At 48.7% G+C, this 264,753-nt stretch overlaps 7 protein-coding genes across 13 annotated transcripts; 1 reads left to right on the plus strand and 6 right to left on the minus strand.

Moving 5' to 3' along the window:
- Positions 1–43,249: 43,249 nt before the first annotated feature.
- Positions 43,250–71,951, minus strand: ARHGAP27 (Rho GTPase activating protein 27; the record flags this gene model as incomplete). 6 transcript variants are annotated; one of them, XM_079725990.1, is made up of 16 exons in its annotated part: positions 43,250–43,427; positions 43,534–43,639; positions 43,796–43,930; positions 44,017–44,094; positions 44,285–44,383; positions 44,457–44,579; positions 44,721–44,838; positions 45,794–45,907; positions 48,481–48,585; positions 49,116–49,206; positions 49,513–49,580; positions 49,971–50,054; positions 50,129–50,209; positions 50,428–50,610; positions 50,859–51,266; positions 71,292–71,951. In XM_079725990.1, the coding sequence occupies 16 exons, from the start codon at positions 71,946–71,948 to the stop codon at positions 43,250–43,252; spliced, it is 2,628 nt and encodes an 875-aa protein (XP_079582116.1). The 6 variants fall into 6 exon arrangements, with proteins under 6 accessions (XP_079582116.1, XP_079582115.1, XP_079582114.1 ...); XM_079725989.1 differs by having other exon boundaries at positions 44,733–44,838; positions 45,809–45,907; positions 71,292–71,948; XM_079725988.1 differs by having other exon boundaries at positions 44,457–44,607; positions 44,731–44,838; positions 45,809–45,907; positions 71,292–71,948.
- Positions 71,952–78,306: 6,355 nt separating this feature from the next.
- PLEKHM1 (pleckstrin homology and RUN domain containing M1) lies at positions 78,307–116,617 on the minus strand (the record flags this gene model as incomplete). The annotated part of the gene is given in 13 exon segments (XM_079726384.1): positions 78,307–78,418; positions 78,731–78,755; positions 78,758–78,840; positions 79,181–79,338; positions 79,868–79,931; positions 84,244–84,505; positions 87,768–87,917; positions 90,209–91,132; positions 94,710–94,971; positions 104,485–104,890; positions 111,027–111,653; positions 113,428–113,675; positions 116,570–116,617. Coding segments are annotated over 13 exon segments (3,369 nt in total).
- Positions 116,618–133,606: 16,989 nt separating this feature from the next.
- On the minus strand, positions 133,607–162,780 carry LOC307067863 (leucine-rich repeat-containing protein 37B-like; the record flags this gene model as incomplete). Its single annotated transcript, XM_079725497.1, has 13 exons — positions 133,607–134,301; positions 134,411–134,553; positions 134,635–134,689; positions 136,072–136,121; positions 140,736–140,840; positions 141,246–141,559; positions 145,088–145,206; positions 153,981–154,055; positions 154,597–154,668; positions 160,650–160,730; positions 161,141–161,337; positions 161,896–162,585; positions 162,697–162,780. 13 exons carry the CDS (start codon positions 162,778–162,780, stop codon positions 134,199–134,201), a joined length of 2,088 nt encoding a protein of 695 aa, XP_079581623.1. The 3' UTR covers positions 133,607–134,198.
- RDM1 (RAD52 motif containing 1) lies at positions 162,721–172,386 on the minus strand (the record flags this gene model as incomplete). Of its 2 annotated transcripts, XM_079725724.1 has the most annotated exons (7): positions 162,721–163,094; positions 164,551–164,636; positions 166,287–166,385; positions 167,356–167,524; positions 167,901–168,023; positions 171,515–171,694; positions 172,291–172,386. In XM_079725724.1, 7 exons carry the CDS (start codon positions 172,384–172,386, stop codon positions 162,993–162,995), a joined length of 855 nt encoding a protein of 284 aa, XP_079581850.1. In that variant the 3' UTR covers positions 162,721–162,992. The 2 variants fall into 2 exon arrangements, with proteins under 2 accessions (XP_079581850.1, XP_079581851.1); XM_079725725.1 differs by lacking the exons at positions 164,551–164,636; positions 166,287–166,385; positions 167,356–167,524.
- A 1,224-nt stretch (positions 172,387–173,610) lies between these two features.
- On the minus strand, positions 173,611–177,132 carry LYZL6 (lysozyme like 6; the record flags this gene model as incomplete). Its single annotated transcript, XM_079725820.1, is given in 5 exon segments — positions 173,611–173,680; positions 174,651–174,729; positions 175,636–175,794; positions 176,994–177,060; positions 177,064–177,132. Coding segments are annotated over 5 exon segments (444 nt in total).
- Positions 177,133–201,613: 24,481 nt separating this feature from the next.
- RPRML (reprimo like) lies at positions 201,614–201,979 on the plus strand (the record flags this gene model as incomplete). The annotated part of the gene is made up of 1 exon (XM_079726142.1): positions 201,614–201,979. The coding sequence occupies one exon, from the start codon at positions 201,614–201,616 to the stop codon at positions 201,977–201,979; it is 366 nt and encodes a 121-aa protein (XP_079582268.1).
- A 27,083-nt stretch (positions 201,980–229,062) lies between these two features.
- On the minus strand, positions 229,063–247,127 carry GOSR2 (golgi SNAP receptor complex member 2). The gene is made up of 6 exons (XM_079724595.1): positions 247,084–247,127; positions 238,692–238,756; positions 236,732–236,840; positions 235,596–235,728; positions 232,701–232,841; positions 229,063–229,565 (listed from the first exon to the last, which is right to left on the minus strand). Exons 1-6 carry the CDS (start codon positions 247,110–247,112, stop codon positions 229,404–229,406), a joined length of 639 nt encoding a protein of 212 aa, XP_079580721.1. The 5' UTR covers positions 247,113–247,127; the 3' UTR covers positions 229,063–229,403.
- Between the last annotated feature and the right edge of the window lie 17,626 nt (positions 247,128–264,753).

Consider the following 264,753-nt stretch of genomic DNA (forward strand, 5'->3'; position numbering starts at 1 on the left):
TCACGGGCCCAGCCGCTCCACGGCATGTGGGATTTTCGCGGACCAGGGCACGAACCCGTGTCCCCTGCATCGGCAGGCGGGCTCTGAACCACTGTGCCACCAGGGAAGCCCGAACGGCCACTATTTTATGTTAGAGCTCCAGAGTCATCTTTAATTTTTTAACTTTTTATTGGACAATACTTTCTTATCTTCAAATATACATAATTGGACAAATAGAAGTATATTGAAAAGCTGGTATTCATGTTAGATTTCAGTAAAGAAGTCTTAGCCCCAGGATGAAGAAGAATTCCCAGCTCATAAATATTGTTTAAGTACAAAAACTGATCGCTGTGTAGTATAAAGCAAACTCTTTTTAAAGACCTTGAAAGAGAGACTGAATTTCCAGCTGGTGGGGTTGGTTTGGATTAAGGTTTTTATTTCTGTGATGTTTCTAATTAAAACCTCCCAGCTCTTCTAGCTGAATTAGGCCACGTTGGTCTCTTGTTATTTTGGTATTTCCTAAGAATCTGAGCTGGGGCTGGATGACAAATGTGCTCCTCAGCCCTTTACGCATGGACTCCGTGGCTTGGTGGCCTGAGGTGCCACTGGTCTTGACCTTCCTTTGCCAGAGGAGGAAGATGGTAGGGGTGGGGAGGACAGGTCACCCAGCTAATCGGTTTTCAAATGGAAGGGGAATTCATTTGCTTGGGGGTGGTCTCTTAATGACCCAGATCTGATCCTGTCACTGTTCTGCCTGAAACCCTGAGGGGCCCCTCTGGCTTGTACCCCGCCCCAGCCCAGCAGGACCATGCCCCCTGCCCGCTGGAACCAGCTGGCCCCTTCTCCACATCTCACTTCCTGTCCCTCCGGCTGACACAGGCGCATCATTACTTCCCGTTCCAGCCTCCCGGTGGCCTTCTTCACAGCCTTCAGCGTCTGGAAATGACCTGTTTATGGGCATGAGTGTTGGCGTGGAGTCTTTAAATTGAGGGCATCTGCTCCGCTGGCCCGTAAGCTCCCCAAGGGTCAGGACTTGTCCGGTGCTGCTCGCCACTCTACACCCAGCGCTAGCTCAGTGCCCAGCCCCCAAGAGGCCCACGGGAAATATTTCTTGACGCCATTATTATGTCTAAGCATATAGTATTAATCCATAGAATAATGACTTTAACAACTATTTACGGGAAGATAAGCTTAGGAGTCACACAGACCTGGGTTCATGTGCCGTCTCAGCCAGCCTCAGGTTTGTCATCTTCCAAGTGTGGGTAATAATCGCACCCGGATTGCCGGGCAACTGTGGGGAAAGTGAGGCAACGCCCATAAAGCACTTAGCAGAACGCCTGTTGGGGCAGAGCATGCACTGAACAAATGCAAGCGGAGCAGGCTGCTGTGATGGGGGCTCCCTCTGGAGACAGGGGCGGGTGAGGGATGAGGGCCCGGGACCCACTGACTTTGTCTACATCAATGGTGAACATCCACCACAGCTGTTCCACTCCGACGTTGGCTTCATCTGATTTAGAATGGCGCTACTGCTCTGGTTCCCAAACTTGGCTATATGTTAGAATCAAAGGGGAGTTAAAAAAAAAATCCTAATGCCTGAGCTCAGCTCCAGAGGATTCTGATGTAATTGATCTGGGGCGTGGCCTGGAGGCCCAGGTGATTCTACCACGCAGCCAAGGGTGAGACCTGCTGCCTTACCCCACGTGTGACTTCGGTGGCCTCCCACCTCTACACTGCCTTCTTCCCACCTGCCTGAAGTTCATTGGACACAGCGCAAAGACTTTCATGGCACAATAAAAAGTAATGGCTTAAAATGCAGAGGACGAATTGAGGAGAGAAAATGGCTGAATTTCTTTCCTACACATGCTCTCAGTCAGCTGTCAGATTCTTTTCTGCTTTCCTAGCAGTAAGGGGATCAGAGCAGAGGGGCTGGGCCCTGGGAGTTGGAAGGGAAAGGAGAGAGAGGGTCTGGTGTCTGGAGACCCACGTCTTAACCTCAGCTTTGCCACCATGTAAATATAGACAAGTCACCCCTTTCCCCCAACCTGGGTCTCAGTAACCCCTCTCTGAGATGATATTCCTTTGAAAGCCATCATCCTAGAGCCAGGGCCAATTCCACAATCCCTAAGAACCAGCTTTCCAGCCATCCTAAACCCTGCTCATCCACACAGATTCCCTGGACTCTAGCTTGCCCTGCTTCCTGAAATTTTTATTTATTTATTATTTTATTTTATTTTTAAAATTTATTTACTTTTGCCTACGTTGGGTCTTCGTTGCTGCACACGGGTTTTCTCTAGTTGCGTCGAGTGGGGGGATCTTCCCGGACCAGGGTTCAAGCCTGTGTCTCCTGCATTGGCAGGCATATTCTTAACCACTGTGCCACCAGGGAAGCCCCTAAAGCAGTTTTAATGAGGCAAAGAATGGGTAGGGTTGAGGCAGGGAAATGCCCTAGAACCAGCCTGAAGGGTGGGCCCAGGAAGGTACCCCTGAGCAACCACTCTTGGCTTTCAGAGTTTTTTCCAAGGTCAGGGCTGAGGGCCTCCTAGTCACAGAGCCCAATCAGGCCGTGATGACTGCACAAATCACAAACATCTAGCGGCAGCCCAATCAGCCCAAGTTTTATGAATATTAGAGCTTGCACATTTGAGGTCAAGCGCTGTTGGACACAGAGAGGAAGGGTATTTGGGAAAGGACAGACTTTTCCCAGAAATTCTCTGGCACCCAGCCCCGCCTCTCTCCAGTTCAGATTTGGGAGCACATCCAAAGCAAGGCACCATCATGCAGACGGCTCAGATACTCTGGGGAAGCTTTCTAGATGAAATCCATTCAATCACTTCAAAATATGAATTGGCTGAGTCTCCTTGTGTCCAGCACTGGGTTAGAGGCTCAAGTAGGAGTTGGGAGGTAAGAAAATGTGGCATTATTCCCGTGAGGGAGTGGAGCCAGTCTGTGCTCCAGGCGCTGTGGATTCAGACTGGGGGTTCAGAGGTGAGAAAGACCCGCCCCCTACTCTGTTGAGGGTTGCAGTCTATGGGGGAGACAAACAACAGAGCTGGTTCAACCATCCCGCTGCTCCAGGGCTTGACCCCGCCTGGACAGACCGTGGCTCTTGGTCTCTACACAGTAATCATTAAGCTCCCTTTACACTATTATACCCTCCTTTATCCCACTGGCTGCCTGATGGGCTATCTGGTTGACCCATCCTCCAAATAATAATTTATCTTGATAATTGAGTTTCTTGGCACTTCCTGAAATTTTGCTCTTGAGGCAAACGCCTAAATATCCAACCCTAACTGAGGCCTGGACAGATGTCTGACACAGCCACACATATACAAGCAGCTTCAGGCCAAAGGAGTGAGTGCTTAGAACAAAGCCCCGTGAAAGTTCAGAGGGACGTTTGAATAATTCTGGGGGCAGTGTTTCCCAGAGTATGCTCTGTGGAACATCGGTCTTCCACAAAGAATAGATTTTGTGGACAAATAAGTCTGGGAAACAGTGCTTACTTTAGCTTCCCCTTTAGATATTCATGAGGGACATGAACACACTGAAGCCTCTGAGACTCCTATATGAAGAAACAATATTTTCTTAGGCCATCCTCTGAGGCTACTTAACTGGGTCAGCTTGGGCAAGTCTACCAATGTTTTTTATTGTTTTTATTTTTTATTTTTTTTGCGGTACGCGGGCCTCTCACTGTTGTGGCCTCTCCCGTTGCGGAGCACAGGCTCCGGACGCGCAGGCTCAGCGGCCATGACTCACGGGCCCAGCTGCTCCGCAGCATGCAGGATCCTCCTGGACTGCGGCACGAACCCTCGTCCCCTGCATCAGCAGGCGGACTCTCAACCACTGCGCCACCCGGGAAGCCCTACCAATGTTTTTTAAAGTGAAATGAGAGAGACATCTCAGAATCTCTTGGGGAGCGCTTGTTAGAAATACAGGGTCACCAGTCTTGCTGCAACGTTTCTGAGTCAAGAGTATATGGAGCCAGGACCCAGGAACCTGCTTTGAACAAGCTCCCAGTTGATCGTGATGCATGCTCAACTTGAGAACCCCAGATAAACCTTCCCAGGCCTTGGATTTTTTCTCAGAATGTTGTAAAGATCAAGAGATAAGCTTGACCAAAACATGAGTGAAAAAGAAACCTAGACACTTCCAACTCATTCTGTGAAGCTAGTATTGCCCTAATAACAAAACCAGGCAAAGATACCACAAGAAGAGAAAACTGCAGACCAATATATATCATGAATATACATAAAAAAAATCCTCAACCAAATACTAGCAAAGCAAATCCAGCAACCTGTCAAAAGGATTACACACCATGACCAAGTGGGATTTACCCCAGAAGTGCAAGGTTGGTTGAACATCCCCAAATCTATTTATAATATATCATATCAACAGAATTAAAGACCCAAACCATATGATCATCTCAAAGCATACAGAAAAAGCATTTGACAAAATCCAACACCTCTTCGTGATAAAAACACTCAAGCTAGGAATAGTAAAGAACTTCCTTAACTTGATAAAAGGCACCTACAAAAAGCCCACAGTAGGTTTTTTAATGGTGAGAGACTGAATGGTTTCCCTCCAAGATTAGGAACAAAACAAGGGTGATCACTCTTGCCTTTTCTGTTCAATACTGTACTCAGCAAAGTGTAGAATGGTGGTTGCCAGGGGCTGAGGGAGGGGAAAATAGGGAGTTGCTGTTCAATGGGCATAAAGTTTCAGTTATGCAAGATGACTAATTTCTAGAGATCTGCTGTGCAACGTGGTGCCTACATACAGTTAACAATACTGTATTGTGCACTTAAAATTTTTGTTAAGAAGGTAGATTTCTTTCATGTTCAGTGTCCTTACCACAAAAAACAAGACAAAACAAAGGGACGAGAGGGAACTTTTTGGAGATTTATTACCTTGACTGTAGTGATGGTTTCATGGATGTATGGAATTCATCAAATGTGTCCAAATTGTATGCATTAAATATCTGCCGTTTTTTGTATATCAATTATACCTCAATAAAGCTGTTTAAAAACCCCCCAGAGAGGTACTTCCCTGGTGGCGCAGTGGTTAAGAATAGCCTGCCAATGCAGGGGACAGGGGTTCGAGCCCTGGTCTGGGAGGATCCCACATGCCGCAGAGCAACTAAACCCTAGAGTCACAACTACTGAGGCTGCGTGCTGCAACTACTGAAGCCCGTGCGCCTAGAGCCCGTGCTCCGCAAGAAGAGAAGCCACCACAATGAGAAGCCTGCACACTGCAATGAAGAGTAGACCCCACTCGCCGCAACTAGAGAAAGCCCGCGTGCAGCAACAAAGACCCAACACAGTCAAAAATAAAATAAATAAATAAAATAGATAAATAAACTATATTTGAAAAAAAAACCCCATAGAATTGGAGGTTCTAGCCAGGGCAATTAAGGAAGAAAATGAAATAAAAGGCATCCATATTGGAAAAGAAGGAGTAAAATATCTATATTCTCAGATACCATGATCTTTTATATAGAAAATCCTAAGGAATCCACTAAAAAACTATTAGAACTAATAAGCAAGTACAGAAAGATTTCAGAATACAAAAATCAGTTGTACTTCTATACACTTGTAATGTGAAAATAAAGAAAATAATTCCATTTACAATAGCATAAAAAAGAATAAAATACTTAGGAATAAATTTAACAAAAGAAGTGAAACTTTATACTCCTGAAAACTACAAAACATTGCTGAAAGATGTTAAAGAAGATCTAGCTTCTTTAATAAATGAAAAGATATCCTGTATTTGTGGATTAGAAGACTTAATACTGTTGAGATGATAAATTTATTTTTTAGATTCAATTCAGTTCTTATTGAAGTCTCCGCTGTCTTATTTCCAGAAATTGATTCTAAAATTCATATGAATATTCAAGGGATTCAGAAGTCAAAGCTATTTAGAAAAAGAACAATGTTGAAGAACTTGCCCTTCCGAATTTCAAAACTTACTACAAAGCTACATAATAAAGACAGTGTGGTACTGGTATAAAGATAGATATAGAGATCAATGGAATAGAATCGAGAGTCCAGAAATAAACCCTCACATTTATGGTCAATTGATTTCTGGCATGGATAAAGCATTTCAACGGGGAAAGAATTTCAATAAGTGGTGCTGGAACAAATGGATATCCACATATAAAAGAATGAAGTTGTATCCCTACCTCACACAATATATAAGAATGAATTAAAAATGGATCAAAGGCCTAAATGTAAGAGCTAAGACTGTAAAACTCTTAGAACATAGTAGGGGGATAAATCTTTGTGACCCCAGCTTAGGCACTGGTTTCTTAAATATGGCACAAAAGCATGAGCAACAAAAGAAAAAAATAGATAAATTGGACTTCATTAAAATTAAAAACTTTTGTGCTTTAAAGGATACCATCAAGAAAGTGAAAGACAACCCATAGAAAGGGAGGAAAAAATAGGCAAAGATCTGAATAGACATTTCCCCCCAGAAGATATACCAATGGTCAGTAAACACATGAAAATCTGCTCAACATCATAGTCCTAAGGGAAATAAATGCAAATCAAAGCCATAATGAGATACTACTTCTCACCCATTAGGATACTAACAACAACAATAGATAATAACAACTATTGGTGAGGATGTGGAGAAATACACTTCTGGTGGGAACACAGATGGTGCAGACACTTTGGAAAACAACTGAAAACTCATCTAACCCTAATGGAGGCCCCGACAGACCTCTGACTGGGGGCAGCACAAGCACAAGCAGCTGTAGGCCAGAGGGGTGAGTTCCTAAACACAGGGTTACCATATGATCCAGCAATTCCACTTCTAGGTATGTACCCAAGAGATTTAAACACATACATTCACACAGAAACTCGAATGAATGTTCATAGAAGTATCATTCATACTAACCCCAAAGTGGAAACAGCCCAATGTCCGTCAACTAATGAATGGATAAATAAAATGTGGCATATCCACACAATGGACTTTTCAGTGGAATATTATTCAGCAATAAAAAGGAATGAAGTACTGATTGAGGCTACAAGATGGATGAACCTTGAAAACATTATGCTAAGGGAAGGGAGCCAGACACAAAATGTCACATATTGTGTGATCCCATTTATATGAAATGTCCAGAATAAGCAAATCTATAGAGACAGAAAATAGATTAGTTGCTGCTTAGGGTTGGGGTGGGGTGGAGGAATGGGGAACAACTGCTAAAGGGTATGGGGTTTCTTTTTGAGGTGATGAAAATGTTCTAAAATTGACTGTGGTGATGGTTGCACAAGTCTGTGAATATACTGAAAACCACTGAGTTGTACACTCTAAATGCGTGAATAGTATGGTATGCGAATTATATCTCAATAAAGCTGTTACAGAAAGAAAAGAAACCTAGAAGTGGAACTTCATTGCACCCTCTGACTGATAAGTTCATCAGCTTAGACACAAAGAGAACGAAACCAAGTATGAGTCATTCATTACCTTCAGCCTCTCGCTTCCTCTTACTTCCTCAGTATGTTTTCCCTTGCCTCGCTCAAACCCCCCCTTGACCACAAACTTGTGGACCTAACAGAAGAACCCTGGTTGCAAACCCTAGGCTGGTGCTCCACGTGGTCCTCTGTTTTGATGCCTCTGCCTAATTTTCCAAGAAGCATTTATTTAGAATCTATGCTCTGCAAAGCACTCTTTTTTTTTAAATTTTTTTTTTTTTTGCAGTACGCGGGCCTCTCACTGTTGTGGCCTCTCCCGTTGCGGAGCACAGGCTCCGGACGCGCAGGCTCAGCGGCCATGGCTCACGGGCCCAGCCGCTCCGCAGCATGTGGGATCTTCCCGGACCGGGGCATGAACCCGTGTCCCATGAATCGGCAGGCGGATTCTCAACCACTGCGCCACCAGGGAAGCCCTGCAAAGCACTTTGAAGAAAAGAAATATAGCCATTGCCTTCCATTTTTCGCAGAATCATAGGAGAGATAAGACCTATCATTTAGGATTCACTTCGTTGATACAAGATAAAAACCTAAAATGCCAATGGCTTAAACAAGACAGAATTTATTTCACTCACACTAAACAGAAGCCTGGAGAGACTTCCCTGGTGGCACAGTGGTTAAGAGTTCGTCTGCCAATGCAGGGGACATGGGTTCGAGCCCTGGTCTGGGAAGATCCCACATGCTGCGGAGAAACTAAGCCTGTGAGCCACGGCTACTGAGGTCGTGTACTGCAACTACTGAAGCCCGCGTGCCTAGAGCCCGTGCTCCACAACAAGAGAAGCCACCGCAATGAGAAGCCCGCGCACTGCAATGAAGAGTAGCCCCCACTCGCCGCAACTAGAGAAAGCCCATGGGCAGCAATGAAGACCCAACACAGCTAAAAAAAAAAAAAGGAAGCCTGGAGAGGGGTAGTCCAGGGTTGGTACCATCTTTCCTCAGCATCACTGGGAACCCAGGCTCTTTTATGTTTTTCCATTTTGTCCTGGCACATGATTTCCCATCCCAAGCTTCACTTCCTGGGCTGAGACGGCTGCTGAAGAGGGTTGAGAATGAATGGGGACTGAGGCAAAAGGAGCAAAGAAATGAATGGCACAGTAGTTGGATGTGCATATGAGGTCAAAAGATGAATTTGAAAAGATGGGAGACAGTAGAGGCAAGTGACATAATCTCATTCATGGGAATTTACAGATGGCAGAGGGGGTACAACAGCTCAGGAGTCCGGTGGTTGAGAAGGTGAGAAGAGACGGCATCTAGAGCCCATGTGGAGCGAATGGTCTTGGAGAGGAGCCGGGACGCTCTTCCACTTGTCACGAGGAGTAGGAGAACATGGTACGATGGGGACGTGGGAAGGTGAGGGTGCTCCCGAGGGATTGCTTCTATTTTCTAATTGAAGCTGTCTCCACCTTGGCCCTCTTTATTTCTTTATTTTTTCCTTTCTTTTTACAAGCATTTACTGAGCACCTACTGCATGCCATAGCACTGTTCTAGGTTACAGCAGTGATTAAACAGACAGCAACACCTCATGGAGCATACATTCTCCTGGGTGGAGTCAACGAATAAAATGAATAAGTAGGCTTTACTGATGTTAGAAGGAGGTAAATGCTACAGGGAAAACTAAAGCAGGAAAAGGAGACAGGATATTTTGGTGGGAAGAAAGGAAGGAAATAAGAAAGGAGGCTGTGGGGAAACATGTTGGGGCGATTGGATCGGAGATGTTGGAGCACTGGTGCAGTGAGAGAGAGAGCTGGAGGGAAGGCGGATGCTACCTGAGGGTGGGACAAAGTCTAGCATGTTCTAGGGCAATGGGTGGCTGAGATGGTGTGAAGGCAAATAGCTTTGGAGGTGAGGAGGTCAAGTAACTGAGAGGCCAGCGTCTTGAAAAGTCATCCCTGTGGACGGCGAGGTCACAAGAATATCGATGGGGTGTGGGAGTGACGTGTGGACCGTGCCTGGAGCGAAAGTTCCCAGTGAATTAGGAGGTTGGTCAGGAGGCAGGTGGACGCACTGGGGAGAGGCACGGAGGTTTAGCCAGTTGGTGCGGACTTCGAAGGAACTAGAGTTTTTAAGGGAGGAAGGAAGAGAGATGACTTTGAAGGAGCTGTGGGGAGTAAGAAAAACACCTGCCCCACCCCCAGCTCTGAGGTACTTGGAATATGAGAGAAAAAATAGCTTCCTCTTGAGCAGGAGGCAGTGTCTCAGGGGAGAACTTGGTTTCCATTAGGGCCAGGAGGTAGGGGAAATTTCCAGAAGAGGTAGAGTGGGAGTTCCAGAGATCCCAGGGGGAGGGTTTGGAAAGGGGAGGAGAGGGATTGGGTAGCTTGGAATGAGTGTCTGAGTGATGATGGATCCACAATGACCTGCAGCGAGTGATGTGGACCAGGGTGTGGGGCCTGATGGGATAGTCTCAATGGTCTCATAGAAGGAGAGAAATTAGTCCAGACTGTGTTGATGAAGATTTGTTTGTTTTGCCCTTTTTTCCAAAACATTTTATTATGAAAAATTTCAAACATACAGAAAAGTTAAAAAAGAATTGCATTTGAGCACTCACATACCTACCACTGAGGTTCTACAATTAAGATTTTGTTCTGCTTAATCACATGTCTATGCATCTCTCTTTCTTTCCCCATCCATCCATCCACTCACCTATACCTCCATTTAAAAAGATCTTTGAGGGAATTCCCTGGAGGTCCAGTGGTTAGGACACGGTGCTTTCACTGCCAAAGGCCTGGGTTCAATCCCTGGTCAGGGAACTAAGATCCTGTAAGCCACACAGTGTGGCAAAACAAAAACAAAAACAAAAACAAAAACAAAAAACTAAACAAAACAAAACAGAAAGAATTTTTGAACCATTTCAAAGAAAATTGCAGACATTAGCATATTTTACCCCTAAACACTTCAAGAGGTATATAATTAACTAAAGTTCAATATTTATCTTGTTCAGGTAAAATTTACATACAAGAAAGGCACAGATCTTAATGATACATAAGGTGAATTTTGACGGGTGCCTGTACCTATATAATTCAAACCTCCATCAAGATATAGTACATTACCATCACCTCAGGAGGTCCCCCATGCTCCTTCCTAGTCAGTCCCTTCCTCCCCCGACCCAGGCAGCCACTATTCCGATATTTTCACCATTGATTCGTTTTGCCTGTTCTAGGACTTCATAGAAATCAAATCATACTACATGTACTCTTCTGTGTCTAATTTTTTTCTCTTGGCATAATGGGCGATTCATTCATGACGTTGCATGTATTGGTAGTTAATTCCTTTTTATTGCTAAGTAATGTCCCATTGTATGATTATACCAGAAGAATTATTCATTCTTCTGTTGATAGTCACTGGAGCTGTTTCTAGTTTTTAGAGATTATGAATAAAGTGGCTATGAACATTCTTGTGTGAGTCTTTTTGAGGACATACACTGTCCTTTCTTTTTTTTTTTTTTTTTTTTTGCGGTATGCGGGCCTCTCACTGCTGTGGCCTCTCCCGTTGCGGAGCACAGGCTCTGGACACGCAGGCTCAGCGACCATGGCTTACGGGCCCAGCCGCTCCGCGACATGTGGGATCCTCCCGGACCGGGGCACGAACCCGTGTCCCCTGCATCGGCAGGCGGACTCTCAACCACTGCCCCTGTCCTTTCTCTTAGGTAAATAGCTAGAAGTGGAATTGCTGGATCATAGGTGGCTTTTGTTTTAAGAAACTACCAGATCTTTATCCAAAGTGGTTGTGCCATTTTACATTCTTACCAACAATGTATGAGAGTTCTGATTGCTCCAAATCCTTGCCAACATTTGATGTTGTCAGTCTTTAATTTTAGTTGTTCTGGTAGGTGTATATTGGTGTCTTGTTGTGGGTTTTATTTTGTATTTTCCTGATGGTTAATGATGTTAAGCAGTTTTTCATGTGCTTCTTAGCCATCTGTATATCTTCCTTTGTGAAGTCTTTATTTAAATCTTTTGTCTATTTAAAACAGTGGGTTCTTCTTATTTATTATTATTGAGTTGTAGGGATTCTTTATATATTCTGCATACAAGTCCTTTGTCAGATATATATATATATATATATATATATATATATATATAATTTATTTATTTATTTATTTTTGGCTGCGTTGGGTCTTCGTTGCTGCGCACAGGCTTTCTCTAGTTGCGGCGAGCTGGGGCTACTCTTTGTTGCGGTGCGCGGGGTTCTCATTGTGGTAGCTTCTCTTGTTGTGGAGCACGGGATCTAGGCACGCAGGCTCAGTAGTTGTGGCACACGGGCTTAGTTGCTCCACAGCATGTGGGATCTTCCTGGACCAGGGCTCGAACCCGTGTCCCTTGCATTGGCAGGCGGATTCTTAACCACTGTGCCACCAGGGAAGTCCCTGTCAGATATATTTTGCAAATATTTTCTCACAACCTAAGGCTTGTCTATACTACACCTAATAGTGTATTTTTAAAATAAATTTATTTATTATTTTATTTATTTATTTTTGGCTGTGTTGGATCTTCGTTGCTGTGTGCGGACTTTCTTTAGTTGTGGCGAGCGGAGGCTACTCTTCATCGCGGTGCGTGGGCTTCTCATTGCGGTGGCTTCTCTTGTTGTGGAGCACAGGCACTAGGTGCACAGGCTTCAGTAGTTGTGGCTCGTGGGCTCTAGAGCGCAGGCTCAGTAGTTGTGGTGCACTTAGTTGCTCCACAGTATGTGGGATCTTCCCGGACGAGGGATCAAAACCCTGGTCCCTGCATTGGCAGGTGGATTCTTAACCACTGCGCCACCAGGGAAGCCCCACCTAATAGTGTATTTTGGTGAGCAGAATTTTTTAATTTTTATGAAGTCTAATTTTTCAATCTTTTTAAAAACAGTTATTTCTTTCTATGATCTATTTTAAGATACTTTGCCTCCAAGTCCCAAAGATATTCTCCTATATTTTCTTCTAGAATTTCAGCTTTTGACTGAGGTCTGTGATTCATCTCAAATCAACTTTTGTGAGGGAGGGAATGAAGTTTATTTTTTTCTATATGAATTTTCAGTTGTTCTAACACCATTCATTAAAAAGACTTCCCTTTTCCTTTTGGATTGCTTTGGTGTCTTTATTTATTTATTTATTAAAAAATAAATTTATTTTATTTTATTATTTATTTATTTTTGGCTGTGTTGGGTCTTCGTTGCTGTGCGCGGGCTTTCTCTAGTTGCTGTGAGTAGGGGCTACTCTTGGTTGCAGTGCGTGGGTTTCTCATTGCAGTGGCTTCTCTTGTTGTGGCTCATGGGCTCTACGTGCACGGGCTTCAGTAGTTGTGGCACGTGAGCTTCAGCAGTTGTAGCTCACGGGCTCTAGAGCACAGGCTCAGTAGTTGTGGCACACGGGCTTAGTTGCTCCGTGGCATGTGGGATCTTCCCAGACCAGGGCTCGAACCCGTGTTACCTACATTGGCAGGCGGATTCTTAACCACTGCGTCACCAAGGAAGTCCCTGCTTTGGTGACTTTATGAAAAAATCAAATGACTGTTTAATTGTGGGTCTATTTCTGGTTTCTCTTCTATTCCATTGTCGTTTATCCTTATGACAGTGCTGCAATATCTCAATTACTGTAGCCTTATAAGTCATGATGACAGGTAGGATACATTCTCCATTTTGTTCTTCTTTTTCAAGGTGCTTTGGATATTCTAGGTCCTAAAAATTTTAGAATCAACATGTCAATTTCTACAAAAGAGTCTGCTGGGATTATGATTGAAGTTGAGCTGCATCTAAGAGTCGTTTTGGAGAGAACTGACATCACAACAATACTGAGTCTTCCAATCCATGAACATATCTCTCTATTTCTTTAGGTCTTCTGGAATTTCTCTCAGCGATACTTTGTAGTCTTCAGTGCAGAGGTCTTACACAAAATTTGTGAACTTTTTTCCTAAGTATTTCATGTTGTTTTAAAAAATGTTATTGCAAATGGAAAATTTTCAAATTTCATTTTCTGTTGTTGGCAGCAGAGCTGAATGCCAGAACAGTGACAGAAAAGACAGCCCATCAGGAGATCCTAGGTTTGGCAAGTGGGAGTGGGGAGGTGCCATTTATTTACAGGCAATTGTAGAAGGTCTAGGAAGGTTAAGAATATTGTGGCCATGTGATGGGAGGGAGAAAGAGGCACAATATAGTGTGGAAGACTGAATTCCTTTCTCTATCCTGTTCCTGAGAAGGGAAGTCCTTCCTTAACACCCTCCTGGGAAGGGAAGGCAGGGCAGTGCCAAGGGGCCTTGGGAAAGTGCTCTCGTGTCCCTCCTCCCCAACCTTCTGGGCCACATCATTCAACTAGCCCTCTGGTGGGGCTGCTGCCACCATGGCCTGGGACGCATGTGGCCCTCTGTGGACAGGTAAGCTGGCGTCAGTGGTAGAGGTGACCTATCCTGCCCACTCTATGAGAAGCTGCCACAGCCTCTGGTCCTTTGCTGGCCCAGCCTGCGGGGAGGAGAGAGAGGCTGAAATACCTGGGATTTAATCTGCTCAAAATAGCCAAACTCCTGGGCTGGCTTTTCCAGGGCCCCCACTGACTGCCACCCTCAATGGATTTTCCAGCCCCATTGCTTCATGTCGCCCCACCCAGTTACAGAGTCAGCTGCCCAGACCTCTCACAAGGGCCAAAACTTCCAACTCACGCTCCGAGGAACGATTTTCGAGGAGAAAACTGGGCAAGTCCAAACTCCACCCATCCTGGGGCTTGTCTGTTTCATGGGGAAGGGCGTGGGAGGGGAGGAAGGGAGGAGAGGAAGGCACGGGAGCTGCCCTGTTGCAAGGCAAAAGGGCTGTTGGTGGGGGGACAGTGGCAGTGTCGAGGAGGGGGACTGTCACCCCTCTGTACTCCCCACAGTGCTCCCAAACCCCCTTCAAAGAAAGGTATACTTACCATGCTTTAAGACAGTGCTAGTTGCTATAACAAGTAACCCCCCCCACATATAGTATGTTTCTTTCTCACTTGTGCACCAGTTTATAGCAACTGTTCCTGGTTTTCATTTCTTCCACGCAGCGATTTGAGACCAGGATTTTTGCATATTTGAGGCTCTACCATCCCCTGGTCTAGTTGTCATCCTTGGCACCCATCTAGTTGGAAGCAAAGAGGCATAACCGCTTCTCAAAAGCCTTGATTCTATTGGCAAGAATCTGTCTTAGGGCCACATTTAGATGCAAGGGAGCCTGGGAAACGTGGTCCCTGGCTCCGCAGCTGTTTTCCAGTGACAAAGTGACACTGGCAGAGCTTGAATTTTGCTGGCCCTGCCACTGAGTCCCACTGCATTTTAACCAGTCTTGTGACCTTGCTTTGGAAACTGTAGAGGGCTGTTTGTATGTGAAGGGTTGTCCCCCACCCCATCCCCAAGCTGGGCTCCTCACAGCTTCCTCTGTCTCTGACGTTGCTTTCCACCTCACTCAGCTACCCCAAGGTCCCCCTCTTTCTAAGACATTTGCCTAAATCTGACCTCCTCCACGAAGCTTTTCAGGGACTTCAATATCCACACTGAAGTCTTCCATTCTCTGGGGACCCCGTTTGCCATAAACATGAGCAGGAGCAACATTTAGGGGCGCTTCTCCCACTTTCTCACCTGCTCCTAAGGTTTGGAATTCCTTCAACTGAAGACCAAGACTTTCTGTCCACAACCAACATTAAGGCTTCAGATATGCGTACCCCTGGGAAAGGGGGCAGAATTCTCACACCCTGTAGGTCCTTATAAGTTCTTCTAGAGGGGAGGGAAGGAGAGCAAGGGGACCCTGGACTGAGCGGAGAAAGGGGCCAGCTGGGGAAAGGGAGGTGTCAGGCCTGATGCAAGCTTTGATGACGTCTCAGCTATATTTTTTATATTTTTCAATCATCATATGTTGAGCATCTTCAAATTTTTCTAAACAAAATGAGACTAATTAGTGTCATTTATTTACTTATTTGTTTGTTTGTTTGTTTAGGCCATGCCACGAGGCTTGTGGGACCTTAATTCCCTGACCAGGGACCGAACCTGGGCCAACGGGAGTGAAAGCGCTGAGTCCTAACCCTAATGCCAGGGAATTCCCCCCAAGTAGTGTCATTTATCAGTGCTTACCATGTGCCAGGCGTAGCGAAGCACTAAGACTTGTCTATTGATCTTCCCAACGATCTAATGAGGCAAGGACTCTTATTTTATCCCCATTTTGTAGACAAGGAAAGCAGAGCTCAGAGAAATGAACTTTCCCAAGGTCACATAGCTAGGGAATAGAAAAGTTGGGTTGAAACCTAAGTAAACAACTTTACAGTCTGTTTATTCCTCTGTGCCTCTGTCTCCTGGGACACTCAGCGAGGCAGAGGCACTTAATGCTCATTGAATAGCCATGTGCTCCTCCACACTTCCCAGCCTTCCTTGCAGTCAGGTTAGGGCCAAGTGACTAACTCTGATCAACAGGCTGTGAATGGAAGTGATGCGTGTCATTTCTGGACCAAGGCAGTAAGTGCTGGTGTCTGACCCTCCTGTTCTCTCTTTTCCTTTAGTGGTGACTATAACGGCCATAGCTTGAAATGGAGGAGCCACTAGGAGGAAGCAGCCTGGATCACTGGTTGTTGTACAAAGACAGCTGTCCTACCTGCAGCTGTTTTGTGTGTACAAGAAATAAGCCTCTGTTGTGTTAAGCCACTGAGATTTGGAGATTAATTTGTTACCGCAGCATGTCATAGCCTCTCCTGACTAATACACCAGACAGGACACCAAATATATCACTGTTTCACCCTGTTGTCTATTGGCAGCATAGTGTCCCTAAGATACTTTGTTTCGTGAACTGTATTGTGCCCAGAGTAAGAATGACTGCCCAAAGACTAGCTTCCAGAAGCAGATGGGAGAATACTGAGGGTCTTCCTGAGCTCCCTGAGCAGCAGGGACCCCCAGGCCTGGCCTCTTGCTCTGGTTCCTCCTCTGCCTGGCATCAGGCTTCTCCCTGTTGCTGGTTTCCAGAGCTGCTCGTCTTTGGCACAGTGCCCCTGTCTCCACCCCCAGCAGATGGCTTCCAGAAGCAAAGGCCCAGACACCACTGGCTGCCCTCCAGATGCTGGCCAAAGTGCCTGGAAGTTTCTCTGAGCCTCACATTGTCTTTCAGATGTATCCCTGGGGACGTAGAGCTCTCGCAATCAGGGCAATCACCATCTTTTGACCCCTGCTCACCGGGAACCACGGGCTGGGTGTGGCGGGCAGGAAGCTCAGGGCAGGGCTGCCTGCTTTTAGTCCATACATGGGGAGAAAGTGGGGGTTTCAGGGCATTGGGCTGGCTCCTGGCTGGAGTGGAGACAGCCGGGACAGTGAGAGTGTTCATTCCTCATCCAGGCAGTTCTCAAACACTCATCTCTGAGCATCTCTGTGGGCCTGGCCCTGTGCTTGGTGCTGTGAGAGCACAAAGGCAAGAGGTCCTTGCCCCTGCCTTCCAGGAGCTTCCATCCCGTAGGCTCAAATAGGACATTAGCTACAGAAAACCAGAGCACAGGGAGTAAATCACTCTGGGGTTTTTCATTTGCAAGTAATATGACCTCTAGAGAGAAAAGATTGTGTGCTTCTCACTTCTGAAAGTAACTCCGTTTCAAATGCTATTTTCTGAAGTGTTATTTTTTGGAATACGTGTGTGGTGTGTGTGTATGCCAGAATTAACATTGACTCTTTAGGTTTTCTGATTGCAAAATTCTAAATACGTTTATCAAAGCTGAAATCTTTTCCTTTCTTCCTCTGTTGGTCCCCTAAGTTAGCTAGTGCCCTAAGTCCATGCTTTGAGTTATCCACACTGAACCCATCTCAAAAAGGGAATATTTTGTCCTCATGTCTGAAGGGATCACAGCTTCAGGCTTGGCTGGATCCAGGTTCTTAGAACATGTTGCATGAAATCTGCATGGCTCTGCTCTTCTCTGTTTTGGCTTCATTCTTGGAAATGCTCACACTCCTAGGACTATATCCTGTGATAATCAGTCTCACCTGAAAGAAGCTGTCCACTCCACACCAGAAAAGCCCTTATTTAACTGACTCTGACTGGGCCACAGGCCCATCCCTGCACCAATCTCTGTATTGGTTGGTGGTGGGGATGAGGGTGGTTAGGGAAGACGAAATGCTCTGGCTCCTCCCTGGATCCTGGGGGTGAAGTCAGCTTCTTCTGGACCACATGATTGAAGTTGGGGGCTACATGATTTCCCAAGGAAGATTAGGGTGTTATGATCTGAAGGAAGACAGATGCTGAGTAGGATAACAATCAATACTGCTGGTAGGATGATGGAATATGCCCTCAGAGAGGTATGAACCAAGGGCTGTGGGAATTCAGAGAGGGAGATGTCATTTGTAGTTAAGGGGATCCAGGAAGGCGTCATGGAGGAGGATGCATCTAGGCTGGGCCTTGAAGGACGACCAGAGCTTGAGTGTTGGATCTGGGGGGAAGGGGAAGAAAAGGCCTTCTGGGCAGAGGGGACAATGTGAGCAAATTCCTGAAGGCAAGCGCAGAGAGGAGCAAGAACTGAAGCTGGATGAGGGAAAGGCTTTGAATGCCAGGCTAAGGCGTGTGGATTGAATTTGGGAGGCATTCATGGATGGTTCAGGAGCCAAGGCTGAGGTCATCAGATCTGAGCTCCTGGGAGCTGAAACCATCAGCCACAGGGGCCCTGACCCTCTCTGCTCCACTCCTGCCCCTTCCACCCTGGGCTGCCCTTGGTGCCCACAGGTCCCTCTTCCTTCAGTTCAGCTCAGACAGGTCTGGAGCTTTCCAGTAGAAGTGCTTACTGAGAGACAGAAGGAAAGTGAAAGCACAAAGTGTGATTACAGAGTTTAGCTTTCTCCTGCCAAAGTACAGAAGGCTTGAGTACCCTGACATCCCCCCTACTCTGGGCTTAACCTCCCCGCTCCCACCCTGTAGGCTGAGCCGGAGGCTGGGTGGAGGATGGGCAGGGTCTGTGGGGACCCTCAGGCTCTCCAGCATCCAGTCAAAGGTGGGATTTGGAGTTGGTCAAACCTGTGTTTGAATGCCTCCTTTGTTCCTAGGGACAAGTCATGTAACCTCCCCGAGCCTCCGTTTCCTTTTCTGCAAAACGGAACAAATAAGCTCCATCTCACAAGGTTGGCGGGAGGATTAAATGGGATCCTGTATGTCACATACAGGCACAGGGTCTGCAATAAATGGTGACAATGATGATGATGAAGATGATGAAGGAGATGAAAGACCCAATCAGGGAGGAAGGAAATGACCAGCAGAGTCCCGTCCCTTGGAGCACTCTGAGCTGAGCCATGCGTGAGGCCATGTTATCAGGCTGGGCAGATGTGGGGGAAGGGAGGCCAGGACAGAGCACAGGGGCCAAGGGCAGCCCCAGCCCCAGACCACGTTCCTGGACTTTGAACTCTCCTTGTCCTGCTGGGCTCAGGGAACCCCAACATGAATATCACCGGGTCATCCTTCCTGGAGATCCCCAAATTAAGGGAAGCGTGGGCCCTGGGTCATGGCAGAGGACCCTGGAGAGTCAGACGGTGCCCATACATTCCAGGTAGTCACCCTCAGAGCCTCGTTTGCCCCACTGGTTAGGGGATACCGGTCAGGCTCTTTGGGGTCCCAGGGCTGCCAGAGGAGCAAGCGTTTCACAGGATTTCTATCAATCTCAGGATGGCTGGAATAGGCCTGAGGGATGGGGTGGGGCTGGTGGGGGAGCAGAAGGGGGATGGAGGCTCAAGCCAGGGGTCACCAGGCTTCACTGCTCCCTTCTCAGTAAAATGATTTCAAGATGTATCCCCCAAATGTATTTGTTTAGTTATTTATGTCAGTGATATATACTATTCCACTAGTATATTATACCCACTGTAAAATATACATAAAATGAAAAATTTAAAGCACTATCAGTAGGAAACAAACAAATTATGGCCCATCCGTACAACGGATTACTAAGAATGTAAGAATGAGGTCTTACAACTCAATAATAAGGTAACTAAATTGAAAAATGAACAAAAGATTTGAATGGACATTTCATTAAAAAAAGAGATATGAATGGCTAATCAGCATATGAAAGTGCTCAATTTCATTTAACATTAGGGAAATGCAAGTTAAAAACCACATGAGGGGGACTTCCCTGGTGGTCCAGTGGTAAAGAATCCGCCTTACAATACGGGGGACATGAGTTAGATCCCTGGTCAGGGAACTGAGATCCCATGTGCCACAGGGCAGCTAAGGCCACGTGTTACAACTACTGAGCTCACACACCTCAACTAGAGCCCACGTACCACAACTACAGAGCCCACGTGCCCTGGAGCCTGTGCACCACAACTAGAGAGAGAGAAGAAGAAACCTGCACGCCACAACTAGAGAGAAGCCCGTGCCACAAGGAAAGATCCCACATGCCTCAATGAAGATCCTGCAGGGCCGCAACTAAGACCCGACACAGCCAAAAAAAAAAAAAAAGTCAATTATTAAACAAAACAAAACAAAAAACCCACGAGGTAACCCTTCACATCTTCTACCATGGCCTTCTTCAAAAAGACAAATAATAGCAAGTGTTGTCAAGGATGTGGAGAAATTGGAACCTTCATCCATCACTGATGGAAATGTAAAATGGTGTGGCACTTTGGAAAAACAGCTTAGCAGTTTCTTAAAAAGTTAAACATAAACTTACCACACAACTCAGCAATCCTCCTAGGTATCAGCCAAAGAGGAATAAAAACATATGCCCACACAAAGACTTGTATGTGTTTGTAAGCAGCATTATTCATAATAAAAAAAACTGGAAACGTCCTAATATCCATCAGCTGGTGAATGGATAAACAAAATGTGAAATATCCATACAATGGCTATTACTCAGGGACAAACTAATTAAACATGCTGCAACATGGATGAACCTCAAGGACATTATGCTCAGTGAAAGAAGCTAGACACAAAAGACTACATATCCTATGATTCAATTTCTATGAAATTTCCAGAGAAAGCAAATCCCTAGAGACAGGAAGCAGATCAGCAGTTGGCTGGACTAGGGGTGAGAATGAGGGTTAAACTGTAAATGACCTGAAGGAACTTTGGGGATGATGGAAATATTCTAAAACTGGATTGTGGTCAAAGTTGCACAACTCTATAAGCTTAGTAAAAATCATCAAACAGTATACTTACAATGGATGAATTTTTATGTAAATTATAAATCAATATAGCTGTTTTTTTTAAAAAAGAGAACGTTCTTTAGTCATCGGTATATACAGGTTTCCAAGATGCATTTTTAAAAATTTTTAATTGAAATATACTTTGTTTACAATGTTGTGTTAATTTCTGCTGTATGGCAAAGTGATTCAGTTATCCATATCTATTCTTTTTTAAAATATTCTTTTCGGGACTTCCCTGGTGGCACAGTGATTAAGAATCCACCTGCCAATGCAGGGGACAGGGGTTCGATCCCTGGTCCGGGAAGATTCCACATGCTGTGGAGCAACTAAGCCCGTGCACCATAACTACTGAGCCTGAGCTCTAGAGCCCACGGGCCACAACTACTGAAGCCCGCGCGCCTAGAGCCCATGCTCCACAACAAGAGAATCCACCACAGTGGGAAGCCCGCGCACCGCAACGAAGAGTAGCCCCCACTCGCCACAACTAGAGAAAGCCCGCACACAGCAACGAAGACCCAACACAGCCAAAAATAAATAAATAAATAAATAAATAAAATATAAAATATTCTTTTCCATTATGGTCTATCACAGAATATTGGATATAGTTCCCTCTGCTACACAGTAGGACCTTGTTGTTATCCATTCTATATATAACAGTTTTCATGCAAGATGTATTTTAAATGGAAAAATCAATGTACAGAGTATGCTGCTGTTTGCATTTCTTAAAAAAGAAAAGGTGTGCTACTATGGAAAACAGTATGGAGTTTTCTCAAAAAACTAAAAATAGAACTACCATATGACCCAGCAATTCCACTCCTGGGTATATATCCAAAAAACCCCAAAACACTAATTTGAAAAGATACATGCACCCAAGTGTTCATAGCAGCATTATTTACAATTGCCCAGATATGGAAGCAACCTACGTGTCCATCAGCAAATAAATGGATAAAGAAGTTGTGGTATGTATACACAATGGAATATTACTCAGCCATAAAAAAGAAATTTTGCCATTTGCAACAATGTGGATGGACTGGGAGGGTATTACACTCAGTGAAATAAGTCAGACAGAGAAAGACAAACACTGTATGATATCACTTATATGTGGAATCTAAAAAATAAAACAAACTAGTGAATATAACAAAACAGAAACAGACTCACAGATATAGAGAACAAACTAGTGGTTACCAGTGAGGAGAGGGAAGCAAGGAAAGGCAAGACAGGGGCAGAGGATTAAGAGATACAAACTATTTTGTATAAAATAAATAAGCTACAAGGATCTATTGTACAACACAGGGAATAGAGCCAGTCTTTTATAATAACTATAAATCGAGTATAACCTTTAAAAATTGCAAGTCACTATGTTGTACACCTGTAACTTATATAATATTGTACATCAACTCAATAAAAATGTGGAAAAAAATAAAAGATGTGCATATACATACTTTCATACATATTTATATTTATTTTTATACATATTATGTTTATACATAGACATGTATATATGGATTATCTTGTATAGGCACAGACTCTCTTTGGAAGGACGCACAAAAACTAAAGACATTAGGGTATTTTTTGTTTGAAGGAATTGGATGGCTGCTGGGCAGGAGTGCGAGAGTGACTTTTGTACCTTTACAAGTTTCTTCCTCTTTTTGTTTTTAATTGTGGCAAAATACACATAACATAAAATTTACCATCTTAACTGTTTTTAAGTGTCTAGTTCTATGGCATTAAGTACATTCACACTATTGTGCAACCATCACCACCATCCATCTCCAGAACTCTTCTTATCTTGCAAAACTGAAGCCCTGTACCCATTAATCAGTAACTCCCCCAGCCCCTGGCAACCACCATTCTACTTGCTGTGTCTGCGAATTTGGCCACCCTAGGTACCTTATATAAGTGGAATCATACAGTCTCTGCCTTTTTGTCCCTGGCTTTTATCCATTCGCATAATGCCCTCAAGGTTCATCCATGCTGTAGCATGTGTCAGAATTTCCTCCCTTTTTAAGGGTGAATAATATTCCACTGTCTGTATATACCACATTTTGTTTATCCATTCATCCTTCCATGGATGCCTTGGTTTCCATCGTTTGGCTATTGTGAATAGCGTTGCTATGAATACGGGTGTACAGATTATCTCGTGGAGATCCTTGTATATTTACATTTCTAAAGCATGTGACTTGTGCAACTTATTTGAAGAAAAAAAGTAAATTAAAATGTAAAAGTATGAAATATAAGTGAATCGAAATGTAAGTTGTACTATTTCTCCCCACATCCCCTTCGAAGGCCCCTGCGCAGCCCTTGGGCCTCCCGGGACGCGTTTGCCTGCCGGAAGGAGTGGGGGGTGGGGCACTGAGCCGGGTCCAAGGGGGCGCGTCCTCCCCGCCCCTTGCAGGGTAGCTGCCAGACTCTGGGGGTCCGGCAGGGGCCCGCAGGGATGGTCTTGCTTAGTCACCGGCAGCCCAGCCGTGCCCTCGCCTGCCCGCCGCCCACCCCCTGCCAGGCGATTGGCCGGGCCACATTCCTGCGAGCTGCCTGCTGCGCCCCGGTGACTCACGGCCCAGGCAGCCAGGGAACGCCCGGCCTCGTCCTGGGGCCCCGCAGCCGTTGGTTTTCCTATTTGGAAACTCCTTAGACGCCTCCGCTCCAACCAAACCCCTCTCCTCCCCGGTCCCCAGCAGGCGGGGGAAGGAGGGCAGGGAAGCCTGGGGACAAGCACCCTCTCTGTGCAGCGACCCACCGACCTTGGAGAGGAACGATCCACACTCCCTTATCCCCAATTCCAGAATCCAAAAATGCCTGAAAACCAAATGGATGGCAAAACCTGCTGAACTGACGTGAAACTAAGTTATAGTCTTTATCAGGCTGAATGTAGATGCTCAGACTTTGGCTACAGAAATGTACATGTCTGATTACAGGATGCTGCCCCAGGTCCCCTGGAGGTGCTATATAATGTACATTTCATGCTGAACCTCCTTTCTAAAATCTGAAAAATTCTGAATTCCAAAACCCATCTGGCCCCCAGGATTTTAGATAAGAGACTGTAGATCTGTGCTTTGCCCATTTTGCTGAACAGGGTCAAGGCTCAGAGTGGTCAGTCAGAGCTGGGCATGGGCTGGTGGGTCTAAGCCTGAGGTGGTGTCTCTCCCAGATGCTGTCCCTGCAAGACTCCACCACCCTCTCTGTCCCACCCCCTCTTCTGTCCCTCCTCTGGAAATCTTTTCTTGTCCATCCAACCAAAACCTACTGTCCAACTTGGCAAAGAACCTTCCCCTGTTGGGTCCCAGTGCCCACCACTTATGGGCACTTGTTGGGAAGCAAGAGAGTAGAGAGACTAAGCAGGCTGACCCGAGGCTCCGACTACTCAGGACCTAGCTTTGGTTTGGTCACTTTTCAGCTATGTGACCTCATGCAGGTTACTCATCCCTTCTGTGCCTCCGTTCCCTCCGTAAAGGAACATAATAATAATACTCCTGCCATAGGGCTGGTGTGAGGACTGGAGAGTGGTCTGGCGAAGGGCTGCCAGATAAAATGCAGGACACCCATATTGCGTGGGACATACTTATGATAAAAAATCATTTGCTGTTTACCTGAAATTCAGATGTAACTGGGTGTCCTGTATTTTTATTTGCTAGATCTGGTAACTTTAGCCTATATGTTAGCTAGTATATTAATAATAAATGTTGAACGACATGGGAGGCTTTTTAAAAAATTTATCGAAGTATAGTTGATTTACAATGTTGTGGTAATTTCTGCTGTATAGCAAAGTGATTCAGTTACACACACACACACACACACACACACACACATATACTATGAAAGGCTTTTTACCATAGTATTTGTATGTGCCTAATCTTCCTTACTAGATTAAAAGCTCTTCAAAAGTATTCATTCATTCAATCATTCACTTTATTTATTGGGCACCTACTATATGCAAGTCACAGTTCCAAGCTTTGGGGATAAAGTATCAAACCAGACTTGGTCCTCATGGAACTTCCAGACTGGCAAGGAAGATGAATATTAAATACCAATTACCCAAAATGATTAGTAACCATTGCGACAAGCCCTGAGGAGTCCTAGCTGCAGGGACTGTCTGTGATGGGGGCCTGGGCTGGTCAGGGATGGGTGCCCAAGCCTCACACTTTTCCATCTCTTCTCTCAGTGTCCTGCCTGGTGGGTGGGTGGCTGGCTGGTGGTGCTAATGGACAGGGCTTAGCGAGGATGCTCTTGATCCCTGGGGAAGGAGGGTCGATGTGTTCATTTGTGCTCCTGCAGGGGACCCATGGATGGACACACCCTAAACCATCCACGCTCTCTCCCCATCCTCCCTGTGAATCGAGCAGGTGGGGAGGTGGCAGGTTTAGCTGAGGACCCAGTGTGAGGTCAAAGTGGACCCGGGCTGAATCCAGGTCCTTATCTTTAGGCACGTCTCCTTCCTGTGTGTTTGTCCAGTCATCAGGCTCTGGCTGGGGGCTAAGAGAACAGGTTTGGGGTGAATAAGGTCTGTGGAGGCTGGAGAATCAGCTTGTGATGTCACCAGAGGAGAGCGTCTTAAAGATCAACTGACCTGACATTTGATGGATGAGGAAACTGAGTGCTCGAGAGGGAAGTGACTTCTGAAGGTCACACAGACCTTTCCTGGTGGAGCTGCCACCAAAACCCAGGCTGACTCCCAGCCAGGCCAGAACCTATCCCCACCCCCCGCCCTGCACTGTGGTGTCGGAGGAAAAGGGCCCTGTGAGTCTACTGCCCTGCCTCCAACTGGGAATCCCCGCGGGGGTCACCTGAGTGCTGTGGCCCCCCTCCTCCCACATCCCCCAGGCAAGTTTCGGTACGTTTCATGTCCCAGACCTTTGCCTGCTGCTCCAACCAGGGGAGCCACTGAAAGCCAACCTCACACAACAGATGAGAAAGCTGACCTTGAAAAAGTTTCACTTCCCAAATTTCATGGTGGTGACCACAGTCTTGGGCAGCGGGGTCTGACATCCCTGATGCTCCCTCACCAGCTCCTTAAAAAAACCCTGAGGAGTTTGGCCCGTGACCGTTCCAGCCTCACTGACTGCAGGAAGCCCCTCTCCCTTTTCTCCCCAGTGCTAGGTACTGATTCAGGCCCCCTGCCCTGGAGAAGGGGCTCCCCGAGCCCCCGGAACCATCCAACCGGCCCAGCAGTCCCTGATCCTCTGGGCTGGGATGTCCGCGGGTAGACAGGACAGAGCTTTCACCTTCTTAGCATCACTCCTCTCTGTCTCCTCTCCAAGCCCACATCTACTGCCTTCGTGAAGCCTCTTCTCTTTCTTTCCTGGCAGCCTGGAGTCATGTGAGGTCCTATGGCCTAATGTGTAGACACTGCCATCAGACATCCCAAATTCACCTTCTGGTGCCACTGCTCCTAGCTGTATGTGGCAGTTCTAAAACACGTCCACAAATTCTTTGGCCATCAAGAAGTGGGGTTTATGTCTCCTCCCCTTGGAGGAGAGCCAAACTTATAGAGTATGGTGACAATAGAGTATGGCAGAAGTGATGTGATGTGACTTCCAAGGCTAGGTCTTAAGGACAATCTAGCTTCCTTCAAGTTCTCCAGGGATACTCACCTTTGGAGACCTGAGCTGCCGTGTAAACAGTGCAAGGCTGCCATGTTGTGAAGAAGCCCGGACCATGTATAGGTGTCTGGCCAACAGTCACAGCCAAGGTCTGTGCTGACCAGTATCAACTGCAGACAGTGAGGGGAGCTGCATTTAGAGAGAGAAGAATGAGCCAGAGGTGTCTGCCAGGGAGGCTGGGAGCTTCTCAATCAGGACCCACTAACAGGTGGAATGTTGACTGGCCCCAAATCTGGGCTTACAGCTCGGAAACTCAATGTCAAGGGTCTCCACAGATGAATGGGCTCAAGGGGAGAGAACCGCTCCCCGGACTCATAGTTAGAGATACTAGCTTTGGGTGCTGTTCCCAGCTCTTAAGCTAGCACCCTCCTCCCTATGGGCTCCAGCCCAGGAAGAGCGTGCTCATGATCAGCAGGTTGGAAGGGACCGTTGGTCTGGGCTGTTAAACCACACCAGCTCTCACATCTCTGTTTCCTTTATTTCTTTGTTTCTTACTTAGCTCTCTCTCTATGAAAGCAGGGGCTCACAGGAGTTTATCTGTGTTCTAATCTGCAGCATCTCCAGCACTTACAGCAGTGCCTGGCATATAGGAGGTGCTCAATAAACATTCACTGAATAAGTAACTGAATGGATGCATGGATGGTGTGTCTGTCACGGGGAGGCCAGACCAGCTGCAGACTAGGTCCTGCTCCCTCCTCTGTGAAATGGGCGCCATGACGGGACTTACCCATCAGGGGTGTTGGTGGGTGACTTGAGAGGATGGACGAGCGCTCATGCCTGGCAGGTCACTAACGTTCAAGGGACAATTGCTGGGACTGTTACCATTTTCAGTTGTCACCGGGACATTGGTTGGGTTCCCTCTGACCAGAAATGCAAATTCAGGTTTCCGGGCGCCCCTCGGCCCAGGCTCCATGAAGACTGCCAACCTGTGAGCATTCTAGTGCTTCTGACACTCCAAGCAGATGAGGCACCTTCTTGGGGCTCCCAGAGCCCCATGTGTACCCAAATCCCAGTGGTGGCACACTGATCACTTGTTGGTCTGTGAAATCCCAGCCTCCCTCCGTACACGGTAAGGATTACTGCTCTGTGACAGCCAAGGTGGTGGCTCACAGGGCCAATTTCTTCTCATTTCCCTCCCAGAGCAGGAGTTCCATGTGGACCTGTCAAGACAAAGGCGGTGGTAGTGTCAAAAGGGTCCCCCTACACACACGGATAAAGTAGCCATGGCTTCTGACAGGCAGCTGCTTTCTCCACAGCAAACACAGCAGGGAGACGAGGGGACCTGGTGGCTAATCTGGCACCCCAGGTTCCCTACCAAACCCCCTCATGGTTGAAGAGCAGTTTCTGTGCCCCTCTGGTGCCCACGGAGATTATCTGCAAAGGAGCAGCGGTGAGGAGATGGGGCCTGTCCTCCCTGTGTCCCTCAGCTACTTTCACCTGGGTCTGCCTAGCCTCGGGGCCCCAGGCCAGGAGGGAACCCCTCTCCCCAGAGTGAGGGAAGGAGGAAGGGGTCTGGGGAAGACCAGTGCTGCTCGCCTGGAAAGACCAGTGGTAAAAGCCACAGTTCTGGCAGTTTGGGGGGTTCAAGGCAGTTCTACAAAAGAATGGATAGTTAGCCTGGGCTACAAGCTAGTTAACTTCTCTCGCCCTCTTTGGGACCTTCCTTCCTCCACAGCGCCCTCTGCCGCCACGACCCATGGCCTCCACCCTCTCCGTCCCCACCTGGCCTGTTTGCTTTTCTACTCCAGCTAGTTGGGAAGTCCACCCAGGGTGACCTCAGCCTGGCCCATCTCCGTGTCCGGGCCTCTCCCTCAACCCCTTTACAGCCCTTCCTGGGGGCCTCGGGGTTCTCAGGGTGTCCCCCCGCAACCTCCTGGCCAGGGTGGAGACTTCCCAGCAGCCCTTGCAAAAGGAGGTATCCCAGGGCCAGGAAGTGTGTGGAGGGGTGTGTCCTCCTCTTTCCCTATAGTTTCCAGACCATTCCCCCTTCAACCCCCTGGCCCCTCTGAACACACACCAACCGCATGCCTCTGCCAGTGTTGGCATCCACCACCTCCCAGCCACCCCCAACACTCTGGGGGACCCGATGCCTGTCACCCAGCCTGGCCTGGTTCCCAGTGACTCCCACATCCACGCAGATGCTCCTCAGCACCCTGACCTCCTGGCCTCCAGCCATCACTCTCCACTCGGCCAGCCGCCCACTTCCAGAGTCACCCCTTGACCTCGTCCTCACTGCTGCCAGTGTGGTGCCCACGTCTCCACCCTGACCACACCTCTCATCCTCCCGGCTCACTTTCTCTCGGGCGGGCACCGTCTAAAACCCCCAACCAGGGACTCTCCCACTTTCGCACTGGCCGTCACCCCTGCCTTTTCCCTTCTGTCTCTACCACCTTGGAGGCCACGGTCTACCATGTTGATGATCCTCTCGCAATGACCCCAACCCCCGTTCCCTCCTCCCTTCATCGTCCAAGTCGGCTGGAGCCTCCCTGTGGCTGAAGCCTACTCTCCACTTTCTCCCCAGAGAAGCAGGAAGCTGCTGAGCCAGTCCCACAGCCAGGCTGCCTGGGTGCAGCCCCTCAGATGGGCGCTGGCCTGGCCTGGAGACGGTTCTATTTTCCTGGTGTGAACACGGACAAAACTGAACCTGTGTGGAGGGTGAAAGGAAGAAAGGATGTGCAGGAAGGGCTTGGAAATTTCTGGCTGGAGCAGTAGGGTGTGCCGTGGGGCCACTTGTCTGAGATGGAACAGATGGGGAGAAACAGGTTTGGAAGAGAAACCAAGGCTTCCTGCAGTGGGTTCTGCCTATTTTACCCCCCACACAGACCATCCATCGTTGCTGGTCTCCCACCTCTGTCGCCTCCAGCTTAGCCCTGTGGTCTTGTTCAAGCATCACTCAGAATACATCAGCTCACTCCCTTAAAACCTTTCCATGGGGCTTCCCTGGTGGCGCAGTGGTTGAGAGTCCGCCTGCCGATGCAGGGGACAGGGGTTTGTGCCCCGGTCTGGGAAGATCCCACATGCTGCGGAGCGGCTGGGCCCGTGAGCCATGGCTGCTGAGCCTGCGCGTCTGGAGCCTGTGCTTCGCAACGGGAGAGGCCACAACAGTGAGCGGCCCGCGTACCGCAAAAAAAAAAAAAAAAAAAAAAAACCTTTCCATGGACTCACATCTCACTGCAGAATTTATCCAACGTCTACACACCTTTTCTAATCTGGCTGCGGGCTTCCTCCTCTGTCTCGTCCCTTCCGCTCTCCACTTCACCCTCATCGAATATTCCAGTTCTCCAGCTACGCAGAGTGCCTTCCTTCTGCTCCTCCAATGCCCCCGGCACTGTCCCACCTCAGCACCTTGGCACATGCTGTGCACTCGGCCTGCCCTGCTCTTCCCACGGCTGATAACTTCTCAGATGTCACCTTCTCTGAGAGCCTTCCGCACGCGCATCCAGCGCAGCCCCGCCCGTCACTCCTGGTCACGCCACCCTGTTTGCCATGTCTTTCACAGAACTTATCATCACCTAACATTACCCTGCTGGTTTCTGTACAGATTTACTCTCCGCCACACACCGATGAGGGGTCTTGCTCGACTTACATTCTTGGCAACTGGCACGTACTAAGCTGTCAATATATATTTGTGGAGTGTATGAATGGATGGATGGATGGAGGGGTCCCTCTCTCCAGCGTTGCTGTGAGGATGAGCTGTGATGCTGGCTGGGCCATCACTCTGGAAACTGGGTCATGCTGCACGTGGTGGGTGCTTTGCTCCTGCACCCTACCTGGCATGAGCTAGGTGCTCAGTAAGTGCTGATGAATGAACTCATGCAACACGAGGCAGGATTTAGGGGGTAGAGGAAGTGGAGATGAAGTGCCAGGGGCAGAGGGAACTCATCAGAGAAAGGAAGTCGGGGAGGCAGGGGCTCTGTCTGGCCCTCTCCGCCCTGCCTGTCTCTCCGGCCTCATCCCTCGCCAGTCTCTGCCCCTTCCCACCCCAGCTGCATCTCATTCCCCTCACACGTCCTGCCTTTCCCACCTCCAGCCCTTTGTTCACAATGTACCCCCCTCCTAGAAAGCCAGCAGAAAGGCCAGCTTTCACTCATCCCGCACGTCCTAGCTGAGCTCTTGCTCGATTCCTTCACCGATACTCCTGGAACACCTGCTCTATGCCTGTCACTGTCCCTGACTTTCAGGCATTGGACAAACAGCTGAGGACAAGGTGTGAGGTCCCTGCCCTCGTGGAGCTTACATTCTAGTGGGACAGAAAGCAAAGTGATCAGCAACCAAAACATTAACCTCCTCCGGGAAGCCTTCCCCTTCCCCAGCCGCCCCTCCCCAAATCTGATGCCTCTTCTCTGGCCCCCTGTACCCCTCCCCCACTGCACCCACCACCCTCTTCTGTGAATTTCTGTCTGTATCTGTCTCCACTTAGGAGATAGGATGGCTGGGATTCCTGTCTTTTCCATCTCTTATTCCCACGGATCTGGTACTTGGTGATAACTGTACCTTTGAGTTGAATTTCAGACGCTGAAAAGGTGAGGCATGTTGTTCTGGGCTGAGGGGCCAGCAGGGTACAGTGTAAGTGGCTGCATGTCTGGGGAGAGCACGGGGTGCCGGGGGTGGGGTGAAGGCGGCATGACCGTTGTCACCAGATCTTGGAGGGCTGCTCAGGTTTCAAATGGGGGTCTTGCCGAGGGAATATGTCCCGATTTACTAAACCGCCAAGGGAGCCCTGGACTCAATCACGTGTGACGTCACATCTGAATGAGTTGCCCCATTCAGTTACTCTCCTCCCGTCCTGCACAGCAACTTGTAAAAGCTGAAAACTAAGTGTCATTGTCTCAATCAGCAAGTGCCTGGCTTAGGGAACCTGTTAGGCTAGCAAGAGGTTAAGTAGAAGTTAGAGTCCTCTCGTGGGTGACCTATCCATATAAGGTGGTAAAGGGAACTGGGATGACTTGGGGACAGCCTAACCTTTGAGGCTGACGTCATGGTGATAATCACTCACCCACAACGCCTCGTGTGGTACCCATTCTCCACAGAGATGGATGAGGCCCCTAACATGGGGCTGGGTGTCTGATGCTCTTACAGGCACGCAAAGGGAACCAGCCCTTGCCCCACCCCACCAGGAAACTGCAGAGAAGTTAGAATCATTTGAAATTACAATCATTCTTTCGTTCGGCAAATATGTATCGAGGGTCTCCTCCTATAAGAGGGTGCCAACCACTAAAGGAATAATAAACCATGTATAGGTACACCTTGGAGATATTACAGATTCAGTTCCACACCACCACAGTAAAAAATGTCTCGATAAAAGGGGTCACACAAAGTTTTTGGTTTCCCAGTTATAAATTTATGTTTATCCTGTACTGTAGCCTACTAAGTGTGCAATAGCACTATGTCTAAAAAAAATGTACACACCTTAATTTAAAAATACTTTATTGAGCTTCCCTGATGGCGCAGTGGTTAAGAATCCGCCTGCCAATGCAAGGGACATGGTTTCGAGCCCTGATCTGGGAAGATCCCACATGCCACAGAGCAGCTAAGCCCATGAGCCACAACTACTGAGCCCGCGTGCCACAACTATTGAAGCCCGCGTGCCTAGAGCCTGTGCTCCACAACAAGAGAAGCCCCCACTCACTGCAACTAAAGAAAGCCTGTGTGCAGCAACGAAGACCCAACGCAGCCAAAAAGAAAATAAGTAAAATAAATAAATAAATAAATAATACTTTATTGTTAAAAAATGCTAACCATCATCTGAGCCTTCAGAGTCCTAATCTATTTGCAATAGTAACATTAAAGAGCACCATAACAATATAATAATGATGAAAACTTTTGAAATATTGTGAGAATTACCAAAATGTGACACAAGACAGGAAGTGAGCAAATTTGTTGGAAAAATGGTGCCTGTAGGATGGCTTCACATAGGGTTGCCACAAACCTTCAATTAAAAAAGAAAAAAGCAATATGTGTAAAGTGCAATAAAATGATATATGCCTGGATATTGTATGTGTTCATGGGTGGGATGGCGCAGAGAGAGTGGAGCTAGCCTCTTGTGGGGCCTGGCATCAGGTAGGAAGAGGTGCTTGAGCAGGGCATTGAAGGATGGGCCAGTGTGATCACCAGGTAGAAGGGCGTTCCAGGGGAACAGCATGCCCAGACACTTGGGGGTGCAAAAACGTGTGAAACAGCAGGGCTTGGACAGGGACCATCAGGCAGCTGGGTGTGGCTCCATTTATCAAGGCCATCCTGTGTGCCCCGCACTGGACCACGTTGTTCCACTGGTCAAGCCCATCACCCTCTAAGGTGATTTATAGATGAAGAAGCTGAGGCCCAGAGAGGCTAGGGAACTTGTCTGAAGTCCCACAGCCAGTGGCAGAGCTCAGGTTCCAACTCAGGTTCATCAGGTTCCCAAATCTGTGCTCCTAACCACCACGCTGAACTGCCCCATGACATGATGCAGGACCAGAGGAGCCAGGTATGACCATTCAGACTTGAGTCCTGAGAGCAGAGCTCCCTGAACGCCGGTCATTTGCCCTCCATCTTCAAGAGACCTGTCATGTCCTCAGACTTTCATTGTCTGAATGCTTGTCTTTATTTTTTTAAATTTTTCTTTATTTTTAAATTTCTTAATTGATTTACAATGTTGCATTAGTTTCAGGTGTACAGCAAAGTGATTCAGTTATACATAAATATTTTTTTTCAGATTCCTTTCCCTTATAGGTTATTACAAAATATTCAATATAGGTCCCTGTGCTATAGGTAGGTCCTTGCTGGTTATCTATTTTATATATAGCAGTGTGTGTATGTTAATCCCAACCTCTTCATTTATCCTTCCCTAAATGTTTGTCCTTAAATGTTTCACTTTTTTTTTTTTTTTTTTTTTCGGTACGTGGGCCTCTCACTGTTGTGGCCTCTCCCGTTGCGGAGCACAGGCTCCGGATGCGCAGGCTCAGCGGCCATGGCTCACGGGCCCAGCCGCTCCGCGGCATGTGGGATCTTCCCGGACCGGGGCACAAACCCGTGTCCCCTGCATCGGCAGGCGGATTCCCAACCACTGCGCCACCAGGGAAGCCCTAAATGTTTCACTTTTTAAAAACTTAAATTTAAGTAATTTTTTCTTGACATACACACATACGAAGAAGTACACAAATCAATTAACTTTCACTCATGTTAAAAAAAGCAATTTTTCACCCAGGTCAATAACAGAATATTGTGAGCCCTCAGCAGCCGGTCTTGTGCCACCTGCCAGACATAGCCCCGCCGGTAGCCACTCCCTGAGTTGTAACAGCATAGATTAGTTTTGTTTGCTTTTGAACGTCATATAAATGGAACCATAAAGGCTGTTCTTTTTATGTGTCTGGCTCAACATTTGTGTAGATTAACTTATCCATTCTCACTTTTATACAATATTTCATTATGTGTATATACCAGAATGTTATTTCTCCATTCTACTGCTGACATGTAGCTTGTTTTCAGTTTCTGGCTGTTATGAGTAAAGCTGTTATGAGCATTCTTGTGCACGACGCTTGGTGAACACATGTACTCATATCTATTGGGATCATACCCAGAAGGTGAAGTCCTGGGTCAGAGGGGAGTATGGAAGTGCCCAACATGAGTGGATATGGCCAGTTTCCCAACGTAGTTGTCATAAATTACATCCTTACTACCAGTGAGTCAGAGCTCCAATTACTCCACAGTCCTGCCAACGTTTGATACTGAAAGTCTTTTTCTTTTTAGTCCTGGTGCAAGTACAGGGATATCAAACTGTGATTTTAATTCATACTTCTCTGATGACTAATGTAGTTGAGCACTTTTCATCTGTTCATTGGTCACTTACATATGGTCTTTTTTCTTGAAGTGTTTAAGCCTTTTGCTCATTTTTCTATTGATTTTTAATTTCTATTCCTTTTTTCTTATTGATAAGTAAGAGTTCTTTATATACACTGGATGTTAGTCCTTTGATGGATATATGATTTACAATCTTTTCCCAAGTAAATTTATTTTATGGGCCATTACTACTATAACCAAAAAACCAATATCACATGTCACAGATAGTAGACAAAATACATAAAATAAAAATAAGACAATGTTATTACATTCTAGCTAAATATCTCATGGCTGGCAGAATGGATAGACTCCTGTTAAGAGATGAGCAAGTGAAAAAGAGGTGGTAAAGACATTCTAGCAGCACGTGGAGACTTTCTCCTTGATGTCTTCAGAAGGTCGGAAAAAATTAGAAAAGATATAATTTTCTCATTCTGCAGCTCCATGTTAATTATCACCCCAGTGCACCCTTTGTCCTCGAGCCTCCTATAATTAGGCCACCCACTGTGTGAGGCCTGCACAACAGGTAGGAGATGTGGATGCAAGGAGGGTTCTAACGAAGGGGTTAAACTAAGGGGTTGACATAATGAAACTGATGTTTTAGGAAAATCGTTCAGATAACAATGTGAATAAAAAAACAAAAATAGAGATGAGGAACCTAAGTTAGGAGAAGCTGAAGAAGTCCAGGTGGTAAGTGTCAAGGGTCTAAACCAGGGGTGAGCCGGGGACTGGGGGTGAGTGTGGAGACTGGAAAGACAAGAGGTAGAATCTGGGTCAACGTAGTGGCTGATTGATGTGTTAAGAGAGAAAAAGAAGATGTCTGGGTGACTGTGGGATTTCTAAGTCGGACTGGGAAGAGGGGGATAGCAAAGACTGGAGAAGCAAATCACGGGAGGGAGGAGGTGGTGAAATCTATCTGGAATGCGTTGAATTTGAACTGTTTGCAGGACCTCACAGGGAGAGTCTCCGTTTTTTTAATTCATTTCACAAATATTCACTGAACACGTATGGGTGCCAGGGGTACAGCAGTGGATCAGACAGATAAGATTTCTGCTCTGATGGAGCTCAACATTCATGGGAAAGATGGACGGTGGGAAAGACAGATAAGGACCGGCAAAGTATGCACGTGGCTCAGGACTTTGCGCCGTGGGGTGGATTGGGGGCCTGTTGGAGTCAACGCAGCAGTTAAAGCTGTCAGCGTGAGTGAGCTTGCCTAGGGAGAGGGACAGAGTGAACTGTGCAGAGGGGAGGGTGGAATGCCAGTGTTTAGAGGCAGCAGGGGAAGGAACACCCTCAAAGTAAACCACGGAGGAGTCATCGGAGGTGGAGGAGGGTGGAAGTGGGTCACAGGAAGAGGGTTTCAAAGATCTTTCAACTGATGCATTCGTTCATTTATTCAATCAAACTTTACTTGGTGTCTTCTGAGTACCAGGCTCTGGGGAATCAGGGATGAATGTGAAGTCTCTGGGGGAAGAAGTTGTGTGAACTACAAATGATTAGGCAAGGCTGCATGAGAAAGATTCTATCATGGAAGCACAGTTGATGTATGTCGTGGGAGCGCAGAGGATGGGAACTCCCGCTTTTTGAACCTACTGTGCGCTAGGCTTCCTGGAGGGGTGGGCACGGAGCTAGAGAAGGGGGGCAAGGGCCTTGACAGAGAAGGACCAGCCTGAGCAGGGGCGAGGAGGTGGAAAGCTGCTTGGTGAGTTCTGGCAGTCAGGATCCACAAGCACAGGAGGGGTGGAGCAAGCCAGAGGACCAGAAGCCTGGGACAGGCTTAAGATCATGCCGAGACAGTGGGCTGAATTCAGAAGGTGGTGGGGCCAGTGCAGATTTCGCCTGCCACCAAGCCCACGGGAGCCAGAGCCCCTGGCAACGCCCCTTCTCTTCCCAGCCCCCAGCGGTTAGGAGGCGCCCGCACGCTGCGCAGCCAGTGTCCACTCTGCATGCTCCACGCAGCCCGGAGCGCCCTGGAGAAGCCCCGGGAGAAGGGGTGGGCACGTGCTGGAAGACATCTTTCAGAGAGGCATGTGAGAGCCGAGTAGAGTATGGGGCGCTCCAGGGCCTTGGGAGCGTTCTCCCAAGAGTGGACGGAGAACTGAGGGCATCTGTCAGGGATGGAGAAGGGTGGATGGGGCGGGAGGTGCCAAGGTCCAGCCCGGTGGCCTGAGCTCCGAGCCACCTCCTGATGGGGAGCCCTGGGCTGACGAAGGGCCGGAGCTCTCTCCCTCCGCATCGTCTCCTAGTCCAGGCCTCACCTTGCCTCCTCCCCCACTACGGGTCATCAGCCTCATCCCCCAGCCTTGGAACTCAGGGCTGCCCTGAAACTTGGGGGCTGAGGGCTGGAGGGGGACAAGACTCTAGGTTCTCTTGGCGCACGCCCACAGCGGCCCAAAGCGCCAGCAAATCCTCCCTTGTGTTCGGGGTTGGGACTCGCCCTTTGGGCAAAAGACCTCTGGCGCCCCCTACTGCCAGCTCAGCTTCAACGACCCCAATCCCTCCTCTCTGCTGCCGACCCTGACCCACGGGGCCGGAACATATCGAGGGCCAGTTTCAGTGGCAGGAAGTGATGAGGAGCCCCGTCAGGACACAGGTCTGGCTTGTGATGTTTACCTGGACTCCAGCAGCTTCCTAATTGGTCTCCCTCCCTCCCTCCTCCACCCACAGCTGGGAGAATCTCTTTAAAACATATCTGTGGAATATTACTCCGTGATAACAAGTAATGAACTATCCGTACTCGCAATGACTTAAATGGCTCTTAAGCACATTATGCTGAGTGCAAAAAGCCAACCTCAAAAGGTTACATGCTTTTTTTTTTTTTTTTTTTTTTTTGCGGTACGCAGGCCTCTCACTGTTGTGGCCTCTCCCGCTGCGGAGCACAGGCTCCGGACGCGCAGGCTCGGCGGCCATGGCTCACGGGCTCAGCTGCTCTGCGGTATGTGGGATCCTCCCGGACCGGGGTACGAACCCGTGTCCCCTGCATCGGCAGGCGGACTCTCAACCACTGCGCCACCAGGGAAGCCCCAAGGTTACATACTTTATGATTCCATTATATAACATTCTTGAAATGACACAATGATAGAGATGGAGAACTGACAAGACTGCCAGGCCTTAAGGAAAGAGAGGGAGGGTGTGGCTATAAAAGGGCAGCAGAAGGGATTTCTTTTAAGGTGATGGAACAGTTCTGTATCTTGATTGTGGTGGTGGTTATATGACTCTATACATGTAATAAAATGTCATAGAATTAAACACAAAGACATACAAAAAAATAAGTGCATGCCCAAAATGGTGAAATTGAGTGAGGTCTGTAGTCTAGTTGTGTCTAATGTCAATCACTTTTCTGGTTTTCATAACACTACAGTTATGTAAGTTGTCACCACTGGGGGAAGCTAGGTGATGGGTACACGGGTCCTCTTGGTACTATTCATGTGACTTCCTGTGAGTCAATAATTCTTTCAAAATAAAAAGCTTATGAAAAGAAAAAAAAGCATACCTGGCCATATCACCTAGCTTTTTTTTTTTTTTTTTTTAAATACATTTATTTATTTATTTATTTATTTTTGACTGTGTTGGGTCTTTGTTGCTGCGCGCGGGTTTTCTCAAGTTGTGGCGAGCAGGGACTACTCTTCGTTGTGGTGTGCGGGCTTCTCATTGCGGTGGCTTCTTTTGTTGCAGAGCATGGGCTCTAGGCACACGGGCTTCAGTAGTTGTGGTGCACGGGGCTTAGTTGCTCCGCGGCATGTGGGATCTTCCCAGATCAGGGCTCGAACCCGTGTCCCCTGCATTGGCAGGTGGATTCTTAACCACTGTGCCACCAGGGAAGCCTCCACCTACCTGTTTATCTTGTGGCACCTGGTGGGCCACATAGGATGAAGTTCATGGAAGGAAAAGTGCCAACTCCTTTAGTATACCAAGCCCTCCTCCGAGGCTGGCAACAGAAAAAGAATATTCCCTCTTGGAGGGCACAGGGGGCTGGACCTCACAGCCCCGATTCTACCTGGGGGGACTCGCTTGTTAATCCCAATGCATCCCCTCCTGTACTGGCCTGAGGGCATGCTCTTCCACCTCTGATGCTCTGGTTGCCAAGTGGACAAAGTACGCTTCCCTTAACACTGCTGGGCCTCAGTTTTGTTTGTTTGTTTGTTTTATTGTATTTCTCTTAAAAAATTTTTTTTAGCAATCATGTAAAGTTTTAAATCAGGAAATAAACTTTTTTAACTTAAAAAATTTTAAGACACATCAAGCTTCCTATCTAGATATAGTCATGTATGAAAATCGTATCTTAGCACTTTTCTATATCACTTTTATAAACGGGATCATTTCAATGGCTGTGTTCCTCTATGAGTTAGAAGGCTAATTAAGCATTGAAAGGCAAGTTTTTCACCAGCTAAATATTTAGTCTTATTTCAGTAAGACATTTCATGTAGACATAAAATTTCACAAAACTACAGCTTGGGAGTGGTATAGCTATCTATTGACAGAAGCTACTTACATGTGTAACACAATACTAAACCTTTATGAAAATGTTTCTGCAGGTACGCTGGTGTCCTCCTGGGTATCACAAATACATCTGTGGGGATCAGTCTTGGATAAAAGTCTGCTCTGGAGCTCCGGGAAACAAAAGCTGAAAGAAATTATGTTTTCAGACAATGCAAAGTAAGCTTTTAAGCTTCCACGATGTTGGGTGAGGCATTATAATGAGCTAGTTGGTCCCCATTTTTTAAAGTGCAGCAAAGGATAACCAGAATGAATTTTCAAGATTTCTTATTCACTTTTCCCTTAAAATGAAACTGGCGAATGGTAGTCAGTGCTTGCCTATTGTTAGCTTTACCCCGCAAAATGTTGATGAATGAATGAATAAATAATTTTTACTCTTAAAAAAAAAAGAAAGAAAAGAAGAGGAAGAGATGAGCTCTCTCTCTCCCCCCATGCCGTGTGAGGTCACAGCAAGAAGGCAGCCATCTGCAAGCCAGGAAGAGAGCCCTCACCACAACCCCACTCTGCTGCCACACTGATCTCAGACTTCCAGTGTCCAGAACTGTGAGAAGTAATTTCTGTTGTTGAAGCTACCCAGTCTATGTTATTTTGTTATAGAAGCCCATGCTGACTAAGACAGTATTTCCCATAAAAACTCACACCTGAATGTTCACAACAGCATTATAACAGCCCCAAAGTGGAAGTAATCCAAACGTCCATCAATTAGTGAATGGATAAAAAAATGTGGCATATCCATACAGTGGAATGCGATTTGGCCGTAAGAGTGAATGATGTACCTCCATGGACTACATGGATGAACCTGGAAGACATGTAGCCCTTAGCCTAGCGGGGAAGTGAAGGCTATGAAAGCACAATTACATTACAGCGAGGCAAGTATAATGAGGGAGAGAGTCACGTGTGAGAGATGTGAGGAGGGGTGTGGGGGCAGGTGTGAGCTGAGGCTGAGAGGAGAAGGAGGAATTAGCCAGGAGAAAGGGAGGAAGACAGGGGACTGTGGGCCCAAAGGCATGCAGGCAAGGAACATTCTGGAGTGTGCTGGGAGCTATAGGCATGGGCTCAGCTGGTGTGCGAGAGGTGGGAGGCATGGCTGGGGAGGGCCTCAGAGGCCGCACACCAGAGTGCCATGTTCAGATGGCTGCTAAGTGGACGATGGAACTGGAAGTGGAGGAGTCCATCCGGATGAGAGGCTGAGCAGGGGTGCGAGAGGCAGATGCAGGAAATCCTTAGGGGGTAGAAGACAGGGACTTGGAGGCTGACTGGATACGGAGGGGAAGGAGCCTTGGGGGCATGGATGTTCTGTGCCCTGAAATAGTGGGAGGGGCTGGCTTCAGTTTTGTTTTAGGCAGGTTGCACTTGGGGTGCCTGGCAGCCACCCGTGCAGGTGAACATTTGCACTTGGAACTCGGAAGCGAGCGGTTCAGACTGGTGACAGAGATCTGAGTGATGCACATGCAGGCTTGATGACAGTCCCCAGAGTGGAACGGATGAGAGCCATCAGGGAGGGTGGAGAGGAGAGAGCAGTGGGCCGGGGCATCACCATTTACAGGCTGGGCAAAGACCCATGTTGCTGTGAGCAAAGGACGGCTTGTCTAGGAGGATGACAGGCAGTTCACGAGTCCACTCACATGAGGGCTGGGCGTGTCCATGGGACTTAGCAAACAGGTGGACACCGGAAGCCTTTTCTAGGGCAGTGTCAGGGCAGATGCCTGGCTGTCGGAGGACCTGAGGTATCTGCTGGGAGGGGGACAGAGGCTTGGGGAGAGGCCGCCCTGTGACAGCCCTTATCAACTATGTCACTTATTTTTGTCTATCCCCCAACCAGATGGCACTCCAAGAGGGCAGATACTCTTTCTATATATATGAGTATATATATACTCTATGTATCTTTGTGTCTCCAGACAAAATCCAATTCACCCCAAACGTATTCACTGTGCACCCGCAGTGCTCACCATGCACTGTGCTCGCAGTTGAGGGTTTATGGCTGAGCTCAACCTTCTGGTGGGGCTCACTGTAGGTGCTCAGACTGTGCATGAAGCTCTGGGCAGGCTCTGCTGCCAACCTGCCGTGTGACCTCAGGTGAGTTACAGCTCGTCTCTCCAGGAGTTTACTCTTTGGCAGTAGGTGATTTCTGAAGCTCCTCCTGGGGATGGTATGTGATGATTCTGGGACTTCCGTGCCTGCAGTTGCCCACATTACTTGCTGCCCACCAAGCTCTTGGCAGGGTCAAAAGCTTGGGGTGGGGTGGGGAGCTGACATTTCCCAAGGCCTTCCTGCCCAAGGATCCTCCTGCCACTGTCCTGCCACAGGTCCCCATTCATCGTGGTCCACAAGGCCCTGTGCACTCTGCCCCCTGTCAGCCTCTCCAGCATCACCTCCCACCCAGGCCTGCTGGCTTTGTGGGCTCCAGTCACGATGGTCTTCTCTCAGATTTTGTTCTCCCCACAAGTCTTCCTGCCTCAGAGCCTTTGCACATGCTGTTCCCTCTGACTAGACACCTTTCCCTTAATTCCTCACCTTGTTGACTCCTCCTCATTCTTTAGTGCTTGGCTCAAATGTGGCTTCAGCAGAGACATCTTGGCCCCCTGGGGGACAGTCACACCCCAGTGACACACCTTCAGAGCACCCTGTGCTTTTCTCAGCTTCCGTACCAACATGGCTAACCAAGTAGTTGGGTGTTTAATATCCGTCCAGTTCCGCCCTTAGACCTGTGACAGGGGTCTCTGCCCTGCCATGGGTCCCACTTTAGCTCTGGACCTTCTCTGTCTGTGCCTCTCCCCCCAGGATGAGGAATCTTTGGCACCCCCTTGGAGCCCAGGCCCATCCCTTTAGACCATGCTCCTGACCCTTGGGACCCCAGGCCCATTCCCTCAGAGGGTGGACCATGTGGGGTGACCAAGGGGCAGCAGATTGCACTGCTGTGTTCACCTGTGTGCACCTCCCCTTGGGCCAGGATGCTCTGAGGGTGGGAAGATATGGTGGGTGTGGCTGAGAGCAGAGCCAGCTCTTCTCATGCCAGCCATCTGGGCATGGAATTTGGAAGAGTCAAAGAAGTTTATGTCAGAACCTGGCCTTTGGGGATCCCCTGGCGGTCCAGTGGTTAGGACTCCTTGCTTTCACTGCCGAGGGTGCAGGTTCGATCCCTGGTTGGGGCACTAAGCTCCCACAAGCCGCATGGCAAGGCAAAACAAAAAAACAAAAAAAAACCCTGGCCTCCCAGGTCATTATGAAAGATATTTGTCAAAGGAGGAGAATAGAACACATTTTATTGAACACTTGTTAGCTTGATTTATAGCTTTACATATGTTGACGTATGGTATGAGGCCTCCACGTGTACTCTTGCCCCAGCCCCTCTGGCATTAGGGGTGGGCTTCGGTCAGCCCTGCCCGCCGAACCATAAGCTCCACCAGGGAGGCAATGTGCGGTACCCCTGCCCCAGAGCATAGTGCCTGGCACAGAGGAGCAGATAATAAATATTGGCTGTGAGAAACAAATGAGATAATCCAAGTAAAATGCTTGGTATGGTGCAAATGTCAATAAATATTAGCTATTATTGTTTGAACACATGAATGGGTAGCTGGGGCAGGGGGCTGAGACCCATATACTGAGGTGGTTTGTGTGCAAGAAGGGAAGGGGGGCTGATGACCGCAGCGTTCACGCTTCCTCTTCTGAGGATGTGCCCTCCTTCCCCCTACCCATCAGGCCTCTCTCCCAGCTCTTCACGGCAAGGTGGGCACCAGGGAGGCCTACCTGACGGCCAAGGCACTGAGAGAGGCTAGGAGTTCCTGCCAGTGCTATTTCCCCTCCCCGAAGAGAAGAACACCTGGGACAGATTCCCTCTTTGCCTGCAGGGACCTCCCCAGGCCCAGACAGAACCCACTCAGCTTAGTTTCCCTGCTTTACCATAAGGCCATGCTGGGGTTGAGGGGTAGCTGAAAGGATTGATTTCACCCTCACAGGAGGCTGTGCTCTGGTGTGAGAGGAGCCTGAGCTGGGGAGTCAGATCACCCACCAGACGCTGAACAAGGCACTTTGCCTTTGTACGCCTCAGTTTCCTCATCTGTAAGACGGGATTACTAGTAGAAATGGTGCATGTCAAGTGGCAGGTGCAGGGTACACAGTTAGGGACCAGGAAGAACCCTTGCGCAGAGCACAAGTGGATCAGGGAGGGCAGAGGCCCAGAACCCCCACAGGAAAGTCAATGAAGAGGGTCTACAGCCAGCCAGTGATTGGGCCTGGCAGGAGCTTCAGCCCAGAGGCCTGGGGAAAGGCAGCTTCAGCTGCCCGTTGGAGGCCCGGCTCAGTCCTGTTTCCGCAGCAGGGAGGTTGTCGATTGCTGCTTCATGATGGGCACAGTGCCATGCACGGGGCCAGGGACCCACAGGGTCTCCCTGAAGGCCTCCACCAGGTGCAGGCCTGACGAAGCCAGGAAGCCCTTCGGCCAAATTCCTCCTCGCAACAGCGGCCTTCCCAGAAAACTCTCCCCCCACCCCTCATTCTCGCACACGCACAGTAGCTGGCGCTGTGATAAAGAACAGAGCCCAATTAACCCGCAAACAGGCCAAATCAGAGGGGAAAAAAAAAAAAAAAAAAAAAATCACATTTTGCGAACTGCCCACCAGGGGTCACCATACCCTCAGAACCGAGAGGTGCAGAACTCGCACCGGCCTGCGGACTGGTGGGAGGCGGAGGGTCTCAGAGATAGAGTCCAGCCGCGTGGCTTCCAGCCGCCCCGCTTCTATGCAGGACCACTGTCGCCGCCCCCACTCCCAGGTCCGCAGCGCCAGCAGCGGGGGGTAGGGGTGCGGGCCCGCGGTCAGTGCGGCGGGAAGACATCTGCGCACTGCTGCAGGATGAGCTCCACCACCTGGTTCTGGAACACCATGGTCATGGGCATGCTGGTTTCCTCTGTCTCGGGCCGCAGCAGCGTGGGCCCGAACACTATGGCCACGCTCTGCACGGACATGCGGTTCTGTTCTCCGTGCTCGATCACCCTGCGGTGGGGGTGGGGTGGAATCAGGGCCCAGAGCTGGGGGGAGGCGTGCGGGGGAGGGTCCTATCAGGCCCGCCTCCCCATTCCCGTGCGGCTCCCCGGCGCACCTGCACAGGTGCTGGAAGAGCAGCCGCAGCGTGTCGTGGTTGGGGGCGGGCAGCGTGCGCACCAGGTTCCGAACACAGCGGCTGCGCTGGGCCTGGTCCTGCAGCTCTGGGCAGGGGAAGGGTCAGAGGCGGAGAGAGGAGAGGGAGGGAAACAGAGAGGCTGACTTCCAGTATTTTGCGGGGGCGGTCCCAGCCAGACGGGTGCCTGAGGCAGCCCAGCCCCACCCCTACCCCATCCGCCCCACCTCCCCCAGGCGCTCACTGATGGCCGCGATGAACTGGGGGAAGTGCGAGAAGGGGAAGAGGGGCTCGGGCAGCTCTCGAAAGAAGAGCTTCAGGGCGCCGGTGATTACGTGGACGTCCTCCCAGCGTCCGTCGTCCAGGTCCAGACGTTCATCTGCGGAAAGGGGGGAGGGGAGAAAGAGGAGGTCAGCATCCCTTTGCGCCCTCGGACCTGGGGCAGGGACAGGGGACGGGCCTCACCGTGGTCCACCTTATAGCGCAGCTTCTGGATGGTGGCCAGGTTTCCACTGATGCGGTATAGACCGTCGATGTCCAGCCCTGGAGCGGAGGGAGGCGCTGACAGCGGGTTCGGTGGGATGGCCCTAAAGCCCCTGCTATGATTCCTGCTCAGGAACTCCCGTTCTTTCCCCCTCGACCCTGCGCTCCCCGGGGGTTCCGTCTGGGGCCCTGGAAGGAGGCCTTCAGGCTCCCGGAATGCCAGGCCCGGCCGGCCGGCGCGCGTACATACCCCGGGCCTCGACGGTGCGGATGCACTGCTGCACGAAGCGCGGCACCTGGCTCTTCTCGCGCTCACACAGCACGGCCAGCGCGCAGCCGAACACCTGGTCTGGGGGAAAGGCTCGTCAGCGTCGCCTCGCCCCTGCGCCACCGGCGCCCAGCTCTCCGGGTCCCTCCTGTACCTCTGATGTAGCCCTTCTCCCGCAGCGACTGCAGCGTGGGCCGCTTCAGCAGGAACTTGCGGAGCTTTTGCCGGACCTTGCTCAGGTCGCTCTCCAGACCTCCGGGCCCCGGGGTGGGCACGGCTGCCCAACGGGAATGGGAATGCGAGGGCTGGGTCAGTCGGTGGCGCCGGGGTTGGCCCAGAAGCCCTAGCCCGGTCGTCACCACCCCGCCTCCCCCACCCTGCTCAAAAGGATGCCCACCACCCCCTCCACCAGCCTCACCCCCAAGCACACCTGCACCAGGCCGTGCCTCATCCTCCCGCCAGCTTCCTAGGCGCTCGCTCGACCCAAAGTCCACGGTGCTGCTCTCACTTTCCTCCTCGGGGGGCAGGTCTGCGGACTAGAATCACACAGCCTCAGACAGGCAGAGCCTTGGGCCAGCCGCGGGTCCTTCTGGGATGGGGTGAGAGACCCGAAGTGCCCTCCCAGCAGGCCTGGACTGGAGACCCCCAGGCAGGGAGTTTGCTGTTTCCTTATCCAGGTCAACCCCCTTCACCTCCACCAGAGAACCCCAGAACGCTCACCCCCCTTGGCTGCATGGAGCCCTCCAGGTGTTGGAGACAGTCACCCTGTTCTCCCCCACCTTTTCTTACCCTGACTACCCCTACCGACCTCCCAGTTCCTGGTCCACCTTCCCCATAATTTTCCTTAGCTCCTCTGTACACACTCCAGTAGGTCAGTATTCCTCAATATGTGGCTCCCAGTTCGAGCTTGCAGTTTGAGCTGGGGCCAGAGCGCTGCCAACGACCTCACCGGCATCGCCTCCCTGGATCTGGATTCCTACCTCTATTAATACAGCCAAGCAGGGCACCCAGTGTGGCCTGGTCCCTTAATAGGGCCTTAAGGATCAAAAAGCCTCAGGTAGTTTCCAGGTGAAGAGCTGTCAGAGCGGGCCTGCCCCATCTCTACTTATGCAATTGATATATTGAACTTAAAAGACAATGCTAGACTCATCAATTCAATCCTTTTAAATTCTGTCTTCTGGTTTCGGCCTGTCTTTCCAGCCTGAGGCTGTTTAGCAGAGTATTTACTTTTCTCTTGCCTCAGTGTGGGATGGGACACTCCTCTAGGATAGGCCCACCTGGAGAGTCCTCCTGTGCGGCCAACCCCAGAGGCTGGATTCACTTCCTTAAGAAAGGCTAATTTCTTCAGCAGCCCATCTGCATCTGCAGAGAGGGCTACTTACCCACCGGTGCCATGGAGCTCCCAGTGCCCGAGTGGAGGGTCCCACCCACAGTGGACACAGCTGCCCTGCATAATGGCTGCCCATCCCCTCCCCACCAGCCTTGGCGGACCCCAGCTCTGCCTACCAGCTCCTGGATGCCCTGGGCGATGGCCTGATGCCAGGTGCTGATGATGGCCTCCGAGTCATGCTGGATCAGGTACTCTGAGCCATCTCTGCTCCGCAGCTGGTGGGACACAAATCACTCAGTCATCTCTGGTTTGCTGGGTCTGTCCCAGGGGGGATACAGAGGTAGAGGTGATGTGTTCCTGTCCCCAGGAGCTCAGAGCCTAATAGACCAAGGGCCTCACCCCAAGCCAAGGTATTTCACCTCATTAAAGTGGTAGGTGACAGCATCTCCGTGTTACAGATGGGCAAACTGAGGCACAGTGCGTGTAAGCAACTTCCTCGTGGACACATAGCTAGTGAATGAAGGAGCAAGGATCTGAGTGCAGAAGATCTGCACATCTGTCAACGGTCTGGTGTGCATTTCCCTGCCCCATCCTGTCTCTGCATGAGCCACAGAACACGGCAGGCCTACCCAGAGCACAGGCCAGCAAAAAAGTCAATGAAAGAAACTCCCGGTGGGAGACCCCAAAGCCACTATTTTATACTATTGAGGAGCAAGCAGATATTAACAGCCTGGGCTATTTTTCAGCTGACTGCTGTTTCCCTAACAAAGTCTACAAAGAACAAGGCAACTTGGATGGATCTCTCCTCAACCTCTGGCTCTGAGACCCAAGCATTCAAGGTTGATGGGAATGGTTGGTTGCCACAGCTTTGGGTCAAATGAGAGTCAGAGCCAGCAAAAACTGTCTCAGACAACACGGTACAAACTTCCAGAATCAGAGAGGGCTGTATTTGGCTGTCTACCTATTTAACTCAGACTTGAATGCTACTTAAAATGCTTTCCAAGACAAAACCAAACAAACCTGCAAGTTCTATCCCATCCCCCTCCCCGCAAAGACTAGAGAAGCTTCAGGGGGCACACCTCGTGTGTGCCCACACATAGCACAACCTCGTGCTAACCTAAAGTGACAGGAGCCCTGTCTGTTATCCCAGAGAATGGCCTAACAATGCCTCTAAAACAATAGCCATTATTTTCGGCAGCTGTCTCAAAACATAATCAGTTCATATTTGAGTTTCATACAGAAGGTACACCTGTCTAGTTACATATCAATATACTGCTCAAGACATTCATTCTGTTGACTGCACAGGCACGCCGAGCTCAAACCAGCCATTCTCAGGGGACTGTTACTGAAGTTTTCTGTGACTCTGGGGTGACTAGAAAGACCGGCCATCCTCAATAATATAGAATTTGGGGCGGTCTCTTGACAAAAATCCAAAGTCACCTACAGGTCACCCCTGAGTGGAGGAAGGATGGCTGCCAGCCAGTGGGAAGCAGGGGCCTCCAGGATTTCCATTCAAGACTGTCAGCCTTCCCATCGGCTTGAGGAGCTCTCAAGAGCACCATCTGCCTTCCAGTCCTTGCCAGAAAAGACAACTCAGAAGCGTCTCCTCTGAAACTTTCATCAAAAGCCCGGTCAGAGAAGTGACATTCAGAGAGCCCTGTTTGAAGGATGTCCCTCCAGATCAGGAAGGAACATACCCAGCAAATATGAGGTCCCTCCTCAATCTGACGTCCATGGCAGACATTGCTAGTCGATTACAGCGCTAAGCCTGGAGAAGGCTCCAGACCTACTGATCAGAGTGGCTCATGAGACAAAACAGGTTTCCAGCTCTGCTCTGTGGATACTCTGGTTCTAGAACCGAATGAAGCTGGGTGAATTATCATTAAATGACACACTCAAGCTCCTTGCAGAATTGCTTTTTCTGAGCTGAGATGGAAGGTCATGCTTTTTGGGCTTTCATCAGATGTTAGCTGAACCAGCCCAAGAGTCCCTTTACTAAACTCGAACGGAGCTGCACACTAGAAACTGATTTCCCTCAAAATCTAGGAAGGTTTCCCCCCGCCCCAATAATAAGAGCCATGTAACTGATTGCTGTTCTCTTTTCACTCTGGCGACCAGGAAACCTGGAGGTGATTTTTTTCAGCAACGACAACTTTAGTACCTGTACATCATCCTAATCCCTCTTCACACTGCCCTCTTCCTCTAACTTGTTTTGTGGGTCCTGGTCTTCAGTGGCTTTTACCAGCTCACCATATGCATTTTTATTGTGAGCTGCCTCAGAACATTTGGGGACTGAGGTGAGGGTAAGAGTAGTTTAAAAACAAGACAACACATGGACAGTGAAGGGAAACACAACAGTGAAGATGGTGAAGACAACACATGGACGGTGGCCTGGGAGGGTCTTGCCTGGGCCCCACCTGGCCTCTCTCTTCCTGCTGCAGAGCCTGAGAAACGTGTCCACTACCCTAGTTTATTCACTGCCAGTTGGAAGCTGGGCTCTTACCAGCTAGAGCAGGTGTCCCAGCGTACCAGAGTAAGTAGCTGGGGACCCAGAGCCTCCTGTCTGTCTCAGGCCAAAGCAGCTGGGATGAGGACTGCGCTTCTAGGCATGACAGTTTCATTTCCCAAGGACCAAGGACTCCAGTGAACTCCACTCCTGGAGAGGGAGCTGCAGAATCTGTGATGCCAGGAAACACTGTGGACGGATCCCCAGGGTGGAGGCAGTTTTGGTTCTGACCCCCGAGAATTCCAGCCCTAACTCCCCAGGTCCACCTTCTTGGGGCTTGCTTAGTGAGGGTCCCTAGCCATCAGTAAGCCCCTTCTCCTCCTCCCCCACCCCACCACTCACCTCCAGCACATTCTTCTTGCTGGATTTGTCTTTGGGGGCCCAGGCGAGAGAGGCCCCCTTCAGCTCCACCGTGTACTCGGGGATGGAGAGCTTGGAAGGCTGCCTCTGTGGGAAAGGGAAGAAGCGTTGGAGGGAGCATGGTTACAGCGCACCCTCGGCTCAGCTTGGGCCCGTCACAGCGTCCTGGCTCCAATCTACCAGGCTCCCTTGGCTTCAGGGACAAAATGGGGTCACAGCTCTGGGGGCAGGGGGCCCAAGGGTTCCTGGACCCCAGAGATCCTGGTACTTCCTAACCATGGAGCCTGCAGGCTGGCTGGTTGTTTGCTACCTGCCCACCTAGGAGAGGAAAGGAGCAAGGAGTGCAGCCCCGTCTCTGCGAGCGGGTGTGTCCAGTCCCCAGCCTCCCTGCCCACCAGGCTGGAGCTGTCCATCCTCAAGGACTGGTCCCCAGGCCCAAGGTGGCTGGAAGTGCTTGTCCTGGAGTGACCTGCTCTCATCACCCACTGCCAAGGCCCAGCTCCCTTGACACTCATATTCCATGGTCTCAGACCTAGCCTTTGGCAAGGCTGATGAGGGGAAGACCCACAGGAGTCAGGAGCAGATGGGGTGGCCCCTGCTGGGCGCCTGGGCCTTACCAGGCCACCTGCAGTCGAGGTCTTCGAGTCCTTGAAGAATGTCAGGATGCCGCCCTCCAGCACTGTCCAGGAGGCACTCCAGTTCTTCTTCCTAGGCGGGGCGGTGGTGGCAGGGCGTGGGTTCGGTCCTGGGCTGAGGCCCCCCTCCCACTCCCAGGAGCAGGGCGCAGAGTTTAAGAACACAGCTTGGGGCACCCAACCGTAAGGGGTGGACTCCCAGCGCTAACACCTGGTAGCCAAGGGACCTGGGGCAAGTCACTTCCTCAGTGCCTCAGGGTCCTCACAGGACCTCATAAAGTCGCTATGAGGGTTAACAAGAGCCTGGCATACGGGAAGTGCTCAGTAAACGTCATCGTTAAGGCCCCCCCGTGGAGTCTGGGGGCAGACGGGTTCTCACCGGAGCCGCTTTCCTTTGTCCACCGTCTTGGTTCGATGGAGCACGCCTGCCTTGTCCAGGGTCTTGATCTTAGAGAAAGAAGGGGAAGGAGGAGGCAGTTAAGGGCGGAAACACGGCGGGGGCGGGGTGGGGGGCGAGAGGCTAGCCCCCGTCTCAGCCAGCCACTCCCCACAGGTTGGGCCTGAGACTCCACTGAACCCTCTTTGCCGGCACCTGGCCGCTGCTTGGTGAGGTGCCTGCTCCCACAGCAGGAGCAGCAGCACGAGAGACTTCCTTCCAGCTCCGAGCCTCGCCCAGCTCTGAGCCTGGCATGACCCAGAACCCAGGTTCATTCAGCCCAGGCCAGTGCTCCGGGTGGAGACGTGCCTCCCAGACCCAATCCCAGCCTCCAGAGCCTCCAGAAACACCTCAGTTTTTCTGTGGGGGTCCTGCCAGGTCCTACATGCTGCCTCCCTTACCTTCTCCTCAGGTGGGCTGGCCTGGGCCGGGGTCTCACTGTCCTGGCTGGATTTGTGGATGCTTCGAGGGGCAGGGACAGGGACCTGGGAAGAAAGACACTGTCATATATAACCCCCCCCCTCCTCTCCCCGGCACTCTCCCTTCTCCACTTGGTTACCTGGGGCAACTCCCACTGAACGGAAGCGTCATCTGGATTGTAGAAGTAAGGCTTCCCGTGCTGGTCCTCCAACCTCATCCACTGTGGGGAGAGGGATGGTCAGGGACCTAGCTCACCTCATGATGGGGGAGCAAAAGGTTCCCTCCAACCAGAGCCCAACATAGCCCCAAAGAGTTTACACGGGCAGGTGTGGGTGATTCGGTTTTGGGCTGACTTGGAGCCCGCGCGGGAACTTCAGTTTCGAGTGTTAAGGGGAGCGACCCCGCGGCCGTCTGGGACCATCTGCCCACTGCCCCTACCTGTTCTTGGGTGAAGTTGTTAGTGTACAGCGTCTGCCCATCCTGGCTCACGTGGCAAGACCAGCCTGGGGGTGTGACCAAGGGAGAGGCGGGGCCGGGCTCACCGCAGGAGCCCACGGGGGGATAGTCTTCCTCTGGGTAACTGGTCAGCAACTCGGGGTAGTCCGTCTCAGGGGTGGGGGGCTGCAGGGAGCAGAAGAGTCAGAGGCTCTCAGAGCCAGCAGTGACCCCAGGGGCTCGGCCCTTTCGGCCCAGGCCACGCCCCCTCACCCTAGTTCCCCCGAGCTGTGGGAGACAGAGGCGGGGTCAAAGTCTCTCAGAGATAGCCCCGCCCACCCATGACGACGACTCCTCTCTCTCTGAGGCTCTCAGAGCCAGCCCCGCCCACCCTGGCCAGGCCCCGCCCTTTCAGACGAGGCCCCGCCCCTCACCCTCTGGTCCCTGGGGCTGCCGGGGCTCAGGCCAGGCTGCATCTCCTGCTCGTCCTCCGGCTGGTCTTCGGACTCGTCCTCCCAGGCCGTCTCGCCCGTCAACGGGTTGTAGAAGAACACCCTGCGGCTCTCCTCATCCCAGTACTGGCCCCACTCGGTCTCGAGGCTCTCGTGGCTGCCCACCGAAGCCGGAGACGTGGCCGGGCTGGCGGCGCCCTCGGCAGTCTCGAAGGGCGACTCCCAGGTGGTCACGCCCGTGTCCGGGTTGTAGTAGTAGGGGCGCCCGGTGCCCGCGTCCGTGTGCGTCTCCCACACCGAGCCGGGGCAGTGGGCTGCGGCGGCGCCAGGCGACGTGGCCCGAGGCTGCCTCTCTACGTTCGCGTACACAGGCTCTGGGAGGTCATCCACCTGCGGCAGGAGGAAGGAGACGTGACCTTCAGGGCAGCCCCGCGGTCACATCGTCCCCACTCAGGCACTCGCCACTTGGGCGACTTTCAGCAAGTCACAGCACCTCTCCGCCTCGGTTCCCCCAGCTGCAAAATGTCTGCCCTGCCCACTCCGGAAATTGTAGTGAAGAGAGAATGAGGAAATGTTCTTGAAAGTGCCTTGTAAAGTATGAAGTGCCCCAGATGCGTGGGACAATTAGATTAATTATTTATTAACAGTAGTAAAATATCGATAACGAAGTTCTCCAGCTGCACACTCACAGGTGTGAATCAGAGTTTGCACAGGAACAGAAATGGCCTGGGCCCAGTTCTTTCTCGTCCCAGGCCCCAGGACACTTGGGGGCGGGGCCCTGCTCCATTCTACAGCCCCCACGAAGAACCCCCAGCCCTCCTTCCTCCTCTGTCAAGAAAGCTCTGAACTGGAACCAGTACTGCCTCCGGTTCCAGATTTGGAGCTGGAACTTCCCCAATACAGGGTTTGCAGGCCTCAGAATCAATTGCAGACAAGAGAAAGAGAAAGAGCCAGATGGGAAGGAGGAAGGAGGGCAAAGAAAGGTGAGCCCCGTGTCCCCCTCCAAAGTAAAGTGAGGTGGGCTGGAGGGTCCAGTCACACAGAATATAAGCCTGGTCATGCTTAACACCCTCACGGCTCCCTGCTACCTGCTGGGCAAACTCTAAGCCCTTACCAGGGCCCCAGAGGCCTTCCGTCACCTGCCTGTCTTCCCCCCTATTTCCTGCCACTCCTGGCCCTTGCCTTGAACTTTAAGCTCCAGTAGCACTGGGTTGCTGGAGGCCCCCAGCCTCTCTGCTGTGTCTGCTGCAGGCCTCGGCTCCTTCACAACCTGCCCCTCCTGGCTGACTCCTATTCCTTCTTTAGGACTCAGCTCAGGTGTCAGGATCCAGATCTCTCCCGAGATTTCTCCTGTGTGCCCACCACTCCCAGCCTAGCACCCACCAGAAAGATAAATAATGACACTATCAAACCCCAGGCAGCAGAATAGCATGAGGAGATTAATACTGTTTTCTAAGAATGCATAATGGTACAAGGGAAAAGCAGATTTCAAAAATGTAAACTTAGCACAATTCCAATTTTGTGTTTTTAGAAGCTCTCCAAAATGCTAATGGAGGTCATCTCTGGGTAGGGTAATTATAGGACTTGGATTTGGTCTTGTTTAGTTTTTTTCTTTTCTGCAGCATCAAAATTTTGTTCAATAAATCTTTTTTTAAAAATCATAGAGGGACTTCCCTGGTGGCGCAGTGGTTAAGCATCCGCCTGCCAACGCAGGGGACACGGGTTCGAGCCCTGGTCCGGGAAGATCCCACATGCCGTGGAGCAACTAAGCCCATGTGCCACAACTATTGAGCCTGTGCTCTAGGGCCTGCATGCCGCAACTGCTGAAGTTTGTGTGCCTAGAGCCCGTGCTCCGCAGCAAGAGAAGTCACCGCCAATGAGAAGCCCGCACACCGCAACGAAGAGTGGCCCCTGCTCGCCGCAGCTAGAGAAAGCCCGCGCGCAGCAACGAAGACCCAACGCAGCCAAAAATAAATGAATTAATTTTTTAAAAAATCATAGAACTTCCTCTGTTGCTGTAACACCTTCACTAAGCTATAAACCAGGGGTCCCCAACCCCCTGGCCACGGACCAGTAGTGGTCCCCCGCCTGTTAGGAACTGGGCCGCACAGCCCACGGTGAGCAGCGGGCGAGCTGCTGCGCCCCACCACTCCCCACAGCTGGCATTACAGCCTGAACCATCCCCCCCCGGCCCCCTCACCCCGGTCTTCCATGAAACTGGCCCCTGGTGCCAAAAAGTTTGGGGACTGCTGCTATAAACTACTCGAGAGGGGAAGCACCTCCCGCTCAAGGCAGCCTCTCACTGGGCCTTGGGCAGGCGCCTACAAAAACATTCACTTGGCCAGCAAAGATCTGCCTGCTCTGTGCCAGGCACTGTTCTAGGCACTGGGAATGCAGCCGTGGACAAATGGACACAAATCTGCCCTGGCGGAGCTGACACTCTAGTGCATATGTGTGTAAATGGTGGTGGGGTGAGGAGGGCACCAGCCAGGGTGATAGGGAAATGCACCGCACCTCAGTGATGACTGCTACTAACAAGAAAACAAAAATAGAAGGGGGTGTTGCCATTTGAGACAGTGTGATGGGCCCCAGGCATGGAGGGGGCAGGAAGACCTGTGTACACCGGTCCACTCCTCTCCCTCGCTCCACAAGCTCCTGTGTGGCTGAAATGGGACCTTCGCATCACTTCTCTCTCTCTGTCCACAACAGCCCTCCTGTGGCATCCTGTATTCCAACCACACTGGCCTGCTGACCCTCCCCCAAACACAAAAGGCATCTTCTTACCCCCATGCCTTCGCTCCAGATGTTCCTGCAGCCTGGAAACCCACCACCCTCCCTCCCCATTCCCTGCTGGTCCAAATCCTGCTCCTCTGCTGGTGCTCAGCTCACAAGCCTCACCTGGGGGAGGCTTTCTCCCTCGGATGAGAAGTCTAACCCGCTGGCACTCTGCTTGTCGCTCTGTTGGGGCCCGATGGCATTCTGCCTTGGTGGTCCGTTCATTGGCCACCCATCTGCCTAACTTCTCTGCCCCCAAAAGGCAAGAGTTTCTTGAGATCAAGACCCAGGATGATGTAACTGACCATAGTCGACCCCCAGGAGATGGCCCAATGCCCTGAGCCACACAGCCGATCCATCAAAAACACTTACTGAGACCTCCCTGGTGGTCCAGTGGTTAAGACTCCGTGTTCCCAATGCAGGGGGCCCTGGTCAGGCCCTGGTCAGGGAACTAGATCCCACATGCCACAACTAAGAGCCCGCATGACGCAACTAAAGATTCCGAATGCTGCTACTAAAAGGTCCCACATGCCGCAGCAAAGATCCCACGTGCCGCAAATAAGACCCGGCGCAGCCAAGTAAATAGATAAATATATTTTTTAAATGCTTTATAACAAAACAAACAAACAAACAAAAACACTTACTGCATGAGTACGCAAGTCAATTCCATGCCAAACTTCAGTAACAAACAAAAACCAAACACACCTGATATTACAGGAGAGACTGGGGTTAGCTTTGAGCAAGAACTTCCTGAAAATGAGAGTTCAGGCACAGGAACCAGGGAAATCCTTGGGAGAACAGGATGCAGGCAGCGGGTGGAGGAAAGTGGATGACCGGACACATCTCCTACCCACCCCAGCTGGACCCACTGAGGCAGCGGCCTTGCTCATCCCGGGGACAGGGGCTGGAAGGGTGCCAAGGAAGGAGACAGGCTCTTGGGAGTGGGGATTTCCACGTGGCCAGGCTGCTGGCCTTGGCTCTGAGTCCACGGGGAGCCCCAGGCTGGTCGGGCTGATCGGGACCTTGTACAAGGAACACCCCCAGCCGGTAGAGAGGAGATTTGGGAGGTAGAAGTTGAGGCCCCCCACGTGACTGTCACCAGGAAGAGAAGACACAGAATTACACTGGGGAGCTCCAGACTGCAAATCAGAGGCCAAATGGGGGCAGGGCAATGCCCCTTGGAGAGAAGCACAGTCTAAGGATTGGAGCTGCCCCAGAGACACAGGCAGCTTTGGAAGGTTGTGAGGGGCCTTCGTCTGAGGTGGGCAAGCAGAGTCGAACCCCTGCTAGGGATGCTGCAGCGCTGTGGAAGGAGCTGGACTGCAGTAGCCCCGAGGCCCTTTCAGACTCTAGAACTCTCTGTAGAGCCCCCGCAGTGCTGAGATAGAGGTACTTTCCTCTCCTGGCAGAGCCTCAGACAGGCTCAGACTGGCTCCTGGAAGCCAGGTGGTGAAGCCAGGCCCTCCAGGCCCTCAGGCCTTCAAGGAGGAGTGCTCCCCGGTTAGAGCAGGGCTGCCACCCCTCCCCCAGCTCCTGGAGGCCCAGACTAGATGCAGACACAGCCCGTCAACTGGGGTCTGACTAGGGCACCAGGGGCTCTTGGGCCCCAGATCCCAGTCGTGTTAGAGACACAGGGGACACTGAGCGGGAAAGAGACAGTGGTCTCCCACCTCAGTCCGGAGAACAGAGCCAAGAGGGGCCTGGCTGTCACCACACCCAGCTGCCCCTGTGCCCCTCTCAAATCCAGTCCCCTCCCCCCGCCCACAGGCAGGTGACGGGCCTTGCCTCTCCCCTCCCCCGCCAGCCCCGAAGCAGGTCACCACCTCTCAGCATCCCTATGCCGCCCCTCTCAGACAGGCGGGGCCTCAGGGGAGGAAAGAGAAAAGGAGGGAGGAGTCCCAACCTCCGGGAGGCTCCCTCAAGGGGGCCGGAGGATGGAGGCCTGCCGGCAGCCCCTGACCCCACAGACCCCTCTGCCATCCCCATCAGAGGCTGAGCTCTCCCCCCAGTGCCAGGGTCCCCTACCTGTCCCCGCAGGCCCCGACCCTGCCTCCTGGTCAGCTTGGCAATGATGTCCACCATCCTGGGCCCCTGAGCTGCTGGGATGGAGCCCTGGGAAGGCTTTGGGGGTGGAGCTAAGGGGCACAAGCCCAGGGCTGGTACAGGGCAACAGGGAAACAAGAAGTTGCCTTGCGATGGCGGGAGGCTGAGCCTCCAGCCCATTTCCTGTCAGGGCTGCGGAAATGCTGCCTGAGAAGGAAGCCGCCCGAGACAGGGTGGGGTGGAGTCAGGTAGGGGTACCTCGGGGCAGGGGTATTTTATGTCCAGGGAAACCACTGAACCCCCCACTCAGTGCTCTGATTACCAGGGAGTTCTGAATCCCAGGCCCAGACACAGACGCGGAGCAGGCTGCACAGAGGGCGGCACTGGGCCCGTGGGTGGGGGAGGGGTGGGCTGCACAGACGGGGGCCAGCAGAGCGGGCAGCTGGGTACTGGGGCCTGGGCTGGTGTAGACAGGACAACGAGTGGCCGTCAACTCCTCCAAGGCCCAGGGAGGATGTGATGGAAAAGAGGAAGCTTGTGTGTGGGGGGATGTCTCAAAGAGGAAGGGGTCTGGGCAGACGTGGTATCGCAGGGAGCTGGTGTCTGGACCCCTCCAGCCACGCGGATGACAGGCGGGGTTCTGGCCACACCACCATCTACCCGCCTGACCGCCTGGGTCCGCCTCCTCCAGCCTTGGTCACCAAGACGCATGCGTGCACCCTCACCTGCGTGCCCACACACACGAGCAGGTACACCCGGGCCCCTCCCCCGCCCTCCATGGACCCAGAGAAGGGGATGGGGACTCAGCCCCCCACCCCACCCTACCCTCAGAGCTTTCTTCTGGCCTCTCCTCTCTTCACCCCCTCACCAGGTGGGTGCCCACAGAGGGCACAGCAGGTCCTGGATGAGAAGCTGTGGCCTCTCCTCCGAGCCTTTGGGGTCCATCTTGTCTTTATTAATCCCCTCAGAGGTGCTTCCTCCTCAGCCCCAAGTGCCCACCACCCGGCAGCCCGCAGGCTCACCCGCAGTGGCTGAACAGGACGCTCTGACCCTCACCCTCCCACCTGTATCCCAGGGCCCTCATCTCCCATTTCAGCAATCCCTCACCCCCCAGCCCTGGCTCTCCTTCCTTCCCGGCCCACATCCCCCAGGCTCTCCTCCCCTGCACCCACTGTGGGCTCAGGACAGGGACACCCAAGTCGAGCCAGGCATGGTGTAGATTTGGGGTGTGGAACACTTGGGGAGACCCCATTCAGAGCAAGTCTGAGGCCTATGCCCTACTCTGCCCTCAGGGCTCTAGTATCACTTCACTACCATCCCCTGTGCCCCAACTCAGAAGCCAGCAGCCCAGGGGCAAGACTAATCCCCCAGAGAGGCCTGGAGTCCCCACTTGTCACACATATGGCACATCACATTGCCCCCACCCTGAGGGCCAGGGAACACACACACACACACACACACACACACACACACACACACACACACACACAGTCACCAAGAGAGAAGGAGCCAAGCCCCAGTGAAGGGAAGAATCTCTGTAAATTCCAGAGCAGCTGAGCCACCAGGGAGGAGCTGGGGTGGGGAGGGAAGACAGGAGGACAGGTGCGGGCACCTAGGCCCTCAGCACTGCCCCGCAGGAGAAACTGGGGAGCAGGGTCTCCCTGTGGCAGGGACCAGGAGTGACAGTGAGGGGATGGCGGGGACCACAGAAAAGGCAGGCAGCACCCCGCCCACTGCTCCTCCCCTCTAAGAGGCCTGGCTCCCACGCCTGGGGTCTCCCTCTGGGCTCTGGCTCCACACTTCAGGGACCGAGCAAAACCCACGCAGCTGTGGCCTGTCCTGGTCACCTAGGCTGGCTCCTGAGGCCTCCTGCCTGGGCTTCCCCTCCCCCGGGGAGAGGAGGTGTTGACCACAGCGGCTCCCCAGCAGGGTCCTCCTCGCTCACCACACCCTGGCGCCTGGAGAGGCACGTGCGGCGGGGAGGGGACACAACAAGCCAGCTGCATATCGCCCATCTCTCCAAAACTCTCATAGAAGTATCGGGCCAGGAGCAGGTGCAACCAGAAAACCCTATCAGCTCTCTGGGACCAGAGGCAAAAGAAATGCCCACAGACCAGTGACTGAGCCTAGGGGCTGGCTAAGGGGGGCCGGGGGAGGGGGGACAGGAACTCCTTGGCTGCCTCTGAGCCTGCTCTGTGCCGCCCGGGCTGGGGTGGAGCGGGGAGCGGGAATGAGTCGTGATCTTTGTCCCCAGGGCCTTAGCCGTGTACAGAACCGCCCCTGTTCTGACGTCTGACCCTCCTCTGAGCACACCTTCTCCAGCACAGAGTCCAGGCCTCACTCCGTATCCACCCCTAACCCTGAGCGAGGGGTGCACCACCGTGCAGCGGGGAGCCATGCCTGGCCCCGCCCCCTGAGAGGCACTTAGTGTGAGATTCCAAACACAATGACCTGGGGTGAGCTTCTTCTCCTGGGTTTGGGGCAGAAGCGCCATTCAATTAAAGGGAAAAAAGAATGGAGCCAGAGTCCAGAGACCTGGCTTCTTGTGTAGACTCTGTCTCAGTGTCTCTCTGGGCAGCCCCTGGAATCTCTGGACCTCAGTTTCTTTATCCATAGAATGGGCTGTCACTCTCTCCCCACCTCAAAGGGTTGGTTGGTACAAAAGAGTCAAGCAGGTACCTGAGTTCCCACACCCACATGGGGACATGGGGAAGAAAGCAGGGTTGCACTTCTGCTTTTCTGGTTTGGGGTTTCAGTTGGGTGCCCTTGGCTCTGGACTCTGCTCCCAGCCTCTTGGTGCCCATCTCCTGGGTGCTTGGTGTCTCATCTCTGCTTCTCACTCCACTGTGCTAGGAAAGCTCAACCAGCTTTATTAGCTTAACAACTTGCAACTGTATCTCCAGGTTACTTGGTGGGGTGAGGCCTGGGGTGGGGCCCCTTCGCCACTTACCACCCCCTGTGCTCCGAGGAAGGCTGGCAGACACCCAGGAGGTCTCCTGCTGCTGGGCCAGGAGGAATCAGAAATGGTCTGTTGAGGACCCCACTGGCCAGCAAGCGCGGTGATTATGAGCCAACCTCAGGAGGTGGGAAAATGTGACCGGGTGGTCATCTTCTGCCACCCCCTCAAGCGAATCTGTCCCTGTGCTCACCTTTCCTTCTCCCTCCCCTGATGGGGGTGCAGGGTCCTCCTGTCCAAGCCGACCTCCCCAACGGGCCCGGGAACCCGACTGACTGTCATTTGCTCAGAAGCTGCCTCACCTCTACTCTCCAGCCCCTTCTCCAGCCTTTGTCCCTTTGGCATTTCAACAAACTCAAGGTCTCTCCATCTTGGAAAGAAAAAAAGTGTGTCCCAGGACTCAGCCCTCCCCTCCTTTTCAGAGCCAACTTCTTGAAGGAGTGCGTTCACCCACCATCTCGCCCAGATACCCAGCCCCCTGCCCGGGTCTCCCACAACCTCCTCAATGACTAATTTGGTCCTGGTCTGTCCTGACTCCTCTCTGGTCCTTAGTCCTTATAATTCTCCCCCTCCTGGACTGCCTCAGGCCGTGGCCTCTTGGTCTGGCTCCTTCCTCTGTCCATCTCCTGGGTGCTTGGTGTCTCATCTCTGCTTCTCACTCTACCGTCCTGGGAAAGCTCAACCAGCTTTATTAGCTTAACAACTTGCAATTGTATCTCCAGGTTGAGAAATCCAACTCCCCCCTCCCCCGCCCCAGGATGGCCTTGGTACACTGAAAAGATGCACAAACCGAGTTCATCTTCATCCTCCTCCCCATCTCAGCATCACCTCTGCTGCTCAAGCAGAAACCTAGAATCATCCTCCATTCCTGCTTCCCTTGTATCATCTGTCTCGGAGCCCTGGCGATCCAGCCTGCGGAAACCTTTCAGACCTCCCAGTCCCCAGGTAACACCAGGGTTAGAGGAGCACGTGAACATCACCACAGGGAAGCCAACATTCAGATCTAAAACAGACATTCTACAGGACAACTGGTCTGGTCTCTTTAACAAGTCCGCGTCAGGGCAAAAGGAAAGGAAGGGAGATGTCAAGGGAGATTTAAGAGACAAATGCACTGAATGCATAGGATTGGATTCTGGTTTGAACCGGCTGTGAGAGACTTGTCCTAGGATAATGGGCGAAATCTGACTATGGCTTGGATCTTAGAGGATATTAAGGCATTAATGTTCATTTTGTTAGATATAATAACGGTATCACGGTGATAGAGAAAAAGATCATTTTTGATCATTTTTAAGAGGTGCATGCTGAAGTTTTCAAGGATGAAATATAACGGACTCTGGAATTTGTAACTTTTATCATTTTATTCTTGGCAAAAAAGATAGAACAAACATGGAAGACAGTAACTGTTGGATCTGGCTGGTAAGTATAATTATATTCACTTCAGTATTCTTTTTTCTTTTTGGTATGTTTGAAAAAGTTCATAATAGAAAGAAAAAAAACCCTCAAACTTTTTTTGTTTTCTATTCTTCATCCTCACTGGTATTCATTATTTCTTATCTGCAAACAGACCGGCCCTTCCAGCATTCCCCTACTCCCAATCTGTCACGGACAAAGGAATTTCTCTCCTTTTAAGATATAGCTCTGGGGCCAGGGCTTCCGAAATATAGCAGCTTAAACATGCCTTGCTTCTCTTCTTCTCCCAGCTGCTACCCTCTACTGCCCAAACCAAGTGGGAGCTGGTGCAGGTGAGTGGGCAGGACCTGGCTGGCACAGGTGAGAGGTCCTGAGACAGAGGCTGGGACCCGGGAGACCCTGGTGTAGACTGCCCCTGCCACGGGACTTCACCTAGGGTGAAGGCAGGGGGAGCCTTGTCCAGACCCCTTGCCCCCAGGAGCTGACGGGGAGCCAAGCAGGTGGGCTAAACACCCTCTGTCCTTAAGGCTGGGCCTGCCGAGGAGGCAGGGAGAATTCACACTGGCAGAGACCACCGCTGCTCTAGGGACCCCCCCACCAAGCTCACCCCCAGCCCTGATGAGCAAAGACTCATAATAAACTCCACTCCTCTGATGGCCCAGGGGCTGGAGAGAGGTGGAACAAACAGAGCCACCAAACTGGCCACTGCTATCAGACCCCAGTACGACTGGGACGCAGGACACGCTAAAGACGCCATCACAAATCATGGCAGGAAGAAGCACTTGTCAGTAAAGGGGGATGGGACGACTGGATGACCATCTGGAAAGAAAAGGTGATTAAAGGTGAGTCGCCATCGCTCTCTGTCCACTCAGACATACCCCCAAAGGACCAAAGATTCAGATGTTAAAAGTGAAGCCATAACAACAATACTCAGAGAGGAAAATATAAGCAAAATTCTCTTTTAAAAAAAACCTTTGTGGGATTTCCCTGGAGGTCCAGTGGTTAAGACTCCGCACTTGCAATGCAGGGAGCGCGGGTTCGATCCCTGTTAGGGAACTAAGATCCCACATGCCGTTTAGTGCAGCCAAAGGGGGGAAAAAAAAAAAGCTTTAGTAACAAAGACTCTAAATCTAAACGCCATAAAATAAGTGAGTTATACATTTGACTACATAAATGTATTTTAAGAAAACTTGTGTGGCCAAAAATTACCATTAGGGAAGTCAAAAGACAAACTTTGACAAGGGATTACAACTCATGTAATAGACAAAGGGTGATTTTCCCTACAGAAAGACCTCCTGGAAATCAACAAGAAAAAGACCAATAATTCAACAGATAAATGGGCAAAGGATAGGAACAGGTCATTCACAGAGAAAGAGAAACAAATAGTCCTCAACTATGTAAAAAGATGCTCATTCTCACTGGAAAGAGAAATGCAAATTCAAGCTACCTTAAGATAATACATTTTACTGTCAGATTGGCAGAAACCAAAATTTTGATGACACTCAGTTGGCAAGGCTGTGGAGAAACAGTCGTGCTCATTTGCATTGGTGGGAGAGCAAATTGGTATAAGCCCCACCCACAGCAATTTGGCAACATCTAACAAATACCTACTGTTTACCCTTCAACCCAGCAACTGTACTTCTGGGATTTATCCTCGATTTACCTGTACAGGTGTAAAAGATTATTTATTATAGTGTTGTTTGTCATAGCAAAAGATAGGACACAATCCAAGTGTCCATCAACAGTGGACTGGTTAAATGAATTATGATACATCCCTACAATGGGAAACCATGTAGCTATAAGGAAGGATACTTTCTGTGTACAATCTCCAAGATACACTGTTAAATCAAAAAGGCAAAAAATAACAAGATGTAGGACCCTGTGTCCTGCATACTATCTTTGTGTAAGAGAGACAGAAAACAATCAAATATATATTGATACCAGTTTGTGTTTGTATAAAGAAACTCTGGAAGAATAGAAAAAGAATTAATAAAAGTGGCGACTTTTGAGCCAATGGAGAGCAGGGCATGGAAGCAACGGTGTGTGTGAGAATTACTGCTAGATACTTTTTAATATTGCTTTGATTTTTTTTAAACCATGTAAGTATACTACCTGGTTTAAAAAAAAACAAAAACAGCCTGGAGGGGTGGGATAGGGAGGGTGGGAGGGAGACGCAAGAGGGAGGGGATATGGGAACATATGTATATGTATAACTGATTCACTTTGTTATAACGCAGAAACTAACACAGCATTGTTAAGCAATTATACTCCAATAAAGATGAAAAAAATATCAAAAACAAAAACATCTTGAGGGGCTTCCCTGGTGGTGCAGTGGTTGGGAGCCCGCCTGCCGGTGCAGGGGACGCGGGTTCGTGCTCCGGTCCGGGAGGATCCCACGTGCCGTGGAGCGGCGGGTCCCGTGAGCCATGGCCGCTGGCCTGCGCGTCCGGAGCCTGTGCTCCGCAACGGGAGAGGCCGCGGCAGTGAGAGGCCCGCGTACCGCAAAAAAAAAAAAAAAAAAAAAAAAAAAAAAACATCTTGAGGCTATTCGAAACATAGAGGGCTGGAAAATATAATTACAACATGAACAAAAAATAAAAACTCAAGGAGATTCAAGTAAGGCACAAAAGAAGGAAAAAAAGGACTATTTTAGAACTCAAAATATATTGTTGTACTACTAATTGAAGGAGAAGATAGTCACTCTTGAGATTCAAATGTGTGGCCTGGGAGATCAAGCAGAAAAATATCTCAAACCTCAGAGCAAAAGCACATAGAGATGGAAGTAAAGAGGGAAAAGATAAGAAACTGGTGGGATCCAGCCAGGAGAGCTAACATGCAAAGGAAAGAAAAAGTAAAAGAAACAATAATCATGTGACAAAAAGATTTCCCTAAGCTGGAAAAAGACCCAGGTCTACAGACTGACAGTGCTCTGAGAGCTCCAGGTGGGTTGCTGAGAAAAAGAATCCTCATCACACACATCCTCTACAACACACTGGATTAGGAACCCCAGGGAAAAGCAGAAGCCACTAATGACGAGCAAAGTGCAGCGGGACAACAGATTAACAGGGAGAGAAAAAGGGAATCAAGAGCAACCTGACTGAAGGGGAAAAGAAAACCACAAGGTAAACCACTAAATGTAAAATAAACCATTAGTGGGATTTCCCTGATGGTCCAGTGGTTAAGACTCCGCGCTCCCAATGCAGGGGGTCCCGGTTTGATCCCTGGTCAGGGAACTAGATCCTGCATGCCGCAACAACTAAAGACACCACGCGGCAACGATGATCCCCGCGTGCCGCAACTAAGACCTGGCGCAGCCAAATAAATAAATAAATAATAAAATAAAATAAAATAAACCATTAGTAATAAAATCAAGGACAGTGTATCAATTGTTAAATGAAATGTGAACAGATTGAATTATCCCATTAAGAGACAGCTTGGGTTTTAAAAAAACAGTGATATGATATGTACAAGAAATATACTTTAAAAAAATGATAATGGTTGAAAATAAAAGGATACTGAGAGACCAGCAAGTGCAAAAAATAAAATAAAATGAAATAAAAAGGAAGCATGGCCATATTAATAACAGAAAGGTGGAATTTCAGGTTTAAGCACTAAGCAGGATAAAAAGGGACATGGCATAATGATATAAAGGAACAATTTGTGATGATAGGACAGTTAAAATCTGTATGCTCCCAATAGCATTATAGTTAAACAGAAAAAGCAAAAACTATTAAAAGTACAAGAAGAGGGCTTCCCTGGTGGTGAAGTGGTTAGGAATCTGCCTGCCAATGCAGGGGACACGGGTTTGAGCCCTGGTCTGGGAAGATCCCACATGCCGCAGAGCAACTAAGCCCCTGCGCCACAACTACTGAGCCTGCGCTCTAGAGGCCGCGAGCCACAACTACTGAGCCCGTGAGCCTAGAGCCCGTGCTCTGCAACAAGAGAAGCCACCGCAATGAGAAACCTGCGCACCGCAGTGAAGAGTAGCCCCCGCTCACCACAACTAGAGAAAGCCCGCGTGCAGCAACGAAGACCCAACACAGCCAAAAATAAATAAATTTAAAAAAAAGTACAAGAATAAATTTACAGAGAGAATTTGAGTGGGAGGTTTAATAAACCTCTATCAGAATCAGAACAAAAGACAAAAAAAGAAGCAAACAAAGGAAATGCATCTGAATAATATAATCAATAAACTTGATTTGATACATATGGACCCTTACATCCCTTAAACAGAAAATATATACAGTTTTTGTAGGTTTATGAAAAACTTTGAAAACTTAAAAAGGAACACTTTCCTGGTAAAATACGAAAAGGCCAAAATTAACTACAGAACCAGTGGAAAACTTGAAAAGACTAATTACCATTGATGAGAAGAAGAAAAAAAAATCTGTCACTGCAAAAGCACCAGGTCCAGAAGGTTTTGCAGGAGGCTGAACTGTAGAAACCGTTAGGATTCACCTCTGACATCCCCTCCCTGGACAGGAGGATTGTAGATTTCCCTCTCGCCTGAGAGATCCCGGGAGGGGGGCTTCTCGGACGTGCCCCCCACAGCACCGTGCAGTGGCATTCGCCACAAGATACTGTAACTGTCATTTACTTGTCAATCTCTCCCCCTGGACAGTAAGCTACCTGAGGGCAGGGACCACCTCTGATTTTTCATTGTCTCCCAGAGCCTGGTAACATCACCTGCCATTTACTGAATCAAGGAACGTGGAAGTGAAAAAGTACAGCATAATTGTCAGCACACTGGGATGCCTGTAAAACTCCCCAACATGTAAGCCTAGGAAAGCAGAATGGATGGAGAGAAACCCAAATCCTAAATCATTAGATTGAAGTTCCCCCTCCCGCCCCTTTATCCAAATATTTGCAATGGGGTTAAACTATTTTTATAGGGAAACAGTAATTTACAAGTTCAGACAAGGCAAGGAGCGCTCCAGTGTATAATGAGGAGTGAAGGTGGCTGTCAGGGTCTGGAGGCAGGTCCCTTCTGGGCTTCCTCTCTCGGGCCCAAGTGGGCCCAGCCTCCAGGACAGACATGAAGCCTAGACATGGAGTCCTGGCCCACTCACCTTCATGCTCCCGGGGGACCTCCAGGCAGGTCAAGGAGAGGATGCAGGGCGGCACCATGGAGCCCAGAGCCTGGGCTGGACAAAGGGTCCTGCAGGCCTCACCTTGCCTAGACAGTAGCTCTGGAAATCCCCTCAACACCACAGTCCTTCCTCAATTTGGAAACAGTCTCCGAATTTTAGCAAGCACCCCTTCCCGGGACGCAGCGCCGGGAGCCCCATTTCCCTCAACACCAGCCAACATCAGCTATCCCCTCGCTGATCCACTTAGATCCAGCTCCAAATCTCCCCAACACTCTGCCGTGGAACCTTGGCCATGTTCTGATCATCAGCTACCTCCGGTCATGATCATGGGCTTTCCCATGCCCGGGACCTGGCACTGACTGGCCATCGGGGCTGGCTTTCAGTACCGACTGCCTGACCCCTCCCACTGTTGGACCAAAAGCTCCAGGAAGGGCAGAGAAAATAGATACAGAGTGAGGCCAGCTGCCGGAGCCCAGGAAGGAAGCGGGGAGGCAGGTGGGCTTGCCACGGGGTCGTCTCAGGAGGCCTGGGGGCTGAAGGGAACCGGGTGAAATGAGGCCCAGGCTGGGGGAGCGGGGGAATCACCCAGTGACAACAGTCTGCAGGGTGGGAGGTTGCTCCTTTCTGCCTTGGGGGCAGTGGGCAGGGGGGCCTCTCAGTGGGCAGGAATGCGGGGTGAGGATGGGAGGGAGCTCCCCAAGAACCTGCTCTTTCCCAAACCAGGTCATAGGCTGGGCAGTGGGGCTCCCGGGTCAGCCTGGGGCTGCAGGTGAGTCACGGGGAGGGTAAGTTCAGGCCACGTGTCAAGAAAGTAGCTGGGCCACCCCAGGGCAGCTGCCCTTGCTGGGTGGGGGTGGGCTGAGTTGTTGGAAGGAGGGCGTATGGACAAGGGGACTCAGTAGGTCCTTCGCTTGGCCTCGGCTCCCCTGTTCTTACCAGCCCCCCGTTTTAGAAGGCCCCCTGGCTGGTCCCAAAGGGGGATCCAGGTGGGTCAGCCCAAGGCCAGTTCCCTTATCTCCATCACAGCTGCCTGGGGCTGGCCCTGGAGTCTGTCCCAGGGAGTGCGTGCCAGGGCTGGGATCCAGAGAGCAGAGTGGGGCACCTGGCAGCAGGGGTCACCGGGTGGGTTCTAGGGTACAGGGAAAGGCCGGGAGGGGAGTCGGGGAGAGCGTGGGAAAACCACTGTGGCACGCCCCTCCTCCCCCCAGGGTCCCAACTCCTTGGGAGGCGAAAGGTCACTCACAGTTCCTGGCAGAGGAGGAGGGAGCAACGAAGGCCCTGGGGTTCCTTCCAGTCCAGAACCCGCTCAGGTGCAGTGCCTCCTGGGCTGTTTGCATAAGCAGCTGCAGAGGCCAGGGCTGTAACGCCTTCCTCCCTGGGGCCAATGCCCCAGCAGCAGGGGCGGGCTCCAGTTCAGGTGGCCAGCCTGGGCCTTCCCACCTCTGAGTCATCTTGGGGCAGCGATGGTGACCACACCCTGAAACCCCAGAGTCCGGACGGCCCCTCGCCCAGGGGTGACCCCGCAGCAGCCACGGGGGAGGAGTCTCAGAGGCCCCTTCCTCACCAGGCTTCCCTGGGCTCTCAGGGTGCCTGCCGGCGGGTGTGCGTGGCTGGCGGGATACAGCCCCCAGCTCACCTCCCGCCCGCCTCAGAAGGGTGTGCTTCTGGCCCCTCCTGGGACATCTCATTCTCAAGGGGGGCGTTTGGAATCCCTGCCTCCTCCGTGCCCCCATGCCCACGGCTGGGCACATACGGAGCACACAGAAAAGTGAACACTTGGGAATTCCCTGGCGATCCAGTGGTTAGGACTCGGCGCTTCCACTGTCAGGGGCCCAGGGTTCAATCCCTGGTCAGGGAACTAAGATCCCGCAAGCCGCGCGGTGCCGCCAAAAAATACCCAGAAGTGAACACTTCTTTGCGTTGGGTTTGTACTGTCCTTGCTGAGAACAGGGTGGCCAAGCCTGAAAGCCACCTGGCTGAGACTGAGCCTGGTAGTCAGGGTGGGGTTTGGGGTCTGGAGGCCTGGAACTGCTCTGGAAGCAGCTACCTCCTGGTCGTGTGACCTTTGGCCAGTCACTAAAGCTCTTTGAACCTCTGTTTGTACTCGGGACAAACGTTGGGGGGTACCCATGCCTGCCTTCCGGGCTGCTGGGAGGATGAGTCTTTGAGAGCCCACAGGACCATTAGCCCCTTTGGCACAGGGACTGTCATGTCTTACCGTGCTTTGTGTCCCAGTGGCCAGCACACGCTAGATGCTCACTGTGTGCTTCCCCAGCCAAGTGAATGGTTAATGACGAGGCTATGAAATGCCCCACGTGGTACAGGCTCCTCTCTTCTGGCGGGGACAGTCCTTGCCTCTGCCAATTGTCCTGCCCTCCTCGCCACCATCTCCGCTTGTCCAATGGTCCATCAAGTGGACACTGTTCCTACCCCGCCAATGACCCCATGTCACCTCCACGCACACATCCTTGCTCCTCCTCAGAGGAAGCAGGTCCCTTCCCCTCTGCTCTGGGTCCCTCCCTCACTCCTTTCTCCTGGGATCTCATCCCTTCAAGACCTCCTCACCATCCTCAGCCCCCCCCTCTTCCTGCACCTTCACTGAGATTCGGGGGAGTCTCCACCCTAGATCTGCACCCGCATCTGACCACACGGGTCTCCCTCCCTGCTAAGCTTCTGAGAGTTGTCTACATGCTCTCTGTGTCCTCACCTTCATTTCTCTGACCCTTTGCTCTCTGCCTTCAGCAATCCCTTGACCAGCTTCTGATAAGGTGGCCGCTGACCTTCTGGTGGCCACTACCGATAAATGTTCGATGGCCTTCATCTAACTGCCCTTTTCTCTGGGCACTTCCCCTCGGCTTCTGGGCCAGCACTCTCCTGCTCTTCCTCCTTGTTCCCTGACTGTTCTTTCCCCTTATGATCCTCTCTCCACCCTCTGTCAGTCACCCAAATGCAGTGGCCCCAAGGCTGTTCAGGTGCTCCTATCCCCAAGTCCACATTCTCTCCACACCCATGGCTCCTCCATCACAGGCTGAAGGTCTCCTCCTGGATGGCAGCCCCAGCTATCCGACTGCTTACTGGACCAGGCAGGGCCAAAGTGGGCACCGCGTCTTTCCTCCACCCCTGCCTCCCCAGTTATCCCGGCTGTGAACAGCACCACTGTCTGCCCCAGTGTGCAGACTGGGAGACTGGAGCTCCTCCTGATTTCCCACCCACCCCCTCGACCCATCAGCCACCAGGTCCTGCCGAGTCTACCTCCCAAATCTCCCATTATCACTGCGTGCCTGGGAGACCATGAAGGTCCTCGTCATTCTCCAAGGCCCAGCCACAGGGGTTTTTCCTCAATCCCCCTCCCTTCTCTGCTGAAAGCCTTCCAACAGCTGCAGGATAAAGTCCAAATTCCTGGCAAGAGCCCATGAGCCCACGCTCAGCAAGACACCATCCACTCCCGACCCCAAGCCCCCATTCCTGAGCCCCAGCTGTAAGGCCCCAAAGGTGCCGCATCTTCCCGCACCTCCACCTCTGCCCACGCGCCCCGAGTGTAGCTCCATCACAGGTGGCCTGTGTCAGGCACTGAAGCAGCTGTCCCCTCCTCCCAATCTCCCATCCCAGACAGTGAACCCCTCAGAGCTGGAGCTGTGCCTCAGTCACCTTTAGATCCAAAGGCTCACCTGGTGCTTGGCAGGTGTTCAGTCCATTCACATGTAGTGAACGGAGGGGAAAGGTAGGACCTGCTTCTCCTGCAGCCTCCAAGGAGAAAACAGGCAGGCTCACCTTTCAGGAAACTGCTTCTCTAAATTCTACCTTGAGCAACTGAGAGCAGGGTGGGATTTCCTTCCCAGGAGGGAGCCACCTGCCCACCCCTGGCGTTTGTCAGGGATGGGGTGTCAAGGGAGGCTCACAGCTGACACTCGAGTAAAGCACAGTCACAGGGAGTGTGGTATTATACCCATTACACAGGGGAGGAAACAGGACCAGAGATGCTAAGTGACTTGTTGAGGTCACACAGTGAATTAGGGCCAGAAGTGGGACTGGGCAGAGCCTCTCTGCCAAAACCCAGGTGTCTGGGAGACACCCCAGTTCCTCCCTGTACAAGCCCTACCGCCATCGTCACCTGTGTCCACATACTCCTAATACACCACTGCAGCTGCCGCAGCTACAGGAAGGAGGGGCAGTGACCCTGGCTCCTGGGGTGATTTCTCTTCTCAGGAGGTACCAGGATGCGGGGAGTGGGGTGGGGGGGTGTCTCCTCTCCCTCTTTCTCCCATCTTGGTCCTGGGCTCATGGGTGGAGCCCCTTGGGCAGACCTGCAGAGCCCCGGCTCATGGTAAGGGGGCTGGCTCTCCCCGTCCCTCTTCAACACATTCGGCAAGGCTCTGGGCCAGGCCCTATGCCAGATGCTGGGTTCAGAGAGCAAGGCCAGTCCCTCACCTCAAGGATGGAGGAGTGCACCTCCAAGGGCCAGACAGACATTCCCACCATCACAAGGAAAGAGAATGTGGAGAGGCCCCGGAGTGCGCCGCCGAGAGCCTGCTCAGGAAACGGAGGGGCGCCGGGGAAGGGGTGCTGGCATCCAGCCATGTATTCCAGAGGAGCTGTCTGGTGGGTTAGCAGAGGCGCTTGGCTGAAGGATTCGCCCCATCCCTGCTCCGCCCCCGCTCCGCCCCCGCAACTCTCCCCGCTCCGGGTCTGGGTCCCTATCTCCTTCCCCACCCACCGCATGCTGTTCTCCGCTCTGGCCACCAGGGGGCGGGTTGGCCCTTGCAGAAACCTTAGCAAAGGTGGCGTGCACCCGGAGGAAAAGATACCCAGTGGGACCTCAGCCAGTCTTGGCTGACCGCCTACTACGTGCCAAGCACTTCCACGCTTCACCTCGTTTAAGGCTCTCAACGCCTCGAATCCTTTGATATTGTTCTGCATGTACACAAGAGGGCATCGTGGCCGGGGGAATGAAGCGGCTTGTCAGGAGCTGGCAGGTGACCCAGCAGAGTCAAATTCGAGTCTCTGCCTCAAAGCCTGAACACTGCACCATAACGATACCGGGCGGAGGGAAGACCCAGGAACTCACAGATGGGGACGGTGCCTCTTTCTTCCCAGATCCAGTCCCTGCACGTGGCAGGCATCAATATTTATTGTCATCATATTGGGTCCAAAAAAGGAAATCAGAGACTCACAAGCTGCAGGGGTCGTCCATCCCCTACCCACTTGATCTAAACACGAACTGAGACCCTGAGAGAGGAAGTGGATTGCCCATAATTACACAGCTGTCAGATGTGGCACATGTCAGAGGGGGCCTGTGCCCTCCACCCCCCCCCACCTCTCCCTGAAAAGTCCCTAAACTTGAAGAAGTCCAGGCCGCCGAAGGATTCTGAGGATGTAAGAGTTTTAAAAAGGTGCTCTTATTTTAAATGATATTTAAATAAAAATTTAAAATTTCCCAAATTTACATATCCAAATTCTGAGGCAAAAAGAACATCCTTGAGATAACTGGACTTCTTTCTGAAACAAAACCATCGAAATTACAAAAAAAAAAAAAAAAGGAACTAAAATGTTAGAACCAGTCAAAAAAGGAAGCAGACCCCTGACTTTCACATCCATTATCTCCTCCGACGCCCAAGCTCATGTGAGAAAGGCGAGGCAGTAGAGCCGGCGGCGGCAGGTCCACAGTCCCCTATTTCATTCCGGATACGTTTCGGAATGGTTCGGATTTTAGAAGGTTAACCGGCGCACACACCTGCCACGGGTGACATAACTCTCCCAGCAAGGCTTGGGCAGCAGCCTGTAATCGGGTTTATTTGCACTTCTGCAGCAAAACTTGAATATTCACACTAAATGGGATAAATTAAGGCCGTCCACGGCCGCACATCGGTTCAAGTCAAAGTTTGCCATCAGCTGAGTTACAAAAACCCTTTGGGCTCCAGGGAGCTTTGACATTTGGGAATTGGAGGTAAGAGATCGTGAGTGAGCCTGTACCCTTCTCGTTTCGTGGTTGAGGAAAGTCAGGCTCAGAGTGAGCGGTCCAAACCCGGCGGACACCGCTGCTCCGTGGAGCCCGACGCAAGACTGAGCGGGTCTCCTAGCGCCGCCGCTCGCGGCGGGCGTAACTCCCGCCCGTCTGCCCGCTCCCGGTTCCCCGTGGCGTACCTGCTCCGGGTGCTGCTCCAGCGGCTGGTCGCGCACGTCCTGGATGGCCTCGTAGACGTTTTCGGAGTTGCTGCGCGCCAGGGGCCGCGGGCACAACCAAGAGCCCGCCACGCTGCAGGCCTTGAAGCTGCCCCCGCTCCCGAGGAGACCGGCAGGGGGCGCGGCGGTGCGGGCCAGGTCGTCCAAAGACTGCGCGGGCCGCACAGGTGCCATGGGCCTCGTGTACAGGCAGGCGGGCAGGCAGGGCGCCAGGCTTCGGCGCTGGGTTGCTGCGCCGCGCCGAAGTAGGCCGCGCATGGAGCCCGCGCGGCCCCGGGGCTCGGCGGGCGCGCCGTCGGGACCGGCGGGCGCCGACGCTCTCACGAAGCGGTAGTCATAAGCGAGCGGTTCGGGGTCTGCGGGACCCGGAAGGCGCGCGGGCGGCTGCGGGGCGGGGGCAGGGTGGCCGAGGGCCGGCAGCTCGCGCACGTACTGCGCCGGAAGGTAGAAGGGGCGGCCGCCGGGCTCGCTGCGCACGTGCCACCAGTGCTCCGTGCTGCGGCGCAGCAGTCGGTAGCGCTCGTTGGGCTGGATGGCAACGCGGCGCCCGTCCTTGCCCGTGTACTCGAAGGGATGCTCCACCAGCACGTACACGTCCCCCTCGACGTCCGCCGCCATGGCGGCCGCGGCGTGTCCCTGTGGGCAACGAGGAGGAGGGGCGCGGAGGTCAGGGCCGCCGAGCCGGGAAGCGCACCGCACTAGGGAGACGGAAAACTTGGGTTCGAGTACCGAAGCTACAATCGTTTGTGTACGTTCAGGCCTCAGTTTTCCTATCTCTAAAACGGGGGACTTGGATCAAATAATCTCTAAGGTTCTCATTCTTACAGTCAGTGATGGAATTAAGACAGCCCTTTCATTCTCTTGGTTGATTGTAAAATTCTATCCCTTGGTGGGGAGATTGTGGGTAATACTGGTCCAGCTTTACAGCCAGGGAAGCTTTGGCTCAAAGAGATGGGGGGTGATTGCCCGCGATAAAGTCGACACCACGTTTGCCTAAAAGTTGACTGGGCCTCAGTTTCCGCGTCTGTGAAGTGGGAAGAATAGCCCATTCCATTACCCCCGTCCCACCCCTCCCCGACGCTTCCAGCCCTCAGGGAATTGCGCCCTTGGCACCCCGCTCCCCAGGCGTGTGCGCCCGAGGCCCGCGGGGACAGGGTTGGGGCGCGGGCTCCAGGAGCGGCCCCCGCTTTGCTCTAGTCTGGGAGTGTCCCTGCCCCGCTTAGTCCAAGGGCCTTGGCGTAAGGGGCCGCGACTGCCGAGGCCGGGGGAACCGGTTCTCTCGGTTGCTCTTTTCTTCCCCAGCGGCTTTGCCACAGACGTGAACCCGGAGCCCGGCCAGCCCAGACCGACCGGCACCGCCCCCTGCTCTCTGGCTCCCATCTCCACCTCCCGAGAGAGGCTCGGCCTTGCGGCCTGCCCCCCTGCCCTGTGATCTCTACATTGCCCCATGAGAATGGCCCCTAGGGAATGCACTTTGTGACAGTAACTACCCGTGCGGTGTACCCCGGGGCCTCCAAAGCTCTCCTGGAGTGATCACCACAACACGCCCCCCTCCACGCCAGCTCAGTCTGGCCCTTGGTATGTTGGGGGAGGGAGTCAGAGCCCAGTTGTAAGCCTGCCTGTGTGGCTGGTCCCTCCAAGCCTTTACATCGACCACACCTACTGACCCACAAAGGTGACCTGGGACCAGCAGCTGGGAGCTTGGCCTCTTGCTGAGTCTGAGGGATCCAAGGCACAAGGTCTGGTCTGATCTAGCGCTCCTTCTCTTTCTCAAGCTTTCCCCGATGGGGAAGGGGTGTAAACTGAGTCACTAAGCACACTGGGCCCTGGAGGCGGGGTCCTTGAGCTGACCGGAGCTAAGCCACCAGACCCTAGTGGGGGGACACCCCTTCTCACCACCTTCCCCTGGACCCCCGCGCTCACTCACGTCGGCAGGGCTGACCTCACGGAGCCCATGGGCTGGCTGGGCGGAGCCGGCGGGTGTATGCAGGTTAGGCCCCTGCCATCTCCTTGGGCGGGGCTTCAAAGAGCTAGGCTGGAAAGACCTCGGGAAGGAGGAGCTGGCAAGGAGAGCAAAGAAGGAGAGGGCTGCCTTCAGTTCGCAAAGCGGCTGTGTCTGGGAGGGGCGAGGAGGAGCCTGAAGAAGTCTGCCTGGGCCGGTGGGGACTTTGGGGGCGGGGCCTGGCGCAGGAGAAGGCCAGAGGGAGGGGCAGGGGCAGGGAGGGCTGCGACCGAAGGGGCGCTGGAGGGTCGCGAGCGGATCCAAGGGAGGGTGGCGTCCCGACTCTGCCCCGCCCCACCCCTACGCGCGAGATTCGTTGTCCGCGGGCCTCTGCGTCCCGCGGGCGCGCTGCTTAGGGACTGCTCGACCCTGGCTTGCAGTCGTGCCGGCGCGTTCCCAATCCGAGCAAGGCCATTTGCATCCTGAACTGTGCGGGTTGCAGGCACTACCGGCTCCGGTCCCATCTACGTCCTCCCCAGGCTCTTTCCGAACGCAACTTGGCCGGGCCTGGAAAAACTTGGAGCGGGGTTCCCACAGCAGGACGCTCCCCGGAGCGCAGGGTCACTGGCTGGGTGGGGAGGGGACCCAACCCTCGGCTCTTTCCCGACCCTGGGGGAGCGAAGAGAGCGGAAGGGATGGGGGGGCGGGGAGGATCCCTGGAGAGCGAGGACGGACCCGTCACCAGGAGGTGCACTGCGTCCACTGCCCGGGAGACAAGACAAGAGCCACAGCGGCGCCAACGCCTGGGTCGAAGCTGGGGGCCTGGGCCTGCGCCCCTCCTGCCCCGGGACGGAGGGCAGCCCTTCGCCTCCCACCTCCTCCCGGCGGAGGGGAAGATCCGTCCCGCGCGGCCCTCCTTCCGAGCCCGCGCAGCTCAGGCTCCAGCGCAGTGCGAAGGGGGCTGGCTCGCGATGCTCCCGGGTGAGGACCCGCTACCTGCGGTCCCCTTCCCCGCCCCAGATCAGCACCCCCGCCCAGTCCGGCCCTACCCTGGCACCTCGGGGTGTCCGATCGCTGGCCTCGCCTCCACTTGTCCTGGCAGCCGCGCAGGGGCTCGGCGTCCGGCGCTCCCTCCTCCACCGCCCTGCTCCCACGCTGCCCTGTTTCCTGTTCAACAATATAGCGAGGGAGGCACCGGCGGAGAGCACCCGGCAGAACTTCCTCCCGGACTGGGGTTGCGGCTCCGAGAGACAATCCCCGGTGTCCTGGCTTCCTGTCCCCTCTGGGACGGGCCAGCGCCCGAGGAGCGGAGGCGCCACCCCTTCCCCTGCACCTCCCGGCATCCTGGGCCACACCTGGCGGTCTCCCGGAGGTGGAGGCAGCAGAACCAGGATGGTGGGATGAGAGGGGAGGAGGCCTTCTCACCAACTGCTGGCCAGATTTCCCTCCACCGCTCTCCACCCCCTTCCCCCACTGCCTTGCCTTGATCCCTGTGGGGGAAGAGGCGCTCCTCCAATCTGTCCGTAGGGTAAGCTCAGAGCAGGCTCCTGGGGCTTGAACTCAAGATGCTCACCTTATCTCTGCATCTCAGTTTTCTTTCCTATAAACTGGGGATAATAACACCTACTTCATAGGATTGCTGTGAAGGTTAAATGAGATGCACTAAGCAAATGTATTGTTATGATCACGTTCTAAGAACACACATTAGTTATTACCACTAATTTTATTATGAGGTGAGCCGTCCTCCTCTTTGGGGTTGAATTGAGGTCTCCAATCCCCGCCCCCCCATCCTCCTTTAGGCAGGAGGGGGAAGGGAGACACAAGTGTTCTCAGAAACACCTTGCTATGGATGGATGATTGAGTCCAAAGGCAGCACACAGGTCACGTGCTCCTGGCCCTCCTCTGGGTCCGCCTCCTCTAGCCCTCTCACCAGGTCCCTCAGGTTTCCTCGGAGCCCACCACTACGTGCCCTTGACGGAAGCTGGGGCTCATGCAATGGGCAGAGAGTGAGTGGTCCCTCGAAGGCTGAGAGGCATCTTCAAGGACAGGAAACTGCAGACCTGAATCTTTCAGTCCCATTTTCCTGCAACCTGATTTCCCTGGGAATTAGTCTGTTTCCTTCTTCTGTCTTTACAGTGGGCAGTGGCGGGCTTCCCCCTGCAGGCGCCCCCCACCCCCACCCCTGGGACTTCTTCTGGAACTTCAGAGGAAAGTTGGCAGCCAAGTAAAGGCCACATTGAGCCCTAAAACCATGAGCCCTGAATCGGGCTCTGCTCACAAACCTTTCCTTCCTGAGCCCCTTCTCTTGCCTTGAATAACCCTGTGGGAAATGGTTTCACATGTTCCAGTGTCAGAAGTCTGTGCTTTGACATTTAAGGAACAGGAAAGAAGCCATCACGGTGGGATTTCAGGCATTAGCTTCATTAGTTATATGAGCGTATGTAAGTAAAGCTCCCCCAAAGGCCCTGAAATCCTATCCCATGGTGGGGGAAGGGGGCTGACTCCGGGCAGAGGCAAGGGTCGGGGGTAGACTGAAGAACTACTTCCCCTCTTCTCCATGCCCACTCCTGGCACACAAGCCCCCTGCTTTGCAAATGTTTACCAATAACCACCCTCCTCCTGCCCTCCGTTGCCTACGGTTTGACTGACAAAGAGAGCAGGGGCGGCTATCAGATGGTAACCGAGGGCCTGTGGTCTCCCCCAGTCAGCAGCAGCATTAAGATTCAGAAACCAGGGACTTCCCTGGCGGTCCAGTGGTTAAAACTCTGCGCTTCCACTGCAGGGGACCTGGGTTCGATCCCTGGTCTGGGGAACTAAGATCCTGCATGCCAGGTGGCACGGCCTAAATAAATAAATAAAATAACCGAATTACTTATTTAAAAAAAAAAAAGATTCAGAAACCAGACCACAGGTTAGAAAGATCAGGTCTTTACTGCAAAATCATTCAAAAATCACACGCAGCAGTTCCTTCGGTACATTGCAAAGCACTTCTCAGGGCCAGGGCCCCTCACTAGAAACAGTTTATTGCATAAAATGAAATTTTAAAAATAGTGTGGGCACTACTGAGGTTCACATCAGCTTCCCATTGGAGGTGGGGGTGTTAAAAGTCAACTCATCTGAAAGCATCAGCAGCTTTTTGGTAGGGGGGAGGGTCAGCTCTAATGCTACTTACTGATCTCAGGGAGGGCGGGGAGTGGGGCGTGCCAGGCCCCGCCAGACCAGAGTGAGCTCCTCCAGGGCCTCACTCCTGCTGCCTCCTAGGGACCTTCTGGAATACAGAATATACTCACAGGCCCGAGGAAACAGGGCTGGGCTCAGGCGGTGCTGCCCACCCCAGGCCCACTCAGGGATCTGGACCAATTAAGGCTCTGATCAGGCTGTGTTTGTGGTGGAGCATTAATGCTGGCTATGGGGGGTGGGGATGGGGGTAAGGATCCACTTTCTTTGGTGCGCTGGGCACAAGTGTGCACCATCTTCCGTGATGGGGACAGAGAAGCTGTGTGACAGCCCCCTCCCCCATCCGCCTACCACCTCCTCGATTCTATTGCACAATTTATCCAGCTCCACAGGGCCGGGCAGGTGACTCAGCAGCCAAATCAGCCCAAGGGAGAGGTGGGAGTAGGTTCGTATCTTGACAGTGAAGGCGGATCTCCACCTGAGGCCCCCAATCCAAGCAGAGTGCAGATAGGATGGCCAGAAGACCCCAGGGCTGAGTGGGGCCTGCTGGATCCAGGAGAGGTGGCGGGGAGGCAACAGAGAAATCATGCCCAGATTTCACCCCCCAACCCCAAGGGTCTAAATATCACTTTGGAAACAATTCCAGGCTCCACCCCAAGACCCCTTCAAAAGGCAATTGTGCTCCAGTGAAATTTTCCAGTCTCTCGGCAGCGCCCCTCCTGGGCCAGTCCAGCAAAGCTTTGTGAACTCTCATGGCTTTGTAAACTGAGGCTGAGCATCCTTCCACGAGGGTGGCTCCTCCTGCGTGTCCCTGCACATCGCAGCAGCAGCAGGGCTGACACTCTTCGTGGAAGGACGAGGGTCACTGTTCCACGGTGGGGACCCAGCCTCCCTCTGTCCTGGTGGGGGTCAGTCAGGCGGGGATGCATTCCTGCGTCGGCAGCAGTCCCCCGCCCGTCTGGCTGCTTGTCCGTGGTAGGAGTGAGGAGGGCAGGGGGCTGGGCTAGATGACGACCCTTCCCTGGACCAAGGAAGGCTCAAAGTGCTGACAGTGCTGGTTCTGAGTCATTCCCCTCCTCCTGCGGGACCAAGATCCCGGGCTATAGGAGAGCCAGGGGCTCTGACACGGAGGAAGTGACGGCCTTTTCAGGTGAGGAGGGGGCGGGAGCAGAGAGGAGAGGAAGAGGAAACACATGGTCCTCAGGACTGAGCCTGCCTGGCCCCCCGGGGGTTTGGCACGTTGTACAGGAGCTGTCGGCAGCGAGCGCTCGGTAAGGGGGAAGGAAAGGCACCCGCCAGCTGGCAGGCTCTGTCCTAGGGGGCCTGTCCACCAGCCGCCACCCGCCTACAGGCCTGGCCTGAGCGGTTCCTGCACATTTGCTCAGGGTGAGAGTGCCTGGATTTCTTGGGTGACTTGTGGAGGGTCAAGAATAAAAAAATATTTTCTGTTGAAATATGAAGGGAAAAAACCCACCTTAAAAAAACTAGGCCTTTTCATCAGGAATGTGGAATTGAAAATGCTTCCCAAGTCTTATTTCCACAGTGTTTGAACAGCCCTAACGGAGATGGTGCGTCAGTGAGGGGATCCGGGCCAATTAGTGCAAAGCCCCTCTCCGCCCGCATCCTCGGACAGGGGCATCTGCTGGTGTCCCGGCCTCCTGGAGCAGATGGGTGGGGGGCAGGAGGTGTCATCAAGAGCTCCCAAGGCTCCCTCTCATAGGCTCATGCTGTGGTCACATCCGAGAGTCTTCCTGACAAGGGAGACATCTGTGACACCTTGAAAGTGTGACCCAGGCTGATGGCCAACCCAGCTGGGATGGCTGAGCCCCGGGTCCCGGGAGGGGACAGGACATGGGGTTAGGCGAGGGTGCTCTGTTGCTGGTACTTGCGCCGGCGGGCACAGCGGGGGCAGCCCTGCTTCATCACGGCCTGACAGCTCTGGTGGAAGACTGTCTTGCATTCGCCACACCTGGGAGAAAGCAGCAAGCACTGCTGGGACCGACGGGCCTCCCGGGGCTCGAGGCTGGCCAGTGTCCCCGACGGGGGCCTGCCACCCACGGCACATGGCACTGCCTCTCCGTCCTGGGACAAAAGGTTCTCGCCACAGTGCTTACCCCTAAGCCCTGCAGTGCACGCTGATACTCTGTATTCTATTTCCCTTTTTATAAATACTGCTGAGACTCACAAAACGATTTCTTGCCTATGTTTCAAACACTCTGCAGTTTAAAAAACTCAGCCCCAGGTCTGTTCAGAGGTCAAATCCGGGTCCGGGGACACATACAGAAAGTGAATGAACGCTCCCACCATTCAGTTTTCCACTCCCACATGGGTTGGAATGGAGGTTTGGTGGATGAATTTTTCCATTTAGAGGCTTCTGATAATGAGCAATAACTGGGGACAGGAACAATTGTTACAGGGGCAGAGGCAGTGGCAGGTACCACCCGCCAGGTGCCCGCTTTATGCCCGGCCTGTGCCCACACTCCAGGCCAGAAACTCATCCAGTTCCTCCTCCACCTGCCCATAGAGGACAAAACTGAGGTCCTCCCACCGCAGCTCAAAGAGGCAGCGGCCGCCTCTTCTCCAGAAACGTGGATGGCTCGGTGGAGGCAGGGAGTCCTGTGAGGGCTCGTCTTGTCCCCCTCCCTGGGCACCAGGCCTGCCGCCCGGGGACTCCAGGGGGCCCGGGTGGGAATGGGGGTGGGGCGGGGTGGCTGGCTGAGGGTCCACATACCTGACTGTGGTGTCAAACTCAAAGGGGAAGATGATGTCATGGTGGTGGCAGATCTGGCAGATGAAGCCACGCTGGGTGCACAGGTCGCAGTGGTAGACATGCTGGGAGGCAAACTCGATCAGGGACTTGAGGAATCCTTCATACACCCCGTCCGCGATCTGTGGAGGGCAAGCGCGGGCCACTGGGCCTTTTAAGCAGCTGTGCCGAGCCTGAGGCCGTCCGCAAGACGTGGTCTGCTGCTGCTCCTGGCACCCTGCCTGAAGAACTCCTACCCCAAGAGGAGTTTCCTTCCGCTTGGGCAAGAAAACCTCCCGGAATCAGGCCGAGCACGTGCAGCCCTTGCGCACGGAGGAACCCACTGTACCTTCCCTTGAGGAAAGGAACGTCCCAAACCCTCACCCCTCCCTCTGCCCTCCCTGCCGGGGAGGAGTCCAGACGCAGGGAAAGGGCTGAGCCCTGTGATCCTGTGCTTTGCTTCGGAGCCTGCTTGTCCCAGGGGCGCTGGGGGCTCAGCCACTGCCCAGGAAGCGTGGACGGCGGGACACCCGCTCCGAGCTACCAAAGAGCTGAAGATGGCTGTCTTGCCTCAGTAAACTGCAGGCACTCCCCTCCCACCCCATCATCTCCCTTTCTGATTTCTCCAGGAATAAGGTCCCTCTAGAGAGGTCTGGGAGGTGGCATTCTCACCTGCTGGAGGTCCGCGACACTGTACTTGTGAGGAGACTCCAAGAGATAATTCCTGTGGTTGAGCCTTCAAAGAAAACACAAGAGATTCCTTAGAAGGAACCTGGGCCAACCTGGGTTTGGTTTCATTCCCTCAGTGCTGCTGACCAGGCATAAACAGCTCCTGCCTGGGCTTGGGACCTGGGCTTCCAGGTGACAAGCTGTTGGGACCTTGGGCAAGTTACTTAACCTCTCTGAACCTCAGGTTTCCTCACCTGAGAAAAAGAGCTGTTCTGAGGATGAAATAATTTATTTAAAGCATCTGGCACAGTGCCTCGTACATAGTAAACAAGGAATAATTATTAACCACAGTTGGTAACACTGCATTGTATAATTGAAATTTGCTAAGAGTAGAACTCAAATGTTTTCTCTGTCTCTGTCTCTGTCTCAGACACACACACACACACACACACACACACCATGTATACATATAAAAATATATAAAATATGTGAGGATGATGCATATGCTAATTAACCAGATGAGAAGAATCCTTTCACAATGTAATCATATGTCAAATCATCACAACATACACTTTAAATGTCTTACAATTTTGTCAGTTATACTCAATAAAGCCGCAAAAATTTTAATTTGAAGATATAAAAAAATAAACATCTATTTAAAAAATAATAATGATGAGGATGACGAGGAAAGCTAACGCTTGGTACCAGGAACGGGACTAAGAGCTTTATATATATTAACTCACTTAATCTTCACAAGACTCCTGTGAGGCTGACACTATTATAACCTCCATTTTGCAAGAGGAAATGGAGGCCCAGAGAGGTTAAATAACTTGCCTGTGGTCACACAGCTAGTAAGTGGCGGAGCCGGAGTCTGAACGAACGCAGGAGTCTGGCTCCAGAGCCTGCATCCTTTCCACCCAGTGAATGCCTGTAGGTGTTAACTGTTGTCATTATTGCCACCATTACATACCAGGGACAGGGCTGGGGACAGAAATGCACAGGACGTGGCCTCTGCCTTCCTGTAGCCCCTGGTCTAGTGCAGAGACAGACATTCAAGCATCTGGTTTCGGTGCTACGGGAGAGGAGGTGAGACACGTCCTGAGTGCAGCAGATCCCATTTCAGAGGTGGGGGAGGGCGGGGGGTGGGGAGGCAGAGGACAAGGGCTCAGCCGCCAACCCAGCTCTAGTTTCCACCTCACCAATGGCACAGATCCCAAGGGTCACATCCTGAGAGATGCAGAGGAAACACCTGCAGAAATTCCCCTGGTACAAAAACTTGTCTGGCCTTGCTGTGTGTCTGTGTTGGAACTGGGGTTGGGGGGAGAATTCTCCCAGTCTGAGGAAGCGTGGGAACCTGCCCCAGGATGCTCTGGACATCTGGGGGCGGGAAGGTGCCAGGCCCCGCGGCATCTGGAGTGGGTGCTTGGCTTTGCCCACCCCGTGGCCTCAGTTGTGGTCCAGGGGGGACCCCACCCGGGGCCGAGACGGCAAGTTCCACCAGGCAGGCAGGCCAGGCTGTGCTGCACGGGATGAGGATGCGGCCACTGTCCGCTCAGCTCAACATGCTGGTCTCCCCAGTAAAACTTCCAGCTTTCTGGGAACAGGACGCTGTCGTTTATCACCAGGAAGATGCAGGGGGTGCGGGGTGCACAGGCTGTTCCTGCGCCGGCAGGAAGGGTGGGGCTGATTTGGATGGAGAGTCCTCTGCCTGCAGTCGTGGAAGCCCAGGGGGCCAGCCAGGCCCAGGGTCTTCCCTACGAGCCACCTACCCTGGGTCTGTCACACCCTCAAGTGAGGCCGTACAACTGTTGGGGGAGATGACGTCAGGGAGGAGTCCCCTTCGCCAGGGCAGCCCCCTGAGAGAAAGGGGATCCCACACCCAAAACCTGCCTGTTTCTCCTCAGCCCTTCCCGTCCTCTCACCCTGCACTCTGGCCGACTCAGTCCAGGTCTCCTCACCTCCTGGGCCAATTCCTACACCAGCACCCACGCCCCACTGCTGCTAAACTGGTCTTTCCTAAACCCCTGACTGAACGTGACCGTGCCTTGCTCAAAACCCCTCAACAGCTCCCCACTGCCAGCAGAACAAAATCCAGACGCCTTTGCTGTGGCACAGGGGACCTTCGAGGCCTGGCCCCTGACCCACCACCTGGCTGCCCTGAGCCCCGCGAAGGCCCTGGCGAGCCATGCTCCTGCCTCGCCTCCATGCCATGGGTTCCCTCCCTTCCGCTTTCTTCTCGGCTTCTTTTGCTGAACCCCAGTTCACTACACACATGATGCCGTTTGTGTTGTGGCAACTCCGTTCTCCTGCGTGAGGACCGAGTGGGGTCTGGAGCATCTAACAGAACTGATGGTGGCCAGACTAGAGAAGGGGGATCCCAACTTTCTGTTCGACTCTCTTTCCTACTATTTGAATACTATCTTTGTAAAGAAGAGAAAGAAAAGCACTTTCTCTTTTGAAAAGAACAAAAGAAACGAACTTCACAAACCCTCAGCTGATGCCACCTCCTCCGGGAGCTCCCCTGGCCCTTCCTTCCTTCTTCACGGCACACGCCGCCCTGACCCAGGGCCATCTGTCCACCTCTCCCTGTCCCACCCCAGACACTGAGCCCCTCATGTGGCCCTCACCACAACTCTGGTAGGCCACGTCAACACAGGGATCACTGGCCCATTTTACAGACAAGAAAGCTGAAGCTCAGAGAAGTGAAGCAGCTTCCCTGAGTCACACAGTGGATGTGGGGCCAGGCGGAGGCTGCGCCTGAACTCTTCCCCCCGCCCCACGCTGCTTCTGAAGTGGGACTTCCACAGGCCTGGCCCTGCTTTCTCAAAGGCTGGGAGCACCGTGTGCAGTGCTGCTGCCCAAGGATGGGAACAGCAGGGCCAGAGAGAAAGAGGCAGGACTGTCCCCAGTGCCCAGGCAGGGCAGCCCGGACAGGCCAGTAAGGCTGCTGACCAAACAATCTCAGCCCGGCAGGGATGGGTGAATGAGGCCGGCACCCAGGACCCACCTTACAGGCACCTGGTCTTCTCAGGTCTGCAGAGAACCCTGGACTGGGGAGGGTGACAGGGTCCCACTTGACCTGAGCTTTTACCACCGTGGACAGGGGGGCAGGAGGGCAGACTCTGGAGCCCTGGGTCCTGGAATCTCAGGAAGGATGGGAGTGAGTAGGGACCCAGGCACTCAGCTGACGATGGAGACAGAAATAGCCTCCCCAGAAGCAGCCCTCTAGGTCCCTCATGGTGGCCCCCAAAGGGCTTTCTGTTCTTCTGGGCCCTGCGGAGGAGACCAGGGCTCAGCCGGCTGCTCTGGGAGCCTGGGAGGGGCCAGCCTCTGCTCTCTGCCTAGGAGAGGGCTCCCCGCAGCAGTCTCTCCCTGCACCGCCCTGAAGGGGACCAGGACTGAGCAGGGAGCCTGTCAGACAGGCGGTCTCTGGGCCAGCGCTGTCGGGAGGGGTGGCTGCAGGGGGAAAGGGGAGGGGCTTGTGAGCCGCTCCAAGACCTCAGAACCCAGCAGCGAAGCCCGACTGGGCAGCCAGCAGCAGCTCATCCGCCTGAGCTCTGCCCTCCTAGGGCCCCACAGAAGGTGTCACCCCTCAGCCCCGACTGAGCACTGAAGGCCCTCCTCAGGCCCTGGGTACCAAGAAGCTTCTTGAAGGGCAACCTAAGGGTCCCATGCAACCCTGTCCTCTTGCGAGGATTTGGGGACAGATGCTGCCACAGCAGCAAAGCCAAGCCACCATGGGGTGAACGGCTGGGGGGAACCAGAGGAGCCAGGGCGACACAGCCCTTGTCACCTCTCCAGCCTCCTCTCACCACATCCCTACCTCCCTCCTCACCCCCCGAATGGGGGGCCTTCATTCACAGCCTGAGCACACCACTCCTTCTACCTGGAACAGTCTTTCCTGCGTCTCCTCGCTTTCCCGCTCGTTTGGCAGGTCTCACCTTGGATGTCAGTTCTTCCAGGGAGCCTTCCCCACTCCGCCCTCCTCCAGGCTGGGTTAGATCCCCCGCCCCTCTAGTAGGACCTCCAGGGCGTCCGACTCTCTCCTCCAGCCCTCACTCTTGGTGGCAGCTGCTGCCTTACTCACCTGCCATGCCTTCCAGAGGGCAGGTCCACCTTGCTCAGCACTGGGGCCCATGCCCCAAGCCCAGTGATGGACCCTGAGCACGTTCTCAGTAAATATTTGTCAAACGAATGAATGAACAAATACACGCACATATAAAAGCCACTCCTAAACGCAAAGGGAAGGAGTTCTCCAACCAGCCCTGGCATTTCTCCCAAGAAGCTGCTTTTGCACTGACCGTGTGTGTGTGTGTGTGTGTGTGTGTGTGTGTGTGTGTGCGCGCGTGTGCGTGTCCATGCATGCCCAGGGTGCTCACCTCTTGCTCAACTCCTTCAGGGCTCCGCTTCGGCACAGGCCCAGGTAATCCCCCAGGAGCTTCAGCTGCTCCCGGTTCTTACCGATGAGGTGCATCCGCTCCACGTGCTCGTACAGAGACGCGTTCACCAGCTGCAGGTTGATGAGGGGCTGGGCCCGGATCTGTGTCAGGAACTTCAGGGCCTGCCTGCAGACCTGGGGACACCACCAGGCAGCGAGGGTGAGACAGGCGGGCCATGTGGTGAGCACCCAAGGGCCAGGCACTGTGTTACCCACTCACTCGCTCACGCCTCCCACCACCTGCCGAGGGAAGTGGTACCATCTTCATTTTACGGATGAGGAAACTGAGGCTCAGAGAGAGGAAGTGACTTGGCCAAGGTCCACAGCTCGTACAAGTCATGATGTGAACCCAGTTTATCTGACTTCCAAACCCACTCTTCCCCCTTGACACCAGCTGCCGCCCCTCCTGACAGTGCTGGGACGGAGGAGGGGCTGCTCCGGTCAACACGCCTCTCCTCCTGGGCCTCACAGATCCTTCCCACTATTTCCTGTCGTCCCTGCCCCCACCTTCCTGCCGAAAGGAAACAGGCACTACCCCAGGCCAACTCAGGAACCAGGTGACGGGTGTGAGTCAGGCTCCAACCACAGGAAGCTGCGGATCAGACACAGCTTAACTAGAGGTTTCCTGAGCTCCCTCCACCCCTGCCAGCAGCACCAACCAGGGCCCCCGAAGTCTCCATGTGGATTTGAGTGATCAATCTGGGCCTCTCCCACGCGATAGGACTTTGAAGGTTCTACCCTCAGCCCTGACCCTGTTGCCAAAGCCAACTACTGAGCACCTACTATTTGCCAGACGCTGGGCTAAGGACCTCGACCACATCCTCACAACAACCCAAAAGGGAAGGTGTCATCATCCCCATTTTACACATGAGGAAACTGAGACTCAGAGAAGCTAAAGTGGCTTACCCAAGCCACCAGAAGACAGCAGAGCCCGGGTCTAAACCGAGGTGTTGTCTCTGCACACTTGGCTGCCTCACGTGCTAAAGAGAAGCCCCTCTCCCCTGCAGTCTCCTCCTTGCCGTGATGAGGATGGAGGAGCTGAGATGTTCTCCACCGTCAACCACCCTGCAGTGCTTAGGAGTCGGGCTCTGGCGCCTGGTTCACCCCTTCCCAGCTGTATGACCTTATGAAACTTACTTAACCTCTCTGTGACTCAGTTTCCTCATCTGTAAAATGGGGAAAATAAAAGCACCTACCTCATGGGATAATTTTGAGCTTAGATGAAAAGAAAATCCATGTAAGCATATCCACAGTAAAGGGGAGCTGCCATCAGACTCTGTGAGTGCCTGTGTGGTCCCAGTGTCTGTCCCCTGGCTCAGGGGGATAATAGGGCCCTCAGGAGACTGTTAGGCTGGGGGCTGCTCCACCAGCTTCCCCAGCATCTCTCGCCTCCCCCAGCAGCTGACAACTCCATCTTTTCCCATTTCCCAGAGCCCTGAGGAACCAGCCCCCAGCCAATAGGCAGCCCACTGGCAAAAGCCTGGTGGGTCCGTGACTCGGGTCAAATTGCTGTTCCCCGGCCCTTCCCACGACTCAGCCCCAGGCTTCTGGCGAGGCTCAGATGAAACGCCACGCAGGAATGCGCGCTGAAAACTGCCAAGTGCTGCCGACAGGCATGGGCTTCGAGCTCCCCAGGGACTGTTCCTCCCCCGTGGGTGTGGAGGAGACAGACAAAGAGAGAAGCCCCAGGCCTGGGCTGACATCCTGCCAAGTAGTGCCAGCCGGACCTCGCACAGGTGGGTCAGCCAGAGTGGTAACAGTGGACAAAGGGCCCCTAACCCGCCGATCAGCCACTTCCTAGTGTGAATTTTCGCGTCCTTCCTAGGCCTGGGATCTTTGAGACAGCTGGATATTTCCTGACCTCAGGCATGCCAAGGGAAGTGTTCTAATTCTCCAGTTGGAAAAAGGAAGTGGCACCAAAATTACAGCAGTGAAAAGAAGATGGCTCAACAGAGGTATCTGGGTGCTGTAAACAGTGAGGGTGTTTTATGGCCAGAGGGTTCTTCGCATCTGTGGTGACCTTGAGGTTTCATTTTCTCCATGTAGTTAGTTAAATACTTAACATTGAGGGCAGGGGTGGGGATGAGGTAACCAATAAAAAAGCCAAAGTGAAGCTAATGTCTTTGGGAGGTTCTCACCCCCAGAGGGGTGGAGGTCAGGGTGGTGCGGGCTCTGAGAACCATGTCTTCCCTGGACTCTGATGGGGACACGTGAAGACACCTCCACATAATGAGACAGCATGGCTGGCAGGCCTGGGTCTTGAGAGAAGCAACCAACCTCTTCCCGGTGTTTCTGCGTCTTGTCTTAGCAGAAATCTGTGCCTTTGGAAGAAAGCCAAGTTTGCGCCCCTTGAGGCAGACCCTCAAGCAAATTAGGGGCAGGTGAGGCCTCAGGGCGCTAATGTAAGGCACCATCTAAGTGGCTGGTGGGTACTGTCTCTTTTAGTCCTCACACAGCCTGGGGACAGACGCTGTTATTAATCCCCCTTTACAGACGAGGAAACTGAAGTTACATAGTTTGCTCATGGTAACACAGCTATGTAAGTAAGTGGGTAATCTCAGCTGAAGAAGAGGAAAATCTGAAGGATCATAGAATACATCTCATGCAGAAGCATTTGGTGAACATAAAAAAGTACCCAAGATGTAATACGAACTAAACAAAGCATGTTAGAAAGCAGTATGAGTCCAGTATAATCCCAAACTTTACAAAAAGTAGACGCAGGAGCTTGTCATCTTGGGGGTGGGGAAGAAAGGCTAAACAACTGAATAAAGACGATTTTGAATGGTGAAAAAAAAAAAGATGCATGTGTAAAAAAAAAAATGCACGGAAAAATGCTCCCAGGGAAAGTGCAGCCAGCTGGCTAGCCCATCCATCCATCCACCCCCCCCCATCCAACTACCCACCCATCCATCCATCCATACTCATCCACCTACCCACCCATCCATCCATCCACCCACCCACCCACCCATCCATCCATCCATACTCACCCACCCATCCATCCATACTCACCCACCCACCCACCCATCCATCCACCCACTCATCCTTCCATCCACTCATCTGCATCTATCCACCGATCTACCCATCCATCCATGCACGCATCTACCCACCTAACCCATCCACCCAACCATCTATACCTAATCTATCCTATCTATCATTTCCATCTATGTGTCTAGTTGTTGGCGCTTTAAACAGTTTTATCTGTATCCATGGGGAGCTGAAGCAAACCATCCTCAGATTCCCACCTGAGGACCAAGGTAGGCACTGACAGAGCTCTGTCCAGGGGCTGGAGACCAGCACCCAGTTACTTTCTTGGTCAACTCCCCCACATCACGGGGCCTGAACTAGTGACCCGGGCTTCCCTACAGCCAAACTCCCCCAGACATATGAACAGCAGCCACAAAGAGGAACGACCCCTCCTCTGTCACTCGGCAGCCCTGTGCGGCCACGGCAGGCTGGGCTCCAGACTTACCGGGCGCTTGGTGAGGTCCCAGTTGTGGATGATCCTGGCCGGGATCACTGAGGCATCGTCTTGATGGCAGATGTCACAGTAATAGAGGCCAGAGAAGGCACAGAGCTTGGGCCGTACAAACGAGAAGCCGATCTGCCGGGAGCAGCCTGGGGAGAAGAACAGGGAGAGGGTGAGCAGCGGTGGGGATGGAGTCAGCTCCTGAACGACACGGAAGCGGCCAAGGTAGAAAGGGCCCGCTGTCGAAGCAAAGTATCCATAGAAAGATTAAAAAGGAGAGTACGAAGATGAAAACTACCACCACTCATATTCCCACCAGTCAGAATCAACCCTATTAATTAATCTTTACGACAAAACACTGCTAAGAGTTATCAGTGGCATTTCACAGCTGAAGAAGCTGATGCACAGAGAGGTCAGGAAACCTGCCCAGTCACACAGCGATTGAGTGGCACAGCTGGAGTCAGATTTGGGCGGGGCTGGTGTAGAACCCTCCTTCTCTTATTCCCAGCTGCCTCTCTTCACTGCTTGCACAAGAACGCCAGCCTCCTCTAGGTCCACCCTTCCACGGGGGCCCAGAAATGGAAGCCACGGGTCTCGGCAAGCAGGGCAGGAGCTGGGGACATGGGGCTGGCCACAGGGAGTGTGTGGGGAAGCCAGCCAGAGGCAGGGCTGTCTGGACATGGCCTGGTGCCAGCTGGAAGCCACAGCTGCCTGATACCTCGGGACAGTGGTTCAGGGCCAGCTTCAGTCCCTCTGCTGGAGGGCCCTCCACAGTGGGGCGGGGGAAGGTGGGGGGACCGGGAGTGGGGTGTGCCCAGGGCACAACAAAGGCCTGGCTCGAATCCTGAGCACAGGCCCTGCCTCCTACAGGGCCAGGCAAAGAGTCCCTTCTGCCTCCCGGGGACTAGAAGGACTGGTTCTTCTGCATGCTAGCTGTCTCATCCTGACCTTCACCCAAGTTTTGCAAGGTTCCAATTCCCTACTACTTGCTATTCTGTGGGGTTATTACAAAGTTTAAGTGGAGTTTTGAAAGTGCCCTGTAAACTATGAAATACAAGCCAGACGTCAGAGGTTGGTGTCTGCCCGGCCACCGAGCTGTGCTCGCAGGCAGAAAGGAGGCCTGAGCTCCCCAGTTTCAGTTTGGCCGGCAGGCTGGCAGGTGGCAGGCGTGGGGAGAGCCACCCACCAGCATCCACATCCCCAGCGAGGGAGCCCTCCTCCCAGCCCCGGAGGCCTGGCCTCCTCCCTGAGACTGGCACCCGCGTGCTGAAGGGCAAAGTGTGAGTGTTAGGGTCTGGCAGGTGGGGGGCGAGAGGTGAGCAGCAGCTTGAAGATATTTTCTGCAGGAAGCTCTGCTCTGCTTAGCTACTCCATCCTCCAGGGGCACCAGCTGCAGACCACTCCCTTCTAGATGCCTGAAGCAGGCTTTCCCCTCCAGTCCCACAGGCTCCTCCCCCACGATAGGCCAGCTCCTAGACCACGTGCAGCCGCAAGCCTCCCTGTGGCACACTCTGCAGCAAGGCCACCTCCTCACACTTCACCCAGGGTGGACCCAGGGTGATGGGCGTGGGCGTCTGGGTTGGGGAGAAGAGCTAGAAATGGAACGTGAGCAGCAGCAGATCACGAAGCCCTGAAAGCAAGGGAGTGGAGAGGCCCTGCGAGGGCCTGGAAAAGAGCACAGGTTCCGGGACCATCACGTCCTCTGCGGGCTCCACCATCACTCGCTGTGTGAATGTGGGGCAGGCACTTAGCAGCCCTGTGACTCAGTTTCCTCAGTTATAAATAGAGACAAATCCCTACAGGGCTGTTGTGAGGATTAAACAAGACAATCCAAATAAAGCATCTGGCCCAGTGCCCAGCACAGGATCTGATGATGCTAATGACAGAGCAGATGTACTGACGTAGAAGAATATGCATAATATGTTCCTAAGTAGAAAAAAGCCAAGTTGCAGAACAAGAGTTATAGCTGCCCCGTCTAAAACAGTGGCCACGAGCCACAGGTGCCCATTTACATTTAAATATATTTACATTAAAGCAAATTGAAAATTCAGTTCCTTCCACACTAGGAAGCCACATTTTAAGTGCCCAGTAGGCACATGTGGCTTGTAGCGACCGTACTGGACGGCACAGATCTAGAACATTTTCATCATCACAGAAAGTTCTGCTGGACAGCTCTGAGTAGTACGAGCCCATTTTTGTAACTTTTTAAAAAAACTGTGTCCACTTGCAAAAGCACGCAAACATTTTTTGGAAGGGTACCACGCCCCTGCTCCAGAAGAATACAATGTGATCAGGGAACGGCCTCATTTGCTGCCACTTCCCCGGGGCAGGATGGGGGCACTCGTGGGGAGCAGGAAGGGGTGCAGGGCCTAGAGTGGGAACCCCACCGCGGGCAGAGCAAGGCTAGCAGGCCGGGGGCGGCGGGACGGCGACTCGGCACCTGCACAGAAGCAGCCCTGGGAGTCGAGGCCTTTCTCCGTGGGGATGGCCACCAGGTACTGCAGCAGGAAGCCGTTCTCCCGCGTGGCGAACTTCAGCACCTCCTGACAGTTTTCATCCAGGCTCCCACCGAGGGTCACTGCCTCCTCAGCCGTCTCCAGGTAGGACGCCAGGACCTTGCGCACCAGGTCCCTCCATAGGGCGGCCTCCTCAGCGTTCCCGGCCTGCAGCTTCAGGACGGCCTTGGCCGTGATGATTTTGAAGAAGGAGGGGCCCCCAAGGCTCGTGTCCGGCAGGATATCTCGGATGGTCTCGACTCCATGGCTGTCACTTAACATCTTCTCATTGTTTCTCACGCGGAAGCACTTCAGAGACTCCAAGGACAGGGAGAAGACACAGGGCACCCAGGTGCGGTCTGTGTACAGGTACAGAAGGGATTCTTTAATAGCGTCAGGCTCGGGAACCTGGGAAGAAGACCAGGCAAACTGCGGGCCCTGGGGGGTTTCGGGCTCCGAGAGCAGGTCCGAGTGGGAGGGGCGGCCACCTTGGGGGGCCTCTGGAGGGTCCTCGGGCCGGTCTGGGTACTGGATGGTCACCCACTCCTCCTCCTGCTGGGGCCGCCGGCACTTCTGCAGCGCCTCGCGCACACGGTCCAGCCAGTCCTCGGCTTCATCGCGGGACGAGGAGCGCAGGGTCAGCTTCTTGCCCGAGAAGACCAGCTCGAAGCGGCCGTCGCTGTGGGCCGGCCCCACGGACTCACAGCGCAGCAGAGAGCAGTTCTCCACGCAGGTGCGCTCCCCACCGCTCAGGTAGAGGCGCAGCTCCAGCGGGGAGAGCTCGCAGAAGAGTTCCTTCCAGATGCCCATGGCGCCCCGCCGCTCCACCGTGCCCAGCTTCAGTAGCCCCCGGAATGGGTTAGACAGCCCTGGAGGCAGAAAGAGGCACTTTAGACGACGGGCCTGACCCTTCACCACCCAGGAGAACATGTGGGGCCTGAGTCCTGTCCTGGGTGCAGATGGCGCGACCACCGGGAGAACACAGGCCCGCCATGGGCCGGATGGGAACATTGTTTGAGAGCCTCCATTCCATCCTCACCCCAGCTGTTGACCTTGCTCTTGAATTTCGCCGAGAGACTAAACGCACTCAAACACTCACCTCCACGTGCCCCTCACTACCGCTCCCCCTTCCAGCATCTGCACCCACACTCTGACCGCCCCCGCCCTGTCGCCAGGGATGAGCTGACTATGCTTCTGTCTGAGGCCAACCCTCCCATTTGTGCATCTGTGCAGGGGTCCCCCCCCGCACCTGCTCAAGGACAAGGACGTCCCTCCAGCAATCCTCCCTCCCTCTCCTGCGCTGCTGTTTCCTCCCTTCTCTACTGGATCATTCCCACCAGCCCGGAAACACACTGTTATTTCTCCCAGCTTTAAAGATAACCTCTTGACTCCACTCGCATCTCTAATTACCACCCTGTGTCTCTGGCCCCTTTACAGAAACCTCCCTGGGGAGGTGTGGGAACTGTCTCGGGTCCCCCTGCTCCCCTTCCTTCTGGAATCTGCTCCAGGCAGCCTCCTGTTCCCTCGTTCCACGGAACCTGCCCTCCCTCCTTGTCGCCAAGTCCAAAGGCCAATCCTCGGTCCCCATCCGGCCTGGCCCATCAGCATCACTGGACACAGCTGAGCCCCCCCCCCGGCCCTTCTCAGCCGTCACTGGCCCCCCTCCCCTCTCCCAGGCTCCCCCTCCTCTCACCGGCCTCTCGAGGCTGGAGGCCCCGGGCTCAGCCCTGGATTCTCTTCTCTACTGACACCGGCTTCCTAGCTGATCTCCCCCGGTCTCGGGGTTTTATGCCAACAACTCCCCAGTTTTTATCTCCAGCCTAGACCTTATTGCCCTTGAACTTTAGATTCTGATCTTCAACTGCTCTGTGTATGTCTAATAGGCTTCTCAAAGGTGACATGTCCAGGGCTTCCCTGGTGGCGCAGTGGTTGAGAGTCCGCCTGCCGATGCAGGGGACATGGGATCGTGTCCCGGTCTGGGAGGATCCCACGTGCCGCGCAGCGGCTGGGCCCGTGAGCCATGGCCACTGAGCCTGCGCGTCCGGAGCCTGTGCTCCGCAACGGGAGAGGCCACAACAGTGAGAGGCCCACATACCGAAAAAAAAAAAAAAAAAAAAAAAAAAAAAAAAAAAAAAGTTGACATGTCCAAAAACGAATTCCTGATTCTCCCACTCCAAACCCGCTCCTCTCCTGAAGTTCCTCATCTCATAAAATGACAAACTTCATCCTTCCAGCTACTTCGGCCAAAAACCTTGGAGTTATCCTTGATTTTCTTTCTTTCACGCCCCACATCTAATCTATCAGCCAATCCTCTTGGCATATCCAGAATCTTCCTCCACTTCACACCGCCTGCACCACTACCTCAGGGGTTCAATCCACCGTCATCCCTGGCCTGGCTTACGGCCGTGGCCTCCTAACTGGTCTATGTCCCCTTGTAGCCCTTCAACAAATGAGCCAGTATGATTCCCCCTTTCAAAAGACAGGTCAGATCACGTCTCTCCGCCCCAAACCCTGCAAGGCTGCTGTCTCCCTCAGAGCAAAAGCCAACGTCCTTTCTGTGGCCCATGAGACCCTCCGTCACTCTGACCTCATCTCTAACCACCCCCCTCCCCATCTCCTCTGTTCCAGCTACTCTGGTCCCCGCCCTTTTCCTGGACACGCCAAGTACGTTCCCATCACAGGGCCTTTGCACATGGTCTCCCCGCTCGAAACACAAAGATCGTCTCGTGCCTTCCTCCTTCCCTTCCCGATTTACTATTCTCCACAGAAATTATTATTACCTGCCCACACTGTACGTTTACTTGTTTATTTGCTTATTTCCTGCCTCTCACACTAGAATATAAGTCTCATGAAGATAAGGACTTTGTTTCCTGCTGTGTCCCCAGCACCTAGAACAGTGCCTGGCATATCACAGATGCTCAGTACGTATCTGTTGAGTGAGTAAGTGAGTGCGTGTCTATGTACCACACACAGCCCAATGCTCCCTGCTCCCTGGGGGTCAACTATCCCCTGAACCAGGGGGTCCAAAGGACACACACGTCTGTCTCCCAGCCCGGACTAGCCTTAGAGATTTCAAACCATTGTGTAGGGTCTTCCCACCACCCTTCAGGGTACCTGATGATGTAGGCATAAAACACACCTTCTCTGGTACGGTTGCAACCATCACATGGGCTGAAAGAAAAACCTAAAAGGAGGCAGCATGGAGACCAGGGCTCTGCCCAGACTCCCCGAGCCAGGGCCCCAGGAACCTGGCCAGAATTCTCCGCTGGGTCATTTCAAACAGAAAATGAGGAGAGAAAGAAACTGACTCTAGAGCACACGCGTTTGTTTGTTTGTTTCTGAGGGTTACAGAAAAATTAGGTTATGGTTATTTAATGCTTTCTGGAATTTCACAGGGTGTGGAGATCAAGGTGGCCTCACTGTAAACTGCACATAGAGGACACTGAACAAACAGCAGATCTAATAAACCCCATCAGAGCTGTTAAATAAACTAAGAGAAAGGCGTTGGGAAGGAGCAGTTGAAACACCTGGGCCTTTAAGAGGCGGGGGTTTGCTCTGGGCTACAGACAGAATCACGATGTCTATATACTCATGAGATTATCTTACGTATCTTATGTATAATCATAAGATTTATAGGAGAGTTTCAGGGAAGATATTTTCCATTTCAATATATGAAACAGTATTCGTGTATTCTGTAGGCAGTTTTGAGCATTACTTTATTAACGTTTTATGGGAGGGACTTCCTTGGTGGTCCAGTGGGTAAGACTCTGCACTCCCAATACAGGGGGCCCAGGTTTGATCCCTGGTCGGGGAACTAGATCCTGCACACACGCCGCAACTAGGAGTCTGCATGCCATAACTAAGTGTCCCCATGCTGCAACTAAGAGTCCACGTGCCGCAACTAAGACCTGGCCCAGCATGCATGCATGCATGCATGCATGCATGCATAAACAAACAAACAAACAAACAAACAAACAGGGCTTCCCTGGTGGTGCAGTGGTTAAGAATCTGCCTGCTAATGCAGGGGACACGGGTTCAAGCCCTGGTCCGAGAAGATCTCACATGCTGCGGAGCAACTAAGCCCATGTGCCACAACTACTGAGCCTGCGTTCTAGAGCCTGCCAGCCACAACTACTGAAGCCCATGCGCCTAGAGCTCATGCTCCGCAACAAGAGAAGCCATCGCAGTGAGAAGCCCGCACGCAGCAACGAAGACCCAATGCAGCCATAAATGAATGAATGAATGAATGAATGAAAATAAATAAATAAAAGATTTTATGAGACAATATAGTACTCTTCCTGAAATGCTTTCCTGAATTACTCAGCAACGGTGCTCCTTATTACATCTTGGGATGAGGTTTTTCTTGGGAGAAGACACCGCCCAGTTGGTAACAGAAAAGGGGACTTTTGAACTGCTTTCTGAAAGGAAGCCTGCAGAGTCGCCTACCCATCTGCCTGCGATGCACCACCCTGAAGTTCTTATGCTCCGGCGTTGGGGCGGCCTTGCTTCTCCTGCTTCCTGGGGAAGGCACACAAGCTTTGTCTAAGGCCTCCATGGAACAGCTTCTTCTTGGTCCTTGCGTGAGGAGACCAGGCCTTGGCTCTGGAGTCCCTCTGGGAGAAGCCACGGAAGCATGGGAAGGACTCTCTGTGGGCTGTTCCCGGGGAGGCCGGTAGAAGTCATCTTCTGAGATCCAGCTCGTGCTTTTCTATTGGGAAAGAAGTAAAGACAGGTTGTTTTTAAAAACATCTTTATTGCAAGATGGAAGAGATATGGGAACATGTGTAAAATCAACGCATTGAAAGCATGTAATTCAACAGTTTTCATGTGTTCACAGAGTTGTGCAACCATCACTACAATCTAAGTTTAGAACATTTTCACTGCTCCATAAGGAAACCTCGTACTCATCAGCAGTCACTCCCTGTTTCCGCTCAATGCCTCCAGTTCTAGGCAACCGATAACCTACTTTCTGTTTCCAGAGATTTGGCCATTTCGGACATGCATAAACGAAATTTTATAACATGCGGTCTTTTGAAACTGGCTCCTTTTCCTTAGCATGATGTTTTCAGGGTTGATCTATGTATGTTGTGGCGTGTATCAGTACTTCATTCCTTTTTATTACCGAATAGTATTCCAACGTATGGATGTACCACATTTTGCACATCCACTCATCATCAGCTGATGGACATTTGGGTTGTTTCCACTTTTTGGCAATTATGAATAATGCTGCAGGGAACCTTGACATACAAGTTTTTCTGTGGACACTCGTCTTCTATTCCCTTGGTACATACCTAGGAGTGGAACTGATGGGTCATATGATAACTATGTCGAAGTTTTGAAGAATTTCCAAACTGTTTTCCTAAGTGGCTGCACCACTTTACATTCCCACCAGCAACGTATGAGGGTTCCAATTTCTCCACCACCTCTCCATCATTTGCTATTATCTGTATTTTTGATTATAGCCATCCCGTATGGCTGTAATAAGAAATGCAATCTTATGGTTTTGATTTGCGTTTCTCTAACATCTAATGACACTGAGCATCTTTCCATGTGCTTATTGGTCATCTGTATATTTTCTTTGGAGAAAAGTCTATTCAAATCCTTTGCCCATTTTTAAATTGGTTTATTTGTTCTTTTGTTCTTGTGTTATGGGTTGAACTGTGCTCCACTCCCCAAAAAAGGTATGTTGCAACCCTAACCCTCAGTACCTCAGCATGTGACATTAGGTGACAGAATGTGGAAACAGCGTTGCTGCAAATGCAGTTAGTTAAGATGAGGTCATCCTGGGGTAGGGTGGGCCCTTCATCCAGCGTGACTGATGTCCTTGTAAGAGGAGAAAAGACACACAGAGAGAGAACACCAAGTGAAGACAGAGATACAGAGGGAGGCCACCATGTGATGACGGAGGGAGGGCCTGGAGTGATGCGTCTACAAGCCAGAGAATGCCCAGGATTGCTGGAGACACTACACGATAAGAGAAAGGCGTGGAACAGATTGTTCTTCAGAATCTCCAGAAGGAACCAATCCTGCCTGCCTTTGGATTTGGACTTCTAGCCTTCAGAATATCAGATACACTAGTTCCCCTTTATCTGTGGTTTCACTTTCTGCGGTTTCAGTTACCCACAGTCAACTGTGGTCCAAAAATATTAAGTGGAAAATTCCAGAAATAAACAATTCGCAAGTCTCACACTGCGCGCACCCTGAGTAGTGTGGTGAAATCTCGCACCATCCTTCTCCATCCCGCCTGGGCCGTGAATCATCCCTTTGTCCAGTGCATCTCACCCATTAGTCACTTAGTTAGTAGCCCTCTTGGTTATCAGATCTCCTGTCATGGTATCACAGTGCTTGTGTTCACGGAACCCTTATTTTACTTAATAATGACCCCAAAGCACAAGACTAGTGATGCTTGCAATTCGGATCTGCCAGACAAGCCGTAAAGTGCTTCCTTTAAGTGAAAAGGTGAAAGTTCTCAACTTCATAAGGAAAGAAAGAAATTATATTCTGAGGTTGCTAAGATCTACGGTAAGAATGAATCTTCTATCTGTGAGACTGTGAAGAAGGAAAAGGAAATGTGTGCCAGCTTTGCTGTCGCACCTCTAACTGCAAAAGTTATGGCCACAGCGTGTGATATGTGCTTAAAGGCATTAAATTTGTACAATAAGATATCTTTTTTCGGGGGAGGCAGGCCACATTCACATAACTCTTATTACAGTATACTGTTATACTTGTTCTATTTTATTATTAGTTATTGTTGTTAATCTTTTACTGTGCCTAATTTATAAATTAAACTTTATCATTGGTATGTATGCATAGGAAAAAATACACTATATATATAGGGCGAGGTACTATCCATGGTTTCAGGCATCCACTGGGGGTCTTGGAACGTATCCACTCAGATAAAGGGGAGCTACTGTAATACATTTCTGTAGTTTCAAGCCATCCATTTTATGGTCTTTTGTTATAGAAGCCCTAGGAAACAAATACAAGTTACAATGTTTTTTTTTATATTCTGGATACTAGGCCCTTGTCAGATACATGATTTGCAAATAATTTCTCCAATTCTGTGAGCTGCCTTTTTACTTTCTTGATGTTGTCCTTTAAGGCACAAAATTTTTTAATTTTTTTTTTTTGCCGCCACTGCTGTGGCCTCTCCCATTGCGGAGCACAGGCTCCAGACGCGCAGGCCCAGCGGCCATGGCTCACGGGCCCAGCCGCTCCGCGGCATGTGGGATCCTCCCGGACCAGGGCACGAACCCGTGTCCCCTGCATCGGCAGGCGGACTCTCAACCACTGCGCCACCAGGGGAGCCCAAAATTTTTTAATTTTGATGAAGTCCAATTTATCTATTTTTCCTTTTGTCTCTGTGCTTTTGGTATTGCACTTAAGAAACCATTGCCTAAGCCAAGGTTACAAAGATTTACTCCTATGTTTTCTGCAAAGAGGTTTACAGTTTTAGCTCTTACATTTAGGTCTGCAATCAATTTTGAGTTAATTGGTTTTTTAAAAATAATTAATTAATTATTTTTTGCTGAGTTGGGTCTTCGTTGCTGTGCACGGGCATTCTCTAGTTGCGGCAAGCGGGGGCTACTCTTTGTTGTGGTGCGCGGGCTTCTTCTCTTGCTGCAGAGCACGGGCTCTAGGCACGTGGGTTTCAGTAGTTGTGGCACGCAGGCTCAGTAGTTGTGGCTCACGGACTCTAGGGCGCAGGCTCAGTAGTTGTGGCGCACAGGCTTAGTTGCTCCGCGGCATGTGGAATCTTCCTGGACCAGGGCTCAAATCCATGTCCCCCGCGCTGGCAGGCGGATTCTTAACCATTGCGCCACCGGGTAAGTCCTGAGTTAATTTTTGTGTAGGGTGTGAGGAAGGGATCCACCTTTATTCTTTTGCATGTGGATATCCAGTTGTCCCAGCACCATTTGTTGAAGGGATGTAGGGTTTTTCAGCACTGCTTGTAGGGTTTGAGATGAGGGAGGCGTGGGTGAGCAGGACCCAGAGACCTCACTAGCTCCCTCTGCCTCTGCTGCCCACTTCTGAACAGGCTGCTGTGGCTCCAGGCAGCCAGGCCCTGGCCCTTCCCTTCTGTTGCTGTCTCTCCGAGTCTGAAGTTGCTCACTGGCTGAGGAAAGTGGGTGGGTCTGGGGTCAGGGGGCTTGTAGGAATGGACTCTGCCTCCTTTTCTTCACTATTTCAAGTGCTCCCTGCCTTTCCGTGCCTAAGTGTGGAAGAGCAGAGGTGAGGAAGCTGGCTGGGCGCCTAAGTGGCTGTCTACACAGAGGAAATGAGTCACCTGAGAGGTGGGACAGCCCAGCTGTTTTGTTAAGTGCCACCGACCTCATCCTGATGTTGCTATTTCCAACCCCTAAATTAAGACTGCCCTCCCTGCTCCCGCAGACAGGGAATGGGGGATCAGGGCTGGAGCTACACAGAACGCCCGGAAGGACTGGTTTGGACCGTTTAATCCATTCAGATGCTGCCAAAGTCCTTAAGCCAAGAGTGGCGAGTTCTGAGTCAGGAGCTTGGAGGTGAGCTGGGGGCGGGGGGGCTCACAGAGCTGGGCCTCCAGAGCTTCCTCCCCAAACCCTCAGATTGGCAGGTGCTTCCTTCTGCCAGTGACAGGACAACGTGTCAATCAGGGTGACTGCTAGGGACCATTTACAACTCAGGATTCGGAACAAAGCCTGTCTAAGTCATCATGACCCAGGGGAACTCCCCAGGGAAAATGGGCTGGAGGAGCAATCACATGGCTGTCCAGGCAGCCTCCTGGAGCCTGGCACACACACCTGGGAAACCCTGCAACGCTGCAGCCCCGGATAATGGCCCTAATGGGAGAGACCACTCTCCCTTAAGGCTCAGCTCAGGGGTCATCCATCGCCCTCTCCTGGAAGCTGTCCTTACTCACCCTCAGCCTACACCCCCTCCTACCCACCCCCAGCTGGGTTAGGGACCCCTTCTGGGCTCCCACGGCATCCTGTGTTTACCCCCATCCTGGCACCTACAAAGCTGTTTGGAATGGTCATCCATCTTTGTGCCTGGCACAGAGTTATAAAAGATGAGGGAATACACCTTGACTATCCAAATATCTTTAACATAAAATAACAAGGATGGGGTGAGGAAACAAGGAAGGAGACAGATGTGGATTTTGAGATGGTGTATGCTCACTGGTGAGGGCCTCTCTCTCCCTGGAGGAGAGGGAGACTGCTAGGAAATGTTCACACACCTGGTCCAGTGGCCACAGGCCGGCCACCAGGAAGTGATACTCTAGGGAAAACCTTTTGTTCTCTTAAGCAATAGAGAAAAACAGCAGGAATACTGGGTCCTTGGAGCTTCTGCACATGGGCCTGGACTGAGCTCTGCGGCTGTGCCCCCCTCCAGGACCCCCAGTTATTACACAGAGCGGGGGAGAGGGCGGCACACCACTGTTTCCCCTCCCCCCCCAACCTTCCTGCCTCCTGCTCACTCAGGGTCCCATATCTGGCCCGTTCCCTGCCCCTTTAACAGTGGGGGGAAATCACCAATGACAAAGGATCTAAGCCAGAGCAGCACCTGCCGCCAGGACCCAAGACAGAAGAATGCCACTTGGAGTTACTACAGGGACCAGGACACTGTGTACAACAGCTAAATCCCAGAGAGGGGTCTGGCAGAGGAGTGAGATGTCAGGTCTCTGGACCCCTTTCAAAAAATCCCTTTTGTTCAGTCTGTCCTCATTATGTCAGGCCAAGGGACTGCCTGTACCCCCTCCTGGGGGAGGAGACCACATGCCAGAGGCCAGTGGTCCATGAGGGCAGTGATTAGGGCCAAGTCTTAGAATTCAGACTGTCCTCTGGGAGTTAAACTGAGAAACCAACTCACGACCTTCCGGATGCCACAAAGGCAGAGTCACCCTAGTTTCCCCACTCCTGTCCTTCCCAGCACTTATCACAAGTGTAATTATGATGCAGATAGTTATTTGTCTAACATAGTGTCTGTCCCCAAGGAGCAGAACCTTTGTCCTGTTCCATCGCTGTACCAAGTGTAGTGCTTGGTCCATAGCTGGGGCTTTTAATTACGTTAATTAAAAACAAATTTTTAAAGAAAGACTGAATGGCTCTCGGGATTATAAAACTTGATAGTGACTCCCTCCCCCCCATAAAGTGTCAGATAAATAGCAGTGACTAAATGACAGAAGCATAGAAAGATGAGAATCGCAGGGGCAGCACTGTGACTATCTCCTGAGAAGGGAATGGACGGACGCACAGCTCCCCTCTAGAGACAGACTCCGGGAGGGGCGAGCATCCAAGGTTCTCACGCTGAACTCGGCACACCGTGCTTCGATTCCACGGTCCCCAAGCAACGCTGCAGCAACCAGACTCCCCTGATGCCGGCCAGGAGGTGGAGGGTGACCTGGTCAGACCAACCTGCCCGCCCCAAGCACCTGGTGGAGCACTTCTCAGTGTAAACTTACAAGCTGGCATCTCGGGAGTCTCTGGACAATTTGAGAACTATTCACTGATATCTATGCTTTCCCAGGTACAGTGCTCAGAGCTGACAATATAGAAGTGAACGTGGGACTTCCCTGGTGGCGCAGTGGTTAGGACTCCACGCTCCCAATGTAGGGGCCCCGGGTTTGATCCCTGGTTGGGGAACTAGATCCTGCATGCATGCCACACATGCTGCAACTAAAAACCCCACATGACACAATGAAGACCCCGCGTGCCACAATTAAGACCCGGTGCAGCCAAAGTAAATAAATAAATAAATAAAATTTAAAAATTAAGAACTTCTGTTCAACAAAAGATACCATTAAGAGATTTAAAAGGCCAGCCATAGACTGTAAGAAGATATTCGCTATATACATATATTTTTCTCCAGTAAAAGACACATCCACAGTATATAAAGAGCCCCTACACATCAATAAGGAAAACACATACAACTCAATTTAAGAATGAGACAATTGTAGTGAGGTGGATGGACCTAGAGTCTGTCATACAGAGTGAAGTAAGTCAGAAAGAGAAAAACAAATACTGTATGCTAACACATATATATGGAATCTTAAAAAAAAAAGTGGTTCTGAAGAACCTAGGGGCAGGACAGGAATAAAGACGCAGACGTAGAGAATGGACTTGAGGACACGGGGAGGGGGAAGGGTAAGCTGGGACGAAGTGAGAGAGTGGCATGGACTTATAAATACTACCAAATGTAAAATAGATAGCTAGTGGGAAGCAGCCACATAGCACAGAGAGATCAGATCGGTGTTTTGTGACCACCTAGAGGGGTGGGATAGGGAAGGAGGGAGGGAGATGCAAGAGGGAGGAGATATGGGGATGTATGTACATGTATAGCTGATTCACTTTGTTATAAAGCAGAAACTAACACACCACTGTAAAGCAATCATACTCCAATAAAGATGTTAAAAAAAAAAGAATGAGACAATGACTTTAAAGGATACTTCCACAAAGCAAATGAAAAGGTATCAATATCATTAGTCATCAGCGAAATGCAAATTAAAACCACGGTGAGATACCACTACACACCTACTAGAGTGGCCAAAATGTAAAAGATTGATAATACCATTGACTATGATAAATAGCAATGAAAATGCTCATATATCGCTACTGTGAGTATAAGTTAGCACAAGCACTTTAGAAAACCGTTTGGCAGTATCTATTAGAGCTAAACATATGTCTACCCAGTGACCTGGCAATTCCATTCTTAGATGTACACCCAGAAATGAGTACACAGGTTCACTGAAAGGCAAGTACAAGAATGCTCACAGGGTTTCCCTGGTGGTGCAGTGGTTGAGAGCCCGCCTGCCGATGCAGGGGAACACGGGTTCGTGCCCCGGTCTGGGAAGATCCCACATGCCGCGGAGCGGCTGGGCCCGTGAGCTATGGCTGCTGAGCCTGCGCGTCCGGAGCCTGTGCTCCGCAACGGGAGAGGCCACAACAGTGAGAGGCCCGCGTACCACAAAAAAATAAAAATAAAAAAAGTCTGTGACAACTGTAATCTGTTAAAAAAAAAAGAAAAGAATGGGCAAATGTTTTGAATGGACATTTCTCCAAAGAAAACACACAAATGGCAATAAGCATTTAGATGAAAAGATGCTCAATATCATTAGTCATCAGGGAAATGCAAATCAAAACCATAATGAGACACCACTTGTCACCCACTAGGATGGCTATAATAAAAGCAAAAACAAAAAAAACAGACAGTAAGAACTGTTGGTGGGGATGCAGAGGAATGCACTGCTGGTTGAAACATAAAACAAGGCAGCGGCTCTTGGCAGTTCCTCAGAAGGTTAAATATAGTTACCATATGAGCCCAAAATTCTACTTCAAGGTATGCATCCAAAAAAGTTAAAAACATATGCCCAAGCAAAAAATTATACATGAATGTTCACAGTAGCGTTATTCATCATAGCCAAAAAGTAGGAAAAACGCCAATGTTCATTAACTTATTAATGGATAAATAAAATGGGATACATCCATCTAATGAAATCTACAATGGGATACTGCTCAGCAAGGAGAAGGAATGAAGTACTGACGCAGGCCACAACGTGGATGAAACATTTTGCTAACTGAAAGAAGCCATCACAAATGTCACCTATTATATGATTCCATTTATGTAAAATGTCCAGAACAGGCAAATCTATAGATGAAGGAGATTAATGGTTACCAGGGGTTGAGCGGGGTGAGGTAGGAGGGGAAAGGGACAGGAGTGATTGCTAATGGGTAGGGGGTTTCTTTTATGGGAGATGGAAATGTTTTAAAATTAGACTGTGGTGATGGTTGTACAAATCTGTGAATATACTAAAACAAATTGAATTATACACTTTAATTAGGTAAATTGCATGGTATGTGAATTATATCACAATAAAGGTGTTAAAAAAAGAGAGTGGAGGGCTTCCCTGGTGGTGCAGTGGTTGGGAGTCCGCCTGCCAATGCAGGGGACATGGGTTCGTGCCCCGGTCCGGGAGGATCCCACATGCCGCAGAGCGGCTGGGCCCGTGAGCCATGGCCGCTGAGCCTGCGCGTCCGGAGCCTGTGCTCCACAACGGGAGGGGCCACAGCAGTGAGAGGCCCGCGTACCGCAAAAAAAAAAAAAAAAAAAAAAGAGAGTGGATAAGCCTCTTCTATAGTCTATTTCATGGCGCTGGCCCATCCTGAATTATAGGATCTGGAAGCCACAGGCCAAAGGAGAGATGTGTGTGGATGGAACTGAAAGAGCAAGACTATATCCCCAACACAAGCCCTAGACAGCAGCTAGGATGAGCTCTGGGTTTTATGTGTCTGTGTCCACGTGCACTCCAATTCCTACTTCTGCTTTTCATGACCCAAGAACAAATGTGAAATGGCACTAGAGCTTGGGTTCACAGCTTGACTACTGCTTCCCGGGGCCCACAGTTCCAGCCTCTACCCTTGGGGCCCTCTCCAGGACAGTCCCAGGGCTGGCTTCCTCCAGTCATCAACACACTGGATTGGCTTATTCTAGAACAGCGCTGTCCCACAGAAATACAATGTAAGCCACATAAGTCACCTTAAATGTTCTAGTGGCCACATTTAAAAAAAACAGGTGAAATTTAATAATATATTTTATTTAAAGTACATATTTTAAATGTTTTCATTTTAACATGATCAATAACCAAATTATGAATGACACATTTTACATTCTTGTTTTCCTACTAAGTCTTCAAAATCCAGTGTTTATTTTACTCAGCTTATCTCAATTTGGACGAGCCATGTTTTAAGTGCTCCAGAGCCACATGTGGCTAGTGGCTGCCCAAGTGGACAGTGCAGCTCGAAATCTGGTTCGTGTTGCAAAATGAGTATTTTCAAAGCCTGGTGCTTTATGAAAATGTTAATTTAATAATAACAAGTACTGAGGAGGAAACCAAAGCTCAGTGAGGTGAAGTGCCTCGCCTAAGGGCATAAGGGCATAAGGGCATAACCCCTGAGTGGCAGGGGTTAAGAGAAGAGAGTCTGCAGTTGGGTGAGAATTAGCTTCTCCACAGGGCCCATGTGCAGATGACAGGAGACACCCATGGGAAGAGATGGGCGCACAGCCTGGCTCACATCCACCACTCACACCCCAAATCACCACAATGCTGTTAATACCAAACCATGCAGGGCGAGAGGCTCAGGGGGAAAAGGCAGAGACCACTCGGGGTCACTAGCTGAAGAAACCCTGCACCGCCTCTGAGACATGAACCAAGACCCCCCAAAAACACCCAGCTTGTACCACTCACCGGACTGGTGGGTGAGGGAACCACAAGGCTCAGCCGAGGTCCATCCTCCTCCGGAGGCTTCCGCTGGCCACTTCCTTGGCCGACTGCTCTGGTCGCCTCCCTCACAGGACTAGGAGGCTGCTGGCCTGCAGTGCTCCCCGAAGGGACAGCTTGGGCACTGCCTGGCTGTGGCCAGCCCAGGGCGCCAGGTGCCTGGGGAAGCGGCTCCTGCTTGCGGTCCCCATCTCGAGTCCCAGGGGATGCTTGGGCGGGGCGGGGCTCTGCAGGTACCTCAAAGTGCAGGGGTGTGCTGGTGTCCAGGCCGCGGAGGGCCAGCAGGGCCTGCAGCGTGGGAACCTCCGCTTCTTGGCTCAGTCTGTTGGTTGGCACAGAGTTTACCTGGGCTTTGCTGAATTCCGACAACACCCTGGAAGTTTTTAAACAAAGAAACCTGTGTGATGGGGTTGTCAGCTGGAATGCCCAAGGCTAAGTGGAAAACTGCTGTTTTGTGATTGAACAAAAAACAAAAGAAAACAATCCCCAACCCCTTAATCATCGCTGTGCTCCCAGCTCACACACACAGACACTCCCACCAAAGTTGCTCCCCAGCTCACAAAGCAGAGGAAAGGACTAGAGGCAAATGGGAACTGACAGCCTTTCACCCTCTGAACAGGCTAACTGTGGGCCTGAAGAGTCGGCTCAGCCAAACAGCTGTGTGGCCGGTCCCTGCCCCAAGGCGACCTCAGCAGTGCCTCGGTGAACAGCATGTCTCAGAGCTGGGCTCCAAGACTCCGCTCCCTGGGACACGGGCTTGGGTGAAGTGAGGACGCGCTTTGTTCCTGGAACAGTAACTGGGCAGCAGGGTCGGGGTGAGGGGCTGGGTGTGGATCCAGAGAAGCCTCAAATCCCCAGAAGCTGCTGCTGGAGCACGGTGCATACAAGCTGTGCAGTGTGTGTGCCCGTGTACACGGGGATGTGTTCCTGATGGGACTGGCACTTTCTGCCCCTCAGTGGTGAGTCTGGGGCCGGGGGAGCCAATGTCACTGCCTTTGTGTACACACACACACACACACACACACACACACACACAGTTCTGGGACTTCTGGAATGTGCACTGGCTAGTGGCTGCTCCTCCCTCCCTCGCCTGAGGCTTCCGAGAACCCAAGTTCTGTTTCTGAAGTAAACCTATTAGCTGTCTCCACCTCTGCTTATGAATCCAGTGAGGACATCAAGGGCAAATGCAGGTTCTGGTGGCAAGAAAGCTGTCCGGAGCCCAAGAGATCTCACAATAGCACGTATCTGCCCTAATGGCTTAGACTGGGTGCAGAAGACACATCAAACTCCCCTTAATGCGGTTATGGAAAAGAGGATTTTAGAACTCTAGTTTTCATCTGATTGTCTTCTAGGTGAGCTCTGCTCTTATTTACACCATCATAACCCCAAACAACATTTTAAGACATTTTAGACAAGAAGAGGTGACCAACCCATGCATTTCTGGGCAACTGATTTTCAACAGAGGTGCTGAGACATTTCAATGGGGAAAGAATAGTCTTTCAACAAATGGTGCTGGGATAAGTGAATAGTTCCATGAAAAAGAATAAAGTTCACAATGTGAACATTATGTTCATGGACTTAATTTCCTTATCTGGAAAATGGATGTGGCATCAGCACCCATCTTTTATGACTGTGACAAAGATTAAGTGACATAATACAGGTAAAGTGCTTAGCACAGTGTCTGGCACAAAGTGATCAATAAATGTTAACCTCATTATCACTGATAAGACTGCTTAGCCTCCGTGTACACAAACATAAACATGTAAGGAAAGGAACAGATTTACTGAAAATACTCACTAGCATTACCAAAACAGTTATCAATTAGAAGTGAATGCTAACTTATAAGAAAGATTTTAATGACAAGCGTAGACTGGGTGTTAGAATAAGTGAGTGACTTAATGCTTAGAGAAATGTCACCAAACAGCAAGAAGCTTGTGTGATTAATTTGAGCTTCTGTCAAATCAAAACCAAGGTCAAGGGGAATTCCTTGGCAGTCCAGTGGTCAGGACTCTGCACTTCCATTGAAGGGGGCACGGGTTCAATCCCTGGTCAGGGAACTAAGATCCTTCAAGCTGCAGGCACGGCCAAAAAAACCCAAAATAACAAAAAACCCAGGTCAAGGTAAAATGCAGCTCACAGAGCTTCACCAGAATTGGTGAAGGACCCAGTGAGAATAAGAGAGACACGTACATCAAGTGGAAAAAAGGGCTAGAGATGAGATTTTGAAGGAAAGGCAAAAGAAAGAACAGTTTTAAAAATTTTGAGGAAAATGAAACATAGCAATGAAACTGGGGGAGAAAGAAAAAAGGAAAAGAAATGAAACTGAAACCACTACAGTCCTTCCACTTTGGTCTGGTTCAGGGCCGTGTTTCCCAAAACCTTTCTATTCGAAAATTGTTTTTTTTTTTTTGGCTGTGCCGCCCAGCATGTGGGATCTTTAGTTCCCCGACCAGGGACTGAACCCAGGCCCCTCCTGCATTGGAAGTGCAGAGTCTTTAACCACTGGACTGCCACGGAAGTCCTCTATTCGAAAATTTTTAAACTTTGTGCTTTCATTTAGAGAACAATCTGGAAAAAAAGTATATGTATTATAAATACTTATGTATGAAGTAAATTAAAAGCATGGCCTGGAGAATCTGAATGGCCACCTTATAAAGTACCCCTGACAAGTGATCCTGAGCCTGCGGTTTTCCTGAACATGCGGACTATTGTGTTGGTGATACACAGTACTATTTGGCAGTCAAGGGCCACTAATAAAAGCAAAGAGGGCTTCCCTGGTGGCGCAGTGGTTGAGAGTCTGCCTGCTGACGCAGGGGACGTGGGTTCGTGCCCCGGTCCGGGAAGATCCCATATGCCGCGGAGCGGCTGAGCCAGTGAGCCATGGCCACTGAGCCTGCACGTCCGGAGCCTGTGCTCCACAACGGGAGAGGCCACAACGGTGAGAGGCCCGCGTACCGCAAAAAAAAAAAAAAAAAAAAAAAGCAAAGAGGTGGGCTGCACATGCTAAGAATCATTTCCCCCAAGGGAAGGCCTCATTACAATGACCTCTGACAAATATTACCAACCAAGGTTTTGCAGCAGTGTATGTGAGGACAAGCAGTAGGAGAACGGATGCGACAGGTACACAGTAGTAAAATGACACCACCCAGTGAGCATGCATGCTGCGTCAGGCACTGCTCTAAGCATCTGACAGATCTAAATTCATTTCATCTCCCCAGCATTCCTTTGAAGCATTCTTATCCCCATTTTACAGATGAGGACATCAAGGTCAGAAAGGTTGACTAACTTGCCCAAGATGGCAAAGCTGGTTGATGGAGGGCTCAGGCAGTCCGGCTCCTGAGACCACACTTTTTACCACTAGACTGTACCTATGTGTGATATAATTATAATTATAATTCAGACCCAATGAATACAAAAGAAGCTGTGTGGGACAGTCGATCCTCTCTTCACAAGGCAAACTGTAATTTGGCTTCTGCAAAACATTAATAAGTTTCACTTGGAATGTTATGGGTTTTGCGCTTCATGTTTAATTTGTAGATTTTTTCTTTTTTTTTTTGGCCGCACAGAGAGGCTTGTGGGATCTTAGTTCCCCGACCAGGGATTGAACCTGGGCTCGGGCAGTGAAAGCGCAGAGTCCTAACCACTGGAGCACCAGGGAATTCCCAGTTTGTAGATGTTTTGACTTTATAGTTGTAAGAGTTTTAAGCACAACGTGTTTATGCCTAATTTTAAGTTATATACATTTAAGTAACACAACAATTTAAGCAAACTCTTACGTGTTGGTGAGAATCTTTACCCTTAAAACATATACTCTAAGAAATGCTGGTCTCTGTGAATGCTCCAAGACAAACTTCCAGCCCAGCTCTAAGAATGATGGTGCTGGCTGTGTGCTTGTGTGTGTGTGTGCGTGTGTGTGTGCGCACGCACACATGTGTGTGTGTGTGCGTGTGTGTGTGGTGTCTGCCGCTTCCTCACATCACTGTCCAGTGTTGGTCTGTACATCCTGACCCTCTTCCCTTGAGTTCCCCTGGAATACCCAGGACAACATTTCCCATGCAGGGTGGATGGTCACTGATTCAGTGACCTTAAGCTGGAATTTTCCAATCACAAGACTCATGAAAGATAAAGGCAAGGCACATGACAAAGAGAAGGCTGGCTGGTCTGCAGGAGGAGGGAGAGACAACCAAGGGCTAAGACAGGTGACTGAGCCTCAGTCACGCCACGGGCCCAGCCATCTCTGGGGCGGGGGCTGCTCCTTCCCAGCACGTTATATCTAATCCTTCCGTTTGACATGTGAAAATTCTATCTGATGTGCTCGATGTTCGGAGGCCATTTCTGGGACCTACCAGACATTCTTATGTGTGCATCTCACTCATGGGTATCTCACTTGATTCTCAAACAGCCCTATGAGGGAATTTCCATTTTGAAGATGAAGAAACAATAAAATAGGTAACTAATAAGGACCTATTGTATAACACAGGGAACTCTACTCAATATTCTGTAATGACCTATATGGGAAAAGAATCTAAAAATGAGTGGATATAAGTATATGTATAACTGAATCACTTTGCTGTACAGCAGAAACTGAAACAACATTGTAAATCAACTCTAGTCCAATAAAAATTAAAAAAAAGAAAAAGAAAAAGATGAAGAAACAGAACCTCAAAAAGAGTTAGCCATGTACGAGACATTACTGGGCTTGTAGGTGGTGGAATGGGGCTTGAAACTAGATCTGCTCCAGGGCCAGTCCATGACACCCAATCCTGGTGTGATTCCCACACCGGGTGGGAGCCCTGTAAAGACCTGAACCAAGGTGGGGGGAAGGGTGGGGAACAGCAGGAGTGGAAAGGTCCTAAACACAGCTGATGCAACACAGGTCCTACTACAGGAAATGCTCCAGAGACGGCTACCATTTTTTACCTATGAGACGAGCAAATTTCCAAAACTCTGATGATACCTTCTGTTGACAAGGCTGAGAGGACACAAGCACAACCCTGATGGAGTGCAAATAGGCAATATCTGTGAAAATTACAAATTAATTTATTCCTTGGCTCAGCAATTTTGCTTCTGGGAATTTACTGAACAGAGATAGCTTGCGTAGGCCTAAAGGACCACATACACAGGTTATTTATAGAAACACTGAACTCCAAAGTCCATTAAACTCAGGGCTGATTCAATGAACTAGGGTACATTCATACAATGGAAAAATCTGTAATAGGAAAAAAAAAAAAAAGAAGCTCTGATATGAAAAGATCTCCCAAACAAGGTATAGAGTAATGTATTTACAATTTATACTAGCTTTCGTGGAAAGAAGGGAATAAGAAATAAGAAAGATAATAACCTATAAGGGAAAAGAATCTGCAAAACAATATATTTATATATATATAACAATATGTTATATATTTATTTATTTATATATATTATATATATAACATATTTATATATATGTATAAATAACTGGATTACTGTGCTGTACACCTGAAATTAACACATTGTAAATCAACTATACTTCAATTTAAAAAAAAAGAAAGAAGAAAGAAAATTTTAAAATTTGTACATTCATATTTGTTATAGATGCATTTAGAAACTGGAAAAATATGCAAGAAATTAATAATTATGGTTACATAAATAGAGTGGGAAAGACTTTTCACTGTATATATTTTAGATTTTTTTAAACTATAAAAATATATCATCGGGCTTCCCTGGTGGCGCAGTGGTTGAGAGTCCGCCTGCCGATGCAGGGGACGCGGGTTCGTGCCCCGGTCAGGGAGGATCCCACATGCCGCGGAGCGGCTGGGCCCGTGAGCCATGGCCGCTGAGCCTGCGCGTCCGGAGGATGTGCTCCGCAACAGGAGAGGCCACAACAGTGAGACGCCCGCGGACCGCAAGAAAAAAAATATATATATATATATAATCTATTCAAAAATTAATGTTAAAAAGCCTGAAGGAAGGAAGGCTCTGGCCAGGCTCCCTTCTCTAGTCAAGTTCATCACTTCACGTCCTCCTCCTCCACACACTTGCTCGTCCCCATTTGCCTGCCACCCCCGTCCTGGCATCACTCAGGTTTTGTGTCCCCCAGAAGGTCTTCTGTGAGGTCCCAGAAGATCACCCTTATGCACTGTGCTTCACTGCACTTTTTTTGGGAAGTGGTACATAGAGCTCTGAGCTATAAGTTTCCTTCTCTCTAGATGAAGACGACAATAATATTTCACACTACATCTCAGAGAGATTAAATAACTTGTCACAGGTCACCAGGCCAGAGCTGGCGCTGGAACCACCTCTGAGCCCCATCTAGATGCGTTCTCCCCACTGGCCCCGGTCTGCCTGAAGGTACAGCCCCCAGCAATTCCAGTCCCCGGGGGAGAGTCCCTGCCCCCTTCGTCTGTCTTTGCGCCCTAACAGAGTTCCGTGCTCAGTGACAGGCAATCACATGCCCCAGGCAGGGAGGGAGGGCAAGAGGAAGAGACGGGAGGAAGGAGGAGAGGAAGGGGTGGGGGAGGGGTACTCACTCTTGCAGAGACGGGTCCGAATCGTCAGCATTTGCCGTCCCCAGGTCTGAGTCGCAGGACATGGGCTCCTCGGAACGGTCTGGACTCTTGGAGCCATTCTCTTGGAGCAGGCAGCTGTCAGAGTTGAGGCTGCAAGAGAGCTGGGACGAACTGGCCGTGTCCAGACTGAGGGAGGAGGCCGTGAGCCCCCTGTTCCGTCGGATCTTATGGCCCGAGTGCTGGACCTCGATGTCCTCCGAGCCTGAGGAATGGGAGATGGAATCCAGGGACTCCTTCCGCTGTAGTTCCGCTCCAGAGGTAGTAAAGGGGTCGAGCTCCGAGAGCGGGCAGAGACCGGAGAGGGCCAGCGGGGTGAGCGTCCACTCGTTTAGGATGGCAGACTTGTAGGAGAGCTCGAAGGACAGGGACGTCAGGCCCTGCAGGAAGCTCAGGAGGAACTCGCCCTCCTCGGCGTCACGCAGCAGGGCCGTGGGCTGGTAGTACTCGCACAGGCGGGCCTGCTCCTGCAGCAGCAGCTTCAGGTAGCACTCCATGAGGCCGTCATTGAGCGCCAGCCGCAGCCAGGCCCGGCAGCGGCCCACGTCCGTGCTCACGAAGATCAGGTGCTCCAGTTCCGAGATGATGTGTCTGGGAAGGCGGAGGACACACGTGTTTCAAGAAACAACTCCAAATCACGGACATGTCATTTTATCCACTGGTTAGCAACAGCCAGTAACAACGACCGCAAATATACAGGCATGAAAAGTTCCTGGATAACAGCGTTCAAAGGGGAATTTAGAAAGGTTCAGCTCTAAACCCCCAACTTTTTTACATTTAGTGTCATGAAGGATTGTTGCCATTTTCATGACAACTACGCGTCCGGCCCCTGACATCATCTGCTCATCCAGGACATGTCTGCTAAGCCCCTAAATTTTAGGTTGAGGTCCTTGGAGCTGTGAAGACAGAGGGTAAAGTCATGGTCCCTACCCTCGGTCCGGGAAACCGCCTTTCAAGGGCATATTGAGGTGAGCCCTGTTGTTAGCAGAGCTGGGGTGAGGGCTGGGTGATCACCTCTGGGTTGGAGTAAGAAAAACGCCACAGAAGAGGGTAGTATCTGAGCTGGGCCTTGAGGGACTACAAGAGGCAAAGATGGATGGAGAACCTTTGAGGCACAAGGGGCTGACGGAGAAAAAAGCATAAAGGGTAGGAAAGCAACAGACTGTAACAGGAGTGGGGAGCGCTCCAGTTACAGCACAGGGACGAAGAGTGGGTGATTGGGTTGCAAAGCCAGGTAATGCAGGGCCTTGAGTATCAAACGGGGGAGGCAAAGCGGGGCGACGCTCCCCACACCTGGCTGTGCATCCGAATCACCTGGGGAACTACGTTAGGATACAGGTGCCAGGGCCCCAGCCAAGTGAAGCAGACCCCAGGCTGGCGTTTGGGAGCCTGTGGGCTACAGGTTTTTGCTCAGGAAAGTGACGTGCTCGCAGCTATGCAGACTTCAGGGTGGGGTGCTCCTACCCAACCCGACCTCACGTGTACCAAACTCAGCTCCTGAATGCCTCGGTCTGATGTAAATGTCCCTCCTCTGACTACTGCCATCCCCTGCGCATGTCTCCTCCACGGGAGTGCAGACCGCACTCTGCAGAACCCAGTGATGGAGCTCCGGTCAGCTTAAGCTCAGTAAATGTTGGCTGACTGACCAAAGGAAAGACAGAATGAGATAAGGGGGGCAATTAGAAAGGCACTGCCACCCAGGAGTCAGGTAAGAGCCTGAGATAGGGCAGCGGCAGTAGCACGGGAAGGAAGATTAGAGACTGACAAAGGCACCTTCGGGCAGGAGGTGGCATTTAATAGCCCCGAGAGGCACAGTGTCAGCTGCCGGCTCCAAAGCCCAGGAGGTTCAGGGCAGGGCCAGCAAGACAAGTGTCTCAGAGCACACATTCAGAGGCTCTAGCTGGATGCCACTCTTCTTAAAAAAAAAAGAAACAAACCCTACCTTTTGTACTTGTACCTTGTTACAAGTATGATACGTAGCACAGATGTGCAAACATCCTAAGGCAGGGTCAGCAAACTTCTGGCAAGGGCCAGACAGGAAAGATTTCAGGCTCTGCAGCCCGCACAACCTCTGTTGCAACTACCGAACTTGCCAGCGGGTGGTACAAAGAAGGCTCCTGCTCTTGCTCAGGGCGCCCAGCCCAGGGGCTCGACGCTGCCCCAGGCCATGGTCTGAGGGGCTCACTGAGCCCTGGTCTAACATCCCCCCCCAACCCCGCTTGGTCCACCATCTCCTCTCCGGGACACAGGGCTCTCTGTGTCTCTCCTGCACAGCTGGAGGGAAGAGCCCAGCGTCCCAGACTCCGAAGCTCCCCCGACATGAACCGCCTCCACCCCCCGCCCCGCTGCCCCCAGCAGCTCTCACTTGTGGGTGACAGCTTTCAGGAGGGGCCAGAAGACGGGCTGAGGCAGAGGATTCTGGTGGGCACTCTTCTTTCTTTTCCCTCCGGCCTCGGCTCGGATGTGCTTGGTGTGCAGGCCGTGGATGAAGACGGCTTCCAGGGCGCTGCACATGCTGTTGGCATCTCCGTCTTCGCTTGTGACCACTGTGTCCAAGGACACGTACTGCTTCTGCAGTGCCTTCACGGAGCCCACTAGCTTCTTCTTGATGACCTGGGTGGCGCCAGACATAACACAGGCCTTTAGAGGCTCCTGTGGCGACCCCTGCAATGTGACTCTTCCTGTGGCCAAACACATGGGTCCACACGCATGCACAAATCTACCTATCTGTGTAGCAAAATGAGTACAGGCTAACGGTAGAAAATAAAAGAGAAAGCAGAGAGAAGAAAAGGAAAATCGCCCCAAGATGTGTTCTTAGTTTTTGCAAAGATACGTGTGTTTTTAAAATTTCTTTGTTTCCTATTTTTTATTTACTTATTTATTGGCCGCACGGAGAGGCTTGCGGGATCTTAGTTCCCCGACCAGGGACTGAACCCGGCCCACGGCGGTGACAGCGCTGGGTCCTCACCACTGGACTGTCAGGGAAATCCCTGTTTGTTTTTTAAACCAAACTTCAGTGAGCTGATAGCCATATAAACCTTGTGTTTAAATACTGGCTCCATCAGAGTTACAGCTATGGGAGCTTGGGTAATCCATCTAGGGCAGGGGTGAAGCTTTCCACCTTAATCACATGACCAACATTCCACTGAGAGTCAACAAGTTAAGAGGCAAAAAGTGCTGCTTTAGTACAATAAAAATACCCAGAAACAGGAGCACGGTTTACATGAAGAAAGATCCTAGACCTGGCAGTCAGAGCCTGGGTTTAGTCTCAGCTCTGTCAGTCACCAGTTGGGTCACCTCAGATATTTCACTTAACCTCTCTGAGCCTTAACTTTCCCATCTGTTAAATGGAAATAATACTTGGTGATTTACAGCTGGGGGTATTACTCTTTGAAGGTAGGACTAGTTTTTTATTCATCCTTGTGCCCTCAACAATGGGCCTGGTTCCTGGCACATGTACTCAGTAAATGTTTGCTAAATGAATAAATTATAAAATATACATAAACTCCTTTGAAAATACAGAGTTAAGATCGTTCTATCATAATATAAGTACATATGTCAAAATTACCTAAGGGTTTGGAAAAGGACTGGAAGGGACTGCAGAAAAACTGGTTTGAATTATTAGGTGATAGGATTATGGACAAATATTTCACTGTTTCATTTTTATTTTAGCCAACACAATTAATGTTAATGTTCTTTGAAAAGTTAAAATGTTCCTTTTTTATCTGTCTTTTTTTTTTTCTTTTTTTTTTGCGGTACGTGGGACTCTCACTGCTGTGGCCTCTCCCGTTGCAGAGCACAGGCTCCGGACGCGCAGGCTCAGTGGCCATGGCTCACGGGCCCAGCCGCTCTGCAGCACGTGGGATCTTCCCAGACCGGGGCACGAACCCGTGTCCCCTGCATCGGCAGGCGGACTCTCAACCACTGCGCCACCAGGGAAGCCCCCCTAAATGTTCCTTTTTTAGAACAGCTTTAATGAGACATAATTTACATATCATAAAATTCACTCATTAAAATACACAGCTCAGTGGTTTTTAGTACATTCACAGAATTGTGCAACCATTTCCGCTATCTAATTTTAGAACATTTTCATGACCCCCAAAAGAAACCCTGCACCTATTAGCAGTCACTCACTATTACCCTCTCTCCCAACCCTTGGCAACCACTGATCTACTTTCTGTCTCTATGGATTTGCCTATTCTGGACATTTCTTATAAATGGAATCATATGATATGCAGCTTTTTGCGTCTGACTTCACTTAGCGCGTTTTCAAGTTTGTCTGTGTTGTAGCATATACCAGTCCTTCATTCCTTTTTATTGCCAAATAATATTCCATTGCATGGATATATCACATTTTATTTATCTATTCATCGATTAATAGATATTTGGGTTGTTTCCACTTTTTGGCTACAACGCTGCTATGAACATTCATGTTCATAGCTTTTTGTGTAAATATATGTTTTTCAACTCTCTTGGGTGTATACCTAGGAGTGGAATGGCTGAGTCACATGCAACTCTATGTTTCACTTTTTGAGGAACTATCAAACTGTTTTCCACAATGGCTGTATCATTTTACACTCCCACCAGGAAGGTATGAGAGTTTCAACTTCTCCACAACCCCACCAATACTTATTATTGTCTGCCACTTCGATTACAGTCATCCTAGTGGATATGAAGAAGTATCTCATTATGTTGTTTTTTTTTTTTTCTGGCCACACTGCACGGCATGTGGGATCTTAGTTCCCCAACCAGGGACTGAACCCATACCTCCCTGCACGGGGAGGAAGCATGGAGTCTTAACCACTGGACCACTGGGTAAGTCCCTCATTATGATTTTTTTTTCTTACTATTTTATTTTACTTTTTAAAAAAATTTGTATTGGAGTATAATTGATGTACAATGTTGTGTTAGTTTCAGGTGTACAGCAAAGTGAATCAGTTATACATAGACATATATACAGCTTTTTTTTTTTTTGATTCTTTTCCTATATAGACCATTACAGAGTACTGAGTAGCGCTCCCTGTGCTATACAGCAGGTTCTTATTGGTTATCTATTTTATATATAGTCGTGTGTATACGTCAGTCCCAATCTCCCAATTTATCCCTCCCACACCTTGTCCCCGGTAACCATGAGTTTGTTTTCTACCGTGGTGACTCTACTTCTGTTTTCCTCATTATGGTTTTGATTTGCCTTTGTCTAATGTCTAATGATGTTGAGCATCTTTTTATGTACTTATTGGTCATTTGTATATCTTCTTTGGAAAAATCCTTGGTCCTCAGGTAACCTACATGCAATCTCCATTGTTTTTTGTAAATCTCCATTTTATCACCAATAAGATGATCTAGAAAGGGCAGGATCTCCTCGGAGCCTGCTTCTGCTATAACTTTTTCTCAACTCCAGGCCTCTCTCTCTGAACAGTGCAAATGCATTTCAAAGTGAGAAAAAACAATGAAATGGCTGTCCCAGGCGCCCCTCCCCCCACCCTTGATTCTCCCTTGTTGCCTACCGGGATGGCAGCCCGGGGGTCCAGTCCATTCTCCACCGCTGAGAGCATTTCCACTCAAGGAGCAGCTCCCCAGAAGAATCACATGACACCTGCAGGGACAGACACGGCCAGATGAACAATCACTGTGCCCAGACAATCGCCTCCCCATGCCCCACCCCCATCTTACTCAACCTGCAACTGCAAGGATTTTCAATACAAAAGTGAAAACTGAGAGTGGATTTTAAGGATGGAAACAAGGAAGGAAAAAAGATCTCGTGGGGTGTGCCATGGGCAGGTCTATCCCAAAGGTTGGGTAGAAAGGGCTTTTGACTCCACTCCAAATGCTGGCACAAAAAAGCAGGGAATAAAAGGCTAATTTAGGGACCTCCCTGGTGGCGCAGTGGTTAAGAATCCGCCTGCCAATGCAGGGGACACGGATTTGAGCCCTGGTCTGGGAAGATGCCACATGCCGCGGAGCAACTAAGCCCGTGCGCCACAACTACTGAGCCTGCGCTCTAGAGCCCGCGAGCCACAACTACTGAGCCTGCATGCCACAACTACTGAAGCCCGCGCGCCTAGAACCTGTGCTCTGCAACAAGAGAAGCCACAGCAATGAGAAGCCCGCACACTGCAACGAAGAGTAGCCCCTGCCCGCTGCAAATAGAGAAAGCCTGTGTGCGGCAATGAAGACCAAACACAGACAAAAATAAATAAATAAATTTATTTTTTTTAAAAAAAGGCTAATTTAGATACAGAGCTGAGGCTGCAAGGGGGAATGCTGCAGCTGAAGGTGCCAAGAACCCACAGGGGCTGGGAAGCAGGGGCTCACAATTCACATTCAGGGCCTGGGCTCTGCAACTGTCCCGACTCCCGTCCCATCCCAGGGTTGGCCAGCTCAGCGGGGAAAAGTACAACTGAAACGCCTTCAAAAGGAAGGGCTCTCTTGCCACACAGCTGCTTCTCCTTTGGGCTGCAAAGGTCTAGCTTGAGCAGCACAGGGACATGTCTAAAGGGGAACAACACGGGTTCTGATCTCAATTTGCCACTAAACAGCTAGGCACACTGGGGCATGTATCAGACCTCTTAAGTGGAGACTATGAGTATGGAAAACGCTGAGCACAGGGCCTGAGATTTACCGAGGATAAATGGTATCTCTAACCCCAGTGGATGCGGCCGCCCAAATCTACAGGCAAAGAATGCCACTACCTAATTAAGCGTGTGCCAGCAGCTGAAGTCAGTACACAGCGAAGTCTCTCGGGGCAGCTGGCTCTCTCCTGGGGTGGCTGAGGCTAAGGGTGGGGTGGGGGTGAGGACTGCGGCCTGAGCCTGAGGGGGCTGCTGCCTGGCCTGCCCCACCCCGGGAACTTGCACAGAGCAGGACTGGACAGGCACACTCACATCTAAACAAATCTCTAGTGGCCACACAGCTAAGCATGAGGGGACACCACCAACAACAAAAAATAATAAAGAGAGAGAAAATCAGGTTACTGCTCTGTCTGCTCTCAAGTACCCATGGCCCAAAGAAGTTAGTAAAACCAAGACCTGTTAAATGGGTTTTGTGCCCTTTACATGTATTACCCCATTCGTTCCTGATAACCATCCTAGGAGTGTCTTATCATCTCAGTCTGATAGATAAGAAGTAGAAGCTGACCCAGGTCAAGGAAATTCCCAAGATCCCAGGGCTGGTTAAGTGGCCAACTCCACAAGCAGCCGCAAGGACAACAGCAACCCGAGCTCAAGAGAAATCCCCAGACTCCAGGAGTGCGACCACCTCCCTTCTGGAAGAGGTGGGTGTGGGCTAGGGCTAAGGGGGCGACGGGCAAGGGGGCAGGCCTGGGAGGAGGGCTCTTCAGCCGGGGGGCCCAGGTGAGAGGCCACAGCGGAACACTGAGGTCAGTCTGGCAGGAAAGGTTTACAGGAGGACGTGAGCGTGACGCTTGGAGATGAGACAGGCAGAGTGGCCCTAAATGGTAGGAGCTGCTCTGGTTCAATCCCTGGCTTCTGGAGTGGGCAGTGGGTGAGCAGGACCCAGAGCCAACCTCTCCAAGTAAGGACACGCAGAGGGAGGGAGGTGTGTGGCGGGCGGCCCCCGCAGAGCCAACTCTGGTCAGGGTGTGAGAGACCCCAGAACACGGGCCCCCGGCCTCAGGCCTTGTCTGACTTACCTCACCCTCACCTCATCCCCCTCCCACCTACCAGGGATTCTTCAGGGCCCTCCTCCACACTCCAGCTACCAGCGCCCCAGACAAGGGGACATGTGCTGCAGACAGTCCCTCTGGACAATGTTCCTTCCAGGCCACCCTGGGGCAGCCCAGGAGGCCAAATCCAGGTTCTCTGGCTCTAAGACCCTGGGTTCCAATCCCCTTCAGCAGTTCCAGCAGCCAAAGGCCTCCCCTCCGGCCTGCCCTTCTAGACAGAGCCTCAAGCTGCAAAACTGCCTTTCCCTCAGCCACAGGCCAGGCCCGGAAGGGCTTAGGCCTCAACAACCTGAATAACAGCCTGGATCCATTAAGGCCTCATTAACTAATTAACCAAAAATAATATTCACGGGAAGGAGGGAGGCCTGTTAGTAAGTGGGTGCTCCAGCCCAGTGAGGGTCTGCTAAAAACCCACAGCAAACTGATGCTGAGAGGTCAGAGCAGGCGGAGACACGTAATCGCCCCCTAAAACCAAGAGTCAGAAAAGCCACAAAATGACTGACAACGGTTTAGAGGAGTCCAGAAGGAGAATGGCCACTTGACAATTCACAAAATAGGACTGAGGCTTTGGGGTTCGGGCCACAATTCAGGGCACAACTTTCTCTGCAAGAAGCCAAAGCACCCCACCTATGTGGGTCTGCTCCATCATGCGTCAGGGGGCAGGAGACACGAGAACTTGCTGACGGAACCATAAGGGGGCTTTGGGTCTCCTGACTGCTGGGTCAGCACTCCATCATTCTCCAGACCCCCAGTGCACCTTCCTATGGGACTGGTTTCACTTCCTGTCCTCAGAACAGTCTTCATTGACACCAAAAACCAAAGCAAAGAGAGGCGTGGCTGCAAGGAGACCTAGGCTAAAAAGAGTTAAGGAGAGAACGTGGGCAACATTACCAAAGGGCTCTTCAAACATTACTGGTGGAGTTTAGCAGAAAAGGTGACTTCTGTCTGCCTTCTAGGCAACTCCTAACCACGAGAAGTCTACTTCTCCCCCTAAGTATTGATCCATCCTGACATGGCTCTCCTAGCTTCTCTAATCTCATTTAATTCTTAAAACAATCCTGGGGACTTCCCTGGTGGCGCAGTGGTTAAGAATCCACCTGTCAATGCAGGGGACACGGGTTCGAGCCCTGGTCTGGGAATATCCCACATGCCACGGAGCAACTAAGCCCGTGTGCCACAACTACTGAGCCTGCACTCTAGAGCCCGAGAGCCACAACTACTGAGCCTGCGTGCCACAACTACTGAAGCCCATACACCTAGAGCCCATGGTCTGCAACAAGAGAAGCCACCACAACGAGAAGCCCATGCACCACAACAAAGAGTAGCCCCTGCTCTCTGCAACTAAAGAAAGCCCGCGCACAGCAATGAAGACCCAACGCAGCCAAAAATAAATAAATTTTAATTTAAGAAAACAAAAAACAATCCTGTGCGAGAAGGATGATTATCCCCGTTTTACAGAGGAGAAGACTAAGGCTCAGAAGAAAAGAGCCCCAGGTAAGGGACAAAACTGTCTGGTTTCCTCATTCTAAGTCTTGTGTCAGACTTCACCAGATCAAACTGTCTCAGGTCTCTGGTTCCAAGAGTTTCAGGCAAACTGATTACTTATAGACTAAGTAATAATTAACTTAGTACTCAGAAAGCTCCATTTTTATCAAATAAGGCTAAAATCAACAAGAAACAATCTTACCCATCAGGTCTGTAGTCCCAACCAGCTGAGGCTAGGTCCTTCCCATGGTACACAGGTTTCACAGCTGTCCTTTCTTAAATGTTCCAACACACAGGAAAGAATTGTTCTGGTTGCTTTTCTTTATTATACTGCCTGGGCTTCTATAAACGTCCAATTTCACTTCTTCCAGAGACCAAGGAAGAAAAAAAGAAAAGAATGGCTTATATGAGACTTACATTAAAAGAAGAAATGGATGGCTTGGCTTCCCCGCTTCTGAAACACTCCATCCATAGGTAAACAGCAACCTCTTCTCCTTAGAGACTTCTCAGCCATTCCCAACAGCCTCCTCTCTACAGCCTGAATCCAATCCTGTACCGGGCTGTTAGAACAAACAGCCTGACGTTTAAGCCATCCAGCTGCTGTACCAGTTGATGAGTCATGGTTTTCAGTTGGAAAAGAATGACAAAGTTATCAGTTGGAAAAGAATGACAAAGTTACCTTCTCATTCAGAAAGGCAGCTGATCTTTCAGACATGCTGAGTAAACTGCACCTCCTCCCACCTGAAAAAAGCTGGATTTCTGGAAAAGTGTCCTGGAGGGCGGGGGATGGAGAGAGTGTGCTGGGGGAACTGCATCTTTGAAGCAATTGGATACCAGGTGGAGGGCAAGAAACGTCTGTGATTCCCAAACCAAAGGCTAGTGAGTGAGCCCAGAAATGTGAATCAGTGAACATGGGGTATCTTTCTTTCCCCCCTCCTTCCTTCCATTCAAAAACACCCATCTCGGGCTTCCCTGGCGGCGCAGTGGTTGACAGTCCGCCTGCCGACGCAGGGGACACAGGTTCGTGCCCGGGTCCGGGAGCATCCCACATGCCGCGGAGCGGCTGGGCCTGTGAGCCATGGCCGCTGAGCCTGCGTGTCCGGAGCCTGTGCTCCGCAACGGGAGAGGCCACAGCAGTGAGAGGCCCGCGTACCGCAAAAAAAAAAAATTAAAAACAAAAATAACACCCATCTCCCCCATATTTTTGTCCCATCCTTAGGATTCCAGCAAGGACCAAACTTTGAATGACTAAAAACAGGAACTTTGCTCAACTCATTCACCATTACATTTCTAGTGCCTAGAACAACACAGAGCACGCAGTGGTGCTCAAAAACTACCCGCTGAATGAACAGAAGAATAAAACAAAAATAAGGCTCAGGGGCAGGTTATTTCCATTTCACAGACCGAAGAAAGCTGAGGTATACAATTCTCAGCCACGATGGAACTCCTTTCATTAAATCACCCTGCCAGCAGGCTGAGACCACTCTGATATATTGCACCTTGGGGGGGGGATACTGAAGGGAGAGCTTCAACTTTCAAAGGAACAAGACTATAAAAGGCAAGCAAAGACAACGGGTCCTGTTTGGGGCCCTTTAAAATTGCTGCCAGGGCTTCCCCGGTGGCGCAGTGGTTGAGAGTCCGCCTGCCGACGTAGGGGACACGGGTTCGTGCCCCGGTCCGGGAGGATCCCACATGCTGCGGAGTGGCTGGGCCCGTGAGCCATGGCCGCTGAGCCTGCGCATCCGGAGCCTGTGCTCCGCAACGGGAGAGGCCACAACAGTGAGAGACCCGCGTACCGCAAAAAAAAAAAAAAAAAAAAAAAATTGCTGCCAAACGGTCAACCCTCTGAAGCCAGGTCACTAGAATTTGGAGAGAATGTGTGCCCTAAAAGCCCAGGAGATGATAAATGCTGAGCTTGGGGCCCGGGTGCCCCAGGAATGTCCCTCTGCCTCAGCTACTCAGATATCTCAACTCCCCATGTTCATGGGTAACCAAATGGCCAAAACTCAAAGATTCAGCACTTGCAAAAAGAGGAAGTGGTTCAACAGCCTCTGTACTCGCCTTAGCCTCCTGGGAACCCTCTCACCTACACTCTTCACAACATGTAACATCATCTCTGGCGTCCACTGTGTTCCCTGTGTTAAGCGTTGGGACAGGTCTGCTGTCAGCTCCAGCCGGGAGGGACACTGGGTGAGGAGGGTACTTTACAAGTGCCAGGACAACACACATGGACGTGGTTCTGTGACCAGTCACACAGTGGTACTCCCTGAGTTTCTCCTGGGCCAGAAAACCAGCCAAAAGGAAGTGATGGCTTCCACTGGCCCAGGCTATGAGTGAGCTAGGTGAGTGGCCATTCCTCACCTTCCAGGTATGTGGGCGATACCCAACATTCCAGCAGTAGCACAAGTCATTTAATATGAATGCTAGATCCATAATCCCTGGGAGCAGGTACAGGGGACAAGACACCCGGGAAAAAAAATCCCTGACCCTGATCCGAGGGCGGATCTCTACTTCTCCACACTTTTTTTACCACCTGAGGCCCTGCATGCACCCATCAAGCTGCTCAGTCTCTAACTGCTGGGCTCCTAGCAAGCACCTAAATTTGGCTGTTGAGGGGCAGCCGGTGGGGTTGGCAGGGGACTCTGCACTAAATTCTCAGATTGAATGGGGACGGGGTCAAGGGAAAAATGGGTGTAGGGTTGAGGTGGGGACAGCAGAGGTGAAAGGGCAGGAGATCTCATCTTTAACAAGATTGGCTGAGGGTGGTAGTAACTGGGGCACCAAGAGTTGGGGGCGGTTTAGCAAAGACTTAGGGATGGGGGTGTCCTCTGATGGTTGGAGATGGAAAGGAAGTATATGGTGGGCTAGGAAGTTAGGGGTCGAGTCTGTGAGGACAAGATACATGTAAGACTTGGGATAGGGCTGAGATCAGAGTTATCAAAAAGAAAAGGGTGCGCTCAACAGGGCATCTACTTTAGTGGTGGGTCTTAAATGAGAGTGGGACAGAGGTGGGGTGTTCAGGAGGGGCAGACCTTGGGGAGCTGACCAGCGGGGTGTGGGAGATTCGGATAAGAAAGCTGATCCCGAAAAGGGCAAACCAGAATGGTGGGTCTCGAGGAGGCCTGTGTGCAGCACTAGCACGGCCAAAGGGGTTGAGAAGTGAAGACGAGCTGTGTTAGAGGGAGGCGGAGGGATGTGGCCAAGGTCGGGGTTGGAAGTGGGCTACAGGGAGGTCAAGGGTGAGCCTGCATTTACGCAAGACTGGCGGTGGGAGGGTGGGGGTAAGGGCTGGGGTCAGGTCACGAGTGGCAAATAGAGGGGAGAGGCCAGCAGCGGCAGTGCGGGCCGAAGGCTAGTTGGAGTGGGGCGCGGGACTTGGGCTGGGAAGGGTAAGGACTCTGAAGCAGGACAGTCTCAAGGTAACCAGGGGTTTGGGATCACGGAGAGGGCTGCTGTTCCCTGTTCGCCTGTTCCCGTCCCGGCCTCGCCGCCCCTCTGCTGCCCGCCTCGCCCCCGACCCCTAACTCACCAAACGGAGTGGGGAGGGGGGCGGGGGCACTCCCGGCCGCTGCCTCCCCTAAGCCTCCGACCGGACGCTGCGGCCTTCGGACCACTGACAACAGGAAGCGGTTCCCGCGGCGCCTGACGCCATCCATCACGTCGACTGGGCGTCCGGCCCCGCCCTGGCCCGAGGAGCCAATCGCGGGGCGCGGAGGAACCGCGGGGCGGGGCCAGCGCTCTCGGACGCCCCAGGGTTCCCAGAGCCGGAGCAGAGACAAGATATGGGAGACTCGCGATCCACGCATTTCTGTTGGGCGCAGAGAGGCAACGCCACAGACTCCGGGCGGAGTGTGTTCTCACTGCCTGCCTCTCGCAGGGTCTTCGTCAGACGAGATCCTGGCTTCTGGGTTCCTGACCTTATTTGGCCGCAGCACTATCTGCGTAGAATTGGGGCCGACACATGGCCTCCTTCAGCGAAGGTTGCCCACTTGTAAAATGGGACCAACGCCTACCCCGTTTTTGCCTCCCCCAGGGCATCAGCGTAGCCCGGTGGGCAGAGCCGAGGCCTAACTTAGAGCTTCCCTCCTGCTCTCAGGAAAAACGTAGATTTTTTTTTTTTTTTTTTTTTTTTTTTTGCGGTACGCAGGCCTCTCACTGTTGTGGCCTCTCCCGTTGCAGAGCACAGGCTCTGGACGCGCAGGCTCCGCGACCATGGCTCGCGGGCTCAGCGGCCATGGCTCACGGGCCCAGCCGCTTCGCGGCATGTGGGATCCTCCCGGACCGGGGCACGAACCCGCTTCCCCTGCATCAGCAGGCAGACTCTCAACCACTGCGCCACCAGGGAAGCCCAGTCTGCCTTATTTTTAAAACCTGCTCTCGTAATCCAGTAAGGCAATCCCTTACCCAGCCTAGAGAAGTCATCACTTTTAATAAAAAGCTCTAAAATCTTTTACGTGCATCATAACCAACACATCTCTCAAGAATGCTGCGTTCCCCACCCCTCCACTTTTACCGGCCTGGGCCTGAGTAGTTTGACATTGAATAGTCCGTTTTAGGGACTGGAAGCTACGACTTACCATGAGTCACTGCCCTAAAATACGCTTTCCACCCTCATACCCTGTGCCTGGAATTCAGTGGTGACGGTGGCATTCTTTAGGGTTAATCATGGCTCCCCTTAAGTGGTTCTCCTTTAGGGTGAAAAGTCTGCAGGGCAAGGCAACAATGAATGGAGAGCATCTGGGGCCAGTTTTGCTTCTGCCCCGGTGACAGGGACAAATACATGATGAGAGGGGCCAAGGGGCTTTGTGGAGCCATGCGGGCTCTGATGATGAATCTCACTGTTCTTAAAGTTGTTTTTAAGTCCACGTGGATCCCTAACTAGGATTGTGCTTTTTCTTAAAATTATTTTTTATTTTTTATTTTTATTTTTGGTCACACCACACAGATCGTGGGATCTTAGTTCTCCGACCAGGGATCGAACCTGGGCCCTAGGTAGTGAAAGCGCCTAGTCCTAACAACTGGACTGCCAGGGAACTCCCTAGGATTGTGCTTTTAAACAGCCTTCCTCTTAGGATATTTCAGGCAATGAGTCTCTTTCCAGTGTCAAATGGAGTCTAGAGAAAGACAGTCACTAACCTGTTTTGATGTTTACCCTGTACAAACCTTTTCTTCTGTGAGGTCCCTATGTGAGGCTGATGTGGGTAAAAAACTCAGCTCCAACTGGCATAGTCCCTTTGCAGCTTATGGGGCCAATACATAGCATCTTGTGCTGACCTCTAGGAGGTCGGTCTATATTTCACAAGGAATCATATGGGGAGAATGAAGAAATGGTCTAAAATTCACTGAAGAATATTCCTGAGTCATCACTGGGGGCAGGGCCTGCTACTAGACATTGGGGAGGAAGGAGATATGATTCTTGCCTTGTCAGCCTTCCTCACCTAATAGAGAACAGTGTTCAGGTCTGCACACCGATGGACACTGTCTTTCACAACGTTCCATTTAGAGGTGACACCTGAAAGAGTGGAAGGTGTGCATTCTTCCTTCCACACTTACTTCTGTTACAGAACCAGGAATATCCTTACCAACAGGTCCTATGGCTGCTGTTTATTGACGCAGAATAAAATCACAATCATCTGCACACATCCCAAACCAAGACTCAGCCACATCCTGGGACAGATAGAATTATTAGTCCCGATTCCTCATCCCTCCCTGCATCCATACACTTCGCCATGTCTCACTGTGGGCAGAGTGTACTGTCCAGTCCCCTGGCTTGGGTCTTGGCTATGTGACTTGCTTTGGCCCATGGAATGGGCAGAAATGAGAGTGTGCCAGTTCCGTGCCCAGCTGGAGGAAGCCTGATGATGCCTGCCCCCGTATGCTTCTCTTGGGTAGCTGCTGCCTCTTCGGCCTGGGCCCCAGAATGAACACACATGGAAAAGAGCTACCTTGGCTGATCCACAGACCAGCAATGAGGAGCACAGCAGACCCAGCCAGCAGAGCATTAAACCATAGCTGTACCAGCCAAACGGCAGACTGATGGGAATCGTTATTCCGACCCACTGAATTTCTGGATGGATTTATTACATAGCATTATTGTGGCAATAACTAACCAATACATGTACCCACTCTTTTATTAGGTTATAAGTTCAGCTGCTGCAGTAGAGACCCTAAACAACAGTGGGTTAAATAAGAAAGACATTTATTGATCTCTCGTGTAAGAATCTGGTTAAGTAGTCCAGGGTTAGTTTGGTGGCTCGGCTCCACCATTCTCCGTGTGACCCTCTTCCATCCGAAGCCTTCACATTATTCACAGATCGAAGTCTTACCGAAATATTCCACAGTGTGGCGCCAAACCCTCTTTCCAACATCACCGTCCAGCACCTAAGGCCTCACCTTGAACCATGATTCCGCTTCTCTTTCAGGCCTCGGGACCTGTCCTCTTCTTGAATGGGCGTGCTCCCCACCATGTCCCCAAACTGGTGCTCCACTGCCATCCTCCAGGTGTCAACAGCATCTCACTCTCACCAGGACCTCAGGGGCCAGAACTGGCCGGGCCTGGTGCTCCCCAGGAGTGAGAGGCCCTGCCCTCCATGGGGGGTGGGGGGAGCCGTCCAGTGTCCAAGATAAGAGTCCAGTCTGCCTCCCAGTCATCCTCGCACCTGGCCTCTCCCACCCTCAAATCCAGGCTCACCTCCGACCCCGAAGAAGCCAGAGAACCTCGGCAGCCCCTACTTCCCTGCCCGCCTTCCTTCCACACCTCAGCAGTTCAGTGAGCGTAACAAGGCTTGTTAAAGTGGGTCCCTCTGCTTCTGAGGTTGACTCAGGACGGGTGGGCACGTGGGTTTGGAGGGTGACAGACTGTCTGCTGGACCAAACTCTAGCCGGGCTCCTCTGAGCCTTCCTCTAGATCCAACCTTGGCCTATAAAGACTTCAACAAACACTAACATAGTTTCTAACAGCTCAGACCACATCTCTAGGATGACCCTAGCCCTCCTTAAAGTGGCTGCCTGAAAAAAGCTCAAGGCTGCCTAAAGGATTTGCTGTTTGTTCTAGCCAACACCTAAAGATAGGGCCCTTGTCTCCCAGCTTCTGGGACAGGGTAGGGGCCTAACTTTGAGAAGCGTCAGTGAGCCAGCACAGCTGGGTTTCACATGACCACCCCCCCTCCCCTTCTCACTTCTCTGACTAGACAGACCCTCCCCCCTCCTCATCCCCTCATCCTCCCTTTAAAACCCCTGTACCAGTCGCAGTTGAGTTCCGTTCATGATGGTCTCTTTCCCTCTACCACTGCAATTGTACATTATTGATTGAACTCTGATTTTACCACTTTAAGTAGCATGTTTATTTTTGATAAGGGGGGGGCGTGTGTGTGTCCAGGACTACACTTTTATTTTTCTCTACTTATTTAGGAGCAGCCTTTTATTTTTTAATTTTAATTTATTATTTATTTATTTTCTTTACTTTTTGGCCGCGTCAGGTCTTAGTTGCAGCATGTGGGATCGTTTTGTTGCAGCGCGTGGGATCGTTTTGTTGCAGTGCGCAGGATCTTTGTTGTGGGGCTCGGGCTTCTCTCTAGTTGTGGCGAGCGGGTTCTCTCTCTCTAGTTGTGGCACAGGTTCCAGAACGCGTGGGCTCTGTAGTTTGTGACACACGGGCTCTCTCGTTGAGGCGTGAGAACTCAGTAGTTGTGACGCGTGGGCTTAGTTGCCCTGTGGCCTGTGGGATCCTAGTTCCCCGACCAGGGATTGAACCCACATCCCCTGCATTGGAAGGCAGATTCTTTATTTATTTATATTTATATATATATTTTTTAAATTTATTTTTGGCTGCGCTGGGCCTTCATTGCTGCGCGCGGGCTTTCTCTAGTTGCAGCGAGCAGGAGCTACTCTTTGTTGTGGTGCGCGGCCTTCTCATTGCAGTGGCTTCTCTTGTTGCAGAGCACGGGCTCTAGGCAAGCGGGCTTCGGTAGTTGTGGCACGCGGGCTCAGTAGTTGTGGCACACAGCCTTAGTTGCTCCACGGCATGTGGGATCTTCCTGGACCAGGGCTTGAACCCATGTCCCCTGCATTGGCAGGTGGATTCTTAACTACTGCGCCACCAGGGAAGTCTGGAAGGCAGATTCTTTACCACTGGACCATCAGGGAAGTCCCAAGATCAGCCTTTTAAAGAAGCATCCCAGAGATGTTTGAGTGTCGAGGTCCACAGACCATATTTTGAGAAATGATATTTCCCTATGGACACCTTTCCTCTGGCAGCCCTTTTGAATGGCAGCTATGTTCTCTCCAAGGCTGCACTGCCTGCAGTCTACCCAGCTTTCATTCCAATGAGAACATTCCAGAGACCAACTAAGGATCAACTCCAGGTGTTTCTCCAGTCACCTCTGGGGCTGACTGCATGTCACCAGCAACCAGTACCTCACCTGCTGCCCAACTACAGTGACACCTTCCAGATTTGTGACTCAGCTAGCTCTCCACCATGTTATTCTATGTAGACACCACCCTCCTTTTACAAAGCCTTGGACACCCATAAGCCTATAAAAAAAAAAAAAGGAGTGGGGCTCCAGGACTTCTCCAAGTACAGGTGGTGCCTCCTCACCATACTTGTATACGGACGCATGTTGGAAAGTGTTGGTTGGCTCTTGACACCCATTTCTACCCCCTTCTCTGCAGGTGCTAGAAGCCTGGGAACCATATTTCACAGATCCCCTCGACAGCAGGGTTCTGCCAATAAAATTACTTGTGTGAAATCTGGAAGGTGGAAAGCAGATGGAAATCATTCTTTCCTCCTCTGCAGCAGACTCCACATTCCCCATCTAGCCACCACCCTTGGGGCTTTGGGGCTGCAATGACCTCATCAGTGGTTTCCCAAAGTTTCCTGACTTCTGAGTGGGAGCAGCAGTTTTGAGTCTATGGAAAGCAGCTGTGGTGGAGTAACCTGAAGGCTAGTGCTACAATGCCCCAATCCCCAGCTTTCATCACCATTAGCCCCCTCAATGATAAGTGCCAACTGTTTGGATATAATCTTTCTTTCTTTCTGGCTTTTTTTTTTTTTTTTTTTTTTGCTTGAAATATCTAGAGTGCTTTCTATTTTCTTGTCTATGGTAGTTTTAAAATATGTCTGCAAATTCTTTGACTCTTCTTTCCTCAAAAGGTGGAGTCTCAATCCCCTCCTCTTGAATGTGAGCTGGAACGAGTGACTGACCTCTAACCATGCTACGTGGCCAAAGCGGTGCTATGTGCCTTCTGAGGCCAGGCCATAAGAGGAATGACCTCTGTCTCTCTCCTGGACAGCTCCCTCTGGAGGAAGCCAGCCATCATGTGGTGAGGACATTCAATCAAGTAGCAGGTGGACAGACAGGCCCATGCAGGGAGGAAATGAGGCCTCCCCCTAACAACCAGCACCACCCTGGCAGCCAGGTAAGGGAGTGAACCATCTTGAAAGTGGACCCTGCAGCCTCAGTCCAGCCGTCAGATGACTGCAGCCCTGGCCGATATCTTGAGGACCTCATGAGAGACCCAGAGACACAACTGCCCAAGATATTCCTAAAGGCTTGACACAGAAATTGTGAGGAATAAATGTTTATTGTTGTTTTGAGCCACTATTTTGGTGTGATCTGTTACATACCACCAGATAATCAATACACTGATTCAGGGCTTGAACCAGACAGACTTGGATGCCCTCGTAACCGTCGGGGACTTCGGTCCTAGGCTCCAGGTCTTTTCCTCTATCACAATACTTGCCATGCCAACAACCCACAGATTTTCCTGGGCATGAAATTCCTCAACCCCCTACTGTGCAAATATACAGGAGGGTTTTATTGTTCGGGGGGGAACTTATAAGCAGAACAGAGTGCACTCAATCTCCCAAGCTTTCAGAGAAGGGGATTAGACCAGACTTAGCTGGATTGTGTGTCCCGTGACCAGAGTTCCCGTAGAGGAGGAGCCAGCCTGGAGTGTGTCACAGTTACAGGGATGGTGAGGCAGGGAACGTCTATACTACTAACAGTGGCAACTGCTTGGTGACAGAAATGGTCGCAGTAGGAGGGGGAGCCTATTTTTTCCATTGAGCTCGCTGGTACCTGCTGAGCTAGCTTTTTGCTGAGCTACTGAAAGGGGAAAGGAATGAGTGTCCAGGACTATCCGAATTATTTCTCATCACCTTCTGGATTCCCAACACCTCACTGATCTCCATTCCCAGGTTACATTTGGACTTTATCATCATCTGGAATTTGTCATAAAAAATCTTAAAAGTACAATCTTTCATTCTCTGAACATAAGCTCCTGTCCTTTCAGTTCTCACTCATGTGTATCCACCATACACGCTCTTCAGTTGCATCATAACCTCTGGTCTGGTGCCCCATTTTCTCCCAGGTCCTACTTGGTCTAAACACCAAAGTTGACCTCTCGGCCTCTCTACTTTTAGGCCACCATCAAAGTACTCTTTATAAAACTCAAGCTTTGGGCTTCCCTGGTGGCGCAGTGGTTGCGCTTCCCTGGTGGCACAGTGGTTGAGAGTCCGCCTGCCGATGCAGGGGACACAGGTTCGTGTCCCGGTCCGGGAAGATCCCACATGGCACAGAGCGGTTGGGCCCGTGAGCCATGGCCGCTGGGCCTGCGTGTCCGGAGCCTGTGCTCCGCAACGGGAGAGGCCACAACAGTGAGAGGCCCGCGTACCGCAAAACAAACAAAAAACCTCAAGCTTGGTCATGTCTCTGTTTAAAACATTGTAGTTTGTGCTCTGTATGGTCAAGGCCATGTGCCTTGACCAGGCCCTTTGGGATTGGTTCCCTGCTCGCTCGCACAGCCTCACCTACTGCCCTTTTCTCTTTGTGCTTCATGCTTGGGAACACCAGACTGCACACGCTTCAAGCCCACCCAAGGTTTCATGCCTCTTGCCTCTGTACTGTCCTCCGTCTAGAATGCCTTTCCTTCATCTCGTCCTCCCAAGAAACTTCTGTTTGGCTTTCTTCTTCTTCCCCTCCTCTAAGCCATCCCTCACATTTACTCCTTTCCAGCCAACCAAGAGCTGAACCACTTCTTGGTACACTGCCATTGTCATGTCAACACACTGTCTTCTATGTATAATATGTCTTCAGGTGTCTGTGCCTCCTCTCAGTCTTAGGGCCCCGCAAGAGCAGGGACTTTGTCCTAACCAACTCTTTCCCCAGCACCAGGCACAGTGTCTGGCATATAATCCAGGCCCAGATCAAGTTCTACCTTTTTCATGGACCCTCCCTTGTTTCCTAACCTTCCCTCCTCTGAATCCTACAATTTTCTTCTCTGTATCATTTTTGCCCTTATCACATATTGTCTCATTTCATTATCTTTTAAAAAGTGGCTCATTTCTCTGACAGATTTCATCGGAATCAGAATTTTCATTATTTAGTAGCTGTTGGCCTTGTATCTCCCTCTCCCCTTCTATCTCTCAGGTCTCAGTAAGGAGTTGGGCTCTGAGCTAGTTTGTCCATCATAAGATGGTGACAGAGGCAGCCCCAGGCGGCCATGTTTTGTACCATCTGACCCTGGGCACCCCTCCTGCTTCTGGGTCACAGCCAGGAATGAGTCCCTGATCCAAGGAGAGACAGCTCACTCACAGGCTGGCCAGATGAAGTCTCTGGCTCTGGCAAAAACACTGCCCAATCCAGGTCAAGCTGGGCAAAGCAGAATCTTACTCTTGGGAATTTTAATTTAGAAATATGCTAGGGTAGCATTTGAGACTAATAAAAACTTGTACAAATCTGAGGTAGTATGATACAAAAAATATTATCTAAGTCTCATTTATGTACCAACTTTGAAATAATGGAAATATCCCAAAATAGGAACCTGGAGCTACCTGGAATCCTGGTCCACACTTTGGGAAGCCCAGCAGCACAAGGATTTCTACCCCTGGTTTCTCGTCAGCTCCCTGTCTTTGTGACCACCTCTCCTATTGAAATCAGAGCCCCACTCATTACAGAGTCTGAGCGGGCATGGGGTCCTTCCGTGCTTGTGACCTAATAGTGTCACCAAAGTGCCTAGTACTGTACCTGGTCCATAGCAGGTGCTCAATAAACAGCAGCTGCCTCCTTCTCCTCATTATTATCATTGTTATCAACCCTTTGGTGGCAAATACAGCTTATACTTCTCTGCATCCCTGTTGGAGTCTAACAGTTCTGGGCTCCAACCTTAAGTCACACTTTTGGACATGGGGCCTTGGGCCCTTGAGCAGGTTACCTACATTCTTTAAACCCTGTTTCCTATCTGTCAAACGAGGATAACAAGATATGCTTCCACGGACTGCTGGGCTAAATAAGACCATAAGATGCCTAACCCAGGGCTTGGCACCAAGCAAGCAAGTGGTAAATGTTAGCCGCTGCTGCTTCCTATTGTTAGTAGTACTAGTCATGCACCTTAAACATAGTAAATACTTGTTGGCTCACTGAAGTCACCGCCCAGAGAAAAACACTTGTTTTTCATTCTCAGTAAGAAACTTTGGGAGGTGATTTTGGGCAGGCACTGAGACAACAGATGTCTCTCATGCAGCATCAGCAAACATAAATCAGAAGAGTTGACCGACAGTTCACTTTGCTTGGAACTCCAGCCAACCGGCAGAACCTGCTGGGCTATCTCCCAGGCCCACTGATCCTCTGGGGGACCGTGTGCTCTCACCCCATGGCTTGCACCGTTCTTCACCTCATATTACTAAACCACCAGCACTATCTGTGGTCATTCTGGTAGATTATCAAATCTTGTTCATCCAGAATTTCTTTTACTCATTCGTGTATTTAACTCTCACTGACTTAATAAATGTGATGAATGACTTTCTTTGCAGGAGAGGAAGAGCCTTTGCACCTTCCGCAGGTGGCACTGTCATTATATAATCAATTGGAATCATGCAGCCCTGGGCCTGTGCTGGGTGAGGCAGGAGGTGGCTAGGTTTGGTGCCAGGCTGAGCTGGAGGGAGGTGAGCAGCACACAGCTGACCCGCAGTGGGGTCAGGAGAGGCCAGGGCCTGAGGAGGGCCGTCTTGGGCAATGGCTGCTCTCACACATTCTTCTTTACCCTGTCTTTCTGGCACCTGCCTGCTAGTTATCCAAGGGTTGGGATTTTTTTTTGAAAGAAAAAAAACAACCCAATGGGAAATTTCCACCAGCTTGAAATGGTGGACACCCCCCTACCAAGACAGGGTACACATTTGTACATGAGTTTGAGAACTTGGGAGAAAAGTCAGGCCTTGGCTCCACAGTGGAGGGAGGCCCAGTGATCCAAATATTCTCGCAACCCCAATGACCGTACGAGAGGGGCCAGAAGTAGATGATCCTCTATGGGCAGGAGGTCGAGCAGGTTGTAAATAACTGGTACTTGATGAACCAGGAGAGAGAGCACCAGAGTAAATTGTTATTTGATTTAATGATCTATGCCCCTTGAGGATGGTATGTTTTCCAGTTCCCAGGGACGGATGATCCTGGGGAAAGAAGGGAGGCAAGCCCCTCTTCACCCTTCTACTCATCCTCCTTTGCCCACATTTCCTCTTGTGGAAGTACTGGCTACCATGAGGGATTCTAGTTTCAGCTCTGCTTCTTCTTGCAGGCCCTTGTTATTGGTATATAAATATTCAACTATTTACATTTTAATTCCTTATCACATGGTTAGACTTGGTTATGAATTTATACTTTTTTTTTTTTTTTTTTTTTTTTTTGCGGTACGCGGGCCTCTCACTGCTGTGGCCTCTCCCATTGCGGAGCACAGGCTGCGGACCCGTAGGCTCCGCGGCCATGGCTCACGGGCCCAGCTGCTCCGCGGCATGTGGGATCCTCCTGGACCGGGGCACGAACCCGCGTCCCCTGCATCGGCAGGCGGACTCTCAACCACTGCGTCACCAGGGAAGCCCTACATTTTAATATGAGAAAAATAAGTATTTTACAAGCAATGCTGAGAAGGCAATATTAGAAAATAACATTTGCAGGTGGCTTGAGGCAGAACAGGGCTCACTCTGTGGCAGTCTCGTGTGCTGTCTCACTTTCCTCACCCGCCTCTTCATCAATCCAATATGCAGCCAGAAGCTTCTCTGCTGGGGCTTTGATGACTTCCCTGGGGTAAGAAGAATAATGCCAAGGCTTTTACTTTTGAAAGGAACAATTATAGTTTTCATTACTTCCTCACTTTAGATGAGAATTTTAAATTGTCCCCTATCATTTACCCTGCATCCTTATAGAATATCTCATCCTCATCAGAAGACTCCCTGTCGTGCAGCTTTTGTGCCATGTTTTCCTTGTGTGTGGCTTTGAGAGGGCTATACACATCCCTAAGCCAAAGTGGCTGCCTTCTCCAGAAAAAGCCCTCCTAGAACACAGAAAGGGAAATATTAATTCTGCATCTCCCCTGCTTTCTCTGGCCACAGTACTTTACCCTCCTCAAATTTACCTGACTCTCACTTTCCTCTGAGCTTCTCTTACGCAGCAGAAATCGAAAGAAGCCCCTTGGAGGAAAACACACACAGTTAGTGTTACATGTCATTTTTCATCTCTCTCACAATGTGTTATCTCTGGTCTTATTAGAACTAAATGGGTAGCTCAGTCCATAATCACAATGAGCAAAATCACCACAGACCCGGGATCTTGAAAATCATTCCATGCATGCTGGCCTTCCAGAAGTTCTCTGTGTCTGTCCAAAATGGCCCCCCAGTGTATCTGGGGAGACCTTTGCATGTGGCTTAGCATGGAGTATAGGCAGGATTCTCAGACCCGTTCACCTTTCTTGGCCCTTGGCCAAGTGCCCTCGTGCAGTGAAAACACTGCACAACGGCGCTGGGCAGAAACACGTTACTCTCTAGATGCGCTTCACACCTGTCCACTTCGGACTTAGTTGCACATGCAGCATTTGCTGGGGGTGTGGGTGTGGGTGTGGGGAGAAGGTGCTTTTATTTTCCTGGCTGCTCTATCCTATAAGTTGAATCACACCAAGTAAGCACCTGAACCCAACGAGCAAAGTTATCTATAGCTCTCTGGCTTTCACACTGCAGGCTGTCACTGAGGTGTCAGTGAATTGTGAAATCAGTTTAAAGGCCATGACCAGCAGGGAAACACAAAATACACTTTTTGAATACAAATAGAATAGAAAAAGATCAGAGTGCACAATAAGTTTGTTTCAGAAACTACTTATGTCCATATAGTATGTGTCTACTGAATTGTGACCTAAAACGTAGCTCACAGCCCAAGCACAGTGTGATCAGTAGAGTAGTCCTCGGTGGAAAGGGGCCCTCTTCTTTTTGATAATCACTAGCAGTACGACCACGGGGCAAGATATTTTCCCTTTCTCTTTCTCCAGTTCCTTATTATAATAGGAAGAGGCAAACTACTGTCTAAAGTTTCTCCCGGTTAAAATTCTATGAGGTTTGGATAAAGGGAAGAGAGAGTAGAGGCCTGAAAAACAGGAGGATGAGAAGGGAAGTTTTCTTGCCACTTTCCAGAAGGGACTCGTATGTTCTACCTTTCGTCAGCTTTGAGTGAGGCCAGCCCCTACATCCCCAACCACATGGCCCTCCCTACCCCAGAGCCTCCTAGAAGGCCTCCGGCCTGGCCTGATGCCTAGGAACCAGGCATCAGGCCAGCAGGAACAGGTACAACCAAAACCTCTCCCTGTCCACCCTCTTTCCTTAAAGGACTAGTGAAAGCAGATGAATGTGTGCCAGTCCTGTTCTAACTCAGCTTGGGCTGGGGAGCTAATTGTGCTGATAAATAAATTAGGGTAAACCATTAGGGTAATTTAACATTCTTCCTGCCTTTGGTGAGGAAATTGAAATAGATGAGTTCTAAGTTGTCCTCTAGTTGTAAAATTCTGCTTTCAAAAACCAATATTTACCTTCTGCTTCTTTTTCTATCTTCCTCTTTTGCAATTCTATGAGAATAAATCTGTTTTGAAAGAAAACATGATCATGATTATCCATGACAACTATTTCCAAATCTTTATTCACTCCTTTTTACTTTAAATCTTATCTACCCAGTGAGATGATTACTTTTTTAAAGAAAGGAATTCTACCCTGTTTAATAATCCTTTGACTCTTCCACAGTACCTAACTTAGAGTCTTGCATGCAGCTGGCGATATATTTTATTGACTGTTTTAGATAACGTTCAACAGATAATTCTTTTTTTTTTTTTTTTTTTTTTTTTTTTGCGGTACGCGGGCCTCTCACTGTTGTGGCCACTCCCGTTGCAGAGCACAGGCTCCGGACGCGCAGGCTCAGCGGCCATGGCTCACGGGCCCAGCCGCTCCGCGGCATGTGGGATCTTCCCAGACCGGGGCACGAACCCGTATCCCCTGCATCGGCAGGCGGACTCTCAACCACTGCGCCACCAGGGAAGCCCGATAATTCTTAATAAAAACTCTTAGAAGTAGGAAAAGAAAATAAAAGTATCTAGCAGAAACCTAAGCATTGTTTTAAAATCAAGAACAAAGGTAGGATGCCCAATCATTACTGCTACTATTGATCATTGTGGAGGAGGTCTGAATCAGTACGATAAGAAAATCGAAGTATTGTAAAGGAAGAGACAAACATATTTGCATATGAAATGAGGGACCTAAAAAGACCAAAAGAATCACCCGAAATTTTATTGGAAGTAACATGAGTAAGATGGCTCCATACAAAATCAAGAGATCAACATTATAAGCCTCAATAGCTTTCCCATATAACACAAATAACTAACTAAAAAACAGAAGAAACATCCCATTTATTATATCAATAAAAATGCATAAAGTACCTAGGAATAAACTTCACCCAAAATTTGTAAGACCTATGTGATGAAAATATTAAAACTTTTCTGAAGGACATTAGATACCATTAGATACCATGAGATACCAACCTCCTAGAATGTTGTAAAGAGGTCAATTCTCCTCAAATTAACCTACAAATTCAATGCAATCCATTTATATCCAAAATAATTTTTAAATAAAACCTGGCCAGCTGACATTTGGTAGAGAATATATGTAAGTATAGTTATGAAATGTATGAAAAAGAAGGTCAAAGAGTAGGATCTTGCCCTACCAGATATAAAATATGTTATAGAACAAGTGGAATTAAGCAGTGTGATATTGGTACTGGTACAGGACAAGATAACTGGATCACAGAATAGAGTCCAGATGAAGATAGTATATTAGACCAGGGAAGAAAGAATAAACCATTCAGTGAAAGATTTGAAAACAATTAGATCTTCACGTAGGGGGAAAAAGTTAGATCCCCTACCTCAACCACACTAGAAAACAAATACAACAAATTCTAGACAGATTATAAAAGTACTTGAAGAAAATATTGGAGATGATTTTTACATCATGAGGTGACAAAGGCCTGGCTAACAAAACCCACCCCACATTGAGTCATGAGGAGAGGACGGGAAGATATGGTGGCAAACTGTCAACATACCTCCTACGCTTCACAGCACTTGCCCCCTTTTCCCCTGGACTGTTGTCTTCTTCTTGATGACTTATAAAACTCTTGGGAGTTCCCTGGTGGCCCAGTGGTTAGGGCTTGGCGCTTTCACTGCTGTGGCCCGAGGTTCAGTCCCTGGTCAGGGAACTAAGATCCCGCAAGCTGCACAGCATGGCCAAACCCCGCCACCCCCAAACAATCAAACACACAAAAAACTCTTTGTAGTAAAGAAATACTAGCTTTCATTGAATTTCAGTGTTTCGAATCTTTCCAGTGTTTTTGTCCCTAGGGAGTCAAAAGAGTGGAGTAGGGAGCACAGGCTTTGCAGTCGGGTGAAACTGGCTTCTACTTTTGGTTTGGCCACTGGGGCCTTACATTGATCTCCTTCATCTATGAAGGAGGGATAGTAATATCATCCTCACAGGACTGTGGGCATTAAATCAGACAATATATGGAAAACTCTTCCTCCTACGCTTGGCATGACTCAGTGCTAAGCTGGTGTCACAGACGAGATGGTGGAATATACCAAAGGCTCTGCTTGTGGCATCAGGTTCTGAAGGCTCTTTCCCACCATAAGATTATAAAAATATTGCTTTTATTTTCTTTATGTGGTCTTTTTTCACCTTTATGGAAATATGTTTATTTAAGATGAAAAATGGGGATCTGCTATTATTAAACCCCAAATAGTTAGGCAGCTACTCTATCACCATTTATTCATTTTCTTCCACTGATTGGAATATTAAAACATGACATTTCAAAAGTCTTAAGAACACATGGGTCTATTGCTGAACTCTATGCTACTTCAAATAAATATTCAGTTACATTATTCCTCACTGTGGAATTGATATAACGCCTCATCTCTCTTCCGTTGAACACCATTATTGTCTACCATAAGAAGAACGCTGCATGGCCCCTGTCCTCAAAAAGCTTATCATATAAGTGGGAAGAAGAAATAACGGTTAGGACTCCTCGCTTTCACTACCAAGGGTACAGGTTCAATCACTACTTGGGGAACTAAGATCCCGCAGGCCAAAACAAAACAAAACAAATGCAAGGTTAAACTAAGTAGAAGTTAAAAACAATAAAAAGGTGAATTTCCAGAAATTCTAAAAAAGCAAAAGGCCATATGCCACCTGGAGATGTAGAGGGTACAGTCTGGGCAATAGCCAATGACTGGCAAGCTGACCCCATGCTAGTCCCCAGCCTCCTAGGCTCAGAAATCATACTCTTCCTCACCAAGAGAGAACTCACGTCTTCCTGTTGTGGCAGTCTCACTTTATCAATATCACAGGATTGATCAAAAATCAGAATGCCAAATTATTACTTGACAATGAGAAATACATCTGTTCTACACACAGGGCATCCGTGTCTACACAATCAGAGAATTACCTTCTGTGGAGACAGGCCTCCGTGGCACACTAAAGCACAATCACACAATCGAAGGCTACTTGGTGAAAACAGAATTAGAAAAGGAATCAGCTGAATCCAGAATTTAATGGGAAGGCCTGAGGTAGCTGGATCCATCCACATCCTCAACAGGCACAGCCTGGCTAGTGGGCCTGACTCTTCATTTATGCTGCCTAAGGTGCCATCTCTACTCTCGGGCAATGTGAGGATGGGCACTGCCCATGTTGGTCTCTCCTCACCTTTTCTACGCTTTCACTACTGACCAACCCTCCTGCAGATAGACACATTTCTCTTTAGAAGTTAGTACATCATCTCAGGTTTTATTCAAGTGTGATAGGTCAGGAAGCCATTGGTCCTTACACATCTCTGCTCAGCTCCATGATGTGCTAACCTTGGTGTTTCTCTCTTGGGGGGCTGCCTTTTAAAAAACTGCTTACCACTTTTGTGAGTTCTGAGGGGACGGGACTGCTTTGCTATGGCCCCTAAGAAATGGTGACAAACCTCACAGGACTAGGATCAGGAGGGCTGGAGTATTCAGGGAAGGCTTTATGAAGAAAGATATCTGAACTTGAGTTGGCTTTTCAGAGATTCATAGGGCTTCCACAGGCAAAGCAAAATAAAGGAATTTTAGATGGGCAAAGGCACAGACAAAAGTAGGAATGGGTATGGTGTAACTAATGTATAGTGAGGAGTTGCTTTGGCTGGAATGGAGGGCTGCCATTACAAGAGAAAAGGTAAATAAAGTAGTGTGGAGTGGTAGGGTAGAATCAAGACTGTCAGCTTATTAAAATCACTCTTTTAATGTTAGCAGCTGCCTGTTGGGAAAAGTAATAAACCATTATGTAACTGAACAAAAGGTAAACAGGCTAGCTCCAGGAAAAGGCTACTCTAAATATGACATACTTTAGGGTAGCCTGCTGCAGGATTTTACTTGCAGTGTTTTAATGGAAAACTATCTGCACAATTCCTAATACACCGGAGAAGAAAGCTGCTAAGTAAACCTAAGGAATTGACGAGATCACACTTTTATCTTTTAGGCATGTCCTTTTAGCCCTCCCAGGGTGACTGATAGCTCCATGAGTATGGAGATCCTATATCTCTCATCACTTCAGCCAACAAGGAAAGAAATCAACAGTAGAATGAGAGTGACTGGTGAGTACATCAAATCAGCATAGTTTTTTGAGTTGAAGAAATTTTACTATCATGTCAACTCTGGCCTTCTTATAAACTTAACTTGTCAAAATAGTCCAATGGCTTGTTATCATGGATCCAATTCCATAGAGATCTCCTGGGAGTGGAGTTCCTTTAAAAATCCTGTGGGGACTTCCCTGGTGGCGCAGTGGTTAAGAATCCGCCTGCCAGTGCAGGGGATGCGGGTTCGATCCCTGGTCTGGGAAGGTCCCACATGCTGCAGAGCAACTAAGTCCCAGCGCCACAACTCCTGAGCCCGCGCGCCTCAAGCCCGTACTCCACAACAAGAGAAGCCACCGCAGTGAGAAGCCCGTGCACCGCAATGAAGACCCACTGCAGCCAAAAAAAAAAAAAAAAAAAATCCTGGGAATATACTTTTCAGTAAAAGAACAAAGCGTATCTCAGTCCTCATGACTAAAGAGAAGAATCAAGTAGTAGTAGGTGGAAAGGTGGCTTTGATTCTCAGTTTCTGGGTACTGAATCTGAATTAATTATTGTCCTTACCTCAATGAGACAGAGAATTGTAACCAAAATCGTCACTATTACAGTTACAGATATTGCCAAGATGAGTCTGTTGTTATAGCCATATCCTGGAACTTCTTTTATGAGCTAAAAAAATAAATAACCATTTTTTAACAACAAGTACATGGAAGGGATGAAAGCTAACTATTCTTAAACCTATTCTAAACAACAGCTAACTATTCTTAAACTACTATAAAACCCAATCCTTTCAGGAGAGTAGCTTCTATAAGAACAAGCCAAACTTAATGTTATTAATCTTATCATTAGCATTTTCTTCTACAATTTATCTTGTGTTATGTCCTTTTCTCGTCTACCCTAGGAACAGTGGCACATTCTCTAAATGAGCAAAGTGGGAGATCACTGTCTTAGGCAGTTTCATGGCTGAAGATGAGATACAGACTAGGAGCCCGTGGTATTCCCGCTTGGGCACGTTAATGGCATGTCCTAAACTGAGTAGAAGTCCAGGTCCCATGTGTCAGGGGTTATCCTCACCTCACTTGACTGCTGCTCTTTCTGCTCACTCTGAGCTTCTGTGCTCTCACTGATATAGTTATCAGCTTTCCACTGGTCCATATCCCATTCCGCTTTGGACACCTTTACTTCTTGCTGCTTGCTGAGAAGCTTCATCAGGATGCCTGTTCTAGAGAGGAGGTTGGCACAGGCCCGCTGCATGTGGGGCTCCGAGCAGTCCATTTTCAAAGTCTGGATAACGTGATAAATGAGCCTTCGCACGTCATTGTTGGGGATGAGGGACCGTAGCTGCTGGTTTAGCTGAGCTTCAACTTGATCACCCGGGGATGTGAGCCCTGGGAAAGTGAAGCCTGTGGGCTTAGAGGATAATTCAGTGCCCGTGTTGTGGTGCTCCCATTGTGTTTCGTTGGTGTGTTGAACAGTTGGCATACTGTGGTCTGCAGCAACAGTAGAATGTGCAGTGGAGACGTTCCTATGGGTAGTGTTTCCAGGGCCGGTTCCTCCTGGCAGAGTAGAGTTTCCTGTAGAAATAATTTCTTCAGAAACATTTTGTGCGGTATTGTTTTCTGAAGTAGTGTTTTCTGTAGAAGGGTCTGAAAGAGAAAATAATTCTGGAAAAGGATTTTCCTGAGAAGTCACTTCTCTTGAAGGTGAAACAGCCTCTCGTGGAGGGGAATTTATGAGATCCCTCATGACAGAGAATGGAGGGCTTGCAAGCATCATTCTATTGAGTGAACTTTTCTTTCTGAACTTTCGAATCCTTTTGACTTTGGGTTTTCTGTGGACCCGATGAGACTGAGTTTTATGGAAGATATATTTTTTCCCAGAATGTGAGATTAGTTCAGGAGCCTTAATATTTCTAACTCTAGGCTTTGCATCTTCTAAAACACGAATAGTGTTGGATAAGTCTTTTGATTTGCTTTTAAGCTCAGATGGGGATTTTGGAGGGATGGAGGCAGAAGGCCTGCCCTTGAAGTACTGTTTCAGGGAAGAGAAGCCTGCGGCCTTGTGTTCCTTTACGAATGAAGACTCTGCATTGGAGGACTTTCCCACCAGCTTCCTGGGCCTCTGCACCATGAGAAGCTGTTTCAGCTTTCTTGGGGATGGCCTCCTGAGCCTTCTTTCTTCGACAGTGTTCGCCACAGATGGCTGGGCATTCTGTTTCCTCCTGACGCTCTCATCTCCCACTGCTTTGAGGTGCATTTTCTGTATGCCCCTTGGGCCCTTGAGGACCTTGTTCACTCTCAACAGCTTTTCCTCTGTACTTTCAATCTTACCTAGGCTGTCTTTCTGTGGTTGGGCAGTTTCCAATTTCCTTTGAAAGATGTAGCGTTTAAACATGGCACTTAAAAGGTTGGAACACGCATGCATGGCAGGTTTTTCTTCCTTTTTAACCCCATCAATTTCTTCTTGAGTTTCTGCATCTAACAAATTTTCCAGAAAATGGAGTTTCCTCAATTTATTTTTATTAGTAGAATGGTTGCGTACAGGTTTAACAGAAGGGCTCCTTGTACTGTTTTTCAAAAGGCCCAGCAGCATATCTCCATCTTGTATATTTGAAAAAAGAAGTTGAATAAATGGTAATAATGTTGATTCCACATCTCCTAGATTTCCCTCTGAGATATATGGCAGTATGTAATTTAGTGCACTGATAATATCACTTTTATTATTAAAGTCCAGCTGCTCATTCATGAAGCCTGACAAGCTGACAGCACTTTTATCTGAGGACGTCCTCTCTGACTCAGTAGTCAGCTCGGTGCTGTTGTTCTTCTTCCGGGCTTGTAACACCTTCATCAACGATCCTTCTGCATTCCCTATAGATGTTTCTTTATCTGTCAAAAAAGAAGGGACTGTTTTTGATCATTGAAGACTGATGGGACAGCTTTTTGTCAGTCCACAGCCAAATAAATTAGGAATCAGTCAACGTTTGAGTGACACTTAGGAGAAAACAAAACCCACACTTAAGCCTATGAGTGGCAGCAACAAGATGTGAAAAAGATCTCTCTTCAAAAAGTGGCTATCTACTCAGAAAATTCTGTAGCGTGAAATATAGTAACTATATTCAGGATTACTCCACCGGTTCCCAGGGGCCAGTACTCAAGAAAAGCCAAGGCTGGAAGACAAATATTCCCCTACCCAGCTGGACTCTCTGCAGATCTACTGTGACTCCTCACATTCATATACCCCATCCTGTCCTGCCTCAGAGGCACAGGAGTGTGAGGCTTCCTCTCTCCACCTCTTCAGTGTGCTTGTGTGCTTGCTGCTATCACAGATCTCCACGACAACAACCGCCGCTAACAGGTCGTCATCTGGACATGTCCTTCTCCACCCACCCACCGAGTCCTTTGCTCAGTCCCTGCTTCCATATATCCCAGCCCCCATAACACAAGGCTCTATACAGAAAAAAAAAACACTATGGCGGCCCTGGCTCTTTGCAAAAATTTGGGCAGGGATCTGGGGTATAAGTTAAGAGATTTGCCAGATTGTATGCCAATGTGGAATGTTCAGCAAATCAATGGAAGAATACCTGAGGTCCTAAAATACAGAAGGGAAAAAGCAACTTCTGTCAGATGGCTACTTTGCTTTCATTTCATTTTACTTCTAATATTTCCAGCTCTACTTGGGGAACCATCCAAAGCTTCTGACTGTGTGAAGGTAATGTGTACCATTGTGTAGCTGGGCTTGTCTTCCAAAAGGATTAAAAGTATTTTTGGTGAGGGTCAAAGGAGGAGGTAAGAGTCGTGAGAAAGGAGGAGCATAGGCTTGCAGAGAGCCCCAAACTGGGGACAGGAGATCAGGGCACTAGGGTCATAGCACTTAACACCTCTGACCTTGTTTTTCCTCACCTGTAAAAGGAGATTAAAAATGCCTTTTCTGCCCATGTCTGGGGGAGAAGGGAGTAATATACTTAGTAAAAAAATTGATTGGGGGAGTTCCCTGGTGGTCTAGTGGTTACGACCCGGCACTTTCCCTGCTGTGGCCCGGGTTCAATCCCTGGCTGGGGAACTAAGATCCCACAAGCTGTGTGCCACGGACAGAAAAAAAAAATTGTGTTGAAAAATCAGCAATATTGTCTTTATATAGGTAGCAAAGTGTTATTATATATGATGTGCTCTAGATCACTGAAAGAAACCTGTATTCAAGCTACCTGGGCATGAAAGCACAGTTTGGAAGGCATCAAGTTAGTGCCAATAAACCTAATATATAGAAAAATAGTTGAAAGCCCCTGAGTGTTTTGTGGATAGAAAACCTTGAGATTCAGAGCAAGTGCAGAGCTGGACAGTCTAAGAATAAACTAGCTCTCCCATCCATTAGAAGGGCTAGGTAGCAGCTTCTGGTTATGGAACCAGAAACTCTCAGGCTCCAAATAGGACATAAAATAGCATCTCTTGTACTCTTTATAAAATTGCAGAAACAAACAAAACAAACAAAAATATATTTACACCTGTCCTATAAGACAAAGGGTACTTGAGACCTAAGGTATATAAAATCAGTTTACAAACTGTGATGCACTATGTGAATAAGTTCTCATTTGCAGAGGGCACAGCATAGGATACGTGGCCATTAATGCTAATTCCCTTCCCCCTTCCATTCCTTTCTCTTGTTCCTTTATGTATGCGGATCAGTTACATTATTAAGCTAACAATGTAACTGAGCTATTATTAGCTTAATAATGTAACCAAGAATCTGATTTTTAGCAAGGGGGTAGTTCTTAGAAACTTAGGGAGCTGGAACTCTGAATGAATGAATTAAAATAATGCAATTACATCATTAATTTTAAAATTTATCATCATTGATTAAAAATAAAAATTAAAAAATTAAATTAAAAATTAAAAATTTATTATCCTGCAATGGAGACTCACCACAGCATGTGACGTCTGTCAGGCATTCACTGTCACAACACAGCTTGACTGTCTTACAGACAACCTCAATAGTATTTTTAAATTGGCAGAGGCAGCAGGCCATACAGCTAGGTAAGATCCTATAAATGGAAACACAGGCAATTAAATTCGTGGTAAAAGATTTACTCGAGTAGGTAGAAGAGGTAGGCCAAGGCCACCACAGACCAGTGCAAAAAGGAGTTCTTGGGGCATATGGACTGGAGAACTGGATAGGGGCCGGTTGGCCAATTGCTGCCCTTGACTGTTGTAAATAAATATAGAGGAGGAGAGAGGTGCCCAACAGAAGGATTAGGATGGCAGTAGGTATGGTATGCCTAGAAAAAGGGAATGGGGATTAGAATTGGGTGACATTGATCTGTAGTTTAATTCAGAAGTATCTCCTTCCAACCCGAAAGCCTCACTTTGGGTTGAGAGTACACAGGAAGAAGGCAGACTTCTAAGAAGAGTCTGAATAAGACTGCACCTTCTGGAGTCCCTTTCTCAGTTCCTATTTGTGAGTAGTAATATATTAGAAATTATTCTAGTAATACAAAAGCATCGTGTGGTTAAACAATAACAGAGATCGCATTGGCGAAATCTGGACAAAAGGAACATTCCAAAGAATAACATTATCATTACAGCAAGGTATAACATAGTTAATTTTTTAAAAAGCACATGAGTTCAAAATGATACTCAAAATGAAAAGTGGGGGAGCTCTTCTTTATAGAATAATGTCAGCTAATAAATGCAAAAGGAACAATAGAATTAGGAAAGTGTCATTTTGCAACTATCAATGTAATAATCGATTCAGACAAGGATTATCATTGATGCACAGTTGGGTAAAGAGTTGTTTGAAAGTAGGATCTTCACTGATCCCAAAGTATCACCCCACATGTTATTTATCAATTACCAAGGGGAAAAATAACTTTACAATGGAGAGATATGGAAGATACCACGTTAATCAAGTGATCAAACTTAGTACTGGGCCACCTGAAGTGATGAAGTATGAAGAATACATCACCTCTATAGTATTCTTCGCCAAAATGTTTACTTTGAATCTAATGAGGAAACAGACAAATCCAGATTGTGGGGCAATTTACAAGACAACTGGCTTAGACTCTTCAAAAATGCCAATGTCGGGCTTCCCTGGTGGTGCAGTGGTTGAGAGTCCGCCTGCCGATGCAGGGGACACGGGTTCGTGCCCCGGTGCGGGAAGATCCCACATGCCGTGGAGCAGCTGGGCCCATGAGCCATGGCCGCTAAGCCTGCGCATCTGGAGCCTGTGCTCCGCAACGGGAGAGGCCACAACAGTGAGAGGCCCGCGTACCGCAAAAAAAAAAAAAAAAAAAAGCCAATGTCATAAAAGACCAAAAAAAAAAAAAGGGGAAATATTCTAGATTAAAGGAAAGAAAGACATGACATGCAATGCCTAATCTTTAATTGGACCCTGTATCAAAACAAAACAGACTTAAAGAATGCTTTGGCTTCTGGCCAAGATGAAGTAAAAAGGACCATTTTAACCTCCCACCTAAAACAATGAAAAAATCAGACAGAACATATGAAACAACAGTTTTCAAGAAACTGGACCTCAGGCAATAAAGTTCAGTGATCCCCAGGAGATGGGAAATAAATGAAGTGATCCCTATAATTGCCCTAACTTACTTCTCTGAGAGAGTTTCCAGGTCATGGTACAGGGAAGAAAGTCCAGGCAGAGACTGGTGGACTCCCTGACTGAGGAAATGGAGCTGAGAGTCTGGGAAAACCAAGGTAACTAGAGTTCACAAAGCAGAGTATCAGAGAGAAAAGAAGTGTACAGACAAAGAACTCTGGAGATATGCAGAGGGATCTCCTGAGAATTCAACAAAGTATTGGTCAGTACATTTGTGTGAGGAATTACTTGATGCCAGGAAAAGAGCCACATGAAAGGATTAATAAGAATAACTGGATATCACACAGGGTTGTAGGAATGGTACCTGTTCCTACAAGTCAGACTGGAAAACCTCATGATACTCTGAAAGGACTTGTCTCAGTAGTTGCAAATAATGAGCTCCGGACTAAAGGCTACTTGGACTCCTACCCAATGAATCTTAAAAGCTAGACCCAAAAGAAGAAAATTGGCACAAAAAATAATCAAGTTGCTCAAAACCAGCAATAAAGAGAAAAATTGTAAAGCAGCCAGAGGAAAAAACTATACACTACATACAGTGGAACGAAGATAACAACGACAGCAGAAGTCTTGTTGGAAACAATGTAAAGGAGAACTCAGTGGAATAACATCTTTAAAGTAGTGAATTGAATTCTATCAAGCTAGAATTCTAAACCCAGATCTGTCAAAACAAAAGCAAAATAAAGACTATCTCAGACATACAAAAGCTGAAAGAATTCATTACTAGTTGACTTTCACTATAAAAATGTTAAAAGAAGTTTTTGTTTGTTTGTTTTTTGTTTTTGCGATACGTGGGCCTCTCACTGCTGTGGCCTTTCCCGTTGCGGAGCACAGGCTCCGGACACACAGGCCCAGCGGCCACGGCTCACGGGCCCAGCCGCTCCGTGGCATGTGGGATCTTCCCGGACCGGGGCACGAACCCGTGTCCCCTGCATCGGCAGGCGGACTCTCAACCACTGCGCCACCAGGGAAGCCCAAAAGAAGTATTTTTAAGGAGAAGGAAAATAACACCAGATTGGAATATGGATCTACTCGAAAGATTAAGAATACTGGAATTGGGACTTCCCTGGTGGATCAGTGGTTAAGAGTCTGCCTGCCAATGCAGGGGACACGGGTTCGATCCCTGTCCGGGAAGATCCCACATGCCACGGAGCAACTAAGCCCGTATGCCACAACTACTGAGCCTACACTCTAGAGCCTGTGTGCCACAACTACTGAAGCCACGAAACGAGAGCCTGTGCTCTGCAACAAGAGAAGCCATCCAATGAGAAGCCGGTGCACCGTAATGAAGAGTAGCCCCTGCTTGCCGCAACTAGAGAAAGCCCAGGCGAAGCAACAAAGACCCAATGCAGAAAAAAAATAAATTAAAAAAAATTTTTAAAGGACTTTAGTCATTCAATATATGTCTCTGGGGCTTCCCTGGTGGCGCAGTGGTTGAGAGTCCGCCTGCCAATGCAGGGGACACGGGTTCGTGCCCTGGTCTGGGAAGATCCCACATGCCGCGGAGCGGCTGGGCCTGTGAGCCATGGCCGCTGGGCCTGTGCATCCGGAGCCTGTGCTCCGCAACGGGAGAGGCCACAACAGTGAGAGGCCCACATACCGCAAAAAAAAAAAAAAAAAAAAAAAAAAAAAAAAATATATATATATATATATATATATATATGTCTCTGACCACAATGGAATTAAATTAGAAATGAACAAATCTGAAAAATCTCCAAATATTTGGAAACTAAACAACACACTTCTGAGTAACATTGTGGTCAAAGAAGAAATCAAAAGGGAAATCAGAAACTATTTTGAACTCACTGAAACTGAAAACATAATATGTCAACATGTGGGATATTGCTAACACTGTACTCAGCTTCCTCAACTTCCACATTAAACTGGAAAAACGAGAGCAAATTAATCACAGAGTAAGAGAAGAAAGAACACAATAAAGATCAAAGGAGAAATAAATAAAATGGAAAACAGAAAAACACTATAGATATTAAAAGGATAATAAGAGAATATTATAAAATACATTATAGCAACAAATTCAAGATGAAATGGACAAATTCCTTGAACGATATGCACTACTAAAGTTTATTCAAGAATAAAGATATTAAAGAAATTGGATGTGCAGTTAAAAACCTTCCAACAAAGAAAGCTTCAAGTCCAGGTGGCTTAACTGATAAATTCTACCGAACATTTAAGGAATAAAACAATGCCAATTCTACACAAACTCTACCAGAAAGTTGAAGAGAAGGGAATGCTTCCCAACTTATTTATAAGGCCAACTTTCACCGTATCAAGATTAGACAATGACATTTCAAGAAAACTATAGACCAATATCTCTCATGAAAACAGAGGCAAAAATTCTTAACAAAATTTTAGCATATCAAATCCAATAATATATAAAAAGATGATACATCATGACCAAGTGGGGTCTATCTCAAGAATGAAAGTTTGGTTTAATATTTGAAAATCAATTTACCCAACTTAGTACACTAAAAAAGAAAAAGCAGGACATCTCTGGTGGGACAGTGGTTAAGAATCCACCTGCCAGTGCAGGGGACATGGGTTTGAGCCCTGGTCCGGGAAGATCCCACATGCCACGGAGCAACTAAGCCCGTGCACCACAACTACTGAGCCTGCACTCTAGAGCCCGTGAGGCACAACTACTGGGCCCGTGTGCCACAACTACTGAAGCCCATGCACCTACAGCCCGTGCTCTGCAACAAGAGAAGCCACCGAAATGAGAAGCCTGCATACTGCAACGAAGAGTAGTCCCTGCTCGCCACAACTAGAGAAAGACTGCGTGCAGCAATGAAGACCCAACGCAGCCAAAAATAAACAAACAAATAAAGAAAAGAAGAGAAAAATCACATAATCATTGCAATAGATGCAGGAAAAGAATGAAAGAATCTAACATCCATTCCTGATTAAAGAAAAAAACAGCCCTCAGTAGACTAGGAATGGAAGGAGACACTTCCTCAACTTGATAAATGACTTCTACAAAAAACCTAATATCATATTTAATGGTGAAGGACAAAGTACTTTCTCTCCAGGATCAGGACAAAGGCAAGGATGTCTGCTCTCATTACTTCTATTTGACATTGCACTGAAGGTTCTAGCCAGTGCAATAGGGCAACAAAAAGAAAAGAGATATTCAGAATGGAAAGGAAGAAGTAAAACTATCTTTATTTGCAGATAACATGATTATGTAGAAAACCTGATAGAATCTACAAAAATGCTACTGGAACTAATAAATGAGTTTATCAGCTTTGCACAGTACAAGATCAACATACAAAAAGATTAATTTATCTCAACAAACAATCAGAGATCAAAGTTTTAAAATACTACTTATAATAGAATCAAACATATAAAATACTTAGAATAAATCTGAGAAAAGATGTAAAAGACTTGCACACTGAAAACTGTAAAATATTGCTGGGGGAAATTAAGGAAGACCTAAATAAATGGAGAGATATAATGTATTCATGGTTCAGAAGATTCAATATTGTTAAGACATCAATTCTCCCCAAATTGAGTTATAGATCAAAATCCCAGTAGGCGGGCTTCCCTGGTGGCGCAGTGGTTGACAGCCCGCCTGCCGATGCAGGGGACACGGGTTCGTGCCCCGGTCCGGGAAGATCCCACATGCCGCGGAGCAGCTGGGCCCGTGAGCCATGGCCGCTGAGCCTGCGCGTCCGGAGCCTGTGCGCCGCAGTGGGAGAGGCCACAGCAGTGAGAGGCCCGGGTACCGCAAAACAAACAACAACAACAAAAAATCCCAGTAGGCTTTTCTATAGAAATTGACAAGCTAATTCTAAAATTCATATGGAAATAAAATGTAGAATAACTAAAACAACTTTGAAAAAGAACAAATTTGAAGAACTAACAGTAACCAATTTCGAGGCTTGTGAAGCTACACTTTCAAGACATTGTGATAGTAGTGTAAAGATAGACAAAAAGATCAAAGGAACAGAATAGAAAGTTCACAAGTAGGGAGATGTGGACAACTGACTTTCAGGTTCAAAGGCATTTAAGTGGAGAAACGATAGTCTTTTCAACAAATGATGCTGGAACAATTGAATATCCAGGTGCAAAAAAAAAAAAAATGAACTTCCATCCAAACCATATACAGAAATGAACGCAAATTGGTTCAAAGATCTAAATGTAAAACATAAAACTATAAAACTTCTAGAACAAAAGAGGTGAAAAATTTTATGACCTTGAGTTAGGCAAGATTTCTTAGATACAACACCAAAAGCATAATCCATAAAAAGAAAAAATAGATAAATTAGACACCATCAAAATTAAGAATTTCTGCACTGCAAAAGACACTCCTGAGAGAATGAAAAGATGAGTCACAGAATGGGAGAAAATACATAGCAACTTACATATTGGATAAAGGACTAATTTCCAGAATAAATAAAGAACTCTCAAAACTTCAGAAAAATATAGATAAAAGATTCAAAGATATACAGATGGAAAATAAGCATATGAAAAGATGTTTGACATGATTAATCATTAGGGATGCTACAGTGAGATACAACTACACACCTATTAAACTATCTAAAATTAAAAATACTGAGCATAGCAAGTGTTGGCCACAACGTGAAGAAGATGCAACTCTCGTACACTGCTGGTAGAGATGTAAAATGATCAAACCACTGTGGAAAATAGGTATTTTTAAAAAACTTAAACATACACTTACCAATGATGCAGCCATTCTACTTGCAGTTATTTACCCAAAAGAAATGGAAGTATACATCCATACAAAGACTTGTACACAAATATTCATAGCAACTTTACCTGTAATAGACAAAGACTGAAACAACTCAAATGTCCATCAATGGTGAATAGATAAATGGTGGTACATCCATATAATGGAATACTATTCAGCAATAAACAGAAATGAATTACTGATATATACAACAATATGGATGAAGATTAAAATAATCATGCTGAGTTAGAAGCCAGTTAGAAAAAAGTATACACTGTATGATTCCATTTACATAAAATTCTAGAAAATGCAAACAGAAAGCAGATCAATGGTTGCATGGTGATTGGGAAGGGCAAGGAACAATGGGAAGGAAGAATTACAAAGAGACATTAAGAAACTTTCTGAGGTGATGGACATTTTGGTTTTGGTGATGTCTTCATGGTGTGTATGTATGTGTGTGTGTGAACACAGATTACTGTATGTCAATTATACCTCAAAAAGCTGTTAAAAGAAATGATATTATATGAGAGAGACAATTGGGGAAATTTGAATAGCAACTCTTTATTAGGTAATATTATTGTGTAGGAATTTAATTTCTTCAATAGTGTGTGTTAACAGTATTGCAGTTACATAGGGAAATAATTTTTAATATCCAGAGAGGAGGGCATCTAGCTGACAAGAGAGGGATCGCAATTGTGGCAGATGCTGTGGGAGGCTGAGGAAGATGAGGCTAGAGCAGTGACCAATGTGTGACAGCGTAGTGAAGACAGTCATTTGTCAGCTGACCTGACAAAGATGCTTGGAACAGACTGCTAAATGCAGGGCCCTTTCCGCATACTAATCTCATGCAATCCCCTCAACTAGCCTTGGCATAACAGAAAGTTTCTATTAGCTTGCCATATTGGAGGGGGGATGGCACAATTTAAGGTGTAGTAAGTTGTGTAATAAACTGTCACAATAGGTCCTACAGAAATAGATTTTTAAACTGCAAAAAAATGAAACTTGACCCTTCCCTCACAACATATATGAAAATTAACTCAAAATTAATCATAGACCTAAATGTAACTATACAACTTCTGGAAGAAAACATAGGAGAAAATCTTTGTGATTTTGGGTTAGACAATGGGGTCTCAGACAAAGATTTCTTAGATAAGACACAAAAAAGCACAAACCATCTAAGAAAAATTGCTAAGGGGCTTCCCTGGTGGTTAAGACTCCAAGTTCCCAATGCAGGGGGCCTGGGTTCGATCCCTGGTCAGGGAACTAGATCCCACATGCATGCTGCAACTAAGAGTTCGCATGCCACAACTAAGAAGCCCATGAGCCGCAACTAAGGAGCCCATCTGCCGCAACTAAGACCCAGCACAACCAAATAAATAAATTAAATAAATATGAAAAAAAAGAAAAATTGCTAAATTAGAGTTCATCAAAAATTTAAAACTTCTAGTCTTCAGAGACACTTTAATACAATGAAAATAAGTCACAATCTGGGAGAAGATATTTACTAAACACATATCTGAGAGAAAGGACTTTTTCCATTGCTTTTTATATAAAGCACTCTTAAAACTCAATATAAATATCCAATTAAGAAATGGATTTGAACAGACACTTCATTTAAAAAGATATTTGCACATGAATAGACACTCAACATCATCAGCTATTACAGAAATGCAAAATGTGGCAAAAACCACGAGATGCAACTACACACCTACTAGAAAGGCTAAAATTTTTTTAAAAACAAATATAAGGATCAGGTGACGATGTGGAGCAACTGCAACTCTCATAGACTGCTAGTGGGAAAGCAAAATGGTACAGGCACTTTAGAAAACAGTTTAGCAGTTTCTTAAAAAGTTAAATATGCACTTAGCATATGATGAAGCAATCCCACCCTTAGGTATTTTACCCCAAAGAAATGAAAACATATGCTCGCACAAAACATATGTTCACACACACATGTGAGTGTTTTCAGAGGCTTTGTTCATAAATCCAAAAAACGGGAAACAACTCAAATGTTCATCAAATGATGAATGCGTAAACAAACTGTGTATCCACACAACTAGAATACTACCCAGCAATAAATAGGAATGAACTACTGACAGGTGCAACAAAACAGATGAATCTCCAAAGAGACTGGCTAAGTGAAAGAAGCCAAAAACAAAAGGCTACATACCACATGATTCCATTTATAAGATATTCTGGAAAAGGCAACATTATACGGAAAAAAATCAGATTGGTGGTTGCCAGGGGCTGGTAGTGGGAGGAGGATGGATTGACTACAGAGGAACAGGAGGGGTCTTTTGGGAGTGCAGAAGTTTTCTTTACCTCAAATGTGGTGGCGGCTACAGAACTATACGTTTGTCAAAACACATCACACTGTATATTTAAAAATAGTGAATTCTGTTAAATGAAAATTATACATAAATAAACCTGACTTAAGAAAATAATACAACAAATCTAAAAAAACAATTGAGTGAAAACAAATGTAAGAAAAATCAACTTACAGTTTTTCCAATACAAGGGTCATCATGAGGATGCTTTCAATTGTTGTAAGTGACACTTGTGTTGTTCCCATGTCTCTGAAGGAGAAGCCCAAACATGCATGATATAAAACCCAAAGACAAAAATTCTAAACTTAAAAAGATACTTAACATGTGATTACTTCAATTCTGGCTTCTTACTTGTCATAGATGATAATTCCAAAGAGCTCTTATTGAAATTTAAATTTGCATCATCAAATTAATGACCTTGGTGCTGAGCAGTACAATCATTTTTTATTATCCTAACTTCTCATTTTAATTGCATCTACCTCTTTTGATCACTCTTTTTAAAAAAAATAATGTACCCCCTATTCCTTTTTGCTTTCTGGGATAAATAATATTCCTACATGCATCTACATGTTCCATAACTATATGTGTTCTTCAACACTGTTCTCATCCTCTGCTGGCTCTCTTACCCATATATATTCTTTCTTAATCCTTTTCTTTGCCAATAACTCTTATTTTCAATAACCCAGTTAAAATCTAAATTATGACTTTTTAGCCAAAGTACTCAATCTTTGATGAAAGTAAAAAAGAGCAGAAATTATCTCATGAGCCATGAAACTGTTGCAATACTCACAAATATTTTAATGCTGGCAATTTAAAAAGATACGAATCTTCAACCGTTGTCAAAGGATTACGATTGAGAATTCTGAAAAATGGAATGGAATTAAAATTATCTGCATTTTCAATTACTTCCATGAAAGCTTATATTCATTTTTTTTTGGTATGGAACTTGAAGGTTAAAAAAAAATCATTTTCTGTCTTTACCTATAAATCACCCTTAGAATCTGTAAAACTCTTTCATTGGGAACTACCCAGGTCTCTAGATGATAAAGTGGAGAAGAGAAACAAACAAACAAAAAAAAAAAACAGAAAAAAAGTGGCTAGCAAAGAAAAAATATGCCAAAGGACTTTTCAGGTTAAAAACCCTAGAAGTGCCTAGGCTGGTAGGAAGCCCTTGCTCTGTAAAAAAGTACTATTTCTAGTGTCCTCCATAATTCAAGGTGTTTTTCTTTCATCTCTACAAATTTTTTAAAATTTCATGATTTAAACTACCCAGTTAAAGACAAAAATAGGGCTAATTCCTTTGTTCTGGAGCCAAAGAAGAAGAGATAAATCCAAGAGGAACTGGTGAAAGCCATACTCCCATCACACACTCCCATGTGTATTCTTGTATCATAACCTTTGTTACTGTAATCACCTGTTTACTTGTCAGTCTCCTAGATTGTCAGCAACTTGAGAGCAGGGACCACACTTTATTGTCATTATTATTCCTGTGCCTGACACAGTGCTTAATATTTACTAGGTATTTAATAAATGTTTGCTGAATAAATAAATAACATTTTGTTTATATATCAATAAAATAAACAAATTAATTTTGGGGAACAAAATTTTATTCCAAAATGCTGGAATAGATTTTCTTCTTAGTTCTTTCTTTCTTTTTTTTTTTCTTAGTTCTTTAAAAAAAATAAGGGGGAAAAAAACCCCAAAAGAAACAGGAAGAAAGAAAAGAATATCTGACTTTAGGTTAACTCTACTCAAGAATTATTAGCATATTTTTGCAGAATATTGAAAGATAATTATCAAAACTAATATCTTTTGGGTTGCCAGGCATCTGTGATCAGCATTTAACATTTAATCCTCACAGTAACTTTATGTGATAGATGTATTACCCTATTGTACAAATGAGGAAACTGAGGCACAGAGAAGTTACATAACTTGTCCTAAGTCATTAAGCTAGTAAGAAGCAGAGCTGGAATTTGAACTCAGTTCTGACACTAAAGCCTGTGTTTAACCTGAATGAAAAAAAAAGGGGGGGGTTTAAAACATCTGTTACTTTAACCTTAATTTTGAGAGCACTAAATATAGAAACACCTTTTCAAAATTCATCTACCCATCTGGGAAAGCCTCTATGAGAATTATATTTTCTCTTTTTATTTATTTATTTATTTATTTCTCTTTTTATTTATTTTTTCCTTGATCATCTCCCATGATAAATATTTAATTAGCCTATGGTCATTGAGACTTTAGAGATTTTTAAAAAATATTGCAGGAAAATCAGTAAAAATGATGGAGGAAGGACATCTGAAAATTCATCCCTCCATAGAAGCAACAATAACAATAACAACAACAACAAAACTGGCAAAAATGGTCAGAATCAACTTTTTCTGAACTCTGGAAATTTAACCAACAGGCTTGCAGCAAATTGGGGAGTAATTTATTCAAGGAAAACAACTTAATTTCTGTAAGAACAATGAGATCTGTGTTGCTTTAACTTGTCCTTGACCTTGGCTCTCCATGCCAGTGGTAGTCTTGAAAAACAGCCCACATGCCTGGTACCAGAAGGAGCAGCATGGACTGGGAGGTCCTTCAAAGCCTCATGCCCAAAAAACTGTCATTGTTTTACATGTCTGGTGGTCCCCTGGAAGACCTCACTTGAAAGGCTTGCCTTTGACCTGACTGAGAGCTGTCTAGTGAGCAAAGTCTCTCTGCAGGTGGCATTTCTGGGAAATATTTTCAAGCAAATATTTTAACATGGTGGTTGCATGAGGCAATGGATAACAGTTTGGGGCAAAAAACAGCCCAACCGAAAAGCTTAAAAAGAAAAGCCGAGGAATGAGATGTCCACAGAGACTTTGAAATGTTCCAATGTATTCCTGGGAAACTGGAAGACCACAAGACATATTCCTGGGAATCTAGGAAAATAACTGTTAGCATAATAAGTGAGTTCAGCAAGGTTGTCGGATATAAGATCAATATTATTTCTACACACGAGCAATGAGTAATCCAAAAATGAAATTAAGAAAACAATTCCATGTGTAACAGCATCAAAACAAATAAAATACTTAGGGAAAAATTTAACCAAGTAAGTGCAAGATTCACACTGAAAAGTACAAAACTGTTGAAAGAAATTGAAGAAGATCTAAATAAATATAAAGACATGCTGGATTCATGGACGGGAAGATAATCTTATTAAAATTTCACTACTTCCCAAATCGACCTATGGTTCCATTGCAATTCCTATCAAAATCCCAGCTGACTTCTTTCCAGAAATTGCCAAGCTAATTCTAAAATTCATATGGCAATTCAAGGAAACAGAATAACCAAAACAATGTTGGTAAAGAACAAAGTGGGAGGACTCGCACATCCTGGTTTCAAAACTCAGTTCAAAGCTACTGCAATCACAGTGTGGTACTGGAATAAGAACAGACATGTAAATCAATGGAACAGAATTGACAGTATAGAAATAAACCCTCATATTTATGGTCTTTTGATTTTCAACAAGGGTGCCAAAACAATTCAATGTGGAAAGAACGGTCTTTTCAAATGATGCTGGGACAACTGTACATCCACACACAAAATAATGAAGCTGGACTCCTACACTTCACACCATATATGAAAATTCACTCCAAATGGATCAAATATCCAAATGTAAGAGCTAAGGCTATAAAACTCTTAGAAGAATACACAGGAGTAAATCTTTATGACCTTGCATTAGACAACAGTTTCTTAGATATGATACCAGAAGCACAAACAACGAAAGGAAAAACAGATGAATGGGATTTTATAAAATTAAAAAGTTTGTGCTTCAAAGGACACTATCAAGAAAGTGAAAAAAACATATAGAATGGGAGAAAATACTACAGGTGGGAAGAATAAGATGCAGTTGGGAGAAGAAAAGAATTGTAGTTGCTAGGTGTGACAATCTCAAAATTTTGAACTATTACGAATAAAACAGCCACGCTGAATCACCCCAAAGGGCAGACCCAAGTTATTTTTGTTTTTAGCACTTATGCCTTTCTAAATCTGAGAACCTGCCAGGACTCTAGTACATAGCAAAAATTGATGACAGCACCCTGAAGTGTGTAAGCTTCTGTGTGTACATAGCTATGTAAAGGAAACCAATGCTAGTTGACTGGGGGAGCATTAGGGCGGCTCTGTGACCGCAGCTCAATTTGCCTTCATAGTGTGGCCACACCTCCCTCATTGATATTCTCAACAATGGGGTAAATAATTCAATAGGGATAAGGCTTTGACTTTCCTCTTGTTCTCTCTTAGTGCTTATGTTCTTGGTACAATATTGATGTACCACAGACAAGCCAGCATGTGAATGTGCTCTGTCTGGGTAAGTTATATAGCCTTTCTACATTGTAGAGTCCTTCAGTTTCTAAAATCATGGAGCTTGTATTGTTAGAACCAGTGAAGTGACTAAAAGAATTTTTTAAAATAAGCCATCAGTCTGGACCTGCATAGGTGAATGAAGGAGAAACACTTTAAAGTCAGAAAAAAAAGTATACTTAACATTTAGGATTATCAACCACCGTTGGTTTTCCATAATATATTTCATTCCTGATTTTATCTGAAAGAGATATGATTACTACCACCATTCAAAAAGTGGGACTTTATTAATTAATAAGCTCTTGGCTCATCTTTGAGGTAGATTTCGGCTTTAAAATAGACTACCACACTGCTAACAACTTCACCTGATGTTTGCCAATAACATAGAGGCTTCATTCAAGAAACCTACTGACATAATTACCTGAAACCCGGTGATGAATCAAGGTTTTGTGGGGCCTGAACCTCATCTACTTTGGGAAATCCTATCTAATAAAAACATGCAATGTTATGAATACAAAAATCGCTAGGACCCCTCTCAAGACCTTGGAAGGGACCTATGCAAGTGAGGAGCCCTGAAGCCTAAGCTTCATTGAATTCATGATAAATCCACCGCAGCTGGGGCCGTTTTCCAAACTTATTTAATGCAGGCAACTTATAAACACCCCAGTAATATGTCATTATAGGTAGTAAAATGACTTAACTCGAGGGTGGCATCTTCCCTTGGTGGCTTGCCTTTAGAAAGAGATGCGATAAAGTTTATATCTCACCATGCCAAATGTTTCCTGAAGCAAATTAGCTTTGTCTATTAGAAAGACTTAGCCCAAAACAAAGACTTACTATACTGTGACAATCTTTTGAAAGTAACTGTGAATGAGTTTTAGGAGTACGGTACTAATTTATTTCCAACACCAGATAGTTCTGATTCTTTCACTACCTTTTTCTGTCATTTAAGAGGAACACAAATTCCAAAGGAACAAGTTGGTGCCTCTTCCATTCCAAATCTTTTCTAACCTACCACCCATTTTCTACTTCATCACCCCCCTCCCTCACCTTGTTATCCTGCTGCACAGATGCTAGAATGGCTCTCATATATGTTTTCCCATCAACATCCATCTTTCTCCTTCCAGTATGAAAGCTTATGGGGACAAAGTCCTTGCCCTATGCGTCTTTGTATCCCCAGCACTTAGTACAATGCTGACACACAGGGGGCATGGCACTCAGTGAATGTTTTTTGAATGAATTCATTAATTTTAAAACTGTGATTTATTTATTTATGTATGTATTTATTTCCACAATGTATTTTCCTGTGTTGCCTACATAACTATAGTGAAACTCTGATTCTTATAAGGAACTCTTGGTGTTATAGGAGGTTTAGGAAAGGTGGTGAGTTTAAGACGTTGTACTGACGCTACTGAAACCTCCTGGTGAAGGGACCTCACGAGCCTGCTCTCCGGTGTGCTGGCAAAAGAAAAACTGACCCTTGGTGCTCTCTCCCTAAGGTAGGCGTCAGCAAACTAACAAGGGAAAGGAAGGAGGCCGCTAAAGACAGGCATCTGCAGGAATTGCTAATCCAGCTCCAGACACAGCCTCACCACCTTCATTAACCCAAAATGTGTGAACTGTGTGAAACTGGATTTCTGAACCACAAGACAGGTAAGAGAGTCTTTTCCAAAGCCAGGTGTAGAAGAGCTCTTTACCTTGAGTCTAAAATCGCCTTCGGGCCACTGAACGTACCCACTATCATTTCCTTGTGTCATGAGAAATCAGAGAAGTTTTGAGCTGAAGGGGTGTAAAACCCACACTTCTTATTGAAGAGCAGTCAGCAAAGAAAATATATTGAATTAGGCCACAGCAATGTATTTTCTTTATATTTTTCACACTACAGCTGAACACAACGCCTTTTTCCATGCCTCAAAGGTTCCTATTGGCCACAGATAATTCACTTCAGAAATATATGCTTTTTTGAAAAATAATGTTCTGGGTGGCTGGGGAGAGCCCTGTGGTGGGTGTTCAGGAATTCTTTCTGCTTTACCATTTAAAAGAGCTAATAATGGCTGGGGAAGCACCCACACCTTTTGCTCCCTGAAGCATACCCTGCTAAACTTAGTTCTCTGCAGCTCTGTGTTGCATACATTTTAAGCAGTTAGGAACTTTGCACATGAGCAGGAATCAAAGTGAAATTCAAAAGTGGAACTTCCTGGACCATTCGCATATTGGAGAGGCATCAGTGGGATTCCATGACAATGCTAATCTGAGTGTTTTTGTTTGGTGCCTTTTATTGCCCGTGCCAAAGATCAGTACTATGGAAAGCAGAGCCTTTCATATATATGAGTTAAACAAGTCTCTTGGCCTCTTTGTACCTTAGTTTCCTCATTTGAAAAAAAAAGAAATGGCTCTCAAGACATACTTTCCAGAATTCATACTGGGCTTACTTACACCCAGCTAACCAATAACTGCATGATTGTTTTTACACATGGTTTTTTACATGTATTCATCTTCCATTTCACTTACAACTTGTGTAAAAACTGCATTCCATGCCAGGCCTGAAACGTTCCAAAGCTCAGTTCTGTGAGTAAATTGCAACCAAGATTTCTACAAAAAAAGACACAAGCAAAAGAATTAGAAAAATAGATATTCTTTCAGAACATTTATCCTTTGGCAATAATTCTAATTTATATATGATGAAACATAACATCACTACTCCCCCCATACACTAAAGAAATCTCACTGTGGGAGATATTATGATTTATACTTTCATGATTATATATGTGGTGCATTAGATACAAAATACTAAATGCTCATTAAATACTTGTGTTAAGTGATCTTTATTTCTCTAGATAGGCAGCACTATTGACATTTTAGGCTGGATAATTCTTTGCTGTGGGAGGCTCTCCTGTACACTGTTGGATGTTTAGTAGCACCTCTGGCCTCTGTCCACTAGATGCCAGTAGCATATACAGTTCTGACAAGCAAAAATGTCTCCAGACACTACCAAATGTCACCTGCGTGCAAAATCACCCTGGTTGAGAACCACTGCTCTTGATACTGGGTGATGTTGGATGCTCAGCATGATCCTGATCTGTGCTGGAACTGTCACCTCGGGATACAATGGAGACTGAGCTACAACTTCCTTAATGAGCTCTGGAGGCTGAGATGGGGTCTCCTGCTGGACTGGAGAAGGTTCAACCTCTTTAGTGACCTGTGGATTTATGGGAAGTGCCAGAGCCAGAGGTTTAACAGTGACATTGTACAAGTGTGACTGCTGAGCTTCATTTACCCCATGATGTGCTACTGGTCAAACTACAACCTCCTTAAGTGTCTCTAAAGGCCAGGCGAGGGCCTCCTGAGGACTTGAAGTTTCCAGTTCCTCTGAAGGCTGAGATGGAGCCTCCTGCTGAAGTGGAGGTGGTTCTACCACTTCAGTGGGCTCTGGATGCTGAGCCTGGGCCTCTGCCTGGGGTGAAAAAGATTCAACCTTCTCAGGGATCTGTGGATGCTGAGCAGGGACCTCCTGCTGGGGTAAAGATTCAGCCTCCTCAGTGAGCTCTGGATGACGAGTTTGGGCCTCCTGCTGGGATGGAGAAATTTCAGCTTCCTCGGGGGGCTCTGGAGGTTCATCTGGGCTCCCCAAAAAATCCCTAGGCAGGCTCTCCTCAGGAGAAAAGGCATCAATACTGGGATCTAAATAATCACCCTGCAACTATTGTTCTAGACCCTGAGTGTTTTTTTCAAATTGGCCTGTAGTTCCAACAACAACTTTGGCAAGCCGCTGATGCTGAACTAGATCTTTCTTCAGGTTTGGGGGTGAAACAATAAACTTCATTGGTTTTGAGCTCTTACTACCTAGAGGTGGAACAATTATTTCAAATGATTGGTGACCTTCAGCCTGATCTAGACCTATGTGTTTAGTCTTACTTTTGTGTCGAGAAGGCAGAACCAAAGGCTGATTCTGATCCCAGTCTAGCACTGGAACCGCCTCTGAGATCTTTTGCTGCTGGGTTTGCTTGTTATTCAGATCCTGATGTGGAACAGCAAACTGATCTGGCCCTATAGGCAGCTCTCCAACGGAATCCGTGTCCGGGTATGGAGCCTCAGTCTCAGTCACTTCCTGATGAGGCGGGGCCAACATCTGGACTGGAGACGAGGACGTCAAGTGATTAAAGCCCCCGGCTTCTGCCAGGGGTGTAAGGGCATGGGGCAATTTGGGAGGGGGGTCTGAGGCGTATGAAAACCAAGCCTCAGTCAGCCGCGGGGGGTTGGGGGTCACCTGGACGGGGCCCAGGGCCCACTCCGGAGGCTGAACTGCCTGGACTAGAAGCCACAGTCGTTGCCACGTGAGGAGGAGCCGTGGGGCGCAGCAGCGACACAGAGGCACAGCCAGGACATAACATGCGGCGGCTCCCACGCGCAGCGACCCAGGCCAGTGAGGAGCCGGGGCCACATCCTCCTTCAGAGCCGAACCGAACCATTATGCCGCGCCGCGACGGCTCACCGTTAGCAACCGCGCGCCCCTCCCCCGCCTAACGTCCCACCCGTTATTAATGACATCTTTAGTTACGCCACCTTTATTAGGCTCGTGCGGAGATCCAATGCGGGCCACCAGAGTGGGCCTTTTTCCCAGAGTCCCCAGGGCGCAAGCCATCCTTCCCCCTTGCAAAGGCGACAATTACCTCCTGCCGGGCCCTCTTCCCAACCCCGCCCTGCCCTCCCTGGCCCCAAACAATGAGGCGGGATTTGGGCTGCAGACCCGAGTGGCCCCAAACTCCAGCAGCCCAGGGGTGGAGGGGGGTTGGGAAGGATGCAGAGCTTCCCGAGGAAACCACAGGACGTGGCATTCTGGGAAATTCAAAAGTGCTAGTCCAGTTCTGGCAATCTGAACTCTTCCTCCTCGAAGCTGAAGTCTGAGAGACATTCTTCCTCCCTTTGGCCACACGGCTGACAAGAAAAGTAGCTGACCTGCAAAATGAGCACCAGTCAGGGTGGCGGGAGGGGAACACACCTTACAATTATTCTAAAATGTTGCCATTTCCTCCAAACTCTCAGTATTCACGTCTCATTATTCATTCACCACTCTGTTACTAGGGGTTACCACGGAATCAGTGATGACTCCAGAACTTCTGTAGGAGGGGTTTGGGGCAAGTGAGCAATTCATTCTGGGAAAGAGAGTCTAAAACCAAGTGAATGGCCCTTTACATTAGCATGGAAAAACTTCCCCCATCCCACCTTGTCTCAATAGAGCCATTAATCTAGAAAAAACGACAGTGTCACTTTTCAGAGGTCTACCCTGTGTGCAGACATGGAGAAGACACTTAGAATGTTAAAGTCAGCATGTTAAGTAATTTTCTTGAAATACTGTAACTAGCACCCAGTTTACTTTTTTCACAGTCCTTTTCATAATCTGTTTAATTTTAGTCCTTTTTAATTGTCTGGTACACCTTTAACACCTAAACTCCAAGAGAGAAGGAGCTTCATCTTATTTCCAGGGCCTAGCACATAATGGTTTCTAAATGGAACTGATTCCAAGATTGGCCTCATTTAGGAATGGATCTGTTGTTATAATCAGGTTTCCGAAATCTTTAGTATCAATACGGAATCCTTTCCTCTCACATTTCACAGGAAGCTAGACTTCTTAAAGCCCAAACATGGATATGTTTGAAGTTTCCTTGACTGATTTAAATTGAATTAAAATAATTATTTTGTACAGGAAAAACTTCCAAAATTTTTACATTTTTCAGAACATAACCACCTTTTCTTTCTCTACTTTCTTCCCTTCAAAACAAACTTTGCAACATTGGGGTGAGTTAAATAATCAGAAATCTAGCCCCAAAATAAGCTCTCAATGACATGAAACACATTTTTTGCTCCTTTTTAATAAAAATCCTATATGCAGTACATTAATGTTTTCTTTTAGAAATTACGTTGACAACTTAATCCCTAATTCGAGGCATCCATATAATTGGTTTACAGAAAGGTTCTTCGGCAAAATATTTAACACAAGATATATATGAGACGCTGAGATCTGGGTAATATACCTTACTTGAAAGGCATGAATAGTTTTAAAACACTGTAGCATAATCACACTTAAGGCCATAGTTACTTTGTTCCCAAATCCCTGCAATTCTATTTGAGGGGAGTTCTAAAAGTCCTGTGTCTTCTCCTGTGTCCACAACTGCAGACGTACACTCATGGCCCTCAATCCTGCTCTCCAAACTTCAAATAAGGGGCCAGAGACAAGGCTCGGGACTGGGGAAAGTCCTAGAAATTCCCTGCCTCAAAAGCAGTTTCAGAGTTTCACATTTTCCTAAGGAAGACAGAGCTGAGTAGACATGCCAAAGTCTTCCAAATCCTGCTGGTTGTTTTGAATTATGGCTACACTGGCTGTGTACCCCCTTGAGTTTTTATCTCCACATACTTGAATTAAATCCTGTAGTTCCTCTTCGATTCTAGCATCTGTGACCTCTTCACAGGGTCTATATGCCACAGCTATTTTACCACTTTCTGAAATAAAGTTAACAAGGATCAATTCAGAAGTTTTCTTGTTCTAAAACTTCCTGTATACAATGGTAGCACCCAATAATTAGACATTCTTTTGATTTCTAAAAGCAGAAAATAAGAGCATTTTCCTAGGAGTTCCCTCATCTGACAGTTTTTATCATAATTATTTGTGAAAAAAATATATAAGAAGTATCAACTTTGGTTCAAAAGCCTTTATGATCTTAGAAATAAGAACTAAGGAATAATGACATAGCAATTAAAAGCCGTGGAAACAAAAATGTTCAATCACAATACAATGAAATAGGAAGGTGTTAGGTGGGGGTCAAAATGAGTTCAAACCTGGATAGATACCACTGGACTATAATAGATACTTCGTATTAGAAGCAAGGCAAGTGCCTACTCCTTGGGACCAAAATTCTACCAGATAGGATGAACAAAGCTTTGGAGACAGAGACAGAGAGGGAGAGCATTTGAACACTCTACTGGCAGAAACTGGCCCATGTACCTCTTGGACAATACAGCTTTCCTCAAGGCAAGCTAGAGCCACCAGGCTTTTTGGTCTAAGGAGTTTGGAGTACATATAAGGAATACCTTGGCATATTAGGGACAAACAACCCAGACATTTAGTTTGGTTCTTAAAGGTTGTTACCCAGAGTTGACAGCTGATGGAGATTCTGCCTGATGACCAGGGAAGTCAAACTTCACTGGAAGGACTGCCCAGATGGGAAGGCCAAGACCAATCCAGGGTCAACGCTTACAAGCAAATAAAGTCTCTGACAACTTAGCTAGGATTTCTCAGTCTCTAAGCCTGCAGGGCTGTGAAGCAAGGGAGCAATTCTGTTCCGGGAATCTACTAATCATAAAGTTTCCTTTGGGCACAGCCTGTGACATTCTCACCGCTGTATAACTCGATAGGGAACACAATCAACGCTATTCAATAGCATGACCACTTTCAAGGCTCACAAAAACGTAGCTGATTATTATATAAGAATCATATTCACCCAATATATCAGAAATGAAAACTGAAATTAAACTGATTTCAAAAACATAATCTAATAAACTCTTCAACAAGAAAACAACGATAATAATAATAGTCAATATATTTTGTCTGCTTATGCCTGCTTTCAGGCATAGTTTTAAGTTTTTTACATTCATCATCTCATTTACTCTTACAGTATCCACCATTAGGTGGTAAGCTGAATTACTAATCCTATTTGCAGATAAAGAAATTGCAGCTTAGCGATATTAAATACCTTCAAATGTCTCTGGCTAGAAAAACCTAAAATTGCAACAACAACAACAAAAAAATCTAAGAGACAAAGTTAGGACTCAAACACAGGTGTCCAAGGCTTATAATCACTACACTATTCTGTATGATAAGCAAGCAATTGAGGAAGAACTGGATCAAACACTTTCTGTATGAACTGAGGCAAGTCATTCTACATCTAAACACTGGGGACAATAATATTTGCTGTCGTTTTTCTCATAAATGCCACAAAGAACAAGTTTAAGACTGCTGCTGTGAAAGCATCTGGTGAATGAAAAAATATGTAATGTTTTAGATAACCATTATTTTCATCCAATTAACTTTTCAAATAAGTTTATTTGCTCACTGAAACTGAAGTACTTCAAGGACAATCAAAAAGGTCTTACCTAAAACCACAATCAGCAGTTTCTGGAATGCATCTGTCATAGCCTTCTGAATAGCAAGCTTCTGGGTTACCTTCCTTTTCATAAGGAATGATAATGACCCTAAATCCAACCAAAACAGATGAATTTAAAATGCCTGTCTGAATAACTGATTTCTAGGTTATGTGTTTAAAACTAAAAATGCATCTGTGATTCTTAGATCATTATCTTAGTGATTAAGGGCAGGCACAACACTAGGGTACGGGTGAATGTCTCTGTTGTAGGTATACCCTGGCATGGCACATTTTTACTGCTCAGATCTATTCTGGAAGTTCCTAAAATACTCGATGGGAAATGCAAACCAAGAACATGGCACAAATCTCATATTACTCACAGATTTCAAGTGGACAAGCTGAGGCTACACTGCTACAGACCCTGCTCTCCTGTGTGTAAAGGGCTGGATTCATACAGTGAGATAGATTTGGTGGTAGTGCAGATGACCTGGCCTCTCCTGAACCGTCACCCACTCAGGTGAATGGTGGAACCTCCTCCACTCTGTTCGCTAACAGCCCTGCCTCTGACTTAAAACCCTAAGCCCAAGTGCCATGGATTCTAGGAAAAAACTCAGTACCAGTTGGAATCCCCTTCCTAGGGATCTACATTTACTTTTTCCGCTCAGGCCCTTCTATAGGAGGCAAAGGACTGAACATTTACACAAGAGTTTATTTCAATCTTTAGACAATGATTTTGTTGGGATAACTGAAGGCCAGAAGACATCTGTATTTGAAGGACTATTTTAGCACAAAACAAATTATTAACCAAAAAAAAAAAAAAAAAAAAAAACCAACTAACTAATTTTCCCTCCTCCTAAGCTTCTTGGCAGGCAGTCAGTTCTAAAATTCTAAAGTTTAAGGTGCTGTCAGGTATTGCCTAAGATAAAAACCTATATTGTCAGGCAGAAAAATTCTGCCCAGGGCTTTAGTGGCTTAGAAAAGGTGATGATGTATCTGAAAAGTTGAGTTTCAGAAAGAAAGGAAAAAAGAGAAATCCCACTCCCTTACCTCCCCACACACACACATACTGGAAAACAGACCTTCCTCCAACTTATCCAAAGGTTCCTCAGCCATGCCAACTCCGGGACTCCTGCACTCGTGGGAGGGCAACACCACCTCTAAAGCACAGAAGAACTTCAGGCTTTGCTTCTGAAGTGGTGTCACAATATCTTCATTTTCCCTTTCTTCAAGGTTAGAAAGATCCTGAAGCTGTTAGGATTTTGAATTAAAGGCTAGACTTCAAAAATATCCTGTTGTTAGAAATAAAAACTAAACTCCAGCAATCCCAGGTAATAGTTTAGGTATGCAATATCTTCAAAATCAAGTGAGACTTGCAAATGAATGACTAGATATGGACAACTATTTTTTATTATATACCATACAAACACTGGAGAAAATTATGGACACCGCCATCCAAGTCATTGAGATTATCACTAATTCTAGGTGGCAGGCCAATGCTCAGATACTTCCATGTGGAAGCCTCTCACATCTCCTCCCCATAGCCTTGTTCTATTCTCCTCTCTAAAGTCTAGGAGTTCAACGTTGAAAGGAGTCTGGATAGTCAAAGAAAATCTACAGAGTTTACCTTGATGATCCTTTTTGACCACCCATTGAAACCAAAGTAGTAATTTGCCAATTCCTGGCATCTGGAGCTGTTTAGGGCCAGCGTATTATGTTGAACCGCCTTATGTCTGGTGCCGAGACGAACCTAAAGACATAAAAGACCTAAAAATATCACAACCCTACATAGAGACTTATTTTGGATATACCTGAGATTTATCAATACCAATTTCATAGAGTGGTTGTGAAGATTAAGGAGGACATTTTAAGCAATGAGTTCACAGTCAGCCCTAAATAAATGTTATTTATTATTTTTAAGTCAGTACTTTTCTGCATCATTTCCAGGACCCCTGATTAATCGGAAGGTTCCCTGACCTCTGGTGGTGAAAGTGATGAAAGCAACCAAGGAAGCGCAGCAGAAGCCTATTATGGGGCTGGGGGTAAGCAAAAGAAGTGAACTGTTTTACTCATCTCATCCTGTAGCCCCTGCTGGAGAATATGACCTGAAGAGGAGATAAGATGGACCTGCCACTGAATCAGGACCTTAATCTGTAGCACCCCCTCCCCAAGTTACTAACCCCTGTTAGAAGAGGGACTACGTATACCTCTATAAATGTAAATAAAGCAACCAAAAGAATTAGAGGTTTGGGCTTCCCTGGTGGCGCAGTGGTTGAGAATCTGCCTGCTAATGCAGGGGACACGGGTTCGAGCCCTGGTCTGGGAGGATCCCACATGCCGCGGAGCAACTAGGTCCGTGAGCCACAACTACTGAGCCTGCGCATCTGGAGCCTGTGCTCCGCAACAAGAGAGGCCGCGATAGTGAGAGGCCCGTGCACCGCGATGAAGAGTGGCCCCCGCTTGCCACAACTAGAGGAAGCCCTCGCACAGAAACGAAGTCCCAACACAGCAAAAATAAAAATAAATTAATAAACTCCTACCCCCAACATCTTCTTAAAAAAAAAAAAGAATTCAAGGTTTATCTGCATTAACAAGCTTCTTTGAGAGTGCAAATATTTCCAGTCTTAACTCTCTAAATAACTTACATATTACTGTGGATTTTTTACATCACTAGCTCTTTCTTAAATGTCTATTTCCACTTTGAACAGGGTGTAGTATATAAATATAGTCATAAAAATTCAAATAATACAAATAAAGTCAAAGCATTGTTAATTCTTTATTGATTTGTTTGTGCATCTTCCTCTGTCACTAGTTTATGAGCTCCTTAAGTGCTTGAAGGAACCATATATTATTATTTCCTTGTTACCAGAAACCAGCATAGATCTTGGCATATAATAGAGGAGAGATGGTCTGTTGACTGAGTGAATGAAGGAGTACATAAGAAAATGAAATTACTTTCTCCAACTGAAGCTGCCTGCTGGGAAGGAGAAATGAAGACTAATTTTTAAATGTTGAGTGTCGCATGGGAGGCTAGGCCCTGTACGGTGAGTCATAATGGAGCTGTCCTGGACAATAAGGAAGCTTCAGAAGGGCTCTGAGCCCCTGGGTAGTAGAGACAGGTGACATCTGGGATAACCTTGCCACATTTCTTGCTGGCAAACATTTCCCTTCGTGCTACTGAGAAAAACTCAGATACATTTGGCCTTGCCTTCATTTTATTTTAAGATGTTATTCTCTTTTCTGTATTTATTAAAAATACAGGGGAAAAAAGATAAGAAGTATGTATACCTGCCAATGAATAAAAGAACACATAATTGGAAATTCCCTGCTGATGCAGTGATTAAGACTCCGTGCTCCCAATGCAGGGGGCCTGGGTTCGATCCCTGGTCAGGGAACTAGGTCTCACATGCATGCTGCAACTAAGAGTTCGCATGCCACAGTTAAGGAGCCTGCGAGCCACAACTAAAGGAGCCTGCCTGCTGCAACTGGGGAGCCCACATGCCGCAACTGGGGAGCCCTTGAGCCACAACTAAGGAGCCCGCCTGCTGCAACTAAGTCCCGGTGCAACCAAATAAATAAATAATTAAAAATTTAAAAGAACGCATAATTAAAGTAGGTAACAATTTCGGGGGTGTGGGTAGTAAACTAAGGCTCTGCATGAAATAAAGAAATCTAATACGAATGCCCTTTCCTCTCAACTCTATAGTGACTTGTAGAACATTTTCTTCATTACTCTATCAGTGACGGGCTTTATGCCGTGAAAATCTCAGAACCTAAACTTATGGAATGGTCTTATTGTCCAATATAAGAAAAGAACTCATTACTCACAACTGATACCAAGTAACTGTTTCATAATCTTTCCAGGACCATCTGTAATATCTGAGTGGTTATGTGAAATGGTCACAGGGTCCGCAAATTAAAGAATGTCTGACACAAAATCATTTCAACCCCAGGGAGTACAGCCAGGATTGAAGAGGGTGTTAAACAGGGTACAGAAGTGGGAGGTAGTGTACCTGGAGTCACATCTGAGGAGAGTTCTCAGATTCAATAAAGGTGAAATCAGTGAGTAAAGAAATATGGGTGAGAAGAGGCAGCAAGGTCAGTAGGAAGTAGCCAGAGCAAGAAGCCAATCAGAGAAGACACACAATTATAAAGTGAAAGGTCTGGGAACTCTAAGCCTCACTCACTTATTCAGAGGAATTGAAAAGGTCCTTGAAAAAGGAATGGTGGCTCAATGGAGGCACATAATGAAATGTTAATTCTGGGGAAGTAAAATTGGATGGCATGTTAATATGGAATAAGGTTTCTACAATGCATTAAAGAATATTTTAACCATTTTCTGGAATCTGAAGGGAGTTCTGAATAGGCAGTTTGAGAGTGATGATGATGATGAAGCCTCCTTTATGTTACATCTGACAAAAGTTTGGCAAGCTCGGGACTTCCCTGGTGGCACAGTGGTTAAGAGTCCGCCTGCCAATGCAGGGGACACGGGTTCGATCCCTGGTCCTGGAAGATCCCACATGCTGCAGAGCAACTAAGCCTGTGTGCCACAACTACTGAGCCTGTGCTCTAGAGCCCGTGAGCCACAACTACTGAAGCCCGCGTGCCTAGAACCCGTGCTCTGCAACAAGAAAAGCCATCGCGATGAGAAGCCCACGCACCGCAACGAAGAGCAACCCCCGCTTGCCGCAACTAGAGAAATCCGGCACGCAGCAAGAAGACCCAACGCAGCCAAAAATTAATTAAGTAAGTAGTTAATTAATTTTAAAAAATCTGTCAACCTCACACATTTAAAATCCACATAAAAGTAAATATAAGGAAGACTCTTGTGAAGGTTTCTTAAATTAAGGGGCAGCATAAAATGACATGGGGTTTAACATCAGTTAAGTTTGGGTTTGGCCTCTAGTTTCCACATTTACTGTCATGAACCTTAAGTAAGTCACTTAACCATCCTGAGTTCGAGTTTCTTCATCTAAAAAAAAGAAAGAAAGAACTGGGGAACTGAGGGATCAGTGGAGCAGTGCATCTGAGAGCATTCTGTACACCACAGTGCTGTACAAACGCTGGCCTTTTTTTTTTTCCCTGGGATCTTAGTTCCCCGACCACGGATTGAACCCGGGCCCTCAGCAGTGAAAGTGCAGAGTCCTAACCACTGGACCGCCAGGGAATTCCCGATGGCCTATTAGTTTTAAATTCAGCACTTCATCCCAGTAGAGCAAGGAATTCCACATTTGGACCCACCTTCACTGGAGATGTCTGAAAAAGCTGCTTCTGGTCGCATGCCTTCTGGGCCCTGTGGGCATCCCTTGCTGAATAAAACTTGATGATGGCATAGAACCCAGGACCGGCCACTGCTGCGTTTGGGAAGACTCGGACCGAATACAGAAGGCCAAACTGGGAGAAGACTGTGAACAGAGAATGCTGTAGGGTGGTCCCATGCTAAGTAAGTGCAGGAAATTTCACGCCCAGGAAACCAAACCGCCCATTCCCTTATATTCCCCCAGCCCTTCGCCACAGGCAACTGTGGTGAGCCTGCAACTCCAAACACTTCTCATTTCATGAACAAGGTTCCCTCTGAAATCCTAAGCTTCGAAAAGCATTAGGAGGCAATGCCGTCTGTTGGGAACTATTTCTCAATAATCTGTGGGGGCGGGCTTCCCAGGTGGCACAGTGGTTGGGAGTCCGCCTGCCGTTGCAGGGGACGCGGGTTCGTGCCCTGCTCCGGGAAGATCCCACATGCCGCGGAGCGGCTGGGCCCGTGGGCCGTGGCCGCTGGGCCTGCGCGTCCGGAGCCTGTGCTCCGCAGCGGGAGAGGCCACAGCGGTGAGAGGCCCGCGTACCGCAAAAAAAAAAAAAATCTGTGGGGCGAGCTGACTGCTCAGGTCGGCTCTAGAACTAAGATTCCTCTCAGCGGATACCACAGGCAGATGAGGTGCTGAAGCAGTGCCCCGGGGCGCCCAGTTACTGGGGAGCGGGGCGGCTTCCTCCACCCCTCCCTCCGCTCCGGCTCGGCTTACCTGCAAGGCCTCGGCCGTGGGTCCAGAGCTCAGCTCCCACACCAGCAAGGTTTTGTCACCCGCGATGGGAACCGCAAAAGGTACCAACTCCACCATCCTACCGTCACCGCGCGTGCGCGGCTCGGGACTCAAGCGGACTGCGCCTGCGCACGCGCGCCCGCGCTTTTTTAAAAAGGGAGCCTGAGGGGCGGAGCCAGCTCGGTGGGAGTGGAACGGGGGCGGTGCTTGGACCTCTCCCTCGCCCCTCCCACTCCGGGCTTGTCTGCCTCTAGCTCCCTTTCTGCAACCCCCGCGCCCAGAAGTTTTGGAGTTTAGAGTTTCTATTCAAGTGTATTTTTAGCGTAGAGTCCAAAGTGTGAGTTTCCAGGATCGAATGGTGCGGACATCTTTATAGCAGCTGGCTTCATCTTCAAACTCCCAGAGAAGACTAGAGTACTAAGTAGTTAGCGCTAACTATCCACTGAACTTTAAAATTTTAGATTTCCCGACTCTGTGTGAGAAATGACCACCAAAGATGCAATCCTTCGACTTGAGTGTTTTCATGAGTCTTAAATATGCAAATCAAGGTATAACTCGTTAAAGCCATCAACAGTCTAGTATGAAATTCTTAAAAAGCTGGTTTATAGCCCATTTTCCTAGAGTACCCCCAAATCACCGAGCACATTTCTCCATCCCCACCACGACTTTCTCCACCTCAATATATCAGACCCTTAGCCTCACCCATTACCTACTTCTGAGCTCTTTTACTTCAAAAATTGTTGACTTTGGAGGAATTACTTGGATCTTAATATTGTTTCAAACCAATAACTATAGATTTATTATCCATATCAATATCCATTGCATTCATTGTATGTATCCATTTATTCATTGTATCCATTATCTGTGTATGGAGAAGATCCATAATCTTCTCCAGATAGATTATGAACACCGCATGAACAATATTTACAGATTTATCATCCTTTTTCTAGTACTTAGCACACTCATACTCTATTAGGTACTCAAATATACTTGGGATTAATCATGACTAAATTAACACATTCTTTGCACAAGGAATGCTTTAATAATTCCAAAAATATAGAAACTTCTTCATCATGGTCTTCTTGGTTTGCAAATGACAGTCAGGAACCAGGGACCTGGGCCTGGATAGGAACAAGGAGGAAGCCCTAGAAAACCATTTATTCTGGGGCTCTGGTCAGTTTTATTTGTAAATGGGAAAGGAAGAAAATAACATGAGGTGGAGGCAAGAGGAAGAAGAAATGAAGAATTCCCAAGTGAGGAGAGGAGTTCTGGAATGACTCCACCACAGGCCTGCTCCCTTTCTCATGCCAGGTGACATCCTGTCATCCAGTAGGAGAGTGGCCGGCCTGCACAGTGCAACCTCCATTTTACCCTGTGGAGAGAAAGAAGATTGGTTCTTTTTTTTTTTTAAGAATCAATTTTATTTATTTTTGGCTGCGTTGGGTCTTTGTTGCTGTGTGCGGGCTTTCTCTAGTTGTGGCTAGCGGGGACTACTCTTTGTTGCGGTGCACGGGCTTCTTATTGCGGTGGCTTCTCTTGTTGTGGAGCACGGGCTCCAGGCGCGTGGGCTCAGTAGTTGTGGCACATGGGCTTTGTTGCTCCACGGCATGTGGGATCTTCCCAGACCAGGGTTCGAACCCGTGTCCCCTGCATTAGCAGGTGGATTCTTAACCACTGAGCCACCAGGGAAGCCCAGCAACACTTTTTATAGAAAATGTTGCTGCCAATTATGGAGAGAGGGCCTGTGGCAGCCATGTTTATGTTGCTTAATTTCTTCCATGCCTGTAGCTGAATGAATGGAGCTGGGACACAGGGTCCAAGCTGAACCCATCAGATCCTCCCTGCCAGGCACTTGGACTGGGACTGAGCCTAGCTAGTCTCTATGGTTGCTTAGGACATTAGCCCATAGATTCAGGGCAGACATAGTCTGTCTGGTGGACTGTAGAGCAGAGAAAGCTGGTTTGCCGAGGGAGTAGTGAAGCCAATGCACAAAGAGAAGCAGAAACCTGCAAAGGAAAGTTTCCAGCCCTGCTTCCACCCTCTTCCTGAGGCCCAGCTGCACCCCTCGTGTGGGCTCAGCAAGACACCTTGTCCTCTCAGAATAAATCTCCCCCAGCTAGCTCAAGTTGTTCTGTTCCTGCAACCAAAAGAGCTTTGTTTATTACGGTGTCAGAGGAAGAGCCAGATCCCAGGTCTTCTAAGTCGGAGTTCCAAGCCCTGCCACATCCCACGTTTTTCTAGGCTGTAGAAAAGGTCAGGTCCTGGCCTACTGTCCCTTTCTCTGTCACTACATCTTTCTTAAGGTTCTGCCCACTAACTTCGTCCCACCATGTCCTCCTCACCAGTTATTCATCCCCTCTGTTCCGGACACAATCTTTTTCGCACAGTTGATGATTGAAAGAAGATTGGGGCTCAGCAGTTCTGAAAGGGAGAAAGAGAATACCCGTCAGAGCACAGGGGACAGTCCCGAAGACTGGCTCTCCCTGCAAGGCATGTGCCACCCAGTGGCTGAGAACTTCCGGACGAGGCAAGCCTTCCCCCTCAGAGGCCCATTTGGACATCCGTACAATGGCCGCTGGAGGTTGGGGATGGTTGGGGGGTGGGGGCAGGAGGGGCAGGGAGGCTGAGATTTGAGCCTGTTTACTGCCATACTTCCTAATGGATGGTAGTTCACCCCAAGTGTGGAGGATTCTAGGGAAAGGAAATGCCAAAAGAGGCAGCACAGAGATGAAGGTAAAGTCCTGCCTAAGGAGGGAGGCTCTTCAAGTGAAGAGCCCAGGGCCATTAATCAGAGTACAAAGGAGGAGATGGGGGACCGAATCATGGACCTGTGGGGCCTCCTGGATTAGCCCTGAGGCGGGAGTTTGCACTTGGCCTTCGGTCAGACCATTAGCCAAAGGCAGCTCTACTTGTGGTGAGAGCTGAGCCTTCAGGGCCACCAGTTGGGCATTCAGCACTGGTTCTATGAGCCTCAGTTTGCTCACCAATAAAGTGGGGATCATACTAGTTTCTACTGCATGGCAAGTTGGATGAAATGAGCTATGTACATAAAGTACTGAGTATAGAATACGCTCTCAATGTATGTTGGCTGCTGCACTGCTCTACGGCTACTGTCTGTGCAGAGCTTTTCTGGATCCTGCTAGTACACTGCAGAACCTCCTATGGGCATTTAGGGACACGAGTCAACCCTCTGCTCACTAAAGAGATTCCCTGATTCCTTGAACCAATCCTCTGGGGTTGTTTCCAGGCTGTGTGTGGGAAGGGAAGTCCCGTGAGTAGAGCCTGGTCAACTCTCTCACCTCTCCCACCCTGGGGCCCTGGCCAGACCTTGACAGTCCACTTGGCAAATGTTTTCCGTGTGACTCTTGTAATCATTGCACCAGTAGTGGCTGTTGATCTGGAAGATGCCATAGTCAAAGCTGCCATCTGTATTTTCATTTACCTTTGTTATGTTGAAGTGGCTTTCCACGAAAGCCAGGCACAGCCCTTAGAACAGGGAGAAGAGGGTTTTTAGAGGGGGGCCAAGCTGAGGGACAAGGAAGACAGAGGAGAAAGGGAGACGAGGAATCAGAAGAAAGGAACAGGCTTCCCTGGTGGCGCAGTGGTTAAGACAACTAAGCCCATGCGCCACAACTACTGAGCCTGCGCGCTAGAGCCAGCGAGCCACAACTACTGAAGCCCACGTGCTCTAGGGCCTGTGCTCCCTAGAGCCACCGCAAGAGAAGCCACCACAAAGAAAAGCCTGCACACCTCAACGAAGAGTAGCCCCCACTTGCCGCAACTAGAGAAAGCCTGCGCACAGCAACAAAGACCCAACGCAGCCATTAATTAATTAATTTTAAAAAAAGAAGAAAGGAACAAAGCCTAAGAGGCTAGATGGGGCTTGTGGGCCAGAAACACCCATTAGCTTCTCCTCTCATTCTTCAGTCCATCCACCCATCAGTACAACCACTCATCCGTCCATCTGTTCATGCATGATTTCACCTACTGTGTGCCAGCAACTGTGCAAAACCCAGTGAGGGACATTTAGCTGGCTCAAATGCAGATGCTGCCTTCAAGGTGCCTATAGAATAAGAATGAAGATATGTACCTAAAAAACCCACAAAGCAAGATGAAAGGAGAGAGTGTTATAAGGCAGACGTGCCTTACAATTCTGGGCAGAGGGAGCTATCTCTACCATGGAGTAGAACGAAACCTTTGCACTGGCTGTTCCCTCCACCTGGAATGCTCTTCCGCCAGATGTTTGGGGGACTAGGTCCTTTATTCCATTCAGCACTGCTCAATGTCACCTCCTCAGAGAGGCCTTCCTTGACTTCCCCCTCTAGAACACTGTCACCCGTCACTTCCCACTACTTTATTCTTCTGCATAGCATTTATCACCACCAGGAAGCACTTCATATATTTGTGTGTTTCTTTCTTGCTGTCTCTTCCCCTAGAAGAGAACACTATGAGAGAAGGGGCTGTGTTGATATCTGTATCCCCAGAGCCTAAAATAGTTCCTGGGACATAATAAGTGCTCAGTTAAGAATCGTTGAACAAATATCGAATGTTGGGAAAGGCTTCTCGGAGAGGGCTGCTTTTTGAACTTTGAAAAACAAATGAGAGAAAAAGAAAGATGGCCACAGAGGGCATGACCGGGAGAAGAGGAGAAAGGGGGTGTGGGGGTGTGAGGAAACGGCACTCACAGTCACTCAGGGAGTAGCCCTCAAAGCCATCCAAATCCTCCTGGTGCAGCACCTTGGCCAAGTCACATCAGTTGATGAGGCTGGCTTGATTCACAGCAACGAGACAGCTGACCAAGGAGATGAGTAGCAGGGCCGTCATCCTCAGAGGGGAGGAGACGCAGTGGAGGGTGAGCAGCAGAAGGCCTGCGGGTCCTCGGGTCTCCCAGGAGAGTCTTCTGGGGAATCTGGAGAGAGCCACCAAATGTCCTCCCTTACTCACTGGCCCCCTCCTGGCTGTTTCTCTTTCCTCTCATGTATTATTTTATAAATACTTTTTTTTTTGGTCTCCTGTTGTTTTGTTTCTGTTTTTGTTTTTCCTAGTCTAAAATTAATGATGCTGGGGCATGTCAAACAGAAATGAGAGCCAGCTCAAAGGGGTACCCACTGGCCAAATCTGGAGCAGTATTTTTTGGGTAACAGCTTTACTGAGATATAATTCACAATATATAAGTCACATACCATACCCTTAATTCATTTAAAGTACACAATTCAATCATTTTTCACAGAACTGTGCACCTATTCCCACAGTCAACTTTAGAATATTTTCATCAACCCAAAAAGAAACCCCATGTCCGTTAGCAGTCACTGTCCGTTCCACTTCCCTCCACCCTCTGGCAACCAATAATCTACTTTCTATCTCTATAGATTTGCATATTCTGAACATTTCATATAAATGAAGTCATACAATATCTGGTCTTTTGTGTTGGACTTCTTTCACGTAACATAATGTTTTCAAGGTTTCATCCATGTTGTAGCATGTACCAGGATTTCATGCCCTTTCATGGCTGAATAATATGCCATTGTATGGATATATCACAATATGGTTATGTATTCATCGGTTTGTGGACATTTGAGTTGTTTCTATTTTTTGGCTATTATGAAGAATGCTGCTATGAACATTTGTGTACACGTTTTTGTGTGGACAAATGTTCCCATTCCTTTGGATACATACCAAAGAGTGGAATTGCTGGGTCCCATGGTGACCTAAAGTTTAAACTTTTGAGGAATTGCTGGACTTCCAAAGCAGCTGTACCATTTTACATTCCCATCAGCAATGTATGGAGGTTCCAATTTCTCCACATCCTCACCAACAGAGTTATTAACTGTCTTTTTGATCAAAGCTATCCTAATGGGTGTGAAGTGGTATCACATTGTGATTTTGATTTACATTTGCCTCATGGCTAATAATGTTGATCATCTTTTCACATGCTCATTGGCTATTTGTGTAATTTTGGGAAAATGTCTTTTCAGAACCTCTGCCCATTTTTTCAGTTGGGTTGTTTGTCTTTTCATTATTGAGTTGTAAGTGCTCTTTATATATTCTGGGTATTAGAACCTTATCAGATAAATGCTTTGCAAATATTTCCTCACATTCTGTGGGTTGCCTTTCACTTTCTTTTCTTTTTTAATAAATCTATTTATTTATTTATTTTTGGCTGTGTTGGGTGTTTGTTGCTGCGCATGGGCTTTCTCTAGTTGTGGCGAGTGGGGGCTACTCTTCATTGCAGTGCGTGGGCTTCTCATTGTGGTGGCTTCTCTTGTTGCGGAGCACAGACTCTAGGCACGTGTGCTTCAGTAGTTGTGGCATGTGGGCTCAGTAGTTGTGGCTCACGGGCTCTAGAGCTCAGGCTCAGTAGTTGTGGCATACAGGCTTAGTTTCTCCGTGGCATGTGGGATCTTCCCGGACCAGGGCTCAAGCCCGTGTCCCCTGCGTTGGCAGGCAGATTCTTAACCACTGTGCCACCAGGGAAGTCCTGCCTTTCATTTTCTTGATGCTGTTGTTTGAAACACAAAAGTTTTAAATTTTGATGAAGACCGATTTATGTATTTTTTCTTTTGTTGCATATGCTTTTGGTATCATATATGTGAAAACAATGCATAATGGTTTCCAAGGTAATCTGGAACAATTTGACCACCAAAATAAATGATGATAGTGATAGATTATAACCCACTGAATGAGATAGGAATCAATGAGTTCATAACAGTAATAGATAAATAGATACATAATGGGGATTAAAGGGGAACTCTTCTTGACAAGAAAATGCTGACTGATAAATGTGTAGGTAGTCATGAAGTTGGAATATCACCATCTTGAAACCATCATAAACTGGTTTGAGCAAGAAATAATCATCAATAGATGCTAAATATGAGGGGGTGGGAAGCTTGGTGAAGAACTGAGTCTGTTCATGGTCTTAAAGTATCTCCCCTTGATTGCATGAGAAAAACAGTAACAATACAATGGAGAAACCAGACAGTATTTTGACCTGGTAATCAAAATTAACACCACCAGTGAGGGACAGAGAGCGATTATGTGTCTCCAGATGTGATACCCTGAGAAGGACACATGTCACTTATGCAGCATTCTGACCAGAGATGCATAACCTATAGCTAATCTTGAGGAAACATCAGACAAAGCCAAATGGAGGGAAAATCTATAAAATAACTGGCCTACGTTCTTCAAAATGATCAATGCCATGAAAGGAAAGAATGAGGCTATTTCTATCACTAGGGGTGTGTGTGTGTGTGTGTGTGTGTATCTTTCCCATTAAACTAGGTGTATGTTCCTGAGGATTCCTCCATCCACTACCTTCATGAATCAGGGAGCTTCTTGGACAACATGGTTACCCTGATGCCTGTCTCCTCACGGATGTTTTATTCTGTCCCCTAAGACTCACTCCACTGCAGCCTGAGCTTGCGACCATTCTTTTGCCTCTCTCTTCCACCCTACAGTTGCCAGATTTAGCAAATAAAATTACAGGATGCCCTGTTACATTAGAATTTCAGACAAACAACAAGTAAGTTTTTAGTATAAGTGTGTCTCATGCAACCTTACTCTGCTCTGACTCAGTAGGGTCCTACAGAGACAGGTATCACTGAACCTCGGAAAGCAGGGAGCTCCATCTCTGCCCATGAAGGCCCCTCTTGGGGTTCCCTGGGGAAAAAGTGGTTCGGGCAGGTGCACCCCCAACCTCCCCTCCCGAGCTTACCGCTCTCCTATCCCTCTCTGACCCCAGGTCCCAGCCGGCCTAGAGCTTTCTGTGAGAATCTGTAGAACAAGTCGTTTGGGTAGGAGCCTCCTCTTCCTCATGGACTACCCTTTAGCCCCGCCCAGCTCACCGCTCTCCATGTTCTAAAGAAGATGGGAGTGCTGAGCTATCCCCACCTTCTGGAACCCCAGTTCTGTGATGTCATCACTCTCCTGGAAATACTCTGGTCTTACATGCAAATTGGCTCAGTCTTGAGGCCAAACTTCAGGCAGAAATGGTAGATGGGCCTGGAGGGATTGGTGACAACTGTGGGATAGGGTAGAGAGGGCTGGTTGCTCTGTCTGCACACCTCCCTTCCCTTCTGGGAACCTTTAAGGGAACTCCTTCCCCCATGGGGCTTTAGTGCCACAGTCACAGGGCCCTGCCCTCCAGGTGGCAGGGTGTGCCCGTGCCCCAACCAGTGTATCTTGAACTGAAATTAAGCAGAGCAGCTCAGCTTCTCCCAGGAAGACTTTGGGTGTGGGGCCAGAGACGGACAGTTTAGAATCACGTGGACACGGCCCGTCCGAGAGAATAAGCCTCCTTGAACAGGGATCAGAGTCCAGACAGGATTCCAGCCCCAGGGTCCACCCTTTCTGCAACCTAAACACCCTTTAGCCCTTACTGCTACCCTATGATTCAATAAATGTCCTTTCTTGTGTAAACACGTTTGAGTTGAGTTTCTGTCACTTACAACCAAAAGAGACCTGCCAGGAGAGGAAGGATGGGGTTACCCATCCATGGAATGGTGACCTGACAACCTGTCTCCTCCCCATGAAGGCCACACCTTAGTATCATTTGTCACTAAGGAAGTCTGGGAGACATTTCCACCAACTATAGCAAAAAGGAAGCAAGAGAAAATTCTGTTACTGATGTTCACGCCACCCTCTGAAACAGGGTAAGGCCTGACAGAAAGGAAGTAGGAAGAGCTTTCTAAGTGGGCAGTGATGCCCCATAACTTCTGGATTTGGACTTCCCTCCCCAGTGGGACAGCAGCGTATTGCATCTTGGGATGTGAAGCAAGCCGGAGCTCTGGTGGAGGTTGAATTCTGGGAGGAGGGCATTCTCTGGGTACCACTTTATGAAGTATCGTTTGGGGCCAGAAATATGCAGGTGCCTCAGATGACCCAAACAATCATGTCTGTGTAGAATTAGAGCTCTGGGTAGGAGGAGAGGCTTCCATAGCCCAGGACCACATGCTGGAAATTGGGCCAGGGGAGGGTCTCCCTGCAGCTTAAAGTCTTAGAGGCGATGATGGCAGCACTCAAAGGGGGACCAGAGGGACCCTCCACCCCCACCCCCCAACTGTGACAGACATGAGCCCTGAATGGATTCCTACCCATTCAAGGAACTGGGACCCAACCTGGGACCCAACTTGGGACCCAAGAATAAATTCTGAATGTTGCAACCTGGGACAAAAAGACATGGAAGCCACAGATCATTGGTCTAAATAAATATTTACAAGTTATAAATCAAACTAACAAGCTGTTAACTAAAATATTTTCTATCCTCATATTCTGACAAACGTTCCTTTAAAAGGATAAAATTTTTAAATGTGTATGGGGCTTCCCTGGTGGCGCAGTGGTTGAGAGTCCACCTGCCGATGCAGGGGACATGGGTTCGTGCCCCGGTCCGGGCAGATCCCACATGCCACAGAGCGGCTAGGCCCGTGAGCCATGGCCGCTGAGCCTGTGCATCCGGAGCCTGTGCTCTGCAACGGGAGAGGCCACAACAGTGAGAGGCCCGCGTACCACAAAAAAAAAAAAAAAAAATGTGTATGAAGCTATGGTTTATATATGATTGAAAGTTAGCAAAATGTCAAAGATGAATGAATTTAATTTTTATTCCACATGTCTAGATGCTCTATTAATGGGCTGACAATGTTGGGATGAATAATAAACATATACATAATTCCTAAAGGAGTATAAATATTCCATGAAATTTATTTTTCTTATCTCCCTTTCAATACAATCACTAATTATATTACTATTATCAAGATTTTTCAATATATTTAAGAATTAAAAACATAATTATATTCAAAGTACAAAATTTTAAATATATTTTCATCAAAAATATAAATTTATGTGAAAAATGCATTAATTTTCTGTTTTCCAAAAATTAGCTTTTTTAAAATATTGAAAGGTATCTAATAATTCAAAAGGCAAAATACAAATTAAAATGAATGAATATTAAATTTTTATATCAAAATTATTTATATAAATCCAAACACTTTATTTTACTCTTTGAAAGCTTAATTAAATTTTATTAAGTAACTTTTAATTTTAAAATTTAACTTAAATTTTATTTAAATTATAAATTAATTTAAAAACTTTTTTTAATTTAAAACTTTTTAAATGAAAATGTTAAAAGTCATAAGTCTAGCACTCAATGTCCATCCTGTTGCTAATATAAAGAATTAGTATCATGTTATGTCTGAAGTCTAAACATATATAAAAATTTAAGAGTAATATGTAATGTGATTTATGCAATATTACAAAAATTTCCTCAGCTTTTTACAACTGAGGCAAATACTGTACTAATTCCTCTGCACTTCCAGAACCATGAGTAGAAACATGAAAATAAGAATTGTACACTCAGCACTACTAGAAAATGATATTTCATTGTGTTCAAATCTATTGCGTTCAAGCTACCTGAGAGGAAAGCTCTGACAAGTTAGTCTTTTCTCTTTCCTAAGTTCTTTTCTGCTCAAAGCATCTCTGGACTCTGAAATTGTACCAAGCAGGAGTCATTAAGCTTTCATCAAACCTTTAGACGCAGTTGCATTTTTCCCCCATGAACATAGGGTAAGATGTAAAGAAACATCTCCCCAGGGCCTAAACATTGTTAGTCAAGAGAGTGGATGTTTCGGGTTAAGTCGTGCTGTGCCAGTGCTGAGTGCCAGGTCCTGAGTAACAGAGGCATCCTGTGGTTTAATTTAATTATCTTGTCTGCAGGTGCACTAAGCACAGGCCCAGCTAGGGGCTCCACTTGTCAGTTTTAATGGCAATACTGGAAAAGTATGCTCTGGCAATAAATTGCTATAGAAACCAGAGGAAAATTTAAGGAAGTGTCTGCTTTGAGTTTTCAATAAAATATGAGAAAACCCCCAAATGATACCGCTGGCTGAAATGCAGAATACAAGGAACTAAAATCCAGTGACAGAAATGAAATCTGTATTGAAGGCAGAAAGAGCAGAATCCACATGGCAGAAGAGTCGATCAAGGCTGTAGTCACACACTTGGGAAGTTCTTCAAATGCAGAGCAGAAAGACGTGTGGAAAACAATGGGACAAAAAAAGGAGGGATATGGATGATAAAGATTAGAGCCTTAAACTGGGACAAAGACACCAGAGCTGAAAAAAGGTGAGTTTGCAGATCTGACAGGTAACCTGTGTTCCAGGAAAAATACATGAAAAGACTGTCACTACTGAGACATATTCAAACCATATATTCATAAGACTGAATTTTTTCCTTTGCTTTTAGGCTTGTACTTTACCCCTCAGAATATATACCTTCTCAAATACTTCAGGAATAGTGACGAAATTGATTATAAACTAGGCTACAAATAATACCATAATTTGTCCCCAGAGGAGGAATTACATAAGCTCCATACTCTGGCTATAATTTAAAAACCTCAGTTTCTTATAACTTTAACAGAAACACACACACACACACACACACACACACACATTTTCCCCTCTGAGTAATTATTGGGTCAAAGGCAAATTAAAATCTGGAATAACAGGTTTGCAAAACAATGAAAATGACATTAATATATTAAGTGTCTGAAAGTTATTTAGAAGTAAATTCATAATCTTAACTGCTTTCATTCAAATAAAACAAGCAAACTGAGCATTCAACTCAAGAAGTTAGAAAACGTAGAAGAAAAATATTCCCAAGGAAAACAGAAGGAAGCAAAACATAAGAATGAAAGTGTAACGTATTTAATTGGCTTCAGGGGGAAATATTGGGTGATAAGTTAAAAACGAAGTTAAGAAACAAAGACTAGAGAACCTGAATATTACGTGTCCCACTATGGACTTTGGATCCTTCTCTGTAGCATTAGTGTTGTGTAAACTAAATTTTTCAAAGTTTCTGGAGTGAATTCCTTGCAAGGACTGGCCACTCGGAAGCCAAGGGTTACCAGCAAGCAACAGATTTCTTTAATAAAAACACAGTGGGGGCTTCCCTGGTGGCGCAGTGGTTGAGAGTCCACCTGCCGATGCAGGGGTCACGGGTTTGTGCCCCGGTCCGGGAAGATCCCACATGCCGTGGAGCGGCTGGGCCCGTGAGCCATGGCCGCTGAGCCTGCGTGTCCGGAGCCTGTGCTCCGCAACGGGAGAGGCCACAACAGTGAGAGGCCCGCGTACCGAAAAAAAAAAAAATTAAAAAAAAAAAATTAAAACACAGTGGGTAGATTATCCAAGAAAGTAAATATAACTGAAGGTTCTAAAGCCTTGATAGCCTAAAAGCATTGTCAAACACTTTCTCCCATAAAATCATATTTTGTCCCAAGGGGGGACCCCCAGCAGGACTGAGAAGTACCATTGCCTGCTGTTGGACCTGGGAGCATGGGGCAAGGAGGGAGACTTATGTCTCTGCTCAGGAAAGTGCAATGGAAGCTCCTAGATTGTGCTGTGAAATGCAAGATGAGTGAAATACACACCTGCCTTTGAAAAATCAAATATGGACCTAAGCAGGTCCATAAGTCTGAGTAATTAATAGACTGGAGAAATTCCATGGTGGTCCAGTCCAGACACACCATTCACATAGTTCAAAAAGAAGCATGCCACCCTGATGGTCAGCCCTTCGAGAAATGAATCTTTCCACTGAGCTAAAATTTGCCTGTGTCCACTTTCTCTGCTTAATCTCAGTCCCCACACATCATCCACCCAGCTTCGGACCCTCTTGCATGGGGTGGCCAATTGCTGGCCTTTGGAGTCAAACCAAAATTTCTGGCAAAGAACTGGGCTCATATAACTGCATGTATAGGTAAAGCATGTGACTACAACATTATATGTTTTAGTATAATCATGCCTGAGCATCTTCATAGAACTTACCTATTATTTTATTACTTTCTCCCAGTTTCTCTTTTATATTATAGTTAAAGCATTATGCTGATTTTTAAATTTACCGTCATTATGAATGGATTAAACAAATCAATAAAAAGGAATGAATGACTGGTACACACAACAACGTGGATAAATTTCAAAATAATTATGCTGAGTGAAAGAAGCCAGACCAAAAAAAGAGTATATACTGTATGAGTCCATTTATAGAAAACTCTAGAAAGTGTAAACTAATCTATAATGACAAAACAGGTCAGTAGTTTTTTGGGGGGATTAGGGAGTAGAAAGGGGCACAAGGAAATTTTGGGGGGTGATTGAGATGTTCACTATCTTGATGTGATGATGGCTTCATGAGAATTTACATAAACCAAAAATTAGCAAATTGTACACTATAAATGTCATTTATTATATGTCAATACTTCAGTAAAGTGCTTAAAATCTTTAAAAATTACTATCATTACACTATATATATATATTTAAATAATGAATGTGTTTTTTATTTCTCTTATAATTTAAAAAATGTGAACATTCTGTAATTCAGCAGCAACTTTTACTTCCTGGTGACTTCTTCACTGGGTCTTAATTCCCTTTTATATAACAGACTCTTGTTCGCAAGGCAATTAGCTTTTCATCATTCTTTCTGTCTAGATAACATCCAACGACAAATCACACAGGGACAAGTATATGTACCCAGGGGTCACGCAAAATCTGAAGTAAGTTCATCATGAATGCTGAAGCCTCGGAAGCAACAACGACACCACCCACAAAATATATTTTGTGAAAAGGGAGTTATGGGTCTGTCATGGTTGAGAATCCCAGTATTAGGAAGATTCAGAAGTTGGGGCAAATTTTCTCCCACATGCCGGGTTTCAGGCCAACTCTCTGTGCAATTTATCCAGTGGCCACTAGAGGCCAGCAGAGGTCCAGGTACAGGAAGGCAGGGGCTGCGGGGACTCCAACACGTAAACGTATTCCCTCCTCTATGCTCGCCAGCCTGGGAGCTGGGCCTTAATGTCTTAATTTATGCAGTGGTAGAGCCGGGATTTGGGTTGTGGTCTCTTTGGCTCCTGATTCCACTTTGTTGGTCCCTCAACATCGAGAGCCCTCCCTGTGCTACCATATGTCCTGTCTCCAGTGGGGCAGCAGTCAGAGCTCCGGGTCTGTCATCCGCAGAAGTGACATGGAGTAGTTGGAGGTGGCATCAAAGAGTTGTGATTCTCAAGGTGCCTTTAGAAGGCCGCTCAGGCTCAAGGTACCCTCTGTATTGGCCTTCCACCTTGTCTGAAACCCTCCTATTATGAAACAAGGCGGACTTCCCTGATGGCGCAGTGGTTAAGAATCCGCCTGCCAATTCAGGGGGCACGGGTTCGATCCCTGGTCCGGGAAGATCCCACATGCCGCGGAGCAACTAAGCCCCGTGCGCCACAACTACTGAGCCTGCTCTCTAGAGCCTGCCAGCCACAACTACTGAGCCCACGTGCCGCAACTACTGAAGCCTGCGCGCCTAGAGCCCGTGCTCTGCAACAAGAGAAGCCACTGCAATGAGAAGCCCGCGCACCACAACGAAGAGTAGCCCCGCTCGCCGCAACTAGAGAAAGCCTGCGCGCAGCAACGAAGACCCAATGCAGCCAAAAAAAAAAAAAGTCTGCGTTCCATTATCAGACACCGCAACATCACAGGCTTAGCTAACCAGGCTGAAGAATGAAGCACTGGTGGAAAGGTCATTTTTTATAAGGGACAGGGAAAGGAGACAAGGTTTAATTGGGGATGGGGAGGTGATGGTGGAGCACCCATGGGACGCGACAATGGAGGCCTCCCAATAGAACCTATTGTTAATACATATTGAGCCCTCCCAGGGTGTGAGGCATGAAGCAGTGTATGCAGTGAATCATTTCATCTTCACAGCACTCTTGTGAAATTAGATGCAGAGAAGTTAAGTAACTCACCCATAATCACAGAGCTTGCAGGAGGGAGAGCAAGGATTTGAATTCAGGTTTGACACCAACATGGTGGGTTTAGCTGCTACTCTGTACTGCTCACTTTCATGGAATTGTCTTTCTTACTCTTTGGGACTGGGGTATTATTTAGTTCCTGTGTTAAATTGGTTGGTGTTGGTAGCAGGTGGTGGGTATTTTATTTCAAACTTCTGGAGATAAAGCTCCTGATGAGTCAAGAGAATTTTAATCCCCTGTGATGGTCCAGGAGGGAAGTCCTCTCTACTGATTGAACATTTTCAATGTGTGAGGTTCTGTGCTAAGGTTGATACTTTCTTAGTGATGCTATTGGAAGGGCAGGTGGGCAGAGGCCAGCAACAAGGAATCGAGGGACAGGTGACATGGAATGATCCAGTGACATTGTTCATTTCTGCCCACAGATGTGTGTCAAAGGCAGTAGGACCCCACCTCAGCTGGAGTCCCAAGCAGGTGGCTAGACCAGGATGTAGGTCCAGGGAGCTCACCAAAAGGCCTCAGTTGTCAGGAAAAGCCAAACCATCCCAGTGAGCAGATAACTCATGTGTGTGGTTTGTGGGTGATGAAATATTCCAGCGGTTTCTTTTGTAATTTTTTAAAATTTATTTTTGGCTGCATTGGGTCTTTGTTGCTGTGTGCAGGCTTTCTCTAGTTGTGGCGAGCGGGGGCTACTCTTCGTTGCAGTGCGTGGGCTTCTCATTGCGGTGGCCTCTCTTGTTGTGGCTTATGGGCTCTAGAACACAGGCTCAGTAGTTGTGGCGCACAAGGTTAGATGCTCCATGGAATGTGAGATCTTTCCGGACCAGGGATCGAACCCGTGTCCCCTGCATTGGCATGCGGATTCTTAACCACTGCACCACCAGTGAAGTCCCTCTCCAGAGGTTTCTTTCCTGGACATCCTTCCCCCTGGGCTTGGACCGGTCCACCTGGGATCATGCAGCTTGATCCTCCAGGCAAGGTGCCTCAGGGAGGTGGCCTCTTCTGTTCTGCAGGGCCCACCAGCTATGGGCTTCTGCCCATCCTGATGCTTTTATGCTCTTATGGCACATGGTAGGGGTGATACAGGCACCAAGTAAAGGCTCCAGGGCTGCACAGGTGAGGACAAAGCAAAAGGAGGCCAGAGATAAACAAGTCCTCACAGACCCATTGGATCCACTTGCTTCATATCATAGATGGGAAAACTGAGGACTGGGGAGGGGAAAAGACTCGACCAAGGCTACACGCAGGGTGAGTTAATGGCCAAGTTGGGGTTAGGACTCCCAGCACAGTCTCTTTCTCCCATACGCCCCAGACTTAGTTAATGATAGGTCCTTGCTTCTGGACACTTCTTTGTACTTTGTCTATTACTATTTACTCATTATCTTGTGTCTTTCTGAAAACAATAATTCTTCAATATCATTACATATTCAGTCAGTGTTCAAATTTCTAATTGTTCTATGCCAAAAAGCATTTTTTTTAACAATTGGATTAAATCAAGATCCAAATAAGATGCGCTCAGTTGTGATTGGTTGATGTCTCCTAAATCTCTTTTAATCCATAGGTTTCTCTCCCCTCTTTCTCTTTTTCTTTGTAATTTATTATTGAAGAAGGCAGAGCATATACCTTGTAGATTGTCCACAGTCTGTGTTTTGATGATTACAAGCCCATGATGTAGTTTAGCATATTATTCTGTCTTCTATAATTCCTGTAAATTGACAGTTGAGTCTAAAGGTTTGATCAGATTAAGATCAAAGCAGGTGTTGTGTTCTTCCATCAAAGGGACATAATGTCTAGTTGGCTTCTTTTTTGTGACATTAGCAGCTGTTGATGCCCAATGCCTGGACCCATTAATTCGTTGGGAGTTAAACATGGTGACATTCTAATTCTATAATTCCTTCTTCATTTAGTAACTGGTTTATTTCAATAAAGATAAACTTCCCCTCCTCTACTATCAGTTACCTGGGTTATTATCTCATGAATTCTGTGAGAATTCTGGGTCAGTACAAGTGTACCCTGTTTCTATATGAGCACAGAGGTCATAGGGGTAAAGGGAACTGTTACCAGAAGAACTGTCCAGCTGAGCCCCCATCAACCCACAGAATTATAATAAATAATTAAATAGGAGTTGTCTTAAGGCCCTAAATCAGGCAGCAGCCCACGGGTGGCAAATCTGGGCTTAAGGACTCCTAGGCCTTTTTCTCCCTTCAGAGGAGGACAGATCTGCACAGAATCTTAAACATCATCCAGTTCAGCCTTGTCATGTTCAGATGGGGAAGGTGAGGAAGCTGAAGGCTGGAGAGGTGTAGTGACTTACACAGACTTGCACATGTAACCAAGGTCATGGGCATAACCTTAAAGGAAACCCCTAAAAATTCCTGTGATCAGTTCCAGGGTCTTTGATGCCTGTGTCTGCCTTTCTTGCCCTACAGCCTGTGCTTGTACCTAGTGCACCATCTCTCGACCTTGTCCTACTGTTGTGTCCCCAGTGCCCAAGATCGACACTTGATAAATATCAGTTGGATGAATACATGAATGAAGGTGCCATTGTTTTTACCTCTCCAGAACTGGCTGCTCGTGGACCTGCCCACTGGGGAAGGTCCTGCAGGCATCGGCCCTGCTGTAGATGTCCAGAGAGCTGCCAGCCTGTCAGGCACAGGGCAGGAGCCACAGTAAGAGGATGAGAGAGAAGAGGGAAGCAGCAGGGTTCACTCTAAGGAAGCAACTGGAGCAGCAGACTATACTCCACCCTGGCAAGAGGCAAATGCAGCAACACACAATCCTGCAGAGAGCATGGATGGGGGGCACCAGTAGGCGCGGGGACAGGACTCCAGTGCACAGGAGGAGCAAGGCAGGACCCTCAGCCTCATACTGGGCAGGTGACCAAGGCAGGAACTCAAGCCAAGGATCAAATCAGAAGCTGTGAGGATTAGTTAGGATTAAGCTGAGTTGAGGGAATGGAAAACCCCAACTATCACTGACTCAAACAGGGTAGAAGCTCATTTCCTTCTCACGTTAAGACACCCCAGGGGAGTCAGTCTACCACCAACAGGGTGCTCCATGGTACAAAGGAGATGAAAGAGAGAGAGGACCCAGGCTCCCCTGTCTTCTTGCTCTCCTATCTTCAATCATAACTTTGCTCCTTGGACCAAAAAGGCTGCTGGGACTCAGCCTTTCCTTGCCATATTCCAGGTATCAAGAAAGAGTAAGGGAAGAGAAGAGCAGTCTCCTTTTTTAGGGCATTTCCTAGAATTGTGCAAACTACTTCACTTAGATTCTATTGGCCAAAACTGAGTCACAGAACTAGACCTAGCCACAAATGACAACGGGAAATACCGTCTTCATTTCACACATTCATGGGCCCAGCTAAAACTCAGAGAGTCAGTAAGTGAAGATCAGAGAACATGTATCCAGTGACTCAAATTATGATACAAGGCAGAAGTCAGCAGGGGACTCACAGCTGAGGCCCAGGTGCTGGGCTGTAGCTGTTTCCATCCCTGCTGCCCTAGGTCCCAGGGCTTGGGCACAGTGAGGTCATTTGAGTGCAGTTGTGGGGCGGGAAGGGCTGTTGAGCCCAGCCACAGGGCCTGACGGTCCCTGAGTACCACAGCAGCAGCAGTGGGCCTTTTACAGCTAAGCGTAGCATCAGCCCTGGAAGAAGTGTCTGCTCATGGTCAAGGACAGGCACAGACTCAAAGGCCAACAACTGCCAGATGCCGTGAAAAGCATCCTCAAGATGATGAATCCAGGGCCACAGACTGCCTTTTCCCAGGAGGCAGTGACGTGGCTGAGGACAACTGCCTTTTTTTCTTTACTTAAAAAAATAATTAAAACAATTTTACCATAGAATAACATGTACGTAGAAAAGTACACAGATCATAAGTGTACAGCTCAATGGTTTTCACAAATAAATGAACAACCCAAGTACCCAGCACCCAGATCAAGAAGTAGAACATTACCACAACCGCAGAAGGCCCTGAGTGTCCCCTTCTGGTGACTACCCACCCACTCGCCCTCCTCCCACCTCCACCCTTCCCACACCACACCCTCCAATGCCCACCCCTACCACCAGGATTTAAAAATCTTTCTAGGCAATTCCATAGTCAATGTTGAAAATCACTGCTTTTGTAAAAACAGTTATCTAACTTGGCTGCACATGAGAATCCACTGGGATAGAACAGGGAACAGAGACAGCTAGAAGGCAGCGTGGTACAGTGGAGAAACCTGGGAGCCAGACAGGCCTGCCAGTTATCAGCTGTGTGACCATGACTGAGTCCCTTCACCTCTCTGAGCCTCACCTGTGAAATGGGAATAGTATCATCCCATGCCCAGCAGAGTTAAGGCTGAGAGATAGAGGGTGTTAAGCCCAGGCACATGTAGCGTCCATATATGGCAGCTACAATTGTCATTTTTATTAAAGGTGAGCAACCCCAGGAAGACTGAAAGCCCTTCTTTCTTTATGCAGATGGGACCCAATCTGGGGATGGTGGATACAGACTATATTGATAAGAGGGTCAACAGGTTGTGCTGATGAGAAGCTGGGGTCTTTCTAGGGAGCCCAGGAAAATTCCACGAGCAGCAGAGATTCCCAGCCAAAGCCAATGAGAGGTGGCCACTGGCTAGCACAGCTGCAACAGCACTGGGGACCAGCAGCTGTGGATGAACTTGGGCAAAACCAATCCTTCTCCTTCAGCAAGACAAGCAAGGAGCTGACTGGCTGCAGGCTCTGACTCTGAGATTTACTGATAGAGAAAGAAGCAACCTGCATCCAGCACCTACTTTGTGCCAGATGCTGCACATTCGCGCCTTTAATCTTGTGAGGTGGGCAAACTCACCCCATTTAACCCTGGAGGAGCCTGAGGCTTACGGGCAGGAGCACCTGCCTAACTCACAGAACCCAGATGTCACCAGGAGGCTGGGACCTGCCTCTCGGTTGGGCTGCAGTGGCAGCACCCCTAGGGATGTTCTGTGTTCGCAAATGACCTGCAGTCACCTTGTTTGATTAGATGCTCATTTCTGTCTTTTTTCCTGAAATGAAAAGTATATGACTTTTTAAGATGATGACTTTATCTTTTTTTGTACTTATTACAAGGCATAATGTTTACTTTAGAACATACAGGAAATACAGATAATCAAAAGAAAAATATCAAAGTCTCTCATAGCCCCATCCTACAGAGATGAGCACATCAATGATTCACACCTATTGTTCATCTATGTGAGTCTGTGTGTATGTGTGTGTGCATGTGTGTGTGTGTGTGCGCACACAGGTAGATATTTACCAGAAAGGAGTCATAGGGTATACTCTGTTAGATAATTAGCTTCTCTTCACGTAACAATATAGCTGACCTTGAACCACACAGGTTTCAACTGCGCGGGTCCCCTTATAGCAGACTTTTTTCAATACAAGGCAGGTTCCATATTTGCAGATATGGAGGACCAACTCTGGGACTTCAGCATCTGGGGATTTTGGTATCCAAGGCAGGTCCTGGGACCAATTCCCTTTGGATATCAAGGAATGACTGCATATAGTGGCCATATTTCTATGTCCTTGAATATTCTTCTCCAACAGTGGCTCTCATTAGAACCCCCCAGGAAAGCTTAACAAATATTCACGTCTGGGTTCCACCCCCAGGCCGATTTAATGGGCCTGGGATGGGGTTGGTCTATGGGACTTTTAAGACTCCCCAGGTGGTTCCAATGTGTGGCCAAGCTGGAGGGCCCCTGTGCCACAGCATCATTTTCCCACGGTGGCCTTGCATTCTTTTTGCTGAAGGGAGGCACTGTAATTTGACCAACCCCCTTTTCTTGGACATTTAGTTTGGTTCCATTTTTTCATCATAATAAACCTTGTAGAAGGTTCTTCAAGTTTCCCCCATTGCACATGTTCATTATGGCTTTCAGAAACATCGGTAGTATGATCATTTTATTCATTTTTTTTCTTCCAGCCTTATTGAGATATAATTGACATACAGCACTGCATAAGTTTAAGGTGTACAGCATAAAGATTTGACTTACATACATCATGAAATGATTACCACAAAATAAGTTTAGTGAACATCCATTATCTCATATAGATACAAAATAAAAGAAAAAAAATATTTTTCCTTGTGATAAGAACTCTTAGACTTTATTACCCTCTTAACAACTTTCACATATAATATACAGCAGTGTTAATTATATTTATCATGTTGTACATTACATCCTTAGTACTTTTTTATCTTATAACTGAAAGCTTGCACCTTTTCACCACCTTCATCAAATTACCCCTCCCCCCACCCGTAGGTGATTTTATTCTTTTTTCATATACATATTTATTTATTTATTTGGCTGCACTGGGTCTTAGTTGCAGCACACAGGATCTTCATTGCCACGTATGGGATCTTTGTTGCGGCATGCAAACCCTTAGTTGCAGCATGTGGATCTAGTTCCCTGACCAGGTATGGAACCCGGGCCCCCTGCGTTGGTAGCGCGGAGTCTTAGCCACTGGACCACCAGGGAAGTCCCTGGTGACTTTATTCTTGATTTAAGAACTTTGGCAAAGAGGCTTATGGAATGGTATCAGGTGAATTAGATACTACTCTTTTGTATAAGTGAAAGTCAGCTCGAGGTAGCTTAAGCTATAAAGAGGGCTTATTACCAAACTATGGGAGATTTCAGCGTTCTGACTGCTGGGACTTTCTCTCACACCCTTTAAGCTGTTGCTCCTCATTGCTTCTCCCCCAGCTCCTGGCAACCACTAATCTGCATTTTTGTTTCTATGGATTTACCTATTCTGGATATTTCATATAAATGAAATCATACAGTATGTGACCTTTTGTGTCCAGCTGCTTGTACTTAGTCTAAAGTTTTTGAGGTTCATCCACGTTGTAGCGTGTATCAGTCCTTCGTTCCTCTTTATGAATAACACCCCATTTGAATGGCTATACCACGTTTTGTTTGTCCATTCATCTGTGGATGGACATTTGGCCGTTTCCACCTTTCAGCTATTATGAATAGTGCTGCTGTGAACACGCATGTATGTATATTTGTACATTTCCAATTCTTTGGGAATATACACCTGCGAGTGGAATTGCTCATCATTTACCTTTTGTCTGGTCCATTGCAGTAGCATCCAGGGTGATCTCTACATGGTTGCAAGGGTGATCATTTTCCTTCCTCAAAAACATTATTTTTCTTCTTATAAGAGCTATACACGTTCACTGTCAAATTTTTAAAAAATACAGAGAAGAGTTTGTTTTCTTTTTTAATCCAGGGGAATGTAAATGCTGCCCCGCTGACTTCCCCGCCCACTCTCTAGCCTTCTCTTTTGTCACTCCTCCGCACTGCCGCCCCACCCCTGGGTCCCTGTGACTACAGCCCTATGCTTCCCCAGGCTTCAGAGCCACAGCAGATGCTGCTTCCTCTGCGGATTGCTCTTCCTGCCCTTGTCTGCATTTTCCTGTTTACCTTTTCTGACTCAGCACTCCTGTCACTGTTCCCCCGGCACATCACACAGACCTGTAAATGGCCAAGATCACTGTGCCCGGACAGGGAGAAAGGGAGGCTGACCCACTTGGGATGCTGTGGGGTTCTTCTCCTTGACCCCAAAGCAGCACTCGTCCTAGCCCTCTCCTCTCCGCAGTTTCCAATGTTCCCCACAGCGTCTGAGCTAAACAGGGAACCACCAGCTTCCCTGAGCCTTGTCATTAGGGGTTGGCATTTTGCTACATTCCCCTGTTGTGACGACTGGCAGTGAGGCTGGTGCCAAATGGGCAACCCAGAAGGATATTTCTCTTCCTTTTTCCTTCCTCCAGCCTTGTTCTTTCGGCTCGAGAAGCCAGATGCTTTGGGGTCTAATAACACGCTGCCGTTGGAAGTGAAGAAGACTGTCAGAGCTGGAAAGGAAGAACCTCATTATAAATAATCACTGCCAGCATTTATTGAACACTTACTCTGTGCCAGGCCCTGTGCCCGGCCCGCTTCCAGGCATTGCCTCATTTACCCTTCCCAACAATTCTAGGAGGCAGAAACCATCATCGCCCCTGTTCTACAGGGAAGGAAACAGAGGCTTTAGGGAGGTTACAGGGCATTTCCCTAACTGTGCTGAGTGGTACACAGTGGCAAAAAATATTAGTAGGTGGGTAGGGGAAAAGAATCCCATTGCTACACACCGCATCCTGCAAGCCCGCACGCCCCCACCCCGGGAAATTCACAATGCACATCAACATACTAAAGGCCCTGAGAAGTCCTGTAGTAAAGAAATCTGTTAAGGTCAGTGCCACTTCTGTACAGACCTCACGGAACTGCTGATCCAGAAAGCACAGTTTGGGGAATGAAGATATTAACCATGCTTCTCATCTTATATATGGGGTAAGGGAGGCCCACGTAGTGGTTTAGGTGCAGACCAGGCACAGATCTGGGGCCCCATGCTCTCTGCACATCCCCTCCCCCACCTTCCAGGAAACAGAGGGTGGAGGAAGGCAAACCATGATCCAAACGGCCCACTCCCTGTTTTTATCAATAAAGTTTTATTGAAGAGGATCTGTTTCAGCTCCCTCGATTTATAGATGAGCCAATCAAGGCCCAGAGAGGATGGGTGACTTGTCAAAGGGCACATAACCAATTAGGGGCAGAGGCAGAAATAGATTCCAGATCTCCAAAATCCAGGTATTCTCTGAAACACAAATCAGACAGGTGGTAGGAGGTGGCGTGTGAAGTTCCTGATACCCGTGATACCTGTTCACAAGTTCTCCACTGCGCAGTACTTGCACAGGTACTGCCCCCTTTCTGCTATGGCACAGACACCCCTGAGGCATTTCTCCTGATGCTCTGGGCAAAGCCACCCTGGCGTGAAGAGTGGCCCTCCCCTGCTCTCCGCCTTGTGTGGGTGAACGGAGCAGGGGCCAACCTCCAAGTCTCTCGAGAGGGGCAAAAGCTGAACAGGGCAATCCGTGTTTATTTAAATTCTGTACCAGATGCAGGAAATCATTAACTTCCCCTCTGCCAATGTAAAATGTGAGGTCATTTGGACAGGACCTGGGCCGAAGGCAACTTTTGCCTGCTCCAGGAAGAGTTTGCCAAATAAATGAAGAGCATAACAGGAGCCTCAGGGCAGCTGTTTGAAACCACTTCAGAAAATAAATTCCTTTCAAGGGCTTTTGGGCCTCCCTGAAGTGCACTGTTGTACAATGGTCATCTATTGACATTTTGTGTGTGTGTGTGTGTGTGTGTACAGTTGAATATGCAAATAAAATCATTCTTACCTCTTCATTAAAGTGGTTCATGCATAGAACACTTTATTGACCTTTTTAGAAATGTGAACAATTTAAAATACCTTCAGATTTAAACATTTCGGTTCAAATAGGTCCATCCGGCAACTGATACTAATTGGGGATGTTTTATCAGTCTTTGAATCTAGGGGTGGAATCGTCTTACCAACCCCGGATGGCCAAGGCATGGTGGACAGCTAGAGGTTCATCTAGAAACAGCTGCGGGGACAACGGTGGCCTCTGGGTGGAGGTTCTTCCTGGGGCAGCCAGACTGCCCAGATGGCCTTTCCAGAGCTGGGAGATGCAGGCTTGTCACTGAGGTGGAGGGTAAAAATAGTCCTGTGTGGGTGGCAGCTGGGCCCAGAGGCTCCGGCTTCCTCATTCTAGAGCGGGAAGGCAGCCCGGTTGACAGGCACCTTCTTAGGCTCCTGAGGCCCCTCCCAAGCCCTGAGGCCTGGGGGGAGGGTGGTCTTTCTCTAACAGCAAAACACTCCCCTCCCCCCTCACCCCCCCACCCAAGCACAAAGAACGTGCTGGAACAAACTTGGGCTGGGTTATAAAGTAGCTAAGGGCTGAAATTCTGGCTGTGCCAGTTACCAGCTCTGTGACCTCAGGCAAGATTTTTCTCCTTTCTGAGTCTCCATTTTCTCACCTGTCAAATGGGGCTCCTGACTTCTCTCTGCAAGGCTCGCTGTGAAGATGAAGTAACAATGACAGCTTAGGTGTTCTACTCTGCAACCTCACTCTTCTGACCCTCCCCCTTCCACCGGCTGCTCACCTTCCAGCACATTCTTCAAGAGTTGCTCGAAGGCAAGCCACCTGCATGTCATGAGGACGCTCAAGCAGCCCTACGGGAAGGTCTCCAGGGCCAGGAACTGAGGCTTCCAGACAATAGCTGTGCTGGGGAGTCACGTTAGAAGCCGATCCTCTACCCCCGGTGGAGCCTTCATGTGACTGTGGCCCTGGCCAACCCCTTGACTGCAGCCTCATGAGAGACCCTGAGCCAGAACAACCCAGCTAAGCTGCTTCCGGTTTCCTGGCCCTCAGAAGCTATGTGAGCTAAAAAATATTTGCTAAATTTGGCAGTGATTTGTGATGCAGAGATAAGTAATGTACTTCTCTTTCAGGGTTATTGTACGAATTAAGAGTTAATACAGGGGGCTTCCCTGGTGGCGCGGTGGTTGGGAGTCCGCCTGCCGATGCAGAGGACGCGGGTTCGTGTCCCGGTCCGGGAAGATCCCACATGCCGCGGAGCGGCTGGGCCCGTGAGCCATGGCTGCTGAGCCTGCGCATCCGGAGCCTGTGCTCCACGGCGGGAGAGGCCACAACAGTGAGAGGCCCGTGCACTGCAAACATAAATAAATAAATAAATAAATAAAAAATAGTGCTCTGACCCACTACCTATAGCAACAGCCCAGGAAGCCGAACCACAACCCCTGTAGCAACCAGCCCCAAACATCCAGGCCTTGATCAATAACAAGCTTCCCTAATTTTGCCCCCACTTTCAACACAGTACAAATTGGAGAAAGTTAAATATGCTCCCCTAACCAATCACATGGGTTGCCCCTCGTCTAGTCAACCCACCTGTAGCTTTTCTATGCCAGCAGCCTCCAATCGGGGCACACCTGAAGCCGGCCCTTTTTGCTGCTACAAAGCTTTCCTGCTCCTCTATCTGCCTTTGTGTCTCTGCCAAACTCAGGTAATGGTGGCTGACCCCCTACTGTAGTAAGTTGTGAATAAATAGCCTTTGCTTGTTCATTTGGGTGGCCTTTGTTTATTTCCACATGCCCAAGTTCTCTCTCTCCCTTCCTGCTCCCAGGTCACAGACAATATCTTCCTCTCCTGCCAGGTAACCAGAGAAAGCTGCTCAGTGATGATGGAAGAAAGGGGACAGTTATAATTAAGAGTGTAGCTTTGGACGTAGTATTGATATGTCTATATCTATCTCTATCTCTATACACACACACACACACACACACACACACACACACACACACACACACACACACTGGAATATTACCCAGCCATCAAAAAGAATGAAATAATGACATTTGCAGCAACATGGATGGACCTAGAGATTCTCATACTAAGCAAAGTAAGTCAGAAAGAGAAAGACAGATACCTTGTGATATCACTTATATGTGGAATCTAAAATACAATACAAACCAATATATCTACAAAACAAAAACAGACTCACAGACATAGAGACCAGGATTGTGGTTGCCAAGGGAGGGGTTGGTAGGGGAGGAATGGATTGGGAGTTTGAGGTTAGCAGAGGCAAACTATTATATATAGAATGGATAAACAACAAGGTCCTACTGTGTAGCACAGGGAACTATATTCAATATTCTGTGACAAACCATAATGGAAAAGAATATGAAAAAAAAATATATATGTATAACTGAGTCACTTTGCAGTACAGCAGAAATTAACACAACATTGTAAATCAACCATATTTCCATAATTTTTTTTTAAAAAAAGAGTGTAGCTCTGGAACAGGATGGATCTCGGCTCAAATTCTGGCTCTGATGCTTAACTAGCTGTGTGGTCTTAGGTAAGTCAAACAACCACTCTGAGTCTCTGTTTCCTCAGGTCAAGGGGACATCCACTGTAAGAATTCAGTGAGGTAATATATTTAATGCACTGAGCATATAATAGGTGCTTAATAAAGGAAAGGCCAACCATGAGCCTCCTCACAGCCTCTTGCTGGAGTAAGCAGGCCCCTGTACCCCACCTTTACTCACCCCTCCCCAACCTTTCTGTGCAGCAGACAGCTTGACTGACCTCAGCTGGACGGGGTCAAAGCCATGGGCTCCAAGTCCAGAGTATATCAAAGGTCAGGGGTTGGTCTCAGGAAAAGGATGGACAGAAGACATAAAAGCATTTCTCTAAAGAAACCCAGCTGGTCAAAAGCAGGGGACAAAATGTCTAGGCCAGATACCTGTTCTCATCCTGTTCTATCCTGGCTCTGAGGGGTGGTCAGGACAGGGAGACTCCTGCCCAGAAAACTCTGACTGCCCTTGTGCCAGGCTGCTTTCTTAAGACTGAGGAGGTGAGCTGGGTCTTTCCCTAATCTCTCATGTGTGTGTGTGTGTGTGTGTACGTGTGTGTGTGTGTGTGTGTGCGCGCGCATACATGTTAGTTTCTTCATCTTTAAAATGAGAAATTTAATAGCTTCGCAGGACACACACACACAAATTAGTGTTCTACTAATAGTGAGGGGGTGGCTTTAGGATGCTCATGTGCTGGAGGCATCCTGAATCCCCTCCCTCCAATTTGCCAAGCCCTTTCTTTCCACCCACTTATCTCTCCTTCCACCGCCACCACTGGAATCCAAGTCTCCAGCCGGCCATCTTTTGCCTGTACTATTGCAAAGAGCCCTGAATGCTTTCCTTCTTTCCTTTGATTCAACAATCAAAGAATACAAGGGTGAGAAACCATCCACTAGCCCCTAAATTCACACTATGATTTTTAAAATATTGACAATAAACAGGACTGGGGACAGTATGCTCTTTCTCCACAGGGCTGGTGTGTAAACTGGTACATTTCTGGAGGGCAATTTGGTTAGATGTGATTTACTGATTCTGTAGGTCCATTTTTCAAAATATAATAGAAATAAAAAATTACAGTTTCTGTACCAAGACTTCATTACAAGGTTCTTTTTGCCCAGCGGCCATGGCTCACGGGCCCAGCCGCTCCGCGGCATATGGGATCCTCCCGGACCGGGGCACGAACCCGTATCCCCTGCATCGGCAGGCGGACTCCCAACCACTGCGCCACCAGGGAGGCCCCATTACAAGGTTCTTTATGGTAATCTTGTTTCTGACAAAAGAAAGAGAAAGAAAGAAAGAGAAAGAAAGAAGGGAAGGAATGGAAGGAAGGAAGGAAGGAAGGGAGAAAGAGAGGGAAAGGGAAAGGGAAAGAAAGGGAGAGAGAGAAACAAGTCAAATATCCAAACATAGAGACTTTGGTTAAATAAATTGTAACAGTCTATATTTTGACTACAATATACAATTCCTTCACTAAAAGTGATGTTGCAGACCAGTAATTCTCAAAGTGCATCTAGGAAGAGCAGCAAGAACATTTATTTGAAATGCACAGGCTTACTGATTCAGAAACTCCGGGCTGAGCCCGGGAATCTGGGTTTTAACAAGCCCCCTGGGCAATTCAGAACCACTGTTGTGGGTGAATATTTATCCCTACCAAAGGATAAACTGTTAAATGACAAAGGGTTACAAAACAGCATGTACAAAACAGCATGTATGAACAGTGCGTCCCTATTCTGAATACATATATAAAGACACACATAGAAAAAGGACAGAAAGATTTTGTACCAAGGCGGTGACATGGACACTCTCTGGGTAGTAGGATTATGAGCTTTTAGATTTTTTTGCGTTTTGCTAATCGGTAATTTCTAACAAGTTTACAGTGACGTGTATTTGTGAAAAGGAATGGAGAGGGGGGAAAATGCAATAACATTTTTAAATTAAGAAAACGTCAAACGGGGAGGGCTGGGGGCGAGGTGGGAAGGAGGCAGAGAGTACTCCTCACCTTGATGGGGGGAGCGAGGCTGGGAGGACCTGGGTGGGAGCGGCGGGGCACGGCCGGCCACCCAGGGCCATTGCCCAGTGACGAAGGGAGAGAGGAGAGGGAAGGCAACGCTGGGGCGAGGGGAGGGGTCTCTGCGACTCCTCTGACATCTGGGAAGGCTTCCTGCGACTTCAGTAAAGAGTGGAGAAGAGACTTAGGGCAGACTTCAGGAAGAGCTTAACTGCTAAGAGCACCAAATCCCAGAAGAGGCTCCTTGGGAAATTTTTCCCGGCTGGAACCAAGGCTGCCCCGAGGGTGTCGAGCTTCGCCGACCGAGGGCGGGGCTGCCCTGATCTCCCGACCCCTTCCAGCCTTGGGACACTGGGGGAGCTGCGATCGCTGCGGGATTCCCGCCCCCCAAGGACGCTGCAGGGCCTGGGGGGGGGATGGGGAAGGAAGGAGGGGGCGGGGCCGTTGCTAGGGGAGGGGCGGCGGGGAGTGCGAGCAGCGCAGTCGGTGCGGCGAGGCGCGCTCGGCTCTGCCGCTCCAGCTCCCGCGAAGCCTGTTGCTGCCTTCTCCCGGCCGCCGCTTCCCGCCAGGTGCCCAGGGGCCGGCGGCCCGAGGGGTGCGGCGCGCGGGCAGCCCCCCGCCCTCTTGCTCTCCACGCACACAGGTGGACCCGAGCGTCTCCGAGAGCGCGGACGCCGGAGAGCCTCCCGGTGTGCCCCGGACCGCGCGCCAAGACCCCGGGCGCCGAGCAGCGATGAACGCGACCTTCCTGAACCACAGCGGCCTGGAGGCGGCGGGTGGCTTGGGCGGCGGCGGCGGCGGGGCCGCCGTGGGGAACCGCAGCCACGGGCTGGGCACGTGGCTGGGCTGCTGCCCCGGGGGCGCGCCGCTGTCCGCCAGTGACGGGGTCCCCGCGGGGCTGGCTCCGGATGAGCGCAGCCTGTGGGTGTCGCGCGTGGCGCAGATTGCCGTGCTCTGCGTGTTGTCGCTCACCGTGGTCTTCGGCGTTTTCTTCCTGGGCTGCAACCTGCTCATCAAGTCGGAGAGCATGATTAACTTTCTGATGCAGGAACGCCGGCCTTCCAAGGACGTGGGCGCTGCCATCCTGGGGCTGTACTGAGCGCCGCCTCGGCCCGCCCTCGGCAGCTTGGCTGGAAGAAGACGGAGAAGGGAGCCCAGGACCCTGGTTCCCCTCCCCGGGCTCTGCCGCCGCCTCTCGGCGGGCAGCGCGAGGGGCAGCGACGTGCCTCCGGGCGCCCGGGCCTGGGCCACTGCGGGACCTTAGACGGCGGCGCGGGAAGGGACTTCCACACCCGACTCGGTCCTGCGTGCGGTCCAGCGTTGGGGGGTGGGAGGGTAGAGGATGGGGGTTCTTAACTGTTACTTTGAAAGGAAGTTCTGGGCAGGGTGGGAAAGGTTGTGGGATGCACTTGGGGCTGAGGTCACTGGCGTGGGAACTTTGTGTGTATGTAGGTGGGGTGGAGTGGGGGCGAGTTCCGAGCAGCGTGCGGGGGGGACGCCGCTATTGACGAATCCGAGTCACTGAGCTTGGTGGCTTGATTTCGCATTTGAGAAGAAATCTTGCAGTAAAGCTACAGCCGTCGGGCTTCCCGCGGCTTCCGCCCGCACTCCTGTGGGATGTGTGTGTATGTTGCGGGGGGGGGGGGGTGTTGGCGGGGGTGGGCGGTGTGTAGCCTACTAGCAAGTACTTTAGGCAGGTCACAGGACGCCGGGCCTCAGGACTGGGCAGCTGTCGGGGCTGGTCGCGGGCTCCTGAGACCCCACTCGGAAGCCGCCGCCGGGGAGGAAAAAAGGTCGTGTTTTCTACGCGGACAGCCAGGGAGGCAGGTCCTGCAGGCTGGCGGGACAACTGGTGAGATCAATTAAATCCCTGGAAAATTTGAATCTATTCCGTGAGATGGAAAAAAAAAATCAATTACTTGAGTCCAAAAGGGAGAAAATAGCAAAAATAATACATCAGGACAGTGGGTAAATAAAATTTAATTAATGTGTGGGCAGCGGTCTAGATCGAGGGAAATTTTAATTATAGGGCCAAAAGCCCCATGTAAGGGCTTGCTTGATGCTACCCTTGTAGAGGGTAGGTGAGCAGATTCTGAAGATGTGCCCTTGCAGCATGGGGAGGAGAGTTTGGGTGGGGGGGATGTATGCTTGGGAGAGGGCTTTGTGGTTTGAAGGACCCAGGATGTTTAAAATGGAGCAAATGACCTCCAATGTAGCTGTGTTCAGGGAATTTGGAACCTCCTATTATGAGATGCCCCCTGCTGCCCAGAACCCTAGCACCTCTTATAGGTGCAGAATTTCCTTAAAGCCGTGTTAAGCAGTTAGAACCTTGGCACTCACAGCCAAGGGGGAGTGTGAGTGGCTCTGCTGTCTGCAAGTGTCTGGTCTGGGGAAGAACTGAAACTGGGGGGTGGGAGATAGGAGGAGAGAAAGTTGGGTTTTGTAGCTTGTGTATATCCCCCCTAGCCCTAGTGCCAACCCCACTCAGGCACCCTGGTGCATGGAAGATTTGGGGGGAGGGCTCTAGTGGATTTCTCCCCCTCTTCTCTCTCTTGCCATGGGTGGAAGTGAAGGTGAATGAGAAGGAAGGTGGCTGAAGCCTTACTTGGCTTTGGGAAGAGAAGTATAGGGAGCGCCATCTCATGTCTCCAACACTAGTTCCCTACGAGGTTGGGGGGGGCACAGCATCTCAACAAAAGCATAGATGGTCACTGATTATGAAGGATTCAGAATCCTCCTGGCTCCTGAGCCCTCCTGTGTAACCAGGATCGTCATCATTAGGGACTTCCCTGGTGGTCCAGTGGTTAAGACTCCACGCTGCCAATGCAGGGGGGGGCCCAGGTTCCAGCCCTGGTCGGGGAACAAGATCCCACATGCATGCCACAACTAAAAGAGCCCACGTGCGGCAACTAAGACCTGGCGCAGCCAAATAAATTAATAAATAATAATAAAAAAAGAATCATTATCATTAGGATGTGTCATCTTCCCACCCACACCCACCCCACCACCCCAATTTCAGACCTGGGAGAGTTCATCCAGTTAGGCCAGTCCAGTAAAGGATAGGGGCCAGAAACTACTTGCAGAGTTAAACCCACAATGTGAAGAACGTTCTGTTGATGGTTTGGGGTGACTTGCAAGTAGCCCAGCTTGATCTGGTGAGAGCAGCCTTGAACAACTGGGGCAACCTGGGGATCTGGCTCCGTGTAGCACAGCTGTCTGGAGCCCGGCTGACCCGATGGCCTGAAGAATGGAGTTCAGAGAGCTGCAGGCGATCACGTAAAACCCAAATGACGGGAAAAATGGGAATTTTGGCAGGGACGCAGCTTAGACACTCTTTTCTGGCTGACCAAGTTGGAGCGAACACTACGAGCACTTCCCTCTAATAAAATGGATCTGCGACTGGGACAAGAGAAGGGGATTCAAGAGTTAAGTTTCCTGAATTTGCTGAAAAAGGAAAGCCTTAATGGGGAAGCTTTGCAGGATTTTCTCACTGTAAAGAAGAAAAAGGACAATGAAGACGTACTAACGTGTGTTTGTGCACTCCATCCCATGACTGGCACACCCATGTGTACAAGTATGCACACACAGGCAGGTGCACACAAAGCCAGGCTCAAGCCCCAAACAGAAAAATAGCAAGTGTGAGTGGGGTCCAGGGAGGGGTGGAGGGTGAGATCTCTTGCAGTCCATCTTAGTTCTTTCGAAGCCCTGATGTCCTGCAATGTGTTTACAGAACTCCCTCATATAAACCTCAGGGGTGGGCACCCTTAGTTACAAAAGAGCGAGCGCATGAAGCATAGTGCTTCAGGGGAAAGGTAGGACTAGATCAGAATCCTGAGCCTGCGGCATCGGGCACTGGACCAAGAAAGAGCCTGGTTCTCCAATGCCCTCTCCTCACTCCCCACCCCTGTGCAGGGAGAGATCTTCCAACAAGGGCTGCCCAAGATTCAGGGGCCAAATCTCTGGAGGTCCTGGGTTCAGAAGAGAAGTCCTGGACGCTGGTCTTTGAAATCCTAGCCTCCCTGCTTCCTAGCTCTGTGACTCTGGGGAAGTAATTCAATCTCTCTGAGCCTTAGTTTCCTCATCTATAGAATGGAAGCCATAGTACCCATAGCTCCCATGAGATGATGAGTATAAAGTAGCTGACATAGTGCCTGGCATGTGATAAACAGCCAATAGAGATAATTATTATGATTATCATTATTTTTGTTTAGGGTGTGAACTCTTCCCCGGCAAGATATATTTGGTTCTCTGAAAAGGGATCTTGGACAGAAAAATAGTAACTCGTATTTGCAAAGCATTTTGTAGGTTTCAAAGCACTCTCATAATCAGGACAAAAATAATGTATCGCGTGTCTAATGAGCTGAGCACTGAGCTCCCACCTTGCTGAGGAAGGTTTCATTACTGCTCCCATTTTACAGGTGAGGTAACTGAAGCTCTAAGAGGTTGTCTGAGGTCACCCAGCCAGGAAGGGGCAGAGCTAGGATTCAGCCCTGCCTGTGACTCCAGCCTTCCCTCCACATGCTCTTGTTTGCTGTCCACAACAGCTTGGTGAGTAAGAGCACACACTGTCCCATGAGCCTGTTTATAGGAGAGGAAACTAAGTTTCCATTTAACGGACTTGCCCCTGTTCCTCCTTTCAGCGAGTGTCTACTGGGAATCTCCTGTGGGCCAGGTACCGTGCAGGCACTGGGGTGAGCAAGGCGATAGCAGAACTGGAGTCTAGCCTGCAGCCCCGGGTACTTGCACTGCTCCTCAGGACCACTAGCCCTCGGGTACTGAGGGTCTCAGGGACTAGGTCAGACCCTCTGCTTCCCTTCCTCTGAGTCAGGGATAGAATATCTGGGGTCACTTGTGCTCTCACTAGCAAGAGGTCCTCTGGAATGGGGGACAGTAGGAAGGGCTCACATCACAACATCCACTTACTTTCCCACCTGTTTGTCTGAATCCAGTTCACACAGAGCCATGCTGGGCTGGCTTCTGGGAGCCGCTCTGCCCAAACTCTCCCCAGACCCCAACTCAGCAGTGCAGCTCACGATCCTCTCTTGCCAATCAAGATCTTACCAGGTACATGGGATGTCCAGATCCCCGAACCCAGCCCAGGGCAGGCCAAACCAGGCAAGTGTCCAGGTCTCTGAGATGGCAGCTGGGGCAGGGGTGTGGGGTCCCTCCCCTGAGGCAGCATCTGCTTACCCCTGCAGCTCTATGGTGTGCTAGAGCTCCATCACTACACTACCCTCGAGGACCAGAACTGTCTTCTCTGTGTGTGCACTTTCTGTGGTGCCAAGCATGATGCTTTATTCTGATTAGGAACATCACAAGACTTGGTTGAATGGAAGACACAGCCTCTGCTTTCAAGGGGCGTCATGCATCTTAGGGATCAAAGACATGTAATCAAATAAACAAAACACAAGGAGGGTAAGTGTTCAGTCAGAGGCAAATAAAATTCCATGGTAATGATTCCCTTTTTAGGTGCTAATATTGCCACTTAGAGAAGATCTTCCACATGCCAGGAATGGTGTGAAGCACTTTTCATATTTTATCTCATAATCCTTTCTATTTTTTTCATAACCCAGATCTAATAATTCCTGCAAGGCAGAGACGGTTGTCATCTCCACTGAAGAGAACAAGGCTCGGACTGTTAGGTCACTCCTCTGAAACCACAGTTAAGAATCAATGGAGGGCCTCCCTGGTGGCGCAGTGGTTGGGAGTCCGCCTGCCGATGCAGGGGACACAGGTTTGTGCCCCGGTCTGGGAGGATCTCACATGCCGTGGAGTGGCTGGGTCCGTGAGCCATGGCCGCTGAGTCTGCGCGTCTGGAGCCTGTGCTCCGCAACGGGAGGGGCCATGGCAGTGAGAGGCCCGCGTACCGCAAAAAAAAGAAAAAGAAAAAGAAAAAGAATCAATGGAACCAGAGCCCACATTCAAGTCTATCTGAGTCCAAAAGATATTTGGAAAGTGAAGAGCTGGCACATTTTATGATTTTGATTGAAATTTTGAAATTAAACCATGCCTTGATTTTTCTGTTTCATTGTTCAGGATGTGGGGATATTTGGGGGAGCACTTCTCACTTTTCTTTGTTGCAGAATGTGATGGTGACTCCTTAGTCATGAAATAGTACTGCTACTGATGATGAAGATGTTGGTGAGAAATTAACGACTCACCACCATCATTAAACAGGCTATAAGTTGACAAGAAAAGTTACCCAAAACACTAAAAGTAGAGAGGGAAAGAGAGGGTTATGTCAAGACGGTTGACTATATACTCACTCCATCCAGCTCTGTGTCATTATAAACACTGGGACAGATATTAAAGAAAATCTATAGCATTGCAGGAAAACATAAGGGGTGCCCTCAGTAGACTAGAAACCATGAAGATATCCTGGAAAATAGGTGTCAGATTAGGTCAGGTCGGAAGGGGTACTCACAGCTCACAGATCAGAAAAGCAAGGTCTGCCACAACTCTGAGCACTTCTCGCCACCAGAGGCAACTCTGAGGCTTTGTCATGAGCAGGGCACTGGGATGATACAGAAAAGGAGAAATTATTTATGGCCGTGGTGAGCTTAAGACACACTGATCTGTAAAGATTAGAAGAGGTTTGCAATGGCAGTCAGAGGGCATACCTGCCCCAAAGACTGCTCTGGGTCCTTGATGCCATGGGCCCTGTCTCCCCTGGAACCTGCCTTGTTATGCTCCTGACTGCAGACTTAAATAATGAGATGCTTCTAAAAATGTGGCTTTATATTAACTTTTCTGCAATGTATGTATTGGCAGTCACATGTGTACTTACCAAAAGGGTGAAAAACTCCAATGAATTGCCATGGAGATGAAACCTGGAATGAGGTTGCCATGGTAACAAAACTGTTTCTAAAATGCCACATCACCTTGGGGAAGTAGGAAGGTCCTGTCAAAGACTTGAAGTTAGGGCTTCCCTGGTGGCGCAGTTGGTTGAGAGTCCGCCTGCCAATGCAGGGGACACGGGTTCGTGCCCCAGTCTGGGAAGATCCCACATGCCATGGAGCGGCTGGGCCCGTGAGCCATGGCCGCTGAGCCTGCACGCCCGGAGCCTGTGCTCCACAACGGGAGAGGCCACAACAATGAGAGGCCCGTGTACCGCAAAAAAAACCCAAAAAAACTTGAAGTTAGAGGCCAAATCACAGACCTTCCCATCAGGGCCGGGTGCTCTTTCAGTTTCTTTTTACTTCTTTTTTTCTTTTCTTGCCATCCCCAAAGGCAAGGGATTTAAATTTTGAAGACTTTGATTCAAGCTCTGGCTGTGCCGTTAATAAGTCATGGGAATCAGGTATCTGAGGGCCCTGAAGAGGTGTGAGGAAGAGGGCTGCTGGTCCTCCTCTCTGGCTCTGTATTGACCTGCCGTGTGACCTTGGACAAGTCATTCTATCTGTTCCTGGGTTTCCTCCCATACAAAGCAAGGAGCTGGACTAGGTGGTCTCTAAGATCATTCCAGTACTTTTCTCTCTCCCATGACACTCCGCCTCGAGGGTCAACCAGCCTCTTAAGTAAATTAGGCCAGTGGAGCTGTCTGTGGTGCTGAACATATGTCTGTTGAGCTCCTGGGCCACATCCTGTTCTCAATAGATCATGGCTATTCTCAGCACTCCCAGAGACTGGCGGACTCAGGCCGCCTCCATCAGGAGTCTAGGAACCTGCTTGCAGCTGGAGAGGAGACTCCAGAGGGTCTTGGAGTTCAGAGAGCACTGGAGGAGGAATCTGGAGATGGGGTCCCAGCCTGACTCTGACATTTGCTGTCAATGGGTTTTTGATGAAGCCACACTTTCCCTGTGGACCTTTGTTTTCTCATCAATGAGGCTAAGATGGGGACTAAGATGATCCCTAACGCCCGATGGGCCAGAAGAGTCCTGGGAAGCTGGCCTGGGCTACAGGGGACAGGAGAGCCCATACATATTCAGCCAATCCCCACCTGTCCCAAGGCTCAGGCTTCTCTGGTAGGACTGAGGATGATGAACAAAGCACACTCCCTTGTTAGGAACATATGTTCTTTTGTCTGGAAGAAAAGACAGGCTGTGAGCAGATGCAGCATTTACATTTTCTCAAGTGACAACTGAACACTGAGGATGATTAGTGCTTGTCATGAAATGTGTCAAAACTATAATAAAATCTCCAACTTATATCATCCTCCTACTTATCTGATTATCTTTCCAGAATCTGCTTCACTCCTCAGTATCATAGGATGAAAAAGACAAAGACAGGAAAGCTTAAAGGGAGTTCACACTAGGAGGGACATAGACACCGCAATTCGCTCTGAAACATGTTTTTCACCCTTCAACTCCCCCATTTGTCGACATAATGGGATGTTTGGGAGTGTGGAGTCCATAATCAAGAAGGGCCCTTGATTCAAGCCCTGCTTCTGCTCCTTATCAGCTATAAGACACGCTTTCCAAGCTTCAGTTTCTTCGTTTGTAAAATGGGGGTTAATGACACGTACCTTTTTTTTTTTTTTTGCGGTACGCGGGCCTCCCACTGTTGTGGCTTCTCCCCTTGAGGAGCACAGGCTCTGGATGCGCAGGCTCAGCGGCCATGGCTCACAGCCCAGCCGCTCCGTGGCATGTGGGATCTTCCCGGACCGGGGCACGAACCCGTGTCCCCTGCATCGGCAGGCGGGCTCTCAACCACTGCGCCACCAGGGAATCCCAACACGTACCTCTTAATGTTGCTGAAGGGATTAAGTAACATCGTTTATGAAAATGATTAGCAAGCACACATTGAAAGTGATTGTTTTGGTTATTAATAGCTGCATAACAAACTACCCCCAAAACTTTATGGTTTAAAATGATAACCATTTTATTATCTCTCATGGTTCTGTGGGTTGACTGGGCAACCGTGGGTTAGCTGGGCAGTTCCCCTGCTGCACATGACATCAGCAGGAACTGCAGCCATCCAGGGGCCATCTGGCTAGTGTCCAAGTCTGATGCATTGGTGGGGATAGCTGGAAGTCAGGGCTCAGCTGCGATGGCTGGACCTCTCTTTTCCTAGTAGTCTCTGGCATCTCCTTCTCCATGTGCTTCTCCCACGGTCTCTACAGCAGGACAGCTGTACTTATTACACGTCAGCTTTCTTCCCAGGAAGTGTGAAAGCAGAAGTTTCCAAGCCTTCATAAGCCTTAGGCTCAGAATTGGCATATTTCTTTTCTGCCACATCCTATTTATTAATATGAGTCCCAGGGCCAGTCCAGATCCACTGTGGGAGGAGAGACTATATAAGGGCATCAATACCAGGAGGCGTGGTTCATTGGGGAGTGTCTTTGGAAACCAACCACTACACTGATCAATAAATAATTTTTATGTTTGAAATTCCAAGTATGCCACTCCCTTATCCTTTAGAAATATCACCTCTTGTTGGGTTTGCACAGAGTTACTGAACAAGTATTTTGTTGACTATATAATTTAGAGTTACGTGGTCACTGCCCTAACTACAATCCCCTAGGAGAAGTGTCATGTTTTTCTCACATATCACCCCACAGGCCTAGGACAGGGCTCTGCATACAGCAGGTATTAACTAAAGGCTTCACACTTTGTTGGATATTAGTATTTCTTTACCAACTTTATTTGGGTTAATATTTTCTTTGCATATCTTTTCTTCAACCCTTTTCTTGCAGGATTTCTCTGTCAATATATTTTGGGTACATAAAATACAGCTGGATTAAAACATATATAATCTTTTCACTGGTGTGTTTCCTCTGGCTTCATTTATCGTGATAACCAATATATTTGGATTTATTTCTATCGTCTTATCTAGTGTTCTGTTTTTATTACTCTTTTTATTTGCTTCTTTTTTCCCCCCCTTCTTTCATGTCTTCTACTAGTTCGGAAGTTATGCATTTTATTTCTGTTCTTCTAGAGGTTACCTTCAATTTTTAACAGCATCCTTGATGAAAGAGTCTGAAATTAATCAATATCTCTGTCTTCATCCTGGATAAAACAAAGACTTCAAATGTTTAAACTCTGATTACCTCACCCATATACCAAGTTTTCTTGTCTAGTATTTTATTTCCACCTTGTTTCTTTTTAACTCTCCCCAAAGTAGTCATTATAAATGTCTTTTTATTTTTAAAATTACATACAGTGAAATTCATTTTTTTCTGGTGTATGGTACTAGGTGTTTTGACAAATGCTTCGAGCTGTGTAATCACAAACACAATCAAGATACAGTTCTACCAGACAAACACAGTTGCTCAAGCTGCCACTTTGTAGTCAAATCCTCCCTCGTTGCTTTAACCCCTGACAATCACTGACTTGTTCTCTGTCCTTATGGTTTTTCTTTTCCAGAATGTCAAATCAATGGAACCATAAGATACATAGCCTTTTCAGTTTGGCTTCTTACACTTAGCTTAATGCATCCACATTGCTGCGTGTCTCAATAGTTCATTCTTTTTTAATCGTTGAGTAGTATTCCATCATATGAATGCATCACAGATTTTTTAAATTAATTTTTGATTTTTATCTATCTCCAGTTGAAGGACATTTGGGTTGTATCAGTTTTTGGTGATTATGAAAAATCCATCACAAACAATCACGTACAGTTTTGTAGGTATGTGTGCGAAAGTTTTCCATTTCTCTTGGGTAAATACCTAGAAGGGGGATGGTTGCGTCATATAGAAAGTATATACTTCACTCTACAAGACACTGCCGAACTGTTTCCCACAGTGGATGTCACATTCTGCATCCCCATCAGCAACGTGCAAATGTGTTAGTTGCTCTGCATCCTCACCAGCACTTGGTAATGTCAGGGTTATTATTATTTTTTGTATTTTGTTTATTTGTACATGTGTCTTTCTAGTGTGTGTGTAGCAATATCTCATTGAGTTAAATTTGTAGTTTCTAATGAATGGTGGTGTTGCAAATCTTTTCATGGGCTCATCTGTCATCTGCATGTCTTCTTGAGTGAAGTGTCTTTTGCTCATGTTTAAAGTTGGATTGTTAGTTTCTGATTGTTGACTTCTGTATAGTTTGGATACAAGTCTTTTGGCCGATTGTGATTTGTGAATATTTTTTCCCAGCCTATGCCTTGCCTTTTCATTCTCTTAACAGAGTCTCTCACAGAGTTCCATACCTCCCCCAACCACTGCCACCCCCACCACCGCTACTGTGTCCCCAGTACCTAGCTAGCACCTGCATGGCAGGGACGCCACAGATGTCTGTTGAGTGGATGATATAATAGTGAATGAAGAGGTGACTCACTCTGGTCTGGGTTTTGCATCACTCAGGTCTATTGCCTTCTTGCTCTGGTTCTCTGTTTTCCAAGCGGCTTTCTGATCTTTATTTTGGCTTCCCTGGTCTCCTGACTCCAAGAAAGGAGTCCCCAGAATAGTGAGCATGGGTAGTCCAGTGACTGAAAAGGCAGCCTCCATCCCTTCCATCCTGAGTTTAGGAAGTGGTGTTCTGGTTGCTCATCATTGAGTTTGGTCAGTCCAGAGAGGCTGGCCACTTTTGAGGGTCCTGGCCCAACTTCTGGACCCTACTGAAGCCTGGACCATGATGGTCACTCTGAAGTCCACCCTGTGAGGTCCTGCCTGAGGGCCCAGCCAACCTTCCTCAGATGGCCCCTCTCTTGCATTTCTCTTCCCTGCTCAGTCCAGAAGGTGAGGGAGGGAAGTCAGCTCCAGGGTGGGAGGATTGGCTTCTGGGGACCCCCAGGGATGGAAGGACTTTCCGTGGTTAAAGGGATAAAAAGAGAGGAGAAAAGTTTTGGGGGTGGAGAGTGGGAGGGCAAAGGAGAGAGCCTGGAACAAAAAAAGTGTTCAGGAAATACTCTAGCTTAATCCGTTCTCACCATAATTCAGTGTAAAGGGATTGCTATCTGTGGGGGCTGGTAGAGAAGTTTTATTTCCAAACGCAGCAGAGCCTTCTTTGCTCTAGAGATAGAGTCAACTTGTCTTTTTTCTTAGTTTCCCAAAGAAAGATGGAGAACGTCTCCTTTCTCCAGCGTTTTTAATGCAGGGTCAGGAATGCAATGGGGGACCTAAGTGTGGTCGTGATCTACAGGCTCTGAAAAATAGTCAGTGGCTCTTGAGCACTACCAGACAAAGAGAAGTAAACTTAGAAGTCGGGGTGGGGTAGTGGTAGATTTAGGCTTTTCCAAAAAAGAAAGCAGAATACTTTTCCTTTTGAGCCAAACCTCTTCTGAAAAATTTAAAGACTGGAGGTCATGCACTTTGCTGACTGCTCTGTCAGTCTGTCCATCTGTCTGCTGGTAGGAAGCAGAGGATGCTTCTGCTGCTAAGGCACCCTGTGCCCCCACCTTCCCACCAGCTCCCTGGTACTGCTCTCTGGCCACACTTAGGTCTCCCCTTGCATTCCTGACGCTGACTCACTTGTCCTAGGACGCTCTGCCTGTGGAGGAGAGCCTTGGGCACGCCTAATTTTGTCAGGTTGTCCTGCCTGGACACATGGAGACCTCTTGTCTTTGCACTGGAATTTACTTTGGTAAAGCATTTCCCATCTCACACTACTCCTTCAGCCTTGTACCAGTTCTTCAAGGTAGCTTGTACATTTCACTGTTGGGGACACTGAGGGGTCATACAGGCAAAGTTGGGGGATGGAGTGGGCTAGAGCCCATGTTCTCTCAACCCGTGTCCATGCGGGGGTTTTCATGGACTGGACTCAGTCTTCAGGCAGACTCAAACTCCCCAGAGCCCCTGACTTCCCAGGAAGTTGGGTCCACCCCTTGTCCCCATCCCACGACCTCTGGAGGCAGGGAGAACTCTTGTGCACCGGAAGTGGGTGTTGGAAGGGACGATGCCCTGATGGCCCAGTCCTCACCCCTGAGCTGACACATCCTCCTGGAGCGTTCTGCAGCTAGGCCTCAGAGTAGCTCATCTTTAAGTCTCCTTCCAGCTCCCCCTTCCAACGGTTCTTGGCTTAGTCAGGCTCTGAGATGCCTTGGCTCCTGCCATCAGCACTTCCTTCAGTTTAAGAATAAAAGGAAGCCGTCCTCTGAGCCCCCACGCACATCTCCCACCCCCAGAGTCTTCTCTGCTAGCTCCTGCTGTTGCGGCTGTCAGGAGTAGGTTTTTGGGTAATTGTTGCCATGGAGACCTTGTCTTGAATTATTGTGCAAATGTGTCCCATCTTTCTCCTTATTTGGTGTGTGATATGAATGCGGGTAAAATGGGGGAGGCTGAAGGCGCGCCCTTGCCATGCAAGTTGGTTTACCTGGGCCCAAGCTTCTTGGTAGCCTGCACCCCATTCCTGTCTTCATCAAGGTCTCTGGCCACTTGCTGCCAATGGAAAGAAAGTCCTGGACAAGTTCAGAGACACCTATTTCTATAAATTACAAAATGCTTGACAGGGGAGGGCCCATGTCAGTCTTACTCATAGCTACATATGCAGTATTTAGCAATGTGCCTGTATATAACAGACACTTAATCACTATTTCTTGCATGAATGTTGAATAAGCATAGATCTGCAAGAGTAATCTTATTGATCCTTAAGTACATACTTCAGTGGCTTCAGTAAGAATGATTCCTCTTGTTCTGTGTGTTTATCCCTCGTGGGAATGGAAACACTTTCAGAATGCTTCGTGACTTCTAAGGTTACACACACCTCTGGCAGAGGTCAGCCAGGTGCAGCTGAAGACAAGGAGCCTTGCTCTCCATGGGTTGAACGGGATCACCCAGATCCACTGACTTTTGGCAGCAACAGATCCCCAAAGCAGTAGCCCCCATTCCTGGAGCCATCATCCCCTTGGGGAATTAAGCCAGCGCTCCCAGCACCTTCCTCCAAGAGACGAAGCCTGTCTAAAAGATGAGGAGTCACTCACCTAGACCCCAGCTCCAACCCACTTCCATAATCATCACCGGGCACACCAATCCTGCCGCAGAATCCAGGCTTAGCACCTCGCCTCCGTTTCCCCGAGCACTCAGCCTCCCACATGCAGATGACTGGATCACTCGCACTAATTTTATCACGTCTCTTTCCCATCCAAGATCTGTCCTCATCTCCCCATTGTTTTTTCTACCAGATACAGACTCAACTTGCATTCAAGGGCTTTCATCAGTTCCTTCCTCTCCCACCAAACAAGCCGGCCCCTCATGCCCCCTCCACCTGGCCCCTCCTCACCTTGGCTCCCTGCCCCCTGTACTTCCGAGAGCAGCCTCACCCACGTGCTCAGACTGGCTTTACTCAGGCTCTGCCCTCCCCGAATGACCTTCTCTGACCCTTGTTGGGAATCCATCACCTTCTTCGAGAACTTACGTTAGCATCCTTCCTCCACAATGGCTCACTGCACAGCTGCTGTTGAGAAGGCTTGAGTGTTGGAATGGGGGCAGGAGGTACAAAGACAGGGTAGCGTGTTGAAGAGAGCGGGAGGGTGGTATTGTGTCCCACCAGCACTGTCAGCTACACAGGCTACTCCAGGGCTGCCATCCAACAGGAGCCACGAGACAGAAAGCATATGGCCACCCCCTCGGCGTCTACGTGGATTTGACAAGCTTCCCAATAAAGGATTCATTGTTACCCAACAGACAAGGAACAAGGGAAGCAAGAAAGCTTATAAGGCAGAATTCCGGCCTTGTGTGGGGAGGTTTCTGTTTACGCTGCTACACAGGAGGGAACAGGAGCTGAGTTAGAATATTTCTGGAGTTGTTGAATAACATTCTGATCCAGGACTAATCTTATGGGCTTTTCATCAGTTTTCCCCTGAAGGTTAAGATGGACCCTCCTGTGAGTGAGGAGGGTCACTCTTACCCCTCTTCCTCCCACTCTCCATTTCTACGGGGTTGTAGGTCAGACCGTATTTTCTTGCCTTGCTGACGAGGCTTCATGAGGCATGGAGAGATGATTCTAGATTGCGCAGTGCCTAGTCTGATGTGAGGAGACGCAGCATCTGGATCCCCAATCTAATAGGGGAGTTAGAGTCCCCGCCCCCAGAAGGTTCCTAGACTGATGGTGGAGACACAGCCCTTGTTCTAAAAAGCTCTTTAGTCAGTTGGCCAGGGGTGAGGTGAGAGGGAAGACACACACACAGCTACGCTCAAATAATACATCTAACCAAGTACAGCTGGACCAAAGTGTTAGCAAAAGCAAGGAATCACAAAGGGAGGAATGGTGATGAAGTTAAGACCTGGTTTGGAAGGCTACCTGGAGGAGGTGAGCGCTGAAGGAATGGTTTGGTGAAGAGAAGGGATTCCAAGCCATGCACTGCATCCGAGGTGTGCTTGGCCTGAGACGTCCACAGAGAATTGATGAATGTGTTCCTTAATGAGTCTGGTTCAGAAATCAAGTCCTTCCAAGCTCTACTTTGACTCCTGTCAAGACAAAAATTTGGGGGGCTCAAGGTCTATTTGAGTTAATATTTACTGTGTGTCAGCTTTGCATCTAGCATCTTATAATGTAAATAGCTTGGGAGGAGAGAAGAGAGACAGACAAAGGCATGGCTTTGGTCTTGTAGAGGGTTTCCTTCTGAGCCTTCAATGAAAGACACAGAAACCCAGTATAAACCAGCTTAAGTAGGAAAGGGATTTACTGGCTCCCTAAATCAGGAAGTTCTGAGGGCATGGCTCAATCCAGGGGCTTAACTGATATTGTTCCCTCTCTCTCTCCCTCCCTCCCCCCTCTCTTTTCTCCTCTATCTCTCCCTCCCTCTCTCTCCATCTCTTGGCTGTGTTTTCCTCTTGGAGGACTTCATTCTCAGGCAGCCTCTCCACATGGCTGGAACGAAAGCTCCAGGTTAAGATGTCTTGCTCTCACGGAGGCAGTGATCAGTTAGAATTAGTACTAAAGGGGCCATGCCAGTCTGAGTCTGTTCCTTTTGAAACTTTCCCGGAAGTCCCTTCCAGCAACTTCTCCCCACATCCTGTTGACCAGAACTGGGTGACATAACTACTCCCACTGCAAGCAAGCCTGCAGACGCAAGTATTTTCAACTGGGCTTCCAATAAAATTAGGGTTTTGTTATGGAGAATCAAAGGGAGAAAGGACATTGGTGGGGCAGCCAGCACTGTCTGTAAGAATACCAAGGAAGATTCTTATTGGCTCTGCATGGTCATGTGGTCATCCCTGAACCAACCACCAGGGCCTACTGACAGAGTCCTCTGATTGGCCAGGCTTGCTTCAGGGGCTTCCCCCTGTTGAAGAAGGCAGTCCTAGCTGAATCCCATGGAACAGATTTTTCCATAGGAAGGAGAGATTATGTTATCAGCAGAAGGGGATAACGGGTTGTAGTCCAAAGAGGGGATGCTGGGCAGATAAACAACATACGCCCATGACAAGAATTCTCCAGTATAGAAAGAAAATATACCGGGGAAAAAAAAAAGCTTTAAAAAGAAAAATAGCTTCAGGAATCTCCTCCTCTCCCTGACACAATATATACAAAGTTATACTGCAGGGACCAAATAGAGCTGCACTGAGAAAAATGCTTTAGAAAGGAAGACATCCTGGTGGGGGTGAACTTGGAGTTGGGGTGTAAAGGAGGTGATGGCTAGAGAGGAGGAGCAGGGAGGCAAAAGCCCAGAGGGAGAAGCGCTACACAGAGGCCAGGAACAGGGCTGGCTGGGAAAGAGAGGGGAGGAGGGGTGGACAGCCCACCCTGCGGCTGTGAGGGTGGGGTTCCTCCCTGAGTGAACCTGTTCCCCAGAAAACTGGAGGCTTCCTTATCCCACCTGGGTCAGTGTCTGGCTTTGGTGCAGCAGTGGTTGAAATCCGCCTGCCAATGCAGGGGACGCGGGTTTGATCCCTGGTCCAGGAAGATCCCACATGCTGCGGAGCAACTAAGCCCATGCGCCACAACTATGAAGCCTGCGCTCTAGAGCCCGCGAGCCACAACTACTGAAGCCTGCGCGCTACAACTACTGAGCTCACGTGCCCCAACTACTGAAGCCGTGCGCTCTAGGGCCTGTGTGCCACAACTACCGAAGCCCGCGCACCTACAGCCCATGCTCCGCAACAAGAGAAGCCACCGCAATGAGAAGCCCGGGCACCGCAACGAAGAGTAGCCCCCGCTCGCCGCAACTAGAGAAAGCCCGCACGCAACAACGAAGACCTAATGCAGCCAAAAATAAATTTTTAAAAAAAATTATCTTGGCCTGGGAGGTGGGGCAGAGGGGTACGGGGAAGACGTCTAATGCCGAATTGCAGGGGAGAGGAGGGAGGTGGCTCTGACATGGGAGCAAGAGGGAGCCACTGGGAGCAAGTGCCTAACCCAGTTAAGAAGTGATTATACGGTCGTTTTTAAGGGCTATGCCAGTTATCAGACACATCCCAGGCGGCTCTACCTGGCAGCTTGACAATTCACCATTAAACCTGGGATCTGGAGCCGGCTGATGCAGCAGCTGGGCGAGGAGCCCAGGCACAGACAGCTCTGGTGGGAATCTTTAAGGATGAAAATGATGGGAAAGGAACTTGCTGTTTCCATGGAAACTGACTCTGGGAGGGTGAAACATGGCCCAATGGGTAACCCGAGGGGAGAATGCCACCCACCACCAGGCTTTCACTGTGGGCGGCAAGCGGGCACCTCTGGAAGCGCCGTTTCAGCCATGTTCGTGGGCTCTGTCCACCTGTCTGCATTCTCTTAGGGACATCACAATCTCGCAATGTGCGTGCCAGGTCACGTCAATATCTGAGGGGCCTGGGGAGATACCCCCTAATCAGAAAAGACTTGGCATGGCTCCTGCCACCCTGAGTTAGCTGTGCCTCGCAAGAGCATGGTACAGTGCCAGGCAATGGGACTGTAGCTCGGGCGAGGGTCACAGGCTAGGATTAGGACAAGCTGGCAAGGTGAGAACGCCCATGGCAGGGGTGAAATGGCAGCAGCACTGGACTGGGAGTAGGGGACCTCCATTCTGATTTCAGATCTGTTATTACCAACTGGCTGAGTGATCCCTAGCAAGTCACCCTCCCAGAAGGTCCCTAAGACCCTTCCAGCTCCACTTTTCCTCTCTTCTGGGATTTGGAACCTGAGTTTTGATCACATCAGCCCCACGTCTCAGCCCACTGCACTACCCTACCACGGCACAGGGTGTCCCCCACAGAGACCAGTCCCGGTTCTTCTCAGGCTGCTGAGCAGGTTCTGAGACAGGTGAGATGCTGTGGCAGCCCCCAGTCCCGCTGGCCTTCGCTGCTCGGGGCCATCTTGCTCCCGAGCTTGGGGGCGTCTGAGCACGCAGACAGATGTTCCTGAAGCTCCCAGCTGCCCCCCGCCATGCTCCCGTGACGGACATTCTTCCCTCCGAAAGGGAGTGGGGGGCTTGTGACTGTCATAGACCAAGGAGTATGGCAGAACGGATGGCGTGTGACTTCTGCGGCTTGGTCATAAACAGGATACAGCTCCCCCCAGGCTCTTTCCCTTGGGGTGCTCACTCTTGGGACCTAGCCATCATGCTGTGAGTAAGCCCTGGCTGCATGGAGATGCCTCGTGCAGGTGTTCCAGTGGACAGGTCCAGCTAAGGAGCTCAGCGGCCATCAAGCACCGATGTGAGTGAACCTTCAGATGGTTCCCATCCCCAGCCCTGGAATCTTCCAGCTGAAGCCCCAGACATTATGGAGCAGAGATGAGCCGTCCCAGCCCTGTCCTAGCTCCAGATCTTTAGAAACGGTGAGATGTAGCAGTGGAGTATTGCTATCTTAAGCCCCTATGTTCTGTGGTGACATGTTATGCAAAACTAATGCAGGTGGGACCTCGTGAATCACGTGTGTACTACAAGGCCCAGCCCCGTGATGATACACAGTGGGTGCCCGATTAGTATTTACTGAATGGCTGAATGAATGAACTTCAGCAGGTGACAATTCTAGTCTAACCTTTCAGTCATCACTCTCACCTCTCCTACATCCCTGCTCTCAGGGAACCTAGGCAGTCCCAAGCCTGCCCTGGATGATATCACTGAGCCCTGAATCAACCAACCCTGCAGCTCACGTCAGCTCCATCGGTTCTTTAAGCTACTTGGAGTTGCCGGTGCTTGCAGCCCAGAGCATCCTCACTGGTCCACGCAATTGATCATTTTGTCCTCACCACACTTCTGTGAAGTAGGTCATTATTACCAACCCCATTTCATACCTGAGGACACTGAGGCTGAGAGAAAGAGAGAGTAGGCAAGTGATAATAAGTAATAAAGCAGGGATTTGAATTCAGATCTTCTGATGCCAAATCCACGACATCATACCTGTCCACAAATAAAGTCTAACTGTGAATGTCTGCTGTACTTTCTTTAGGGATATCGGGTCCTTGACTAACAGCCACGTCAGCTGAACGAGAATGGACCAGACCTAGGTCTTATACAATGCTAATTAACAATTAAAAAAAAAACCTTTGGCTACCATCTTCTTATGTCCCAGGCTGTGCAGAAGCACTTTATATACACTGCAGTGTTCACTGGCTCCCAGCCTCCCTTTGGGATGGGCATAATTTATCCCTATAAGAGAGCAGAGTCTTGGGATAGGTGATATGACTTGCTTGAGGTAACACAATAATGACAGAGATGGGCTGCATACCCAGGCCTGCTTGATTCCAACCACTTAAACTTTTCTGCCTCTTTAACAAATCACTTCCACTGACTGCCAAGACCTCAAATATGGGCACATAAGCCACCCTTATGAGGTAGCTATTATTATTCCCATCACACAGATGAGGAAACAGGTTTGGACAATTAAGCCCAAGGTTATCTTGCTAAGAAGTGGTAAAGTCAAGATTCTAAGCCATGTCTGCCAACCCCATCACAAATACCATCCCACCACCCTCGTCGTGCTAGCTGCATCTCACAAGATCACGTCAAGGTCCTTGGTGGCCAGGTCCTCCCAGGACAGCTGAGCTTGTCCACACCACACGTTAGACTAACAGCTTCTCCACCGAGTCTCATCAGCATGTCACAAATGAGCTGTGGTGAGCTCTCAGGGTATGTGGCAGTGCCAGCCGCTGCCTCCACAACCTGTGCCCGTTTGGTGGTTGCTCCATGTCTGAGGAGTCCAGACCCGGCTGCTCCTGAGAAAGACTGGCTACCCGGAGCCCCAGCAAACCCTCCCTCCTGTACACTTACACCAGAGAGCAGGCTTTAACCCAGACCCTCATGGCGAGGCCGGCTTAGGAGTGTCCCCCCTCCTCCTTCCTGAGTCCACAGAGCTCAGGGTGTGCGCAGGGATCCTTCCCACTGCTCCGGTTTCAGGACAACTAAGGATCCTTACATCTGCGTTCACAGCAGGGCCTTCCTCCACCCCCAGCTCCAGCTTCCTCCCCAATACTTCCCCACTCCTTCCACAGGCCGCTCTGAAACCCCGCCAGCTGAGAACTGAGCTCACACTCCTCCCCTTCAAAGCTGCACCCCTCCCCAGGGAGCGCTGTCCTCCGAGGTCGTCAGTCAGTACCATCCTGGGCCACTGACCTATTCTCCACCTGGCCCCTGTCCTCCCTCCCCCAGGAAGCACTCCAACACCACTCCCGCCCCCATCTGGATGAGCTCTCCTCTTGGGTATCTACCCTGCCCTGTGACATCTCCTGTAATTATTAAATCGACTTCTTATGTTAAAAGGGTACAATACTAGGGGTGAGCTCTTTTTTTTTCCTTAAGTGACTATCCCAGCCCTTCCACATCTTTTTTTTTTTTTTTTTTTTTTTTGCGGTACGCGGGCCTCTCACTGCTGTGGCCTCTCCCGTTGCGGAGCACAGGCTCCGGACGTGCAGGCTCAGCGGCCATGGCTTACGGGCCCAGCTGCTCCGCGGCATGTGGGATCCTCCCGGACCGGGGCACGAACCCATGTCCCCTGCATCGGCAGGCGGACTCTCAACCACTGTGCCACCAGGGAAGCCCCCTTCCACATCTTTAATTGAGTGCTGTTCCCTCCAAATGGATGATCTCAGAAAATTTGTTTCAAGACGTTTTCTCATTCGAGGAGGTAGCCAAGGTTCCCAATCTGGAATTCTGCCCCGGGGGCTGCCTGCCAAGGGTCTCCCAAGGTCTGTGGGCTGAGGTAAGAGAGGCTGCTCCCTGCCACAGCGGTGAAGGAGGGAGAGGAAAGAAATGGCTTCCTGGACACGGACTTTGCGCCCACTCGTGCGTGTAGCAGCAAGAACTCAGACAACACCCAGGAGCGTTCAGAATTTTATCTTCTGATATTCACAACAACGTGGAGAGGCCCAGGGGACAGCGATGATTATCCTCTGCTCTTACAGAGGTCCCAGCTCTCCGACCCCTTGTCCCTGTCCCTGCACAGGCCCTAGCGTGAGGAACTCTTAGCAGAGCATGCCGACAGGTGCCAGGAGGTGAGCAGAGCCAGAGGCTAGGCCTTGCCCCAGACGTCTTGGTTGAAAGAATGGGGGGCCATGGCCCAGGCTGGGAAGGGGAAGGGGGAGTGGAACCCCCTTGTGCAGGAATACTTGCCTGCACAGCCCACACCTGCTCGCCCCTGATGAGCGACAGCCCACCAAGGCTTCAGCTCCATTTCAGGCTTCTTGAGCCTCTGAGCATCAACCACTTCTTCGATGGGCTGTGAGCCAAGCAGACGATGGCAGTCAGACCTCCCAGCGGCTCTCCCTCGCCGCCTTTGACACTTAGAGGCTGATTAGACTTAACTCCCCCATGCCAGCCCCCTCCCCTTCAACTTCTCCCACGACTCTTCCTCTCCTTCAAGCATCCCGCAGCCATCACTTCGCTCTCTCCCAGAAAGCCCTTCCTAGTTAATGCCCCACTGAGACAGCCACTCTAAACTGCTGTCCCTCCACCTTGGGAGATTCTGATGTTACTTTGTCCTCTGCTTGTTTCATGCAACTAGTTCTTGCCTTTCCAGTTAAACAGGAATAACCTATCATACCTGGAAGGCATTTAGAGCAGAGGTTCTCAACCTTGGCTGCACGTGAGAAATCTCTTGGAAGGTTAAAAAAAAAAATCCTCAAATCCAGGCCACACCCGTGATCAAGTAGCTCAGATCCTCTGGGGGCAAGATCCAGAATCAAGACTTCTTAAAGCTCCCCCGTAAGTGGCCTAGGCTGAGAAGCACTGCTTCAGACCTCTGGAGTCTGCTACAAACACTAGGTTATTTGGGCCTCATGTCCACCCTGGGAAGGGACAAAGACAGGTGTTACTGCCATTCTAAGAGGAGAGAGCTAGGCTCAGAGAGGTGCCTGCCATGTGGCTGCTGCCAGCAGGGCTGCGACTTGAGACCAGGTGTCTGCATCCTAGATTCAGGGCTTTTACTGCTGGCTCGTGCCTCTTTAATTACTGCTAGCCGCAGAGGGCAGAGGCTGCTCCCAACCCCTCTGTCTGCCCTGAAACAGCTAACACGGTGCTGGGCATATGCCAGGGCTCTGGTAGCTGGGTACCCAAGGCTGAGGAGGTGGAAGGCTTCCCTGCTGGGCCTGGGCAGGTCTCTGTCAGCTCTCCAGGAGGAGGGGCTGGGCAGACACCACCAACAGAACTGCTAGGTCAGGGAGACATCCTCCACAGCCACAGTCCCCTCTTCCTGGGTGCCCTGAATCAGTCACAGCCTTTAGTGTCCACAGGGTGACCAACCACCCTGGTTTACTCCAGCCTGAGGAGGCCACCAGCATTCAGGACTTTCAGCTCTGAAGCCAGAACGAATGAGTTGCCCCCTTGTCTCTCCCCAAACAGTGCTGGTTGGCACATTTTCCCTCCCGTGCCTCGCCTGCTTTCACATTGACCATCGCTGCTGTTGAGGGCCTACAAGCACAAGGCCAGTGCCACCAGTGGCCTTGACCCTCCCGGCTTCCTCCTGGCCTAGCCACAGCAGCGCAGCTGGTCCATGGCCTCCATTCTCAGAAGTCTGTCAGCTGCCTGGGCTGGGCTCCTCGAGTGCCCTCCTACAGGCCATGACCCAATACCTATGGGGCGCCTACTGTGTGCACAGGATGCACAAGAAAGGTCCCTGCAGTGAGGACACCTCAACAACTACCATTCCCCAGGGACTATATGGTGCTAGAGGTATGCTGGGGGTGGAAACAAAGATGCAGATGTACAAAAGGGCATGGCATGTTCCCAGAAGGCCAAGCAGTCCTGGGAGGATGGAGAACCGGGCAGGGGTGGTAGGGAGGGCCAGGCAGTGCACTGGAGGGGGCAGTGACAGGCTGGCGTGTCACACTAAGGGACTGTCCTCAGCAGACACAGAGGCATCAGTCAGTGAGGGGGTCCACAGGCCGGGAGGGATCTGGCCCCTTCCCAAACCACAAGGGAGAAGTAAGCCTCTACCCCGTCCCCGGCTGGCCTTGGACAGAACCTTCCTGTGCTAGGCCAGTCTCTCTCACCCTTGTCTACACATTACAAATGCCTGGGCAACCCTTAAAACTCCCCATATCCAGGCTGCAACCCAAGCCAATTAAATCAGAATGGATCAGGGTAAGACCCACACACAGGTATCTTTAAAAGCTCTGGAGGGAATCCCGATGTGGAGCCAAGGTTGGGAGCCCTCTGCTAGCGGGACGTGGGGATGAGGGGGGCCTGCTCATTGAGGAGGTTCTATGGTGGGGGGGCTTACCAACTGCACCTGAGCGGGCCAAGGACCTGCAGAGTCCCCTCACCGCCATGCCACTTCCCTCCTCTCCCATGTGTCACATGACATGAAAGGACACAAAAAGGGGAGAAGGAACTGACACCACACCGGGGAACACTTTCCACCCTTGTTTGCAACATGCCCGTGTGCTGAGGGACACTGAAAGGGGAGGGGAGCCCTAGAAACTACAACAAACTAGGATTTCGGAAGGCATTTTGGGCCATACCCTGAGAGCTCCAGGGGGCAGCCCGAAGCCGTTACTCGGCAGGGAATTTCTGGATCTAAAAGGAAGCAAACTAAATCTGCAGGTGTATCCTCTTCCAAGTACACCAGGCCTAAGGCAGAGCCAAGTTCTGGGGAGACCAGCCAGAAAGGGTTATGTCGCTCCCTAGTGGCAAGATCTGAGTACACCTCCCGTTCTCCACTCCAGAAGCTCCTCCTCAAATTCTCTCTCCCGCTTCAAATAAGGAAAATACTTCAGAGCAGAGAACCTGCCATGTAAGGTGCACCAAATGCGTTACAGCCCTTTACCCAATCCCAGAAAGCTGCCTTGGCCTCCTGCATCTCGTCCCGAGCACAGGTGCAGTGTTTATGAGCTTGGGCTATGAAGCCGGACAGAGGAGGGGTTGGTTCCTCCAGGACTCCCTGTGGGGCCTTGAGAAAAGTCACTAAAGCTCGGTCCCTTCATCTGCACAAAGGAAATGACACATAGCCTAACTCAGAGGGTTTGTGACGACTGGAGGGAAGACCCGGGAAACTAACCATGCCTGACTTCCAGTAAGGGCCACAGGCAAGCTAGCAGTAGTCAAGGTCTGGGCTCTCCTCTGAGCAAATATGACATCCTACCCTTCAACAGACAGTAATAGATCATGCTTCTCTCTTTGCTTTGGCTCCAGGCCTAATCAGGGATCCCCCAGAGTGTTTTTGTGGGGCTTCATGACTTGCATGTCTCTTTTTCTTGGCACTGACATTCTACTGACTTGTTCTTGGCTCTCACTTCTTTATATTTCACTGTCTTAGTTATTTCCTCTAAGTCTCCTCAAATCTTTCCTGGAATAAGATATAAACAAATTAAGACTTTATTTTGGACTTGATAAGTTTTGCTCTTCACTCATATATGCTTAGTTCGTATGTTTTCAAATGCTATAGTCTTTGATTAAAACAAAAGCCTCTGTCTACCGCTTCCCTGGTGGCGCAGTGGTTAAGAATCTGCCTGCCAATGCAGGGGACACGGGTTCGAGCCCTGGTCCGGGAAGATCCCACATGCTGCAGAGCAACTAAGCCCGTGCGCTACAACTACAAAGCCTGTGCTCTAGAGCCCACGAGCAACAAATATAGAGCCCTCGTGCCGCAACTACTGAAGCCTGCGCGCCTAGAGTCCGTGCTCCACAACAAAGAGAAACCACCGCAACGAGAAGCCCGTGCACCACAACCAAGAGTAGTCCCTACTCGCTGCAACTGGAGAAAGCTCGCACACAGCAACGAAGACCCAACGCAGCCAGGAAAAAAAAAAAGAAAAAAAGCCTCTGTCTAAAAGACACACATCAGGGCTTCCCTGGTGGTGCAGTGGTTACGAATCTGCCTGCCAACACAGGGAACACGGGTTCGAGCCCTGGTCTGGGAAGATCCCACATGCTGCGGAGTAACTAAGCCCATGCGCCACAACTACTGAGCCTGCACTCTACAGCCTGCGAGCCACAACTACTGAGCCCACGAGCCACAACTACTGAAGCCCGCGCACCTAGAGCCCGTGCTCTGCAACGAGAAGCCTCCGCGACGAGAAGCCACCACCACGAGAAGCCCGCACACCGCAACAAAGAGTAGCCCCCGCTCGCCGCAACTATAGAAAGCCCGCGCGCAGCAACAAAGACCCAACTCAGCCAAAAATAAAATACCTAAATAAATGTGGAAATAAATAAAAGACACACATCAGAATTACCCTAGAGACTTAAAAAGTATTCTAATGCAGAAGGTCTGGGGTAGGCCGGAGGAATCCATAATTTTTAAAAAGTTTCCCAGCTACTGCTGAGGCAGCCAACCCACCCCTGGTCTCGGAATAGTGTTTCAGAATCTCTGGCCTGAGTGAAAAAAAGGGTCATTAGTTATGACGATGAATGTCAAATTCCTTTACAAAATGTAATTTTCTAAATAAAATAAACAGCAACTTTATTCAACTGATGTGTTTCAAAAACAGTAAGTGTAAAGACAAATTTGCAAATCAAACCCATTTAAATTCATCAGGGCAAAGGACAGGAAAAATCCCAGCAGCGAAGCTTTCTGTAATATCAAGACTCTCCTACTTACTTGGTCGTGGAGTTCGGCTTTTCTTCAGGTGATCACACCTGGAGTACACATCCACGGAATGAAGATACTACAAGTTCCTTGACAACCCACCTGTCTTAAACCGCAATAGGTACACCAAAATCCTGTACAAGGTCGCAGAGGCGGCTCCTGGAGATTCTTGCACCTGAGAATTCACCCCAACTCCACTAGAGGGTGCTCCTTCCCTGGCCTGGAGACCCTGCCCTATACTCTGGGGACTGTGGAGACAAGGTGTGTTGCTCAGAGCATCGAAAGCCAATGTGTGACAGGGAAGGGCAAGCACACGATGACACGAGGTGCCCCAGGGTCTCCAGACATACTGTGGCTGCTGTTCCTTAGCTCCGGGTGGTGAAGACCCACAAACTGCCCCCTCGATTTTTATTACAAAGTAGGGACAATGGCTCTGAAGGTGCAGCACGAAGGAAGGCCTTACTTCTAGTTCGTCGAGGCCAACAATCACTAGAAAGGCAAGTGTGGAAACAGACTGGCGTACATTACAAATAGGTGTCACATCAGCCAACAGAGGGCAGGGGGTGGGGGGAGTTTCTGCCTCCCCAGAGTTCAAGTCCAAATGGCTTAGCTGCTCCTTGTACATCTTCTTCCAAAGTGCACTGTCTGGCGGGATCCTCAGGTACCCAGGCTCAGAGCCAAGTCTGTGCAGTTTAAAAACCCATTTCAGGGCTTCCCTGGTGGCGCGGTGGTTGAGAGTCCGCCTGCCGATGCAGGAGACACGGGTTCGTGCCCCGGTCCGGGAAGATCCCACATGCCGCGGAGCGGCTGGGCCCGTGAGCCATGGCCGCTGAGCCTGCGTGTCCGGAGCCTGTGCTCCGCAACGGGAGAGGCCACAACAGTGAGAGGCCGCGTACCGCAAAAAAAAAAAAACCCAAAAAACCCCATTTCATGGACTGCTAAGAGACCTGTGCTGGGTCCCTGGGATGGCAGGGGCGCTGGGTATGATGGAAATTCCCAACTGGGCCTCCCCAAAGTCAGAGCTAGGTCTGAAGATGCTTCCACCCCTCTGTCCATCCACCAGACCAAAGTTTTCACTCTGGCAGGGCCCTCAATCCTTTTATGAAGGGATCAAAGATTCCCCTTTCCTTGGAAACCCAGGGCCCCTGTTTAGCCCAGACAAGTAAGAGCAATAGAGATCCTACCAAAAGTGTGAAATCAGTACCCAGGAAACTCATGTTAAAAATCTGTGACAATTAAGAAACATTTCCCCAAAAGGGATCTATGCCACAGATGTGCCTACAAAGATCAATACTGCTAAGAAACAGGTTGGGGGGGGGGTGGTGGTAAAGAAGGGAGGTGGAAGAGAAAACACACAGAAAAGAGAAAGATGACAGAAGATAGTCCAAATGACAAGAAATAAAGACAGGAAGTAGGTAGGGCAAGACAGTCAAAGGTGGGGTTAATACTGACCAGGTTTACAGTTCCTCTGGGAAACTGTGAGTGTTATTTATGTCTTGCCATACTGAGCCTAGGGCTGGTAGGGCCTGTGACAGATGAAAAAATAGGCTAACCACGTCTTTCTGGTACTTTCAGTGATCAGTCTCCTTGAACAGACTGGCTTTACAATAAATTCCACAACACGCCGGGTACCGGTACAGCCTTAATCTAGGGTTGGTCCGAGAAGGAAAAAGGTCCTGGTCCCTGAAAACAGTCTTACAAGGACATACACACCAGAGATGTCTCTAGGGTGGCATGTGCCCACACTGGCTGGGCAGAATGGAGGCTTGGCTGACAGTTGCTAATGGAGGCTTGGCTGACAGTTGCTAATATATTTCAAGGAAGGGAAGAGAGCCAATTATTCATTAGAGACACTAAAACTAGAGATGAGACTGTAAAAGACAAATCACTAACCTTTGCTCACAGCTACCTGATAAGGGGCAAACACCCACCAAAGCCTGGGCATGGGTGACAGGCTGCAGTCTTAAAAGCCAACCATTAACTACTGGGGAAAAAAATCGGTGACTAGGGTCTTTAGTTTCAAGACTGACCACTCCCGGGGAGTTAACAGTGGCCTTACTTTAGAAAGGAGAAACACCCAACAACTGTGATGGGGAAAATCTTGCTATCAGCAACAGCGCCAATGCCTCTGTTTCCTCTAGGTAGCTGCTTCCGGGGAAGGATGACAAGTATTAGCAGTCAGTCATTGGCATGTCATTATTTTTTGGAGGGGCGTGGGGGAAGGTGGCTAGTAGCAAGAGCATGTGAACCCACCTACTGTAGTGGGTGCAGGAAAAGAAGGCCTCTTTCCCCTCCTCTCTTTGCTTCTGCTCTAGACTATCTACTAGGAGCCAGAAAGGCCAGTGGATGGCAAAGCGTGGACAGTCCTGTCTGCAAGCTCACCGTGAAAGCCTTCCCGGGTGCACATCAGCTAGGAGGACAAAAACCACCAAGGCCATTCTCTTCCTCCCCTCTCCCTGGCCCTCCCTCACCCTGGCATCACCTCCTCCCCCAGTGAGAGTGAGAGTGAGCATGAGAGAGAACAGACACTTCGTTCATTTCCTAAGCACCGCATCTTGGTAGCACGAGTTTCCCCTTCAAGATGTCACAAAAAACAGAGGTCTGAAACTCCCACCAGGTTACAGGTCACAATTACTTCTGAGTGGTCTTCACAGTTAAGATGGGCACACAGTTCAGAAGGCAGCCTCTGGGCCTCCCTCTCTTTGCACACTCACGCTCACACACACTCTCACGCCATGGGACCGTTGTTCAGCCACGGGGCCTGGCCGGCTCAGGTCAGGTACTGCACCACGAGGAACATGACCACACAGGTGAGAAGCATCCCACCGATCATGAAGTACTTGTCCTGGAAAGCTCGCTTCTCGATGAGCCGCATCACCGTGTTGGACAAGCCGAGCATATTGGCGATGTCGAGGATCTTCTTCTGGGTCCCCTGGGACAGACGAAAAGAGGAAGAAGAACAAAGATCAACTCCTTCTACCAAGGACGGGTGAATGTCATCATGAGATGGGGCTTTACCAACAGACAGTCTCTTGGTCATGCCTAAAGCATACAAGCAGCAGCAGCCACCAGAAACAGATCACGCTCCTATGGCCAAATGACTTTTGGTCAAGATTGCAGAGCAAAGCAAGGGGGAAAGGAAAGTCTTCCACAAATGCGCTGGAACAAATGGCTGTATAATGAGTAGCACACGTACGTATCATATACACACACGTACATATATGTCTGTATATAATATATATGTATTAAAAAAGACCTTTGAGTCATATTATACATAAAAATTAATTCGTTCGTAGAATTAAACAAAAACGCTAAAACTATAATAAAGCTTCTAGAAGAAAACAGAAGAATGTCCCCAAACTGGAAACAATCCAGGTGTACAGCAACCAGAGGATGGATTAACAATTTGTGTTCTGTGCACAATGGGATACTGCTGGGCAATAAAAAGGACCTGATTACACCATGTAACAATATGAATGAGCCTGGAAAACATTCCTGAGAGGAAGAAGTCACACACAAAATCATAATGTGAATACATTTACATTAAGTTCAATAACAGTCAAAACTAATAAATGGTGAAATAAATTAGAACAGTGGTTGCCTGGGGCAGGGGGAGGGAGCAGGGGTAGACTGACTGGGAAAGGGCACAAGGGACCTTTCAGGGGTGGTGAAAACGGTCTCTGCCTTGACAGCAGTGTGAGCTACAAAGACGGATGTATGTATTTGTCAAAATTCAATGATCTGTACAAATAAGATCTGTATACCTCACCGTATGCACATTATACCTCCATAAAAAAAGTTTTAAATTAGAATGTTTTATATTGAAAAAAAGGCAACATCAAAAAACTTCTCTCTGCTCCCTGGCTCTAAAACGCTTGCTCTCAGCCTGTGTACTCTGTAGAGTAGAAACCGTAGGGATTCTGCTGAGTACAACGTATGGGTCTGTGTCCACGTTTATAAGAGAGTTTGAAGTGGGCAAGATGGAACCACAGAAACACAACTGGCAGACACCAACCCAAGGACCTACAACTCCTTATATGAATGTCACCACCCGCCACGCAAAACCAAAGGGTATTTTATTCCTAAACCAACAGCCCAAACCACCCAGGCCACCCTTTCTCTCTGCTTTCTAATTTTCATTTTTAAGCACATTCAATTTCGTATGAAGTAACAAATATAAATGAAAGCTGGGCAGACCCCAACTTAACTTACACACATCACCAACTGCAGCTGTATGACGGCATCTAACCTAATGTCCTGCAACCATTTTTTAAGTGAACACAGTAACGAGCAACTGAGAGAAGATGCAAGAGAGGTGAGAACAACACAAGGCATCACGGACAGGAGTTCAAGACCCACGTTCTGCCCAGATGATGATATACAAGCCTCACGGAGAGAGATCTCTCAGGTCAAACTTTATCTCTGCCAGAGACCAGAGACATGTTTTTCCCGTAACAATGACAGTATAAACTAGACTGTCACTAAAGACTCCACTTAACTCTAAAAGAGCAGATTATTTCATCACTCTATGAAGTTCAAGTACCAAGCTTCGAAAATCCCTTGAAAATTAACATAAATTTCAAAAATGTTATTCATTTTCCACCCCAAATTTCCCCAAATCAAGGCCCGGTTCCTTCACGCTCCCTCCTATGTCCCTTTCAAATGGTTTGGGCAGAAACTTCCCTGACCGAAGTGGGATAGGAGGCAGGTGGAGGGAACCAAGAGGCAAAAGACAGGTATAGTAGGCGTGCAGAGGAAACGGAATTAGAAACCTCTCATTCCAGCCCCTGACTGCCCACCAGGCTTCCTGGCGCTTCACCTCTGGGGGCAGTGTGAAGTTGCTTGGACTCCTCAGTGACACCAGACTTCGGGAAGAAGCTGACATGTGCTTTAACAATAAGCTCTGACCCCCAGCGGGTCAACTTGAGTGTGACATGGTGAGTCTCGTCCTAAAAGGGTTTTACTGTTTTTCTGAGATATGGGAAGGAGGCCAGCAGTTTTCTAAAGAAAGGGAGGATTAACCATCATGTATCAGTTTAGATTACTGCAGGTGGCTGTTCGGAAAGGGGGGCACCCACGGAGCTGTCAGAGACCACGCTTCCAGACCATTTGAAGCGCTGCGGCCATCAGCAAGAGATAAGTGTCACTCGCGGCTCCCCTGACCTTCTCCTGGGTAAAGGTGGCAGGCGCTGCTCAGAAATGTACAGAAGTCCCGTGGAGCTGACAGGCTCAACACAGTCCAACAAAAACTAAGATAAAGCTCACGCTTCCGAGTGACTGCTTCTCACAGCTCAGTGGCTGGGAGGGCTTCGTCCACTGGGGACCACACCCTGATAACAGACACAGCCCACACCCCATTATCCATCAGGGTTGATACAGGAAAAGGGCTGAGGCTGAAACATCATGACTGACATCAGAGGCTGTGTAATGTTTCTGTAAACCACTCCCAGGGGTTTTGAGTCTCAGCCAATGGGGCAGGGCTTCTAGGAATACCTGTTGCTAAAGAGAGAGTGAAGAGTCACTGGGGATCACCAGCCTGTGCTCTAGAAGGCACCCGCTGCTAGTCAACCAAGGCAGCCCTAAGACCCCCTTCAGTTGCTGCAGTACAGAGGTCTCGGCTATAAGGCTGTCCACTGGTGGGCGCGGGGTGGGTGGGGGGCGCCACACAGGAAAACTGAGAGAGAGCGAGAGGCCAAGTACAGCTGCATCTTGCTTCTTGCGAGAGCGGATTCTGTAACAGAATTTCCCAGTCCATTACTGCTTCCTCTCATAGCAGCAGTCACTTTACATTAAGTTCAGGAAATGGAAAAAGACCTGGATACCAACAGATGCCACATTATGGTTCATTGCAAACACAAGAAACACCTACTGGCAAAGGGAATCTGGCTCCTTTCGGATTCATAATAATTCAATTCCAACAGAAAGGAACCCAAACTCAAAGGCTCTGTCTCACTACCACAGTATCACAATTTAGGGGTATGCGATCAACAGGTAAACGCAGGTCCCACACTTCTGGATAAAGCCAAAACAAAAGGCCTTTCTCCCTGTCCCCCAAAAGGGCCCCCACCTTCAAGGTCAGTCTCTGGGCCCTCAGTCCCTCCAGAATACTGTGCCCGCCTCCAATGAGGTCATCCATGCCGTGGTGAATTTTCTGGAGGGAGGAGTTAAACTGCAGTGATTCATCCATTGGTATGGTGGTGTCAGAGTCCTGTGAAAGAAACGCAGGCACTTGATTACTTTGCTTGCTGGTCAGCTCCTGGGGTCCCACCACATCTGACCGCTCTGCCTCTTGGCCAAGGTCAAGCCGGAAAAACAGCCCGAGGGAACGGTGCGAGAATCAGAGGAACTTAACAGAGAAGAAAAAGCAAAGATCTGGCGTGGCCTCTGTTCACTCAGAGAAAAAGGAATTCTCCGACTTATCACTCTGCATGTGGGTCCCCCCCCGCAAGTCTTGTTCATCCCTGCCTCCATATCATTCCCCCAACTTAGGAAAAACTCTATTCTTTAAAGACCTTGCTGGGCTTCTCCTAAAGGCTTTCCCTGACTCCTTGCTAACCTAGCTTATTCCAAATGTTCCTTTACTTGGCTTTCCCTCAGTGCAGTGTTAAAGGTTTGCTTTTGTCCTCTGGCTATTTTATCTACAGCTTACCCCTCCAATTAGACAGACTGACTAAGGATAGAAGAGACTGTTTTCTATTTAAGGCCTAACGGTGTTCAGGATGGGTCTATCCACCTGAGCAGGGAAGAAAAGTCTATAAAGAAATGAAGGGAGGGGCTTCCCTGGTGGCGCAGTGGTTGAGAGTCCGCCTGCCGATGCAGGGGACACGGGTTCATGCCCCGGTCTGGGAAGATCCCACATGCCGCGGAGCGGCTGGGCCCGTGAGCCATGGCCATTGAGCCTGCGCGTCCGGAGCCTGTGCTCCGCAACGGGAGAGGCCACAACAGTGAGAGGCCCATGTAACGCAAAAAAAAAAAAAAAAAAAAAAAAAAGAAATGAAGGGAGAAAAAACTAATACTGATCAAGTGCTTTCCGCTTTGCATGCTCTTTACCCTAAGCTCACTTAATCCGCACTCCACCCTTACGCAGTAGTTATGATATTATCCCTGTTTTAGATGAAGAGACGGAAACCCAGAGAGGTGGAATGACTTGTTCAAGAGTACGCAGAGCTGGTAAGACGTCCAGCGGGGCACGAATCCCAGTGCTGGGTGCAGAGCCTGCCCTCTTAACCATCCTGTAGGGAGAAAAGCAAGACCAATCCCAGGGCTCCACTTTTACACGGCAAGTGGGAAGGACGCAGAAGCAGGGCACGACCAGCCACAGCACTTTCTCTCCCACCTCCTGGCCATTGCAGACTCTTCTGCCAAGTAGTGCCACTTTTACCACTTTCCATCATCATGAAGAGGTTAAAGCACCTCTTCTTGGCTGCTCAAGTTCACAATCATTTTTCATTCAGGTATACGTCCCCCCACCCTGCTAACGCGGGAGTTTCTCAGAGGCAGAAGTCACCTTTTTTTCATTTAAACACGCTTTACTCTCGGTACCTTAAATAGCATTCTGCATAAGCTGATGCTCGGTGGGTCAAGACTCCAGTGTTTCAATCAATTAGAGACTTCTTTTCATTTCTTTGACAGATACTTATTGAATGCCTTTTATATACAAATCTTTCTTACCCTCCCATCTGAAAAGGTATAGCTGATGGGCTGTTATCTCTCAGAAAAATGTATTATACCTCCCGATCGTAGAAAGACCAGGAAGAAGTTCGTTCGGCCAGTCAGTTTTTATTAAGGGCCCACTGTATGCACAGCATCACACTAGGCTGGTAAGAAACAAAATAATTCTGAGCCATCATCCATGGCCTAAAAAGGCTGGAATAACCAATGTCACAGCTAGCAAAAGCCCATACACCACCTTCTCGTGTGTCATACAGTTCTCTACTCTTTTGAAAGGCAGCTCTTCTGCTTACCATTATACCACCAACACATGTTCATTGAACTTCTGAAGTGTTAATCACGGTTACCGGACTGCTTGCGCTAGAGAAACCAAACTACATAGGCACATTCTGAAGCACCTGGGGACATTACTCCAAGTGTGGACACAGCAAAGAGAGTTAAACATCTGCAAAGTGGGAGCTGATCTGAATTCTGATGATAGGCTTAGAAAGCTGAGATCTCTTTAGAAAATGAAACTCTCTGTAAAAACAAACGAAACAAACAACTCTCCCCCCTCCGCCACCAAGACCCACCTAATTTGGTGGAATACATTACGCAGGACACGGCAAAGGCCAGTATGTTCTACAGCCACGTGTGGGAAATGATCCTCTGGAGACCAAAGGACAGGGACAAAGGTGTTCTAAGAAATCAAACATGCAAACCAACAGGCCACTTTCAAACAGGCTCGAGTCAAGCAATCCCGCTAAAATGAAATATCTGTTAACAAATTCCTCCAAACCGCCGCTCAGACTAGGGGCAAAAACATTTTAACGCATCTGACACTGGAAACACACACACAAACACACACACACACACACACCCCACACACACACACACACACACACCACAACCCCCCCACGATGGCAACTGCCTGAAGGCAGCTTTGAAACGCTGCCCTCACTGCAAATAGCCTAAGTTCTAATCATCTGTCTCGATCTGATCAGGAAAACATTTCCACCATGTGAACGTCCACCTCTCTGCATCGGACCAGTCAAACCAGGTAATTTTCACCCCTGCTCGTTCCCTCAATTTAACTGCTTCCTCTTCAGGTTTTTGTGACAGAGAAAGAGATTCCCTGCTTAGGTCTAGTCTCTGTGGCAACGCACAAAGTCTGCCGTCACTTCCGGTCGCTCTCCTCCTGTCCGATCAGTCTGCTTCAGACACCCGCTAAAAGACCGCCGCTCAGAGCCCTGAGCTGCAGCTCCCACAGGCTGTCGAGTTCCTGCAGATCCCACCCAGGAGCCTGGCTTACATTAGTGGTGAAGGTGCGGGACAGAAGCTCTTCTCGCTGTCTTTCCTGCTGCTCCCTTGCGTATCGCCGATGCTGGAAGTTTTGGAGAGCAGTCTGCAGGTGCTGCACATCATACTTTAACTGGTCGACACGACTAGAATTGACAGAGAGATTAAATTCCAGGAGGCCAGAGCAGCATGATTGGAGGTAGCCAGGCTTTGTCTTCAGGAAAGAAGACATTTCCTTACTTCCCCCTACACCACTCCATGCCATCCACCCCCCACAAATAATGTGATTTTGATCAATGATGTTGAAAGTAAAGAAGGAGCTTGTGGTTAGAGCAGGGTGGTAGCACATGAGATTCCAGCAGCTTTACTTAAATATCTGCTGGTCTCTGATTCTGGATGCATGACAGGGAACAGGTGACAGGAAGCAGGTTTGATGACCTCTTCCTGACCTTCTAGGGGTTATATCGCTCTCCTGGAAGAAGCCCAAGGGCATCTTTGGAGTAAAGCATCAGTGAAGTTTCATAAAACTTTTGGGAGCAGGGGCTGGGGTAGAGATGGTGAGGGTGATTTCATTTTAATTTCGTGGGGGTGTATCAAACATTAGATCAGTATTTCATTATAAATACACCGACTGGAGTGATTAAGAGCAAGATATTTCAACCCAAGAATGTAGCAGGAACCAAAGAGCAGAGTGAAACTCCCCGGTAGCATTAGGTTTCAAGTGGCCATGGGTCTGGTCAGAAAAACAGTACTGGGGGCAAAATTTCTAAATGACACCAACGAGAAAAGGAGACATGAGGCTTCTGAGCCACTAACCTGACAGGCTTTTTACTCCTTTTTTTTTTAAATTGAAGTATAGTTGATATACAATATGATATAAGTTACAGGTATACAATATGGTGATTCACAAGTTTTAAAGGTTATACTCCATTCACAGGTATCATAAAACATTGGCTCTGTTCCCCGTGTTGTACAACACAGGCTTTTTATTCCGAGGGGGTATCACTCAAACAGAACTGTGCTCTTTATGGGACTTTATCTTTTCATCGTCTCGGTTTTTCAATGTATAAATGGGATTTTCAGAATATGTGATGGCCTCCCCTGGGAGAAAGGCCTGCCGTGATAGGCCTGGGGTGTCAGAGTACTCACAGTTTGGCGTTCTGTCTTTTGTTAGGAGGCTCCTTGCTGGACAAGATCTCCAGACGCTCTAGATGGCTGAATATCTGGTCTATGCTTGCTTGGATTTCGTTTTCTACTACTGCACAAGAGAGAAAAAAGAATAATTACTGGAAAAATAATAAACACAGTCATTTACCATATCCCTTTCGATAAACAGTCAAAATGACCTCTTTTCCATTTCTAATCATATACCAATGAGATTGCTGGGAAGGCAAACAAAGTCAAAGAATAATTGCTGGAATAATAATAATAATAGTGGGGCTTCCCTGGTGGCGCAGTGGTTGAGAATCCGCCTGCTGATTCAGGGGACACGGGTTCGTGCCCCGGTCCGGGAAGATCCCACGTGCCGCGGAGCGGCTGGGCCCGTGAGTCATGGCTGCTGAGCCTGCGCATCCGGAGCCTGTGCTCCGCAACGGGAGAGGCCACAGCAGTGAGAGGCCCGCATAACTCAAAAAAAAATAAAAAATAAAATAATAATAATAATAATAGTGAACTTAAATTGGAATAAATCAAACATTTTTTTCTATATCAAACGAACTCAAAAATATGTATTTCAAAAGGAGAAAAATGCATACACTAATGATGATGGGGGGAAAATTCAAATTATACTAAGTGACTGTAAACGTTGTTTCAAAAAAGAAATATATATATATATAGCTGTTAATGCCATAACAATGCCAATTTTTTAAAAAGCTGAAGATACATCTGTAGAAATAAATTTCCTGCCTTTAGAAAATAAAATGAACATTTAAAGATTGTCCAAATAAATATTTTAAGCAAAATGTAGTATTTTCTGATACAAAGTGAGGCCTCTTTTCATCTGAGATTATTTTCAGATATGGGTTATAAATATCTCGTAGAAAGACTGCCAACTGAACTCCCCACAGAACATAATGAGGTTAAAAAAAAAAAAAAGCACAAAGGGAAAGATTTAGTATGTGAAACAGAGAGAAGAGTTCCCTTAAGAATGGGCAGACTGATGTTGGAGTCCCCAGAATAGACCGAATATCAACAGGAAAGAATCCACAGAGGTAACGGTATGATAAACACAGTCATTTACCTTATCCCTCTCGATAAACAGTCAAAATGACCACTTTTCCATTTCTAATCATATACCGATGAGATTGCTGGGAAGGCAAACAAAGTCAACAGACAGAAGCAGCTAAACTGTGCGCAGAAAAAGGCATCCAGATTGCCTCTTGCCCGAAAAAGAAACGACAGTAGAGAAAGAAATGTCACCTTCCTAGGGTAGCCCACAGCTAACAAGCACGGCTCAGAACAAGGTGGGGCACAGGACCAAGAGACGAGGTGCTTTTGGAGCTGCAGAAAGCAGACGTGAGAAAACAGGAGAAATGGGCACGGCGCCAGCCGAGGAGTGAGAGGAGGGGACCGCATCTGCAGTGGGTGGGGGGTCAGCAATGCCTGTGTGACCGACTCAGAAAAATGACCTTTCCTTACAACAGAGAAGAAACGAAAACACAGAAAGCAGCACTCTTCTAAAAGGAAATCACGGTGTGGGAACTAAACCAATTAATACTGCTCATCGTTTCTGAATAATCCGCCTAAAAAGCCAGTTCTCAGCTCAGAAGAAATGGCCAATTCCAGTTAAACATCTCTGAATTTTTATGGACCACATTCCTCTACGGACTAGGTAATGAGATTAAGACAGATGGAGAAAAGGACTTCCATTCCCATAGGGCCATGTCAGGTTGAGTGGAGGGGTAATGGGGGATAAGACTTGTGGGATTCCAAAGGGCACAATCAGGGAAATCAGTGACTTTGCCATAGGGTTTTTCTGTCCACCCTAACAACAGAACTCATTCCACGCTGAATCATTAAGCCCCTGAGGCAGAAACGCAGTCAGGAAACCCAGCCCATTAGCACCGTGTCATCAGAGAAAGGACTCTGGTCTCCATAGTTAATTACTCACAGTGCAGAGACTGCTTGTCGGCTGTCTCCAGGCGTCCCATGTGAGACTGGATCTCGTGGACCTGCCTATCAAAGGAAGAGGGAGGAAATGAGTGAGACAGGAGTAATCAACAGCGCTTCGGTCAGGAAAGACAATTTTTCTAATGCCAACATCTAACTGATTTAAATTGACAGTATCGCTGAACTGTAAAATTTGTATGTGGCACTTCAGGTCACATGTTTTGGCACGGTTTCTAATATTTTAATATTAATAATAATACTGACAGGCAGCATTTAGTGAGTGCTTACCGCATCTGAGATGTTCTGCAAAGTCAATAACCCTATGAGGAAAGTACTATTATCATCCTCATTTTGTAAATAAGACAACTGAAGTCCAGAAAGGTTATGTAACTTGTTCAAGGTCACACACCAAGTGATAAACCTCGGTCTGGACCCAGCCAATCCCACTCTCTGTTCTTTGACCCAATGTGCTGAGCACTGGTCTGTACTAGGGAGAGTCAAAGGGCAAGAGAGATATAATCCTTGTCCTTGAGAAACACTGTAATTAGGAAGGACAGGCCAGAGAGACATGTAAAGTCCCAAGAAGATTTAAGAGAACACTAACACATAGAAGTGTAAACAAAAGAGAGCTGAAGAGCTGTGCGCAGCAGTGCAAAGCAAAGGCAATGAACAGAAGAGCGAGCTGGGGAAAGCTCTGTGGGTGAAGGGAGTTCTCAACATCATTTTGAAGAAGACAGACATGACTTGGTGAAGGAAGATGTGGAGAAAATGACGTGCAAAAAGGCCTGCAAGGCACGTCACGTGGGTTACCAGCAGGCTGGCCTGCCTGAGGGTTGGGGTCAGAGGGGAGAAGGGGATGAGGTGATTAGCTGGAAGAAACCATCAGAGGAAGGCCCTGAAAGATACAGATCTCCTGTTTGGTCAACATCTTTCCCTGGCAATACGAGGCGACTGTCATCTCATTTGGAAACGCCAACACTGCACCCAGAACCTCTGGCATGGTCCCGGACATCAGGCCCCAGAGCATCTTTTGGAGGCTCCCCGGGGACTGGGTAAGGTCACCTACCCGCTGAGCCCTTCCAAGATGTCCTCTGTGATCAGTCCTGGGGATACTGTTTATCCTACCCCAAAAACCGTCTCCTGGTGCTTCTGGTCTCCCCACGTGAGAGCCACATGAGAGGGGCCTGTGAGCTCTTCCATCATCACCAACCCTTGAGGGAAAGGTCAGAAACCATCCTCCACCGTGAGCACCACAAACTGTGACCCCAAATTTACCAATGCGAGCCAGGAGCCCAAATTTCATTTGAACTTGCCTCTAGTCTTTTCCAGGGTGTCCCTGTGGCCTCTAAACGTGACCCATGGCCCCAGAAGCAAGAGCAGCTCTCTAACGACTCTCAGAGCGCTCCTGGGCAAGACCCATGGTCCTGAGAGGCACCAGGAAATCACTCCTAGAACCTGCTACTTCAGGAAGGCAAGTCTGGATGCTTCAGTATGCAGGCACGTGGAGATATGGAGGAAGAAACCAACATCTGGATCAGGGCAACCGTGAAAATAGCCAAAGAGGACTGGATGGCAATGCTGAGATGGAAAAGAGAACTAGGACTTCCCTGAAGGCCTGGATGTGGGCAGTGAGGTAAATTTCTAATGGCACTGGGAAAAGAATGGACTACAATAAGTGCTGATGGCTCAGCTCGTTATCCATATGGAAAAAAGACACCTCATGTAATAGTACACAAAGATAAACTCAAGATGGTTTAAACCCTAAATGTAAAAAGTGAGGCTTTAGAACTTTCCGGAGAAGATACAGGCGTGCATATTATGACTTCAGGTTAAAGAAGGATTTCTTAAACAAGACAAAAACCAAAATTACCCCCAAAACCCCACAAACCACGAAAGAAAAGACTGATAGATATGGCTACATTAAAACAAAAACCTTTTTACACCAAAGGCACAATTTACAAAAAAAATAAGACAGGCAGAGACTGGAAGATACCTGCAGCAGATAACAAGGGAATAGTATTCCGAATGTATAAGGAACTGCTACAAATCAATAGGAAAAGCCAAACAAAGCAATTTTTAAAATGGGCAAAGGGCAACTGACAGAAAAGGAAACCCAAATGGCCAATAAATATATGAAGAGACACTCTTCTAGTAATCAGGAAAATGCAAATTAAAAACAATGACATCATGGTGGTGCAGTGGTTAAGAATCCACCTGTCAATGCGGAGGACACAGGTTCGAGCCCTGGTCCAGGAAGATCCCACATGCCACAGAGCAACTAAGCCCACGTGCCACAACTACTGAAGCCCGCGCTCTGCAACAAGAGAAGCCACTGCAATGAGAAACCCGTGCATCGCAACGAAGAGAAAAGCCCGCACAACTAGAGAAAAGCCCGCACGCAGCAACAAAGACCCAACGCAATCAAAAATAAACAAAATAAATAAAGTTATTTTAAAAAATAATAAACAATGGCATCATATTTCTCCCATTAGACTGACAAATGTTTTAAACTTTAAGGATGAGGGACTCATAGCAGGCAAAACCATGGTCCCCAAGGGATCCTGGGAAGACTTCCAGGTTCCACCAAAGGACTGCCTTTGGCTCTGTGTTTAGCTCAGTGTTTTTTAAAAATCAACGTTTGAGGGCTTCCCTGGTGGTGCAGTGGCTGAGAGTCTGCCTGCCAATGCAGGGGACACGGGTTCGGGCCCTGGTCTGGGAGGATCCCACATGCCGCGGAGCAGCTGGGCCCGTGAGCCATGGCCGCTGAGCCTGCGCGTCCGGAGCCTGTGCTCCGCAACAAGAGAGGCCACGACAGTGAGAGGCCAGCGCACCACGATGAAGAGTGGCCCCCGCTCGCCGCAACTAGAGAAAACCCTCGCACAGAAACGAAGACTCAACACAGCCAAAAATAAATTAATTAATTTTTTTAAAAAATCAACGTTTGATTATGAAATTTGCACATGATTCTGTGCTCTAGTGAGTGCTTAGGATATTGTACCACAAAACAAATATTAACATTTTTCATTTAGGCTAAAGTAGTAAGATGAATTTGTCAGGGATAAAACACATTTTGTGTAAAACAGAAAGCTAGTGGGAAGCAGCCACATAGCACAGGGAGATCAGCTCGGTGCTTTGTGACCACCTAGAGGGGTGGGGTAGGGAGGGTGGGAGGGAGACACAAGAGGGAGGAGATATGGGGATATATATATATATGTATAGCTGATTTACCTTGGCAGAAACGAACACATCACTGTAAAGCAATTATACTCCAATAAAGATGTTAAAGAAAAAAAACCACACATTTTGACTTGAGGTTAAAAAAAAAAGTCAAATGCACAATATAGAATGGCATTCAATTTTGGGAGCCATCTGCTAAAGGAACCCTACCAATTAAAGGTTTCTCCCAATGGAAGGTGAACAGGACAGCTGGAAAAGAGTTTAGAAGTCAAGTTATGAAGAGGAATGGTCAAAAGAGCTAGTGGTAATGATCCTCTGAGAAAAGAAAAGAAAAAACTAAACTAAAATGGGGCAGCTGGGCCTCTTCAAGTATCTGGAGATGACATACAGAAAGAGGAGTGGGCTTGTTTTCTGTGGCTGCTCCTTAAGGGAGACCCAGAACCAAAAGGTACAAATTTCAAGATTACAGATTTCAGCTCAACCCCGGGAAAAATGAGAACAATTACAAACTCTCTCTTCAAGAAGAGGGGGAAAAAAAAGAGCTCCGGCATGTTTAAACACAGAGTACGTGAACTACCTTGAGTTTTATAAAGGGTCTTCCCAACCAAAGTGAGTTGGAATGGAAGACCTTGCCAGTCGCTTTCAATTCTGAAATTCTATGATGACAGCAGGAGAGATGATGCCCATACCCACAAAACCCTATAGCCACTCTTCAGCTGGCTTTTACTGTGTTCTAAGCTACAGTGGATAAACTTTAAATTGCAGGGAAACGTTACTGACTTTTTCCATCCAATCTCTACTTGCTTTGAATGAACTGAAAAAGTTAGAGCCAATAAAGCGATACAATCTCTACATGTCATGCCCGACAGGAAATAAATGAAAAACAACAAAGCAAGCATGAATGGCATGGTGGGAACTGCCATGCCGAGTGGCAGATCTGTTTTATACTGAACTGAGAATTCGGACACACATTTGAAGCCAATACGGAAAAGCTGCTACACAAGCATGACTTGGGAATGTGGACACTAGAAATCAGAAGTCCTAGCCCTGCCTAGCATGGGGTCCATGGTGGGCTTGGGTGAAAACATAACCAAGCAGAGACCTAGTAGCAAATAAGCAAGGGTCACTGTTGCTGATTAAAAAAAAAAAAAAAGTCTGTAGAAGATCTAGGAAGAATTTTAAGACAGAATTGCTTTTTAAAAGTCCAAGGAACTACCCCACCCCCATCATATACACCCACTTTGCACCCATGCTGCCTCTGACCAACTTGAGCAGGAAACAGGGTTTTTGAGTTAAAAGATCTGAGTTGAAGTTCTAGTGCCACTGTGCAGTAGCTGAGGGACACTGAACAAGTCATTTAATTCCTTGGTGCCTCAGTGTTCTAAACTGTAAAACGGGGTACTGATAATCATAATTATTTAAAGCTTAGATCCAAATGCAATATGAAACTGCTGTGTAACCCATACAGCACCATACAGAAGTTTGTTGTTTTTACTCAGCTTTGCTTAAAAGTAGTGGGAACCATCTGGGCATTTTCACTCACCCACTTTGCCTCTACTATATTTAGCCTCTCATCAGAAGGGAAAATCAAAAAAAGGAAAAGCTGGTTTTGAGATAAGGTAGCAGTCTTTAAACCCAGCTGTTCATCAAAATCACCTGGAGAGCTTGTTAAAAATAGAGCTTCTTGTGCTCCAAACCTATTGAATCAGAATCTCTAGTGATAATAAGGTCCAGGGCACTGAATGATCCTGGACAAATATGGGCACCTTTCCAAGCACTGGGATCTCAAAAATAGAAGCCTGGCTATTAGCTCCTCTATAAAGTTCATCCTAACACAGTATTATGTAAGTGCAAAATGTTTAACCTGTTTTACATCTTTTCTTCTTTTCATTCATTGTTCAGGTAGTTCAGGCGTTTTCAAGATACACACTTTAAAATGTTGATCTAATTTCAATGTACTTTCAGGGACGTGGCAAGAGATAACTACAAATTGGGTTCAAAGTTCCAGTAAAATTAATACGTTCAGTTACTGTTGTGTCAATTCAGCTGCAATCATTAATTTCTGCAACTGCAAAAGTTAACTGCTGATGCACACAGGATTCTGTGTGTTTCCTTTTAAGGACACTCAATCACCCGTATTATGGAGCTGAAAGGAGCCTTACAGTTTTATCAGCCCAAAACCTTCATTTCACAGATGAGGAAAACAAGGTGAAGAGGTCTAGAACCAGAATCCCCAGTCCTGGTTCAGTCCTTGAGGGGAAAGGAGGCAGATCAGAATATACTGCAGCGTGAAACAAGGTAAACTCCCTAAGGGCAGGGCTGTACAGTTAGCACTGGGAATGGTGCCTGACACAAAGCAGGTGCTAAATAAATATTTGCTGAATGAATGAACGACTGCATAGTAGAAGGCCTAGCAGTGGCTGGCCAGATCTTGCCCCTTTCTGTTTTTGTAATAAAGTTTTATTGGAATACAGTCACATCCATTTGTTTACATATTGTCTTACAGCTGCTTGCCCACTATAATAGCAGAATTGAACAGCTGCTACAGAGACCGTACGGCCTGTAAGGCCTGAAATATTTACTATCTGGCTCTTGACCGAAAAAGTTGGCAAGCTCTGCTATAGACTCTAAGGGTCTCCAGAGTTTGAGGGTAAATCATTGGAGGCCTGCAGAGGTAAGTAGTTTATCTACACTCCACAAATCTTGTTTGGGACACCGTTGAGTATTGCTCCTCTAAGTTTATATAGAATTGAGCTTCCCAGTTTACTATGTGATCAGCTACCTGCTGCAATGATAACAGGTAGTCTGAGACTCTGTGAACAAAATTATTCTTAAAAATAAACTGGGTCGCGGCCTCCTTAGCAACATCCTTTAACCAAATTAAATTAAATTAAATTAAATTAAATTACTCAGTCCATTGAGCCTTATTATTGTAAAAGATCTGCCCTTTCTTAGTAACATGAGCATAATTTCCTGTTTCATTCCTTTTCCAACTGACTCACAGATCTAGTTTTTAAAGTTCCTTCCTATAATTATTATATGAGAATAGGGCTCCCCAGTGTAAGACCAATTCTGTCATTTCCATACTATTACAAAGTAGGCTCTACATTTTCACCCACCCAAACCAAACACTTAATAAAGTAAAAAGAAAGAAAAGTAGAAAATGAAACAGTAACTTAATGAAAATGAAACATAAACTTAGAAAATGAAACAATAACGGGATCATCTTCCTCTTATTCTAATGCTCCAAAGTATTGCTTTTGTTGTGAATTCATTAGAGAGGTGGGTCCCCATTTTCTTTCTTTCCCAGGCCCTGGAGGTGTGATTTTAAGTGTTTTCTTCAGCACAAAACTACAGCATAAATTGAAAGTTGTTAGAATAGGATAGGTATAGGCATACACTCCAAAAAATTGAAAACAGAGACTCAAACAGATATTTGTACACCAATGTTCTCAGCAGTATTATTCACAACAGCCAGAAGGTGGAAACAACCCAAGTGTCCACCAACAGATGAATGGATAACGAAACGTGGTGTGTGTGTGTGCGTGTGTGTGTATCCACAAAAGAACAGTATTCAGCCATAAAAAGGAACGATGTTCTGATACACGCTACGACATACATGAACCTTGGAAACATGCTAAGTGAAATAAGCCAAATATTATATTATTCGACTTATATGAGATATATAGAATCGGAAAATTCAGAAACAGAAAGGAGAACAGGTTACCAGGGACTTGGGGAAGAATGGGGAGGTACTGCTTAATGGGTACATGAGTTTCTGATTGGGATAATGAAAAAGTTCTTGAAATGGATAATGTTGATGGTTACACGACACTGTGAATGTACTTGATGTCACTTAACTGTACACTTAGAAATGATTATCGGGACTTCCCTGGTGGCGCAGTGGTTAAGAATCCACCTGCCAATGCAAGGGACACGGGTTTGAGCCTTGGTTGGGGAAGATCCCACATGCTGCGGAGCAACTAAGCCCATGTGCCACAACTACTGAGCCTGTGCTCTAAAGCCCCCGAGCCACAACTACTGAGCCCGTGTGCCACAACTACTGAAGCCCGCACGCCTAAAGCCCGAGCTCCGCAACAAAAAGAAGCCACCGCAAGGAGAGGCCCGCACACCACAACGAAGAGTAGCCCCCACTCACCACAACTAGAGAAAGCCCGTGTGCAGCAACGAGGACCCAATGCAGCCATACATACATAAATAAATAAATAAAATATAAAAAAAGAAATGATTATAATTTTAAATGGCAAACTAAATGATACTGGTAACAATTAAAAATTAAATGGTTAACATTAAAATGGTAAATTTTTATGTTATGCATGTTTGACCACAATAAAAGATAAATCATCCCCCCAAACACGATAGGTATGATCTTATTTCCATATTCAATTACACATTTCAGCAAGTTCCAAAAATGCAGGATAATATGAATAAAGGACACTACCAAGGAATTTAAGTTATGAGAAGCTAAACCAAAATTCAATTTCCTTAAAGGTAACCTGTAACCAGATATGAATAACAAGTACCGTAATAATACTGAATGCTATCTGAGCAATTTCTTTGTATCATAAAAATACGGTCTTTAGTATAAACCAAAATCAGAATAAAAGAAAAAAAATCACAGTGTAGAACTAACAAGTTTTGAGTCAATAAAGAGTAGGGACTAACATCATTTAGGAGCTGTGCGCTATTAATTAAACGTTTTCTGACGACCTTATCCCAGTGATGGGTCCTTCTAAATTACTTAAGGAGATCCTGTTGGTACTGCTCATTTACCTTCCACCTCACTGTGCCACACGTTAGACCTTTTTCGTGCACGTCCTGACTCTCCAACTAACCAGTAAACTCCTCTGTGCCGGGGCCCTGAGTCCGCACCAGCTCTACCAAATCGGACCATAGAGTTGGCCGGTGCTGGACAAAGTGCGACTTTCCCTTCACCTAGTCTACCCAGCGGGTAGTCATGGCCTCCAAGATCCCCGGAGGCATTCGGCCCAATGTCCTCGGGCACCAGGTCGGACCCTCCGGCCGCCGCTACCTGGGCATCCCGCCAAAGACTGAGCACTTCCGAGCTGCTCCCCCCTGCAGCGCCCGGGCGGAAGGACTAGGCCTCCATACCGGCGGACGCCCGAGGCCCCAGCCCGGAGGCAGGCCTCACCCAGCCTGGCTTTGCCCCAGCCCGTGCCCGACTCGTCCCTCACTTGTGCGTTTGCTGGTACAGCGGTTCCATGCTGCCGGCCCCGCCGGGTCCCGCGCTGGCTTCCACAGAACACGTCCTCACAGCTCCCCTTCCGGCTTTCCGGCTTCCGGCTTCCGGTCTCAGGACCCTCCCTTCCCTGCCGGCTAGGGCTGCCCCAACGCGCGCCCTACTGGTGGTGACTGCGAGAAAGGAGAAAGGAAACTAGTAAAGGAGCCTGGAGAAGAAGGCTAAGTGTAGTCAGAGGTTCTGCCTCAGATGGGGGACGAGGAAGCATAGGTTTGGGCCGGAGGCTGTCTCCAGCATTGAGTCAGGCATTGGTAAGGGCAGTCGCAAGGTACCGTCGTGGGGTCCTCAGAGCAAGTTTGGAGACCAGAGGATAGCAGTTCGTCTTTGCAGGAGGAAGACTGGGAGGATTCCCGCTTGGTTTCGCTTCGAATTGTTTGTTGTGGGTCTGAAGATTTCACTCTTCGCTGGAGTCTCTGGTGCAAGCATCTCCTGTCTTGTCCACCACCCCATTTATCCATCTAATAAACCCAGAGTGAATGAGTGGTTACCATGTATCACATGTGCTGTGGAGGAAACCGGTTCTTCTTGCCCTCAAAGAAGTCTTGGTATTGGAAAGGAAATAAGATGTGTGTACAAATAAACATCTACAAGGTAGAAAGTCTGAAGAGGTTGAGCGAGCTGGAGTCGGTTCCGGTGAGAGATTCAGGAAAGACAATGTAGGAGGTGGCATTTGAGTTAGGACTTGAAGGATTTGGACACTTGCCTCTCCACGTAGACCTAATCCGTTTCCATCCTCCCAGGCTTATCTACCGTTCCTCCCAAGGGAGGAGATGTTCCTCTTCCTTTGACAAGTTGATGCTTCTATTTTCCTGTATCCTGGATCCCACCCAGTTTTGTGCCCCAAGGGACTGTCCACCCATGTACCTTCTTTCCCTAACATTATTTTCACACTTATTCTAATATTTATTAATGAGTACCTACTATTACCAGGCACAGATACCGGGGGGGGGGGGGGGAGGAATACAAGTAAGACACAGCCCTAGAGAAACAGACTAGAATGATCCCAGCCACTTAAGGAGGACTTAGAAAAAATTTAAAATAGCACTCCAAAGCGTGGGACACCCTGAGGCCCGGGACCTGGGCCAGGGACTTGGCTTGCCTAGGTCTTAGGACAATTCTGCATGGTAGGATAAAGATGGTTTCATATTCTTTGCTACTGTTCTGATTAAAAGGTGGAGCCTAATTCCATTCTTTTTTAATCTGAGGTGGTCTTAGTGACTTGCTTGAGCAACCGAATGTAGCAAAAGTGAAAGTCTAGGATTTCCAAGGCCAAGTCATAAGAAGCCTTGCAGCTTCTACTCAGCCCTCTAAAGGAGCACTCACTCTGGTGATCCTGAGTCACCTTGGAAGAAGTTTGACTACCTTGAAGCCATCATGCTGGAAAGGCCATGTCTATATGTGTTCTAGTCAACATGCCTAGCTGAGTCCACTCTTCCAGCCAAGGCACCAGACTTGTAAGTGAAACCATCTTGTACCCTCAGTACTAGTCTGTCCGTCAGCTGACTCCCACCAAGTGACCTCTGTAGACTCCACATGGAACAAAAGAATTGCCCAACTGAGCCTGTGCCTGAATTCCTGTCCAGGAAATCAAGAGATACAGTAAAGTGGGTGATATTTTAAGCCACTAAATTTTGGGGTAGTTCATTTTGCAGCAGTAGATACCCGACCTCAAAAAGCTCATCAGCTAGTTAGAGAGACAGGGTACAGGGATTATGAAAAGGTAACAGTGCAAGACAATGTACGAATGTGTAATGAGTAGTAAAGACAATTAGTTTCTGTCATAACGTAGGGAAGGAAGAGATCCCTTTCCATTTGGTGATGAAGGAAGGCTTTCCAGAAGAGATGAGATTTCAGCTAAACCTTGAAGTACAAGAAGGATTAAGATATATGGAGATGCAGGCAACAGGGAGTTCTTGGCAAGCAGAGAGAGAAATTTTCAGAAGCTGTAGGTAGTCCCAGGCAGTCTGTGTGGTTCCTCTTGGCTAGAGCAGAGGGTTTCTGCAGTAGAGGAATATACACAAACAGGAAAGATGCTTTGCCTCCACCTTGTGGAACATCTGGAGGGCTTTGAGCCTTAGATAATGGAATCAAGTTTCCACTGATTTCAGGAAAATCAATATGATGACTTTATGCCCTCTCCTTTTATCTGAACTTTAAGAGGTGTCCCAAAGTTCTACTGTTCCAGGATTTGGTAAACTAATCCATATTCCGCCTGTTTCTTCCCTTTGTGGTATGATAAACTTCAATACTCTGAAGAGGATTTTTTTTAATTTATTTATTTTTATTTTTGCCTGCGTTGGGTCTTCGCTGATGCACACAGGCTTTCTCGAGTTGTGGCGAGCGGGGGCCACTCCTCGCTGCAGCGCACGGGCCTCTCATTGCGTTGGCCTCTCCTCGCTGCAGTGCACGGGCTCCAGGCACGCAGGCTTCAGCAGCTGTGGCACGTGAGCTCAGCAGCTGTGGCTTGTGGGCTCCAGAGCGCAGGCTCAGTAGCCGTGGCACACAGGCCCAGCCACTCCGTGGCATGTGGGATCTTGTTGCCTTGACATGGACTCCATTTAATCAACTCACTCTCCTAAGTATTCCACCTGCCTGCCATTTCAGAAGCCCAGAATTATTTGGAAGTTGACTTTTAGGCAATTATAAACTGCCTGCATTAGGAGTGCCATTCTTGTTGAAAGGCTTGTCACTCGAAATCAGTGCAGAGTGCTAAACAAAAGGTCTCCTCTTTAAGTGATTTCACAACAGTTTCTCATTCTGTGCTCATAACCACCCGGTCAGAGGCAGGACAGGCATCACCATCCTGGTTTTCTAGACAAGCATCCTGAGCTTCAGAGATTAACTTGCTTGCCTAAGCTGACCGTGGGAGAGGGTAACTAGGTCCAGGCTGCAGTCACACACCGCCCTCCAGGTAGCTGCTCTGTCATCCTGCCTTTTTGACTCCGAAGGCCTTGCACAGATAAATAAAACACCTCTGATGGCTTCTGCTTTGGACAGCAACAAAACCCTAGTCACCCCCGCCCCCAAAGCCAGAGAAACATAATCTCACCGCCTCTGGGTTTTCTCCCTAACCCCTTCGATTAAAGCTGAGCAGACAGAAAGGATGACATTTCTGGATTCAGAGGCTGCAATGAGCTGAGCACGACAAGCATCTGGGGCCCCTTCCAGGACCCACCAGGTGGAGGAGATGTTGCCCCGGGTGCTGTGGGAGGTGGGGAGAGGTCTTCAGGGAAGCTGCCCGCCACAGAGAGTCCATCAGCAAATTGTCTCATGTAGCCATAACAGCCAGGAGCAAGGTCGGGGGAGCAGGGTTTGGTCCGAGAAGAGCCAGTGTATTGTAAACAGGATAAAAGGGGCTGGAAAGCCCCACTTATCACTGACTAATGTGTCCCCAGGTCATCGGGGAGCTGGACCCCCACCAGCAGCCCTGAGGGAGGGAAAGAGAATTCCCGATTAACCCCATCACCTGTGAGCGGAGCCAGGGCAGAGGTCTGCCTTTCCCCTTGCTAAGTGATTTCCGTGGTCATTAGGCATTTGTGGGGCTCAGCACAGTTTCTAGGAAGCCCTCTGCCAGGCTGGAGAAATGCCTTCTGAGGCCCCTGCTCTTTGGGGCCACCTGGAGCAGGGCCTACGTGGAGGCGTCTGTGGAAAGAGAGGTAGTCTGAGGAAGGCAGACGTAGCAGGAGGCTGGGGCCACTGTAGGGGAGAGTGGGGCTCTCCTCTTAGTTGGAGGGGAGAAGGAGTCTTGGGCGTCAGCACATGGAGCCATGGGTTGGCTTAATTTAGACTTGAGGGACTGACTGAGAGCTCCGTCTCTCTGGGCTCTAATGATCTCATCCGTTCCTTACAACCCCCTGTGTGGCAGGTGTCTTAATCTATAGATGACAAAGCTGAGAGAGGTTAAGTGTCCACAGTAAACAGCGGGTGAGTGACCAGCTGAGACCTGAACTCAGGCCTTGCTGACTCCCAGTCTGGGCACTTCAGTGTCAGTTGGACCAGATGCACCATGTCAGTGTTCAAGTGTGAAGACTTCCAAGGGATGCTCAGATCAAGTGAGTTCAGCTTTTCTCTGAATATACTTCACCCCTCCAGGGAGCTTTCCTTGGTCATCTCTGTCTCCTCCTTTCAGGCCTCCATTTTCCTGGACCCCTGAGCATGGGATAGAAAGAGTTCAGAGTTTGATACAGGGAGCCTGAGTTTGATTTTCCAATTTGGCCCATTTGGCCACATCAATCAGTTCCTCTGAGCCTCAGTTTCTTTTTCTGTCGCATGGGGACACTAATACCCACTCTCAGTATTTCACCAGGTGGAAGGAGGATTAAAGGAGAAGGGCTTTGCAAGTGATTCGAGTGTTCATTTCACAGCGATTGTCATGGGACCTCCCGAGTGAATTTGTTGCCTCTAGTTTTCATGCCCTCACCCACCTGCCTCTCCAGGAATATCGCCTTCAGATTCACACGCATAACATACCACCTTATGCACGTCTCCTGCTCAGGAACCATCAGTGTCCCCCTGCTACTGCTTGCTTGGCCTGAAACTCACCTTCCAGAACTGGCTCCCTTCCCACTCCCAAAGCTGGAGCCTCCGCTGCCCTGCCCCACCACGGCCTTGAGTCACGGATCCTACTTGAGGTGTCTAAACACACTGTGTGTTCTCATACCTGTGGGCCTGGGCTGGCTCCTTGTAGAGATTTGTGCCCTCTTCCAAGGTGGCTCAGATCCCAGCCCCTCCTCCACTGGCTTCCTTACCACCCATCCTGTCGCACCCTCTCCACCCTCTCGTCTTTATCATTCTCTGTTCCTTAGCGTTCACGTCCTAGGCATGTGGGCTTTCCATGTATAACCAGTCTCCACATTAGATCATCAGCTTCTTGAGGGCAAAGACCTCTCTGTGTCTTTCAAAGAATCTGCTCAACAAATCTAGGCTAGAGTGGCCGTGAGCTTAAGGGGATGTCCTCAGGACTCCATCCATCTACAAGTCAGGAGAGAGTGTTAACCTGCCACGTGAGCCCCTTGAGCAGTGCTGCTTTGAGGATCTGGCTTACTAGAGGGATCTTTGTACATCCATGAGTTGACTTGAGCCATGGCAGGCCAATATGGAGGCGGGGATTGTTTTTGGCCGGTGGCAACTTTGTGGGACCGGGCCAAGAGCACCAACCTAGAAACCCTCTATTCTACAGCCCAGAGGGCTTGCCCTGAGCATACAGGAGCCTCTGTGTCATCCCCTTTCATCTCCACCATTCAATAAGTCCTCAGGGATTCTGGTGGGAAGCAGGAGCATTGAGGAGTTTTCCTTCCATGCCCTTGATAACCAATGAACTGATGACCATTCAGCCTGCTCATCTTCCTAGAGAGAAACTGAGGCCCCAAGAGGGGGGTGACCTATCCATGTCACACAGAGTTCAAAGCCCAGCTGGGGTTGGAACCTGCATGTCCTGACTCCAGTGCAGGGCTCAGCTCCCTACCTCACACTGTCTCTTGGGTGACACACACAGGTCAAGGTCCTCAGGCAGGGATTCCGGAAGTACAGGCCTGGGAACCAGCCTCCCCCATTGAAATAGCCTTTAATCTGCCAGGAGGTGGAGCAGGCCCACCCAGACTGAAAAGTTTCCAAGAAGGAATCTCTAAGCCCCTCTCCAAAGCCCCCAAACCTGCCATACCTTGGTGCGGCCTGTCTGCTTTTTTCTTCCCTTGAAATGAAGGTGCTGTCACCATAGCCTAAGCCACCTGGTCTAGGGCTGCCCTGTCCCATACGCTTGCTTGCTAGCTGTTAGCCACGTGTGGCTATTGGGCACTTGAAGTGTGGCCAGTGCAAATTGGCTTGTGTTGTAAGTGTAAGATACCCACCGGCTTTCAAAAGCTTAGTACAAAATAACGTCAAATACCTCAATACTTTTTTACATTGATCCATGTTGAAACGATACATTTTTGGATGTCTTGGGTTAAATAAAATATATTATTCCTTTTTATTTTTTTGGCTGTGCCACACCACACAGCATGCGGGATCTTAGTTCCCTGACCAGGGATCAAACCCGCATTCCCTGCAGTGGAAACGTGGAGTCTTAACCGCTGGACTGCCAAGGAAGTCCCTAAAATATATTATTAAAATGAACTTGACCTGTTCCTTTTTCCTTCTTTATTGCAACTTCTAGACTATCTAAAATTAAATATGTAGCCCACATTTGTAGCCTGTGCTATGTTTCTATTGGACAGTGCTGATCTAGGGGATACCCTTTGGCTTCCTTAGGAGACTGCAGGCTCCTGAGTGCAGAGAGCTGACTTGGGGTAGTTCTTCCTCTACCCAACTCACCCCTTCCCAGCCTGGCATCCCAGGCCTGGCACATGCTGATGCACAGATTGTGTCCCCAGTTCTCCAGACCGAAGAGCCCCTCCATGTGTGCTCCTCTGAGGTCTGCTTAGATCCAAAGAGTCTCAGAGTTAGGGTATGAAGGCAGTCAAGGCAGGCTTCCTGTTGGAGGCGAAGGGGGCTTCAGGGCAGGATGAGGCAAGCCAGGTACCCAGGGCACAAAATTTAAGGAGGAACTCACTCTCAGGGTGGCGCAGGGGCTGAGCCCAGGTGCTTTGCTTGCTGCTCACCCTGCTCCCAGCCCTGTCAGGCTCCAATACGGTCCCTTCAGTGGGACCCGGGCAGGAGCCACATTGCCACAGAGGTCCACAGCTGAGCTCACCACCGTCCCAGGGTGGTCCTAATAGCCCACGCCTCGCATGGGCAAAAACCCCACCCAACAGCCACCACGCCGGTCCCAAAGAGCCAGATCAAGCCCGGATCTTCAGTAGCCAGGGCCTCCTCGCCCTACTTTCAGTGCGCGCCAGGAGACAAGCTGCATTAATGGTGATAATTTTGCAGCTTTGAAAGGGAAGCACCCAAAACCCCGAGGCCTGGGGCTAGAGGAGCCCTCTGAGGCGAGGGCCAGACAGCAGGCATCCCTCAGAGGCCTCCGTCCTGCTGCAGGCCATGCGGCCAACGTGTCCCAACACTGACAGGCTTCCTTGCACAAGCCAGACCTCACAGAGTGAGGGGGGCACGTGAGGAGGGGGGACGAGGAGGCTCGACAGGAGGGTCGTGGGCTCATCCATCAAGAACCGTCAAACAGTAGGGCCACAGGCCTGCCTGAACATTTGGCTTTTTAAAGGGGCCTTCTGCAGCACCCCCCAACCCCCCAAACTTTAGCCTCCCGGAATCAAGCACATTCCATTGGTGGGGGATCAGGGGGTCGGCAACCCAGGCTGGGCCGCCCCCCCGGCCCCGCCCCGTCCTGCTTACTCACGGTGCAGGGACAAATCTCCTATACGCCACCCAGCAGCTGGAGCTGTGGTTCGGGGCCCGGGGCAAAATAGAAGTTGGTGGGGCCTTTTTGTCTGCTCCTGCTTTTAAGGAAATAGCACACAAATTGAGAGGCAATCTTGACTATCTTTTCTTTTTCTAAAATCAGGAGAGTTGGCTTGCGCTGGGGGGGTCTCCAAAGGCTTGTTTATGCCAAGAGCTGGGGCTGGAGAGTGGGGCTGGAGAGTGGGAAGGGTCCCTCAGATAAGAGCAGAGGACCGCTTGTCCTCCCCACCCGGTCTAACACCTGCACCTGGTTCTCCCTCCTGAAGCACCAGGGGTCAGTCAGCCTCAGATGTGCTGAGTGCTCACGTCCACGGCCAGGCCCTCCCTGCCAGGTAGGACAAGAGCATGGACTTCCCATCTCTCCTTCCCTCCCAAAGGAACCCCGACTGGGGGACTGCAGTCCTGACTACAGCAGGGCCAAGAAGAGCCCCAAGCTTTGGCAGTTGCTCACTGAGGCATCAGAAAGGCCTGTGTTTGAATCCTGACTTGGCCCCTTGCTGCCCTTTGACCTTGGCATGCTACTTGAATTCTCTGAGCTCCATTTCCTTAATTGGTGGGCTCCTAGCATACTCCTAGTATAGTGGAAAGACATCTGGCCTTGCTATCAGAGAGATGTGGCTTGGGCCAGTGGCTAGCTATGCATCTTTGAATAAGTCACTTGACTACTCTGGCCTTCATTTTCCTTATGAGGTTTTTGCAAGGATTCAATGAAATCACGTATTTGAAAGTACCTGGCACAATACATAGCGGGTACTGCCATCAGGTGGAATTCATCCCTCTGTCTCCCGCCCTCCTACTTCCCTAGATACCTTCACAATATAGCTCCAATCACACTAATTGCCCTAACTTCAGTGTAACTGTGGCGTAGTTATATGCTGGGCTCCCAAGTGGTGGGCTCCAGGCAGGACCCCGTGGTAGCGCCCAGTACACACATGGTGTTCAGGCACTGCTCTTATTTTTATACCTTTGGGAAGTAGGGTTGCATATCAGTTTAGAGCATAACTCTGCAGCCTGAGTTCAAATCCGGTCTCTGCCACTTACTAGCTGGGCAATCTCAGGCCAGTTGCTTAACTTCTCTGTGCCTCAGCCTCCTCATTTGTAAAATGGGCATAAAGACGGCACCTTCCTCCTAGGGTTGTTGTGGGGTTTAAATAAGGTAAGAACTATAAAGGGCGCATGATACAAGCTACAGGAGTGTTTTGTCAAATGAAATTTATTGACCACCTTCCCTGCCCAGAGATGCTCACCATCCATCTGCTGGCACCCGTGCAGGCCTTTTGCAGAAACTGTCCTGTTCAGGGAAGTCCCTTCTGACCCTGTATCTATTTTCTTATAGGATGGGGAGGGAGTTGAGCTCCAGAAGAGGCCGGGTGAACTCCTTGGCTTGGTCACTGGTCCTTGCCTCCCACCCCACCCATGAGCACTGGTCAGAAGCCAGGGCCTGCAGCTCCTTCCCTGCGCTGGCTTTCTCGCGAGTGGGGGCTGGGCTGGGCTAGACAAGCTGCTTCTCACGGCTCAGGAAGAGACCGTCAGGCAGGGGACACACTGGTGACCGCCCAGTGGTCAGCACAAAGGTGGCTGCGGGAGGAGCTTCCTCTCTAGGAGGAAGGGAGAAGGTCAGTGGCCCACATCCGGCCCTGCCCATTCCTCCCAGATGCTGTGGAAAGATGTCCTAGCCACTTCGTCATTGCTGGGCGGGGTCTTTCCTTCACACTGGGGCAGGCCCCTTGGAGGACCCTGGCCTGCAGGGCTGGGCACACACTCACAGGCACACAATGCCCCGCTCACCACACACACACATACGCACAGTCCCGGGGCCGTGGGATGAAGCAACCAGTTGCGACTTGGCCATCTGCTTGACATTCCACTGGGCTGTCCCAGGCTGCAAGGCCCCACTGTCCGGATGCAAAATGGGCTGTTGGGAGTGATGGCTCAGCTGTCAGTGTTCATTGCCCAAGAGGTCAAGGTCATGGGTCAATCCTTAGATAGGACCATGGATTTCCTTCTCTCCCATAGTCACAGACGTCACCCTGCACCAGAGCTTGCTCTCTCATTCATGTGTAACATGTCCAAAAGGGATCAGCTCGTGACTCAGCAGAAAGAGAAAACTGTGTCTTCTTGCTGCTGCCCACTCTGGCTGGGGGTGGATTATTCCAAGCATCATCTTCACAGGGGACCTTTGGATGCTGGGATGCAGGCCATCTAAGAAGGTCATCTCACTAGGACCACTGTGGTTCCCCTTTATCCAATGCAGCAACAGAGGCTTTGGGACACATAGAGACCAGCTCCAAGATTCCAGAGCTGGTTCCTTTGTGGTAGGGATGGGCGTTTCCTGCTCTGCACACTGGGAGGGGACCCCCAAGGAGACATGAGTGCCTTATCTCCAGGGGAGAGGCAATTCTCGGCAAGGGGCTCTTTCTGAGACCTTTGCTGGGAAGATCCTGGTTTTCCTGGCAGGCCCGGGCACAGCTCAGGCCTGTGTTCACGTGGAGGTTTCATGCAGGTCTCCCGAGTTTGAGACTTTATGCTTCTTCAGGGCCCTCTGAACTTGATCAAGGATGAAATGCAAACTAGAAGAGCAAATGGTAGAACAAAGATGCTGTGGGAGATGGTGAGCTCTATCCATCTGTCTGTCTATCCATCCATCCCTCTGCTCAGCACCCACAATAAGCCAGGCTTCACGTTGGGTGCTGGAGATCCAGAAGAGAGGAAGCCATGGTCCTTACTTTCAAATTGTTTTCCAGTGAGGAAGACAACACTGATTAGGAGAGAAGTACCTGGGAGCCCTGCCTGAAATGGCTCAAACAACAAGGAAAACTTATCTCACATGGCAGGAGGGCGAGAGGAAGGAGGCTCTGTGATTGGTCAATTTAGGGACTCAATGGTGTCACTGAGAACTTAGATTTTAAAAAAATTTTCCACCTGCCTACCCTCCAAGTGCCTGCCAGCTCACCTCATGGTGTCAAAGTGGCTGCCACACATCCATGTACTGCAGGCCAATATTGTAAACTACTGAAGCGTAAGAGGAACAGTTTCTTCTTGCATCCCTTTTTAAGAGAGAGGAGACCTTTCCCACAAACCCCAGCAGAAATTGCCTTCAACTCTCATTGGCTGGCATTTCATCACCTGCCCAAACTCAAGTTAATCTCTGAAAAGGGATGACCACACCAGGCTTAGGTGAATCAGGGTTTACCCCTGAAGTGGAGATCCCTTCCTTAGGGAGGATGGCTATCCCACCAGAACTGGGGTTCTCTTTACCGAGAAGAAGGAGAAGCTGGCTACTCATAGTACCTGTTGGTAACCAGAAGAAAAATCCCAGCGTTTTGTGTTTCTTCCCCCACCCCATGAGCAGCTTGGGAAACCCATCCCTGCCTTTCTCAGCCCCCTGATCTGTTTGTTTTTCCCTCTAGACTGACTGCTTGGCCACAAACTGCTCTTTGTTTGTTGTTAAAACTTGGTCATGTGAAAACTTCCTGCCATGGCGTTCTTTCTCCCCATCTCAGTCTTACAACACACACACGTGCACATGCACACACACACACACTCAATCTAGGTGTCCACTGAATTACTCTATATCCTACATCTACATGAGGAACATGCCTATTCTGGTGCATTGCCCCCTCCCCAGTACAGACACCACCATTCATTTCTGACAAGGTTTGCACAAGTCGGCATCTTTGACCCTCCATTTCTTCATAAACAACTCACAGCCAAAGACTGGACTTGATCTAAAGCGAAGGAAAAACTACACCTAACCGCATGTGCTCTATGTGGCCCCTCCAGAAGGAAAATGCTTATGGGACAGCATTCAGGGAGGGAGGCAGCTTATCCAGTTGCGTCCGTGACAAGCACCAAAAGGAATCTCAGTGATAAAATATTTTGCTCCATCCAGCCCAGAGACAGTGCATGGCAGCTGGACATTGCGGAGAAAACCCAAAGATTTGTTGTGAATGACTCAACCTTTACCTCATTGCCATAAGCATAAAGAGACACCATGCTAGATCTAGTCCCTGGGATGCTACTGTTCCCTTTCGGTTCCCTGTCACAGGAAGTCTAAGAGAACCTTCCTGTGGCAGCCAAGCACACTAAATACAAAAATCAAGTCCCTGATGCAGACTTGCTCGCTGTGTGTACCAGGACCTGTGCCTACCCCGGGACCTCCCCTTGCTCACTCCCACTTGCTGCCTTAGCTACAGCCACCCTGGCCTTCTTGCTGTTCTTTAAATGTGCCAGGCTTGTTCCCTCTACCTCAAATGCCCTCCTCCTATCTTAGCTCAGAAACCAGCTTTTCAGAGAAACCTTCCTTGAACACCTAGATAAGGAAGTCCCTTCCACCTTTGTTTGATTTATTTTAATTGCATCATAGCTGAATCAGAAAATACGTTCTTTATAGATTTACTTCTTTATTATCTACCACCCCCCCCACTAGAATAGAAGCCCTATGAGGGCCAGACCCTGGACTGCCTTGGTCCCAACCCTATCCTGGAACACAGAGCTTGGCCTTTAGATAGTGTTCAACAATGAATTAATTAATGATGTTCCAGCCCAGGCCACTTTTCTGGGATGAAATGAAAAACAATAACAACAAAGAATAAATGTAAACCTCCTTCCAAAGTGCCTGATAGAGATTAGCTACAACTATAGTCTCCCCGCCCTGCAATGCTGATCACGCAGGAGTGAGTTGACAGAGAGAAGCAGGTGGAAGACTTTCTCGTAAATGCTTCTCCTTCTCCTCTAAGGGTGATTGCACTTCAGGAGGCTTGAGAAATAGAAAATGATGGGAGGACGGTGTGAAGGAAGCATCTCTAATGATAATGATGCCTACACACTCCAGGCACTGTGCTGTGTGTGTAACACACAGATCAGTGTGCCCATTTTACAGATGAGAACTCTGAGTCTCATGAAGGTCAAGGGACTTGTTCAAGGTCCTTGAACTAGTAGAAGGTGGAGTTGAGGTTGTACATTAGCAATCATTGCCATTCCCTCCTCTCCCTAGTCCTAGGCAACCACTACTCTATTTTCTGCCTCTATGGATTTTTCTGTTCTATCCATTTCATATAAATGGAATCATTCAATAGGTGGTGTTTTGTGATTGGTTTCTTCTATTCAGTAGGATATTTTCCAAGGCTCATCATGTTATAGCACGCATTGGTACTTTTTAAAAGAAATAAATTTATTTATGTATTTATTTTTGACTGCGTTGGGTCTTTATTGCTGCACGCGGGCTCTTCTCTAGTTGCTGCGAGCGGGGGCTACTCTTCATTGCAGCGCGCGGGCTTCTCATTGTGGCTTCTCTTGTTGCGGAGCACAGGCTCTAGAGTGCAGGCTCAGTAGTTGTGGCACACGGGCTTAGTTGCTCCGCAGCACGTGGGATCTTCCCAGACTAGGGACTGAACCCATGTCCCCTGCATTGGCAGGCAGATTCTTTACCACTGCACCACCAGGGAAGTCCTGGTACTTCTTGTTTTGATGGCCTAGTGACCACATTCATTTATCCATTCACCAGTTGGTGGACTCTGAGTTGTTTCCAGCTTTCCACTCTCATGAATAATGCTGCTAAGAACATTCCTGTATAAGTTTCTGCATAGACATATGTTTCAGTTCTCTTGGGCAAACACCCAGGAGTGTAATTGCTGAGTCATATGATAACCCTATGTTTAACATTTTGAGGAATATTCAGAGTGTTTTCCAAAGCAGCTGCACCATTTTATGTTCCCACCAGCAGTGTAGGAGGGTTACAATGCATGAGGGATGCTAGGTGCTCTTGTCATTACTGTTGAAATATATGGTTGACGAGAGCCTCCTGAATTTTGAGGTTCTACAAGGCAAGAACCCCCAGCATGATTTTTATTTTTGTTTGGTTGTCTCTCCACTTCACCTGCCTTCTTACTTTCCTCTTTGCCCTAATCGCTAACTCTCCCCCAATCCTGTTTTCCCCACGGTTGTCACCTGTACCCTGCTCATACACCATGCGGTGGCTGAAGACCCTGGTGGACCAGAGATGAGGCCAGGTTTCATGAGAACAGCCATGGGCACAGGCCATGGCCAGAGTGGGAGGAGGGAAGCTGAGTACCCCACTTCCTGGGGAACCCTTGAACTTGGCAGTGGACACACTTGGGATAGCAGGCCAAGGCACCACATGGGAATTATTTCAAATGTACAATTTTATTTTTTATTTTTTTAATTAGTTTTTATTGGAGTCTAATTGCTTTACAATGTTGTGTTAGTTTCTGCTGTACAGCAAAGTGAATCAGCTATACGTATACATATATTCACTCTATTTCTAGATTTCCTTCCCATTTAGGTCACCACAGATCACTGAGTAGAGTTCCCTGTGCTGTACAGTAGGGTCTCATTAGTTACCTATTTTATACATAGTTGTGTATATACGTCAAGCCCAATCCCCCAATTCATCCCACCTCTCTCTCCCCCCACCTTGGTAACCATAAGTTTGTTCTCTATAGCTGTGTCTCTATTTTTGCTTTGCCAGTAAGTTCACCTGTACCATTTTTCTAGATTCCACAAACAAACGATATTTGTTTTTCTCTTTCTGACTTACTTCACTCTATATGACAGTCTCTAGGTCCATTCACGTCTCTGCAATGGCATTATTTCATTCCTTTTTATGGCTGAGTAATATTCCATCGTATATATGTACCACATCATCTTTATCCATTCCTCTGTCGATGGACATTTAGGTTGTTTCCGTGGCCTGGCTATTGTGAATAGTGATGCAATGAACATTGGGGTGCATGCATCCTTTTGAATTATGGTTTTCTCTGGATATATGCCTAGGAGTGGGATTAAAATGTACTTTAAAATCAATATCACTAAGATTTCAGTTAAGAGTTTGAAACTTTTTCTGTGTACATTTGTGATATTTTGAAGCTGGGTATTTGTTGGCTGGGGGAGGGTGGGGAGGTGGAAAGAGAAAAGTCCTTTCCCACATCTTCCCTGGGGTATCTCAGCAAGGTCACAGCACTGTCCAGGGCTGAAAAGTGTGGAGAAGGGCTGGCCCTGGGGTGGGTGGGATGGAGAGGGTATGATTTAGAGAGGTCCTGGTCCCAGTGACCAGTTCCCGATAATGTTCTGTTCTGTCTCTGGGGCATTAATGCTGCCTCCTCCAGGAAGTCCTTTGATCCTACTCCCCAGAGAACTTTCTGGAAAAAGAGGGGACCACGTTAGGAGGCCATGCACTCTCTGCCTTGCTGAACAGGCCCCACTCCGGGGTGGACACTGGGTGTGCAATATCCACCTATGTGACAGATGCCACCTCTTTTTTCCCTCTGGAAAGTTCACAGTGAGAATCCAGGACCCAGGTAGGCGAGGAGCCCTTCGGTTCAGGCAGTGGAAGAAGTGGCCCAGGAATGTCCGGGATATTTCATTGCCGAGCAGAGTCAGTAAAGGGAAATATCCCCAGAGCCTATCTGAGGAAAACGATTCACTAAGTGCCAGCAGGAGCTTACTACAAAGTTCCTCAGTCCAGTATGTGTCCAAGGATGGGCAACACATTGGTGACTCAACATGATGACTCTAAAGGTCTAGTTGACGGCCGCCCTGGGTGAGCCCTTCTGGGGCTCCAGGTGCCTGTGTCCTGTGGGTCTAAGTGGCTCCAGGTGTCAACAGCACCAGGCAAAGTTAGCCCTGGGTTTCTAGGTGAGGTTGGCCCTGGCTAATGGTAACCTCTGATTCTAGGCATCGGTGGCCCTGTTTATGACCCTAGGAGGTGGTGGCTCTAGATGTTGGTAGCCCTGGGCAATCTGGGTGCTGGTAACCCTGTGGCATTAGTGATGAAGGCCGCGTGGCTCTAGGTGCTGGCAGCCTCTGGCACTAGGTGACCAACAAGTCTGTGGGCATTAACCTGGGCTGGTTGGAGAAGAAGAGAAAAGGAGCTTGGCCAGAATCGCCCCATGCTCCTGGGGTGCAGCTCCTGAGCCTGCATGGTTAAGTCCTCTGCCGCGGCTGCTTCTGAGCTGAGCGATCTGGAAGCACTTCATAAGGGACAGGCCCCGCGCACAAGTTAGTTATTATAAGCCACTGACGGGGCGGGGCTGGGGGGATCCCAACCAGCAGCCTCCACACTGACCGGCGGCTGAACCCAGGCTGGGCTCCCTGCCCTGGAAGCAGGGCAATGCCTGGGGACGGATGGTCCCGTGTCCTCTCGGCCTGGCCCCGTGGGAGCCTGAGGCTACCTCCCAGTGGGCTCTGTCGAGGTACAGGAAGGGGCTGCTGCTGAGGAAGGTGGGATCCAGCAGGTCTGGGCAGGTCGGTTCTGCCGAGGCCGGGCCCTCTCCCGGGTGGCTGGGACGCCCCAGAGCAGGCAGGCGAGCACGTCCAAGCGCAGGCCCCTGCCCGGGAGGCCCGGCTAATGACCCCGCGCATTCCGGCCTGCATGGGCCCAAGAATTGGCTGAGGGCAGGCCCATTAGCTGGAATTCTCCCAATGCTCACACATCAGAGTGGAAGGTGGGGGAGAAGTGAAAACTTGAAAAAGAGCTAATTATCGCTTTTATCAGAGCGGGTGGGTTGATGGGTCCTGCCCGAGGGCAGCTGGGGCTGCATTAAAGATTAAACGCCAGGTAGGGGGGAGCGGGGCTCGTCATTCCACAGGAGGGAGGCCGCCCTATGGAGACCTGGTGGCAGGCGGCAGCCTTAGATCTGTCAGCCGAGCCCTCCATCCCAGCGCCCACCATGGCCACATTCCACCAGGGGACCCCCGCGGCGCCCGGCGCTTCCGCCCCTGCGGGGAGTGCAGCTGAGGTCCACATCTGCTTCCTCAAGGGATGAGGGGTCGGGGCAAGCCTAATTATCCAATTGGTAGGTTTCCTGGCACCTGTCTTAGGGGGACTTAAATGATTCCTGCACATCACCCAGTGACCTTAAGTGTAGAACCTACATTGGAATTATATGAGGCCTGGCAAGGACTCAGGGTCAGGGAGTCTGACCCTCCTTGTTATTACAGAGCAGGAGCCCAAGGCCCAGAGAAGTAAAGGGACTCAGCAATCAGGCAGCCATGTGGTTAGTCCCATGGGGTTGTAAGTCCCTTGAGGATGGGGGCTACATCTTTAATTCTCCTCTTCATACCTAAAGTATTGAGGCTAAGGGACCTGGGGTTATTAGCTTAGAGTAATCAAGGCCAGGGTGACTTCATTATGTCACTGAACCCAACAGTGTTTTGAACACCATGGGTGTTCAATGAGCATTTGTTGCTTGTGTGGATGATAAAAAGTCTGCACCTAAGAAGCATAATGATCATTTGGAGCATTCTGCAAATCTTCGGAGCCAATTCACAGGCCATAAAGAATGGGTGTAGGTGAGAACCATGGTCTGGAGTCACCAGGACAAACCAAGGCACGAGTGGGGAGTGGGTTGCCGAGTGCCCCAGGCAGACGGACTATAGGCAGGTGGTGTCGAGGCAGCCAGCTGTGCCAATCCAGCTGTGTTAGTCTTCACTACGTGTGTCTTGACAAAGATGTCCACTAAGCCATCTCCGTGCCCACGGAGACCCTGGAAGCATGATGTCCATTATCTGGCTCCACTAGGGATCCACAGCCCTGTTTGGCCAACTGGGCTCTGAGGAGATGACCTTGCCCAGGAGAATGAATCAGGCTCCTTGCTTCTTTCTCTTCCCCCAGCCTCTAGAAGCCAGAGCCTCTCCAGTTTGATTTCTTCAGGCTTCTAACCTCAACTTCAAATCTGATGCTGTTCTCACCTTTACCCGCGGTGAGCAAATCCCACAAATGATGTACGTAGGTCAAGACCAGTCCGAGTCAAAGAGGCCCTGGCCTTCCCAGCATTTCCCATACACTGTCCCACTGACCTAGTCTAGACAGGGCTAGTAGATCCCCTAGAAATGCCAGGTGAGGGGAATGAATGAGCCTGAGCAAGAATAAATAGAAAGGATCTGGGGTTCATAAAGGACCACAAGCTGAAACTACACTGGCCACACGGATGTTCTGAGTCAAACCAACAGGATGCTGGAGTGCTAGGAAACATTTGAAGGTAGCAACTGGCTCTTCACCATCAGGTGCTTCTTAAGAAAGCTCAGGAAGTCCTGGCCCATATAACCCTGCATGCATCTTCAACAGACCACTTACCACAGTGCTAATCAATCTTTTGATTAATTGTATGAGTATTTGATTATCTATCTACAGCCTCCACTAATTGTAAACTCCATGACTACTAGGACTGTGTCTTTTTGTTCACCTCTGAACCTCAGCACCTGGCTTGGCACATTGCAAGACTGAAAAATACGT

The sequence above is a fragment of the Hyperoodon ampullatus genome (genome assembly GCF_949752795.1).
Source record: "Hyperoodon ampullatus genome assembly, chromosome: 19".
Lineage (NCBI taxonomy): Eukaryota > Metazoa > Chordata > Mammalia > Artiodactyla > Ziphiidae > Hyperoodon > Hyperoodon ampullatus.

Bases quoted from the DNA above. Each gene is read 5' to 3' on its own strand.
- GOSR2 (XM_079724595.1), bottom strand. From the start codon at position 247,112: ATGGAACCGCTGTACCAGCAAACGCACAA. The intron at 238,757-247,083 runs GTGAGGGACGAG...TTCCTTTGATAG, and splicing joins CTGTACCAGCAAACGCACAA to GCAGGTCCACGAGATCCAGT. The intron at 232,842-235,595 runs GTAAGCCAGGCT...TTTCTTTCACAG, and splicing joins CCCGCACCTTCACCACTAAT to GACTCTGACACCACCATACC.